Here is a 288,358-nt window from a genome sequence, read left to right as displayed (position 1 = left end):
AATTGCAGAGGCTATGCCATAGTATCACCTAGTAACGTAGAAACAAAGACATTCCCTTACATCACCACAATACACCCATCAAAAGCAGGAAATTAGAATTGATACATTGCTGCCATCTCATCCTCAGATCCCGTTCAAATTTCGCCAACTGTTTCATTAATGCCTTTATAGCCAGGAATCCAGTTCAGAATTACAAGCCACGTTTGCGTGTGACTTAGATGCTCTTGAGTTTGGAGCAGTCTGTCTATATTTCCTTCAGTTCATGACCTTGACACTTTTGAAGATCACAGGCCAGGTATTTTATAAACTGTCTCTCAATTTGACTTTGTGTAATGTTCCTCATGATTAGATTTAGGTGATACATCCTTAGCAGGAATATCACCAGAGCAAAACTGTGTTCTTTTCACTGCATCCATACACAGCACATGATTTCTATTTGTCTCATTCTATTTGTTCATTTTAACCACTTGATTAAGATGATATCAGCTAGATTTATTTAATGTAAAGATACACTTCTTTGTAATTAAAATTATTTTTATTGAGAGGTACTTAGAAATTGTATAAATAGCCTGTTGCTCATAAAACTTTCAATTAATTAATTCATTTGTATATATCTGTAAAAGGGATTCATGGTTTTCTGTTTTTTCAGCAGCTTACAATTCGTTGTTATGTTTATTTATTTTGAGCTCTATTGTCTCATTTGGCCGGTGAGAATTCCTTCTAGCTGACTTCTATACCCTCCGGACATTTTTTTTCAGTGCTTTCATGTTTTCTGGCATAACAAGATATTCCATAGTCATGTTGTACTTTATTTCCATCCTTCAGCCATGAAATGAGACATTTTTCCAAGGAGCCCCAGAATGGTATTTAGAAGCCAACATCTGGGTGCGAAAAGTACTCATTGCTGTTGGTGAGTCACTATTTCCAGGACATCTACTGAACAGAATCCGGCAATACACATATGTATACACATGGTACATTCACAATTATATTTATATTTATTTCCATATCTATCACATATACATTGAAAACCATGAGTTCATACCTGCAGTTTTTTTTTTTTTTTAAGGTTTTTATTTGTTTATTTCAGAGAGAGAGAGAGAGATTGAGAGAACACAAGCTGGGAAGACAGGCAGAGGCAGAGGGAGAAGCTGACTCCCCGCTGAGCAGGGAGCCTGATGTGGGGCTCGATGCCAGGACCCTGAGATCAGGACCTGAGCTGAAGGCAGACACTTAACTGACTGAGCCACCCAGGCGCCCCCATACCTGCAGTTTTAATCTAACACCAAAGAGTTCAATCTAGTTCTCCTTTTTTCCTGATTTATATCTCTTCTCCTCTGATAGTGAGAAATCTAGCTCCTATTGTTTTAAATTTATTTACTTAAATCCTCCTGCATATAAGTAATATCCTATCTCAGCCATCACCCTGTGCCCCAGATGAATGCTGTCGCCCACCCGCTGGGACAGAGATACCCCATGCTTGGCATCCTTTGTGTGAACATCCCTATTACCTCAAGTGGGCCCCAGGACCCCTGCCAGCCTACCCTACTGCGTTGATGCCTTCCTCACCCCAATAAGGCTCCAAAGTGCTCCACAGAGTAACACCCTCCTACTTGATATTCTCCTTTCCTTGACATCCTCCTCTGGGTCACTGTGGTCCCCTCCCAGTTTTGGTACACACTCTTACTCTGTTCTACTCTACCAAAGCATTTAAGATTGAATTGCTCTAGAAGAGAAAGGAAGAAAGGGGAAGGGAAGGACAAGAGAAAGAGTTAAAACATCTTTTGAAATTCCAATTTATCTCTGTTGTTATATATTTACAATATACAACACAATGTCAGTTTGTATTCATGTACAAAACTGTCATGTATAAAACTTCTATAATCTCATATTTTATATGTTCCTGAAAGAAATCAAATATGTGTTTTTCTTGAACATGTGACATTAATGAGTGTTGAACTTACTCAGATTGCTCTTATTTTGCCAGCTCAGTGTCAAAAAGTCATTCAGATAGTAGAGAGCAAGGCACATTTTAATAATGATAATATGTTGAAGGGCATTAGAGTAAGGCTAAGCTTATCTAGAGATATGACAATTTCCATAGCTCACACTGATCTCTATCTCGCAAGTATTAGGAAAAAATCCTTCATTTTTCAACATTGGCTGGTAGTTGTACGTAAAGAATAAGTAATAATAAAATAATAAGGAATAATAAGAAATAATAAATAATAATAAAAGGAAACAGATGTAGCCATAATTTACAGCAATCTGGTTAATTTGTAATGCACGATAGCAATTTATCATATCAAAAAAAAGCTATAACATTACAAAGTGGGTCATACAGTACATTATATTATGGGATTTTACTTATTAGAGCTTTGAAACTATTAAGAACTCTTCTCAGCACTTTCATTTTTGCAAAGATCTTTGGTTTGTGTGTGTGTGTGTGTTTCCAGTGAAGTGAATCTATTTCAATATTTAATCACTGTCAAAATTTAGCAGGTACAGAAGATTTATGATCTTATCTCATTTCTTTATATTTACAGAGTTGTTTTTTTTTTTTTTTTCTTTCCTGAATGTCCAGGCTAAACAAAATGGAAGAATAATAAAATCCAAAGTGGAGAGGTGCTATCTTTTTAAAAAATTTTCCTAGAGTTAGGTTGTTATAGGAGGAAATTAGATTCTAATATGATTAGTGTCAAGTTCATACCACTTCAAAAAGTCTTTATTATATATCAATTATAACTATTCCTCACACAGTTGGGTTTTTGATTTATGACTTCATTTTATTGGGTTTGGAGAACCTTACCAAACATGCAATTAGAAGACGAAAGCTCAAATCCCTAGACCTTCTTACTAATGTTTTCATTCCAATTTAAACCCAGCACACAAAAGATCTCTGTTCTTCCACAAACAATGAGAAATAATGACTTAAGATGAGTGTATTGAAAATGTGTTCATAGAATTAAAATGCTGGCAAGGTTTTCCTCCCTTTCATTGCACTCTGGCAACTTTAAAGAATTCCTCGGTCATTGAGCACATTCAGTCACCTCTGGGGCCGTGCTGTCCCCCTCACAGCTCCCTGAGTTGCTTGTGGATTCATCAGCCATACCTCATTATAGCCCCTGGTGGGCCAGAGTATCACTAAAGAAGTGACAAAATAATATTTGGCAAACGTCAATATTTCTCCCAAACCACTGAACAATAGTCTCTATGCATATTTCCCGTATTCCACCTTGTTATTGTTCCAATCTGAAGCGTTGTCATTTTAAAACTAAAGACTTAAAAGTGTTTTGTTTCCTCTTCGTCACGCTCCCCCAAATCTTCTGCACTCATGCAAAAAAAAATTAGCCCCACTACAAACATCATTTAGTATTTCTATTCTTGGTATTATTGGTGTCTAAAAGACAAAACACTATCAAAGAAAGTGCTTTGTAAAACAGTAGGGTTTTGCTAATCTGCAGCAGTGGGGAGGATTTGAGGTGAGGAAGATTGGGTATTCTGTACTTGGTGGACATAAATTATGGTCACTTTCTGCTGGGACATCCCTGGTCCTGATTCTCCTAGCAACGTTCCCCTCTTATCATTTCAGTGCTCTCTCAGGACCTAGGGAGGAATCGAGCCTTATTTGCAATCTTTCTTATCTTTTCCACCAAACACTTTTTGAAATTCATGAGTACTGTGACCCATTTTCTTTGGACCCTGTTTTCTAAAGCTATGGACAGGTATTCCCTGAGGATGTGTTAATGGATGTTAATGGATGAATGGATGGTACTCTATTAATGGGGTTAGATGCAAAGTGACCCTGCTTTAAATGTAAGAAGGGACACAAATGGTGGGCATTTCAGGCCAGGTAGACTTAGAAGGCCAGCACTTGGAAAACAAGATACTTCTGATAGACTCAACTACTCAGCTAGCAGTGAAAGGCAGTCCAAGCAGAAAATACTTCTTTACCTAAAAACTAACCATTTTTCTATATTTTTTAAAATTGTGGTAAAATACACATACATAGAACCTATGATCTTAGCCATTTTTATTTGTACAGTTCAGGAGTACTAAGTACATTCATAGTGTTGTACAACCACCACCATCCACCTCCAAAACTCTTTTCATCTTACAAAGCTAAAACTGAAAAACTGGGGCACCTGGGTGGCACAGCGGTTAAGCGTCTGCCTTTGGCTCAGGGCGTGATCCCGGCGTTATGGGATCGAGCCCCACATCAGGCTCCTCCGCTATGAGCCTGCTTCTTCCTCTCCCACTCTCCCTGCTTGTGTTCCCTCTCTCGCTGGCTGTCTCTATCTCTGTCGAATAAATAAATAAAATCTTAAAAAAAAAATTGAAAAACTAAGTTGTCTTGTTGAACAGAACATACCGTCCTGTGCCCAGCTGAGACAGTAGAGCCAGACTTCTGGGGTTCAAGTCCTGGCTCCCCACTTTTGCTAGCTGAGTGACTTTGAGCAAATAATTCATCCCTTTTGTGCCTCAATTTCTATACCCACGAGATGTGGAATCACCAAACAAGTTGTATCAGGATAATGTCAAAAATTATCATTTTTAGTGGCAGAACAATGCATTCAACAAATAAGGGAGAGGGTAGAGGGGATGCTGGAACAAGCCTGCCTAGATTTAAAGTCTGGTCCACCCACCACAATAAGTTAGGTGTTGGTAAATCTACTAACCTCTGTAGTGCTTCAGTTTCTTCATCTGTAAAACTAGAATTATTATAACACCTACTTCATGGTTTTACTGGGAGATTAAGAAAGTATATATAAAAATACTTGACATTGGGGCACCTGGGCTGCTCAGTCGGTTAAACATGTGACTCTTGATTTTGGCTCAGGTCACGATCTCAGAGTTGTGAGATCAAGTCTTGCATTGGGCCCTGTGCTGGGCGTGAGCCTGCTTAAGATTCTCTCTCTCCCTCTCCCTCTGTCCACTACCCTCCTTCCCGCTGCTCATGCATGCTCATGTGCTCTCTTTCTCTCCCCCTCTCTAAAAAAAGAAAACACTTGACACATCCGCCACCTAGTAGGAGCTCAATGAACATTAGCTATAACAATGGAAACACCTATAATCAAATAATAATAGAGTACTTCATTAATCAATGTACACAAGCAGATATAAGAAAAAATAATAAATATGTCTATCTAATGCATAACTTTTCTTTTAGCTCATGCTTTTTGGTTTCTTCATTTTTTAAAGCAAAAATGAATCAAGCAAATAACTTTTTTAAATGTAAAAGTTCATTACAGCAAAAGCAATGTTGATGAAGGAAAATATACGCGAAATCCTTCCAAATGCATTAATTTCAGAATTGGTTTTTTACATGTGTTATGTTCACAGGTGGTAAATGTGGCTTTAATCAAAAAGGACCACATGTGAAGCACTATGGATTCTCTGCCAGAATGAGTTTGTATGGCTGTAGTAATAGCCGAAGTAATAGCTTTGAATTTTATTGAAGTATTTAAATAAGGAGGTCATTACAGTGAGGTGGCTCTAATGCCTTGCTACCTGTGTAAGCTAACCAAAATCTAAGCCAGAGTCAGTGCAATCGAATCCAAGAAAATAAAACTTAAGAGCAGCAAATCAGAAAATGTCAACTCTAACAAGGCAAATTATTTGCCAACAACAATCAAATAATTGCTTTGCTTTCCTTTAGTGTCTTCTCTATAAACACCTTGCCCCTCGCTTCTGCTGGTGGAGCATTCCAAATCACCTTTGGTTTGGTACTGTCCCAATTCGAACTGACATATGCTCAAGCAAACTCATGAAAATTTAAATGTGCCTCAGTGTACCTTTTAACAGTTCTCATACCTTGCTCGAAAGCAATGCTGCTCACAATTGATGGGCCAAAGAAATTTGGTAAATTATGACCCAAAAAATGGACTTTCGATGAAATATTTGCCATTGACATGAATGAAAATTTTATTTTTTATTTTAAGTTAATTTGAGTGGTAAGATAGAGAAAGACAGAGTCTTGCAATTTTAAGAATTTTGTATTTATATATAAAATATCCTGTTGGACTCAGGAAAGTAAAAGATAAAGTCCTATTGCTGCTGTTACTCTGTTACAACTCTTCAAATTTCTTCTCCCTGGTATTCATTAGTCACTTATAATGAACTAGATGCTGTGTTAGGTACTTCACTCATATGAACTCATTTACTTATCATAATAAGTGATATAGAATCTCTGTGATGTAGAATCCATTATTATTCCCATTTTATAGATGAGGAAATTAAGGAATCAAAATCCAAGCATTGAATACCTTGCCTAAGGGCCCCCCTAGAACAAATCAGAGAGCTTGTACCCAGAGTATTCTTACACTATATTACTTCTGTATATTCAAGTTGGGACATGTTGAGAGAAGAAATTTTCTATTGTCCTTCACAATTTTCTTCTCTTATTTTTTTCTAGCTCGACAAGCACACTGTTCCTTCAAGAGTTATGCGCATGTGTATATGTGTATAAAATTTATAGCTTGTGACAATAATGTTGTCTATTTGCTGTTCAATGGTATGTGAAATCAGCTAGTTGTCTTGGTCTAGTAACTGAGACACAGGTGCTCACATTACAAATAAATAGTGGCACAGATTTAATGGGCATTTAGGTTAGCAGGCACAGGGAAGAGGGTAAGAAAGGTAGGGACACTATAAATTGAATACTTTCACCCTTAGCAGAGGTCTCTGTTGTCTAGAGACATGCATTAGTGGAATAAAGCTCCTCTTCTTTTTGCTTTATGAAAGATTGCCTTTGTATCTTTCTTCCTTTTTAAATACTTAATTTTAAGAGCTTTTTTAGGTTTACGTCAAAATTAAGAGGAAGGTACAGAGGTATCCCATATGTCCCCTATTTTCACACATACATGGCCTCCCCATTATCAACGTCCCCCACCAGAATGGTCCTTTGTTTTTTATTAAACCAAGGATGAACCTACATTGACACATCATAATCAAAGTCAGTAGTTTACTGGAGAGTTCACTCTTGGTGTTTATATTCTAAGGGTTTGGGCAAATTTATGACACATATCCATTATTACACTATCGTACAGAGCATTTTCACTGACTGAAAAATCTGTGCTCATCTAATCACCTCTCCTCTCCCTCCCCCAGCTCCTGGCAACTGCTGATCTTTGTACTGTCTCCATAGTTTTGCCTTTTCCAGAATGTCCTATAGTTGGAATCATATATTATTTAGCCTCCAAACTGGCTTCTCTTTCACTTGGTAATATGTACTTAAAAGTTCCTCCATGTCTTTTCATGGCTTGGTAGTTCATTTCATTTTAGTGCTGAATAATATTCCATTGTCCGGTTACCACAGTTATTTATCCATACTAAAGAATATCTTGGTTACTTCCAAGTTTTGGTAATTATGAATAATGCTGCTATTAACATCCATGTGCAGGTTTGTGGGTGAACATAAGTTTTCAATTCTTTTAAGTAAATACTAAGGAGTGTGATTGCTGGAGTATATGATAAGACTATATTAAGTTTGGTAAGAAACTTCCGAATTGTTTTCCATTCTGTATCTTTCCTGATATTTAACTGTAATTATGCAAAAATACATCCCTATCTGAGAAAAAGAATAGCAAGTTGGAGATGGAGGATAGAATAGCCTCTCTTAGAAATGATTAGTGTCTGATTAGTTCTGAACAAATATTTGTGAGGTCCATCCCACGGGTGTCCAATATCTGTCTACTGCCTCATGGTAATTGCTATGACTTTGACAGATTAAAAATAAAAGCTTTCTGTTTAACAAGGAAACTAAAGATGGTGAGGGCATACTGGCAAGCTACCCCATTTTAATCTATGGGTTAATTCTGAAACTCTCTCACCATCAATGTAAATTTTTTTCTTCTATAAATCCCCACATACAAAGAAAGGGGAAAGGGAAGGAAACAGCCTCCTTAGAGTAATTTCTTAGCATTGCTCAAGTCTGTGCAAGAATGTAAACTATCACTTCTGTGAAATGTCTTCTAACATATTCAAATGAAGTCTTCCAAATCCTCATGTTCTTTCTGAGCTGATTTAGTTGCACATTGCTCCTGGGAAAAACCAGGAGGAGGGTTTGTGAACCACATACATCTGTAATCCAAATGATAGCAATTTAGTGTGAAATGTTTGACAAATATTGGCAGACTGGTTATTTACCAAAAGCTATTACTGCTTTTGGATCAAAAGGGGACAATTTATTAATTAAATTGGAAGACAAAGGCTTCATTACCCTGTTATTATTAAAATGTGAGAAACCACCTGTTTTCTTGCATTTTAATCTCCTCCAAGGTTCTCATTAAGAATAACAAAAGCATTGTAATCAAGCTACAACAAAAGGGAATTGGCTAGTTCTATATATGCCCTGTAAATTATTAAATACTTGATATAATAGAAGTGCGAAGGTTTAATTCATGATGCTATTTACATACTTACATGCAAGAATTCATTAGTTTAAAAAAAAACTATTTAATTTTCAAAAGCCATCATTTGTCTCTATTTTTAATCCATTGACTAGATAGTATTATAAAAACAGCCAATACTTAATAATAAGCACAAAGGACATGCCATGTAAAAGCCTGACAGAAATAATCCTCAAACAACTGTATTTAAGGAGTAATACTATTACCCCCACTTTTACAGATGATGACACTGAGGCACATGGTAGTTAAGTAACTTGCCCCAGGTCACCTGGAAATAATGATCAGAAAAGGGCTTAGAACCAGTTTTACCCTAAGGCTCACTCTTTTTTTTTTTTTTTCCCTAAGTAAATTTAGTTTGTTTGCTTTAATTTGAATATAGTTGACACACAATGTTACACTGGTTTCAGGTGGATATTATAGGGATTCAACTTTTCTGTGTATTATGCTATGCTCACCACAAGGGTAGCCACCACCTGTCACCATACAAGGCTATTACGATATCATTGACTAATCTCTATACTGTGCCTTTCATTCCTGTGACTTATTCATTCTATTACTGGAAGCCTTCCTCTCCCACACCCCTTCACCCATTTTGTCCATCCCCTTCCCTCTGGCAACCATCAGTTTGTTCTCTGTATTTATAGATCTGATTCTGCTTTTTGTTTATTGTTTATTCATTTGCTTGTTGGCTTTTGTTTTTCTTTTTGTTTTAGAGTCCACATGTGAGTGAAATCATATAGTGTTTGTCTTTCTCAGTCTGCCTTATTTCACTTATAGTACCCTCTGGGTCCATCCATGTTGTCACAAATGACACAATCTCACCCTTTTTTTGAGGCTGCATAATATATATAAAACACATCTTCCTTATCCATTCATCTATTGATGGATACTTAGGTTGCTTCCATATCTTGGCGATTATAAATAATGCTGCAATTAGTTTTTTGGTTTCTTTGGATAGATGCCAAGTAGTGGAATTATTGGATTGTATGGTATTTCTATTTTCATTTTTTGAGGAAACTCCATACTATTTTCCCCAGTGGAGCACCAATTTACATTTTTACCAACAGGCAGGAGGGTTTCTTTTTCTCCACATTCTCACCAATAATTATTACTTATTGTCTTTTTGATTTTAGCCAATCTGACAGGCATGAGGTGATATCTCATCATGGCTTTGATTTGCATTGACCTGATGATTAGTGATGCTGGACATCTTGTCATGTGTCTATTGGCCATCTGCATATCTTCTCTGGGAAAATGTCTGTTTAGATCTTCTGCCTATTTTTAAATCAGATTGTTTCTTTTTTTGGTTTTGACTTGTTCATGTTCTTTACATATTTTGGATTTTAACCCCTTGTCAGATATATCATTTGCAAATATCTTCTCCCATTCAGTTGGTTGCCTTTTTGTTTTGTTGATGGATTCTTTCACTGTGCAAAACCTTTTATTTTGATGTCGTTCCATTAGTTTATGTTTGCTTTTGTTTCCCTTGCCTTAGGAGATATATGTAGAAAGATATTTCTACCATGAAGATCACAGAAATTACCACTTGTGCTCTCTTCTAGGATTTGTACTGTTTCAGGTCTCACATCATTTAGGTCTTTAATCCGTTTTGAATTTATTTTTGTGTATGGTGTTGGAAAGTGGTCCAGTTTCATTCTTTTACATGTAGTTGTCCAGTTTTCCCAGTACCATTTACTGGGGAAACTATCTTTTCCCCACTCTATTTTCTTGCCTCCTTTGTGTTAGATTAATTGACTACATAATTGTCGATTTATTTCTGGGCTCTCTATTTTGTTCCATTGATCTATGTGTCTATTTTTGTGCCAGTACCATACTGTTTTGATTACTGCAGCTTTGTAGTATACCTTGAAGTCTGGAATAGTGATACCTTCAGCTTCATTTTTTTCTTTCTTAGGATTGTTTTGGCTATTTGGGATTCTATGCTTTTACTCTTACTTCAAGCAAAATGTATTATGCATTCAGCAAATTTTTAATGAGCTCAATTACTATTTTCTGAACATGGAATGGGGAATGACAGTCATTAAATCATTATTTAGGATTCTGTTTAGACTTCTGTCAACAAATTGATTTGCTTTTTAAAATCATATAACTATATTTTTTTATTAGGTTATTTCTTATTCAGTGACTTCTCAGAGACATAACAGGGAAAACGGTTGAATTTTATAAGACTAAGTTTCACAGATGTTTGGGTTTAGTGGAGAGTAGATATTGGGCTAGCCCATCTTATTCTTTTTTTTTTTTTCCCCTAAACACTCACTTCTTGAGAAGACATTGGTCTCTTTTAAGCAAATAATTAGAATATGAGTCAAAAAAATTCATAGTGAAGCACTATCAGCAATATTCTAAAGGACCATATCATATTGGAGAGATATCTTGGAAATGAGCTGTGTAGCATTTTTCTCATGCTGCATTTAATCTCTAATATCTTTGACAAACTCATCTAGTCAATGGGAGCACTTCCCCGTAGGATAGCCATGCCTTCTTTGAATAGTTATAATTGTTTTAAAATATCCCTTAAATGAAGCCAAACACTTCTCTAGTTTCTACCTGTAGTGGAGAAATTCTAAGATGGTCTCCATGATACCATATTCATATTCATATCCTTGTGTAATTTCTCCTCTCCAGTGTGGGTGGACCCTATAACCTTTAGCCAAAAGAATCCAGTAAAGGTGATGGGATGACCCTTCTATGGTTATGTTATTTAGGACTGTAACCTTTGTCTTGCTAGTACACTCTCTTCCATACTGACTTTGAGAACCAAGCTGCCATGTCGTGGGTTGCCCTATGGAAAGGTCCACATGGTGGCCTTTACCAATAGCCCAAAAGAAACAGAAGGCTGAAAGGAACCCAATTTTGCCAACAAACGCATGAGCATGGAAGCAGATCCTTCCCTTTTGAGCTTGAAATGAGATGCCAATCCTGGCCAGCAACATCACTGTAGGTTGTAAGAGACCCTGAAGCAGAGGGTCCTATTGAGCTGTGCCCTGATTATCACAGAATGTGTGAGACAATAAATGTGTGTTGTTTTTAGCCACTAAATTTGTAGTAATATTGTTATGCAGCAATAAATAACTAATAAACTACATATCCTGGTTTGAATGATAATCCTTCTTAAGAGGCTTCATGAAAAGTAATAAAATTATATTAGTATTATTTGCTTTACTACAATAACTACAGAGACTGCCCTTTATTGATTACCTACTATGTACGAGGCTCATTCACTTTACTAGGTTCGTTACATAAATTATCTCCATTCATCTTCATAACAACCTTACAAGAAAGGCATTATTATTTTTAGTTTAAGACTCTGAGGCTGAGGGGTGCCTGGGTGGCTCAGTTGGTTAAGAGCTGCCTTCAGCTGGGGTCATGATCCCAGGGTCCTGGGATTGAGCCCCACATCAGGCTCCCTGCTCAGTGATAAGTCTGCTTCTCCCTCTCAGTCTGCCCCTCCCCCTGCTTGTGCTTGCTCTTTCTCTCTCTCAAATAAATAAATAAAATCTCTAAAAAAAATTAAAAAGACACATCACACACAATATCACACAGATAGTAAGACAACTGCAATCAAAACCAAGGTGCACTGACTGGTTCACTGTGGCATCTTTCTTCCTATTTCATTGGGTAAGACAACAACAACAAACAGTTATTTAATGTTTGTTAACATTTTTCTCTATGGAAGACATGGTTCTAGGACCCAGATGGCTTACTGCCATATCACAGTCACAAGACAATACAATACATTTGGATTTGGATGGTTGCTTAGTCACCTTTCCCATCCCCTCACTTAGTCTTATCAACTATAGAATAAGCATTTGTAAGTCTTTACCCACTTTTACCACTTTACATACAACATGTTCTTGAATTATTTTTACTTTTCTTTGCTTTCTCAGTGTTTTTAAGTTTTTATTTTTTATATCCCATTTGTAATATAGAACCTAAATGAACACATAAAATGGAAATACTGTTTGCCAAACTAACAGAAATAAAAGGACTTGGCCAAACACAATGAAAGTCATTTTCCTTTTTAAAAAATTGACATATCAAGTTGATAATCTAAATAAGTAAAGAAAGTGAATATGAAAAATATGATTGACAAGCTTCATAACATTAATAGGTATATCTAGATTTGTTTTAACTCTGCAAAAGAGGCATAGCACATATTTTTAAACACATGAAACATTAGCTAAGAAATGCTCTAGTATTAGGTCAAAGTAAAAATCTCAATATAGGGGCGCCTGGGTGGCACAGCGGTTAAGCGTCTGCCTTCGGCTCAGGGCGTGATCCCGGCGTTATGGGATCGAGCCCCACATCAGGCTCCTCCACTATGAGCCTGCTTCTTCCTCTCCCACTCCCCCTGCTTGTGTTCCCTCTCTCGCTGGCTGTCTCTATCTCTGTCAAATAAATAAATAAAATCTTTAAAAAAAAAAAAAATCTCAATATAGTCTCCAAAGCAGAAATTATATAGTCTAGGTAATTGAATCAAGAGGTAATAAAAGTAAATGATTAAGAAGTAAAGAAGAGCCAAATGTCATGCCTTGAAAGATTATAACAAGCACACATCTACATAAGTCTTAAAAAGAGATTTTATATATATATATATACACATATATATACACACATATATATATATACACACACATATATATATATGATTATATATATATATATATATATATATATATTTCAACAAAGTAGGAGAACAACAAAGAAAAACCAAATAAAGAAGTGAGGAGGCATTAATAAATGTGATAATAATGTAAAAATAATAAATGTAATAAATGTAAAAGCATTAATTAATTACAGTAAATAAAATGGGATACCCCAAAAAGAATATGAGAGACACCAACTGCACATTACAGGGACAAATATCTTTAACTACCTACTGAATTTGCTGGCACCATTGGTCATATTTTTGTATGTCAGGATATTGCTAGCCTGTATCTCGTACACAGAAGCAAGCACAGTGACCACTCAACTACTGTATCTTGCCATATTTTAATATCAGTATATGAGGAAAGCTTAGAAAACAAGTGTTCTTTGTGTTAATGACTTTTAAACCCTAGGGATTTCAGTCGTTAAAGACCTTTCTTCATTATTAGCCATGAAAATTAGCATTCAGAAAGAATTTTGAAAACCAATTATTCTTAACTTTGATAATTACTAATTGCAAAATGAATTTTTAAAATTCATTGTTCTAAAGATGTTTCCACAAAACACACTGGTGATATTAAATACTTTCATGGTTCTATTTCCTTTCTCAAAATGTCTTCCTTTGAGCCTTTTTCTTCCTATAGAGACATTTTGCTTTAACATGAAAGTCATATTGTGTCTCATCTAGAATATTTGCAGATGATTGTCTTCATTTATCAGGAAGCACATATTTAAATAGTTTGCAGTATTTCAGTTTTCCTTGTGAAGCAGGAATATTCATCATACTAGTTAAGGTTTATATTACCCTGTAGCAAAGTAATTTATCATATCCCTACATCAGCAACTTCTTTGATTATTAAAATTCTCTTGCAGAGTTACACTTAGGAGCACACCAAGCTGCTATCTAATGAATTTTCTTTATTATTTGACCTGAAGTGCAGGAAAAAGATATATTAAGACCTATGATTTGAAAACAGTGATAGAGGATGCAGAAGCAGATTAATTAAGTTAGTATCTGGAAGAAGCTTACCAGAATTTAGCACACTGCATATGTCATGCAAACAACCCTCAGGAAGCACTTGCTAGTGAATCATTTTCCCTCCTTTAGAAATGATTTTTGTTTCCCCAATTCAGGCTGCTCTAACGTGGTAATTTTGCGAAGCTCCAGAACCATCAGTTCAATTTTGAATAGTAATTACAATTAAGGGGATGTGTAATTGACTCAGGTTACCAATGACCACTTTCTTCCAAGTAGTTCAACCATATTTCCATGAATATTTACTAAGCATTCTTCTGTTCGTCTAACATTTCTGGTTTCTCTCGGAGATGTCAAAGAAGTTTATACAATGCTCTGGCTTCAAGGAGTTTGCAATCTAACTGGAGAGGGAAGATTTGCCCTTGTAATCCAGAAGATAACCATATAAGAAATAAAGTAATTAAATAGCAAAAGGTAACCTATTGGGAAGTCATGAAAAGAATTATCAGAGAATGCAAAATATCCTCTGCCCACGGAGGCCCTGGCAAGTAACCTAAACAATGAAAATTAATCAGAAGCAGTGGAAGTGAGGGAAGTAGCAGGAGAGGAAGGGGCAGGACATAGGGACATTTGTTTAAAAAGGGCTACAAGGGGTGCCTGGGCGGCTCAGTCAGTTAAGAGTCTGACTCTTGATCTTGGCTCAGCTCTTGATCTCATGGTCATGAGTTCGAGCCCCACATTGGGTTCCACACTGGGCGTGAAGCCTACTTAAAATGGGAGGAGAATGTGGGGGGCGCTATAAGTGTGTATAAGGCTAGATGTTGGCTGGTGGAGCTTTATCCTGTTTTCACTATCCTTTGTACCCCTGATGCCTCTACAATTAAGTGATTGTACAAATGATTGTGTATTTCCATATCAACAAAAAATGTCTTATCATTAAGGGCAGTGGTCATCAATTTATGTTGCATACTAGAGTCACCTGGGAAGTTTTTAAAAATTCTAATGACTAGAGTATAACCCTTATCAATCATATAAGAAACTTTGGGGGTGAGGCCCAGCTATCAGTATTGAAAGCTTTCAAGATGATTGCGGTATACAACCAAGTGGAAGAGATAATTTAGACCAGAGGTACTTAAACTGTGCTATGCATTAAAATCACCTGGAGAGCTTTTAAAATCCCAAATGCTCAGGTCACACCCTGTGTCAGTATTTATTGCTGCGTAACAACCCATTCTGTAACTTACTGTCTTAACATGAAAACCATATTTATTTGCTGTTTGAACTGGGCTCACCCAGCTGGTTCTGCTTCTCTCATCTGGGGTCACTCATGTAGTCATCTGACTGAATGACTGTATATGGCCTCATTAACATGCCCAGTGGTTGGCAAGTCATCAGACAAGCACACCTCATTCCCCCTGCATGTGCCTCTCTCATCACCTAGTTTGGATTTGTTCACAGTATGATCTCAGGTTTCTGAAAGGAGCCAAAGAGAGCAAGAACCAAGGTGCAAGTCTTTCCAAGTCACTGCTCATATCATGTTTCCTAATAACCTATTGGACAAAACAAGTCACATGATAAAGTCTGGGTTTTAAGGGTGGAAAAATAAACTCCACCTCTCCATGTGTGGAATCGCAAGTGGTCTTGCACTAGGAGGGTGGGAGAATATTGCCGCATCTTTGAGAACTATCTACTACTACACCTCCTATTCCAATTAGAATTTCTGGGTGTGGAGCATGGACCGTGATATTTTAAGAACCATTTTAGGTAAATCCAATTTGCAACTAAGTTGAGGATCAGTGATTTTGACTAGTGCTTCTCAAACTTCAGTGTGCATCATAATCACCTGGAAAACTTGTTAACTATAAATCTGTGAATCACATTCCCAAAGATCCTGATTGAGAACCTCTGTAGTGGGGGCCGACACTGGGTTTTAATAAGCTCCCACACAATGCTGATGGTACAGGTCCTGTGTCTACAGTTGGAATAGGATTAATTTAAACAATGGTGAAAATTAACTCCTTGTGTGTGTATATATATTAATATGTGCAGATAGATAGATAGATAGATAGATGTGTGTGTGTGTGTGTGTGTGTGTGTGTGTGTGTGTGTGTGTGTGAGTATAAAGTGGTTTTTACTCATTCGGTTGGATCCGTGTTCCCAGTTTGTCAATTCTACTATAAGTTACAACAGTTGAATTTCCTACACCATACACTGAGACCAATCTTACCCAAGGGTAAAAAAAGAATAAGATGTCCGAAGTCAGTAGCTCAAAGTTGAACATCATGTAATCCTTGATACCATTTCTACTGTAACCTCTTGTCTGTTGCTTATAACTCACTGCCCAAGCCCCTTCCCCTTTATCTCACCATTTTGGATCCTGCACTGAGGATTTCTTATTCTTGGTACACCCAATGCTTACCTCTGTCCGCAGCCTGGGAAGTGGGATCTTGCCTTGTTCCCCAAGTTCATTCAAAGACTAAGCCTTCCCCATTACTTTTGGAATTCTTTCTGCTTTCTGCTACTAAATTCATACATGCAAACTTCATACTGTATCACCTTCATATTGTATTTGTACTTTGGATTTCTTTCAGGCTTGTTGATTGTCTCTCTCTGCACTGGTTATTTTCTGTTGGCTGTCCCCAGACTCATTCTCATCTCTCTGCTCTGTGCCTGAGGAAGATGATTGCTTATGCAGTATACCACTTAGACTGTCTTGCTGACTGGTTTCCTGTATACCAGTGTTATCAGAGTAGGATCCCTACTGCAGCAGCATCACCATTACTTGGGAACTTTTTGGTTAGCACTGAAAGTTTTAGGGCCCCACTCAAAGGCAGGTAAATCAGAACTCTGGAGGTGGGGCCTAGCCTTCTGTATTTCAACAAGCCTTTCAGATGATTCTGATGCATGTTAACATTTGAGAACCACTGCCGTAGGGTTTGGCCAGTGACTAGTACTGTCAGGAAACCTATATACAGACAGAGTGGTAGGCTTTTTCCCTTCTACATTTGCTTCTTTTCTTGAGCCTCATTTTTCAACAAAGGCTGCATGCCTCCCTAATTACAGTGCTCATCTTTCCTGGTGTTGCTGTATTGTTGATCTCATTCTTTTCTCCAACAGTGTTATTTCCTTCTCTTCATACTTCAAACTACGTGTGCTAATGGCTTGTTGCTATTGCTAGGCTTTAGGTCTGAGCATCCAGTGTCCTTTCCAGTAATTTCATCTGTGCACTGGTAAATAGTTCCTTCCTTAAATCATCTGGTTGGCTTCTGTTTCCCACTGGGATCTCCAGAGAATGCTGCCTGTAGATTTCTCCTTCTTAGCCTTCCACACCTGAAGCCATCCCACCAAAACCCTAGACCAGACCTTAAGGGGTAATGGAATTGGAATAGATAGCACTTACTTGAAGGTTTGGTTTCAAACAGAGTCAATATTAAGAGCAGAAAGGCATTGCAGGTTGTGATATCAGGAAGACAGGGCCCTTCTAGAGTCCCTGAAATTAAATGCACAGGCTACTTCTCACCTAGTACATACACACACAATTATATACATATATCTATGTATGCATGAAGCATGTGCAGTGCGTAGTTGTGCATGCCAAAGGGAAAAAAAAAAAAAGCTCTTCTGGCAAAATGAGAAATGAAACCCTGAAAATCTCCTGGCAGCTGCTTCAGATGTCAGAATACATTTGTCAGAGAAACAATAGAATCTGATTTGAAGAGCAATTCTGTTTGGGGTGGGGAGAAAAAGTGCGATTTACCAAGAATGTGAACTAGATCATCAACGCAACTGAATGTTAATGCAGGTAGTCTGCTTCCAAGTTCAGTGGTCTTGCCTCGTCAGCATTGACATGCTTGCCTATTTCCTTGTGTCTTAGCCCATCCAGGCTGCTGTAACAAAAGTCCACAGACTGGAGAACTTATAAACAGGAAAAATGTATTTCTCACAGTTCTAGGGGCTGGACATCTGAGTTAGGGTGCCAGCATGGTCATGCGGGGGCCCGCTTCTGGGTCACAGACTTTCTGTGAAGGGGTGAGCTCTCTGATGTCTCTTTTATAAGGCCACTAATCCCATTCATGAGGATGCCAACCTCATGACCTCATCACTTCCCAAAGGCCCCACTTTCTAATACCATCACCTTGCATATTAGGTTTTCAACATACGAATTTTAGAGAAACCCAAATATTCAATGTATAGTAGTTTATTTTGTTTTTAATCTCTTCTGTATGAAAGCACTCAGAGCTGGTTAAATGTAATAATAAACATTCACACAGCAGATTATCTCTCCCAAGGTGGGTCATCAGTGAGCAGCAAAATGAACTTGGCACCACCATATGTAGAGAATAAGCTTATACATACGCAAACTATAAACCTGACCCTAGTTTAGGATTAAAGTAAGGAAGTGCTACAGGTACAGAAACAGTGTCTTATAAAGTCTCTATCATGAAAGCAGATAAGACATTTTTCCCCCAAAAGCACCAACAATACTTGTCATGATAGAGACCCGTCTCCTAAGAATATGGGATAAATTTGTTGCCATTATGAATCTCATTTCATAGATGAGGACTCTGAGAGCAGACAAGGGAAGTCCTAGTAGCAAACATTTAGCAGGAAATGCACAGAAAAAAATTTAATATCAGCCTGTTAAGAAATCACATCTCTGATAGGCTTACCTGTATTTTTCTGGAACAATCTGTATGTTTTTATTTTTGGTTTAATTTACCAGGGTCTTTATTTTAGTTTTACTCTGCAAATGTTTCTTATAACAGTGTTCTTTTTTAAAAATATTTTTATTGTGGTAGAAAATACATGATATAAAATTTACCATCTTAACCATTTTAACTGTATAGTTCAGTAATGTTAAGTATATTAACATAGTTATTCAATCAATTCCCAGAACTATTTTATCTTATAAAACTGAAACTCTATGCCCAGCAAGCAATTCTCCTTCCCCACTGTGTTTTGTTTTTTTTTTTAATGATTTTTTATTATATTATGTTAGTCACCATACAGTACATCCCCGGTTTCCCATGTAAGGCTCGATGATTCATTAGTTGTGTATCCCCACTGTGTTTTTAAGCACATATTTTAATTCATATTATTTTTAATTTATATTTTATGTTCTTAAATAACCCACCGAAATTAGAGTTGATTTTTAAGTAAATATTTCTCTCTACTAAGATACATTTACTTTATAAATATTTTTTAAACTTCAACTCTGCGAGACACCATGTCTACAATGGTGAGCAAAGCAGATGCATTGCATTCCTTCTCATGATGGGGCAAAATCTGTGAGGCAGTGATGATAAGAACATAAAAAATGATAATTATATTGACTGACATTAGTGTATAAATAATAATGAGAAATAACAATACCATAAATCCCAGTGTTTGTTTTCTCAAGGGATGTTATAAAATTATGCCTCATAAATGCTGAAACTTGTAATTGAACATATCAAGGGCAGATTTTGCCCATATATCTTAATAGCTCTCGCCTGCTCTAGAGACCTGGTCCCGCATAACTCCCTGATCTGCACAATCACCTCCTGCCTTTGGCAGTCCCGCTCTGCAAAGCTATGGAATTTAGCCTCTAACTGGGGCTGGCCAGAGTTGAGTTGCAGGCAGACACCATCTCCACACAGGTATCTGGTAGAGCCCAAGAATGTCAACAGGGTCCAGAAATGACTCACTCACTTACTACCAAAGGCCTCTAGAGCTTCGCATATCACCATAAATAATGATTACCTTGCTTCTCCAGACTACATCTCATCTACCAATTAAAAAGAAAAGAAAAGAAAAAAAAAAAAAAAACCCACGAAGAACGAGAAAACCCAGCCTTGAGATGTGTAAGAGCAGAAGATACTGGAGTAAGATGGGTTGCCATGTAGCTCTCACACTTAGCTAACTGTGTGACAACGGACACGTCGTTTAACCTCAGTTTCCCAAACTAGGCTTAAGCTAGTTCATAGATGTGAAGATCTTCAAATAATTCGTGGAGCGCTAACTAGGTCCTGTAAGCATTATATAAGTATTTGCTACTAGAGGCTCGATGATTTGGTGAATTAGATAGTACTTTGTAGCTGGTGCCCAGCTATAATTCACCATATTCACAAATTCCAGTGCATGCCAACCTATACTCTCTTCAGATGCTGAAGTTTATATAGCTGTTCATTCCACCTAGATGAAATTGCACTGAGTAGAAGGAAAAAGCTCTTAGCCAGTAAAAATATCCTTGAGACCAAAAAGTTCTAAGCAGAGAAGACCAGATGCCCTCTTAAAGCCAGGTCACTGTCACAGAAAGGACTTTGGAGGGAAAACCTAGTTGCCAAGCTCACAAACAATGTTTTTATGTCTGTTCTTCTTCTAGTTATCCCGGGTACCTAGCAAGAAAGTTCTTGTGCTTTGCCACTCTTACCACTTTCTGGAGCTTTGTTCACTGCATCACTGCGGTTACCAAACAACTTCTTCAGGACCCAGGCATATTGTTCACGATTCTCATCTACTATGGATGATCTCCAACCTTTCTTTCAATTAAAATTCCTTTAATTTTAGTAATTCTTTGCATAGCAAAAGGCTGTCACAATATCTGTGACTTTTGTAGCTACACGTTAATAGCATTTTTGTCTTTGGATCTGAATTTAAAAGCCATATCCTCTAGAGAGCCTATGCTAACTCTGCCACCCGCTTGGTTAGGTTTGGTTATTATGCTTTTGTATAGCTAGTACTCTATGCCTCTTCATGGTTACACTGAACATATTTGCATTATTTATTCTACTCTGTCTTCTCCATTAGAGTCTAAGCTTCATGAAGACATCAAATTTGCTGGTTTATTGATCTTCTCTGTGCTGAAACAACTCTACGTTTGGTCATATTTGCCAGGAATTAAAGCTTACCTCAATTTTTATAAAATGTTGGTATTTTCAAGATTCTTCCAATTATTTTTTCTTGTGATTTGTATTACCTCTTAACGTTCATAATCCTTATCTCCAGATTAATTATGTAAGACAGTCCAGATTGTGGTTGATTTTTTAAGAAATATGAACTTGAATTCAGGTAACTCTTATAGAAAGTTACCTGTAAAAGCTCTGGTGGTTTTGCTATTACACTGTAATTTCTGTTAAGCCTCTTATTCTCCATTAGAGGAAATTTGCTTTGGCAGAATCCAAACAGAATGAACATAAATCCTAAAGAAATATGTTCATGGGACTCCTTAGTCCAGCTCCCTTACCTCACTTAAATGTCTAGTACCTGTTAATCCCTACTAGGTTCTTTCACAGTTTTAAAGGTATCTGTGAACTCTTACTTAAACTGTGTACCATATTTGTTGCACCATCTTCAAAATTCTCTAAGGTTTATGCCCCAGATTTAAAAAGAACGTTTTTACAAGGCAATAATTTCTACAAAAACAATATTTTTAAAAACATTTCCCCCCTCCCTTAAGAGCTTTCCAGAAAATTAGAAATAAGAGGATTATTATTGTTGTTGTCCTTGGTGAATTATCTATAGCGATATATTTTATGAAATTATTCTTTTTTTATTAAAAAAATCAGTGATCACAACTGCAATTAGCATTTACTGAGCACTGATTAAATGTCTCAGCTTTGAGTTTTATATATATATATATATATATTTAAGATTTATTTATTTTTTTTAGAGAGAGAGAGAGCACAAGCAGGAGGGGCAGAGGGAGAGAGAGCATCCCAAGCTGACTCTGTGCTGAGCGTGGAGCTTGATGTGGGCTCAACTTCAGGACCCTGAGATCAGGACCTGAGCTGAAACCAAGAGTTGGATGCTCAACCAGCTGGGCCATTCAGGCGCCCCTGAGTTTTATATTTTTTTTATGTTCGAATCTTACAATCATCCTGTTAAGTACATATTATTATTATTATTATTATTTATACATGAAGAAATTGAGCTGCATACAAGGATAATTCACTCAATATGAATTAGTTGGTAAATGAACAAAGGAGAATTCAAAACCAGTTCCGCCTGGGTTCATGATTCATGTACTTGCACTCAGTGTAGCCTCAAGTGTGTAATCTTCACTTAAACTTAGAAAAAAAAAAAAAACTTTGCCTGAATACTTTGTAAATCTCCACAAATCAGAAAAACATAGTGACTTGATGTTAATTGAGAAAGGGCAGACTCCACCTGAGCTCAGAGTTGGGACTAACCACCCAGATATGGCTTCTGTGATATCTTTTTACAGAATGGAAGAAGACAAAGACAGGAGTTTTATACCGTCATTATGTAGTGCCCAATATAGTCTTATAGCTTGACATTTCATTCTTTTCCTATTCTAAACTTTAGAAGGATAAGAAAAAGAAAGAAAGGGGGGCGCCTGGGTGGCGCAGTCGTTAAGTGTCTGCCTTTGGCTCAGGGCGTGATCCCAGCGTTCTGGGATCGAGCCCCACATCAGGCTCTTCTGCTAGGAGCCTGCTTCTTCCTCTCCCACTCCCCCTGCTTATGTTCCCTCTCTCGCTGGCTGTCTCTGTCAAATAAATAAATAAATAAAATCTTGAGAGAAAGAAAGAAAGAAAGAAAGAAAGAAAGAAAGAAAGAAAGAAAGAAAGAAAGAAAGAAAGGAAACATAGACCAATATAGCTGTTATGAGAAGAGAAGAAGAGGTTCTCCCCTCTTAAAAACTGATGTATTAAGATGAATAATAGGAGAAGAAAAGCATAATTCTTACTTATAATGAGATAATGTTACAAACAAGCATAAGTTAAGCATTTTGCTAAATGAAAAAGAAAAATGAGAAATAAATTAAGAAACGATGCCTTTCAAAATATTTAATTATATACTTAATGTCAGAAGTTATAATAAGACATTATTGAGTTTATTTGAGTTGTAATAGTTAGGAATCCATTCAGCTACAAGAAGCAGAAAACCAACCACAAATAGCCTGAAGCAGTTGTTCTAAAACATGGCTGATTTTGGAATTACCCAAACAGGATTTAAAATGACTAAATATTGGGCTCCAGTTCTTTCTGTTTCTGGTGAAATTGGTCTCTTTCAGGGCCACAGTATAGGTATTTTTTTAAAAGTTCTCTTAGGCATTCTTATATCAGCCTATGTATCAGTTATCTATTGCTACATAACAAATTACCCCAAAACTTAGCAACTTAAAGCAATAAATATTATTATCTTGCATGTTTCGGTCATGAATCTAGGTACAGCCGAGCTGGGTACTTCTGGCTTAGGCTCTGTCCCAAGACTCTATTCAAGGTGTCAGTTGGGCTGCAGTCATCTCCAGCTTCGGCTGGGGGAAGATCTGCTTCTGGGCCCACTCGCGTGGTTGTTGGGTAGCCTCGGTCCCTGTGGCTTTTTGGCTAGAGATGCCAGTGTTTTTGCCACGTGAGCCTCTCCAAAGAGCAGCTCACAATATAACGGCTGGTTTCCCTTAACGTAGGTGATCACGAGAACAAGAGTACCCCATGGGATAGCCACAGTCACGTGTGATCTAATCTGGGAAATGACATCCCGTCACTTTTAACGTATTCTGTTCTTGAGAAGCAAACCACTAGGTCTAACCCACTTTTAAGGGGAACAGATTAAACAAGGATTTGAATACCAGGAAGGGGAGATCATTGAGGGACACCTTAGAGATGGCCTACAACAGCCAGGAATGAGAACTGGCTTAAGTAAAGAGAGCTTTTTCTTTTTCACATAACAGGAAGCCAGAGAGTTTCAGTAGCTGAAAAATTTCAAGGGTGCCAAGAAAGCTGAATGCCAGTCATCTACTGGCATTTGACAGGAACAAGGGGACAGAGGAAGAAGGAAGTCTATACTAGATATGCCTCTCCTTTTCATTAGGGAAGCAGATATCTTCTCGTGTCTTCTTAGAAGACATTTGTTTGTGTCACTTGGGCTCCCCTAAATAGAGGTGCAAATGGGTGGTGGACATTTACCATCAACCTTGGTGTAAGAGCAGCAAGGGAGCTTGGGGTTGTGAACAGCTTTTGAGTACCCGTCAATAGTGTGTACTCACAGTGCATACGTATCTTTGTATGTTACTCTTCACTGGATCTTGATTTAAGTTTGTAAATTGAAGTATGAATTAATGCTAGTATGATAAATGTAATATAAAAACTAATCTGGAGTTCATTATTTCCCATACCTTCAAATATATCATAATATACTCTTAAACCAGAAAGTAACAAACACCTTTGAGCAGGTGAAGGAGCTCTAATCAAGGTCATGTCCCTAAATTTACAGGAAATCCTTCAGACCTTCATTTTAAGTTTTATTTATGACTTTTTAATTCACAATCCTAACAGATTTAATGACTAACTCGTTCCATAGTTTGAAAAAAACATTTGTCCCAGTTTTTCCCAAAGGGTAATCTCAATATTTTAGCATTTTATAAAAGGGCCTTCCTAATCGGGTCACAAAATTTGTCTGTGGCCTTACTCCTCACTGTTTCTCCTATACTCTCATTTCTCCGGCAATGGCTGTGTTCTGAGCATAACATCTTCTTCTCAACCTTCCTGCTTCCTCTCTGTCTGCATTGTCCTTCCTGACTCATCTTTCAAGGTCTACATCACATCAAACGATCTCAGATGCCTACAGGGTCAGGGAAACAATGTAAATGAGAGGAGTGTGCTGGTGGATGCATATTAAACATGTAGAAATAACATTTGCAACAAGAGATATGCTCTGTGCCTTTTTAATATTTTCCCTATTCTTGGTTATTCTTTTAGACAAAAGAATTTTTTAAAAGATTTATTTATTTATTTATTTATTTATTTATTTATTTATTTATTTATTTATTTATTTGACAGAGAGAGAGAGACAGCCAATGAGAGAGGGAACACAAGCAGGGGGAGTGGGAGAGGAAGAAGCAGGCTCCCAGCGGAGGAGCCTGATGTGGGGCTCGATCCCAGAACGCCAGGATCACGCCCTGAGCTGAAGGCAGATGCTTAACGACTGAGCCACCCAGGTGCCCCTAGACAGAAGAATTTTGATAGAAACATAATGATCAGCCTAGGTTCATCACTCCATGCAGGATATGGCTACAGTACGGCCACATCTTCTATTTCCTTTTAAAAATTTTTATCAGGAGTAATGAGAAATCCATAGTTTAATGTGAAGCATCCCATTTTAAATCTGGGTGTATGAATATACATATTTACTCATTTAATTATTTCAGTGGAGAAAGAGAACATTCTATATGCTGCATTAAATACATCTGCAGTCTGGAGTCAGCCTGCTAACTGCTAGTTTGCAAGCCCAAATCAAAAGAGTTTCCTTTTTGGAGTCTTTCCTAGATGTCCAAACTAGTTTCTTCCCCCACTCCAGGAGGGGCAGACTGACCTCCAAAATAACACTTTGTTACACTATTCTACACCTGTTGTCTATATGTAATCTTTACCAGAACTGTGATATTTGAGGGCCGAGTCTGCACATTTTGATTGAATTCCCAGCATAGCACATGGAGTTAATCTCATAGTTGACACCTTGTAAATGCTTGATGCAGTAATGCATCTTGAATGAATAAATGAATCTAATAAAGAAATGCATTTGATGTGGAAAGGATATGATCTAGCCAGAGAACAAATAGGCTTTGATTTAGCCACAAAACACTTGAAGGAGAAATTTCCTGGTTGTTCTCCTCGGACAGAAGCATTGGGTAGTGGCCCAAGATTCATGCATTTCCCATGTATGTGTTGAAAACCCATGATTTATCAAGCACTCTTCTAATTTACTGAGAATTCTGAAAACAACAACACAGGGGGGAGAAAATCTTAGTGGGAAGGGACAGATAAGAAATAAAGTAAAAAAAAAAAAAGCAAGTCATGTTTTCAATTGTTATCATGTATTTTGGGGGATGGGGATGAAACCAGAATGGAGGGGTATGCTAGTGAGAACCTGATGAATGGGGTTGCGTACAAATTTAAATAGGCTACTCAGGTTCCGTCTCTGTGAGAAAGGGAACATTTGAGTGAAAACCTGAAAGGAATAAGAGAGCCATGCAAGTGGATTTCTAGGTGAAGAGTGATCCAGCAGAAGGAATATCGAGTTCAAATCCTGAGGCGAGAGCATACCTATTCAAAAATTCAAAAAGCAAGGTGGCTGGGGTGGGGGTGGGGGGAAGAGAAGAGAATGAAGGAGATAAGGAGGAAGTGATATTAGACACATTAACAACAGGATAGGAGTTAAGATCTCTTAGAACATTATAAGCATTTGGTGACACCTTTAACTTTTACTCCAAGGTAGATGGAAGCCATTGGAAGAACCCAAGAATGACATGATCTAACATATTTTAATGGGATCCTTCCCATTTTCTGTTGAGATTGGACTGAATGGGAACAAGAAAGGAGAAGGATGGCCACTTAGGCATTGAGGTAATGCGGGCAAACAAGATGAAAGCTTGAACCAGTGCTGTGGTCACGGGGGTAAAGAGGCTGATAGACAGCTTGGTTTCCAACCTCCTTAGGTTATTCACAGAAGACCACACTCCTTGTAGAGCAATTGGGTCACAATGTGACCTACCAGCTCAGTCCATGTATATCTTCTCTGGGATCCTTCTCATTTCAACACAACCAAAATGAGAATGAAATTGCCTTATTACCATTTATTCCCCCAATATTTAGCACACCGTCTAGCACATATATATTGGATGGATGGATAGACGGGTGGATGGATGAATGGATGCATAATCCGATTGACTTAGAATTTAAGCATTAGTCATCTTGCTATTTCTCACCATTCAGTGCAATTTGTATTCTTAGAGGCATGAATAGAGAACAATTGCAAGTCCTGATTGTTGCAAGTGTGCTGCTGTAAAGCTGGGCTACAAAGACAGCCATTTTGTCCTGCCTGGTGATAAATAGGCATAGTTTGAGTAATGGCAATTAGAGCCAGAATTCAACTGGTGAGTCACAGCGAACACCACTTGAGTGAACTGATGGATTGTAATCATGACTATTCCTCATTTGGAAGCCTGGGGACTTAATGCTTTTGTTTGCCCGTTTTCTCCCTGGCACAGTCTGCGAGCCTAGAATGAAAAGATTATTATCTTTAACTAACATCTCATATTCTTCAATTTTCATCAAGCTTTTCACATTTTCATATCAAGAAAGCTGGGAATGATTTATATATATCTAAGAGTAACTCACTGACATTTTTGCAATGTTGCCTTTAAAAAAATATACAGACCTTTTTTAAAAAATAGTCTTGTAAAATAACTTCATAAAGCAAGAATGTATTAGTTCTTTCCTTCCAAAAATAAATTGAAGCCAGTGTCCCTATTTTGATGAAAATGATATTACATGCACTCAAATGCAATGATCTCTGAAGGGAGCTAAAACAATATTCTGTCATAAATCTTGAAACTTTGTAAATTCTGTCAATATTGGATCACCCAATTGAAGAACAATGTCTTTTTTGGGGCATTCCTTGTAAATTTTGTCTATTAATTTTCCCATAAACAGGTTGGTATGTTTTGCTATCAAGCAACTTAAATGTATATTTTTATAGGTCTTGGGATCATTATTAAAATTAGGCTAACAAACAGCAAAGGCAGTTGATGTGGATAAACCTTAGAAGAATAAATATAAGAACACAGGGAGAAGAAAATAATGTGCATCTGCTAAAGGGAAAGATACTGCTGAATACTGATTAGGAAAGTGGTCTGGGAGTTGTTGGAGAAAACCTCTAAAGCATGCAGCTTAAGGTACAGCTGCATTGAAAGGGCAGGGAGAATGCTAGATCATATGGATGGGGAAAGACAATATAAATCAGATTTAGCATCATTAATCTAAGCTCAAGTGCTAACGTCACCTAAAGAATTGTTCCCTACTTAGCTGCTGGTCAAGAGAGGCGCAAAACAATGCATTTGCTGCTGAAATGGTGTAGTAAAGAGGCAGCTACTGGAATTTAGTGGTCTGAAGTTGGCAAGTAGGGAAAAAAAGAAAAAAAATAGAAAATTTGCAGCCCTGCTGGTAACTGTAAACTGGGATGGGTGTCACTGCCCTTTCTCTGCAAATGGCCATTGGGAGTTAAATAAACAAGAGATATCATCGAGTTCATATTAAACTGAACCCCAAGCCACTTGAGCCAGACTCAACGGAGGCTTCCACATTCCCCAAACCCTCAGATTTCTACCCTTTCCAGTTTATCCAGTCATTTCCGAGAGGATACTTTGCTGGCTCCCTTGACAAGTACTTCTTTCTGTTTGGTTTTCTTTCTTTCTTCTTTGATTTAGTTGCCTCTTCTCTTATTGGTTTGTTATGAGAACTAAACAAGATAATAAGTATTTTAAAAATTAACATGGTTACTGGTACATATTAAATGCTCAATCATATGCATTATTCTTCAAACAGCTACCTATTCTTACCTTTTCTTCATCTCATTTCAGTCCATTTTACTCTGGCCATTCTTCCAGTGTCTTGTAGTACAGAAACAAAATTTCAGAGCTGAAAGCCTCTACTGATAACGTGATTTACAGATGTAAAAACTGAGTCTCAAGGGAAAACACAATGAGCTCAAAATCTCAGAGTTGGTGCTTCTATGAGGACTTCTCTCCCATTTTCCATAATGCTAACTTGAATCCTTAGTTTAGGTTTTGTATATAGGGAATAAAGACACCAGGTTCTCTCAAGTCTGTCTTTGAAGTGTTTTTTCCTATCCATCATGCCATCATGCCCTCTATCCCCATCCTGCTGCCACAGCAGCATAATGCTTGGATCATTGCAGTATCTTCCTAGCTCATTTCTTGGCTCTTCTCTCTCTTCGAATCTATCTTACTCACCATGGATGGTCACACTTTTGGAGCCATGCCACTTCCACTGTTACTCCAGTCCTTCATGAGTACCCACCCTGACACTCACATAAATGCAAACTCCTTTGCCTCATTCTGAATACTTATCATCATTGACTGCCTCTCTTCTTGCTACCGCTCTCCTCCAACACATCCCTCAGTGCCAGCTGACCCATTGTTCTCAATGTATAATAATAAATAAGTTACAATTGTGCCCATTTATGTGCATGTGCTTAAACGTTCCCACTACTGGATTATGTTATATTTATTATAGTATAGTACACCACACTAAGTTTTATATATTATTATTATTATTATTATTATTATTATTATTATTATTATTATTATTTCTTATCTTTCTTGTTTATTCATCTTCAGTCCAAGGTAATATGGAATTGAGAAACTGAGTGAAAGTTCCAGAAAACCCCAGGAAGTTGTTATGTGTCTATATATACAAGCATATATGTGCTTGTAAACAAGCATACTAGCATTTTTTTCTCTGAATTGTTATTCCAAATGTAATATCCTTAACCATTTTGTAAGTAAAAATTTCATATGAGGTTAGGTTCAAAACAAAACAAAAATCAAAGGAATTCTTATCTCTGAAGTTTCCCTACTTGCAGGATCCATTCTTTGATAATAAAAAGAAAGGATTTATTTAGCTTGATAAATAAGAGTTGGCTGTTACTAATACCTGATATCCTCTCTGTGCTTGCAAATTGATTTTTTAATGAATTGGTGCAAAATTTCTTTGAATCTTTCTGGTAACATTACCCTTTTCACCTTTGCAAATCGGAGTTGACAGTGCTTTAGAATGCTGCAGACTACCGGATGCAGAGTAAAAGATATAGCCCTTGTACTGGTTGTCTCATCCATACTGAGCCAGAAGCATCAGCAGGTCACCAGATATCTCCCCTTCTGGGAACTTTTGGCACGTAAGTGCTGACTAGTGTCTTTATGACTATATTTATGGCTTTCAGATGTTATGCAAATTACCACAGTGCTAGATATAGTCATAGAGGATGCATTAGATATCAATGTACCTAACACAGGTAGGCAAATTTAAAATGATCTTTATTTTTTATTTTTTTAAGATTTTATTTATTTATTTGACAGAGAGAGACAGCCGGCGAGAGAGGGAACACAAGCAGGGGGAGTGGGAGAGGAAGAAGCAGACTCCTAGCGGAGAAGCCTGATGTGGGGCTCGATCCCAGAATGCTGGGATCACACCCTGAGCCAAAGGCAGACGCTTAACGACTGTGCCACCCAGGCACCCCTTAAAATGATCTTTAAAATATTGATAGTATTGGCGGGTGGGATGGCGGTTAGGTGAGGCGTGCCGTGAGCCCTCCAGCACCTCTGCTGCCGACCATGAGCAAGTTGTTGGTGTGGGGGTGACCTGGTTTGGGTGCTCTGATTGTCGCTGTGTCCGCGTGTTATGATGCTGTCTCCTACCAACCTGGTTACCGGAATCCCCAGTAATAAAGTGAGATACTCAAGGCCCTCCTGTGCACATGATGGCGACATTGACCTTGAGTTTAAGAAAAACCCTCCTAAGATCCTGTATGAGGCCACTGCTGTTGTGGCCTCTCATCATAGCCTCCCTCCTGTTGACTGGCTATATCAACAAAAGGTTGGGGGTGGGGGGCATGGCAGACCGGTGGCATTGCCATCCTGGTGTTCCTGCAGAATTTTACCACCTTTGTATCTCCTACTATGCATCCAAAGGCTACTGGAGTTACTCGTACCCATGACATTCCAGATTTTGATGACTAGCCCTCACCTCAACCCTGAGGAGATGAGTCATAGATGGGACTGGGCTAAGGAATTCTGTAGTTTGCAGATGTGAAACAAAAGAATGGCCAGATTTTATGGTCCATCCCCAAGATGTCAACTGAGCTTACAGCCACAAATTAACTAATCAGGACATGCTCTATTTTTCATCTCCTAGCCCTGGCAAAAGCTGACAAGTTTTTCCACATGCATATGTATCTTGCAAGAGTAGTAGTGTTAATGGCACGGGAAAGCCAGAGGTTATTTGGTAGTGGAAAATGTTAATGCTACCACCCTTTTTATAGTTGAGCATTTCTTTTAAGTAGTTCTCATTGTCAGTTTGTTCTGGTGGCAAATGGAAGAATTCAGTATGCTAAGTTTCATATTACTGGTAATGTATTTTGAAAACATCTAAGTATCTTACCCCTCCACTCATCTCTAACTTTGTATTCTAGTGGAAAACCTTGGCAAAATCAAGTATCAGTGTGGGTGCATCTGTAATATTTTTCACTTGCTTTCTTATTAACAGCAGCCAGGACTTTTTTTTTTTAAACCTCAGAGCAAGTTTCCAAAAGGTAAACACTTCCTCTCTTCACCAGTCATTGGTCAACTTTGATTCGGTCCACCAGTAAATTGGCCAGCATGTAATTTAGGTCATTTTGTTCTTTGTAGATCAAGATGCTCTGTATATCATGCCTTTAAAGGCTGGACTTTTGGATGTTTCCTAAGGGGGAAAAATGTAGATAAATGGTTAGTATTTAGAGAGTATAAGCCCATTCTTAACACCTTGTGTCATGATGTCATGCTGCTAAAGATCATAAGACTTGGCCTGGATCCCTAGAAGACTAGACTGCCTTAGTTTGATTCTGTTTCCTAGCTTGCAAAAAGTGACATATTCAAAAGAAATTACAATGTCAAAATCTAAAAAAATAAAATCATAAAATAAAATATTGATAATATTAAAGTCATTATTGGGGCACCTGGGTGGCTCAGTTGGTTAAGCATCTGACTCTTGATCTCAATTCAGGTCTTGATCTCAGGGTCATGAGTTCAAGCCCCAGGTTGTGCTCCACACTGGGCATGGAGCCTACCTAAAAAAAAAAAAAAATAATAATAGTAAAAAACAAAAAAGATATAATAAAAAAAATAAAGTCACTATTGACTTCTTCCTATACAAAGACAGAGACAGTTTCACTTCACCTGAAAGTAAAATTTAAAGGTATAATATTTTAAACTTATAAAATCCTCAAGTGTTATAAAGTATAGTCGGATAGTGTGCTAACATAGCAGACAATTCAGGCTTTGAATCTGAACTACAACTTATCCTTGAAGTTCACGGCATGGGGTACTCCATTTCCAAGTTCTTACTTGCCAAGTGACATGACCTTGAATTGTTCCCAGCTCCAACCTCACAAAGAAAAAGGACTAACTGATACCAAATGGACTCTGCGGTGATAAACTTATAGATAGATTTTTGAAAATTCAAAGGATGGTTCTTAACATTTTATCTGACACTAGAGGAGGTGTGCCACAATCTGAAAGTAGACCTTTTGGTCCTTAAACAGTAGCTATGAAATAATATAAACATATCAGTCCTACCAACTTAGGAAAATGTATTTTTATTTTGATATACGATGGTACTTTCCAGGGTTGTATTTCACACTGGACTGCAGCAGTATCACCAGGATTTTATTATGTGTTCATTACTTTTATTTATAACTAATGCTATTTTGGGCTTATATTTTGAATGTAAGGTAGACTATGTCCATACATTTTCTGGAATTGGAATTACAAATTACAAATTTGCAGGACAATATTAAAAATTATTTAAATATATGATATAAAGAATCTTGATAGTTCAGAGTGTATTTTTTTTCTAAATTAAATTAAGTAAATTCTATCCATGTCCTATGTTATTCAGGAATTAGAGCCATCAGAGAGAGAGCATCATAGAGTCTGATGTCCTGAATTGAATCCAGGCTCAGTAATTTTGTAGCTATGTTACCTTATATGAGTTACATATTTTAACTCAGCCTCAGTTACTTCTTCTGGATAGTGTGTGAAATGTAAGTGCCAGGTTGGTTAATTGTGTGCTGCATATAATAGGTTCTCAATACAATTGGCTACTATACTTGTTTTATTGTTATTGTTTTTTTTTTCTATTGCATGCTATCTCAACCTTGTTACTCTTCATTTGTCCTTTGTTTCTACCCATTTTCTTATAATTCTGCATGTTTTACTTATTAATCCCCTATTTAATTCCTTAAATCTAGAGTACAAATTATATTCTAAAATTTTTATGCCTTACTTACAATGTCTTAGTTATGACAGTCAATGATTTATTGAGTTCAAGTTTAGCCATTGAAATTTAGATGTGGATCATGACACGATTCAATTGCTAACCTGTCAAGGATTGATAGTTTTAGTACATTTTCCTCTTTCAAGAACATGGCACATTTTCCCTGGTCATGAGGGTAGAATTTGAACTGGGCTGGGCCTGTTTTATAAAATCTGCCTTAGATTCAAATTGTGTCAGGAATGTAGGAAAACCAGGTCAATTAGAGATTTCCCAAATTTTCTAATGGACTTAGCAAAAAATATTTTTCTTCCCTCATCTGATATGAAGAAGAAGAATATACCCCTTCATAACATTTTTGATTAAGAATGAATATTAAACAACTTAAAAATGTCTTGGCATAAAGTAAGTTTTCAGTAAATATAGCTGAATACTAGCTGTTATTACTGTTGTTATTACTATCGACATCACCTTTATCCAGGATTGTTAAAATGGTAGGTTATGCCTCTGTGGTTTCAGAGACCATCTTGCTCATCACATAGGGAATGTCTGAACAAAAAAGTAAAGCCAAGCAAAATAAATTCTTAGGGATGAAGAAAGAGATAGTGGCCGAAGCTTGAGTTCATAGATCTGACCATGCCTGAATGCCGGGATACTCTATTGGAATTCCAAAATAAATGAGCCAATAAATTTCCTTTGAAAAAACTAATGTGAGCTTTTGTGTTTTCTCATTGTCATCAAAAGGATATTAAATGATTTTTCCACTAAACCACATAGCCATCAAATGAACAATTTTCTGGCAAATTTGATTAATTTGAAAGACAAACTTGATATTCAAGACTGGATCTCTCTCTCTCTCTCTCTCTCTCTCTCTCTCCCTCTCTCTCTCACACACACACATACACACACAAGCACATATGCAAGATATCTTCTGCCTGCGTTATCCAGATAATCTCTTCAGTTAAATACTTGACTCTATCAGCATAGGCATAATGAATTAAGAATGGAAATGATGCTGAAATAGATGAAAATTTAGGATCATTACCATTGTTCCGCCTAATTAAGAGACCCAGAATGACCAATGAGGATCTGCAGTTACTATCATCATGACTTGATTTTCTGGATGTTCTCATTCAGTGTAAACAAAGAAAAACAAGCTCCTTAAAAAAACAAAACAAACAAAAACAAAACAAAAACATATGGGACTTAGAGAGATAAAGAATTTCAAATCTTGGGCGCCTGGCTGGCTCAGTTGACTTGATCTCGGGGTCGTGGGATTGTGAGTTCGAGCCCCACGGTGGGCATGGAGCCTACTTAAAAAAAAAAAAAAAAAAAAAAAAAGAATTATAAGCCTTAATATCCCTAGTCCTATTCTAAGCATGAGGAAGTAAGTGGTCTTGGAACATAAAATGGTGATGTGTGTCTTCTGCATATTGCATAACTTGGGTCATTAAACAACTGAAAATAAACCTTCATTTTTCCATTGGTTACTTGGAAATTTCATAATTAATTAAGCTCAAGTAAGCTATTTTCAGAAGTTTCCTAAGTCAACAATTTTCTTAATAACTTCTATATGAATGTTGCTGTATTTTAATTTGCATTTATTTGGATTTATGGCCACTCAAGGTAAAAACAGATGATTTACCATTAGGTAATTTCCATGTTAACAATACCCATATTTTTTATTAGCGTTCATATACCTTACGGAACTTTAATTCAAAGCTAATTTTACCAGATAAAGATCTTTAAATAAGAATATTTCTATTCTGTACCTTTTCTCAATAATAGTTTACCCATACATACTCATGTAATGCCAAAAATTTCTCTGCCAGGCATTTCTCTATATAATACTTAGCCATAGTCTGTAATCTGCTACAATAATAATCTGCTACATTGTCATCTGTAATAGCTGGTACTGTAAAAAAGCTAATACTTCTCAGAACATATCAGCTAATTTTCCTCCAAAATTACAAACGATTTAAAAGTTAGTACTACAGAGATGCCTGGGTGGCTCAGTTGGTTAAGCATCTGTCTTTGGCTCAGGTCATGATCCCAGTGTGCTGGGATTGAGTCCCGCATGGGGGTCCTTGCTCAGCAAGGAGCCGGCCTCTCCCTCTGCCGGCCCTCCCTCTGCCTGCCCCTCCCTCTGCCTGTCCTCCCTCTGCCTGCCACCCCCCCTGCTTGTGCTCTCTCTCTCTGATATATAAATAAATAAAATATATGCATTTTTAAAGTTAGTATTATAAATTGACATATGAAGTAGATAAAGAGCTGCTTTTTCTTAGTGAGTCTTAGTTTATATGTATATGTAGATATGTGTGTATGCATATATATATATATACACACACACATACACATACACACACACACACACATATATATATATATATATATATATATATATATATGCATGTGACTAGAATCATTTGAAAGGTGGTATGAAATATCACCTTGAATTAATTCTTTCACATATTCACAAATCAGCATGAAAAACATTCCCAATTATTTGTGAAAAACTGGTCTGCATTTAGCTTGTGAAGGCCAGGCTAGTATATTTCCCAAAACATGTAGGCATGTAGGAGCTTTTGTTTTTCATCGCTTTCTTCCACTGATTCCTCCCTGTATCCTTTTTATGCTGTTCTTATTCATTTCTGCTTTTTTCCTCGGGTTGCTTCTCTTTCTTTTTCTCTCGCACTATATCATTTTCTCTTAAGACAGTTGGTGGCATTTGAAGATGGGATTTAACTATTAGCACAATCTTGCCTTTGCCTGGCCACCTTTCCCCCAAGGAACTGGCTTTCCTTTGAAATTGGCTTTAGATCTGACAAGGCTTCTGCAGTTTCACATTACTGCTAGCCCAATAGAGAAAATGAAGCCAAGAAATTTGATCAGGTTATCCTAGGGCAAAAGAAAAGGTTGGTTTGGGGAAATGCTTAATTTCCATGATCCAGCAGGGGTTTATAAGCTGATTCTCCTGAGGAAATCAGAATCTGGTTTTCCATTTATCCATCCAGCTTTTCCGAATTGCCAGCTCTAGGTGGTTTTAAAGATAAGGAATTGGAATGGATTCTGAATGTCGAATTTAATTCTGATATGAGGTTATCTTAAAACATGGGTCAGAGCAGTAAGCCCCCTCACCTCACCACCCCCTCTTCAACTACCACCACCAAACAATCTGTATCTTTCTGAGGTTTTTAGTAGATTTCCTCTAGAAAAATCTTGGAAGTAACTTAAATGCTTTGGAGTAAGAGACTATGTTAACCAAAGGTCAAAAGGAGACACTAGGTTAATTGAGAAAGGATTTTCAAAATTTTATTTTCTATCTTGTATCTTTTATTTTTTTCTTGTTTCATAAGGGGAATGTTGAACAACAGGCTGTTTCTTTAAGCAATAAGGAGAAAATAAATCTTCACCTTTCCTTACATCATTAAGCATAAGATGAACTAATATGCATAGACTCTTGGGGGTTGTTACTGCCTTTGAAAATGATCAACATTCACTACCATGATTTTTCTGCTGTATGTTTTTTAATGTTATATTTCTAATGAGCAATAGATTCAAGAGTAAATAATTTAATTTTGTAAAGGAATTAGATGTGTTATGTTGTGTCCATTGTCTAGCATTGTTATGACCTTTTAATACAAATTTGAGTTACACATGGAAAATTGGAAGCAACATCTCTTTCTTCATGTGCACAGAACCAATTTAAATTTGTCATTCTCGTGTCCTCAATGCAGCAAAGGAGCTTGCCTTTTGCATTACTCAGACTATGAAGGCAAATATGGGGGGGTGTCACGCCAAATGCAGGTGAAGAGGAGGATGCTAATTAAGAACCATCATTCAATGTCATTTCTACATTAGATTAAGGAAAATCCATTAGAACACTCTGTCTTATTTTTCTGGAGAGGTCATGATCCAAGCTACTAACCTCATCAAAACAAACAGCTATAATCACTCTTTATCCACTTCGCCACCATTCGAGCTAAATTTAGGTCTCATTTGCCTTTCGCCAACATGTTTTCTAAATGCATTGTAAGCATTTCTTCATTTTGAAGAACTTACCACAACAGCCCCATACATCTTTGCCCACATGCATTTTTATCAAACTAAGACAGTTCATTGGAAATGTAAGGATTTTCTCTTTGGGCCTAGAGACTAATTTTCCTTCTATAGACTGTCCAGAATACACCTGAGGAAAAGAAGTTTCATGGATGGAGTCTTTAGTTCTTGTTAATTTGTTAAGAACACCATGGAAAAAGTGAGATTCAACTGTATTTATGCAGATCTAATTTTGTTGCTTCAACGAAATCAATTTGGATAACCATTTGGATTTTTTTTTGTTACTGCATTGATCATAAAATTAGTCTTTCAACAGAGCTAACCCCTTAAGCACATGGTCACCACCCCACTGTGTAATTTCCTACTGAACTCAGAAAATATATTACTAATTAATGATCCAGACTTAATAGTAATATTGATTTAGAAATAATGCTATTTCTACACAAGTAAAGTGAAATTCAGAGTACAATTAACAGGATCATTTAGAAAGGAAAACTGTTTGAATATTGTGTGCTACAATTTGGTATGAATTATTTAGATGACTATCTCTGTTATTCACTTTACTTGGTGTAGATATGGTTTAAATCATGGCATTAAAATGAATGGCCAGGTGTTTTTAAATGAATAAATAAACGTATAATGCTTCAGATACTTAGTTTAGATAACTTCAAATTCCTAATCATATATATTATAATCATATATATATAGTTTCTTATTTTATATATATGAATTTATATGTGTGTACATGTAAAAATACATTTATGTATGTACTATATATAAATACATATATAGTCAAACAAACATAAATAGGTAATTTGTATAATTGGTGACTATAGTACTTTATTTAATCTGTTCACTCTGTAAAAAAAGAAGCAAAACATATTTTGATAGTCGTATATGTCTGATATCCTATGCAAGAGGAGAAAAATGATAAAGAGTAAAATATGTATATAATATATGATATATATAATATGATATAATATATAATATATGATATATAAATATATATAAATATATCATATTTTGCATATTAAATATATATATATATATATACACACATATTTAGAGTGAAAATATAACACAAACTTTAATTTTGGATAATTTTTCCTTTCTTTTTCCAGTAAATGACCATTCACCTTAATATGTGAGCATGATAGTCTTCTTAGATAAGTTGGTAATAGTCACCATTTCTCCATTTGATTTGTGCATCATTTTGTGTAGTATACACATATGCAACACACACCAGGGAGTAGACACTGTATGTGTTACAAAGGGGACTGAAACATGATTCTGTCATCAATTCAAGATGAGCTGGACGCTGACAACATGCAGACACCAAGGTGAAACTGCATCACATACTATCTGCTCGTAGCTGGCAGAATCGATGTGCTTCTGTTTCGTGAAATAGCTTTGACTACATCCATGAAGTCCATAAGTGACATGGGTTTTGTTTTGTTCTGTTTTTTTGGTTTGTTTGTTTGTTTTGTTTTTTAAGATTTTATTTACTTATTTGCCAGAGAGAGAGAGAGCACAAGCAGGGGAAGATCCAGGCAGAGGGAGAAGCAGACTCCCCGCTGAGCAGGGAGCCCAATGGGGGACTTGCTCCCAGGACCCTGGGATCATGACCTGAGCCAAAGGCAGACCCTTAACTGACTGAGCCACCTAGGCATTCCCATAAGTGAGATGTTCACAGAGAGACAAATTTCTATACAAATATGTAGAGGTTATATACCGTATGTTTAAAATCCCTAGAATCAGCAGACAGACTCAGATTTAAGTGTGTGCTATCCACTTTTTTAGCTGTTGACTTTGAGGAAGATATGCAACTCTGTAAGATTTTTTTTTTTTTGCATCTATAAAATGAGATAAGTATTTTTAAACATTAAGGATGAATCTGAAGATTAAATGCAGTAACACATATCACACATTTAGCACAGTACCTAACATAATAATTATTACAATCATGACAAGGGATGGAGTGGCTGGGTGATGGACATTGGGGAGGATATCTGTTGTGGTGTCTTACACTGTGTATTGTGTAAGACTGATGAATCACAGACCTGAACCCCTGAAACAAATAATACATTATATGTTAAAAATAAATAAATAAATAAGTACAAAAACAAAAAACAGTCATGACAAGACAAAATAAAATACAACTAGTATAAATGAAACGCAAGTTGCTGTAGAAGTTCAGAGGGCAATTTCTATGGAACACCTTGGGAGATCAGAAGCATTCTAGTAGAGAGTTAAAATGTACACTGACTGAAGATTAATCAATATGACAGCACAGGTGTTCCAGAAGCAGTGAGTGGAGAAATTAAATGCTGAGCGAGTGTTAGGAAAACCAGATGTGATCTGGGGGACTAAACGTGGTCAAATTTGAATGAAAGCAAGTATTAGGATTAGAAGACTAGAAACATGAGTTTAAAACACAATCTCCTAGGCTCTTGAATGGTAGGCATAAAGGTATGACCTTTATTTTATAGGATAGTTGAAAGACTGTTGATTTTCAAAAGTTGGTGGGGTGGATTGGAGATGAAGAGAAGTAGATACAAGAGGACCATTTAGAAAACATTTACCAAAGTCCAGACTCAAAGAATGAGGTCATGGACTAGGTGGCAGTAGAAGTGGGAATGAAGGGACAGAAATGAAAGATAATTCTGGAATAAATGTAATCAGACTTGGCAAATATGTGAGACAATGCAAAGGGAAGTATCAAGGGTCAAAGACTGGATGATTCCTGGTGCTGTTATGGGCTGAAACCAAGCTCTCAACACATTGATTTAGGACTTCCAGCCTCTAGTACTGTGAGACAACAAATTTCTGTTGTTTAAGCCACCCAGTCTGTGGTGTTTTGCTATGGCAGCCTGAGCAAATTAATACAGTGTCACTCACAGAAATAGAGAAAATAGAAGTAGAGCATATTTAGATCGACGTAGACAATTACTATAAGCAGAGACATCTCGACCTGACTCATGCTTTACATATTAAGATATTTAATGACTATCTTGTTACAATTTGATTGTTATATTATAAAGGTTAAAAATATAAAGCTACCATTTTGGGGGGGGGAGAATGCTTATCTTATAGACAGAATTAGAGTAATTAATGCTAGCTACTAAAACAAAACTTTCTTCTCCCAATAGCTTTACAGAATAAAAATCTATTCCTTGTTCACGTAAAATCACTATAAATGTTCCAGGTTGTATTTCTTTTCTCTAAGAGTAAATCCAGAGAGTATAGCCCATTCCCTCTTATCACACTGACGGTTTCTCATTTCCTTCCAGTAGTCTCTATCTCATGGCCTACCAAACTTTTAGTTTGCAGAGTTATGTATAATGGGGAGAGGGAAAGAGTAGCTAATTTGATATAGGATACATTTCTGTCAGGGTAATTCAGAAGACCATCTGGACTTGGGGATTTACTCTTAACAATATAAATATTTGCTGGCAACCTCAAAACTCCAGGACAGAAGTTGAGAAACTTTTTCTGTATGAAGTCAGATAGCAAATATTTCGGGCCCTGAGTACCATATAGTTTCTGTTGAAACTACTCAAATCTGTCACTGTAGCACTAAAGCAGGCATAGAAAACATATAAATGAATGTACATGACTATGTTCCAATAAAACTTTATTAATAAAACAAGTAGCAGACCAGATTTGGCCTGCAGGCCATGGTTTGTAAACTCTTCATATAGCAGATTAGGTAATCTGTCATTTGCAAGAATTTCAGTAAGCTCAGCTAATTGTATAGCAGTGAGACTAGCTGATGCCCAGCAGTAACATCAAAATGGGTTTTGCTGTGGTTTAATTTACCTGGGCAAAGCTCATGGAATATCACCTGTACAGTAATAAGAACAAAGATACTCTGTGAAAAATGGCCTCCATATCAAAGGTAACTACTTGAATTGGTTATGAATGTAAAGAGAAAGTGACAGGCCCAAGACAGTGATGGACTATAGCTAGAAGATGCTATATTTAATTTCTCTTTCTTTGATTTGTCTTAGAAGAAGGGCTATTCATTCTTGATTTCACTATTTCTTCAATCCCAAAGAATTTCATATTCACCTTTGTTTTCATCTCCACTTTGTCCATCTCTATTGGCCTATCTCCTTCATATTGCAAATGCCATGTGGGGGTATTGCTGTCTCTTCCAGTACATTATTCAGATCTGCCAAAGCATATACTGAAGCATGTGTGAATCAGATGCAAGTTCCAGTCCCTAATCTTTCACTCTCTAGCCATAAGCCTCAGCATTTCACTTTGTCTCCTAGAGGCCCAGTTTCTTCATTCTTTTTTTTTTTTTTATAATGATTTTTTATTATATTATGTTAGTCACCATACAGTACATCCCCGGTTTTCGATGTAAGGCTCGATGATTCATTAGTTGTGTATAACACGCAGTGCACCATGCAATACGTGCCCTCCTTACTACCCATCACCGGTCTATCCCATTCCCCCACCCCCCTCCCCTCTGTATCCCTCAGTTTGTTTCTCATAGTCCATAGTCTCTCATGTTTCATTCCCCCTTCTGATTACCCCCCCTTTCTTTATCCCTTTCTTCCCCTACTGATCATTCTAGTTCTTATGTTCCATAGATGAGAGAAATCATATGATAGTTGTCTTTCTCTGTTTGAATTATTTCACTAAGCATTATCTCCTCCAGTGCCGTCCATGTTGTAGCAAATGTTGAGAACTCATTCTTTCTGATAGCTGAGTAATATTCCATTGTATATATGGACCACAACTTCTTAATCCAGTCATCTGTTGCAGGGCATCTCGGCTCCTTCCACGATTTAGCTATTGTGGACATTGCTGCTATGAACATTGGGGTGCATATGGCCCTTCTCTTCACTATGTCTGTATCTTTGGGGTAAACACCCAGTAGTGCAATGGCTGGATCATAGGGTAGCTCAATTTTTAACTTTTTAAGGGACCTCCACACTGTTTTCCAGAGTGGCTGTACCAACTTGCATTCCCACCAACAATGTAGGAGGGATCCCCTTTCTCCACATCCTCTCCAACAATTGTTGTTTCTTGCCTTGTCTATTTTTGCCATTCTAACTGGCGTAAGGTGGTATCTCAGTGTGGTTTTGATTTGAATTTCCTTGATGGCTAATGATTTTGAACATTTTTTCATGTGTCTGTTAGCCATTTGTATGTCTTCATTGGAAAAGTGTCTGTTCATAGCTTCTGCCCATTTTTTGATTTGTTTATTTGTTTCTCGTGTATTGAGTTTGAGAAGTTCTTTGTAGATCTTGGATACCAGTCCTTTATCTGTAGTGTCATTTGCAAATATCTTCTCCCATTCCGTGGGCTGCCTCTTAGTTTTTCTGACTGTTTCCTTGGCTGTGCAGAGACTTTTAATCTTGATGAAGTCCCATAAATTCATTTTGTCTTTTGTTTCTCTTGCCTTTGGGGATGTATCATGAAAAAGGTTGCTTTGGCCGATGTCGTAGAGGTTGCTGCCTATGTTCTCCTCTAGAATTTTGATGGATTCCTGTCTCACATCGAGGTCTTTCATCCATTTGGAATTTATCTTTGTGTACGGTGTGAGAGAGTGGTCAAGTTTCATTCTTTTGCATGTAGCTGTCCACTTTTCCTAGCACCATTTATTGAAGAGACTGTCTTTTTCCCACCGGATGTTTTTTCCTGCTTTATCAAATATTAGTTGCCCAAAGAGCTGAGGGTCCATTTCTGGGCTCTCTATTCTGTTCCATTGGTCTATGTGTCTGTTTTTGTGCCAGTACCATGCTGTCTTTGTGATCACAGCTTTGTAGTACAGCTCGAAATCCGGCATTGTGATGCCCCCAGCTTTGTTTTTCCTTTTCAACAGTTCCTTGGAGATTCGGGGTCTTTTCTGGTTCCATACAAATTTAAGGACTATTTGTTCCAGTTCTTTGAAAAACGTTCTCGGTATTTTGATCGGGATAGCATTGAAAGTGTAGATTGCTCTGGGTAGCATGGACATTTTAACTATGTTAATTCTTCCGATCCATGAGCATGGAATATCTTTCCATCTTTTTATGTCTTCCTCAATGTCTTTTAAGAGTGATTTATAGTTTCTAGAATAAAGGTCCTTTACGTCTCTGGTTAAGTTAATTCCAAGGTAACGTATGGTTTTTGGTGCTATTGTAAATGGGATGGATTCCCTGATTTCTCTTTCTTCGTTCTCGTTATTCGTGTACAGAAATGCAACTGATTTCTGAGCATTGATTTTGTATCCCGCCACGTTACTGAATTGCTCTATAACTTCTAATAGTTTGGGAGTGGCTTCTTTTGGGTTTTCCATATAGAGTATCATGTCGTCTGCGAAGAGAGACATTTTGACTTTTTCTTTGCCGATTTGAATACCTTTGATCCCTTTTTGTTGTCTGATTGCTGTTGCAAGGACTTCTAGTACTATGTTGAATAATAGTGGCGAGAGTGGGCATCCTTGTCGTGTTCCTGATCTTAAGGGAAAGGCTTCCAGCTTTTCCCCATTGAGAATAATATTTGCAGTAGGCTTTTCATAGATGGCTTTTATGAGATTGAGAAATGTACCTTCTATTCCTACACTCTGAAGGGTTTTAATCAGGAAAGGATGCTGTATTTTGTCAAATGCTTTTTCGGCATCGATTGAGAGGATCATATGGTTCTTGAGTCTTTTCTTGTTGATATGATGTATCACGCTGATTGATTTGCGAATATTGAACCACGCTTGCATCCCAGGTATGAATCCCACTTGATCGTGGTGGATAATCCTTTTAATGAACTGTTGGATTCTATTAGCAAGTATCTTGTTGAGGATTTTGGCGTCCATATTCATTAGGGAAATCGGTCTGTAATTCTCCTTTTTGAGGGGGTCTTTGCCTGGTTTGGGGATCAAGGTAATATTGGCCTCATAGAATGAGTTTGGTAGCTTTCCTTCTGTTTCTATTTTTTGAAATAGCTTTAGGAGAATAGGTATTATTTCTTCTTTGAATGTTTGGTAGAATTCCCCAGGAAAACCATCCGGGCCTGGAGTTTTGTTCTTTGGAAGGTTGTTTATCACTGACTCAATTTCTTCATAATTAATTGGCCTGTTTAAGAAATCAATTTCTTCCTTTTTCAATCTTGGTAGTTTATAGGTTTCCAGGAAGGATTCCATTTCTTCCAGATTGCTTAGTTTATTGGCATATAGCTGTTGATAAAAATTTCTAATAATCCTTCCAATTTCAGTGGTGTTCGTCGTGACCTCTCCTTTTTCATTCATAATTTTAATAATCTGGGTCCTTTCTCTTTTCTTTTGGATAAGTCTTGCCAGTGGTCTGTCAATTTTATTGATTCTCTCCAAGAACCAGCTTCTAGTCCTGTTGATCTGCTCTACTGTACTTCTGGTTTCTGCTTGATTGATTTCAGCTTTAATTTTGGTCAACTGCTTCCTTGTGCGTGGATTAGGCCTGTCCCTCTGTTGCTGTTCCAGCTTCTTGAGGTGAGAATATAAAAACTACATTTTAGATTTTTCTATTCTTTTGAGTGAGGCTTGGATGGCTATGTATTTCCCCCTTAGGACTGCCTTTGCTGTATCCCATAGGTTTTGGACTGTTGTATTTTCATTCTCATTGGTCTCCATAAATTGTTTAATTTGATTTTTGATTTCCTGGTTTATCGAGTCATTCCTGAGCAGGATGGTTCTTAGTCTCCAAGTGTTTGAGTTTCTTCCAAATTTTTCCTTGTGGTTGAGTTCCAATTTCAGAGCGTTGTGGTCTGAGAATATGCAGGGGATAATTTCAATCTTTTGGTACCGGCTGAGACCTGTTTTGTGTCCCAGAACATGGTCTATTCTTGAAAATGTTCCATGGGCATTAGAATAGAATGAGTATTCTTTGGTTCTGGGGTGTAGTGTTCTATATATATCTAAGAGGTCCAACTCGTCGAGTATGGCATTCAAAGCCTTTGATTCTTTGCTTAGTTTTTGCCAGGGTGTTCTGTCTATTTCTGAGAGTGGAGTGTTGAGGTCCCCTACTATTAATGTATTTTTATCTATATGTCTCTTTATTCTGGTTAAGAGTTGGCTTGTGTATCTTGCTGCTCCCCTGTTGGGGGCATATATATTTATAATTGTCATATCCACTTGTTGAATACTTCCTTTAAGAATAATATAGTGCCCTTCTGCATCTCTAACTATAGTCTGTAGTTTAAAAATCCAATTTATCTGATATGAGAATTGCTACCCCAGCTTTCTTTTGAGGTCCATTTGCGTGAAAGATGGTACTCCATCCCCTTACTCTCAGTCTGAATGCCTCTTTGGGTTCGAAATGAGTCTCTTGTAGACAGCAAATGGATGGGTCATTTCTTTTTATCCAATCTGCAACCCTGTGGCGTTTGAAGCCAGAATTTAAACCATTAATGTTCAGGCTGAGTACTGAGAGATATGCTTTTAATTCTGCCATGTTGTCAGTAAAGTCTTTGTTTGTATTGGCTGTGACTTTCTGTTTTGTATCACTCTTGGGGCCTTTTTACTTTTATAGAACCCCCCGTAATACCTCCTGTAGGGCTGGTTTCGTGGTTACGAAATTGGCTAGTGACTGTCGATTCTGAAATGTCTTTATTTCTCCATCAATTCTGAATGACAGCCTTGCTGGATAAAGGATCCTTGGCTGCATGTTTTTCTCTGAAAGAGCTTTAAAAATGCTCCCCCAACCCTTTCTCTCATTCCAGGTCTGTGTAGACAGGTCTGATGTAATTCTGATGCCTTTGCCTTGGTACGTGAGAAATTTCTTTGCCCTGGCCGCTTTCAATACTGTATCCTTGGATCTCATATTTGCGAAATGCACTATGACGTGACGTGGTGTAGGTCTGTCATGGTTGAGCTTGGGAGGGGTCCTCTCTGCCTCTTGGACACGAATTTTTGTTTCCCTTGCTAGATTAGGGAAGTTTTCAGCTACAATTTGTTCAAATATCTCTTCTAGACCTCTGTTTTTCTCCACCCCCTCGGGGATGCCGATGATTCTAACATTGGATCGTTTCGTTGAGTCAGTAATCTCCCGTAGCCAACATTCGTGGGCGTGGATTTTTTTAAGACCATCTTCTATTTTTATTTTTTCCTCTATTAACCCATCCTCCAATTCACTAACCCTTTCCTCCGCTTCCGTGACCCTGGCCGTCAGAGCCTCTAGTTTTGCCTGCATTTGGCTCATAGAATTTTTAATTTCTGTCAAATTCGCTCTCATTTCCGCCCTTAGGGATTGTATATTCTCAGTAATATTTTCCTGAATACTTTTTTCAAGTCTACTCATTATCTTGACCATTGTTACTCTGAATTCCATTTCTGATAATTTGGTTACATCCATATCCGTTACTTCTGTGGCAGAGGCCACTGACTCACTGTCTTTTCTTTGCTGGGGGGGGGCTTCTCCTTCTTGTCATTCTGATGAAGAGAGGTTGCGGGGTTTCCAGAGCCCAAAATTATTGACTGGGTCCCAGGCCGTGCCCCTTGTTTTATAGGGATCTTAGAGATGTGGGCTTCTTCTTTAAAGATTTTATTTATTTACTTATCTGAGAGAGGGAGACAGACAGTCAGCAAGAACGGAACAGAAGCAGGGGAGTGGGAGAGGAAGAAGCAGGCTCCCAGCGGAGGAGCCCGATGAGGGACTCCTTTCCGGAACGCTGGGATCACGCCCTAAGCCGAAGACAGGCGCTCAATGACTGCGCCACCCAGGCGCCTCCGGTTGTGGGCTTCTTGATTTTTCAGCCTGCCTTCTGGGGGAGGGGCCTGCCGCGCCGATACTCAGACAACTCTGTTTGGGTAGAGTCTCCGTGTCCCCTGCGAGGGAGGATGGGGATGGGCACTCTCTGAGCCGGTATTTCCAGGCTTTTGTTCTCTGGCGGCTTTCCCTGGCGGCCGGCTATGCCTCTTCTGAGGGTCAGAGCAGCAGAGGCTGCATTGTCGCAGAACAGAGGGATTGCGGCCCGTTCTCCACTGATGTTCTGGCCACTTTAACTCTGTTACTGTTGGTGCTGCTCAACCCTGCAGCGTCCCGGAATGTGCGCACCAACTCGGCGACCCTGCCCTCACTTCCAGGGCCGGCTCGTCTCTGTCCTTTGTGTTTCTAATGCCGCCAGCCACCGGCCGCCCCGCACGCTCCCGGGTCTCCCGGTCTCAGTCTATGCCCGGTGAGCACACCTCGATTCCGGAGTTTCGTGAGAAGCCTGGTGGCGCGCGCACCCGGTTCAGGGTCTCAGTCTGCTGTTTCGCGGGTGCCGACCGCGAGTCCGCCCGCTCCCCCGTGCAGGTGGCCCGCCAGCCGCCAGCCGCCCCGCGCGCGCTCCGGGAGTTCCCGGTCTCAGTCTGGATCCCGTGAGCACACCGGGATTCCGGTGTTCCGCGAGATGCCTGGTGGCGCGCGTTCACAGCTCACCGGTCTCAGTCCGCTCTCTCGGGGGTGCCCTCCGTGAGTCTGCCCGCTCCCCCGTGCAGGTGGCTGCCGCTTCCCGGCGCCCAAACGCGGCGGCTCCCTCCCCCTTCCGTTTATCTTCTGATATCTGTGCACGGTTTACAGCTCCCCTCTTCGTACCTCAATACTCAGCGCTGGAGATGTTCATTTGTAGAGATCCAGATGCATCATCCTGCGTCTCAGGCTGATTCCGTGGTTATTTAGGCTGGTCTGGTACCTATCCAGCTCGACTCAGGGGACCGGCTGAAAAAGGGGTCCCCTACTCCTCCGCCATCTTAACTCCTAAAGATCCAGTTTCTTCATTCTTAAAGTTAGAATAATCACAGTATCAAACTGAGGGTTTTTGTTTTTGTTTTCCATGTGGATTCAATGAATTAATCTGTGTAGACTATGAAATTCACTGTTTGGTACCTGGTAAGAACTTGAAAATAGTTGATTAATATTTTAATTTCCTTCAGTAATCCCATCCATAATGCAATATGATTTCTAAAACCATAATTCTCCCAAAATGTCACCAAAGCCAACAATTACCTTTTTTTGGAGGTGGGGAGGGGTTCCTAAAGCCTTTTATTTATTTGATATTGTTAAACATAATTTCCCTCATATACCTTTCTGCTATAATACTCGTGGCATTGTACTTTTCTGTTTATCTCTTACTTTTTGATACTTTACTCTTCATATAATTTGATAGTTTTCCTCTTCTGACTCCTAAAATGTCCCCACATTCATACCCTTGAAGATCCTTTCATAGTGGCTACTCTCCACAACCCCCAGAAAAAACATAAAACAAATCCTTCATTTTAGTGCTTTAAAATCCCACATTTGCAACTTTGTGAATATCTGGTATTTTCATGAGCCATATCTCAGCTGTATCACAGCATGTCCAAACCCATGACATGGTCTGGAACTTGACTCATGTTTCTTACTTGCTGCCATTTCTTCAGCTTCCCAGTCTTCACATTTTAACTCATTTTCTTTTTTTTTTTTTTAAAGATTTTATTTATTTATTCGACAGAGATAGAGACAGCCAGCGAGAGAGGGAACACAAGCAGGGGGAGTGGGAGAGGAAGAAGCAGGCTCATAGCGGAGGAGCCTGATGTGGGGCTCGATCCCATAACGCTGGGATCACACCCTGAGCCGAAGGCAGACGCTTAACCTTAACCGCTGTTCCACCCAGGCGCCCCTTTAACTCATTTTCTACTCTCCTGCTTCTTCTCTCATATTTACTCAGTTCTCAAATCCTGCCCTTCTCTCAAAGTATCCTCTCTTCCCCATCTCCTTTAGAAAAATCTCAGATCTTATCCTTGAAATCATTTGTGCCCTCAGTGTCTCTCCTTTTCTTCTTCCATTTGTCTATCCATGTATTTATTCAACAATCATGAAGGCCCGACTATGGCAACAAGTAGTTTTTGGTCTTTGCTCTGAGGCATACACAAAATACCAGTCCCCTCCTAGCTTTTTAGAATGTATGCTTTCTTGGGGGACATTAGGACAATAAGGAATCAAACTGTCTTTTGTTAAAATCGTGACTCCATCACTTCCTGTAACCTTACACAATTTACTCAATGTCTCTATGACTCATTTTCTCGTGTGTAAAATGTGGATGATAATAGTTCATACTTGATAGATGCTTTGTGAGTATAAATTAACTGGTGGTACATGTAAGCCTTAATATTGTGCACAACATATAATAAACCTTTAATAAATGCTAGCCTTTAATATTGTCACTATTGTTATTAATAAAAACTGAAAGGAAAATTGCTGCAACAAGGCTTCACATGTTAGGAGCCAAGATGAGTCATCTAGAGTTATAGTGATTCAGGGAAATTGGACTGAGTCATCTAGAGTTATAATGATTCAGGGAAACTGGGCTTTTCCAGAGCCAGCCTATTGAATACCCCGATGCAAACACAAGCCTCATGTTTGTGAGTGTTGCTGGTAAGACTGAATATGGTAGGTAATGGCCTCTAATAATAAGCTAAGACTCGTGGAATTCCTACTGTTCACAATGTGGGACATTTTAGCTTTTTGAAAAAAGAAGTAAGTAATATGATGGAATCAGTGTTTTATTTTAGTTTTCTGAATCAGTATTTTAAAACAACTTGAAATGTTATAATGATCCCCTTATTCCTGTATCCATGTCTAACCTGACCTCTATTAAGGCCAATTATATTTTTCCCATTTATATATTGAATTGTCCCAACTGGAATAAGAATGAACTATGTCTTATTTCAGGGTTCTTATTTTTTATATATAATAAGTATTCAGCAAATAATTGATTATTTATTGAAATATAACTTTCCTGATCAAAGCAAATGATTTTGGAATTTCATTTTATGGAGGTATATTCATGTTGTCCCTTTATTCCATGACGACATTCTGTACCATTAAATCAAGGCTAATTTAAAATGCATGTGCTGCTTTGTCACAAGACAACAACACTATAGATATCAGCCAAGTCATCTCCACTACTATAAAATGAAAGTACAAAATCAACTGATTAAGATTCTGAGATACAGTCTTCATGATGATTAAGAACTTGATTATTCTACTGGATTCTGCTTATATATGAACATCACTACTGTGTTTTCCACTGTGAGAATAAATCATTTAAATGAAAATATCTTATTTGGCTCTACTTTGGTGGTTTTGCTGTTTCGATCAAATACTATATTTATAAAGGCCAAGGAGCTATTTAAAATTGTTTACCTCTCAGAATAAATATTTGGCTAGCTACTAAGCCAAGTCCATATTTACACTGGGCCTTAATGAAATGGCTATTTGCAAGAATTGGACTGTAACTGCATTGATGCATGAGGGACAACAGATCAGCTTTAGGGGTTGCATTTTACCGATATGAGTTATATGTGCCGGTAATAGGAAAGATCCCTTTGTCTTTGAAAGCTTGGCATTGGCCTGGCAGAGTGGTGAGGATCCTGCCTGTGCTTTCCTCAGGGCAGGATGTTCCCCTTCTATTCATTTTCTTCAAGCAGTACTGTTATCAGAATTACATTTGAGATGAAAGGAATCCCTGTTATGGCCCATACTGAAAATCTCCACTGGATTCCACTCTGGTAAGGATTAGGCTCTTATGAAGGCATTGAATCATTTCAACTTTAGCTATTGAAAGGAAGTATTGCTTCCTTATGGTATTCAGGGTGGTCTTTGCTATTCCCAACCTTACTGCTTTCATCACTGAGGACATTTTAAAACACACTAAAGTTCCATTCATTCCAAATATTGGAAAATTAATTATACTGATTCAAGGGGAGGTACCATGTTTCGTGTCTACCATATGCAGACTCCGTATGTATTATACATACGTATGTGTGTATTGGATGATGATTCAGGTGGCATTACAGGCTAACCCTTTCTCCCAAGATAATTTATGTGAACAGGGGTATCATTAATAAAATTTCACCTGATTCTTCACTTGCAGGGTCCAGGAAATGCTATAAACTCTGAGGTTCACAAAATTCATCTGGTTGTCGATCGCATGTGTGTGTATATTTTCCAATTCCCTTTTAAACTCTTAATGATCTTTTTAAGTTTACCACTTTGACCCCAGAATACCCCATATTTTTATTGACAGAGCTATTTATTTCTCAGGGAATGCGAAATAAAGGTATAAAAATTTGTTTTCTGGATGAAGCATTCTTTAGTATGCATTATGCGATTTTTTCCTTTTCTCTCTCCTCATTACATCTGTTTATTTAGGGAAGCAATGCTTACTCATGTTTTAGTCTTGTTATTTTTCTGACTTCATTTTGCACTTTTCTTACTTTAATATGCACCATAGTTTCCCAATTTAACAACACTTTCTGTATCCTTTTACTGAAGTTCAATCTCTTGGGAATCAAGAGGAAAAACAAAGTCATCCATCTTCAACAAATATACAAGATTACACTTATTTGACAGTAGTAAATACAAAATTGGTGATACTCTCCACGAGTAGAATTCCATTTAACTCCCAATTCCCAAGGAGGCCAAGGGTATGAACAAAACCAGGCACTATTTCAGAGAACGTATTGCATTTTCCTTCTTTGAGATAATTCTAACAAAGAGCCGCTTCACCTTACATCTTAGATCACATGATGGTGAGAAAACTCTATAACTTAAAGGATAGGAGTTTATTACGGTAAGTATAAAATAGAACAAAACAGTTGGGCTTCTACAGCATTTTACGGGAAAACCTCTTCTGACCCTTCTATAAACAATCCCTTTGGTAAAGTCCCCATTTTATGCTGGTTTGCTCTGTCATCGGTGTAGAGTTATAGCTTGAATAAATTCTTCTTGAGGGTTTGAAGGTTGGCATGGGAATGCCTTTCTTTTCTAGATCTTATAATGGATGTGTGTAATTCGTCAAGTGTGGAACATATGCCTTGCTTTAATTCACAAACTTTTAGAGAAGTTAATTGCCAGCTATCACCTTCAAAATCTGGCACCAGATTTTGGTATTTAAATTAGTTGAGGAAGAATTAGTCAGGAAACCTTTGCATTTTATTCCTAGTAAATACATTAATTTACTATCAAAATGAAATTTGTTTCTAGAGCATTTTAAGTTTTTCAAAGCTCATTATTATGCTTCATTAAATATCTTGGTGAGCATTTTAGATTTTCACTTTATCTAAATTTTGGAGTGGATGTGTGAATTCAAGACAAAAGCAAGGCTGCCAGATAATATCAGTTTATAAAAACTTTATTTACATTTTATTTGAGTGGCATTTAATGGAAAATTGTTTTCTGTATGTACATTAGATTTGTGGTATTTTTGTGTATGTTAAAAAGCATACTATCCTCCAAATGTTTACTTCATAAAGAAAAAAGCTTAGGACTACAAAACAAACTCACTTTTGTTTATTCCTTCTTATTCTCTCTTTTAACTGCACTGTTGACACATGTCAATGCCTTGAAAACTCACTAAAATGCATTGTGCATTCTGCTTTTACAATTTCTGGTTATTAAGTCATTATAAAAAATTAAAAATATCATCTTTCTCTGTTTCATGATATTCAACTGTTGCATAAAAGAACAGATATGATATTGGATGAAATACTATAAGATAAACCTTTTCTTGGTTCATAGTAAGCATTTCTGGTACTCATATAATCATTAGTCCCATTTTGAGAATCACAAATGAGCTGTCCTCAAATGTATTTTTCATTGGATAAAGCGAAGAAAACATGTTTGATGTACGAGAGTTATTGTTAATTACCTTGTGCGTAAGATATTTATCAGTTAATCAGTCCTAGCTGTTTCTACCAAAAAACAGTTTTCCTCTGGGCACGCATAATAGAAAAACCATATTATGCTGGGCAGAGAGTTGTTTTGTACTTCCTCTTAAGCAATTCATTCAAGTTTAGATAAATTTTAAGTTCTTTTATTTTTAAGTGGACTAGCTATATTTATTCCACTTTGTTTTCAGATGCAAATGGTTAACTATTCTGCATTCTAATCAGTAAAGAGCCCGGTGACTAAATCATAATTTAATGATCTCTTCCTAGAGAGATAATGATGCAAAATTTAGATCTGAAAAGAGGATTCTCATTTTTATCTAATTGGGCTGATCCTTTTGCAAAATCTCTGCAGGCTTCTGTAGTTGTGCTAATAATAAAACAGTGAATGAAGCTGATATAATGAAAAATGCTGTATTTTACTCAGGAAATATAGATTATTAAAGCATATCTTCATATATGAGATGACATTTTTGTGCATGTAGTAATGTTCATTTTCTATTGAATTAGGGGAATTGTCAGTTTTAATGGATGCAAGAGCTAGGCCTTTGGGTTTAAACAGTCTTATATACTTTGAGTAAATCGAAAGAAAAATAATTTTCTAGATGTACTCACCTATTTACCATTTCCAGTGCTCTTTCTTTCTTTCTAAAGATCTGAGTTTCGGGGCTCCTGGGTGGCACAGCGGTTAAGCGTCTGCCTTCGGCTCAGGGCGTGTTCCCGGCGTTATGGGAGCGAGCCCCACATCAGTCTCCTCTGCTATGAGCCTGCTTCTTCCTCTCCCACTCCCCCTGCTTGTGTTCCCTCTCTCGCTGGCTGTCTCTATCTCTGTCAAATAAATAAATAAAATCTTAAAAAAAAAAAAAGAATATCTTTAAAAAATAAAAAATAAAGATCTGAGTTTCATCTGGTATCATTTCCCCTCAGCTTTAAGAACTAGTTTTAGCATTTCTTCTAGTGCAGCTCTGATGGCAATAACACTCTTCAGTTTCTTTTATCTGAACTATGCTTATTTTGCCTTCATACTTGAAGAATATTTTCGGTGGATCTAGAATTCTAGGTTGATTTCTTTTTTTCTTTCAGCACTTTAAACTTGCTATCAACGTCTGTGTAATGTGCTGTTTTACTCTCCATCTTCTTTCCAGGTTTTCTTTTCTTTTATCTTTGTGTTTTTAACAGCTTGATTATTATGCATCTAAGTACGGCTCACATTTTATTTATCCTGCTGAACGTATGCTGAGATCCTTGAATCTATAAGTTTCTGGCTTTCACCACATTTGGTAAATTTTCTGGCATTATGTCTTCAAATATATATATATATTTTTAAAGATTTTATTTATTTATTCGACAGAGATAGAGACAGCCAGCGAGAGAGGGAACACAAGCAGGGAGAGTGGGAGAGGAAGAAGCAGGCTCATAGCGGAAGAGCCTGATGTGGGGCTCGATCCCATAACGCCGGGATCACGCCCTGAGCCGAAGGCAGACGCTTAACCGCTGTGCCACCCAGGCGCCCCTTCAAATATATATTTTTATGTCCCATCCCTCTCTTCTCTTGAGATGGCAGTTACACAGATATTAAATATTTTGAGGCTGTATTCATTTTTCTGCCCCTAATCTTCTCTCTTTCTTCTCATGTTGGAAAATTTATATTGATCTAGCTTCAAATCCACTGACTTTTTTCTCTGTCATCTCTAAACTGCTATTAAGCAAACTGAAATTTTTAAAATTATTTTTGATTAAACTAGAATTTCCATTGGGTTCTTTTTTTTTTTTTAAGATTCTGTTTCTCTGCTTCCATTTCCTAATTTTATATTTGGTGTGATAATGCTTTGTTTCCATGAGCATAATTATAATTGTGCTTTAAATTCATTATACATTATGTCCAATGCATGGACCACTCTGAGTTGATCTCCATTGGCTTCTCTTTGAGTGTGGATCACTTATATTTTATCATATGTTGAGCCATCTTGGATTGTTTCTTGGTATTGTAGAGATTCTGGATTCTGTTATGTTCTCCAAATAATATCAATTTTTATTTTTCTTAGCAGGCAGTAAATGTAGCTAAGATCAAACTACAGTCTCCTTTGTAGTGGATGGTTGACATCTCAATTCAGTTCTTCTGGAACCTCAGCAGAGCTGTTTGGAGACTGTCCTATTAATACAAATTTCAGAGGATAGCCGAAGATTAAGCATCATTAAAACAGAGAATCCAGGGCTTCCTCTCCCTGGCTCTCCCCTCTGTGGGATTCCCCCTCTTATTTTTTAGTTGGTCTGATTGTGCAAAATCTGTTCTTTGTTTCTTCGAGACTGTAAGTCTACAACTCTTCTTTCCCAATTTTGCCCACTTAGCATGGACAGATGGGGTCCTGCCCTTCAATTCCGACTTGTAAACCAGGAAATTCATCCAGTGTTGTTTCCTTCTCCAAGTATCTACCCTCTCCAGTATCTGCTTGTTTGGGGTCACTACACAGTGTTTTCAGGTATTATGTTTTATATTTTGTCTATACTTACGGTTTTTACCTGCAGGAGGGTTAATTCTGAAATAAACCATTACTAGAAGTCTACAACTTTACGTTGGAAAGAATTACAAATCCTTATGCTTAACTTCTTTTTTTTTTTTTTAAGATTTTATTTATTTATTTATTTATTTACTTATTTATTTATTTATTAGAGAAAGAGAGAGAGAGGGAGCCAGTGAGAGAGGGAACATAAGCAGGGGGAGTGGGAGAGGAAGAAGCAGGCTCCCAGTGGAGGAGCCTGATGTGGGGCTCAATCCTAGGACTCTGGGATCACGCCCTGAGCCAAAGGCGGATGCTTAACGACTGAGCCACCCAGGTGCCCCTGTTAACTTCTTTATGTCTTCTTCAGATAACCATATCAGAATATTTTAGGGACCCTGGAATATTTCAGATTTTCATCATTAAACTCCCTCTTTTACTCATATTTGAGAAATTAAAATCTGCTTAATTTTAAGAAACTTTTAAGATGGCTTCTATATGCAAAATAAGAAATTTTGCAAGTGTGTTTCATATTTATATTTGTGTGGATGTACTGAGCTATAGGAAACAATATGAGCTGATAAATTTTGCCTGCCTGGAGGAAACACTATATATGGACAAGATAAGTGTTATGTAAAACTCATGCTTGGTGACATGTCCTTAAATGCTTTATTATGAGCTGCCAAAAAACTACCTGAGTGAGGTCCAGGTCAAAAAAGGTGGTGGCAGCTGGGTCCCGGGTTTCTGGGCTACTAGGTTGGTCCAGGGCATAGCTGGGTCTCTCCATGTCACGTGGCCCACACGCAAGGAGGGCTCTGCTGGCATGTGGAAGGCCCTCACCTACTTCGTAGCACTCCCTGGTATGGGAGTGAGCACGCTGAACGTCTTCCTGAAGTCACACCATGGAGAGTAGGAGAAACTGGAGTTCATTGACTACTCCCATCTCCGCATCAGTTTCAAGCCCTTTCCCTGTGGAGATGGTAATCATACTCTATTCTATAACTCTCAACATGAATCCACTTCCCACTGGCTATGAAGATGAATAAAGAGAACCTGGACCTAACTCCCCAGTGGGGACCACAGCACTAGTTTGGACCATGACTCTGCACACAGACTGGGAAAGTATATGGGACCTTAAGCTCTTCTTCCCTACTTGTACCAAACGATGACCAGTATACTAATCTTCCTTCCCTTTGCTATGACAGGAGATGGCTTAAATAACTTAGATTGGTCCATGGGGAACAACAACAAAAAAAACAACAAACAGAAAACACCAAGAAGTACTGAGTGAGAAACTGGCAGAAGATAGAGGAACTAATGCCTATACAATAAGGCAAATGGTTCTTGTCAATACCAGCAGGCGATTCAGACCCCTTGCTGTGGGCTTATTGTACTGTGGTATGGAGTTTAAATGCCTTATTGTATTTGTCTGTTTACCATATTCTGAAAAACAACATGAAAAAAAACAGATTGATAAAAAAAATACTACTAATAAAAAAATAGATTGGTAGTCTCATTTAACCTCTGAAATCCAATGCAATGCCTGTAAACAACTGGGTTTGTGAAAGAGGATTTTACCTCAATTTTGATGTTCGTCTGTGCTTTCTAATGGATTAAGTTCTTTCCAACTAACCTTTTTTTAAATAATTTTTTATTATATTATGTTAGTCACCATACAATACATCCCTAGTTTTTGATTTAAAGTTCCATGATTCATTACTTGCGTATAACACCCAGTGCACCATGTGATACGTGCCCTCCTTACTACCCATTACCAGCCTATCCTTACCCATCCCCCTCCCCTCTGAAGCCCTCAGTTTGTTTCCCAGAGTCCATAGTCTCTCATGGTTCATTCCCCCTTTCTTCTTCCCTTTCTCCTCCTACCAATCTTCCTACTTCTTATGTTCCATAAATGAGTGAAACCATATGATAATTGTCTTTCTCTGCTTGAATTATTTCACTTAGCATTATCTCCTCCAGTGCCGTCCATGTTGCAGCAAATGTTGAGAACATCCCGATCAAAATACCAATGGCATTTTTCAAAGAACTGGAACAAATAGCCCTTAAATTTGTGTGGAACCAGAAAAGGCCCCGAATCGCCAAGGAATTGTTGAAAAGGAAAAACAAAGCTGGGGGCATCACGTTGCCGGATTTCAAGCTGTACTACAAAGCTGTGATCACAAAGACAGCATGGTACTGGCACAAAAACAGACACATAGACCAATGGAACAGAATAGAGAACCCAGAAATGGACCCTCGGCTCTTTGGGCAACTAATCTTTGACAAAGCAGGAGAAAACATCCAGTGGAAAAAAGACAGTCTCTTCAATAAATGGTGCTGGGAAAATTGGACAGCTACATGCAAAAGAATGAAACTTGACCACTCTCTCACACCATACACAAAGATAAACTCCAAATGGATGAAAGACCTCGATGTGAGATAGGAATCCATCAGAATCCTAGAGGAGAACATAGGCTGTAACCTCTTTGACATTGACCACAGCAACTTTTTTCATGACACATCTCCAAAGGCAAGAGAAACAAAAGAAAAAATGAACTTGTGGGACTACATCAAGATAAAAAACTTCTGCAAAGCCAAGGAAACAGTCAAAAAAACTAAGAGGCAGCCCACAGAATGGGAGAATATATTTGCCAATGACACTACAGATAAAAGACTGGTATCCAAGATCTACAAAGAACTTCTCAAACTCAATACGCGAGAAACAAATAAACAAATCATAAAATGGGCAGAAGATATGAACAGACACTTTTCCAATGATGACATACAAATGGCTAACAGACACATGAAAAAATGTTCAAAATCATTAGCCATCAGGGAAATTCAAATCAAAACCACACTAAGATACCACCTTATGCCAGTTAGAATGGCAAAAATTGACAAGGCAGGAAACAACAAATGTTGGAGAGGATGTGGAGAAAGGGGATCCCTCTTACACTGTTGGTGGGAATGCAAGTTGGTACAGCCACTTTGGAAAACAGTGTGGAGGTCCCTTAAAAAAGTTAAAAATTGAGCTACCCTATGATCCAGCAATTGCACTACTGGGTATTTACCCCAAAGATACAGACGTAGTGAAGAGAAGGGCCATATGCACCCCAATGTTCATAGCAGCATTGTCCACAATAGCTAAATCGTGGAAGGAACCGAGATGCCCTTCAACAGATGACTGAATTAAGAAGATGTGGTCCATATATACAATGGAATATTACTCAGCCATCAAAAAGAATGATTTTTCCAACTAACCTTTTAACTCAGTCAAAAGACCTTGTGGGGAAAGAATCCCATGATGGGGACCAAAACTACCCCTCAAGCAATCATGACTGTCCTGACCAAGACCCCACAATTAACCCTGAGACAATGATCAACCTGACTGTTACTGCTCACCTGCAAGTACCCACTAACCTTTGTCCTACATTTTTCTTATAGAAACCTAGAAGTATTTTCAGCACTTTGGAGACAGTCTTGGAGACATTGCTCCACTGCCTTCCTGGTGCTGACCTCGCTAAAATAATCCCTTTCTTGTTTCACCCCCACTTGTCTCTCTGCCTTTGGATTTTGTCAGTGGTGAGTGACCGAACCTGTTTGTTTGGAACCCTCAGAACTAGGTGCTCTTGCACCCATGGGCCCCAGTTACATCTGGGTTTGTTGTTAACATGGCATATCACATATAAGTAATTTGTTATTTAAATGCATGTCTGCTAATAAATTTATTTTGTAGGAAAAAGCCAATTGAAAGCATGAATTATCGCCCCTAAACAGTGCAATGGAAAGGACTAATTCTTCCATGGATATTTTTAAAACTGCTAAAATATGCCCCCAAAGAATGCACCATCCAATTGTAATTACAAAAAAAAAAAAAAAAAAAGTCCCTTGCATTATCTAGACTTATGCCACACTTTCACAATGCAAGGATCCAAATATCCAGCATATGAGAATCATTTCTTGTGTAATATCAATGACAGACATCATTAATAATCACTTTGTCTTTTCCAGCTGAACTCAGATACAGGTTTGGAATCCCTTGGACATAGTATTTCGAAGAGTCACTACCAATCAGATGGGTTATCTCATGAAAGAAGACTTTTTGTCATGGACATCCCTTTTACTAAAGAACCTATCCAAAGGGAATAATCTTACCTAGGAATTTATAGTAAATAAAAGTGATTTTGGGGCGCCTAGGTGGCTCAGTCTGTTAAACAGCCAACTCTTGATTTTGGCTCAGGTCATGATCTCAGGGTCCTGGGATAAAGCCTGGGGTTGGGCTCTGTGCTCAGTGGGGATTCGGCTTCGGGATTCTCACTCTCCCTTTGCCCCTCCCCCAACTCACAAGCACACAATCTCTCTCCCTCTCTCTCTCTCTCTGAAATAAATAAATAAACCTTTAAAAATGATTTTGATGTCAGGAAACATGAAACTAACTCAAACTATTTTGCTATAATATTTTTTCACTCACCTAGCCACATAGTCAAGATGTATTTCAGTTTCAGCTTTTAACAAACAAGAAGCTTTCATCTATTTGAAGACCTAAGTCTTCAAGTAAGTGTCAAGTGTCTGTCTTCTTTTCTTTTCCCTGTGGTGGTTTTATTCTCAGGCATGCTTTGTCTAAGTGGGGATAAGCAGCCACCTTCTCCTACCTTACATCATGCCTCCTGAGCAATCCTGTTTTTTCCTGATCGTTCAAGCATACATCCCAGGTAGGTCTTTCATTAGCTCCTTTTGAGTCTGTTGCTTTTCATTGCTCTAATCACCATGGACAGAGGGATGGCAAATATGGATTCTATACCTGTGTCACGTATCTGGAGCAGTGGTAGATAGGAAGTATTGGCATCAGCCTCAAAACTCAGCCACATAAACATAGGAGATGTTATTTCCTAGGATTGGTTGCTATATGAATGTCTATCAATCTGGGCAAGCAAAATATAATGGATGCCTACGATACCATCCATTCTTATTTTTCTTGGCTATTCTGAAATTGTTCTGATGACAGAGATTATAACTGTACTAATTATGGAAAAGACTAAATAGTTAAAATAAAGAGACCTCAAAAGACACTGGCTCAAAGAATAGGGAAGTTCAGTTCTTCATGGTAATATGTGGGCTCTCATTCCTAGAGTCATGAGGGACTCAGGATAATGGGGGTGCTTTTGTCATCCTCACATGAATATTTCACTATTGGAGGCTAGCTAGAAGGAAAAAGAAGAGTGAATCTACTTTACCTTTAAGAAGATGGTAGTTGCCAATAGCATTTCTCTTCATGTCCCTTTGATGAGAACCTAGCCATGGGGCCAAACCTGGTCACAAGGGTGAATGTGAAATGTAGTCTTTAGGTAAGTGGCTGTGTGGGCAGGAAGAGGGGGGAGAAAAAAAGAACAGATTGCGGGTCAGGGCAAGGAGAGAAGCAACCAGCAGCCTGCCACAAGCTCTTATATTAAGGAGACATACTAGGTCTCTTCCTTTTCTCTAACAAGTTTCCTTTATTCTGAGAGTGGAAAACCAATTTCCAAAATCAATTGGACAAAACAGACAGAAGAAAAGGATCAACTGAGACCTTCATTTTAGCTATTTGTTTCTGTAAAGGTCAGCTCTTATTCTCCTGGTCTCATTCACCATCTCCCTATTCAGCATTTATCTTGTTTGCTGTAGCAACCTGGAATAAATACAATTACCTTTCACGATGACGGTAGCTTGTCATAGTCTAAAATCATACAAGAATAAAAAAATCTGTATATTAATTATTAACAAGATTAAGAATACACACACACATACACATTCTAGGCCACCAACCTGTTGTACAACCTTGAGAAAATTTCTGAACCTTGCCCTCCTCAAGTATAAAAGGAAGCTATAGGAGAATATGCTATCTGAGGTATCTTCCAGATTGAAAAGATTTAGTATTATGTTGGATATAAAGAGATTTAAATGAAATTTCCATCCTCCAAAACTATGAAGACTTTTCCCAACAAATGAATTCATACTATAAACCTGTTCTCAGGCCTTTGAGATAAGACTTCACTGCACAGGACTTTGGAGCAAACCACCAGTAGGAGACTAAGGTAGTCATAATGGGCATTTGATCATTTCTGATTGGAGGACAAGAAATCTTTCCGATCTTTACAAGTAATTGACAAATGCCTTAAAGCATGAGATTTGATAACACTTAGCATGATCATAACTACATAAATATAATGTTATTAATTCTTGTAAAATTACCTAGCTCTTTAAAAAATCCAGTGAAAATATCTGGTTCCATGACCTCCTAAGGCTGAATCACATATATTAATGATCCATGGCATGAAGGACTAGACGTTACCTTTTTTTTTTTTTTTTTAAGATTTTATTTATTTATTTGACAGAGATAGAGACAGCCAGCGAGAGAGGGAACACAAGCAGGGGGAGTGGGAGAGGAAGAAGCAGGCTCATAGCGGAAGAGCCTGATGTGGGGCTCGATCCCATAACGCCGGGATCACGCCCTGAGCCCAAGGCAGACGCTTAACCACTGTGCCACCCAGGCGCCCCTAGACGCTACCTTTTTATTTGTTCCACAATGATTGCCCTTTGATTTTTAATACATGTCCTTTTGTTCTTGTATTAAAGGACAAGTTAAATGAGTATTGACACTGTCAGTTTAACTCTGCAGAATTAATACGGTCTTCTTTACCTTTCTTAATATCTAAGCTGAAGGTAGCTGCTTTGTACTTCCAAGGTTGCCTTTGAGGACCTACCCCTCAGCGGAACATCCTGTTTCCTTTAGGACAGTAGTTGGCCAGAAAATCCCTGTGGATCTGTGACTATTCAGAACTGCTAGACTGAAATGCCATTTCAAAAACTACAGCTTTTCCGCTAAACAATTTTTCTAGGAACATTGCCATATCACTAGCTACTCGGCTTTGCCAAAAGGCAACACTCCTCCAATGGTCCTGGCTCGGGGAGTGATACCAAATGATGGTTCAAGCTGGGGATAGGCAGTAAATCAGCAGTAAAAGCTGAAAAATACCCCGGCTCTTAATACCTTTTCTCTTTTTTTCCAGATGACTGGCCTATCTCTCTCACCTTCTGCTTCTATTCATGAAAGACCTCCTTTCTCCCCTTCATCTGTGGTTTGATAGTCGGATTTTTATTTTACATGGCCTTCCTCAATTGTGAGAGATAAATTCACACCTTTCAAAGCAAATGAACCAAATTTCCATGTGACTCGTAAGAAATCTAGTCTTTCTTCAGCACTCACGTGCAACTGTGTGATGCCTGATAGATTAGGATTGTTTGTTGAGTGGGAACTGGTCTGAACAAAGTGTCAGACAGGAGGATGGGAGCCAAGAGAGGATTTCAAAGCAGCAGCAGAAGGTAGCTTCATCGAATATCCACTCTGGTTGAAGGCTGCCTTCTGGTCTCGGGTTCCAGCCTTTCCGGAATCTGAGGCAGTGAGCTGTTTTAAGTTCTTTGGGTCAGGAAAGCCTACATTTGTGGCCTGCCTTTGGAAATGCATCAAAAAACAAACAAACAAAACAAACAAAAAACAAAACAAAACAAAACAACCTATCCTTGGAGATAGCATCAATGGGTATTTTTTGGATGTGGAAATTTAAGTCATCTGCTTCTATTTTGCCTATTTTGCCTTCTATTTTGTTTTAAAAGACTTATTTAGCTGGCTAAAATTCTTTCTTTTAAATACTTTTTTTTTTCCTTTCTTGGTTAATCATTTGTCTTCCCATTTCCTTTCCTCTTCCCTTTCTCGTTCCTTTCTTCCCTTTTCCTTATGTACTTTTCTCTTTCTCCCTCACTTCAAATGTATTTGCCTGGCGTAAAGCATATTGTACATATATAGACTTAATGGCTGTCCCTAATAAGCTTTGGGCTTACTATTGGGCTATTAGTTCCTCATTTATATGCAGCGTCAGAGACTCAGAAGTATGCTGTTTCCCTTTCAAGAAAACTCATATTTAAGAATTGACACTTCATCTTTTTGTTTGGGGTATTATGCCTTGGTAGTCTTTATTTTTGGATATTTGACTTAAAAAGAAGCAGCTAGCCTTGTCTATTGTGTTTTCCACTGTACCCTAGGACCTTGAACAATGAATGACTGATAAATACTAGGGTCTCTCTCCCTCTCTCTCTCTATATATATATCTTTTCATAATGATCCTAATGTCAAACAAATCATAGAGAAAAGAAGAGCTGTATGTTGAAGAGTATTCTGTTGGTCTGGCCAGGATTGAGTTGAGTCTTTTGGTCCTAGAATGTTTGTTCAGAAGGTGGTCAGCTTCTGAGTTCAACTCAGCTTTGTGTCTCCTTGACCTTGGAAATGTTTTCCTATATTTTCCCTGTTGGAATTTCATTCAAAATTCTATCTTTGTTTCTACTTTAGAAAACACGCCATGTGAATAATGATGCCTCAGGCAAAGAAATTACACTAGCAGTACAATTTAAACTCAGGGCAAATCCTGCCCTCACTTGAATTCGCAATTTGCAATGCAGTCAGTAAGAATTGGGCCCACACATGAACTGACAGAATCAGGGCTCCAAGGTTAGCAATTATTAAAGTTTAAAAGTCCATTAATTATTTTTCAAAATATTTTATTCAGTTGCTTCTGAAGCAGAATTCTGAATTGCCTTCCCTCTAGCTGCTACTACAGTGGTATCCAACTCTGAGGGGAGCTCACAGCTCTAAATGTCCTCATTGTTCAATGTACAAGATGAGAACAAAACCAGGCTGTAAAGTCAATCTTACTGCCTTAGTGGAGTAAAAATTAGAAGTCAATGATTCTCTTACCATCAAAGAGAACTTAAATTCAACAGAATTTTTTTAAGTGGTATTGTGTGAAAAATTTGGAAAATACGATCATGGCGTAAAAAAAATGAAAGGGTGTATAAATAACTTATTCTGCAAAAGCCTGTAACTTCCCAAATTAATTTTGGAATCCTAAAATAAAATTTACATGTTTGGTGGAATTGATAAGGCATCAGGAATGGCCTTTTGCAGAGGAAATAAACACACAGGGCTTTCTTTCACCCTACAATAGTGAATTAATACGCAATAAATAGGAAAAACTTTACTGAACAATGTGGTAGAATTGGTACCACAATGTGGTACTTACAGACCGCATTAAGACAAAAATTTTAAAAATGGTTAACAGTGAAAGGTGCCCAAATTTATGTATGTAATCATTTGTTAACTTATCGTAGTAGCATCTTTTGTAAATTAAATAGCAAGCTTCATCGCACCCATAAATAAGGAAGGAAAGCGAAAAGAATATTTTTTAATAGGTATATGGCACCACACCCTTCCAACATGCAGCAATGAAGGAAAACCAGACCGGCGGCCCGTGTCTGGAATATGTACTGAGTGAAACCATCGGGAGGGGGAGGGTTTTGTTTTGTTTTTTTTTAATTCGTTATTGCAGATAAAAGGGACAGCGATCCTACCTCTTTTGACCATAGATATAGAAAATGACGAGCGAAGTTTTGGCTTCACCCTTGCTTTTCACCATGAAATAAAAGTCCTAAGCCTGTAGCTCTCCCTGTCCTAAGGGAGTGTGCAAAGGGAGGGAAAATAAGCGGCGTGGGTGAGGGGTGGCGGAGCAGAACCGAGGAAGAGAGGAGAGGCGCTAGCCAGCCTCTGCCCGGAGGGCGTGGATCCGAGCGCAAGCCAGAACAGGTCCAGCGTTCTCGCGGCCACTGCCAGCGGCGGGAGGGGCCCGGCGGGATCTCAGCCGGCCCACCCGCGTGTGGATCAGCTGCAAGCGGCCGGCGAGAAACTCCCTCGGATCCGCTTGGAGCTGCCGGACACCGCACGATCCTCTCCCGCAGCAAGCCAGCTAGGGGGAGAAGTTTCCCTGAGAGAAGGTACGTTAGAGATCTAAAGCCAAAGACGGCTCAGGTGTGTCTGGGTGGGGGTTAATTTGCATCTGTTTTGCTAGCCCTACGGCTTCTCCCAGTTCGCCCCGTAGCCAACTCTTTGGGCGTGATGGAAGGCGGATTAAGGGTTTGCTGCTGGGAGGGGTCAACTCACTGTGGATAGGAAATGGTGCGCAGTCAGGGCTCCATCGTTGCCTAAAGTGGGGTGGTCCGAGGTCCCTCAGCCCTAACCCGGGAAGAGACACCCCCTTTCCCAGCTCCGCCCCCTGGTGGCTGACGCTGGATTCAAACACAGCTCCGTGTCAGTCGGATGGAGTGAACCCCGTTACACGAATCCTCCAGCTCCCACTTTCTCCGCGAGGTTGAGGGTAGGTTAACCTCTGTTTTTTCTCCAGCCTCCCTCCCCCAACTGCCTCCGACCCTCTGGCGAGCATTCCAGACCCTCCTGGAGATTGCAGTCCTCTCTCCGGTAGGGGGTCCGAGGTCTACCGGGGTTTGGGGTCAGTCCTGGTCGCACTCCTCCCTGCCCCTGACCATCTCTTGGGTCGTAGGGCTATGTTCTCTCCCTCACCCCACCCCGCCCCTGTCTTCCTCCCATTCTCAGGGGAGGATTCCAGGTACTGGTTGGGGTTCAGTATACGCCGCCAGCTTGAAAAGGGAGATCGGTGGACAGCAGGGTTGGGCCCGGGGGCGGCAAGCAAACCGGGAGGTTTAGGAGTTCCACGGTGGGGGCTAGAGGCCAGGCCGGGGGCGTGGTTGCCATGGCTCCTTGGTAGCCGAGCTGGGGGAGCTAGAGATGCCAGTCACGGATGGTCCCTTCTTCTTTGTGCCTCTCTCTCCCTTTTTTTTTTTTTTTTTTTTTTTTTTGTGAGTGAGAGTGTGCGTGGGGAGGGAGAAAGTGATTAATTTGGAGAGCAGGGATTGGAGCCTGGAGGCTGGTAGGCTGGGGAACGCCGGCCCCTTGATTCCCACTCCTCTTGCACGCTGTGTGAGCCGCACTTTCTCAGTCAGGGGCAGGGCTGAGGAATTCCTGCGAAAACCCTAAGGCCGAAGAAGCCGCTTTCGCGCGGGCCCAGGTACCCACGCCCGGAGCCGCGCCTTGGGGCGAGCGCGGGGTGGGTGGTCCGGATGTCAGCAGGGAAGGCGGGCAGGGGAGGGGGTAGAAGGAGAGCAGCGGAGGGCAGGTGTCTAGTGGCACAGCAGGGCGGCGCGGCGGGAAGGGAGTCCCGCGGCTCAGCCCTTTGCGAGGGGCGCTGGGGTTCAGCCCCGCCCTTGAGAACCTCTGAGGAGTCCCCAGGGCCGGCTAGTGGCCACCTGGGCACGCGCGGGCGCGACGGCGCGCTCTCTGGAATGCCCGTGGTGGCGGGGGGGGGGGGGGCATGTGCGCGTGCGCGCGGAGGTGGGCAACTGGTGAGCCACCTGGGCTCGCGCGAGGCAGTCTCTCGCGGCGCCCAGGTGGATTCCAATTCCAACTCCGGCGTCTCTGTGATGTGTGATTTTGGACGAGCGATTTAACTACTCCGTGCCTCGGTTTCCCCTTTTCAATAATAGCGATAATATCAATACCTTGCTTATTAGGTTTTTGCAGGACTGGAATGAGATAATCCAAGAAGACAGTTTAGCTTCGTGTTTATGCTTAATAAACACCCTAAGTTATTTATGGTTGCTGATGGCGTTACTGTTACTATTAATTAGCCCTCAATTTAATTAGATACGGTGCATTCTCATTTCTCCGCAAATTTATATAAGACAAAATACTGTGTTTTCTTATTTTGGAGAATATCAGTGGATATTAAATAATACTGCCCCGTACAACTCTTACGTAGCTCTGGATTGCAGCAAATTGGAAGATATAAACTGACCAACTGCTGGTCACGTTGGCTTGTCAGTACATTGATGGAGAGAGAAGCTCAGAAAGCTATTTGGGGAAACTTAGTGATAAGGGGAAAAAAAGAGTTTATTCTTACAGCTTTGTGTGTAAGACTCTATTTCCTCTTTCACAGGCTGATGTTGTAGTTGGGTTTGTCTTAATTTCAGTCTTTTGTAATGGACTACCCTATGGCTTTCATAATTTAACTTGGTTCTAGAGTCTTATGTATAACCCAGCTTTCCATTTTATGGCCTTAAGTGCTGTGGTGGATTTACCTCTAGTAGAGGCAGAACGTAGTGTATAATCATTCCTCCTAAGCTCCTGAATATTGTCAGTGAATAAATGGAGACAAATAGTTATTTTTTGCCAAGTGTGAGTACTGGCTATAGCAGTTCATTAAAAATCTCTTTCTGGGCATGTTTTTACCCACATCACTGCAGAAGAGTAGGACTATGATGATTAATATATGTTTTTTTAGATTGTTCTTTGTTGCATCTATACTTATGGGTCCTTTAAAGAAAAGACTGCAGATGTTTATTGCTACCTCATGGTTTTATTATGTGCTCCAACTTGCCTGGTGATGAGCAAAACATCCCATGGAACTAATTGTAAAAATGACAGGATTTGATATTGCACATAATGTATTTATTACCTTAAAATTAATTAATCCCATGTACTGGATTCGTTTTAAATATAGCTTAAAAATATCATTTGCTTATTAAAATGTAGGTGTGTCTTGGTGGATCCAAAGCAAGTAAAACTGGACATATGTTCCCATCACAAAGTTCCTTAAGACTTCTACAAAGTAGACCTGACTTTGGAAAATATTTGCTGGATAAAATAGAATTTACTTTTGAAAATTTTGAAGATAGGTTGTTTGACCCGAAATTGCTTTGTTTAAATAGTCTGGTTCATTTTTTTTTTTTTTAATGGAGAATTAAATAAGAGTAATGATCAAGACTGATTGATGATTCTGCTAGGTTTTGTTGCTGTTGTTTTTAATCTCATAAAGGAAAATTAAGTAATAGAGGGGGCCGGATGGCATCAGATTTGAAGGAATGAGTGTCAAGAAGCCCTGTGAATATCAATTCAGATAGTAGAGTATTGCTTTAAGTTTGACTTTTGCATGACAACACCCCCTTCTTCACAGCGAATATGTCATCTTTAAAAGGTACCTTGAGGAATTAGTGTGACAGCTTGCCTGAAATTCATGTGATCATTTACATTTTGTTTCCCAGGAGCATTGGCATTAAATGTTTCATTTGTTGGAAATTTTGCCCTTTGATTTATGACAGCCAACAGTGCCATGGAGTCTAATACATTTTAGAAACAAAAATTTAGCTTTTCACTCTTTTGTATTTTCTCCCTGAATATCCCCAGTAATGCACATGGAAAGCTTAAGTTAGGCCAAAGACAAAAGGTGACATGGAAAACCATGACAGATCTGGAGGTATTGAGTCCTGAATTTGGGGAGCTAATTGACATGCAAAGGTATAAGCTAGAGGAGGAAGTTGTCTCTATACTAAGGCTGTTTTCAATGATGTGCTGTATTATCTGATTCAATCAGTGTTGCTTGTTATTTTTTCAAACCGAGACCGAGAATACTATATTTTCAATTATGAACATTTTGATTACAGCTTCATTGTAACTAACTAATTCAGTCTGAAGAGAATGCAATTATTATGGTGATTTACATACAATATGCTAAGTTAACACAGCTAATGAGTGAAAGCATAATATTCTTTCTATTCATTCCTGGAAAAATATTGTGCTAAGCATTCTTTCAAAGAAAAGATTACATTATTCGCCAGCATTTTATGTCTACCTACAAGTAGAATTGGCATTGAGCCATTTTCTCTGCTATTGAAGTGAAATCTCTCACATTTTGGCGACCATGCCTCTCCCCCTCTTTGGGGTGTGAGGGAGAATGGAAACAATTCCCAATTTAATTAGATTTGGTGCTTTCTCCTTTCTCTACATCTTTATTGGAGGAAAGATTCTGTATTTTCTAATTTTGGAGGCTGGTTAACACCTTAAACATTACTAATTACTGCAGTTTATTTTATGTGTGTAGCAATAGTGTAGTTAGTTAATTATAGCTTTCTCATTAGCACCATGTAGAGAATAATGAATTAACACATCCCTTTGATCGAAAGAACATCTAAGTTTATCTTCTGAGAATAAAAGTGTTATTGTGTTACTGAAAGTCACTATAATTTCCCAAGAAACAAATTGGTTGGAATTCTCTAGCACTGGGATAGGAAGCTTGATGAATGAGTTGGATTGATCACAAACAAGAGGGAGTAGAGCTGTGGTTGCTTGGCAACCTAACATTATTCTGCAATTTCTTCTGGTATATTTATCCAGTAAACTAGAAAATTCTGTTTTGTTAACGAATGTTTTTAGTCAGTGCACAAATAGACCATAACTAATTGAGATTTTATGTATTGTGGATAAAAAACGATCCTGCTTACCTTCCTATTGTGTTTTGATAATAAAAATACAAAGAGAATGCATATTCTGTTTTCAATCTTTAAATTTTTCTGTGAAAAAATGTGATTTTTCATTTTCATAATAGCTTGTTCCTACCAAGAGATTACAGCTTATTTGTCTCTTTGGAAATCAAATTATTAGGAATATGTGTGTGTTAATGTGTATATTTATACACAATTTTTCAATAAGCATCAGAGAGTTTGAACTGAGATGAATTCTTCAAAAATTGTGGTTTGCTGGTTGAACTGACAATATAGGCAAATTTAAGAAGGCATAAATATCCAATCCAAACGATGCTGGCAGATGATGATAATAATGAATGGCAACTATATAAATGCACTCTCTTTAAATAGGGTTTCTTTTCCTGGTGGTTTTAATTGTTCTTCCTTCTGATGTTTGGGTGCATCTCATTTTCCCCATAGTTGCAAGTAGGAACTAAGCAAAACCATCAGCTGTCCATCTCCTAATCCAACTTTCCCTAACTCCAGGGACTACAATGGACCACTTTCCCACTCAGCCTGTGAATTTTAGTGTGCATCAAAATTCCCTTCTCATATCTTAACATTCTTGAGGGCACACATTCTATTTTATGCATCTCATAAACCTTATATTGTCCGGCACAGTGGGAAGCAAACCGGTGCATGGGCTGTAGTAATCAGGCTGCCTGCGTTCCAGATCAGTCTGCTAACTCCTCAGTGTGTGACCTTGGTTAAGTCATTTTAATCTAACACTGATTTCTTCTATGGAGTGGAGGTTAATATCCATGCCCAGCTTGTGTGCATTATTCTGAACACTATAGGGGGCAATCTTTATAGGCAGCTTAGTAGAATTTACTAAGGACTCAATCAATTCTGGCTTTTAATTAGAATGATTATCCATCTATTCCGTATTCAGTGTATGAATGGATAAAGATAGAGGGATAGATATGTATGTGTGTGTGTGTGTGTGTGTGTATTCCTTTGCATGTGAATAAATGTGAACCGTCATCATGGCACAATCAAATGGAAAATTGTTGATATCTATGTCAATTATGCACACATCTTCTAGTAGTGATTGTTCCACATATTTGAAAGATCCTAAGACTACTGGCTCTCAGGTTGGACTGAAAGGAGAATCACCTGTAGAGCTTTTTAAAACTACCAACCCAGCGGAATTCCATCAGAATCCCTGGGGATGGTGACTAAGACTTGGTGATTTTTGAAAGCTTCTAGGGAGAGTAATGTACCTGGAGGGTTGAGTATCACCAACTGAGATTGGGGTAGACGTTCTTGAAGATCATGTTGGCCTGAGGCATTGACTTGCAGTTACCTCGGTGTCATGAAACGTGGTTGGAAAAGGGAAAAAAAAAAGCTTTGGCAAACCTCAGGTTTTTCTTATTAATCCCTTTGGTTTAAACAGCATTTTATTCTCCGAAGAGCTCAAATGCACTTTTCATTTACTGTGTATTATTTCATTTCTCAGCCAAATGTCTCTGTGAAGATGGTAGGAAAGAAGTCATTATCCTGATTTTGCAGATGAATGGAGTGAGCCTTACTGAAGTTAAATGATTCGATTAGATTCATACATTTAGAACAGACCCAGTTACCAAGATTCCTGTGACTTTCCAGTCTGGATGTTTCTTTGTTTTGCCTTGAGATTTCAAGTGAGATAGAGAATTATTTTTTTAGGACTAAATAGTTGTGTGAGAAAAAGTTGTATAGATGTGAATTTCCACCTTTCTTGTAATTATGCATTGCAACAAAGAGCAGATTTTTTTTTTTTTTTTCTTAAAGAAGAGGCACCATAGTCTATTTAGGATCCAAACTAATGTCCTTTGGACTGAACCTAGCCTACATATGTGTTTTATTTGGCCCAAGGAGTGTTTAAGAAGTATTTCAGCCAGTATTTAAAAACCAGAGATCTCACATAAAAATTCATACTCCTGACTTATCTTTAAAGACTTGATGTTCTCACAGTATTGAACCCGAGTGTCTAGAGAGTGCCATTGGCTGGAAGTGGATAGTATGTCCCCTTGATAGTCTTAAAGGACCCGGAGTTTTGTGTCTTCTCTGAGTAAGACTTGGTTTCCTCTTGCTTTTACTTTTACTTTTTCTTATGTATAAGCATACTGAAAAAGGCAGTTGAAGGGAGTTTTAAGAAGGGACCACATCTTTTTGGACAGGCTTGAGGGAAACCAACAAGGGCTGCTGAAGAGCCGTTATTGCCCCTCAGCCAGTGGGACAGTAGGCGAGAGAAGTTACTAAGGAGATGAGAGCAGTAGCCCTGGGAAAGGCTGCCAGCCAGGACCTGTAAAGAAACAGCTCAGTCTAGTGGCAGATGCAAATCTCCTGCTTGCACTTCCTTGGAGCGGCCAAACTGACAGAGTCAGATGGCAGGGGAGCCTGGTTGAATGGTCTGCGGAGATGGTTCCCTCTGCACAGAGTAGGATGGAAGAAGGTGGAGAACGGGTTGGAATCTGGTAGGTTAATAAAGAATATCCAGCACACCTTGAGCCTTAACATTTATGGAACGCAGGTAATGGGGAAGGAGAAAGTCTGAATTGCCGAAAGTAGAACAAAATGGAAAAATCATTAAATTTGTGTTCAGAGGCATCTCCTACTTTCCTTTGTCATTCTCTGCCCTTCTTTCATTGCCCTAGGTGGGCGTGCTCACATTCAGAGGTGGGTTTCAGCTGTAGTCTCCAAACTTCCAGACAATTCTGTCCATTCTCCTGTACAATGTTCTCTTTCCAAGATGAGAACTGAGATGGCAGAGAGCCTGATGCAAAAGGCATATTATAGCCTCTATGGTAACAGGTTTGCATTTTTAGCAGAGGTTCTTCCCTAACAAAAGCTTTTGTTGTAAGTGGTAAATCTGATGCTACGGATTGCAGATGTTAATGCCTGTGGACTGGAGAGACCCTCAAATAACAGTCTGACAGCTTAAAGTCACTGTAACCTGGACATTTGAGTCTCTGGAGGGGTACCCCTCTTCTTTGGCGTGGTGGTATCAGAGTGAAGAGGATGAGGCAATCATCAGGAATGCACTGGTAGCATACTGATCGGAGGCATTTGTGTTCCATGGCTAAGGGATGCAATCCACGGTGTAATGGAAGGCAAGGAGGTAAGAAAAATGTGATTTTTGATCATTTGATGCAGTTAGAGTTGATTGTGAATTCAGTTCATTATTGCATCGAAGACCTTTGCTAAAGAATGTAAAGTGACAGAATATCAGCTTATTATGAGATGTTTTGTGTACTGATGTGTTCAAAGGAAACAACACATCTCATACATGCAAAATTTCAAGGGGAAGATCTTTTCTAACACACTCAAGACTACATTTCCATACATTCAGAAAATTACTTTTGAAGATTTCTATTTAAAAAATTGCAATGTTTTGCAATATTTGGATACTTTCAACATTTTAGAGATTTTTTCCCCCATATCACCTTGCTTGACTTTTACAGTGACATGATGAACAAAAAGGGACAAGTTGTTAGCCCATTTTATAGACTAAAAAACTCCCAAAAAACAAAACAAACAAACAAACAAAACCCCCAAAAAACAAGCAGGGTCTAATAGCTGGTTTAGGCAGTAGTGAAATCAGAATTAAGGCTCAGATATTCTGATTTGTGATCTAGTTCATAGCCCACACTACTGCTTTTAGATTTTATTTACTTATTTATTTTTTTAGATTTATTTATTTATTTATTTATTTATTTATTTATTTATTTGAGAAAGAGAGACAGAGAGAGCATGCGGACAGGGGGAGGGGTAGAGGGAGAGGGAGAGAGAGTCCCAAGCTGACTCCCACGTTGAGCACGGAGCCCAAAGTGGGGCTCAATCTCATGACCCTGAGATCACAACCTGAGCTGGAACTGAGTCAGTCGCCTGACTGCACTGCCCAGGTTCCCCTAGGTTTTCTTATTTAAAACAAAAAAGAAAGGTGTTACAGCTGATGAATTTTTTTTAAAAATCAGAATTAATGTGTAAACTGAAGGATATAATGAGTCTAAGGGAAATATTGAAAACATGACCAGTTATATTCCCAAGGCTGAATGTAGCCCTGCCCACAGATAAGGAGATCTGATTTTCCATAGCTTCTTTAATTCTATGATATATTGATTGACTGATTGATTGATTAACTGATTGATTGTGGGTCCTATGGAATACTGACCAGTCATTTAAAAAGCTTTTATTGGTAATTGTTTTATGCTAGAGAGACAACTAAGGCTGTGCCAGGCTGATGCTTAAATAGCTACCACTTACTGAGTGTTTATGATATAGTTTGCATTCTCTGCATTAGTGATTTGTACTATAGTACTGTAAGTACTATTATTATAATACCCATTTTAAGCTGGATGACATAGACATAGTGGGCTTTTTGTCCAAGGTCATCCTGCATGGCTTAGAAGTGGCAGAGCCAGGACTCACCAGGACTCAAACTCAGAAGTGTCTTGAGTCCCAGCCCCAAGCCCCTAACTGCTACCCCGCACTCCTCTTGAGTCTCTCCTACACCTCCGCACCCTGTGTCAATTCAGGGGCTATCACAAAGTACAATAGCAGAGTGGCTTATAAACAACAGAAGTTTATTTCCTGTATTTCTGGAGACTGGAAGTCCGAGATCAGGGTGCCAGCATGGTCTTCTTGTGGCGGCCTTCTTCCGGGTTGACTTCTCTTTGTATCTTTCCAACAAGAATGGCAGAAGGAGCACGAGAGCTCTCTGGGGTCCTTCTTACCAGGGAACTAATACCATCATGAGGGGCTTCACCTCATGAACTAATTACCTACCAAAGGCCATAGCTCCAAATATCACCACATTGGGATTTGGATGTCAACGTATGAATTTTGCGGGAGACTCAAACATTTAGCCCTTTGCATGTCCTTTCTCTTCTCTCTTGGACTCCATTGCCCAGGTGTGCAGCGTCCATCGGTGCACCCTTGATGAGCAGAATCCTCTCACTGTAGTCTTCATCAAGAGCTAGCACCCATCCCTGTTGTTTATCCAAATTCACCTGTTCTGTGTCTCACTACCTCAGTTAAACTTGTGGAAAAATAGATACAAATGATTCCTCTTAAGATACTACATGAAAATGCATACTTATCCCAGGAATGGCAGCTTTTAAAAAGACTATTTAAAAGCCTTAATGCAAAGGATTAATTGTGAGGGACTTCCATGTGGGAGAGGAGGACATTTGTGTTCTCTCCAAAATCTTGTCATGAAAGTATTTGGTGCCTGATTCTTTCTATAACAGTCCTTGGGCACCAGTATTTGTAAAATTCAACCTTTACCCTCCCCAAAGCTTTTGCTTGCCCTCATTACCATTCCTTATTTCTTGGCAGAAATGTTTCTGATGCTCTGTCATATCAATATGCATGGATTTCCCTCACGTCTGGGTGTTATATATAACCAATTGCATTACACGGTTGGCATTTCCACAAAGGTGTGAGTATCTGCCACTCCAGATTAAGATAGAAATAGTTGGCAATAGCAGATGTCATATACCAGCCTGACTGTTCTTGAAAATGACACCTATCATTATGATGGCACAGTCTTTATTAACAGCTGTCAATTGAGATAAGGCTTTGAAGGAAAAAAAAAAATCAATGCTATTCCAGGCATGGTCAATATATTTGGGATTTTGAGAGGTGTTTGATGTTTTGGTTTGGGATATTTAGAAGCAAATGCTATTGTTATCTTTTAATGCTCAAAATATAAGTAGCATTCTCAGATGCTAAGGAATTCCAGCTCCTTTTTCTATAATAGAGTCACAAACGTTTACTTTCTGCTTTGGCTAGATAGCCAACCCCATTTCCTTGGATTGATGGAATGGATTTGTTATAGGACTTTTGTCTGAACCATGTCTGCTTCTCCAGAGTATAGTACTTGGCTTCTCAAGAAATACATTTGTTTTTGTGTTATAAATCCAGAGACTCTCTAAACTTGTTCTGTAAGATGCATCTGATGACATAGTGGAGAATTCATTTATTAGATTAAAATATTTAAGACATTATACAGTGACAAGAAATTGAAAACATTGCCCACAGTGGTAAGCAAACAAACAAAAATAATTTTAACATCTATAGAGTACATCAGAATGAATAACAGACGCTTTGGATTATTTATTATTGTTCACTAATTTGAAATGTATACTATTTTCCATAAAGGAGATCTGAGTGAATGAATAACAATAGAAAGCCCAAATAAAGATGTTTAAGTTTCACCTTGATTCCATTTTGCTTTGTAACCTCTAGCAATTAATTTTCAGTGGGGCTAGATTTCAGAGGGTCTCAACAGACCACTTTTTCCATGCATAGAAGCTTCTGCATGTAATTGATTTGGGCTGAATTTTTTAACACAGTTGACTTGCTTGAAATAATCCTAAAGACCACCATTGAGCAATTTGGATACAACTCATGTGTGCTTTTGTGAATCAGGTTCAAATAAACTGGATTTGACCTTAACCACTAACCCCTCAGAAAAGGGCTGGCAGTCATCACAGTGAATGCCATCCAATTATGTATAAAAATTGAAATGCGTCCTCTCTTCCTGTGGAGATGGCAGCCACCACCTACTTGGCATCATGGCCACCCTCAGACCTCTGGTGAAGTCCAAGATCATTAAAAAAGGACCAAGAGGGACATCTGGGTGGCTCAGGTCATGATCTCCAGGTCCTGGGATCGAGCTCCGCATCAGGCTCCCTGTTCAGCGGGGAGACTGCTTCTCTCTTTCTCTCCCTCTGCCACCTCCCTCCTGCTTGTTTTTTTTTTTTTCCTCTCTCTCTCTCTTTCTCCCTCTCAATTAAATAAATAAAATTAAAAAAAAAATAAGAAATAAAAAAGGACCAAGAAATTCATCCAGCACCAGTCAGACTGATATGTCAGAATTAAGCGTCTTGACAGTAGGGTACGCAGAAGATTCAAGGGCCAGATCTTGATGCCCAGCACTGGTTACGGGAGCAACAGGAAAACAAAGCACATGCTGCCCAGTGGTTTCTGGAAGTTCCTAGTCCACAGTGCCAAGGAGCTTCAAGGGCTCTTGAGGTGCAACAAATCTTACCATGTGGAAACTGCTCACAGTGTCTCCTCCAAGAACCACAACGCCGGTGTGGGAAGAGCAGCCCAGGTGGCCATCAGAGTCACCAATCCCAATGCCATGCTGTGCAGAAAAGAAAATGAATAGAGGGATAGCCTATGTGCACACTGTAGTTGTGTTAATAAAATCATAAAACTACAAGAAAAATGATGTGAGTTGTTTGAATTGGAAATTGAGCTCTGTACCCAAAACCTGCTTTTGAAGACTTGATTACTACCCCTGTTTTCCTGTTTCACCAGCTGTAAACTGAGGATAGAAACATTTACCACTGCCTCCCAGTGGCAGTTGGAGGATTGATGAGCTAATATTTGTAAAGTGCTTTGAAGATAAAAGTGCCAGCTATTATTATTACTAATAAACCATTTTTCTCCAGTGTAATTTTGGACAGCAGCCATTAAAAACTCATTACTGTATTTAACAGTAAAACAATCTGCTACAGCCTTGTATTTACTGCCTCAATTAAGCATGCATTCCACTTCCTTTGCCCCTTGAAATTCAGAGCTGATGAGGAGGGACAGAAAGGTGTGTGTCATCATTTCCCACGTTCATTTAAATAATGGGTTTAACAGACTGGATGCTTATAGTGGAGAGTAGTTTGATTGTTTCTACCGAAAACTAGACTGTGTCCTTAATGGGAGGCTAATTTGGCTACGTTTGCTTCTGTGCTCTATGAAGGGAATGGAATGCCCAGTTCTAGGTTTTTATTCAACTGGATTTACTTCACATTTACTGCCTTCGAAGATTGTATTCCAGTGTCTTGATGGTTCAGACTGGTTCCACGAATGACACAAGTTTATGTGGGTGCCTCTATGGTGTGTGTGTGCCTGGTGGAGCAGGGGCGGGTATGCTTTATTCAGAACTCATGCTAAACATGACATAGAAAACTGAAGTAATTATTTCAGCCGTTGCCAGTCCACAAATATTAAAAAATAAAAGTGGAGGTCTTGAATTATACAGAGTAGTTCATTAATCTGTGATTGATGTGTTGTATTAAATCCCTTCAATACTAATTTATTTTGATCTACGTAGATGTTCTTAAATACTGCATGATACAGGTAGTGTGAAGTATTTCTCACCTATTGCCAAAACGATGCTCATTTTCCCCTGTGCCGTTTTACTACTGCAAATAAGAGTAAAAGATATAAAATAAATCAATGACTATAATCACAACAAGAAAATCTGAAGTCTATTCACTAGCTACCTACAGTCTCTAAATCCTAAACCAATATCTAAAGGTTGAACAAAAGAGGCCTCATAGCAACATAAATTCACTGAATTCACTGCAAGCATTTTGGTATGGAAAGACCTTCTTCACTCAGTGACTACTCACTCTTAATTTAGAACCCTTCTAATAAGCAAAACTCTGTTTTATTTTAGTGGATGGCAGAGTATAAACTGCAAGTTAGAACAGAGATGGAAATTTTGCAGATTTGTTCGCAGACAAAAGAAATTATAGCTAGCATCTCTTCAGCAAGGGAGGAGAATGGAAAAGCTAGGAAGAGCCGACTCAGAAATCATGATGGCCTTATGGGTGGTCCCGAGTCATTAAGAAACTATGAAATAGTTTAAACTAAAAATGATTTTGGTATATCACCTATAGGAGTATAAATCATTAATCTGAAAATAAGTGAAATCATCTTTCCTAGTGATCTACCTGTTTGAGAATGTTACATGCAAATACAAAACAGCAATATTAAAATTCCCCAAACCTTTTACATGATGTCCTTCTAATAGCAAGGCACTAATAACTACCGAGGTGCTATTGTTTGCAGATGAGATTTTGCACTGCAAGTGTATCACATTGTATTTTTTTATTACTATCACTTAGGGAGGCCATGCTTTGTAAATACTATCACCATTCCATTGACTTCTGAAATGGAGCTCATGCTATTTTCATCATTTATTTTGTTGAATTGTGCATGGGGAATTCACCATATGGCTTTAAACTGTTTAAGACCTCAGTAGGAATGTGTTTTGCATATCAAATTCTTAGGGGAAATACACAAGTTGCTTATCATTTGGAAGAAAAGTACCTGGAGACTTATGTGTAGCTAAGAGGGGAAATGATGAAAAATTAGTTTGAATTGTAACTATGTAGCAATTTATGTAACATGTGGAGGGGCACTCTTCAGTTACCTACTGTCACATTACTAACCCATAACTGAAACAAAAACAATTTTATGAAGTCTCGTGCTTTTGTTTGTCAGGAACTCAGTCAGACTAAGACGGGTGATTTCTTCAGCTCCACCTGGTGACACCTGGGGTGACATGGTAGGTTCAGATGGGGGCCGGGCTGGGCTAGTGGCCCCAGGATAGCTTCACTTGCATGTTTGGTGCTGTGTACATGCAAGGAGGGCTGAACTCCGTTGGGCCCCTCTTTGGCCTCTGTTTCTTTTCATGTAGCACATAGTCTCACCACTGGTATCTCAAGTAGGTCATTGGACTTCCTACATGATGGCTCAGGGGTCCAAGAGTCCAATTTAGAAGATCATCAGTTCTTGTAAAGACTGGGCCTGGAACAGGTTCCGCATCCCTCCGGCTGTCGTCCAAACCATAAAACACCAGTCCAGATACAAAGGGAGCACTCATCCAGCTACCCTGCTGTGCTGGAGGATTCAACTAGACAGGGTAGGAAGAACTTGAAAGACATGCTGACAAAGGGAATTATTCTACCTGCCATGATCCCATTTACTCATCACATGACTGATTACAAAGTAGAAGAACACATGGAGCAGGTAGAAGAATGCTGTGCCCCAAACGGGGCGCCTGGCTGGCACAGCGGTTAGGCGTCTGCCTTCGGCTCAGGGCGTGATCCCGGCGTTGTGGGGTCGAGCCCCACATCAGGCTCCTCCGTTATGAGCCTGCTTCTTCCTCTCCCACTCCCCCTGCTTGTGTTCTCTCTCTCACTGGCTGTCTCTATCTCTGTCGAATAAATAAATAAAATCTTTAAAAAAAAAAAAAAAAAGAAGAAGAAGAATGCTGTGCCCCAAAGGGACGCTCCTTTCCTTTCCTACTTCCTAGATCTCTTATGCCCAGGAGAGCACACAACTTTGAGAAGGAAATGTGACAGGAGAGTGAACTTTGGATAGCTGGAGGCGCCCGTGTCTGGAGAGGGAGGCTAGAAGTGAGATGATGGGCCGCTGAGGACACTTGAGGCTGTGATGCCTTAGCAGGATGGGCTTTGCTGATGCTCTGCACCTCCCATCCATTTGCATTTATCCTTACTCTTCCATTTAGCTTGGAAGTGGGTTGGCCTTGGGAGAGCGAGGGCTCCCCTAGCAGAGCTGGAAGGACCATGGTGAAACTTAAACGCCCGGAAACAGGGAGTTGACTACTCAGATCACATAGGCACTGGGCTTGAGGAGGGACAGAAAAGAGCCTCTCCGTGTCCTTCTATTTATCTGTTAACAGCCACAGACGACAAAGGAGGCAGGCTTCTTGCACCGAAATGATAATTGTGCACTTGGCTTCAGTTGTTCTTTACCTGTAACTTTCAGAAACAGGATTGTAACAGAAAGGGGACTCACGGGTGGCGAGTACCAGCATCATTCTCGTATCTTCCTGCAAAGCTGTGAGAGTGAAGAGCACGCAGGTCAAGAATATACAGCAAGGGAGCTGTCTTGGGCTGTTTCTTTTCTCTTCAAATGCTCCCTGATAATGGATGGAGAACAACTGCCACCATGTGTGATATGGGTTCAGTCTGTGTTCTCATGGCCTCTCCTCTATTTCCTCACGCCTTCCCATCATCTTCTTCCCTCTGCGGCATGCCATTTTTCTCTCAGTGCTTGGGAGGCATGCATACTATCATTCTCATACCTCTGTTACATTATCCACCTTTCTGATAAACACAAGTAGATGTTTTTCTCCTGCAGTCTTGCCAAAAGCACGTACGGAGTATTGCACTGTATTTTTCATATTTCAGAAACTAATTCAGCAGACAAAATACAATATATGTAACCCTAAAATGCTCTGCTGTGGTGAATTTAATTCTATAATGGTAATGCTGAAAAATTGCCTTTAAGTAAGAAACACACACATATATCATTTAATGTGATGCTTATAAAAGCTAGGTGTTAAATAAATGAATGCATAAATAAAAATTGTGTGTTTAAGCAAGGTAGGTATTAATCCTATTCGGAGAGGGTAAGGGGACTCCTGGCACCATTTGTGTAAGAGTGGAACTGGAAATCCGGTTGTCTGATTTTGTCTTACATCATTTTCATGACAAACCCTTTTAGCTGTTGATAAAATGTTCCCTTGTTCAGAAAACTTACAGTTTCTGAACAGATTTCACTTGGGACTGTTGAAACACTAGCAATCTTCAGATTTTTTCCCCTCAGTTTCTTTTGTTATAGCAAAGTACATTTTTGCTAGAGCAGAAAGCACCTTCTGGCCAGTCCTGCTTTAGCGATTGTCCATGTTCTGTCCTCTGCATCCTTTCTCTACTTTTAAATGACGACAAAGCCTGCTTCAACTTTCTCTTTGGCACACTGAGATTTATTTCTCATGAGCCATTCTGGATAATTCCTTGTTCAGTCTTTTAATCACTAGACCACTGCAACCTTCCTCTCACTGGATTTCTGCCTTTTGTCACCGCTCTTCTCCACTAAAGTCTAAATGTCCCTGTTAAAATCCCCTTTCTCGCTTGTCACTTTGCCCATGATGTCACTTACTTCCCGAAAATTTCCCCTGGCTCCCTACTGCTTTGCAGGCCAAGTAACTGTCACACTTGGTTTCCACATTCAGCTGGACTCAGCCTTCATTATTCCCTTCTACTTTCCTGTATCCTTAGAGACCCTCTCCTTTTACCCAACAGCTCACTGTTCCAGCCTTCTTAGAGCTCCTGTCTTCTCCGACACATTTCCTGCTGTTCTTTCTTCTTAAAGTAACTGGTCACTCGATCATCTCCTATTCTCTAAGACTCCCCCAAATACACCATCTTCATTATTTTTGTCATAAGGTATTTAACATTTTTAAAGACACATTAAGAGAAAAAAAACTGTTGCCTTAAAATGGAGGTTTTATTTCATTACTGTAAATGAAATACTGGTGTCAGTGGGAAACAATGGAAGGTAACTACAAATGTTAATACAATGAAAACAGTCTAAGGTCATTAATGCTAGCAGTATACAAATTACCTGCCTATCTGCCAAAGGCTCTGGGTTGAAGTCCTACTCCCACTCTCCCGCTATATAATAGCAAGATTAGTAAAGTTAAAGTGTTGTTGGTGATACATTAGGACCTACCTGAGACTTCCACTATTTTTTTTTTACAGTCAGAAAGATTGCAAGACAATTCAAAGGGGATGTTCACTTAGGTCATGCCCGAAGTGCTTCCTAAGAGGATCACAGTACAGAGAACAGTGCTCTGGAATATGCAGCCCAACTCAAAGAGGGTGAAGACATCCCTTAGAAAAATTCATCACACTTCTCTGCCTTTATCCTATTATGTTCCTGCATTTAATCATTTAAATGAAAATCTGTGAAGTTCTTGCTGTGTGAAAATCACTATGCTGGATGGATAAACTCCAAGATGAATTAGACACAGGAGCTGGCCTGAAGATGCTTACAGTTACCACCAAATATATGCCTACAAAATAGTATTAATATGAACATATATGTGTTTTGGGGGGCATCTGACACTCCCTGTATGTTGTAAACCTCCAGTCTAATTAAGGACATGTACTCAAATAAGAACAATGTAAAATAGAGGACCAAAAATGCCATAGGAATGTATAGACAATATATGATCAGAATAAGAAAGATTATTTCCAGTCTGTGCACTATTAAAAGTGTCAGGGGGCACCGGGGTTGCTTAGTCGTTTAGCATCTGCCTGCATTGGGCTCCCTGCTCAATGGGGAGTCTGCTTCTCCCTCTCCCTCTGCCCCTCCAACTGCTGTGTGCTCTCTCTCTCTCAAATAAATAAATAAAATCTTTAAAAAAATAAGATAAAAGTGTCAGGAAAGAGGTAGAATTTGAAAGGCGAAGAAGAAATTCCATTGCAGTTACCATTTCTCTGAAGCAAAACAAATGTGCAAGCCCTACTTAATAAGCAATTAATTTTTAGCAGTATTTATCACATCAGAGTCTAGTACCATTAGAGAAAAACTTCTTGTGTGATAAAATGTGATTTGATTACCTTTGTCAAGTTCCAAAAGGCTTTTCCACGTATTATGAGATGTGTTGGGAGATGTGCTTCCCCAATTTGGCATAGGCTTAGAGAAAGCCAATCCTAGGTGGAAGATGGGGAGCCAACCTAATGCCTACTTGATTGAGAAGTCAGGGTGTGTGGACATCCAGAGCCATCATAAAGATGTTTGAGTTCTATGACCTTGGAAGGTGCTTTCCAATTCTGAAATGACCAGGAAATCAGATGTTCCCAGCAGAAAAACACAGCACCTTCTGTGTTTTTCAGGTGGGTTAATTTCTCCTTTATGTTTCAGAGTGCTGCTGACTCTATGTTCTGTGGTCCCTTCTAGGACCTGGTTCTCAGTCCTAGAAGCTCAGATAATGCAGATAAGGCTATTGTGTATTCAGTCCTCTATACTTAATATGCTTGTGAAATGAGAAGAAGGAAAAGAAAACAAAGGAAAATAATGATAAGGTCATCAAATACTAAGAGCTGACTGTGAAATACCAGGATTTTCTTAATTGTTGTTTATATATGTATAATATTCATATATTTTTCAAGTGAAAATATTTTGTGACCTTTATTTCTTAGAGACATTGAGGTCACGTGCTACATTATCAATGTCACTTTGTTGCTATGGTTTTTTTTTTCTAATTTTATCTTTTTAACTTTTTTTTCTTAATTAAAGTTTTATTTATTTAGGTTATCTCTACACCCAATATGGGGCTTGAACTCATACCCCAAGATCAGGAGTCCCATGTTCTTCCAATTGAGCCATGTAGGGACTCATCTTTTTTTTGTTTTCTTCGTTAATCACTTTCTTATTGGCCATACTAACACTTACATAATTGACTTGTTGAATCTCCTATACATTGCATTTTAATTATATCAGTACTTTCACTCTTTTTAAAAAAGATTTTATTTATTTATTGGAGAGAGAGAGAGCACACAAGCAGGAGGAGCAGCAGGCAGAGGGAGAAGCAGACTCCCTGTTGAGCAAGGAGCCCAATGTGGGACTCAATCCCAGGACCCTGGGATCATGACCTGAGTGGAAGGCAGACACTTAACTGACTGAATCAACCAGGCATCTCCAGTAATTTCACTTTCTTAAAAAAAAGTAGGGAAATGAATATCCACACTATTGATTAGTGATGGATATTCTTGCTTTTGATAGCACCTTGAATAAATGCATCCCTCTTTTTGATTACTGTGAATATTTCATTAATACCTAGAAATTCAGAAAATACAACTTTTTAGAGTTCAATAGGAAGAAGTAGTTATGTGTTAGTAGAGTTGATAAAGTAATAGTTGCAGTGATGTGAAATATTCTAGCTTTATCTTCTGAAGTTACTCTTTGCAAATATTAGTCATGTGCATCTAATCAGTAACAGTGACAAGGTATAACTTAGAGACTATAAAACTGAGAATTTGCACACATAGCATGTGCAGGCATACACATACGTATACATAACTGCTCTTTGGTAAATCTACATAACCTCACTTACGCTGAATTCACTCTCAGGATCTGCTTTCTCATCAAGCATTTATCAGCAAAACAAAAACCTCTTAAAATTGTCATGGATTTGCTTATACTACTGTATGTTAAGCACAAAAAGTAATATTTATTTCTTGGCCTCATACTAGGTGACTAATTGTAAAACTGTTCTGTGCATTGTAGCACTTCTCTCAAAAGCTTTACAAGTTTTTGTCAAAGCTTTACATGTTTTGACAAAGATGCCATTGCCATCTATCGAATATGCTGCAATAGTGAAATTTATTGAGGTGACCATTTTATGAATTCAGAATATTTTTTGGCTTTCAGCATTTCTATTCATTTTTTATTTATTGGCTCAGTTTCATCAAATTTGTCAACTGCCAGCCTAAAGCTTTGGAAATTGGTATGATGAAAATTCTGAGTGGGAATAAATGTCTTTAGAGATATTTTATTTTATTTTTTTTAATTAAAAAAATTTTTTTTATTATATTGTTAGTCACCATACAGTACATCCCTGGTTTTTGATGTAAAGTTCGATGTAGTTGCGTATAACACCCAGTGCACCATGCAATACGTGCCCTCCTTACTACCCATCACCAGCCTATCCCATTCCCCCACCGCCCTCCCCTCTGAAGCCCTCAGTTTGTTTCTCAGAGTCCATAGTCTCTCATGCTTCATTCCCCCTTCTGATTACCCCCCCCTTTCTTTATCCCTTTCTTCCCCTACCGATCATCCTAGTTCTTATGTTCCATAGATGAGAGAAATCATATGATATTTGTCTTTCTCTGCTTGACTTATTTCACTTAGCATTATCTCCTCCAGTGCCGTCCATGTTGCAGCAAATGTTGAGAACTCATTCCTTCTGATAGCTGAGTAATATTCCATTGTATATATGGATCACATCTTCTTAATCCAGTCATCTGTTGAAGGGCATCTCGCTTCCTTCCACGATTTAGCTATTGTGGACAATGCTGCTATGAACATTGGGGTGCATACGGCCCTTCTCTTCACTACGTCTGTATCTTTGGGGTAAATACCTAGTAGTGCAATGGGTGGGTCATAGGGTAGCTCCATTTTTAACTTTTTGAGGGACCTCCACACTGTTTTCCAGAGTGGCTGTACCAACTTGCATTCCCATCAACATTGTAGGAGGGATCCCCTTTCTCCACATCCTCTCCAGCAATTGTTGTTTCTTGCCTTGTCAATTTTTGCCATTCTAACGCGTAAGGTGGTATCTTAGTGTGGTTTTGATTTGAATTTCCCTGATGGCTAATGATTTTGAACATTTTTTCATGTGTCTGTTAGCCATTTGTATGTCATCATTGGAAAAGTGTCTGTTCATATCTTCTGCCCATTTTATGATTTGTTTATTTGTTTCTCACGCATTGAGTTTGAGAAGTTCTTTGTAGGTCTTGGATACCAGTCTTGTATCTGTAGTATCATTTGCAAATATATTCTCCCATTCTGTGGGCTGCCTCTTAGTTTTTTTGACTGTTTCCTTGGCTGTGCAGAAGCTTTTTATCTTGATGAAGTCCCACAAGTTCACTTTATCTTTTGTTTCTCTTGCCTTTGGAGATGTGTCATGAAAAAGGTTGCTTTGGCCGATGTCGTAGAGGTTGCGGACTATGTTCTCCTCTAGGATTTTGATGGATTCCTGTCTCACATCGAGGTCTTTCATCCATTTGGAGTTTATTTTTGTGTATGGTGTGAGAGAGTGGTCAAGTTTCATTCTTTTGCAGGTAGCTGTACAATTTTCCCAGCACCATTTATTGAAGAGACTGTCTTTTTTCCACTGGATGTTTTTTCCTGCTTTATCAAAGATTAGTTGCCCAAAGAGCCGAGGGTCCATTTTTGGGTTCTCTATTCTGTTCCATTGGTCTATGTGTCTGTTTTTGTGCCAGTACCATGCTGTCTTTGTGATCACAGCTTTGTAGTACAGCTCAAAATCCGGCATTGTGATGCCCCCAGCTTTGTTTTTCCTTTTCAACAATTCCTTGGCGATTCGGGGCCTTTTCTGGTTCCATATAAATTTGAGGACTATTTGTTCCAGTTCTTTGAAAAACGTTCTCAGTATTTTGATCGGGATAGCATTGAAAGTGTAGATTGCTCTGGGTAGCATGGACATTTTAACTATGTTAATTCTTCTGATCCATGAGCATGTAATATTTTTCCATCTTTTTGTGTCTTCTTCAAAGTCTTTCAAGAGTGGCTTATAGTTTCTAGAATATGTCTCTGGTTAAGTTAATTCCAAGGTAACGTATGGTTTTGTTTTTGGTGCTATCGTAAATGGGATGGATTCCCTAATTTCTCTTTCTTCAGTCTCATTGTTCGTGTATAGAAATGCAACTGATTTCTGAGCATTGATTTTGTATCCCGCCACATTACTGAATTGCTCTATAACTTCTAATAGTTTGGGCATGGATTCTTTTGGGTTTTCCATATAGAGTATCATGTCATCTGCGAAGAGAGACAGTTTGACTTCTTCTTTGCCAATTTGGATACTTTTTATCCCTTTTTGTTGTCTGATTGCTGTTGCAAGGACTTCTAGTACTATGTTGAATAATAGTGGCGAGAGTGGGCATCCTTGTCGTGTTCCTGATCTTAAGGGAAAGGCTTCCAGCTTTTCCCCATTGAGAATATTTGCTGTAGGCTTTTCATAGATGGTTTTTATGAGATTGAGGAATGTACCCTCTATCCCTACACTCTGAAGGGTTTTAATCAGGAAAGGATGCTGTATTTTGTCAAATGCTTTTTCTGCATCTATTGAGGGAATCATATGATTTTTGGCTTTTTCCTTCTGGATAAAATCTAAGACACCGATCGATTTGCGAATGTTGAACCACCCTTGCATCCCAGGGATGAATCCCACTTGGTTATGATGGATAATCCTTTTGATGTACTGTTGGATTCTATTAGCCAGGATCTTGTTGAGAATTTTGGCGTCCATATACATTAGCGAAATCAGTCTGTAATTCTCCTTTTTGAGGGGGTCTTTGTCTGGTTTGGGGATCAAGGTAATATTGGCCTCATAGAAAGAGTTTGGTAGCTTTCCTTCTGTTTCTATTTTTTGAAATAGCTGTAGGAGAATAGGTATTATTTCTTCTTTGAATGTTTGGTAGAATTCCCCAGGAAAACCATCCGGTCCTGGAGTTTTATTTTTTGGAAGGTTGTTTATCACTGTTTCAATCTCTTCATAATTAATTGGCCTGTTTAAAAAATCAATGTCTTCCTGTTTCAGTCTTAGTGGTTTATAGGTTTCCAGGAAGTCCTCCATCTCTTCCAGATTGCTTAATTTATTGGCATAAATCTGTTGATAAAAGTTTCTAATCCTTCCAATTTAATTGGTGTTGGTTGTGACCTCTCCTTTTTCATTCGTAATTTTATTAATTTGGGTCCTTTCTCTATTCTTTTGCATAAGTCTTGCCAGTGGTCTGTCAATTTTATTAATTCTCTCAAAGAACCACCTTCTAGTTCTGTTGATCTGCTGTACTGTACTCCTGGTTTCTTTTTCTTTTTTTTTTTTTTTTTAAGATTTTATTTATTTATTCAACAGACATAGAGACAGCCAGTGAGAGAGGGAACACAAGCAGGGGGAGAGGGAGAGGAAGAAGCAGGCTCATAGCGGAGGAGCCTGATGTGGGGCTCGATCCCATAACGGCAGGATCACACCCTGAGCCGAAGGCAGATGCTCAACTGCTGTGCCACCCAGGAGCCCCTGTACTCCTGGTTTCTAATTCATTGATTTCTGCTCTAATCTTGGTCAACTGCTTCCTCGTGTGTGGATTAGGCCTGTCCCTCTGTTGCTGTTCCAGCTTCTTGAGGTGAGAATATAAAAATGCACTTTAGATTTTTCTATTCTTTTGAGTGAGGCTTGGATGGCTATATATTTTCCCCTTAGGACTGCCTTTGCAGTATCCCATAGGTTTCGGACCATTGTGTTTTCATTCTCATTGGTCTCCATAAATTGTTTAAATTGATTTTTGATTTCCTGGTTTATCAAGTCATTCCTGAGCAGGATGGTTCTTAGTCTCCAAGTGTTTGAATTTCTTCAAAATTTTTCCTTGTGAGTTTTCCTTGAGTTCCACTTTCAAAGCATTGTGGTCTGAGAATATGCAGGGAATAATTTCAGTCTTTTGGTATCGGTTGAGACCTGTTTTGTGTCCCAGAACATGGTCTATTCTTGAGAATGTTCCATGGGCATTAGAATAGAATGAGTATTCTTTGGTTCTGGGGTGTAGTGTTCTATATATATCTATGAGGTCCAACTCGTCGAGTATGGCATTCAAAGCTCTTGTTTCTCTGTTGATTTCTTGCTTAGGTGATCTGTCTATTGCTAATAGTGGAGTGTTGAGGTCCTCTGCTATTAACGTATATTTATCTATATGTCTCTTTATTGTGGTTAAGAGTTGACTTGTGTATCTTGCTGCTCCCCTGTTGGGGGCATATATATTTATAATTGTCATATCCACTTGTTGGATACATCCTTTAAGAATAATACAGTGCCCTTCTGTGTCTCTAACTCTAGTCTTTAGTTTAAAATCCAATCTGTCTGATATGAGAATTGCTAGCCCAGCTTTCTTTTGAGGTCCATTGGCGTGAAAGATGGTATTCCATCCCTTTATTTTCAGTCTGAATGTATCTTTAGGTTCAAAATGAGTCTCTTGTAGACAGCAAATGGATGGGTCATGTCTTTTTATCGAATCTGCAACCCTGTGGCATTTATGGGAGCATTTAGGCCATTTACATTGAGACTGAATATTGAGAGATATAATTTTAATGATGCCATGTTGCCAGTAAAGTCTTTGTTTCTATTGGTTTTGACTTTCTGTTCTGTATCACTCTTGGGGCCTTTTTACTTTTATAGGACCCTGCTTAATGTCTCCTGTAGGGCTGGTTTCGTGGTTACAAAATTGGTCAATGACTAGCAATTCTGGAAGGTCTTTATTTCTCCATCCATTCTGAATGACAGCCTTGCTGGATAAAGGATCCTTGGCTGCATGTTTTTCTCTGAAAGAGCTTTAAAAATGCCCCCCCCCCACCCTTTCTCTCATTCCAGGTCTGTGTAGACAGGTCTGACGTAATTCTGATACCTTTGCCTTGGTACGTGAGAAATTTCTTTGCCCTGGCCTCTTTCAATCCTGTATCCTTGGATCTAATATTTGCGAAATGCACTATGACGTGACGTGGCGTAGGTTTGTCGTGGTTGAGCTTGGGAGGGGTCCTCTCTGCCTCTTGGACACGAATGCTTGTTTCCTTTGCTAGATTAGGGAAGTTTTCAGCTACAATTTGTTCAAATATCTCTTCTAGACCTCTGTTTTTCTCCACCCCCTTGGGGATGCCGATGATTCTGACATTGGAACGTTTCATTGAGTCAGTAATCTCCCATAACCTACATTCTTGAGAATGGATTTTTTTTAGCCCAGATTGTATTTTAGCTTTCTCTTCTACCAACCCATCCTCTGATACGTTCTTCTGCCTCATTCACCCTGGCCGTCAGAGCCTCTAGTTTTGACTGCATTTGGCTCATAGAATTTTTAATTTCTGCCAGATTCGCTCTCATTTCCGCCCTTAGAGATTCTATATTCTCATTAACATTTTCGTTAATACTTTTTCTGATCTGTACATCATCTTGACCATTGTTACTCTGAATTCCATTTCTGATAATTTGGTTATATCCATATCCATTAGGCCACAGACTCATTGTCTTTTCTTTGCTGGGGGGGTTTCTCCTTCTCGTCATTCTGATGAGGAGAGGTTGCGGAGTTGTCCAGAGCCCAAATTACTGACCGGTACCCAGGCCGTGCGCCTTTGTTTTATAGGGATCTCAGGGATGTGGGCTTCTTGATTTTTCAGCCTGCCTTCTGGGGGAGGGGCCTGCCACACCAATACTCAGGCAACCCTGGTTGGGTAGAGTCTCTGTGTCCCCTGCGAGGGGGGATGGGGATGGGCACACTGTGAGCCGGTATTTCCAGGCTTTTGTTCTCTGGCGGCTTTCCCTGGCGGTTTGCTGTGCCTCTTCTGAGTGTCAGAGCAGCAGTGGCCGAATCTCAGCCTTTGTCTCAGAACAGAGGGATTGCGGACTGTTCTCCACTGATGTCCTGGCCACTTTAACTCTGTTTCTGTTGGTGCTGCTCAACCCTGCAGCGTCCCGGGATGTTCGCCCCACACCCCGCGTCCCCACCCTCACTTCCAGGGCAGGCGTGTCTCTGTCCTTTGTATTTCTAACACTACCAGCCGCCAGCCGCCCCCACGCTCCCGGAGCTCCCGGTGTCAGTCTGGATCCAGTGAGCGCACCGGAGCTCCGTTTCAGTCTGGTGGTGCGCACTCCCCGCTCACGGTCTCAGTCCGCTCTCTCCCGGGTGCCGGTCCGCGAGTCCGCCCGCTCCCCCGTGCAAGTGGCTACCGCTTCCCGGCGCCCGAACGCGGCGGCTCCCTCCCCCTTCCGTTTATCTTCCGATATCTGTGAGCGGTTTCACGGCTCCCCGCTTCATACCTCAATACTCAGCGCTGGAGATGTTCATTTGTAGAGATCCAGATGCATCTTCCTGCGTCTCAGGCTGATTCCGTGGATGTTCAGGCTGGTCTGGTACCTATCCAACTCGATTCAGGGGACCGGCTGAAAAAGGGGTCCCCTGCTCCTCCGCCATCTTAACTCCCTCCTCCTTTGCCATCTTAACTCCCTCCTTTAGAGATATTTTAAACCCTAGAATGTGGTATCTGAGACCTACCTGTCCACATATGGCAGAAAATGTAAACAAAAAATGATGTTTAAAATAACACTACCGTATTTTAGAGGAGCAGTACTAATCAGATAATATTTAAAAACTTGGGGGTGCCTGGATGGCTCAGTCAGTGGAGCATGTGATTCTTGATCTTGTGGTTGTGAGTTCGAGACCCATGTTGGGTATAGAGATTACTTAAAAATAAAAATCTTTAAAATACATAAATAAATAGGAACTCATGTCTGGTTATTATTTTGAATTGAGGTATTATGGGGGGAAGTATCATTATTGGAGTTTGAGGTTTTGGCTCTTTGAGGATGTTTGGCAGAATAATTCTAAATATTACAGTTGTTTGTTGTTGTTTTCTTTTTGATTTCCTGTGAATCCAGAGCTGACTTTCCTATATGACAGTTGAAAAGAATCTTCTTACTTTTTGTGTATTCTTTTAATGTGGTCAGGAGAAGAATTAAAATGAATACTCTCTTTCATAAAGCAATTGAGAGTTGATTTTGAAATAATGTACAAGAGAATGCTTTTAGAGTGAGAGAATAGCCTTGGAGCCCTAAGATAGTCAACATGTACCAGACCTGTCTATAAAAAAACATAAAATAATTTGTGCTTATATATGCCTTGTGTAAGATGTGGATTTAACAGAAGTATTTGAATTTCATCGTTCCCTATGACTGCTAACTGACCATAAGTATTGGTAATATATTTGGGAAGTTTATTTCCTCCTTAAATATAAGATGCCATTGGACACTCAAGGAATATTGCTGGAGACGACTTTGACATTGACAAACTGGAACATGCATTTGGGAAAGGCCTGCTATGGTCATTCATACCCAGAGAACTAGCATGTTCCTATTTGCTAGCATTTTCCTAATTTGACAGTGGTTCCTGGATGCCACACCCAGACTTTCTTTCTTTAGCAATGTTGAATTATGGAAATGCCTTGATAGAGGCTCAAAAGCTAACACCAAATTCAGCAGTGCAGAACGACTCCAAATCATATTCTTCTTTTTTGTCAATATTTTCACTAGGGCAATGTAAGATATTAAATCACCTGGAATTAGTGCCATTTCAGCAACCTTTTGTGCTCAATCTGCTACAAGCTGTTTGTGCTGATTAGCAGTTTAAAAGTCTGCAGAGGAAGGAAATTTTCAGTAGCTTTCTTCTTTTCTTTCTTTCTTTCTTTCTTTCTTGCTTTCTTGCTTTCTTGCTTTCTTGCTTTCTTGCTTTCTTTCTTTCTTTCTTTTTTCTTCTCTTCAGTCCTTTGTGCACTGGGGTAGGAATTACCCTCTGTGCAATTCCTGAATAATTTGGTTGAACAGATTCATGCTGGAAAAGAACAGTATCAGAAAAAATTTACCTTTGTGTCTGTGGCAATGCTCCCGGATACAAAAGAGGAGAAGAACAAGTGACTCCAAGTGAGGGGTGTGTGTGTGTGTGTGTGTGTGTGTGTGTGTAGCTCTGATTCCAAGGAGTCATTCATTCATTCATCAAATATTTATTGAGCTGTTTATAAATCCCAGGCACCGTGCTAAGCATCAAGATGAAGACAAATTCCCTACCTTCCAGGGTTTACCATTACTGAGAATGTCAGCCAATAAATAAGTAAACAAATAAAATCATTTTACAGGAAAGAAACAAAGGATGATGATAGAGAAAAATGAAAGGGGGAACTTACTTTTAGAAAGGGTTTTCTGAGAAGGTGACTTTCAAGCCAAGCCAGAAAGGGAGGAAGGCTCACAGGAAAAGAGCCAGAAGAGCAGGGTTCCAGGCAGAGGGGCAGCAAGCGGAAAGGCACAGTGGAAGACAGGAATTTGGCATGGTCTGGAGCTGACAGAAGGCTAGAACTTGGAGTGTAGGGAGCTTGGGCGCGATTGGCACAGGAAAGGTTGGGGCAGATCTTGTGAGGCCTTCCAGGTCACGGATGAGAATATGAATTTAAAGCGCAGTATAGGAACTTCAAAGGAATCCAAGCAGTTAAAGCAAGTGGATGTGATTAATGTTTGTAAAAAAAAAAAAATCACTTTAGCTGTTGTGTGAAGAGCGGATTGCAACAGGGAGCAGGATCTGTCGGTATTGCACATGGGGAATGAGAACAACTCGGACTTGGACTAGGGTGCGATAAAGGGGATTTGTGAGACTGTTTATTGTACTTTTAATAAGATGATATGGGTGGCTTGGCGACTGTTGTGAGAAATAGCACACAGCCCCTGCAGGCAGAAACCTACATGGGAAACAAGCACAGAATATGGAGTTGTGAGACAGGGAGGTTTAAGATAGGTGTTGCCATGCTGCCTCAGAGCAGAGGGATTTGGATGAGTTCCAGGAGGGCTCAGGGCTGGGCCGAGTGACATTTAGTGAGCTTCTGGTCTGAAAGAGGGCATGCACTTCTGAAAGAATGTACGCACCACACTGGGGGAGCCTGCTCATTAAGTCTTACAGCACTTTTGTGTTGGGTATAGAAGATGAAAGACATTTTCCATTCAATTATTGATCATAAGCATGATATGTGTTGATTAAAATGGCATGATAATTGTATTATCTTTTTTTTTTCCCTTGCTATATTTTAACATGCCATATTTAAGTTTCCACAAATGAGTAGAGAACCCAGTACCCAACTTCCCCTTTCTAAGGAAAGCACCATTCTATTGTTAAAAGGGTTACTGAATAGCAAGTAAATTATGTTGATTTTAACCCAAAAGCCCACCCTATTTTTGGCAGATACATTAGTAATGTGAAATGCTTCTAAATGTGTTCTTCTTGGGAGATTAAAGTTTAGGCTTTGGATGTTTATTTTCATGTCGTGAAAAAGATACAATTTATTAGTTATATAGATAATGACAAAGAACAAAGGATAATTTTTAAATTTATAAGAAAAAAAAAGACAACACAATGGAAAAATGGGCAAAGAGAAAGAACACATTTTAGAAAAAAGAAACTCAATTGGCCAAAATACATGTAAAAATACTCTACCTCACAAAAATCAGGGTAGTGTAAATTAAAAATGTGAAAACAAATTGTAGGTCATCCATACCAGGAATACTACTCAGAAATCACAAAGAATGGAGCACATGCAATGACATGAGTGACTCTCAAAAACATCATGCTGAGTGAAAGAAGCCAGACACAAAAGGTTAAATATTGTATATTTCCATTTATAGGATATTCTGGAAAAGGTGAAACTGGAGGGACAGAAATAAAATCAGTGATTTCAGGGACTGGTGGGTGGGGTTGGGAATTGAGGTGATGGAAATATTTTATAGTTGATTGTAGTCATGTTTAAACAACTGTATACTTTTCTCAATACTGAATTGTACATTTAAAACTTGTTAATTTTACTGTACGTAAATTATACTTAAGTAAAGCTGATAAAAAAAAAAAAAGCAATGAGGATCTGTATAACATATATTGGGCTGTAACAGTGAAAATACCTAAAACTGAGTGTTGTGAAGATATCGAGAAATGGGAACATTCATGCTCTGCTGGTGTGAGTGAAAAGTGACAGAACCCCCTTTGGGAGGAGGAATTCACAATAGCTAGGAAGATTGAAAATATTTATACCCTGGGATGCCCCAGTCATTGTGCAGCTTCATGATTACCTGAGAGAAGTGTCCACACATGTGCTCAAGGGGAACTGTACAGTCAGGGAGGAAGAATTTCCTCTGCTACTCAAGGTCCTTCTAGCTGGACTAAGAATGTAGATGAGCACACATTGAAGAGGGAGGTTAAATTATGTATTTAATATTAAGTTAATGAGACTGTAAATACTATACTTAACTTATACAAGGCATTACTCTATTGTATATTAATGTTTGTTGACTAATTTATGAAAATATTTTGTGTGCTCAAAAATGATATGACTACATATGTGACAAATCTTACTTAAAAATTCAGGTTTCTGTACGAAGCAGCATAATTTTAACTTAGGCTTATGGATATATTATTTCATCTCCTTGCAAAATAATTAGTAGGTAACATATATTTTGTATCAACCTGAGGAAGTACCAATAATTGGTTCCTGAAATCAAAACCTAGGTTCTTATCTACACATATCTGTGTTACTTCAATTCCTGTTTTTGCTGTAAACAATTGCCACCAAATTAGTGGCTTTAAACAACACAGATTTGTTCTCTTGAAGTTCTGGAGGTTAGAAGGCCCAAAATCAAAGTGTCAGCAGAACTATTTCCCTTTAGAGCCTCCATGGGAGAATCTGTTTTTTTTTTTTTTTTTTTTTTTTTTTTTTTTTTTTTTAGCTTCTAGAATCTACCTGCATTCCTTGGCTTATGGCCTCATCCTTCATCTTCAATGCCAACAGTGTAGCATCTTCCAATTTGTCTGTCTCTGCTCCTTGTATCACTTGTTCTGACTCTCACCCTCTGCCTTCTTCCTACAAGGAACCTGTGATTATATTAAGACCCATTCACATAATCTAGGAGAATCTCTCTATCTCAAGGTCCTTAATCTAGTCACATCTGCCAAGTCCCATTTACCATGTAAGGCAACATTCTCACAGGATGTAGATACGTTGTTATGTCTTTATTCAAACTACCACACCACCCTTAAAACTATTTCCTGGTTGAAATATCCATGAAATTAAGTGAACTTTTGGCAAAAAACATTTTGGTCCATTACTATCACTATATGATTTAAAATAGTGATACTTAAGTGAAGTGTTATGGGAACACAAATCTGCATTGCAAAGCTAATATTAGAAGGGAAAGGTTTTCTAAGTATTGAGCCATAGAGTTAAAATAACTTGTGTGTGGTCAGTATATCATCTTTTGTTTTTAAAGGAGTAATCTGTTCAGAATGTGGTATTTTTGTAGTGTAAGTAGACTGTATCATGGATAAAGAATAGGACATATCTCCAGAAGATTGTTACAATTACTAAATGAACTATTTTTAAAACTGTTACAACAGTGACTGGAGTGTAGCTTTTGCTAAATACATGCTTGTTGCATTTGTTAATATTACTAGAATCACTGATTTATCAAAAACCATGTTGGCTACTTTAAGTAACGGAATTTAGTGGGAGAGAATAGTGCAAAAAATTGCTTGAAGTAACTCAAAAGGAAAAATATTTTGAGGAAAAAAATAAAATAACTCAAAAGGACTGTGTCAGGTACTAATTGACTAGAGTATTAAGTTCATAAATCCTTTATTCATTCAATAAGCAGTGTTGAGCACTTAGGATACCAAGTTGTCTATTAAGTTCAGGAACAATGGTGAGCAACTGGAGTGATACCTATCCTTACAGAGCCTACAGTCTAACTCAGGAAGGCTGTTAATAGAGGAATAATAAGCATTGGGATGGAAGTTGTACAGGGTATCAGACTGTCTTTTATTTGATTCTTCGAGTTAAGCCAAATTTAACATCCTTTAAGTCTGAAAATGAATATAAATTAGAGATTCATCCAGTAGAATGGAATCTAAATCAATTCTTAAAACATATCTTTTTCTTTCTTTCTTTCTTTCTTTCTTTCTTTCTTTCTTTCTTTCTTTCTCTCTCTCTCTCTCTCTCTCTCTCTCTCTCTTTCTTTCTTTCTTTCTTTCTTTCTTTCTTTCTTTCTTTCTTTCTTTCTTTCTTTTTTTCTTTTTTTCCCTTTATAAGACAGCTCATAAAGCCAAAGTGAAAGTTGGGTCAAACATAAAACAATTCAGTTTCTTATGCTCATGTACACCCTGATAGTCCCACATTCACACAAACACACATACTCCCCACCACTATTGTCTAGGAACTCAACAGTGATTGTGCTTCTCTAAATATCTAAAATCAGGAGAGTTATTGTGAAATAGGTAATGAGGGAGATAATTAGTACTTTTCTGCCTTTTCTTAAAATGGAAATATTTCTATGACTTGTTAGAGAAAAAAAATATTTCCTTGTAATGCTTATAGTTTTTATCTTTCCCCTCATTTTCCAAAATTCTTCCTTCTCTCCCCAATGTTTAGTAGACAATCCACTACAAGTAGATACTTTCTGATAGACTGCACATAGGAGAGTTCTGAAAACATAACAAGAAGGGTGTCTTAGTCCTTGTCAAAATATTTTCTTGTGGAAAACAGAGAACATTTTTGGTGAAAGCTGAAATGCATGTCAGTTTAATTCATGCCTATTATTTCAGGTAAATAATTTCACCAGGATTCTTCATTGGTAAAATCAGTGTTTATGTCATGTAAGAAAGTAGCAGGTGTAGTTATTACCAGGTTGGAAAATATATAAATGTTATCCACCTCCTCCCACCCATGTCCATCTTACTTTTACTTTAATAACCACCACCAAGAATACCCATCTATTAAAACTAAGCAGGAAGTTGTCATATAAATCATTTTTTTTAAAGATTTTATGTATTTATGTGACAGACAGCCAGTGAGAGAGGGAACACAGCAGGGGAGTGGGAGAGGAAGAAGCAGGCTCCCAGCGGAGGAGCCCGATGTGGGACTCGATCCTGGAACACCGGGATCACGCCCTGAGCCGAAGGCAGCCGCTTAACGACTGCGCTACCCAGGCGCCCCAGTCATATAAATCATTTTTAAAAATATTTTTCTGCCTCACTTTTTATAGAAAAGTGATATGAGAAGAAACATGGGAAGACAGGAAATAACCTATTAGTTCCACAAAGGTAGACCCAAAGTTGGGGCCTAGAATAGCACTGTGTATGTGTGCAGCAGTAAGCCATGCTCCTTAGGACTGATTGGGAGAATATTATGCTTCTGAGCTAAATGAGAAAAACAAACAAAACCCCTGTCTTTTCTCTAGCATTCTTAATTACTTTATATGGAAATAAGGGCTCAAGGTTCCTAACACTTTGAAATATAGTAGATGATATATGTTTGGAGAGAAGAAACAAAAGACATGGAATAGAAATCAAAAGCTTTCAGAAATAGAGCGAATTCTGGAGACGATAGCATGTGTGGACACTGACTACTTTTAGTGCGGACAAGTCACAGCAGAAATGCGGGCTTTTTTTAGTGCTTAGGGGCTTTCCAGTCTTTTAGACAAATTGCTTTCCTTTGTACATCTACATTGTTTTCCCCTCTGGGATTTTCTTTTTTGGCTCACTTCTCTTTTACTATCTGTCCGCTCCTGGATACCTGCACTCACTACTTTGGGCCTCCCATTAGTGATTTTGTTACAGTATCTGCATTCTGCTGTGTTTGCTTCCAGCAGTGAGCCAAAGAGAAGGAAAGCAGCCAAGGCTCATCAGGCGTTGTTATGGGCTCAGGCTGGGTTCCTTCAGCGATCCAACTGGCTCAAGGAAGATGATTGACAGGACTTCTCATTTTCTCTCTTACATTTATCACAGCCAGTGCCCTGATCTGTCTTTCCATCTACCAACCGATAGATCGATCCATCCATGCATCTGTTTATTTTGGCATACAGCTTTGCAGTTGAGACAAACAATACCTGAATGGATTTGAACTGTCACAAGACTGCTGTTGAGATTAAAGAATCAGGATTCAGAAGAGGTTGAGATCAAGTTTAATGATTTTTTTTGGAATGTTTAGTCTTAATAATGATATGTTTTCTTCAAGGGAATTTCAATTTAATTAAGTATGTAATAAAAACACAGGGGAGTGTTTGAAGAATCATTTAGTCTCTGTCCACGCGGCATGCTTTTGGATGGAATTACATACAATCTAAGAATTGAAAAAAAAAAGTCCCTTAAAGGATTACTCCAATCACCCCTCCCAAAAAATACATACATACATACATACATACATACATACATACATATGTATGTATAGTTTTTTTGAGAGAGAAAGTGCTTATGTGAGTTGGGCAGGGGAGGGGCAGGGAAGAGGGAGAGAGGTTCTTAAGCAGGCTCCAGGCTCAGTGCTGAGCCCATCACAGGGCTTGATCTCATGACCCTGAGATTATGACCTGAGCTGAAATCAAGAGTCAGGCGCATAACCAACTGAGCCACACAGGTGCCCCACCAGAAAAATATTTAAACCATGTTTCTGCTTAAACTGCAAAAATGTCTGTTTAGATGTTAAGTATTCAGCGGGATACCTACACATGAATAAGACATTTTTACATATACTCAGTTGTATATGTACATGTGTAACAGGGACAGTATTTTTAAAATGATCATAGCAAAAAAAGTTACTTTATTTCTATTTATTTTTGTAGTGGAATTAAGCAGATTATAATTTACATAAACTGAATGCACATGGGACTCCATATCTTTGCATGGTATATTGTGTGGTAATACAATTTTAGAATGGCTCATTAGCCCTTTGAGGTCCAAGGACATAGGATAGCAATAGATTGCTATCAAAGCCAAGAAGAAGATAAGGTGGCATCTTTTTCCTGTGGAGCTCCACATCCTCTATTACTTTGAAATCACCTCGGTAGCATATTTTAAACTCAAGGTAGGCTGTCTTTCTGGTTCCTGATGATTGTTTTAATGGTGGATTTGACCATATGTGTATCAGATATGGAAAGTAATGTCCATTAAATGGAGTAAAAATGTTCTTTTAGAGAGAAAAAAAGTGATTTAAATTTTTAGATTCTCATGGGATCTCATTAAAGTTCTCTTTCTTTAATAGATTGTGCAGCCTAATAGTTATCAGGAATCCTACAGTGCCCATGGCTGATAGGTTAGTTTACACAGGATTAATTGTGTAATTTTGCAGGCAACCAGCACAGTGAACATTGATTTTTGCATTAGCCCTGTGTGTTGTTTGTAAGAGAGATTCTGCTTTCTATTTTAAGGTGGTGTAACATTTCACTTTTTATTAATTATAATTTCTACCGACATGTTTTATGCCTGATATAATTTATTATAAGTTTTTCCTAATTTTTTTTTTCCTAATTGCTATGTCCTTCAGTAACTTCATTAATTTTGAGCACTGATGTGTAAAAGAGTGACAGGAGAAAATGCCTTTCACAAAACATTCTCTGACTGGCCAGTTTCCCCGTGCCTCCATCGATAAGTTGCCCAAATCTTCCCTTAGCATACAGAAGCAATTCAGTTGCATCTACCCCAGCTATGCTGTGAATAATTAATGCAAGAGATAACCTGAGAATATTACATTTCTCAAAGCCAGAAATGTGAATGTCCAAAGGAGAGCAGGCTACTCAGAACAGAGGCTAGTTTCTAGAATATGTAGATCTCTAGAGCCTCATATTTCCTGAACTATTTGTCCATATGGAAGGAATAGAGAAAAGAGTTTTTTGCTTGAATTTTCCAGATAATTAGTTTAGCTCTCAACTGCTACAGTGTGTCCACTCTCTGTGGGTATAAAATGCCTGTTGGGATTTCAGTGGGATCATTATAGCTGGGTTCGGAATATACTTTGTTATATTCTATGTGCTTTGGAGAAAACAGAAAATGATGGTGATCGCATGCAATTTAGGCTTTAATCTTTACACTTTTCTTGTCTTGAACTTGCAAATCAATTACCTGCCTGTGCCCCTCTTACTCCCCCCATTCGGGGCTCCATTAGAGAAAATTTTCCTCCCTTCGTATCATTGTGGTTCCTCCAGTAAAAGGAGTTGAACACCTCTTAGTTTTTGCTGCTTTTGTTTTGTTTTGCTTTGCTTTGGGTGGATCCTCCCTCTCCCTTCTCCCCCACCGTGAGTGTCTGCAGCATTATAAAGAGCCAATAAGGAGCTGTACAAAGTGGTACTTAAAATGTGCGCTGAGTGACCAACTGGCCCCTCCTGGAAGAACCCTCTTAGACACTTTGTTACCACGACTTCAAAAAGGGACTTGCTTCTGAAGGATCAAAGGATCTCTTGTATAATAAATTTGGAGCATTCACTATAAAATGAAGAGAATAACATGTCTTTTAAGCTCCTGTATGACGCCCGATTATGTGGAGAGACTAAGGAAGTGGTGGTTCTCTCAGGCCTTTGTGTCACGTTAAACAGAAATAGATGAAAGCAAAAGCTTAAGACTGACAAAATCCCAGGTAGGGAAGCTCTGGTCCACAGGTGGTTCACTGGGTCATAACAATCCACCAGCTGATGATTTGAAGAAAAAAAAGAAAAGAAAAGAAAAGAAAGAGAAAGAAAGAGAAAGGAAGGAAAGGTTTCCTTTCATCGTGAAGGACTGAATTTGTTTTGTGTCATTTTAAACTGTGCGTCTTCACGAACTATGTACCACCACTTGTTTTTCTGACATAGAAATTGGGTCATGACATTTGAGAAAGGACTGGAACTGGAATCACAATCCTGGGTTCTACACTTGACCTTTGTCACTTGCTACGTGTGACATTAAAGAAGTAACTTAACCCTCTACATTTTATCTTTCCTCATTTTTAAATGAATCTAACAAATTAACAAATTGTTTCAAGGATTAAATGGAAAAATAATCTTTGTTAGAGTGTTATAAAATGTAAGATTTTATACTGTTATTCTATTCAACAATTAAAACAGATTTTAGTTCTCTGTTTTGAGGCTGAATATTCACTTTTTACATTGAACTTCGTCTTGAGTAGTTTGAATAATTTTTGAAACCGTTGCAGTTGTGTTCGATACAGTGTATGCATGAAGATGTGTGTAAGCTTCTGGAGACAGTCCTTAGCTTTCTCCAGATTCTCAAACGCGTCTGTGAGCCTCATGGAGTTGAGAACCCCTTCACTAGATAAATCATTACCAGTTTCCATTTCACATTAATTGGTAGTACTGGTACTATAGTGTTGGGGACCTGAAGAGTAAGTTTACTATATTGGTTTATATTTACTAAGAGTTTTTGTCTACTGGAGGAGGAAATTAATGTGGACTGGAGATCTGAATAACTTTCCCCAATATTCCTTTTTTTTTTTTTTGTTATTTCCCATAATTAAGGCAGATTCGTTTCTTTCTTTCTTTCCTCATCATCACCACCACCCTTACCACCATCACCATCACCGCCACCATCTATTCCTCTTTTGCTTGAAATTTGTAGATAATTGCAGATGCACAATTTTATGGAAAACTGAAACAGACCTAGCCCACAGGTGAACTTCCACATTTTGTGAAATAGGACTGCGTTACATTTAGTATTTTTCTGAATGTTGACTTTGAATATATAAAAATGTTTATGTTAATTACAATTTTCAACTGACAGTGTATCTTTAGATTTTATTTCTTACTCTCTATCACCCCAGATGCATCTCACTGTAAATGTGTGGGTGTGATCAACTCTACTTTCAAGTTACCTAAACCAATACAAATTTTGTTGTAATAAATACTTTTCAAAGTATCACTAACGATATTCTACTCTTGACGTCATCAAATATCTTTGGATCACCTTATATTTCTGATTGATTTGCTGATCACTTTTTGGCCGGAGTGAAAGACAGGGGAACCCCTACTGATTGACCACAAAGTTATGCTTAGAATCCATATATTCATCTCTTTAACTGAGAGTAGTTTGACACCTACCATATGCAGAGCTCATTCTGTAGAGACACTGGGGAATCATGGTCTTGGCCCACATACTGGCAGGTTGTTTTAAATTATTATTTTGGTCTTTTGAGTAACACCATTATGTTTGTATATCATTCCTCTTGCTCACAGTTTCCCGGAACTCATCATATAAAGTCATTTTGATTTGGTCCACATAAAGATATTTTGAGAGTTGTCATTGAATTTGCATATTCTGTTCTATATTACAGTTAATAGGAATTATCATTTTATTATGATAAATTAGAAGTTAAGTAGTCTATTTAGGCTATTTAGACTGTTAGACTCTAAATGTCTAAATATCCTTCAGTTTTTAGACATCTTATGACATCTCTTTGTAGCAGTTTTAGATTTTTTTTAAGTTTATTTATTTTTTAGTCATCTTTACACCCAGTGTGTGGCTCGAACTCACAATCCTGAGATCAAGAATTGCATACTCTTCCAACTGAGGCAGCCAGAGGCCTTTAGAATTTTTTTTTTTTTTTTTTTTTTTTTTTAGTTATTGAGTAACTTATTCATGTTCTGCTGATTAGCTATTTATTTTCACAGTTTTACAAGTTAGGTTTTGCCCTTAGGTATTTTTTACACAACAAACTTTCCATTTGCTAGTGAGTGTATATAAAATAATAATTATGTTATGGTAGATATTATCTATTTTTAATTGAAACATTGTTTTTTAAGCTTTATTGAGGTATAACTGACACACAAAAATTGTGTTTATTTAAAGTGTGCAACATGATTTTGTATACATATACACTGCCAAATGATTACCACAATCCATCCATCATCTCACATAGTTACCTGTGTATGTGTGGGGGCGGGGATATTTAGTAGGATCTACTCTCTTAGCAAATTTCAAGTACACAATAAAGCATTGTTAACTGTAGTCACCTTGCTGTACATTGGCTCCCCAGAACTTAATCATTTTATAACTGAAAGTTTGTACCCTTTGACCAGCATTTCCCTATAAGCACCCCCACCCAAGTCCCTGGCAGCCAGCACTCTATTCTGTGCTTCTGTAAGTTTGACTTTTTCAAATTACACACACATAAATGAGATCATATAGTATTTTTTCCTTTAGTGTCTGACTTATTTCAATAGCATAATGTCCTCTGGGTTCATCCAGGTTGTTGCTAATGGCAGGATTTCCTTCTTTTTTATGGCTGAATCATATTTCAGTGTGTGTGTGTGTGTGTGTGTGTGTGTGTGTGTGTGTGATTGTGTTTCGCTGTTCCTTTATCCATTCATCCATCAGCAGACCCCTAGGTTGTTTAGAGCTTGGTTATTATGAATAATGCTTCAATTAACATAGGAATGCACATATTTCTTTGGCATCCTGCTTTCATTGACATTATCTCTGTTACATGGTTCACAATTTATAAAATCTATTGCCACTCTGAGAGTGGTGAGGCAGAATTTTGTTAGCTCCAATTTAAAAAAGGAAGATGCAGAAGTTCCTGGCGGTTGTGACCTACTCAAGGGTACTGTTAGTACCAGAGTTTGTGTTTCCCATCATTTAACTTTACATCATATCTAGAATTTTCTAAGCTGCTTTGCTCTCTTCTCTGCTCAAAGACCTTCTCTGAAAGGAACCAAAGAGCGCTTAAAATTCTTCCACTAAGGTAAGGGCTGAACTCAACATCTTAGACAAAATCAATTCAGTTGCCTCTTTTCTCCCCTTTTTCTTTACTTCCTAATGAATCAAGACATCCAGATCCTTGGAACCTTGAGTTTATCTGAGAATACAAAGATATGAACCTGAATTATCATCCTGATACAAAAATTTGAACTTGTCATTTCCTACTAAAAACCCACAATGGTCTTCTGTTCCAAGATGAAGTTTAATTTTCTAAGCAAGACACCCAGGGCTCTTCACACCTTCATCGCAATCCAATTTTTTAGCTCACGTCTATTTTATCTACTTTTTGCCCTCATCTTCAGCCTCTCAAACTACATCTGTCTTGTTGACTATGCCCTGATTTCCTAGGCTTCTTAGCTTCCTCTCCTGCTATCCCATAGTGAGCACCACCCCTACCCTGAATGCCGTTCTTCTCTTTATAGCTTCATAAACTGAGTCATTTACTTACCTAGCTCAAATGACTGTGCAACTTTGGAGGAAAAAAAAAGTGTTTTAATTTCCTCTCTTGTTTACTTTGATGCAAAAAATAATACATGATCATTAAAGTACTTATTAAATTAGATCATTTTCAATCTCTCCTTTTCTCTTCGAGTGTTACTTCCCATGAAGCTATAGAATCATACCTTCTTTTATTTTTTTGGCAAAATTGAGCCATACTTCATATACAATTTTGAGGTGCTTTGTTTCATCTAATTTTATAACATAAGAAATTTCTCTCAGCATTCAATATTCTTTGAAAACCCAATTTTTTAAAACTACAAAGTTGTCTAATACACAGTCTATTCTAGGTACTTATTTCTCTATTACGGAGGATTTAGGTTGTTACCAAAATTTTATTGTTATGAATTACACTGACTAAATATGATTTTACATTAATGTTTGAGCATATATCAATGTGTTTAAATTCAAGCTAGTTTTCTATTTATACGAAGATTGGCTTAAGCAGAAGAACATAAAATGGTGTGTTAGATTATTCAATAAGGTAAAATGTTTATAATGTTATAGGAAGGAAATGCACTTAGTAGTTTTACCTTTGACAGATTATTTTTATTATATATATGCATATGTGTATGTGTGTATATTTACACACACACACACACACACACACACATACTTATGGGTGTATGTATGTGTATACATAGCTATTTGTATTTTACCAGATCTCTACAGTGGACATTTATTACTCATAATAAAGAAAAAAAAGAAAAACAAAAACATAGGTCACAAGTTATCCACCTTAACCAGTTGCTATCTCCTTCAAAGCCTTTCTAACATGACCTCTTAGGTAAAAAATTCCTCATGGGTGGAATAGTAAAACCACTTGAAAATTATTTGTCTCCTAAGGTTTGCTGTGGTGTGAGACTATCACCATCACAGTATTGTTACCGTAGCTATCAATACTAAGATATAGACAGTACTGAAAAATATTGGGAATGTGGGCAGAGTACTGAAACTCAGTCTTCTTTTGAGGAAGAGTTAGAGAGCGTAGCCCTACATGTGCTTTGGGAAGATGAGAGGGAAGCAGAAATTCTAAGTTCCAAAGGCCAACGGATTAACAACAGTGGACGCTGGTCTGGGGTTGAAAGCTGTTTGAGCAAATACTCTGACCAAAGCAGCAGGTGGAATGGCTCAAGCAGGAAATTGGGAATAGTATCCTGGGATCGGATTTGTTTAGACAAGTTCCTATTTCAGGGACATAGGGCTCTCCATTTATGGGCAGACCTTGACCACAGTGCCGGACATGGAGTAGTCAAGTAATAAATACTTGAATGAATGAACAAAGATGCCCTTGTTTAATGCCTTCAGACAGAAAGTCCTAATAATAGTGATATTAACTTGTTTTCATACCTAAATGTGCCTGAAAGACTTTCATGAAGTTTTTATATGTACTTTAGTATGACTTGGAATTCCATTCTTTAATCGTGATTGAAGATATGAAAATATGTGTGGTCACTAAGTTTGCAGCCCTAAAGAACAAGAGTCTGGTTTAAAAATGTTCTGATGCTGTGACAATACCTTTGGTATTATTTAAGACTAGCACGATTTTAAAGCTGTATCCAGAAAAATGGTTTTGTAATCCTAGGCAATATGTAAATTCTTTGTGCCTCAGTTGTCTTATTTTTAAAATGAGAACCTTAAAAACAAGAAGTGTCTACCTCATAGCGTTGTAAGGATAAAATGAATTCATAAAATATAAAACAGAGCAGTGCCTGGCATACAACAAGCCCCACGTAAATGCATCCTATTATCATCACTGAACGAGCCTGACCTTGGTATTAACTTGTCCACAACCACCTAATTTGATCAGGCTTTCGTCAAAGCAGAGCTTTGCTCTTCTGATATATGAGATTATCATCACATACATTTTGGATCATATACAAAAGCAAAGTGCTCCTCAGTCAATTGTGTTGAGAACTGCAGATTTGTTATGGACATTTGTACTTCCTGGGGAGACAATCTATAGTTGCATGAGAAAGTAATATAAAATCAGAGCTAGATCCTGTTTGAGATCTAAAAGATTATCTGTTCAATTTATTCTTAACATAAAACATTGACATTTTTACTTACTACTTTAAAAACCATTTCAAACACGATTTCATTTGCTACAGTACACTTGACAGAATTGAGAAAATGAAGAATGTTCCTGCCCATCACACAGAAAGGTGATAAACAGGGGATAAGCAAGTCCATAAGAGGGCCTCTGGCCTCTGGTAGGTGGGGCTTTAAGTTGTATGATTTGGAGAAACAAGAGCTTCTCCCTTGGTGTCATGAGGGTCTAGTCCAAGCTTTGTGGTTTGACTAGGTAATGCAGCTGAATCTCGCCCCTCCAGGGTTGTTCTCAGTATTCATGGTTGGAAGACCACAGATGGTGCGATGAGGGGCCTGTGCCTTGTAGATGTGGCCTGTGGCCTCAGGATCTGCTCTACCACTCTAGTATTCTGCTACAACAAACTGCCTTAAACTTCCTCTTTGAGAGGGATTCCTATCGGGGACCCTGTAGGGAGTAAGTCATGTTGATCCTCACCTCTCAGATAGCAGCAGAATAAATCCTGTCCATAGTTGATTGCAGAGAAAATGAGGAGTTGCGTAATTTTCCCAAGGTGACACAGCTAGGAAGTGGCAGAGCTCATTCATTCAAACAAGTATTTATTGATCACCTGCTATGTGCTACATGCTGGGAGTGGCTCAAAACTCCGCAGTTCCTGAGTGTAATTGATAGCATTGGTCAGATCCAGGTCCTTCTAGGTTAGCCATCCATAGAGAAGGGAAGAGTTCTTGAGAGGTATGTGGTTTTCCACACTGTTCTCAAATGGGAGAGTCTCCAATACTCTCAAAGTAGGGTATAAACCCTGCTCTCTGTTAATAAACTGGGAGTGCACTTGCCAAAAATAGGTCTCAACCTTTCTGGAAGCTAGGTATTTCTTTGACATTTATGACCTGTCATGGTAATAGAATTCTGTTGTATATGATTTGATCTCAATTTTTTTCTGAGGGAACCTCTTCTCTTTCAAGTTATAGAAGTCCAAGATTATAGAAAGCATAATTATATTCACCTCTCCTGTATCTTTCAAGATTTTATTCATTTTGATCTGTTTTGTATATTCATCTTTCCACAGTATAGATTTCTAATCATTTAATCTTCCCTTGTATAAAAGTTCATGACCCCATCCTCTGTAATATTTTATTTGCCCTTCTCTTCCAGCTTTATTATCAGAGCTATTTTTTCCTGTAATCATGAGCTTTTTTTAAAAAAAAAATATTTATTTGACAGAGAGAAAGAGAGAGAGAGCTCAAGCACACGTGAGCGGGAGAGGGACAGAGGGAGATGGAGAATCTCAAGCAGACTCCCTGCTGAGCGTGGAGCCCAACACAGGACTCCAACCCAGGTCCCTGAGATCACAACCTGAGCCAAAATCAAGAGTTGGCTGCTTAATTGACTGAGCCACCCAGGCACCCCTTTCCTGTAATCATAAACTTTTAAGGCAAAAAGAGACTGTAAAATATAATTGTTAGCATTCTCATGTTGTAAATGAGGCTACTGAGACCTAAATTGGTTAAGAAACTTGCTGTTAATAAGCAGTATTAATGAGAGAGCTAACAACAAAATTCACATGGTCTTCTGATTTGCCCTGGAATATTCTTTGCAAGTTTCTCCACATGGTGCTATTAGCCTCCTTATGACAGTTAGGTGTATGACTTTAAAAAATAGTAGGAGATAGAGAAATAACTACCATGTAGTGCTTTTCTCAAACTCAAGGCGTGGTACATGAATGATGGAATAAGGAAGTCAGGCTAGTGTAGATAAATCATGAGCTTCCAGCTACATGGACAGGTTCCCATCACGGCTATGCTACTCACTCTCATTGTGATCTTGTGCGGGCTCCCGAATCTAACGGAAATCATTGCATCTTCTGTTAAATTACGGTTGGTCGTACCGAACTTAGAGGGCACTTGTGAATCAGAGATAAATTAGTACAACATGCAGCACAAAGTATGTCTTCAATTAATGTAGAAGAAAAATCACATATGACCTTTAGCAGGGGGTTAGTCATTGTTTTTGAGTAAACACATGCTGAAACTAGTATCAGAAATTGGGACTATTTCCTTTCAGAGTGTTCCTTCAAATGTATTCCTAGGAACAAACTCAATTTTTTTTCCAAATTTTTATTTAAGTTCTAGTTAGTTAACATATAGTACAAAATTCAGCATTTTCATATTGCTTGTATACGGTTTTGCTTATAAATAATTTCCCAAAGCAACTTTTCTATTGATCGTAGTTTCCCCAGTTATTGTATTGTGCATCATTTTATGTTAAGCATATTGAAGAAGTTCTGTTGTATGCTCATTTTTACTGTACTACCAGCTTATATTCTAGGGAATGTTATATGCATCATATATAATTTTCTTTTTAAAAGATACTGTATTCCTTCAAAAAACATTGAATCGAGTATCTTGGTACACATTTTGAGCATATGGACTTTAGTGATTTGAATCAAGAGCTCATTCCTGCCAGGCAAATGCTAGTTGATGAGAGAAAGGGAGAGGTTTTCAATCCCAACTTTTTAAGAATATTGACCCAAATATTGACAGAAAGCTGAGGTGTTTTCAGTCTGTTTTAAAAAATCAGTGAAACATCTCCACTGTCTGAAGATTAATTGAGATTAGGTACATTTTTAAAATAAAGTAAAATAAAAACAGAAAAAAAAAATAGCCACTCTTGATTCCAAACACGTACACACACTGCACACACACACACAACAAAACATATAGAATAGGTATTTTCATTCAACGTACATTTATTAAGCAACCAATATTTGACGATATGACAGCCACTGTGCTTGAGTACTAGGGAGGCAAAATTTAAAGAGTTGCTCCCCCCCCCCCCCCGCCCCGGTCCCCCAGCCTTAAGGAACTCACAAACTTGAAAAACATTAGTAGAGAAATCCTTTTCCGTCTTATGAGAATAAGACAAGTAACTGCTCACACATGTGCCTTACAGAGCATTTGTCAGGGCTCCTCTGCCACCGTTTGGGGTAGCGTGGTTTCATGCCGTTGGCTGAGTTTCAGTGATGTCTGAGCAAGTGCTCCTCCCAGCCTCGCTGACTGCCTCTGGGTGGTAACGGGGATCTGTGCTGTCCCTCTGGTTACTGAACACCTTCTAGATCCTCAGCCCTGAACTAAGCATTTTATACAAGTTAATCTTTATCTTCAAACCTATCCTGCAAGATAGATACCATTAATCCCTTATTTACCCATGAGACCATTGGCGTTCCAAAAGGTTATGTCATTCGCCTGAAGTCACACAGGGAGTAAGGACACACTCAGTTTATTTTCAGCTCCTCTGTCTCTTTTTTCTCTATGTTAGTGTCCCTTTCGATAGGCACAGTGGTGGTAGGGTGGTGACTCCTCTAATGGTGTGTGACATGCACACCTGTGACTGTCAGATTGAGTAACTGTGAAGTACTCCTATTTTTTTGGTGTGCGTAGCTTTCATACATTCAATCATTAATCCGTCCAAAATGTATTTGTTAAGCTTCATTATGGTCTCAGCCGTGACACTGGGGTTACAGTAATAATCGAAGTGTGCCCTTATTGAACTCAAGATTCATTGTATAAAAATACAGAGTGAAGCCTAGCAAGAATATTATGACAGCCATGTGGTCTTTAGTTAATTTTGTCTAGAATGCCGTTGCAAGTTACATATGATATGTTGTAAATTCAGTAAGTAAAGAGAATTCACCTGGAAAATATGCTAGGTGCCATGTAGAAAAGTGATATATCATCTCTAAATAATTCTTGTGCAGCCAACTTTTCCTCCAGGATTGGAAGACATCACCGCTTTTTTTTGCTAAGCACCTGATGGAAGTCATTGGTTTGCTTTTAGGGGCCACATTGTGTGGAAAATACTATTTTCAAATACTGAATAACCAAAGCAGTATGATGTCCAAATTAGGAAGGCCTGAGGACCTGTGTTAACCCGATTCAGAGCTCCTGCCACAGGTATGCTGTTCACTGAGTGGACCGGCCTCATCCACTTTAATGCCTTTTGCTTTTGAGGAAGTTCCATTTCTTCCTCTAGCACTTTCTCTGTGTTTGGTTTCCTTAAGTGAGTACAGTTTAATTTGATGTACCTACGCTATGTATTTATATATTTTTTTCACTCATGCTTTTCTCTTCCCCCAGTAAAAAAGCAAGCAACCAACCAACAAGGGCCCAAAGGTCCATTTTGCTTTAATAGACCTAAAAATTCTTTAGATTTCCCCATCAGTTTTTCTATGTATACCCCCCTTTGCATTTGGTAGGCATATTTATTCAAATCTCTTAAGTAGAGGAAACAGAGGGACTTTGGAAAAAGAAACAAACAACGATTTGCTAAGAATAGAAAATAAGATACTGGTATCTGTATCAACAATGGTGGGAGAAAGGATAAAGTTTTGTAGATTAAATAAATTCAGAGGATTATATATCCTGATAAATATCATAAAAATACAATGAGGACATTTTCTTGGACTACAGTGTTGTTGTGTGTGTGTCTATACCCTTATCATTGAAAATGTTTGAGCTTGTACCTCCAATATATGCATATCCTAATTGTCCAGATACATAGTATCTAAATATTACTGTATGAAAACAGAAAAGGAGAAAAGAATTAGAAAGGATGAGAAAAAATGATTTTATTTACTTATTTTTTTTAAAGATTTTTTATTTATTTATTTGACAGAGATAGAGACAGCCAGCGAGAGAGGGAACACAAGCAGGGGGAGTGGGAGAGGAAGAAGCAGGCTCCCAGCAGAGGAGCCCGATGTGGGACTCGATCCCAGAACGCCGGGATCATGCCCTGAGCCGAAGGCAGATGCTTAACCGCTGTGTCACCCAGGCGCCCCGAGAAAAAATGATTTTAAAATAGCATGTATATTCATATATGTATTTATAGATATTTTAATATCAACATAAAGGTTTTCAATTATATAATATATAATTAATATAATTATATAATTAATATAATTAATATAATATAATTTCAAATATATATATATATATATATATATATATATATATATATATATAATTGTTGCATTCTAAAGGATTACCCCGTTTTAGAGATCATATTCCTACAGCATGAAGTAATGAAAGACCTAATAATAAGAGATAATCCTTTATATACACCAACACCACACACACACACACACACACACACACACACGGTGACTGGATTAGTTGCAAAGAACTTATATCCATGATTGATGGGAATGCTTTCTCAACCAAAGTTGGATGAAGCAGATGAGAGCTCAGCAGGCATATGCTGCTGCTGTGAGCATACAAACAAGTTTGATCAGTAGCTACAGTCTTCATGCCTAATGCCAAACAACAGTTTTGAAAATGCTAAGCGAGACTGTGGATAATTCAGCACGGGCACTGATCCCTGTTGTCATGGGTGTCCCTGAGAGTGTTAAGAAGGTGGGAGCCATTGGGAAGAGCCCCCTGTGGTAGCTATATGATGTGGATGGGTTTTAGAGAGGTGTCTCAGAGAGACTTAATATTGGAACTATAAAAGTGCCTCCCCGGCTGTAGAATATACCTGATTTGTGACATTCTTTATCATGGGGATAGATAGAGGACATCCTATATCACATCGTTTAAATTCAGACTCCTTCAGTGGGGCAGGACATCAGCAGATCCCATTTGGACTCAACGTGCACATATTTCATTTATTCTTTTCCCTTTTGAATGACTTGTAACACATAGAAGATGCTGGACACAACAAAATGATGGAGATTTTCTGTGCTCCTAGTTAGGTCAAACTCTTCTATTAGCCTACAGAACTCAATAAACACAGTAATATTCTAATGTGTGCCATGGACCCACTGACTAGGAGCCATATTAAATGTTGTTTTATGCATTCTTAGTCTTCCATAAACAATTCTGTGTGTTATAATAATGCAAATAATAATGGTATCAGAAGTAAGCCTAAAGGGTATGAAATGAGGTCACCAAACAAAAGTAGGCAGGACACAGTCCGTGCAGTGTGTCACTTGGTCACTTGGACAGCAGTAAGGACTGTTCTTATACTTGCCAGGGTAGAATTTGTTTTTCAGTGTATTGGTGTGAAGTTCTCTGTGAAGGATTGCAATCTGTTTATAACTTTCTGGCAACAGCTTTTGGAATAAGGCCAAATATACAGTCAAATAATGCAAAGAAAGGGAATTGAGTTGCTTGGATATTTTAACCCTTCTCTTTTGTCAGGCCAAAAATATTGTAGTTTTGTAACTATCTTTAATTAGTAATTTCTACCAGAGTGAGTTAGAGTTACTAGATAGAATTTAGCTCTTCTGAGTGATGCTCATTAGGTTATGACAACTGGTATGCAAAACCAGTTCTTTGACTTTTTTGACTGTCCTTATGCTCAACAGAAAGTCTTAGCTTTTTAAAGGTGTACTCATGGGACGGCATGTGAAAAAAAGGCTTATAAGCAGTCTTTTAGGGATTGGGAGCCAATCCTCAAATCATCCAGGAATTAACAGTAAAAGGATTGTGTATTGGTTGAAACCCTTCCTTTATTCCTTATGTTGATTTTTAAAAAGATGGGAGCCTTGGAATTAGAGCACACCTGGGTGAGAGCTGGTCTCTTGAATTGAAGGCTTATGTTAACTGTGTAATTCATAGAGTCCTGGTCTTGGAGAGTGCTTCCTGAGAGAGCTCTCATCGCTTTAGTCTGTACTGTTTTATGTTGACACATTGATCATCGCCTCAGACAAAAGCAAGTGGCTATTCTGAAGAACAGTTCATGGAGGACTGCCAAGTAGAAAGTCCTGTATACTGTGGTCTGTTGCAAAATACTTGAATTTGTGAGAGAAGACATGTCAATAATTTTTTTCAATGAGAAGTGTAATTATGTGGCTGTTTTCTGCATGTCTGCCCTCTCTGCTTTATTTGTTCATAGATAGGAATCTATAGGATGTCTTTTTATAGCAACAGAACAGTGTTATTGTTTAGGCATTTGGGAATTTTTTGGGGGGTGGAGAGAAAGGAAATAAACCAATATTTTTTTAACAGAGAAAAGATAAACACAAACTTAAAAGTGTTTTTAATTTTTTTTAAAAAAAAGTTATATAGAGACAGATCATGGGTATGTATAAGCAGGGGGTAGGGTGAGGGGAGGAGAGGGAGAGAGAGAATCCTCAAGCAGACTCCCAGCTGAGCACGGACCCCTATGAGGGCTCCATCCCAGGACCCTGAGATCATGACCTGAGCCAAAATCAAGAGTCAGCCGCTTAACTGAGCCACCTAGAAGCCCCTAAAAGTGTTTTTTTTTTTTTAAGATGAAAATTATCTCCATAATTATAACTTTCAAATCTATCTCTAGGTGCTGTGAACTGCAAACAATGATCTTGTCTTAATACTGCAGACATACCGTAGTGGAACTAAAGGGGAACTTAACTTACTGGTAAGAATATTTTTCTTAATTATTTGCCTTACTGCATTTTTGAATGCATCTAATTATTGCAATGCATGGTAGAAGAGTGTAGCCAGAGGGAGTGACACAGGGTATGGGGCAGGTATAAACAGGTGAGGGTAGTGCTTATTGTTGTTAAGTTTCATTAAAATGCTGGCTTATTTTTGAAAGGGCAAAATCCTTAACTATAAGTTATTTTTCTGTGGGCTGACCTCTTGGCATATTTGAAAGTTGGATCCTGGTATTTATCTGGACGTCATTTTTTAAAGAAGATGAATTTCACCATTGGAATCTGAGAAGGTTGGCTTCTTAGAAGGCTTGAAGTTTTAGTGAGAAAAACTGTATTTTCAGACCATGAAGGGCTTTCAGCTTCAGTAACTGTCCCTTGGATTTGGATCAATGTGAAATCTGACCTGAATCCTCCTTTGCAGTTTTTTCAAATTCTTTCTGCAGTACCAGGCTGAATTGTATAATTTCAAAGAGTTTGGAGGAGTGAGAAAAATCCACTTTCCAGGGCCAGACATGCAGTGACGTGGTTATGGGGAAGCAGTTTCAGCCCCTTTAAATCTCCGTTTCCTAGTTCATAAAATTGAAATAATAATAATTGTAATTGCCTATAGGTACAGGTTAAATTGGATTATTTTGGTAACACTTAGTAGCACTGTGGTTAGTCCATAATATTGTTTGGTAAATGTCAACAATTAGTATCCTTATGAGTTTTTTATTTTTATTTTTATTTTATTTTTTAAAGATTTTATTTATTTATTTGACAGAGAGAGAGAGAGACAGCCAGGGAGAGAGGGAACGCAAGCAGGGGGAGTGGGAGAGGAAGAAACAGACTCCCAGGAGAGTTGGGAGCCCGATGCGGGGCTCGATCCCAGGACCCTGGGATCACGCCCTGAGCCGAAGGCAGACGCTTAACAACTGAGCCACCCAGGCGCCCCCATTATGAGTTTTTAAAGACAAAGTGATTTAAGAAAAAAAAAAAAAGTGGTATTTTCCCCCTAATGATACGAATGAAAGAATAATATTATTCTTACTTTCTCAAGAGCACATTTCATCACCAATAGGCTATGTACTCCTGAAGAATTAAGATATTATCTGGCGCATGCAGCATCTTTCTATATGCTGGTTGTAAACTAGGGTCTTAGTAACTATAAAATAATGTGGAAACAGATGAAACACCTCAACTGTGAGTCCTTGACAGCATACTTATTGCCTGGTAACCAGGAGGGGCTTTCTAACTGAATGGGGGCTACTCCAAGAATAAGTCTATGAGGAACTTGTATGTATGTGTGCTTTGAATAAATTTGGTCTCTTTGTCTCCTGCACTGGAGTGGTTTTGTCCCTCCACTCTATTTAGGTTGTTCCTTTGGAGCTGGCTCCAAGAGGGCTACCCTGCACAGGGTTTCCAGTTCTGTTTAATCTACAGGTCTACTAGATGATTAAAAAGCATTTGCAGTATATACTCATATTCTTGGAGAAAACCCTTCCTGAAATCTGTTTAATCAAATCCTTTGATGATGATGGGTAATGAGGGGTACATTTGTCATGTCATATGATCTCATCCTAAATAAATTTCTAATTCACAAGAAACCTAGGTAAATCTTTTCAGAAATTAAAGGATGAAACACAATGTCCAGTGTATTAAAATTTTAAGAAGTTTTTATTATACTACTATGAGAAACCTTAATTGTGGTTGTATCATGATGATGTATTAATAATTGTGTCTTTTGACATGAAAATGAATGGCAACCTGCAAATGTTCGCTCATAACAATTCACTCTTTATTTTATTGAAATATGTTCATTTTCTTGTGTTTTTCTTGATGACTGATCAAATTATTACTTAGTTCTGCAAAATCAGTTCTCTCGCCATCAGTTTTCATTGTGATACTTGAGAAATTCAGTGTCTGTATCTTCCGGGAAGTGTTTCTGGAATCATAGTCGTTGGACACCTCCTCTCTCCCTCCACACACATTCAAGCATCATTTTCCTTTGAAAAGTTTTCATTTGGAGTCCTCCCTCTTTCCAAAGAGCCTCTTAAATTTTTTTTTAAAAAATGGAGTGAAATGATTCCCAAGGCTCTGATTAGACTGTAATATATGAATACTAATTTTGCTCTTTTTGCTGTTTTTCAACACCCAGATTTATCTGAACTTGTTCACAGCACAATCTACGATTTAAGTGTTAGAAATTTTATGAGTTTGAGTTTGTGCATAGCAGATTGATGTAAGTTCACCTACACATTTCAGTTGTTATCATATCTATGTATAATTTATCCAAAGATGATATTATACATACATCTTAACAGAAAGCTTAAGTAGTTGAATGACAGAGACTATATTTTTGTAGCAGAAGGTCACACAAAAAATATGGGCTTTGTTAAATATGGTGTGTCACCTTGGGTCACCTGCTGAGACTGGTTGATGGTGCTTATCTCTACACACTGCTCCTCCCACTGATTTATGGGCTCTGGTGGGTTCTATTATATTAGAGACTAGGCTGCATGCCCTAGGAGGTAAGAGAGAGTAGTGTTTTAATTTGTTTTAGCAAAGTGCTATTATGTGAGAGAAGATTATAGCTGCCTCCCCTTGCTGGCCTGTGAAGTTTTCATAAAGGTGTTGATTATTTTCCGGTGACATCCAGATCCACTGTCAGAGACCGCTCACACGTTTAGTTATGTCAGGGCTTGGCTCCTATACTCTGGAGGGGACAAGATATAACAACCTTTCGTTTTTGAAATGTTCTCGGTGCAATGTGCTGTATACACTGCATATGGTGGTGAATTTTCTGTCAGCTTGACAGGGACTAAGGGATGCCCAGACAGCTGGTAAAACATTATTGCTGGGTGTGTCTGTGAGTTTGTTTCCATATGACATTAGCATTTGAATTGGTGGACTGAATAAAGATCACCCTTACCAGTTTGAGTGGGCATCATCCAATTCATTGAGGACCTGAATAGAGCAAAAAGGCAGAAGAAGTGTGAATGTGTTCCCCATTTGAGTTAGGATGCCCATCTTCTGTCCTATCTTGGTTCTTGAGCCTTTGGAATCGTACTGAATTGCAGCACTGGCTTTGCTGGTTCTCCAGCTTATAGACAGCAGATCATGGGATTTCTCAGCTTCCATAATATCATGTGAGCCAACTCTTATATATAATAAATTTCTATCTATCTATCTATCTATCTATCTATCTATCTATCTATCTATCTATCTATCTATCTATATCCTGTTTGTTGTGTTTCTCTGGAGAACCCTATTACCCTGCACAGATGCAACTTACTTGGCTGATCCTACCTCTGTCTCATTTTAATTGTGTTTATATGCCCTCAACTTAATTGCAATTAACTGTTTACATATTTGTCTTATGAGTATGTCTTTGAGGGCAAGGTCCAGTTCAAATACATATTTGTAAATCCTGAGCATTGAACCTAGCACATACTAGATGCTTTATAAAGATGGGGGCAGAAAGAAAGGAAAGGAAGAACGAAGGGAGGGGAACATTATGCTGATAGATTGCTCCTGGGACACCTTCTTTTTTTTTTTTTTTTTCCAATTTCTTCTTAATTTTTTGAATTTTTTACATTTTATTTACATTCAATTAACATATATGTATTATTGGCAAGAAACAACAAATGTTGGAGAAGATGTGGAGAAAGGGGAACCCTCTTACACTGTTGGTGGGAATGCAAGTTGGTACAGCCACTTTGGAAAATAGTATGGAGGTTCCTCAAAAAGTTAAAAACAGAGCTTCCCTATGACCCAGCAATTGCACTACTAGGTATTTACCCCAAAGATACAGATGTAGTGAAAAGAAGGGGCACATGCACCCCAATGTTCATAGCAGCAATGTCCACAATTGCCAAACTGTGGAAGGAGCCGAGATGCCCTTCAACAGACAAATGGATAAAGAAGATGTGGTCCATATACACAATGGAATATTACTCAGCCATGAGAAAGGATGAATACCCACCATTTGCATTGACATGGATGGAACTGGAGGGAATTACGCTAAGTGAAATAAGTCAAGCAGAGAAAGACAATTATCATATGGTTTCACTTATATGTGGAACATAAGGAATAGCATGGAGGATGTTAGGAGAAGGAAGAGAAAAATGAAGGAGGGGAAATCAGAGGGGGAGACAAACCATGAGAGATTAAGAACTCCAGGAAACAAACTGAGGGTTTCAGAGGGGAGGGGGGTAGGGGATGGGTTACTGGATCACTGGATGGGTATTAAGGAGGGCATGTATTGCAATGAGCACTGGGTGTTATACGCAAACAATGAATCATGGAACTCTACATCAAAAACTAATGAAGTACTATATGGTGACTAACATAACATAATAAAAAATAAAAAAAATAAATTAAAAAAACATATATGTACTATTAATTTCAGAGGTAAAGTTCAGTGATTCATCAGTTGTATATAATACCCAGTGCTCATTACATCATGTGCTCTCCTTAATGCTCATCATGCAGTTACCCCATTCCCCCACCCCACTCCCCTCCAGCAACCCTGTTTGTTTCCTATGGTTAAAAGTCTCTTTTGGTTTGTCTCCCTCTCTGACTTTGTCTTGTTTTATTTTTCCTTCCCTTCCTCCATGATTCTCTGTTTTGTTTCTTAAATTCTACATGTGAGTAAAATCATATGTTAATTGTCTTTCTCTGATTGTCTTATTTCACTTAACATAATACCCTCTAGTTCCACCCACATCGTTGCAAATGGCAAGATTTCACTTTTTTCAAGGCTGAGTAATATCCTACTCAGTGTGTGTGTGTGTGTGTGTGTGTGTGTGTGTGTGTGTGTGTGTATACACACACGACTTCTTTACCCATTCATCTGTTGATGGACATCTGGGCTCTTACCATAGTTTGGCTATTGCGGACGTTGCTGTTATAAATATTGGGGTGCAGGTGCTCCTTTGGATCACTACATTTGTATCTTTTGGGTAAATATACCTAGTAGTGCAATTGCTGGGCCATAGGGCAGCTCTATTTTTAACTTTTTGAGGAACCTCCATATTGTTTTCCAGAGTGGCTGCGCCAGCTTGCATTCCCATCAGCAGTGTAAGAGGGTTCCCCTTTCTCTGCATCCTCAACAACATTCATCATTTCCTGTCTTGTTAATTTTAACCATTTTGACTGGTGTGCGGTGGTATCTCATTGTGGTTTTGATTTGTATTTCCCTGATGCCAAGTGATGTTGAACATTTTTTCAGTGTCTATTGGCCATTTGTCTGTCCTCTTTGGGGAGATGTCTATCCATGTCTTCTGCCCATTTCTTGACTGGATTATTTGTGCTTTGGGCGTTGAGTTTGATACCTTTTTTATAGATTTTGGATACTAAGCCTTTATGTGATAACACATTTGCAAATATTTTCTCCCTTTCTGTCGGTTTTCTTTTGGTTTTGTTGACTGTTTCCTCACTGTGCAAAAGCTTTTTATCTTGAGGAAGTCCCGATAGTTCATTTTTGCTTTTGTTTCTGTTGCGTTTGGAGACATGTCAAGCCAGAAGTTGCTGCAGGTGAGGTCAAAGAGGTTGCTGCCTGTGTTCTCTTCTAGGATTTTGATGGATTCCTGTCTCACGTTTAGGTTTTTCATCCATGTTGAGTTTATTTTTGTGTATGGTGTAAGGAGATGGTTCAGTTTCATTCTTCTGCATGTGGCTGCCTTGGGCATCTTCTGTGCTAAATTGCAGGATTGCTTTTCTAGGTTCTCTAATCTATACAATCTTCTTAGGAGTTTCTAATCTCAAACTTGGTTTCTGATAAATTTTGATGTTCCCTTAACTCTCCTCTCTATGATTTCCCTACCTGATTAAGTGGGACCTGGTCTCATCATTGGCATATGGCTAATTCACTTCAGGACCACTAGGAAGTAGAAGCATGAGGTATTGTCAAAGTAATATTCTGCAAAATGGAAATCTCTCTCAAGAAAGCCTAAGTGGTGGGGGTGACTCCTGGGCAGCTCAGTTGGTTAAACATCTGACTCTTGATTTCGGTGCAAGTCATGATCTCAGAGTCATGAGATCAAGCCCCAATCCCGGCGCCCAACTGTGATCGAGATCCGTTCTCTCCACCCCCGCCCCGCTCACACTCTCTCAAATTAATTAATTAATTAATTATCAAAAGAAAACCTAAGTGGAAGATAAGTAAAATCGAATTCCTCAGAAAAAAGTTCTCTTCTTTTGCATAATTGTTAAGTTTTTCAGCATCTCTTGAAATGAGATATTCCAAAGTGATAAGATTCCATTACATGCTAGAATATTTTGCATAAATAATTAATGTTTCATGTTTCAAAATGATGATACTAAACAGTATCCTCTTTCTTTTCTTTTTGTCCCCCCTCTTTCTTTTCAATTATATAATCAGAACTAACTCCATGCCCTTGTCCAGAATTAATCATCCCTATCCATATTTGATGTTTACACCTTTTAAATATTTATGAGCTGTTATGTTCCTTTATTGTTGTTTACCCACTTTGGGACATTTAGAAGCCTTACATTTCTTCCTCAGCCAAGCACTCCATTCCCTTCATCATTCTCTTGGCTGTTCTTTGGACCACCTCCAATTTGCATACATAATTTCGGTACTGAGGTGCCAAAAATACATTTGTTTCAACTGGAGTCTTATTGGATTTGCTTTCACTCAAATCATGTACACAAATAAATGTGATCTCCAAGGGATGAAAAACTCAAGGAGGGCTCCAAAGGGAGGCTAGGATATATAGAAATGCTCTTAAAATGCTACAGGAAGATTTTAAGTCACTAGGGAAATGGCATCTCAAAATCAAATGATCGTAGAATGAGCAATGTGTGGAAAATTCTGTTTGTAAGCCCAGGTCTATGATGGTTTTGCACATTTTTGTTTAACTGCTAGTCTGTTGGTTTTTAAGATTTTGATGGGGTTGAGTTCAGTCTTACAGCCATTTCCTAATTTTTAAATTTATTTTTTCTTTCTTGGTAATTTCAGAAGGCAGAGTCCTTTATCAGTAGGAAAACAGTTGCTATTTCATTGCAGAGGGAAGACTGAAGTAAAATGACCATTAAAATATTCAAGACAAAGAGACACTGAAACCCAGGAAACCTTGAGTGATCTTTTTAATAAATGGACACTTCGGATCTTATGTTGTTACTTAAAAGGAGTTTTCAAGTAGCAACATGACACACTGCACAAATAAGATATCCATGAAATTATGTAGCACAACCAAACAAATGACTTACAGTGAAATCCATTGAGAAGAGAAAATTGTGTTTTCTCAACAAAATGCCATTTTTGCCCTAAGGCAATTCATGTTGGGGAAAAATATCATGTATAACATTGACACAAATCATAGGCATCTCCCCTAAACAGCATTTTTTATCGAACTGCACACATGTGCAAATATTTGAGGCCTCAGAGAAGAAACAAACCAATGAAATACATCACTGCTATCACCAACTGAACTGGGGAGGCAGCGGGAGCAAACACATTTCAGAGCCTAGTGATGAAGCAAAGAATTAAGAAGTAAATCAAAGCTTCTGATCAAAGGCTAATTTAGGCTGTCATAAATGATCCTACAGTGGAAGAAAGCCTCATGCACAAAGATCAAAGATTAATGCCTCTACATAAAACACAACACTCTCTGCAAAGAGGCAAGAGAAAGCAGGAGAAGGAAAGGGAAAGAAGAACTACATTAAAGCATCGTAAGCACCCTGAGCAATATAATCTCCCTTTCTTAGTACAGCATGCACTGCTGCTGAAAACACTGGGGTGCAGGTGCCCCTTCGGATCACTACATTTGTATCTCTGGGGTAAATACCTAGTAGTGCAATTGCTGGGTCATAGCGTAGAGCTCTATTTTCAATTTCTCGAGGAACCTCCTCCCTGTTTTCCGGAGTGGCTGCACCAGCTCGCATTCCCACCAGCAGTGTAAGAGGGTTCCCCTTTCTCCACATCCTCATCAACATCTGTCTTTTCCTGACTTGTTAATTTTAGCCATTTTGACTGGTGGGCGGTGGTATCTCATTGTGGTTCTAATTTGTATTGGGGAAGTAGACTTTGAAAAGAAACACAGTTCCACTTTTTAGCAACTTTACTTACATTTCTTTAATCCACATTTTAGAAGTTTCTATTATCTTAGATTAAATGTTATGGCACACATTTCTTCTGCTAAAAGGCCTTTAAAGTGTTTCGGTGGGACATTTAATTTCCCATTATGGCTGGTTTCTCAAATCATTCCCTTTGTAATTGTCACATTTTTACAGTCCTATTTAAAATGAATTTAGTTTTCCAACTAAAAATATCAAGCTGAGTTGGAAATTGAAATTCAAGGACTGTAAAATAAAATGATAAAAAATGAGGCTTCAAGCCAAAGTTTTCAACCATTACATCTAGAAAGACCATTAGGAAAATGTTTTTCTTTTTCTCTTATTAAATACATAAGAATACTTATAAACTTATTTTGGTCAAAATAAAATTTTGTAACATATCTGAATCTAGAAAGGGGAAAATGATTTATGCCTTATTAGTTATTTAAATGTGTAAATATTTGGTTTGATTGGGGCATCTTCTTATGCTTCACTTAAATTACAGTTGTTTCAGCTTTAAAAGTTTTCTTTTGATGTATTTTGTTAAACATTGAATCTTTTTTTATACTGTCACAAATAGAAGAAAGAATACAGACACATATTTTTTCTATTTGGTATTTTAAAACCTCACTGCTGTGTTTTGCCTGATAAACAGTCTGAGTGCTTTCATGTTTATCTGTATCTTTACCCTTAAGGGATACATATTAAAAAATTAACTAGGTAGCCCAGGTGCTACTATTTCTATATTACAGGTTAGAAAACTGAGATGTTGACCCTCTCAAGGTCAACTGCGTGTTTTTTGAATTGGAATTACATTTCTACCTCCCAACTTTTGGACTAGTACACACTTCACGGTGCCTCACTGATTTTCAAATGTACTCTAGACCCTACTCAACTGAATGGAAGCATGCAAACCCCTACATGAATTAGATCTGGTTAAATTGGTCAATCATTATCTGATTGGTCTCAAGGATTGTAGCATTAAATAGTATTTCATGTTGATTTCCCTTGCTATTTTTTCTTACAATATTTCCCATTTAGTCAGCCTCTGTATGGATATGCTTTTCATTTGTGAGTGCCCAATTATCATGCCTTCATGTTGGATGGAAGACCAATTATCATGGATTAATTAAGGTAATGAAATAATTATACTAATTATGATATAACTATATAGTAACCCCCATTAGTATGGCCTAATTGTCTAGTGGTTATGAGTGTGTGGTTTGGAGATCTGATTTAAGTGGGCTTGAATATGACCTTCAGTATATACTATTTATGTGTGCTCTTGCAAGTTAATCTCCTCAAGCCTTAGTTTTTTCATCAGTAAAGAAGAGATGATAGTACTTAGAGTTAGTTTTTTAATAGGTGAATTATTTAATTGTATTATATTTTATGCATGGTAAAAGCTCCATAGTTATTATTAACTTTACTTTTATGGCCCTAGCCATAAGGGTGTGTGTGTATGTGTGTGTGTGTGTGTGTGTGTGTGTGTGTGTGTGTGTGTGTAAATAAAATTATGAGGCAGTCATGTTCCCACAGCACCATAGTTCTAGAGGTGGGACAGTCAATGTAAATTTGGTCATGACGAGTTCTTCACTGGGGATTTATTAAACTCAAGCTGGAATAACAGTCTGGTCACAACACAGGATGCCTCAAACAAGCAACACAGAAACAACAGTAAAGCAAGACAGTCTTGATGGTGTTTGGGTTCCAGAATCAAGAGGTCTCTGGGGCTAGTTCTGCCTCTGTGTTTCCTCCACTTTTGGTTTGTAGGCCAATAAATTCACTTAATTAAGTTAGTTTGGTTTGGATTTTTGTGACCCACTAATAGAATCCAATAATACAGTATCCTAAGAAACATTTCTTTATCCTTCAGTTAAGATTTATTACTCCCAACAGTGTCTTATTACTTATTTATTTACATGCTTTTTTTCCCCCTTCCCATTACTAAAATGTAAGCTCTATTTGGATAAGAACTTGGAATACTTTCCCTCAGGCATTAGAAAATCCCTACCACCTAGTAGGCACTCAGTAAATATTGGGTGAGTGAATGGATGAAGGGAGAAAGGAAGGAATAGTTTAAAAAAAAAAAAAAAAAACTCTCTGATTAAAGGATATGCATCCATATCCTTTCCTGAATAGATTAGGTAAATATGCAAATTTAGCATTTATTGAGAGCTTTACATTGAGCCAATGTAAAGCTTTACATTGAGCCAATCTAACACGATATTGTTAGATATTGTACATCTTTTAAGATTGTTAGTATCATCCCCATTTTACAAATGAGAAAATGGAGGGACAGTGAGATAAAGTTGCAGTAGTGGGTTCTGTAATGCCCTGTCCCGATCGGCCTTTGAGAACCAGTTACTCCCCATCCTTCTTGGAGTGCTGCCAGCAATCAGCCCCCACATGTCACCTCCCAACCCATTAAGTTGCCACCGCTGAAGAGAGTGCTCCCTTGCTCAAGGTCATGTGTCCTTTCCAGGGCAGCCCTCATCTAAGGCTGTTGTGGAGGGATAAAGGCCCAACTCAGGACAGCTCTAAGGATCATGCCCACCCCAGAACTCCCTGTAAGGTAGGCTGAGGCCCCTCTTGACTCTGTACTACAGCTCCGCTTCTCCTTTTGTCCAGTTCACCTTCCTTCCTATCCATTCCCCAAGCTTTGATCTCCAATCCCTCATTCATAGACCAGGGTCTGCTTCTCAGGAAAACCAGCGTGCTATGCTGACTTGTGAAGATTCCTTGCCCCGGCTCGTGAGGAGGCCTCTGTGAGGAGGTAAAGTGGCCTGAGAGCTGTCAGAGCTGGGAGAAGTTGAGCTCTGAAGTCTTGAGTGGAGAAAGGGCTAGGCCTTCTCTAGGGTCTTGAAGATAACAACTGTAGCTGGAACACAGGGAGCTAGAAGGAAAGAGGCTTGAGAAGGTGGTGGGTAGCAGACAATGCAGGGGCTACGTAAACCATGCAAAGAAATTAGACTTGTATTTTTAATTGTTTCTGCCCTTCTTTCTGCTCATGTAGCAGGATCTGCCTACTGCTGTCTCTAGCTACAATGGGTCTGCCCTTTGAGGCCCATTTCTGCCCTATGAAATTTTACTAGCATTTATTTTTTCCTTTCAGAATGCTATTCATAGACCTTTTCATTCTTAGCCTTCTCAGTGGTTTCCTACTATAATTACGGTCTCAAAAAGCAGTTGTTTTCTGGGAAAAAGGATGTTTTGAGTAATTTGTTGTGACTTAGTTAATTGTGTATAGTTTAAAAAATTCTTTCTTTATCCACTGATAAGACTAGAGTTCCGGTTGTTATGATTCAAAGGCAACATGGACGATTTCCTAGAGTTTCGTGGGATTATGAAAACATTTTCAGATATTTTCGGTGATCATGGTTTATACCACACTGATTTACATTGTGGGGCCATTCAAATGACCCTTGGAATTCAGTAACTTCTAGGTCACAGAGAAGCACAGATGAGCACCATATCTAATTTTTGTCTTTGGTAACTGATGGGGGGGGTGTGTGTGTGTGTGTAGACGCGCACACACACATACACACCCCAAACTATCTTGGTATCCTGTCTGGAAGAAGTCTGAATGCTAAGCATTTTCATTTATTTAGGGCAGATACAAAGTGTGGCAGACACAACGTGGTATCTGCAGTCTGGAAGATGCAGAGATAAATGAAACATACATGAGCCTCAGGCCTTATTTTTCTGCATGATTTTCCCCCAGTGTCTCTTGACAACTTAGAACAATAGTTCTCACCTTTGACTGCCTGTAATAATTACCTGTGGCACTTTTTAGATCTAAGGTTCTCTGGAAGATCTTCTAAAACCGTAGCTGGAGCCCAGATAGCTATTTTGTGGTGGTGGGGATGGTGGTGGTGGTTGCTCTTTGCAGCTTACACCTGTGATTCTTTTGGACTGCCAGGGCTGAGAAACATTAGTCTGTTCTCATGTCTAAAAAGAAGGTGTCTGTGGATCAAGGATATGTCTTCCTTTGTCTACTGACACACTCACAACTTTCAAAGTTCCTAAGATTCGTGTTCTCATTTCCAAAAGAACAGTGAATTATCTAGAATTATATAGCAACCATTCATCAATAATGCTTTTGCCTCATTGCTTTTTTTGGGCTGCTGCTTAGAAGTAAAGACATCAAACAAAGTAAGAGGGTTCCAAACCTCTGTATGTGTCTGTGTGTGCATGATGGAGAGAACACACAAAAGAGAAGCAGTATTCATGAGTGCAATTTAAAAATGCAGTAGAACTCTGATAGGTATTCTCTATCCTAGTTTTTTATTAAACTTCCAAATCATTGTATATCACCACCAGAGCATGTAATTCCACCCATGGCACAGCAACGCAGAGCTGCTCCTTTTGAGTGATGTACAGTTGTTGCACAACTGTGAGGGGTAACTTCACACAGAATTGCAACGAATGGTACTCCCTCGAGCTGTGCAGAGCAGCACTCTTGCTTTAGATATAGAGAAGAAGGCCTCAGGGCAGTGTTTTCAACCAAGGGTGATTTTGTCCTTCAGGGGACATTTAGTAATATCTAGAGAACATTTTTGGTTGTCACAACTGGGGTGTGTGGTGGGACTGTTGCTAGTGATATCTAGTGATTAGAGTCCTGTTTTTTGTGTGCAGGACAGCCTCCTACAAAAAAAGGAATTACCTTCCCAAAATGTCCATCATGCTGGGTTGAGAAACCCTGGGTTATTTGTACTAGCTCTCTTGCCCCCATGAACCCATGTAAATATGGAGGTAAGGGCAGGAACCTTGTCTGTGTTTTTGGTTTTGTGTTTCCAGTATCTAGAAGAGTACATGGTACACAGTCATTGCTGAGTGTATTTTTTGGATGACTGAATGAGTGAACTGTTTTAGCTGGGCAACCTTGTATTGCCGCCCTGAAATCTAGGTGAATGGGAACTGCATTAGGAGGCAGAACTGAGTGCTGCCTATCTCTGTGGTTGTCCTTATATGGAAATTCCAGTTCAAGGGGGGCCTAATATGTAGGTGACTAAAGATGTCTCCGTGGATTTTCCGTGGTGCCTGCCATTCTCTAGTTCATTTTTCCTTGAAGTTTTGCCCACCTGGGTAACTTCAGTGCCTCAAGGCTTCATGTCACTCCTAACATGGGTACATTAGCTTTGATCAGTTCAGTATATCCCAAATGATGGGATAGATACTACCGATGGGATATAAGGTGATCAGAGGCAATCTAAGATTAAATATAATTAAATAATAGACTCAATGTAAAGCAGACATTTGTTTCCTTTAAATTTTTTTCTGGTACTTCAGATTAAGTCAAAGGCTAGTTTTGTGATGGCATGATTTTATACATTTTTAACACTTTCCTCCATCTCTTTTTCATAAAGAGAGTCCAGACTTCAAAATCCAGGAGTCCGCTGGTCACAATGTCTCTCTAGAACTTAATTGGTTAGGTTTCATTGAGTTTATTTTCATGTAAAACAATGCCGATTTCCCATTTATAGTTGCGAGAGGACACATTAAGATATTTTAATTTAAATAAGAGAGTCAATTAAAAATACCTACAAGTAATGCATGCTTACGAACACATGAATGTATATCATTTGAAGGGATTGAAAAGCATTGAAGTTGTTGGTTTCATTAATTCTGGTATCTCATCTTGGAAAAGATAGACTCTTGGGGAGCACCTGCCTGGGTGGCTCTTAAAGAGGCAGCTTGTTCTGGGGACGTGTGGACAGATTGGTGGGGGCCACTTGGGAGATGACTAGGGATGCTAGAAGGGGGCAGCCCCCCAGGAAGGAGCAAGCGCTGAAAGGACACGTAGGACCCTTGGAAAGTCCACCTACCTCTGATCATAGCGTTCCCTTCTTCCCACATGGCTGACTGTCCAGGCAGCACCAGCGTCACTTCTGGTTTGAGATGCCCGGGGATTGAGAGGGAGTATTGTTTCATGGGGTCAATCAGTCATGCTATTATGAGTCATGGAACAGGAATCGTGCGTCACAGGTTCTCTTAGCAGACCCCCGTGGTCCTTTAATGCCACCGTGCATTTGGGTCTTGAAGACCTTTGCACCACCCAGTGTGTGGTCACCAACCTCTACTTCCTCTTCTCTCATACGGGGTCTTCCTCCTGAGGCTTTCGAGTCCATGTTCGTATAATTGCAAACCTGGGGTTAGGAATTTGCATCTGTTTCTCTCACTTCTGCCTTGTGGGACCACAGACAACAAAATCTCGTTCTTTCCCTATATCCTTCCGATGTTTGAAGAGAGGTTTTATGTCTCACTAACGTCATCTGGTTTCCAGGAAGACAGAAACACCCCTAACTCTTTCACCTTTTCTTTCCATGATATGGTGCTAATCCCTCCTCCCATCTTGGGAGCTTGCCTCTGAATAAGCTCACTTGGTCTGAGTCAGTTTTAAATCCAAGCACTTAGACCTGAATACAACTTATGAGGAGTTTCCTGAGTGGAATAAAATAAAGTATAACAATCACATCCTGTATTTTAGGTACCATGCTTCTTTCACCTAGGATCACCAACTTTTTGGCAATTTCATCACATTGTTTATTAACAAACTCTTTCTTTTTCATACTACAGTGATGCCAAGCCTTCTTTATTTTAAACTTTGGGCAACAGCTTTCTAATAAAAATATGTGTGATCTGTGTTGTGTGTGTGGTGAGGGGGCAGGTGAGGGGGCGGGGGTAGGAATTGCAGGGACATATGAGCGAACTGCTAAGTACCAAGAAAAGTGGGAAATTTGAGAACATGAAATATCTGACACTAGGTTCGAGCTTGGCACAGATAGTATTTTTCCTTAGCCTGTTTCAAGGGAGTATTTCTCCAGGTTTGGTCTCTGAGTCACTTGGATCAGCAGGATCTAGTCTGAGAGGCCCCCTCATTCTCCTTTGCTTGCGTTGCTCCATCCTTGATATCTATTCCTAGCTCTTGTCACTCCCTACAGTTTATGTATCTTTATTTACGGATTAAAACAATTTATAAAAGCAGGGACTTTGTTTTTTTCACCACTCTATCCATAATACGTAGCACACAGTGTAATATTTGTCACGATGGGTTTGTAAAAATGAATAACTGAATAAATAAGTAAAAGAATGATTTGGGGGGCGCCTGGGTGGCACAGCGGTTAAGCATCTGCCTTCGGCTCAGGGCGTGATCCCGGCATTATGGGATCGAGCCCCACATCAGGCTTTTCTGCTATGAGCCTGCTTCTTCCTCTCCCACTCCCCCTGCTTGTGTTCCCTCTCTCGCTGGCTGTCTCTATCTCTGTCGAATAAATAAATAAAATCTTAAAAAAAAAAAAAAAAACTTAAAAAAAAAAAAAGAATGATTTGGCACGTTAATTACATATGCAGATTCTTGGAACCCCCGGTGTACCTGCTGAATTAGAATTTCTGACAATGGGGCCCAGTGCTGTAGGGACCCGTCTGTATTCTAAAATTTTAGCACGGCTGTTTTTGCGTAAGTGTGCACAATGCTCGGTACACCAAAACCAAAACCAAAGTATAAGGAGCACATTTTTAAAATACTGAAAAATGGCCATCTACCTTTACATTCTTAGAAGAAGACATGTCTGTATCAAGACATTAGTATATGATCTTTTAGATCTTAAATTTTAAGGTATTTGCACATTACTGACCACTTGAGGATCACTACCTCCCAAATCATACCATTTGCTATAATGTAGGTTTGCTATTTAAAGAGATGGAAGGAACTTAGTAAAATCCTGTTTTTGACTATGATGCCACCATGGCTTGAGCGTTCACTCCTACTTCCTAAATCCCATTCCATTGCTAGTGTGACAGCAAAAATCTGTACATACATGAGTACCAGCAGACTACTGTAGCTTACCAAACAAGTCCCGGGTAGATCATTTTAGAAAGTCACCTCACTGACAGCTGGGCTGTCGTTTGTGAAACTTGTTCAAAATGCTGATCTCAAAAATTCAATGCATAGTGGGAAGAAAAAAATCTGCATAAAGCCTTTCCATGGAAGAAGAAATTCTTATTTTCCATAAACTTCATTACTAATAAAATAAGGGAGAAGAGCAATAAGAAACAAATAAGATTAGGAAAGCCAAAATGGTTTTTAAATTAAGTTATTCTTCTCAGACTTTTCTATGAGACATTGGCGGCTCTGCAACCACTTAGTTTATTGGAAATCAGCCTGGTTTTTGAGTTCGAGACAGTTTGAGAAGCCTTTCTGTCTGCCCCATTTTTTACTTATTGAATTACTTATCCTTGATTTGTTTTTCGGAAGTAAATGAGAATAATCTGAATGACGAGCTAAGCTGTTAAATCCCACAATGGTTTGGTCACTTAGTTCTGCCTCCCAGCTAGCTGGACTAGGACACATTCTGTGTTTTTACCTTTGATCATTGTACAAAAAAGAAAGTCCAATATTGCATAATATAAGCATAATGAAGAAAAAGTTGTCTACTCAATTACTCAGTGCAGCTGTCCACTGAAACATTGTCTGTTTAGCATGATGTTTATATAATTTTTACCTTCAGCTAAACTATTGGGTCCTAAAAGAAGGAAGTAAAGAGGAAGAGAAGCAGGGAGAAAGACAGAGGAAGGCAAGGAAAGTAAGTAGGGAGAGAAGAAGAAAAGAAAAAGGGAGAGATGAGAGAGAGGGAAGGAAGGAAAGAGAAAGAGGAGGAAGAATGCTGTATTCAGAAAATGGTATTATTTTTCCTTCATGAAACATTATGTGATAGGAAAGGCCAGTTACTACTAAAATTAAGCATTGAGCTGAGGTTAAAAAATCATATTCCATCATTGGATTTCATATTCACTACCTGTGTGCCTTCCAAAGGTCACACATGTATTGATTTCTTACTTGTAAAAATATAAGATTTGAAGCTAAATGATACTAAAGAAACATTCCAGCCTTAAAACTGTATGGCTCTTTGATTTTTAATATATCTGTCAAATCTGAAACACAATGAATAGAATATTTAAAAATAGAAGCCACAAAGTTAAGGGTTGGCTATAAAGGAACTAAATCAGTATTTATAAGGAGAAATAAATTTTGAACAAAATGATAATAATTGTGAAGTACAATTATTGCTGGACTATAATTCATTCTTTAGTATTTTAATAAAAAAAATAAGCAATATATGTTATTAATAAGTTCTTTAAGTCAGTAATTTAGTTTGAGAGTTTTAACAGGTTGTATATTCACAGCTAAGATCTGCGGTAGATATGGGGCTGGTATCACACATTTAAATGTGAAGGAGTGAGGCATCAGGAGAGGTACAAGACAATAGGGAATGGTGGAGACTGGAGCACTAGAGAAAATAGCCTCTTTTAAGAGTGGAAAGCTCTGCTCAGCTCTGGAAGATCATTGCCATGTACCAAAAGCAGGACTTGTGCCATCAGACTTTCTACGTTTTTTTAATAAAAAGGACAGAAATCTGAATCTTACTGTTAAAACTCCTAATGTTTAAGAAATGGAAGCTGGGGCACCTGGGTGGCTCAGTCGGTTAAGTGTCCAACTCTTGATTTCCGCTCAGGTTGTGATCTCAGGGTCATGGGCTCAAGCCCCTACGTTGGGCTGTGCACTGAGCGGGAAGCCTGCTTGAGATTCTCACTCCCTCTGCCCCTCCCTCTGCTCACACTCTCTCCGTCTCTGTCTTTCTCTCTAGAAAAGCAAAGAAAAAAGAAAAAATAAGGGAAAAGAAAAGAAAAGGAAGCTAATGGGGTGCGTGGCTGGCTCAGTCAGAAGAGCTTGCGATTCTTAATCTCCCTGTCATGAGTCCGAACCCCGTGTTGGATGTATAGATGACTTAAATAAAAAAATAAACTTTAAAAAAGGAAGGACAGAAAGGAAAGGGAAAAGGATAGTAAACTAATTTAAGCCTCCACAAAAGCCGCTGTGTGAGCTACATACAACACACCTATGAGCAGTTTGTTGCCTTTGATTCTAGGATCTTTGGAGGTGCCTTCTACTCATTCAGCTACCAGGTGAACTACTGTCAGTTGTCACACTTTAATGACAGCTTTTTAACGCTCTTGTTTAGATATTTAAAGATTGGCCATCCCTGTGGAATTCCGAATGGCTGAAACATGAAGACAACATACATGCCATGCTAAGTGAAGGAAGTTTGGAGAGTAGATTTTTTTGTAGATTTCTCTGTTAAATGAGTTGCTCCCAAGCAGAGTCCAGAAGCTCCGGCACCTGAGTTCCTTAGAACGGAAATGAGCTGCTCCATTAACCTGCTTCTGTCCACTCTAGTGCCTTGAGACTAATGGTGATTCATCAGATGAACTCCTAGCCATCTGAAAGAGCTCATTCAGACTCATCCCCAGGGTGGTATTGATGCATTAAGAGGTTATGACTCTTGGAGTAGTTAATTTAAAAAAAAAAAAAATGTAATAGACTTGCTGAACAGTTAACTGAAAATTTCTCATTTATACCATGATGGTTCTGAATTTTGCCAGCTACTTCTTTGTACCCTGTGCCATCTTTCTTGTTTGTTATTTTGTTTTCTCTTAAGGAAGAATAATGCTAGAGAAAGGAAATGTTCATTTGTTACTGGAAACTTCCAATAATTGGATGTGCTATACAGGACATCATAAGAGGGCCCTTGTTTCCAGCTTGCATATTTCACTGCTCCAAATCATTCACATATCTATATATTTGTTTTTCTATCTAGCTGAAATTTATTTACATCACTGGTTTATTGAGTCCATTTTCTCAAAGATGAGAATTATTTTACATTTTTTATTTATGCATTATTTGCTTTTCTGCATCTTACTTTTAAATTTTTATAGTTCTTGGACTATAGAGAACACAAACCACATTCGTGTGGGCTTAGCGGATGTGGAAAGAGTGATTTTAATGATGCCATATATATTTTACTTTCTTCGTAGCTACACACAATTGTGTAAGGTACACCTTTTGAATGGATCCATGTGCAGTGCCAGATGGGGGTAACACAAAGTGCTAATATTGATTTGAAAAGAATGAGCTTTTTTTATTGTTGTTATATTTATTTATTTATTTATTTATTTATTTATTTATTTATTTATTATGTTAGTTACCATACAGTACTGAGCTTTTCTTCTGGGTTCCTTTCCAGCAATCAGCTTATCTAAGATAGATAGTGTCAACAGGCTGCACTGCCACTGTCTTAGATAGACTTGCAAAAATCTCCCACGGTTTTTTATTTTAGTTTTTCTCCCTTGGGTGCTTTGCTCTATCTCTGTCATTCAGACCTTACTATAAGGATAACCAATTAGTAGTTAAATGAGTTGAATGAGTCTTTTTATGTTCTCTATTCAAATGGCACTAAATTCATTGCCACATGAATAGGACAAGTGAATTATTTCTTTATGCGCTTTTAAAACAAGCCCACACAGTAAATGATACCGGTAGTTCATAACCCCTGCGTTTATTGCTCTTTACTATACCTTGGGAATCATTCTGAAAATGATCTTGTAGAGCTCCTATTGGTATTGCAGTAGAAAAAAAGAACTCAAAAGTAGTAAGAATGTATAGTTTCCCAAATAAATAGAAAGGGAGAAGTAGTTTTGAAAACAATACTCATATGGAACAACAATGAGACTACTTGCTGGCAGTTTACATCTTTGATAACGCAGGACTATCAAACTAACAAAATGTTCCTGACCTGTATCATTTCGGCATGGTATAGATGTATGTTGTGGACCTACTACGTGCCATACATTAAGATTGCCAAGGTAAATTCTCACTTCCGGTCTTTGAGATACTCAGACTTGGGGGCTATTTGGGAAGTTCAAAGTCAATGCTCATTATTTGACTCTCACAATGAATGATCCTTGGTCTTTTAGCAAAGGACATTCTGATTAATAAAATAGTATTGGGGTTGTAGGGAAAATGTCATTCTGGAAAACAAAGACCTTCTGTCTTTTCATACAGGATCATTTGCATAAAAGAGCAGCACGCTAAGTGAATTACGCATCTATATTTCTATGTAAACATTCCTCTCCAGTTATTGCTTCCTGGTCAGCAATCCTGAGCACTTGGAAAGGTTTTAGTTTGGGTTTTAGGAAAGAACCACAAGGGAGATACAGCTTTCAATAGTTGTTATTTAGTAAATTTGCTACTAATGTCATTGTGGCATGTGACAGAAGCATCATACCTAATGTTTGCTATGACTACTACGACTGCTACGTCTATGACAGCCATTTCGTGGGCTCTTTTACCTTGAGCCAGGAACTGTGTTTATATTGTATTTGCATAATACACAGTTATTTAATTGACTGGTGGTTTGGCAACGTAGCTAAGAGAGTGGCCTGCTGAAGTTTGTGTTCTGGCTCCCATACTTGCTAGTTGTGTGAACTTGGCCAAATTGCTTAACATTTCTGTATCTCGCTAACCTCTTCTGTAAAACTGAGACAGTGGCGATATTTACCTGGTAGCTTTTTATGAGATTAAATCAGATGATACCCATTAAGTGCTTGCAGCACATAGTAAGCATTCAATAAAAGTTTGCTATAACATTTACATAATGTCACTCAATTAATATTTGCTATTGATGTGGTTTTGGAATATAGGTGAGGTTCAGTGGGGTGAAGTCCGGAGCCGATGACCAAGAAAGAATTCTTGAGACGTCTTTGGTGCAAAATGGTGGTTTATTAAGCACGGGACAGGACCCGTGGGCAGAAACAGCTGCTGCCCGGGTGGCGAGGGGCGGATGGTTATATACTATGGGGTTGGGGGAGGTGAGGAAAAAGGGAGGTTTCAAAAGGAATTTCATACGTTAAAGAAGACTCACAGGATACCAGAGGTCTTGCCATTGTCAAGTTAAAGTTGTTTTCCCTCTAGCAAGGCATTAACATGAAGATAGTTGGGAACTTCCTGGAGGCTGCAGATAATAAGGACATTTAATTGTGTTTACATTCCCTTCCGGAAGCTAGGTTATTGATAGAAATGCTTTGTTCTTGTAGATTGCTAAGACATTTATAAACTGAGGGAGACTCAAGTCTTGCAGGATTGTGGTCTCTATAGGTTACTATTTCTTTTTTCTTTTAGGGCAGCCAGGAGTGCCTGAGGAATGTCACATACATCCTGGGCGGGGGTGGGGGATGGTGGGGGGTAGGGGGTGGTGGTGAGGTGTCAGTTTCTGCTTTGTCCTCAGCTTGCCTTCTGTTCCCTCACCGCTATGACATTTTTACATCACTTACTGCTCACCAAAGAATTGTCCTTTTTTATTGTTCTCATTCTAAGGAATCGGGCTTCACCTAACTTCTTTCGTCAAAAATTACTGTGTTTCTGAGTTGAAATGCAAATCTGACTGATATGATTTAAGCCCAGAAAAATGATGATATATGGTGGGAAGAGCATAGGCCTGTGCCTGGAGGTTTCTAGATTCCATACAATAATATATTATCCTCACACGCATTCAAAGCGGGCGAGGTATGGAAAATGTAATGCCAGAATCTTGTAACTATTCACAGTGAAGCAGAAGGTTTGATGAGGTGGGATTGTAAGGTTTTAAAAACTTGATGGTTGCTGTAAGGTGGGAGTGGTTTGGAATGAGAGGTGGTAAATTTGGGCAAGCATTCTAGGAGTCTTCTAGAATGGAAGAGATTTCTCCCGGTATTCAAGGTTCTTAAAAACCTCTTGAAACTTGGTCTAAATAAAATGCCTTCTTAAAAAAAAAAAATAAATAAATAAAAAAAACAAATAAACAAACTGACGAGGGAACAGAAGGCAAGCTGAGGTCAAAGCAGATACTGACACCACGCACCACCCCCCCAGGATGTATGTGACATTCCTCAGGCACTCCTGGCTGCCCTAAAAGAAAAAGAAATAGTAACCTATAGAGACCACAATCCTGCAAGACTTGAGTTTCCCTCAGTTTACAAATGTCTTAACAATCTACAAGAACAAAGCATTTCTATCAATAACCTAGCTTCCGGAAGGGAAAGTAGATACAATTGAATGTCTTTGTAACCTGCAGCCCATAGACAGATACCCATAGATAGAAGTGGGCAGAGTGTAATGTTCCTCCAGGAAGTTCCCGACTATCTTCATGTTAATGCCTTACTGGAGGGGTAAACAACCTCAACTTGACAATGGCAAGACCTCTGGTATCCTGTGAGTCTTCTTTAACGTATGAAAGTATTTCCTCAAACTCCCTTTCTCCTTACCTTCCCCCAACCCCATAATATATAATCAGCCACCCCTCACAACCCAGGGCAGCAGCTGTTTCTGCCCACGGGTCCTGTCCCCGTGCTTTAATAAACCACCATTTTGCACCAAAGACGTCTCAAGAATTCTTTCTTGGTCGTCGGCTTTGGACTCCACCCCACTGAACCTCACCTATATTCCACAACCTCATCAAAACAATTTCATGCAGAGAAAAAGAAATGAAACCAGTGGGTATTTGAAGTGGGAATGGTGGTTCTGCGTCTGTGCAACTTGTCTACGAGGAGCAGATCACATTCTTAGGGGCAGTTGTGAAAAGGTCTATAAAATCTGGTAAGGTTAGTAACTGTGGCCAACTTTGGTATGCAATATCCTTGGTTAAGTATAAATGCTTAGGGAAAAATCTTTCTTACACGTTGAAGAATTATGTAGGTTAGTTAGGACTTGATACCAAGAGCTGTGCCAGCAATAGGAAAGCAGGCTCTGCTCAAGCCTCTGTCCCTTTGAACCTATAGGTGGCGCTGATGGGCACCTGTAGCAATGACGTGAGTGAATGTCAAAGGAGCTCTGTCTTTACTGGGGGCAGCTTTGGAATTTCCACATGGGGGAGGCTCAGTGTCAGCAATCTAATGAAGAGGGGGCTAGGGGCTGACCTCGAAGTTCTATCTGCCCAGCAGGCATGCTATTTTTACCCAGATTGTAAATTTCTTTGAGATGCCTGGTGGTTGATGGTGATTGTGGAACTAACCCCTTACCCAAGGTACAGGTTGGCATCACAATTGGTTTTTTTTTTTGTTTGTTTGTTTTTCTTTATTTGTAAAAACATTAAGCTCTGGCTTTGGTGCCAGCAACCTCAGGACAGAAGCTTACTTTGTGGCATAGGAGCTGAAAACCTTTCCTTTCTTTCCTTCTGGGTTGTTTGGCTGGTCTAATAATTAAGTTGAACTAAGATTAACAGGAGAAAAACAAATTTAATTTCATGCATATGGGAGCCCTATGGACAAATATGAGACTCACAGGCAGTCAGGCAATTGAGGCTTGTATACCATCCTAAGTTGAGAAGGGGGTAGGATTCTGAGCTTCAAAGGGGAGGAAGGCAATTCACAGGAAGATGAGAAGAGCAAACATTTGGTAAATAGATGTTTGCCCTTTCATGCAGGTAAGTCTTTCTGATATTAAAAGTTTCTCTGATAATAGCTCTCTCTTCCTGGTACAGACCCTCTATCTAAATTCTTTTAGGTTTGGGGAGCCTGGGTGGCTCAGTCAGTTGAGCGTCTACCTTCAGCTCAGGTCATGATTTCAGGGCCCTGGGATCAAGCCCTACATCAGGCTCTCTGGTCAGTGGGGAGTCCTCTTGTCCCTTTCCCTCTGCCCCCCCGCCCCCCGTGCATGCTCTCTCTCTCTCTCTTGCTCAAATAAATAAATAAAACCTTAAAAAAATATTTTTTTTTAGGTAGTTAAGGGAGAGACAAAGAACTCTTCTTGAGGCTGCTGGGTCTTCATGGTGTTTAGCTCAAAATAATCCACATGGCAACATGGTGCATTTTGGGGTGGTGTGTGCTACTGTCCCTCAGTGACAACCAAGCTGATAGAGTGTGTGGTTTTCCTGCATTAGGAGGTTAGGATGGCATCGAGTTTCATTTTCATTTAGAACAAGTGAAGTAAGAGCAAATGAGATCGGCTTCGAACGCATGTGAGCTGGATGGGGATGCTTTAACCTATCAGAGTGGGGCGGGGAGGTGATCTAAATCAGCAAGGCAGCACCTGAGAGCTTTAGTTTAGGACACGCTAACACACAGTTATTTACTCATATCATAACAACAAGAGTTGTTAAAACAGTAGTTATTAATCAGAGTTGTTCCCTGATTATCTTAGGACACAGTGGTATAGAATGAGTATTTGTTCCCCAGCCAAATTCATACGTTGAAGTTTATCCCCAGTGTGATAGTATTTGGAGGTGGGGATTTAGGGAGGTGATTACGTCCTAAGGGGGGAGCCCCCCATGAATGAGATTAGTGTCCTTACAAGAAAGACATCAGAGAGCTCCCTCGCCCCTTCTGCCATGTGAGGACACAGCAAAAAGACAGCTACCCGTGAACTGGGAATCCAGTTCTTACCAGACACTTCATCTGCTCGCACCTTGATCTTGGGCTGCCCAGCCTCCAGAGCTGTGAGAAGTACATTTCTCTTGCTTTTAAGCTACCCACACTATGGTACTCTGTTATAGCAGCCCGAATGGACTAAAACATCCAGGAGAGGATCTCCCCTTTCCCCTACTTGAAATGGTAGGAGCTGAGTCTACTGGGAGCTGGCTGATCACAAAGCATGTGTGAGCATCCCCGTAGCATTTACCTGCATAATTTGTCCTCATTACTTTTCATATTGGCACATCTGGTTCCTTGCATTCATTCATCTGTTACTTCCAGTGTATATCTCATATTTCTCAGTGGTAAGGACCCTGTGCTCTATTTATTTTGTGCTCCTTCACTGTATACGACAGAATTCAAATAAATGCCTACTGACTAACTGAAGAGCTAAGTGATACCATTTTTGTTAAGGCGATTTTATTTGGCAGCAAGATTTCTTTTTGAAATTATGCTGAGAAGGACTATCTTGCCATTATTTCCCTGGTGATATCTGGGCACCGAATATAATGAGAATTTGTTTCCTTGCCCTGGTAGCAACTTGCTTTGCATAAGATCTAAATTAACCACTGTGAGGCAATTTAGGCCTTAGGGCAGGTTGGGATTATTCATTTTCCTGTACTTTATGTTCATGTTTTAGTTCCCATTGACTTCTTAATATTGCATGCACTTCTGAAGAAATTTTTAGTATTGAGGTGTTTCTAGTGGCTCATGTTAGCTTAAAATTATGAGAATTTTTTGCTATTATTTTGCAAAAAGAAAATTAAACCAAAAGCATGATCTGTAAAATCTCTGCTTTTGAGGATCTAAAATCACCTCATACAATGTATCTCATGATCTTTACCAGTTTAAGTTTACACCTACTTAAACCCATCTGTGTATCTCAGGGGCAAGGTTGGGTTCAAGTTGATTTTCTTTGTTAAATTGTTACATAAAACTCAAGAAAAATGCTAAATATTATACAGCTTTTGGCAACAAATATCCTCCCTCTGATTTAAGAGGTATTCTGTTAAGAAAATAGATTTAAGAAATTTCCAAGAGACAGTTAAAAGCAAATTGAATACTTTCTTTTTGTTTTTGAAGGAGAAAATGTAACGGTTGTCAGAGAAATGGATTTGCCTTGATATTGTCATTTTTGCAATGAGTTTGATTAACTCTGCTGTTGATGGTCAATTCTGAAATGATAGGTCTTATAAAAAACCTTGCTTTAGTTTTATTTTGTTTTGCTTTATTTATTATTTTATAGTTAGTTTTATTTATTTATCAATTCATATTCGTTGTCTTATTACATTGTATGTTTACTCCTGCTTTAATGTGTTTTGCCCCAACACGTGTTCCCTAGATAAAATCTTTTGCAGAAAAAGGCTGTAGGTTTCTCAAGCTTCTATATTATATTAATTTCAAACAGTGAGGAAAATAATTTGGAATAATAAAGTATAAGATTTTATAGAATATCTAGTGGTGACATGGTAAATATATTAAGAACTGTTGACTAGGAATGCCTGGGCTCTACCTTCGGCTCAGGTCGTGATCCTGGGGTCCTGGGATCGAGCCCCACGTTGGGCTCTTTGCTTGGGAGGGAGCCTGCTTCTTCCTCTCCCTCTGCCTTCCCCTCCCCCTGCTTGTGCGTGCTCTCGCTCTTTGTCAAATAAATAAATAAAATCTATAAATAAATAAACAAATAAGATAACAGGATGTTGAGTGGGACCTTATATTTTTGTTGTTGTTGTGGATCCCAAATTAGTAATTATAGTTCACAGCTGAAAACATAGATTAGCCCAGTTAATCTTTAGTAAGAGGGAAATAAAATCTGAGTAAAGAGAGGAATAAAATCTTAGGGCCAGAATCTTCCTCAGAGGCTTCCTAAGAGCTGAAAGAAGCTGGAGTTCCCCAATATTACCAGCTGCCCTGCTTCTGTACAGAAACATTTGGGGCAAGAAGATGAGAGTGGCTCTCTGAAACTGTGCAAATTGTGCATTGTGATAAGAGGGGCTCCTTCTGTAGCACTTTTCCTTATGCGAAGCCAAGTGAAGGGGTCTGACGTAATCCTTTGAACAGGTTGATGTGCCTGAGAGATGGGAAGCTGGCAGTGTGTTCCCTGTTTGGTTACCTGAATCACGGGTGGACTTCCTGGTGTGTGCCTGTGCCAAGGTGGGCAGGACAGGGGGTTGGGAAGAGGTCATAGGATGGGCAAGTCAAACAGCTCATACTTTTACCTTTGGATCCTGCAGGGTTGCATGAATGTCCTATAGCTCAAATAGACCCCATAGTAAGTGGCTGGGTGCAAGCTGTCCTGGGGGTGCCTCACCTAAGGGGGTTGCTAAGTGTGCTTTGACTCCAGCTGCAGAATGCTCTGGGATCATTCTGGGATCGGGAGTGAGGGGTAGAAATGGGGGAGGGGGGGGATGGAGGTGGAAGTGCCTGGGGCTGGAGCAGAGGCTGACCCAACAGACAATCAGGCTAGAAGTAACAATTATAATTCCAAGATGCTACAGAAAGAGAAAGAATGAAATAGGAGAATGCATTCCTCTCCTCATTTAATAAACTCCATCCTGCCTTAGTTCTGGCCGGAAATGAGGAAGGAGGAAGCACTTTGAATCAGCCTGAATTTTAGTGATAAGAAGTGACACGAGGCTTATGGAATGACACGATATCATAGAGTGATGGGAAAGGAGAATTTGGCAAAATAGTGTTGAAAGACACCTTTGAGGAAAAAAGTGAGATCATTTCAGGCTTATGCTCTACCTGAGGCGAGGATCCTTGATCAACCAATTTCAGCTGGATTGGAGGCCTCCTATTTTTTTTTTTTTTCTTTTCTCTGAACATCGACCCTTGTGCCCACTGATTATTTCTAGCCAGTCCTAGACAGAGAGGCTGTCAGAGAGATTACAGAAACCTGCTTGATACATTTACCACATGGGAAATTCTCATGAGATGAAACGAAGGGAATTTGTGAGGGTGGAGAAAAACTGTCAAAAATTTTTAATTTGGAATGGACATTGGCATCAGTTGAAGCCAGGGATGCAGAGCTGCAAAAGCTGATATATTCATGCTAAGCTGTGGAAGTCAGGAAACGTGCGATATGGTTATCTGACAAATAGATTCAGAGGAGCAGTGGAGAGAGGAAAGGGAAATCAAAGTGAACATTGATGAATGTGGGGAGGAGAACTGTGCGTCGAGCACACATCCTGGTTCTTCCTTTTAATACGCATGCTGTGTTTGAAGCCCTCTTACGAAAAGTCATCTTTCATGTTAAGTGGAGATCATGTTTTTGTGACATTTCTATTTGGTAGTCATATCTCTAGCTATTAAAAATAGCGTTGTGATAAAACACTGTTTTGATATGTGCCGACTGAAGTCATATGGTAGACGTTTTCTGCAATGTAGCAGGATTTCAACAGAATTGGGTGAATGAAATTTTTATACTCCTAAATAACATGCCTACAAATAATTTTACCAATTGCTATATACAGTAAGTTCTTATGTCCATTAATTACTTTAAAGTTTTCATTGTTTTTATGCTTTACCATAATACCGCTACTGTTATTTAAAATGTTTCATTTATACAAGCTCATGTACACAGTGCCAAAAATGTTAGGGGAATTACTTATCCTTTTGCAAGTCTCAGAGAGAGTGTGTCTACATTTCTGTTATCGTTGTCGCTATAATCCTTATTACCTTGTTCTTGGAAAAATTTGCGCAGACTCTTCTGTTCTCTCCCAAGTCGTAGGGGTACTGACAGACATAGTTCCAGTTCATAATTTTGTTTGTCTTTATTCTTATCAACACACTGTTCTTTGTCATTTCTGAGTGGACTTTATGATCTTCTTCCAAGCCTTAGGTTTAGTAATATGTGTACTTCTGGTTCATAAATTTCAAGCGTTCTTTCATTATTCTCTTCCTCTTTCCTCTCAGAAACATTTCAAGAACACAGGCTTCATTTGTTACAAGGCACTATTGTGTGGAAATAAGGAAGATGAATTCTTCCCTCATGTAGTTTGTGTGGTAAGTTAGTGCATTGGCCATGATACTTTCAGTGTCAAGTAGCCCTAAGCAAAAGAGAATTTTAGGTCTCATAACTAGAAAGACTATGGAGTTGTTTACATTGTGGAGACAAATTGCAAGATCAGGTAGGAGTTTATATTGAAATAGTTCAAAGCAGCAATCAACACATTTTGTGGCATAAGTTCCAAAGGCGACTGATGCTGGACTCCACTCACAATGTGATCCGTCCTGCACTCCCTTCAGTCATCCTTGCCCCCATTACTTGTTGAGCTCCAATAATTGCCAGGCATTTGGTGCTGGGGATATAGAGATGAATAAGACAAAGTTCTGTCTTTGTGGGAGTTATAGTCTAATATCAGGAGGTAACAAACAGTCAAGCCAATAAAGAGGTAATAAAGTGTCAGGTGATGATACTTCCTATTAAGTAAAAGTGAGGACACGGGGCCACTGTTAGACGGGCTAGCCGAGGAAAACCTCACTGAAGTGGTGACATTGGACCAGAGATTTGAATGAAGGATGGCTCTGTGAATATCTGGGAAGGAGCCACTCAAGTGAAGGGAGCAGCAGGTGCAAAGACTGTAGGAAAGCAGGAGCTTTGCAAATATTCTAGCGACAGTGAGTTCATACTTTGGGTTTATTTTTTGTTTTTTGTTTTTTTTCTGTTAGTTTTTGTTTTTTTTAATGGGTATAAAATAACTAGCATTTGCTCGGTGGATTTTTCATGGCCAAAAAACGAGTGTACCCCTCCTGCACACTCTGAAAGTGGTTACTTTGCACCACCCTGGCCAATGGAGAGTTCCTTGTCTAGGAACCTGAATCTTTTACTTTAGCTGTCTAAAGTGTTTTACTTTAGCTGTCTTTTACACAAGTATTTAAGCTTTTTAAGTTCTTCGGGATAATTATCATTCCCAAACTTAGTTATTTCCCCCTTAGCCTCTGTTAATCTCCTTTTAAAAAAAGATTTGGTTTATTTGAGAGAGAGAAAGACAGAGAGAGGAGGGAGAGGAAGAGGGAAAAAATCCCAGGCAGACTCCGTGCTGAGCGAGGATCCACGGAGCTCCATCTTACAACCCTGAGATCATGACCTGACCCAAAACCAAGAGTCTGACACTTAACAGACTGAGCCACCCAGATGCCCCTGTTTTCTCCTTTAATGTTATTCAGGAGCTGGGTTCTCCAGACCTTTATTATTTTACCATTCAGTGTCGTCAGTATTGGCTTGGAGCTAAATTCAGCATATTTACATGCTTCCCTGTCTATTCCTTCTCCTATTGCTTCTGTGGATAGAAAAAAAAAAAAAAATAACACATTATGAAATAATCATATCCACAAGTTTGAGGTCAAGTTAGTTTTCTATCATAATAACTCCTTTAAAAATTTAGCCATATTAATATGGATGCTTTTTGTTGTTAAATTATAATCTGCCCGCCTATATTTAAACTAGAGGTGGCAGGTGGAGAGATAGTAACATGCATGGATGTGTCTAACTACTCTTTTCTACACTTGCCCATATGGTAGTTCTCCATACTGTACCCAGAGATTCTTTTTGAAATACAAATTTGACCACACCACCTTTCTGCTTAAAATTACTTTCCATTTCTTTTTGGGTAAAGACAAGCTCTTTACATTGCTCACAAGGTGTCAATAATATAGACCAGGATCAACTTTGACCAAATTCCCCCACTCTTTACCAGTTCCTATACATTGACCTTTTCTCCCTCACATTCTCCAGGCCCTTCTGACCACAGAGCCTTTGCACATGATCATCTATCTGTTTACTACACTTTCTCTCCTCTTTGCTGAACCAACTCCTGCACATCTTTTATCTCATGTCAATGGTAACTTCACTAGAGTCATCTTCCTAGGTAGATCAGTCTTCTCCCTCTAAAATTACACCCCTTGCCTTTCCTTCTTAGGACTTATCATATTTTCAGTTTTAACTTTGTGTGAACATTTAGTTAGTGTCTATTTATCCCATATGAATGTAAATTTCATGACAATTGGAATAATATCTATATTTGGTTATCATTTTGTCCCATGGCTTAGCCCAGGGCTTGGCACATTAATAAATGTTTGTTGTGTAAAGAAACAAAAATAAATGAATAAAAATAAATGTATAAATGAATGTCTACACCAGATCTACTCAATAAAACTTTATTCAGTGATGGAAATGTCCTATATCTGCATCGTCCAGTATGTGCATCTTTAGCTGCATGTAGCTGTTGAGTACTTTCCATGTGATTAGTGTGACTGAGAAAGTAAATTTTTAATTATCTTTCATTTTAACTAATTTAACTTTAAATAACTAAATGCGGCGAGTGGTTACCATATAGTAAAAGGCAAATCTAGAAAGAGTACGATATCACATGCAACTTTTAATCCCTGTAAAACATTGTGAATTCACACACACATACACACACACACTTATGTTAATATTAAAACATATTACTATTTCAATGTAAATATATTTGCCTAAGATAAACCATCTGCAAATTAGAACATTCAAAACTATTAAGCCAACTAAGGCTGTCTTTAGTTAAACAGAATAAATATGCCCACTATTCAGACAAGCTAAATGAGAAAAGATTTGACTTTCAAGTTAAACTACCTACGATCTTCTAAACACAGATACTGCTCTGGAATTTCCTGGTTTATTGTTTGGTACAATTTTTTACTCTAGTGTGAGTTGGGTTGACATTTCTGTCACCAGTAGTTCCCTTTCATTATAAACAACACATTGTTTCGTTTCTCCTAACATGATTTTCAAAATTTAAATAGAATAATTTTGACCATTTTCAGGAACATTTAAGATATCTACAATTGGAAAATTGGTTCCCACAGTTTGTGAAGTACAAGGTATATTCTGCCTTAATGCACAGTTTTTTCTTCGCTTCTTTTATTTGTATGAGGATTTACCCAATTAATTATATGCAACAAATATTATTAATGCTATATTGAATTCTTATGCTTTCCATATATAAACCACTGTGATCTTTGCAGTGTCTTCATTTATCATTCTGGTGGACCATATAGCTTATTCTCAGCGTTTTTATGAAATAAGCAATATCTTGCTTTTCTATCTAAGCAATGTAGACAGTGAATTATTAGCATGGACTGTAGTCTAGTCTTATTTACCACCGTATCTTCAGTGCCTAGTGGCACTAGGCATATAGTAAGTGCTTATTTCTTACAACAACCTGTGGGTTGGAATTATTCTACCCTCTTACTAGTGATGAAACTGCTCCTTAGATTGGAGAGGGTCTGGGAATCAATGACTGCCCAAGTTTACATAGCCATTGAGTGGTAGGGCTGAGCCAAGCTCTTAAACATTGTGTGACTCATCGTCTAGTATCACACTAACATCGTATGGGTATATTTTTCTATATCAAAATGAATTGTTACGTAACCTTTGTATTCATCGGTCAGATTTCCATTGTCAGGTTGAAAAAATAAATCCCTAATCTATAGGACAGAAGCAAATATCCTACTTATGTTCCAGTTATATTATAGGCACTTTTAACTTTTGTATTATTTCTACTGATGTGCATTGATGGCAAGAGTGGTTTATGAAAAAAAATCTTATCTCTGTGAAAAAAACATATCTTGTAAACTGTTTTAGTTGCTATGTAGAATGACAAAATTTTGCCCATCAGAGTGAAATACTTAGTACTTTACTACAGAGAGAGCTAGCAGATGGTTTCTATGATGTCACAGACAGGAAACAGTGGACACTTAGGGACCAGGTGTTTGCCTTTTTCCAGTAGTCTAATTTTTTATGTATTCATAAAAATATTGAATGGAAATTTGATAAACTTACTATTGTTCTGTGATGAAGAACCTTTATTTGTTGTAATTGAAAAAAGGTCATTACTATTATTCAAAAGGATAAGATAAATGCATGTAAAAGGAAGGGCGTGTAAAAGATAAACACTGAGCAATTATAAAGATACTATTAATTGAATGTATATATTGTATGTCAGGCAATTTTCTAAGTATTTTGTATGTTAACTCTTTTAATCCTTAAAACACTATTAATCTGTTCTAGTAGATTTTTTTTTTTAAATGAGAATTTGAAAGTTTAAGAGAGTAATTCATGTTCTAAAAACTAGTAATCAGAGGAGTTGGGGCTGAAGACTTACTGGACTCCAAAGTTGAAATCACTGATTTATACCATTCTTTTAAAAATTATTTAAAATAAATAAGCACATATTCATTGACATTACTTTTATATTTCCCCACGAATCTTATGTGTTGTGATGGTAAAGATTATGCATGTTTAATTCACCACTCTTTTTAACATATACAATATATATGATGTGTATATTTCATAGATACTCAAGAAAATATGTTGAAACATCTTGAGTTCTGAAGGTTGATATCATCAAAACATTAACATTGTTACAGCCTTTCTTCAGAGACTGTCTGGGAGGTTGGTTACAGGGAAGGGCAGAGTTTAGCTTGCTTAGAAGACAGTTGGGTTTTCTAAAGTGGGTGGTATAGTTACAACTAATGGAATCCAGTGACTCCATTTTCTTTGACCATGAGGTTTAAATAAGAGGTAATAGCAAGAAGAATGGGAGTCCCAAGGGAAACCTCGTGCCTGGAAGGGTTGTTATACATTGATCTGGGAAGGACTTCCATAGCATCATGGAGGTTAAAGATGATGGACTCTGGTCCAATTCCAGACTATCCCACTTATCAGCTGTAGACTTGTTAAAATGACTTATCTTCTCTGTACATGCATTATCTCATCTGAAAGTTGGAGATATTAACTTATAGGGTTGTTATTATTAAGATTAAATGAATTGCTTGTAAAGTTCCTCAAACAGTGCTTGGCACATAGTATTTGTTATACAGTGTTTCTTACATATATAGTCATTTTAGGAAATCACTTACTATATATGCTAACTGCTCACTGATCTTAAAGAATGTATTGAGCATCTGCTTGGAAATTGAAGGGTATTATTTGATAATTAAGGTATTCACAGTTACTAGAATTAGATGATAATGTCCACATGCTAGGATCATAAAGGAATTCTGGAGAAAATTTTTATTGAAAAAAAGCAAAATAAAGAACCAGGAGTTAGCCTCTAGTGCCCAGATTGTGAAACCAGAGTTAATGGTCTGTATCTGTATACACACATAACATTAATACACTTAATTTGTCTGTTGGCAGAAGAACATAGCATTGAATCCCACGTAATTTCTGGTTCTCAACCACATTTATAGTCACGTGTTCCTTTTATTCTTTTCAGGACTAACAATTGCTTGCATTTCAAGCTATAATCACTGTACTTGTGATTTCTCTTACCATATACTGTGAAAATTATGCAAAAAAGTGGCATTCATAACTCGCATGCTGTTTTTATATTAGGAATTCAAAGAAAATAAATACCTTGTTTATGTGACTTTATTTCTTTTTTTTTTTTTAAGATTTTATTTATTTATTTGACAGAGATAGAGACAGCCATCGAGAGAGGGAACACAAGCAAGAGAGGGAACACAAGCAGGGGGAGTGGGAGAGGGAGAAGCAGGCTCATAGCAGAGGAGCCTGACGTGGGGCTCGATCCCACAACTCCGGGATCACACCCTGAGCCGAAGGCCGGCGCTTAACCGCTGTGCCACCCAGGCGCCCCTCTGTGACTTTATTTCTAAGTGCTAAATTTGCCTGTTCTTCCTTTTTCTCTGTTTGCTCATTTCCTCATATTATCTTTGACGTGACATTTGGAATTGATATAGAAAAGGCAATTAACTCAGAAGTCAGTAAAGTAGGCCTGTGACACATTTATTTATTATGTGATGCAAATGTTTTGCTTTGCTCTTTTAACATCTATCTTTTCTATAACAAAGAGTTTTACAGTTACTGTTTCCAGATTTTACATTTTTGCATGTAACATAATTATAAGATTTAGTTACAGTGTGGGCATTAGTGTTTTAATTTGCATGGTACAGCCAGTGTGTGTGTGTGTGTGTGTGTGTGTGTGTGTGTGTGTGCACGTGCGCGCACGCTTCCACGCTCACATGCCTGCGCACGTGTGTGCTTCGAAAAACCATGGTTGCGCCAGTACTTCCTCCGCTCATGACTGAAACCCTTGTTCTAATTCAAGGAAGAAATAAAGAGCTCTTCAAAATTATAATAATGGATACTTTATTCATCTTCTCTGTGGAAATTAGTCCAGGAAGTAAATTAAAGTTACAAGAGTATCCAAAACAGAATTATTTTTGCTTGACTGCCACGTTATTTGAGCCCCACCTTCTACAATTTTAACTTTCTACACATTTTCTCAGGGGACGGTTTTTTCTTACGGCCCTTAGGAGATCCCACTGAAATCATTTACTAGATGTCGCAGTTCCTCCCACAATCCCCACTGTGCTAAGTGGCAACGATTCTGGAAGCTGTCATGTTTGGAAAATACCATGATACCACGAGTTAATTTCATACCTGTCATGAGATCTTTGCATGAGATCCCAGGGGGCCTTTCAGTGTGTCACAGTACCGCAAGCCATTCGTTAGTTCCTTTCAAAGCAATGACCCATGGCCAAGAGATCTTGTCGCAACACATGGCGACACCTGTCACCAGGTTTTGTGATTGGCATAAAGTTAACCTGTTTTCCTCTTTGATTTGCTGCTTTTTTATAATATCCATAAAAAGAATGAGAAGAAGTTGTATTTGGAAACAATTTATTGTCACTTACAAGAAGCGTAATGTTAGATTTGGGATACTGGAGCTAATGAATAGAGATACACACACAGTTATTCAATCGAGGTAATATTCTCTGAAGTTCTGAATGGTGGTCTGCAAATTTCAAACAGGAAAATGTTTCAGTATTTGAACTTCATCAAGGATTGGAACAAAGCAAGAAATGATGTTATTTTGAATTTTGTTGTGGAAGTAAAATCCAGGAAGCTTGAGTTTCGGATACAAGCTTGCCCATGGTTTTCAGTGGTTTCAAGCAACTTGAGATTCCTCTGATTTCTCTCCGTATTTCTCATGCCCAGATCTTACTACTATTATGGAGGCATGCACAAAATGGACTTATAGAATAACAACATTTAGAATTATGACAAATACCTGAGAAAAACAGGTTAATGGCGTTTAGCCTTTAGATCCTTAGCAATTTATCAATTACTTGTAAGGATAAGACAGGGAAGAAAATAGGCAACCACTTATCTGTGCCTTTCCACCTCACTGAAACAGTAAAACCCTTTTGATCAAATTATTTTTCTATGGAGAAAATATTTGGTTCTGTGCATTACCATATTTTTTTTATCTTCTTTTACATCTTTAACTTCTTAAAATGTATAGCTGTTATCTTTCCCTTTTCTTGATTAAGTTAACTGCTTCTTAGATTCTGGGAGTTTTACTATCCAAATATAATAAAGAAAAAGATGAATTTTAGTCCCCCCCCCCCCTTTTTTCTCTCTACCAATTCTAAGGACTAAATGGTGTTCTCCAATCTGGACTGGTTGCTCTGTATTCTGGAGTAATCAATTTTTCCTGGCATTTCTTAAATGGTCTTTATTATTCAGTGAATTCCCTTTGGAAGTATAAACATTAGTCCTTGTTGTATGGCTTTAGAAATTGATAGCTGCTGTTCTCAAAGGATGGTAGACTTGGGATGATTGAAAGTGCAGAGCAAAGAGCTGAACTAAAACAATGGAATCAGGGGAAGATGGTACTAGAGACAAAGAGACAAGAGGACAGCAATTGTGAAATAATCTGAAGTAGGGATTGGGGATTTAAAGCCTGCTTAGACTTGATTAATAGATGCTGTAAAAATGAAATGCTGAGCCAAGGGAAAAAAAATGCACTTGAAAAGTCCCTTGAAAATGTGTTAATGCCTTTACTTGGCAAGCAGGTTTTTTTTTTTTTTTTTTTCCCCATACTGAGTGTAAAACCATTGCCTGAAAATATAGATTTTTTTTTCCCCCGCACTGTCCAGTGTTGTTGTTGTTGTTGTTTTAAATGCTGATTATGGTTATGTTGGAATAAAATCAGGTTTCTACTAGACAAAAAGAAAACAAAAAAGAAAAAAAAAGATCTATACTTACACTGTATTGGTCTTAAGGCATATCTTTGCTAAGTCAGGATCAAGATAAGATGTAAAAATAAAATACATGTTTAAAAATGTTATTGGTAAACTAAAGGTATTTATTTTCAAGCCAGAAACATCGATGGCAGTTTGTACCTAAAAGAATGGGAGATTTTGTAGGGGATGTTCAAGAGACTGTGGTGTTGGCATGGCTGGTATCCAAACCGTTTTCCAACAACGTACGTCTAGAAAATTGAAAAGCATTCTTCTTAAAAAAAGAAAATAATTTGTGGCAAATCATTTTATTATTAAGAACAAACTGAGGACCTACAAAATAATTTAGGTAAGCATTAAAATGCTGAAACATTTTTATTACTGATAAAGCTGATTCATAACTGCTTCTGGTATTTTTACTACACGTGAGCAGGATCTAACAAAGACACCTGAATCTGTTTAAAGGCAAGCACTTAAGAAGCGGCACTAGGATAAAGAGTCAGGAGGTTTCACTACTATAAACCATCAACTTGGCTACAATCAAGTAAATCACTTTTTTATATGAGGAGTCAGTGAAGGGTAGAGGGATGAACTAGAACTTCTGTTTGTTGGTTAGATGTTTAGTTCAATACATATGTTTAATAAATACTCTTCAGAGTACTAGAACGGAAACCTTTCCTCCCTGGTTTTATGAGTTAACTATTAGCAAGTGCCCCTGTCAACATCCCCCCCCACACACACACACATTATTGGCTAGATAATTTTCCAATTAACAATATCACGATCTCTAACCCAGTTGTTCTCAGCTGGGTCGCTTTTGTACCCCGCCCCCCTGAACACCTGACAATGTATAGAGATATTTTTGATTGTCATGACTTGGGGGGAAGGGTGCCACTGTCATCTCCTGGATAGAGGTCAGTGCTCCTCCTAAAAATCCTAGAAGGAACAGGATATCCTCTCAGAACAAAAATTTATTCAGTCTAAAATGTGAATAATGTTCATGGCGAGAAAATCTGCAACCATTTTAGGTAACTTAATCTCCCTGGTTTCTAGGTATTTCGGAATTATTTCTTTTTCTACTTCTATACCCCCAAGAAATTGCCTAGGAACTTGGGAATTTACATGAATCGAGTGCAGTAGAAAGGGACTCCTACATAAGTATTCATTCTTGTGCTAGCTTGCAGTTCCTTGCTTGCCTTCAGGACAGTGCTTTGCCATTAGCATTTAATGTCAGTCACCCAATTATGACCACTACTTCTTATAAATTATGAGACTGGTAAAATTGTGATCAGGCTGGTTCTCCTGGATTACCAGGGTCCCAAGACACTCCCTTTTTTTTTTTTTTTTAATGTTTTTTTATTATATTATGTTAGTCACCATACAGTACATCTCTGGTTTCTGATGCAAAGTTCGATGATTCATTAGTTGTGTGTAACACCCAGTGCACCATGCAATACGTGCCCTCCTTACTACCTATCACCAGTCTATCCCATTCCCCCACCCCCCTCCCCTCTGAAGCCCTCAGTTTGTTTCCCAGAGTCCATAGTCTCTCATGCTTCATTCCCCCTTCTGGTTACCCCCCCTTTCTTTATCCCTTTCTTCCCCTACCGATCTTCCTAGTTGTTATGTTCCATAGATGAGAGAAATCATATGATAATTGTCTTTCTCTGCTTGACTTATTTCACTTAGCATTATCTCCTCCAGTGCTGTCCATGTTGCAGCAAATGTTGAGAACTCGTTCTTTCTGATAGCTGAGTAATATTCCATTGTATATATGGACCACATCTTAATCCAGTCATCTGTTGAAGGGCATCTCGGCTCCTTCCACAGTTTAACTATTGTGGACAATGCTGCTATGAACATTGGGATGCATATGGCCCTTCTCTTCACTACGTCTGTATCTTTGGGGTAAACACCCAGTATTGCAATGGCTGGGTCATAGGGTAGCTCAATTTTTAACTTTTTAAGGGACCTCCACACTGTTTTCCGGAGTGGCTGCACCAACCTGCATTCCCACCAACAATGTAGGAGGGACCAAGACCCTCCCTTTTTTATTGTCCACCTCAAGTCTTGTTCATGCTGTTAGGCCTCTGTTGAGTCTTGGTGACATCATCTATCCAACTCATCACTGGAGTCCTATGATGGTTAGTTTTATGTGTCAACTTGTCTGGACCACACTGTCCAGATATTTTGTCAAACATTATTCTAGGTGTTTCTGTAAGGGTATGTTTTTGGATGAGATTAATTTAGATTACTGGACATTGAGTAAAGCAGATCTCCTTCTGTGATATGGGTGGGCCTCATCCAATTGGTTGAGGCCCTCAGAGAACAGAGTATAACCTCCCCAAATGAAGAAGAAATATCCCAGCAGACTGTCTTTGGAATCAATTGTCATTCTTCACTGATTCTCCAGCTTGCTAGTCTATCCTGCAGATTTTTGATTTAACAGGTCTCCACAACTGTGTGAGATAATTCCTTAAAAGAAAGAAGAAACCTCTTTCCTTCTCTTTTTTTCTTTCTCTGTCTCTGAGTGTGTGTGTGTGTGTGTGTGTGTGTACGTTTATATACAGATAGATATCGATACACACGCACACACACCCTGTTGTTTCTGTGGAGAATTCTTACTAATAAAGGTCTGTTTCATCTTGATACAGTGGCCCTGTGGCTTTTATCTTCAGCGATTCCTATGCTCTCCCACAGAAGTCCATGGAAACTTCTGGACCTCTCCAAGCCTTCCACTTCCTTGTTGATCTTCTGCATAGTTGTTCTATCCATTATTGAAAATGAGGTATTGGTCTTCAGCTGTTTACTATTAAATTGCCTGTCTCTTCCTTCAATTTTGTCAGTTTTGGTCTTGTGTATTTGAGGGCTGTGTTTTTAGGTAAACTTATGTTTGTAATCGTTATATCTTCCTCACTGACTTTTTAGCATTATAAAATGTCCCTTGTTGTCTCTAGTAACTTTTTTTTCTTAAAGTCTATTTTGTCTAATGGTAGTATAGCCATCCGAGATCTGTTTTGGTCACTTTTTCCAAGGCATACATATTTTTTCCATCCTTTTACATTCATCCTGTAAACATCTTTGAACCCTAAGTTTTTCACTTCTAGGCAGCATCTAGTTGCATCATTTTATTTAAACTATTCTGGCAATCTCTCTTTTTATTAAAGTATTAAATCTATTTACATTTAATGTAATTACTGATATGATGGATTTGACATCTATTATTTTCCTTTTTTCCTTATATATATACATTTTTTGTTTTTCTGTTACTCTTCTTTCATTTTAAATATTTTTCTAGCGTATCATTTTCTATCCCTTGTTTCTTTCTCTGTTTTTTTTTTTTTTTTTTTTCTTAGTGGTTACCCTGAGGATTACAATTGGCATCTTACTTAAAACAATCTGGTTCATATAAATCCTAACCTAACTGAATAGTGTAGAAGCTTTGGTACAGTATATCCATTACCTCCTCGTCCTTTGTGCTGTAATTGTCATACAAATTACATCTTTGTGCCATTGCTTTTAATCATATAGGAGAAGAAGAGAATTACAAGAAATACATATATACACGTCTTTTATATCTTTGTTTACTAGTGTTCTTTATTTTTTCTGTGTAAGTTTCAGGTGAATGTCTAGTTTCCTCTTATTTCAGGTTGAAGGATTTACTTTAATGTTTTTTGTAGGGCAGATAGGCTAGCCACAAATTCTCTCTGTTTTTGCTTATCTGGGAATGTATTAATTTCCTCTTAATTTTAAAGGATAGTTTTCCTAGACATTGAAATCTTGGTTGAGCATTAACACTTTGAATATGTTATCACACTAAAAAATATAGAAAAGACTTTATGGATTTGCATTTCATCATTATACAAGGGCCATGGTGTTCTTCTCTACATCATTCCAATTTTAGTATATGTGCTAGTAAAGCAAGCACTTTGGATCCCTCCACACTATGATAGAAATGAAGAAGACTTGGAGGAAGCAACCTCTGTCCTTCTCTTAATATAAATCCTGCCTTCGCTACATCTCACCTATTTCATGGACATACTGCATCCATAGAATGCAGCACCTCTTCTAGGAAACAAAATATTTTTATTTTCCATCCAGTGATCTAAGTATAAGCCCCACTCTTTAGGGCTCTGATTGTTTTCTAACCACCTCTGCTCAAACTCTTTCTTTGATTTCAGTTTTCTTCTTCCTCACGTACTACAGAACCATTCCTTCCACATAGTTAATACAGATCTCACTGGACACAGTGATTTTCATTTATGGGAAGGAGACACATGCCTTTCATTTGAAGGAAGGCATTATTATATTTATTTCACAGCACACTTAACTAAACCCTGGTGACTAGTTCTCACTTATAGCCATTCTGTTCACAAATGTCATTAGCATTAAGGAGGGCATGTGATGTAATGAGCACTGGATGTTATATACAAATGATGAATCAATGAACTCTATCTCTGAAACTAATAATACACTATATGTTAATTAATTGAATTTAAATTTAAAAATGTGATTAGCATTTAATGCCAAAATTACCATATAGTCTCTCCCCAGTGTTAATTGTATCTTATTACGTAGCCCAATATTTTACTATTTAAAAAAAGAACAGGGGTGCCTGGGTGGCTCAGTTGGTTAAGCGTCTGCCTTCTGCTCAGGTCATGATCCCAGGGTCCTGGAATCAAACCCCACATCAGGCTCCCTGCTCAGTGGGGAGTCTGCTTCTCCTTCTGTCTGCCTGCCACTCCTCCTGCTTGTGTGCTCTCTCTGTGTGTCAAATATATAATTAAAATCTTGAAAAAAAAATAAAATAAAAAAATAAAAAGAACAAATTCTATGGATGCATGATTAGATGATAGCAAGAGGATTCGTTTCCTGCAATTAGCCATCACATGGTTTTAGTCCTACACTGTGTTGGGATTATCTTTCTATTTATGTGTGCATATATCTGTCTATGAGGTATCTGTTCATCTGTCCTTCCATCTATCAGTCTAGCCAGCCAACCATCTATTTGTAAATCTGTTTGTAATATATTTATAACATGTCTTTTTCTTCACAGGAATTCAATATTAGCATGTGGTATTTGTGTAATAAATATGTGTTAAATTAAATATGTATTAGGAGTAAAAAATAGTAGAAAGCGTTGGCATTATTAAACGTTGGACTGGATAATTCCTTTTTTTAGAAGACTATCCTGTGCAATGTTGGATCCTTCGCAGCAGCATCCCTGACCTCCCAGTGGATGGTTGCCTGTATTACCTTCCCAGTTGTGACAATCACAAAGCCTCTCCAGACATTGTGAAATGACCCTGTGGAGGGAAAATCCCTCCCTCTGTCATCCAGATGAGAATTACTGGTAGAAAGGCATTTTTCCCCTTCTTTTATCATAATATGCATATTCGTGAAAATCACTGTTTAACAAAGACGAATAATGGGGCTAATTGTTTGATGAATTAATGTATTTACATCATGTTTTCCAGGTATTCATTCTCTCACTCATTGACTCATCTACTCAAATCATTCAGTTAGCATTTATTGTATACCTATTATGTGCCAGGTACTGTACTAGGAGTAGCTTTTATCTATATTAGGGAAATATAAGTCCCTGCCCTTATGGGGCTTACCAACTTTGAAAATAACCGGAGGGGGTGAGGGGAGAACAAATAATTAAATGAAAGATATCACTGGCAAGTGTTTTGTTGATAATCACGCACGAAGTTGTAAGGCAATGACTGGGGTTACACTGGATTAGTGGACTAGCAAGGACTCTGAGGTGTCATTTCATTTGAGCACTGAGTAGTAAGAGGACATCAAGGTAAAGAAGTGAATGAATTATTTATTCATGTTGACTTATTTTTTATGGCACACAAACTTTGTTATGAGTGTAAAGAGGTGAGCATTGTCTGGCATATTGACGTACTTCCCTACCTGTATATATGAACAACACTGAAGTATTTGTGTGGAAATCATCAGGACTCATTCCAAACTAATTCCAAAGTCCAGCAAATTTTATAATGAGAGTATATAGTCCTACCAATGTAATTCTGTTCACTGCTTTAAGGATACCATGAAAAGTGGACCATAAAAGCCAAATGTGAGGTATGAAGGCCTTTAAATGTCCCATGTGTCAAGAACTAGGAGTTATTAAGAGAACACAACACATATCATTTCTACCTTCATAACATATCACTGAGGAGACGGGCATGACCAGAGAAAGCTACTCAAAGGAAAATCCTGACCTGATATATTTAAAAGAAAGAGGAGAAATGATATTTATCTTAAGAATGGCTCCTCTCAGGGCACCTGGGTGGCTTAGTCAGTTAAGTGTCCGACTCTTGGTTTTGGCTCAGATCATGATCCCATAGGTCTTGGGATCAAGCCCCACTTCGAGTTCCGTGCTCAGCTCGGAGTATGATTAAGATTCTCTCCCTCTGCTCCTTCCCCCACCCCCATTCACACGTGCACACACTCACTCACTCACTCTCTCAAATAAGTTTAAAAAAAAAAAAAAGTATGTCTCCTCTCTCTAACTTCAGTAGATTCAAAGACATTACTCAGACCTTTCTAATTTTTCTGTAAATTCAAATTGGATTGAGATACCCATTTTAAGGTGGGCATAACAATGAATAAGCTGATTTGTAATATGGATAATTACATGCATTTGTGGTAGTGGGGGAAAATCCCTATAAACTTCTGAGTATTTAGATTCATTTATAATTTCATTGGTAGTAGATAATGATATTAAATATAAAATACTGCAGGGCCTATGCTGTCATTCTTTGACCAATCACAATAATATAGTTTGCTTTTTATGCTCATGAATGTTTTCTGTATAAATAGAAATCCTGAGTAAACCATTTGGCATATACTTGTATTTTAAAAGCAGATTTACTTACTGGAAGTAAAAGGCTGTTCACAAGCATGATTGAAATATTAATTAGAATAAGGGTTTCATTATCAGGTCTTCACCTTTTATGCTAGATTCTGGATCAAGTCAAAACTGCAGCTGCAAGCCACACATCCTGATGAAAGGCAGAGTTCTATGAAAGGAGAGAGAGGAATTACAAAATAAGGTAGTTCTCATTTGATGAAGACATCATTACAGCTGAGTGACTTGGGCATTTCAGTGAACTTTGAAGAAGTCCCACCATTTTCTTTACAACTATCATGGGCCTTTAAAAAGCGGTGTCACCAGAGAAGCCAAAGTAGATTTTTTATACTGCTATTACGTAATTGAGTACAAAATTCAGTACAGTGAGATGAGATGAATACAGGGACCCAGAGAAGGTGATGATTTCAGTTCTTTCCTCAATATTCCTTTCTCACATAGTTGAAAATCTCTAACGTCCAACTGTGCTCTGGGGTGCTAGCCCGTCTCCCCCACAGCTCTGTAATCTTGGACAGGTTATTTACACTCTACCTCAGTTTACTTAGCTGTAAAATGTGGATAATAACCCTTGTCTTCTACGGTTGTTGTGAGGATTAAATGCAATACGATATGCAACATACGTATAACATAGCCATTGCTTGATAAATAATGGCTTTATTATTAGCAATATTTATTGCCTCCAAAAATAGCTCAAAAACAATTACAATCACAAAAACCCCAGGATTTTCCCTTGCTTCTGTGGTCACTGCTGATAATGAACACATTGTGACTCTGCATTGGTGTTTGAGGTAGAAAGAAAAACAGTTGCAGTGAGAGGGGAGCTGTGTTTCGAGTCTTGGGATGCTTTCGTTCAGCTTCCACCGGTATGATTGCCTCTGGTAGTTTTTCCCTCCCACGTTTATAACTGAACGTAATTAGAATAAACAACAAAACTCATAGCGAAGATAATTTATATAGTTCATCACACCCCCCCTTTTCATAATTCTGGTTTCAACTTAGATATTTCCATCTAAGGAAGGCCTTCCTGAGTCCCCTTTCTGAGATAGCCACACGCACCCCGTGCTGGATTATAGCACCCGGCTGGTCTTCTGCTTGGCACTTAACCACAACCACTTTTTTTTTTTTTTTAATTTGTCTTTTCTTTTTCCCATCATTGAAATGTAAATTTTAATAGGTCAGTGACAAAGTATATGTTCTTCACTCTGGCTTTGGACACATACAGACACTCGGTGTATAGTAGGTGCTGCTGATCTTCTCCTTCAAACCATAATTCTCCCCTGCCAGATTTACATCTTGCATTGCCTTCTCATGCTCTCTTGTATATACTTGTGCAAGCTACTGAGGCATATGTGTGGTAGTAACTTGTTGCAGTGGGAATGTGCTTCAGGAAAGATGCAGGAACCATCTCTTTGTGATCTTAGAAACAATCCTAAAATGTCATCTACAGAGATTGTAAGTGCCAGTCTTTGATTTGATCTAATTAACCCTTTAGATTATATTTATAACACATGGAACTAACTGGATTTAATAAGATTATTGGTGTCCTTTAGCTTGCTTTTTCAACTTGGATTCTGCCTGAATTATTTCCTCCTCAGTACACAGAACAAAACAAACTAAATTAAGGTGCCCAAGTCAATACATTTAATACAATTTAGTATATTTTCCACCAGAAAGTTGGTTAGTACTTCAAGATTTAACTTTCAGGGGCACCTTGGTGGCTCAGTCATTAGGTGTCTGCCTTTGGCTCAGGGCGTGATCCCAGGGGCCTGGGATCTAGCCTTGCATCTGGCTCCCTGCTCTGCTGGGAGCCTGCTTCTTCCTCTCCCACTCCCCCTGCTTGTGTTCCCTCTCGCTGGCTGTCTCTCTCTCTGTCAAATAAATAAATAAAATCTTAAAAAAAAAAAAAAAGATGTAACCTTCATTTTCCATTAGAGGATGACAGTTTATCTAGTATCTCCTTTCTCTAAGTCCAGTCATCATGTTTGATTCTTGGAAATTTCAGATGCCAAACACATGTAGAATTTACATACACAATTTATATACATACACATACCCAGTTTACATACACATGTATACAGTTTATGATACAGCCATAAGGTAATTAGCAATTGGTTATAGTTTGCTGCTAATGAGGTCAAGGGTACAGATTTACTGTTCCTTTGAGTCTGTTTCTTGGCCCAGTTCCATTTCTACAGATTTTACCCTGACCCCTGGGCTGCGGTTTCACAAATGCTGTTTTTCACTGGAGGGAGACATGGAGGGATGTGAGTGGTTCCCTGCCAACTCCACACCTCTACTGGTCAAGGCTCTCAGCATTCTCCTGACAAATGGCATGTGTGTGGTGTGTTTTATCTTTGTATTCCCTTTATGTCGGGCTTTGTCCACAGGGATGGACATTAAAAGTTTTTAAATCAACAGGACCAGGAATATCATCTTTATAGAGAGAAAACAGCTTATTATTCAACATAGTTTGAGACAAGCTTGATTGTGAAACTGAGAAGTATTTAATAATTATGTTTCTTATATTCCATCCTTTTGAAAACCTTTAATCAATATCTCTTCCATCAGAAAACAGATCAAATGACGCAGTGAAGTGTGATCTAGGGGAAAATGTGTGAATTAGAAGCCTTGGATTCAAGCAAAAAAACCCAAACCAAACCAAACCAACAAACAAAAACCCCTGAAAACACAGATAGACAAATCATAGATAGATAGATAGATAGATAGATAGATAGATAGATAGATAGATATAGATAGATAGATAGACAGACACATTTATTTTTGTTTTAATTTCTTGGTCTTCTTTAAGAAAACACTGTTCTTCATTTAAAAGGGAGTTGTGGCACAAATGTACAAATAATACTTTGGGGATTAAAAATGCACTTGCTGCAAAATATATTTCTTTTTTTCCCTAAAGACATGAAAACTTGGTATCCTATTTAATTCTGTAAATGTACTTATTAATAATGTTAATCTTTGATTTTTTTTGCTTAACATTCTTTTATGGATTAAGATAAATGGTTTTATTCTGAAACTTAGAAATATGAGAGACGTTATAAAATCTAAAAACAAAAACGTTTACAGCTGATGCTCATTATTCATGGTAGTAATATTCTACAAAGTTGTCACAAATACTAAGTGAATGCTGAACCTTGGCTCCTAGGGGAAATACAGGGTTAGGTTTCTGTTAGCTTCTGGTCACACCATTTTAGTCAACTGATCAATTCATAGCCTTTTTTAAAGTATGTTTTTGTTTAATGATACCTTATTTAATGTATATTGTTTTATTCATGAATATTGCACTCAGTGCCAACAGCACTATAACTCTTTCCTGAATGAAACTTAATACAGCTGTTTTCTGCACAAGACATATCACAGCTTTGTTGCACTTAAGAATGCCAGGCAATGCTCCAGCAATTTGCTTTTAAACAGCAAGCTCTTTTAAATAGCAAAATCACCAATGAAAGGCATAAAAGTGAGAAAAACAAAATAGACTGTGGAAAGGACATTCACATGCAATATGAGAATTGAAAGAAGAAGGTGGAGAATCGCCATGTTTAACTTCAGCTGAAACAGGTGTTAGGCAACTCAAATTTTCCCATGCTCTGTACATGTTTGTGTGACCTCAAAAGCGCTGTGAGTACTGATTTTGGCGGAGCAAGTTAACTTCAGCAACTAGGTAAATTTATACATATGGCATTTGCAAATAAGGAGGACCAGCTGTATAAGCATTTTAGGTTAGAACAGAGAAGACTAGATGCTCTTAATCACTTAATGAACCAACTAAACACCTTGGTTTAGGATATCCTTTCTTCTCTTGATTTCTTATTGGCTTATTTCAGTGTCAAATTCTAATTAGTTATTCCTGCCTAACACAATTTGGGAAGGAGCCAGGTCTTCCTCACTCTCTACTTCCAACCCCTGGCCTATACCTGGAATACAGTAGGCATTCAGTTAAATCTTTTCAGGGATTGTACAAACCCCTTCCCTCATTTGTAAGAGGAATTTTGTGGAATCACTGTGAACATCAAATGCCATTAAGATGAGTACAGCTGTAAGCACACACAAAAATGTTAGCTATGATGATAGTTGTAATTATTTTTAATAATACAGTAATTCTCATATTAATTTATAAATGATATTTTATGGTTTCATACATTAATATAGGACCTTTGTAAAAGGGGGATTGTCTGTTTAATACATGTTTGAGATACAATAATGAACTAGTGGCTCCCTTAAGGCAAGGGCAGGAGAAAAGATTTGTTAACAAATGAAACTGTTAATTTTGCAGTTAACAAAGAATGACTTTTGAATATTTTCATCCCCTGGAAATATAAAATGTGAACTTATAACAGTATCAGACACATCAGCCTAATTCTGTTTCCTTATTTTTATAGATATATTTACCTGCATCTTTTCATTTTTGTGGTCAGTTGCAAAAGAAATTGATGAAGGAAACTATACAGTTTTCCTCATGTTGATTTTGGTTTTGTTTTTTATTCTTTGTTCCTCAGAGGCAATTAAATATCCAGCAGTAGGAAGAAGCCTTACTACCCTGGCCATACACTTGGTTTTCTTGTAACAACACTTTTAGGACCATCAGTATAAATTCACAATAGAAAAAATTTGGTTCATATAAGCAGTTATGTAAGAAAAATTCTGAACATTGGTAAATGCAATTAATAGTATATAATTGCTCTTCAAATAAGAGATTTTTAAAGGATACCTTTTTCTTCTTTTTTGAAATATTGACTGATCCATATTTGCACTGGCTGCCTTAGAAGTGTTTGGTCTGTGCTTTCTCAAAATGATTGTCAGCAAGCATAATGAGCCTTGGACCCATCCGGTAGCTTTGCTAACATATGTCTGCGGAAGGATTTTTAACATCCTGCTGACTGTGCTGGTCCTGTCGAGCCTCGCAGCAGGAAAATTGTCTTCTGCAGCTCAGCTTATGAATATAACCTTTGCATGTTGGAAATACTCCTTCAGAGGCAGGATTTGTACTTACGCCTTGAATCCAAGGGCGTATTTTGATATCAGTGTTAAACAGGAGAAAGAGCTGCCAGTGGTTCACCTTGCCCTTTTTATTATGTTAAAACTATCTGTTATCAGTGTCTCATTCTCTGTTGCATTTACTACTGTGTATAAGCTCTGGAAATGATGAAGGTGTTCCTTGCAAATTCACATTCTAGAAATGCTGACTCTGTATTTTAAGTACTGTAAACATATCTAAGTGGTAGACATGATAATTTTCACTAAAAATGCTTTAAATCAGGACCATAAAGGTTGTGCTGTTACCCCAAACAGGGCAGCCGTGGCTTGAATGGGGATCTAATCTTTTAGGTACCGAGGGGCTAACTATGGTAAGTGCACATATTTAATCACAAAGTTTTGCTTGCCTCTACCAAAGACTTATTTAATTTGCTTTTTTACTTAGGGAAATCAGGAATCTGCTTGTATAGGCATTTAGTATATCCTTTTAAAATAATTATTTTCTAAATATAAAAGTGTAGTATATTAGAAACACGGTCTATAGCACTACAGTGGAAATTAATCTAGCCAACATAATTAGTCAGTTTGATTCCCCATGCCCCAAGAGGTAAATCTTGTTAGGGGGAAAAATTGGTGTTTTAACCTAAATGAAGTACCAATGCTTTTTAATGATTATTATTAACCTGATTTATGGGTTTATGGTAAAACCAAATGTTTATTGATTGTTTGGGTATAAATATATAGATACAGCACAGTGCTTTAGGTTAGTTTAGAAAATAAATATTGTATTTCCTCTAAGTAATGAATTATTATGCAGTTATTAACGTTTAGAAATGCTGAGAAAGAAACTATCAAAGGAAAACTTGCTTAGCTAGGAAAGACGGATTCTCAACCAGCTGGATACTTCCCTGTTTTTCTGAAAAAATAAACAAATGTAAAACAAACAAACCAAAAAAAGAAAAACCCATAAAACCAAACCAAAACAAACAAAAAACCCCCAATACCCATGGAATAGTTATTCAGAAATCAAAGGTCAAGCAGAATACAGTCTAATGTTTGTCGAGATGCTGGTGAATGTCCTGCATCTTTCACCCCTGTGCTCCTGTCAAAGCTTCCAAATTATGATTCTGGGACACTGTGACTTGAAGATGTCATTGAATACATTTGTGTGTGTTATAGTGTGCTTCCTAATGCTATTGTGTGGAAAGGCTATAAAAGATTTTTAACAATAAAGGTTAGAATCACACGGATTTTTTGTGAGTCTTAACTAGAAAAATAAATTAATCAGAACTCATATTACTCATGTAATATCTAATTGCATGTTCTTAAAAAATGGGTTACATATTGAATGATATTTGAAAACAAGGATCACATACAAAAGACAATTTATTGTTGAAAATGGCACATTTTCATTATTTTTTATGGCTGGATAATATTCCTGTGTGTGTGCACGTGTGTGTGTGTGTGTGTGTATGTGTGTATGTGTGCATTATCCATTCGTTCAATGATATATACTTGGGTTGTTTCTGGGTCTTGGCTATTGTAAATAATACTGCAGTGAACATGGGGGTGATTATATTCTTCTTCTTCTGAAAATGAAATTATTATATTAACAAAAGTAGACTACAGTGAAAATTAGCATAGTCAACGTAATTAATAAATTGAATTCACCACATCCTAGAATGGAATGTATTTTCACCTTCAGAAGTGAAGTTAACCAGGATTCAGCTTTCAGACTACTCACTGTGAAAATGCATGATAATATATGCCTAACTGGCATAAAATTGCAGGTCATTAATTTATTCCTTTTTATTGATTTAATAAACATTTATGGAATGCTTGTCGTGTGCCAGACACTGTCATGCCATTCTAAGATATTTTAGATTACTTATTATTGTAATTATACTTACTAAAATGTTAATTTATAGACAGAACTTTGGCTTTTTTTTTTCTTCCTTCCACTCCTCCCACCCTTCCTCCCTCCCTCATTCCTTTTCTCTCCTTCCCTTTTTGTTTCCTTCTTTTTTGATTTCTTTTCTGTTTGCCATAAATATGATTCTACTAATTCATTTCTGTTTATAGGACACAATTTGTCTTCCAGTCCTCCTTCTACAGCTAACGGGGTGTAGAGACAAAGCTGGACTTCACTTATTTAGGGAGGGGCTATTAGAATAATAAGGAGCTAAAGGTCCTGCAGAATTACTTTCCTTACATAAACAATTACCATACCAAAACGGTTAGGGTAGAAGTCAAAGAGCAAACACCATTTAATTTGTGAGAGTTTCTAGTGCTCCAAAAGCACAGAAGGAGCAGCTGCTTAAACATGACTTGCCCTTTGACTAAGGGGCAAAGGCACTGAATGGGACTTACATGGGTAAGACTTAAACAAAAGTGATACCACCACCACCACCACCACTACCACCACCACCAAAAACGTATTAAAAAGTAGCTTGAAGTGAGAAAGAGATCATGGATGCAGAATTATCCATTGCTTTTTTCTTTGAAAGTGTGGATGTGGAAAAATAATTTTCCCTCTGCTCTTCTAGGTTCTTGACTGAAAACCCTTGTAATAAAAGATTAACAGGAGAAAAAAAACAAAAATAAGTTTAATAACATGTATACCTTCTGTGTGTATGGGAGATACTAAGTAACTCTCCAAAATGGTCCAAGCCATCACCTTAAGTACCTTCTTTCCATTAAAGCAAAAGAAGATGTTGGGGGAAAAGGGGAGGCTTAATATGGAAGGTTACCAAGAAAAGCATAGTAAACAAGGGTAAGGTTGTTATGTAGATTTATGTCATAGCCTTCTTATTGAGAAGAGCAGCTTTTTTTTTTTTTTTTTAAGATTTTATTTATTTGACAGAGAGACACAGAAAGAGAGGGAACACAGCAGGGGTAGTGGGAGAGGGAGAAGCAGGCTTCTCGCTGAGCAGGGAGCCCGATGCGGGATCGATCCCAGGACACTGAGCCGAAGGCAGACGCTTAATGACTGAGCCACCCAGGTGCCCCTGAGAAGAGCTTCTAAATATAGAGTCATCCCCCCTTCCTTCCTGGTACAGACAGAAAGACACCCTTACAAATGGAGATTGCCCTTATAAATGTTAATGTCTTTTACAAAAGGATAACTCCAAGTTTCTCATGTGCCTGTTGTTCCTTAAAGATAATAAGCCTAAAATAATGCTTTTGCCCCTGAGGAATATTTTAGCTGGAAATTTCTACTGCTTTTCAAAAGTAACACTTTTTTTTTTTTCTTCTGTTCTGAATCATCCACTTCTACCAGGGTCCCTAAATAAAAAATGTAAAGGAAAATGTTAGGCCTATTCTAAAACAATGAAAAATAAATTATCTGCCTTTGGGTATGCAATTTGAATTGGAAGTATTATAATGTCAATGAAGCACAATTTGCTAAGCAAATGAAAAAGGCGGATAAAGCAAAGCCATGACTTTGCTTTTCTTTTGTGCTTCCTTTACGATGAACTATTTGCTACTTACCAAATGTCAGGCCACTTATCTAGTGAAGAAGTATGTTCTGTTCCACTGATTCCACACTTATGTTTTAAGAAATGATTGTAAGTGGGTTTATAAAATCATCAGTAACTCTTAATTCTCTCTCATTTGATATGTGTTTAGAAGATAGAGCCATAGCATGCCTCCTTCCTGGGGGAGGATGGGAATCAGAATCATAGCATAACTCTCCCCAAGGAAATACTCTTCTAATTTCCATTCAACGTTTCATCTTTTTTTCTTTTTTAATCTTGTATGTGGTAAGGAGTTTCACCTCTTCTTCGTGAATGCTGCATTTTATGTAGCATACTATTTGGAATAGTTTCTTGTTGTCTCAGCTGAAACTTATATTTTAACATCCCATTATGCACTTAATACTTAACTGATAAATACTTAGTTGGTTTTTCTCCAAATTGTAAATTATTCCTGGCCTATCACTGGGTTAAGATTTGTACTCAAATATATAGATTTTTGTATCTTTTATAGATACCGCAAGTGACAAAAACTTAACTCAAGCTACTTAATATTAAATACAGAATTCACTATGTCATATATGAAAACTATGTGAAAATATAGGTCGACCTGGCCTTAGAGATACCTGGTACTGATGAGGTTCAGGTGAGGTTCAGTGGGGTGGAGTCCAGAGTCGACGACCAAGAAGAATTCTTGAGACGTCTTTGGTGCAAAATGGTGGTTTATTAGGGGCGCCTGGGTGGCACAGCGGTTAAGCCTCTGCCTTCGGCTCAGGGCGTGATCCCGGTGTTATGGGATCGAGCCCCACATCAGGCTCCTCCGCTATGAGCCTGCTTCTTCCTCTCCCACTCCCCCTGCCTGTGTTCCCTCTCTCGCTGGCTGTCTCTATCTCTGTCAAATAAATAAATAAAATCTTAAAAAAAATGGTGGTTTATTAAAGCACAGGGATAGGACCTGTGGGCAGAAAGAGCTGCCCCCCATGGGGTTGTGAGGAATGGCCTATTTTATACCCTCAAGTGGGGAGGGAACTAGAGATAGCGTAAGTCTCTAAGGAATTTTGGAAGCAAGGTCTCCAGGACCTTGAGGGGGCTAGCTACTGTTGGGAAAGGGTCATTTATTACCGTCTAATAAAACCTTAGTCATGAGACCCTTCAGATGTATATCGGGGGGCCATATTGTTGGGGGATGATTGCCAACACGTATCTTGGGGGGGGTAGAGATAAAGGAATTTTTATACGTACAGGATCTTGGTGGAGGGGAGGGACTCAGGCTAGGGCTGCCTTTTGCCCCCAGCAAAGTATTAATATCGAGGCAGCTGAATTCCTAGAGGAATGTCACCATGCCTGTTTCAAGGACTCGACAATGGGCTGTAGGTAGTAAGGACTGTTTCTTTGTCCTTTAGGGCAGCCAGTAGTGCCTGAGGAATGTCACATACATCCCATGGGGGGTGGGGTGCAGGGTGTCGGCTTCTGTCCTCAGCTTGCCTTCCGTTCCCTCATCAGTACTAGGACTCAAATCTCATACCCATCTCTGCTTCTCTTTGTGTGACTGGGGCCCGAGGGTGTAAGAGCACCTGCCTCCAGAGGTCCCAAACAGACAAGGTCGGCCATGCACCACTGACAAAATCCAAAAGCAGAGAGAAAAGTGATGGTGAAGCAAGAAAGGGATTATTTTAGTGAGGCCAACACCAGGAAGATAGTTGGACTAAAGACTCAAAGGCTGTATCCAAAGTGCTGAAAGTACTTCTAGGTTCATATAGGGAAAATGTGGACCAGTGGTCGGTAGATGCTGCATTTGGGTGGTAAGGGTCAGGTCAATCATTGTTTCGGGGTCAGTCATGCAGAGTATTGCTTGAGGGGGTAGTTTAGGTTCCCATCATGGGATGATTTTTTCCTTGGGTCTTTTGCCAGAGTTAAACAATAAGCTAGAAAGAAGAACTTAGAACACACGAAACAAAACAAAACAAAAAAACATACAGCTGAGGTAAAATGAAGGTGGCTGACGTCCTCTTTCATTTGTGTACATTTCTTTTCTTTCTTTTTTTCCTTTCCTCTTTTCTTCTCTCTTCTTTTCTCATTTACTTCTCCATGAGTTGAGAACCATGGTCATTGGCAATTTCTGACTCATGCTTTCACAGATTCATGATCACAAAGGAAAAGAGAGTAAAAATTCTTACGGAATCGTTTCACATTTGGGTCACAGGTTCATCTCTTGGACCTGTCATGGTGACCTGGAGAGGTTAGAGGTTGTAAGTGAGCCCACCTTAGACCATGAACCCGCACCTGGGACAAAATCTGTGGGAAGCTATTTTAAAAATGAGAGGAGAGGTGGGAGGCAGACATATGATAGTTTTCTACCCTACCAAGAACATAATGCTGTAAGGGGGAAAACACAGACTTAAATTAGAGCAGAGCAGTTAAACCGATGCACATGAGTTTTGTTGTTGTTGTTGTTGTTTAGGTTTCTTGAAATATAAATTCACATGATAGTGAATTCAGGGGAATAGGGTGAAATGATAGGAAGCATGGAGAGGAGAGAATGTGCATTAGAGAAGAATTAAAAGAAATGTGGGAGATGTGGAAATTCATATGTGAGTAGGGCATAGATTGGAAAGGTATCAAGTGAAAGGTCTATAACAGAGTCCTAGTTAGAGGATGGGGAAATAAATATGAAGTAGAGTATCAGAGATAATGAGAGAAAAGGATCAAAGAATGACATGGGTACAAGAATAGAGGAAGAGAAAGGATCGGAAAAGTGTAATTGGTGGTGAGAAAATTAAAGGGCTATTATCATCATTATTAATAATAATATTAATGTTATCTTTGCATTTGCTCTTTTTTTGTCAAATAGAACATTTTGGCTTTATAAGGAGGCATATTGCAATTTGAGAATTGTGAGCAAAATTAATTTTATATTTAAAAGTGCCTTTCAATGTAGTGTGAACAAATATAATAACAATTCTCAAAAAACAGTGCTATTTTCAGTCAATGGAGGGTAGAACATCGTATATTTTAAAACCATACAATACTTCAAACGCTGTGGAGAGAGAACAAAGCTGTCTCCAATAATGCATGAATGATCCGTATTATGGAAGTACTTGTTCTGATAGAACACTTCAAATACCATTTGGCTGTCAGTTCTCCCTGGTTTGCTTTGTATCCCATGGAGATGATCTGACCTTAAGCTTTTGTTAGCTTCAAAGTGAGCTCCATTCTTGCCTCATCTCTGCGGGACTGAAGAAACAGATCCTTGGTTAACAACAGGAACCAAATTGATTTTAATATTGTGAATTCTTTACTCTGATGCAGGAAATGTTATCTGGGCCATCTCTGTGGTCTAGTGATTATAGGGTTGGATTAGAGCTCAAAATACAAACCGACTCTGTGGATCTGGTATAGCTGTAAGGTCCAGAAGTAGAGTTATTAGGTGGCCCTCATGATAATCTTCTGTGATTATGTTAATAAACCTCCTGAGTGGACTTGTTACTTCTGCTTTCAGTGTTTACAATCAGTCGTCTTCACCATTTTCAGTGGTTATCATTCTGGAAAGGGAGACTATATCAATAACATAATTATGAATATATGTAATTCTGGAAAGATACAATGTATGAATGTTCATCAGATATATCCAATGAGCTCTCACTCAGAATTTCAGCCCATTATGTTAAATAGACATAAAAAATGTGTTCTTTTAGGAGATGCCTATTAGAAGCTAAGATAATACAGTGGGTCAAATTAGTATAGACTCCTATGAATTAGCCAAATATCTGGCTTTACTAAAATTTTAATCATGAAGCACAGGAAGCCCTGTATAAAACTGGTCCCAATGCATGGTCTAATGCAAGAAAAGACCTGGGAACTTCATTCACTGGAGGTCAAGAACTTCTTCCTGTTTTTCCTGTGCCTTATGATTACCTAAGGGAGAAGTCCTTGAATTCCAGTGAATGAAGCTTTCAGATTCTTCCTTGCCACATCAGAGCATGTGCTGGGCCCACTTTCACAGGGGAGATCTGTAAGTGATGTGTGATATTTTCTTTATTTGCACAAATGGAGTATAGGTTATAAAAATCTCAATTTTATATTCAGATTATTACATAGCTTTTTCCAAAACACCATGCCCCATAAGCCATAGATTCCAGGCTTGTTTGCCATAGGTAAAGCTGGACAGTCAACATTTCATAGATAAGGGCTTTCCCATCAGTCACTGCCATTACCTTACATTCCAGGAGGGGTGGTCCCTTGGTAAAGGGATAGAATGAATGGCAAACCTGCTGCATAACCATGTTTTTTCTGCATGCTTTCTTGGTGATGTGGATATAGAGATGAATAAAACACCCCTTGCCCTCAAATATTTTTATAGTCTGAAGAGAGGAACACAAAACCAGTACCACAGATAATGATTCTGAAACCCTGAACATGGTACATGGCATGTCTCTCAATGGATGGTAATATTAAAAAAAAAAAAATGTTATCAAGGCAATTGTGAAGCTCTAACATGGTTTAATATTATGAGAAAGGCAGAGTCTTAGTGGATAATATAATTGGTACAAGTTTCAAGTTTACCCATTCTGCTGACATTTACCAAACAATTTTTCATGTGTCAGATGCTAGATGAGGATAAATAGAGAACATTCCTGGGTCCTGTGAGCTTTCAGTCTTGGACGAGACACAGCCAGATAAAGAAATAGTACACGATGGGGGCGCCTGGGTGGCTCAGTCGTTAAGCGTCTGCCTCCGGCTCAGGGAGTGATCCCGGTGTTATGGGGTCGAGCCCCGCATCAGGCTCCTCTGCTGGGAGCCTGCGTCTTCCTCTCTCACTCCCCCTGCTTGTGATCCCTCTCTCTCTGGCTGTCTGTCAAATAAATAAATAAAATCTTAAAAAAAAAAAAAAAGTACACAAAGGCATTGAGTTAAGTGAAATAAGTCCTAGAAAGACAAATACTGTTCCAACTTTGTGTGTATATTCTCACTTGTATGTGGAACCTAAAAAAGCTTGAACTCAGAGATATAATAGGATGGTGGTTACCAGGGGTTGGGGATGGAGGCAATGGGGAGATGTTGGTCAAGTGTTCCAGACTTGGAAAAAACAAACAATATAACCATAGCCCAGTTATACCAGAAAGCTTTTTAAGAAAGTAAAGCTAGGTTGAGACCTGATAAAATGTTTTCTAAGCAAAAAGTGAAGGAAGTAAAGAGTGCTGTAGATTGAGGGAAATCACGTGGTGAGAGATAGTAAGGAGCTTGAGAGCAGTTATGAGCAAGGGGAAGAGAGTGGGAGATACGTGCAGAGCCAAGACCATTTAGACTTTGTGGGACACGAGGAGGCTTTTGATCTGTGTCCTCAAAGTAATGAGATGTTGTCAGGGAGGAGAAATTGCCTTTACCCTTTAAGGCCCTTCTAGCTGGACTAAGAATCAAATTGACGTGAGACAGAGTAATAGGGCAAAGTCCAATTTAATTTTGCATGTATGGGGAATTCACACAAATGTGGAAATTCCAAACAAAATCAGGCAAAATGAGGTATATACACATTATCCTGAACTAAGAAGGGGCAAGGGGTCTGGGACCTCAAAGGGCATGAATGGAATCTTCAGGAAGATGAAAAAGAGTAAATGTTTGGGAAAGAAATGTTTGTGGGCCACTCAGAAACAGTGAGACATAGAGGACTTTGATCAAACAGGCCTTGCTAGGTTCTTCCCTGTCTACCATACCAAGTTCATATCATAATGTAGTTATCTATAGGGATAGCTCTCTTCTGGAGCAGATCCTCTATCTAAATTATTTTTGGTAGTTGAGGGAGGAGGTAAAGAGCTTTTCTTGAATCTGCTGGGTTTTGATTGCTTTTTAACTCAAAATAATGTTCACTCTAAAGTGGCCATCTTAGGGCGGCCTGCCCTTGGTCCTCACAATGCCATTGAAGGTTTTCATTTTTAAAAGATTATTAACTTCGATCTTCTTTACCTGCGTTAACCTTAAAATAAAACTGCCAGTTATTTTACCAGCAAAAGATGGGCTTATTCAGGAATAGCGGGGAATGGTCCTCCTGGACAACCAAGCTATGGCAAAACCATGGTCTGAGGAACAGAGGAGAGGAAGGTTCTTTTTACAGGGAAGGGGGATTTGGGGAGGCTGTTGTAGCCAAAAAGTCCATTGGAGTAAACTGGGAGTTTGAAGTAGAGTTGTTTTTCATAGGCTGAGTTATGACTGCCTCTCATTGGCTGGGCTGTTGCCAGGGGAGAAGGAAGCCTTCCTTTCTCCTGCTGAGATAGCAAAGTACTATCCAGCGTACAAGATCTGTCTCTTCCTGTTGGGTCTGCAATTGAGAAAAAGTGATAGGACATGAGTTCCCCCTACCAAACCTCTTGACTTCATTCTAGTGGGGCTTCCCTTTATTAATGTTCATACCTGGATAGTACAGCCCGGATAGGGAGTGCTGAGGAACCAGATCACAGACAGGTGGGATTCATCATCTTGCCAGAGGATCTGTGTTAGGAATGGCCTGAGCCTCATGAAGCTGTCTGCATGGTTTTTTCTTCATGCACAAAGATGCATGGCCTTCTTAGTCTGCAGACCACTTTTTTTGGTATCACCTAGTGTCTGAGATGGCAGATGACCCATCTCTGGAGAAACTGGATTGTTCTGGCTTTAAAAAAAAAAAAAAATCAGAATGCAAATATTATAACCCACTATTTTTCCTGTTTAAGAGAATTCATAGCCAACCTCTTACTGGCAATTCTAACCTGATAAACAAGCAAAAGTGACTTGTTAGAGCCAGCAGTTCTCTTTTGAGTACCATTATCCTCCACTGAATGATTCAGCACTTAATGGAGGTGATTTTTGGTTGCTCAGAGAAGGGATTCTTCTGCAATTATATAGCACTTTGCTGAGACTCAGCATTGTCTAGTTAAAAGTCTAAGGAGCAAAATGCAGAATTCTTGCTGTGCAAATCACTTCTAAAGAAATACTTCATTGCCGTATAATAGTTATCATTGCTGTGCTTCTACTTTATGGAAATTGCCTTCCTGCCTGGAGCTCTTCTTCCCAAAAGAAGTCCCTTTGGGTGACTGGGTGGCAGTTTTTATTTATCAGTTATTCTGTAATAAATTACACTGTAATTATACCTGAACATGGATACATTTTACTTCCTTTTGACTCTGTTAGCTATCAAACCGCAATGTTTATGGAAGCAGAATATCTCTACAGCTGGCATTTACTAATGATATGTTAAAATGATAGTTTGGTGTTCTCTCATTCAAGGGAAAGAGCTCTAAAGGAAGAAGTACCAAGTGGCTAAAAAGTTCGCATGAAGTTTGATCCAAGCACTTACATTAATACCTTTTTTTGTCACCGTGACTTGTTAGTGACTCTGGATATATCAGTGAATATAGTAGTGTCTTTGGAATTGTGAACTATAATGTGAAAGAAAATTGTTCTGGAGTGAATGTTCTTTGTAGGCAGGGACAACGGATTGTTCAGAAAACAATTCAGCTGAGTACATTTAAAGATCAGATTGGCTTTATGTAATGATTCATGAATCGGGCAGCATCCCATCTAGCACAGAAAGGCGCTCTGAAATGCTGTATAAAATGGGAGACTTACAGGCAGAAGAGCGCAGGAACAAGGACAAAGTGGATTTACCTCATGAATGTGGGCTAGAAGGGGCCTATCGGGCCTATTTCCTCACTACTGCTGAACAGGAAAATCCAAATTAACTGCTTTAAGATTACACTCCTGGGAGAGGTTGAAACTGCAGTTGTGTTAGGTATCAAGTCTTGTTTTGTTGATGTCAGGGTTCGAACAAGTCACTTCGTTTTGGTCCTTTAAAAAACGAAACACACAATAAATGAATTAATGGTAAAATGTTGATGAACTTAAGAGCATTCATAACACTGGCAGTGATCTCTATCCTAATTATAAATTTATAGCCAGATAAGTTTGGAATCTTTCACAGTTTTCCTTCAATTATTATTTTCCTCAACTGAAATTAGAATAACTAATAACTTCTGATGTTCCCAGGAAGAGCCCCATGACCCTTACAAGTTAGTTCAGTGAATATTACTATATAACTTGCCGTTTTTACTTAACAGAATATCATAGATATATGATAGCATTTGTGTAACAATGGATAAAATATATATAGTATTATGTCTCATATATATTTCTATAGAAAAGTTTCTAGAAGTGTTATTCAGGAGTGGGGAGGGAGAGGGGAAATGTGTAATCTTTAATCTAATTATTGTTATTAATTAACAAGCTAATTATTATACTTAATGTTTTATACAGTAATAAGTTACAATATTTTCTTTTGGACTTTTACAGGGATGTATTTTTATTATTAAATAAATAAAAACTAATTTAAAACAGTATGTGATAAAAACAGTACAATTTAAAAAAAATAAGTTAGTATTGAAATTGAAAGTCATAAGATTATTTTATATTGTTAACATATGAATTTAGGTAAACTGTATAACTTTACCCGAGAAAATTGTATCTAACTGGTTATCATACAAATAAAAGAAGGCAATCAGTTCAGAACAACATATAAAGCTGATATTGCTTTCTTGTTCTTATTTCTTATTCATGGAAAACCACTACAAGATGTGGATGGTTGAGGGATCTAAGTCATTGGCCCAGGATTCTGCATTAATTCATCTCATAAAAGTACAAAGGATGATCAATCAACTTTGCCAGCTCTAATGCCATCATCAGAGTGATGGTGGGCTAAAGGAAATTATAAGCTATTTATAAATTTCTCTTTACTGCCTAGGAATATTACTTTGTATTTTATGACTTTAAAAGAATAGGATTGCTTTTGAGGATTTGTATAGAGACAAGCTTAAAATTTTTAACATATCTAGGTATTCATGCATCTGTTAGAGTATTTGTAACAAAACTGCTTGTGTGCCTTTTTTGTGAATTTTAGTAAAGACATTTCACTTGGACAACACCTAGACTACGATTATGCATAAGGGTTATTTAATATGCCCTATATCTCATTGATTACAGGTGATTTGCTTCATTATGTTCCACCTGTAAGTTTTGAATTGACAAGAGATAATTTTATGAACTCTAAATTTCAAGGGAAAAAAAAGTCTAAAGTTTAGTATATGGCCTTTAGCATTTTTCACTGATAAATTACTTTGGATTTTGCATCAGAGAATGGAAAAGACAATGTGGGGATGAAGCAGAAGAACTGAAAAAATAGTAAATGGTTGTAAAATAGTATAAGGACAGAAAATCAAAAATAAGATACCCCAAGCTATGAACTGGTTATCTTCATAACACTGCCTTGTCCTCCCTGAAGGGGAGGTTCATGTGTTTAATATTCACTAGAAGTTCTTAATGTTGGTGGCCCTCCTAGTCATGATAACATACTTAAGTGCATTTGACGATTAATGAAAAATAAAACCATACTCAAGTACCATCAAGTACCAGTTGTTGATTCCTTCTTTAAAGCCTGCAAAACGACCTTAGGTTTTTGTTTTGTTTTGTTTTTTTGAGAGATTGAAAGAGAGCTCACATACATGTGCACGTGTATGGAGTTGGGGAGGGGCAGAGGGAGAGAACGAATCCCAAGCGGTTTTACTCTTAGTATGGAGCCCATTGTGGGGCTCAATCTCACCACCCTGAGATCATGACCTGAGCCAAAATCAAGAGTCAGACACTTAAGGAGTAAGCCCCCCAGGTGCCCCAATGATCTTAGGTTTAAGGTTAAGGGTAACTTTTTCAGATTTATAACATCTTTTTTGAGACAATGTCTCCAACAGGAGGTTTATGGCATGTAATGATTTCTTGATGTTTGTTGCATCCTGGCCTAATCTAATTTGTTTATTTTTCCATCATTAGGTTCTTTTTGTAGACATTGGTAGTTTGCAAGACTCAGAGGAAGATGACTATTTTAGGTCTCTCTCATAACCTGGCTACCGGGTGTTATGTGACAAGGGCAGTGTTAGGCTGACATTCCCCAGATGAACCAAAATTTAGTAGTCATCAAATGTACACACGTGGGTGCACACACGTGCAGACAGTACGCACGCAGTTATACCCTCTGTTCTCTGCTCAGTGGAGTCCCCAATGTTAAAACTTTGAGGAACTGTGATAGAACTCTGTAAGAAAGCTTCCCTAGTGGCAAATGTGATGTTCTAGGTACAGGATTCAGCCATCCTTCCAACTGGAGTCAGGAAAAACGCTCTCATTGCACGAATGAGTGGAATCCTAAGCCTAGAATGCAATCAGAGCATCTGTAGGCGCAGGGCTTGCTTGATCATTATATCCTATTCATGAAAGGGTATTTGTGTCTGGACAAATATTTTTAGTGAATCCACCTGTATCCTGGATACCACTGTTTTTACTGTGAATCATTCTTCTAATATTAACAAGCCACCTGGTATTTTGAAACAAAGATAGCTGAAACACTTGAGGTAGCCAGTTCTGCTACATTTGATTAGAAGTTTAGCACAGTCTTGATTAAAACCTTACAAATATTACCCAACCATACTATAGGGTGGAATAAAATTCAGTCACACCTACATAATTCAGACAGTTTATGATGTAAGTATTCTAAAGTAAATTTTAGAAAATGTAATGCTTTGCTTCGTTGGCGCTTGTCAGAACCACTAAAACCTATGAATATAGTTGGCTTCAAGTAGACACTGATAAAATTAATGAGATTTATTGAAAATTCTATTTCTGTTATCATTTCTTATTGCAACAAGCCTAGCAATATTCAGATCAATGTTTTACATATTCAAACCCACATTTTCTTTAATAAGTAATGCAGAAAATTTAATTTCTGAGTTGTCTTTGGGTGAACAAGGGAAAAATGGTATTTAAAGTTTTATTGACATTCTACATTTAGACAGAGTATATTCTTGTGTGGACATATGCATGAAATTCATTTATTCAGAAAAATTTAGCAAGTGTCTCCTATGCTTTAGGCAGACACAATAAGGGCAAATATGATATGGATCCTGCCTCAGGAGGTGGACAGTCTTTTACAAATATATGTACAAGACAGGAGCAAAAACAACACTTGAGCCCTCGTTTTAGTGTTATAATTAGTGTGTGCTCATGAGAAGCATTTGATTAATAGAGAAAAGTGGAAAACCCCATTAAAAATCATCCAAAACTTAGGTATATTTTTAAAATCAGTTTTCTATTTTTTAAATGTAATTGTTAGTTGTAATCAAACATTATATATAATTATGCTTTTTTAAAAATTTCCAAATTTCTTGCTTATGGTTGATTTTTATCATTGATTTCCAGACTCACTAAAACCTCTTTTCATGTGTGTTTGTATTATTGGTCTATTAATAGGAATAAAGAAAAGAGCTTTTAATTTATCTGAAAGTACTTCATTTCCTTTTGAAAAAAAAAATTTTTTTTTGATACTGAGCCAAGTTGAAATATATAAGGAATAAATGAAGAGGAAGTAAATAGAGGGAATAGTATTTAATGACAGGAGAAAAGTAGAGAATGAGAAAAGAAATTCTACAAAATGAGCTTTGATCTAATTGTCAGCTGGCTATCATTAGCTTATTTTTTAAAAAGCTGTTGACAATCTTCTGTAATTATAGGTATTGTGAAGTGGGTCTGGGAGCTGGAAAAAGGAAACGGATCTAAGAGGATGCTTTCTTTAACTTAACTAATTTCTTGAAGTTAGTCTGGTTATGGTTCAAATATCTCTTATAGTCTCTTTCTTTATGTATCACAGTTCTTAAATTTTAGGAAGTTTGTTGTTTGATAATTTTAGATGAGAATATAATCCATGGATGCTTTCATTTAGATTAGAAGTGATGGGACCTTCTTGGTTGAGACAATTTTGAATGGTAAAGTTTTAGATTATTTAGTTGCAGCTATTTTTTTCCCTGGAGATAATGTTCCGTTAGTGTGTTTTAACCAATTTTCCTAGGAAATATTAGTTAAGATGTGATGGAATTAATCAGTAGGAAATTTTCCATAGTTGCTTCATACATTTCTTATTTGATTAATTCGATGTGCTATATTATAGCTTTACTCTAATAGCCAATAAATATCTTTAAGTCTTGAAGATTATTTTTTTTTTCCAAATAGTTACAGTTATAATATTTAAGAACAGTGGTTCCAGAAACAGATTCCATTGTTTCTAAATTGAGTTCCATTCCATTTGTTCAACTCAACATTTTATTCGTAAGACTGGACATTTTGTGTTTCAGTTTCCCTATGTTTAAATGGATGTTATAGTTATGATATTATTATATCTACATCATGAAGATGTGAGAATTAAACAAGTTGTTCATATAGAAAAGTGATTTATGGCATGTAGAAATGCTCAATAAAGGTTAAAGGCTGATAGCTATTATTATTGATATTTCAGTTATTATTAGTTGGTGATGACTCATAAAGCAGTTTCTTCCACGTGTGAATTTTCGTAAAAATTACGCACACATGCACACACACACACACACACACACACACAGATTTTCACAGTCAAATAAGTTTATGAAACCCTGAATTAGGTGATGTAAATTTCTGTGCCTTTATATGTTAGCATGCATTGAAGAATTTTCAAAGCTGCATAAAGTAGTGTGTATAGCCCATCCCTGATTTATTGATGACACGACCTTCCTTTCACTGAGCATGATAAACACCGGTATGGCTCACAGTGGAGCAGTGGAGACTCTTCCAGTAGGGCACTTCTCAATTGTGTAGGACTGTGCTGAGCCCTGTAGGTCATTTCGGGTCTAAATGCCAGTAGCAGTCCCCAGACATTAAGACAACCCAAACTGCCCCTGCATAATCCAAACATCAGCTTTGGGGAGCGATGCCACCCTGGTTGGGATCCAGTAGTTTGGGGGAACGCAAACAAGTTTTGCTTTCTTGTGAACTGGTCATCTGGAGTCCTCTAGGAATGAAGCTGGTGGAATGTTTTTGTGACCGAAACTCTAGAAAAGGTTCGAGAAGTGGTTAAACGGATATATATATAAATTCACTAAGCTATACACCTAAATTTTGTGTTTGGTACATCTGTGTTATTCCTCAATTTTTAAAAAATCCCCTGGACAACCATCACTGGTGTATAAGGTGTGTTGCGAGAAATGATTCAGAATTTGACTTCTGTGTTGGGCTGTGAGATCATTTTCTCCATCCCTGCAATCAAGTGATCTTGAATTTTGGTGTGTTTTTTCTTTCTTTCTTTGACTCCATTATGAAAGATTTCAAATTAGGTGTCATTGCAGCATGCTACTTAGTAAGAATTTAGGATGCATAGGTACATGAAGGGCATATTCAGTTATATTTTTGTCAGAGCTCAACCACATTATATTGTGCTATTTAGTTAAATAATGGTAGTATGAATAATATTAATTTATCCAACATAATTATTAATTAAAGCTGACATTTTTCCAATAAAATCAATTTGCTTATAATACAAGTCTGCATTTCTTTGATCTTCTGCAGGGAGGATGAATTAACACTCTAAGCAATTCTTTTGTCTTGTCACTTCGGTGACATGAAACAGAGTTTTAATGGATATGGCCGTAATGTACGATATTTCCTTTGTTTTCAGAGTGAAAAGCCATTAACAGTTATTTCAGATTACTGTGTTTATGACACTTGTAAATTGACTTGTGGTATTAGCCAAGCAGATGATTGAACAAAAGCCTTTGAATTTCTTTGTGTTTATCCTTCCCCAGTTTCAAGGTGTTGAGTGATTCAGATCACACGTCAGGCTTATGGAAATGTGCTGGACTTCCTCTGCGTAAGACCTAATTCTTGAATCAAGGGAATAGTTTACCCTAGCCTGACAATCGCGTAAAAAGGAGTTTTATAAAGGGACAGCCGAGGTCAGAAGGAAGTGAAGGTGACATCTATCCCATCATGAAAATGTCAGATGGCCTTATATAAGACACTGGCTTGTTGGAGCTCAGCGATTCTTAAGTCCTTTTAGTGTGAAGAGAAAATAAAATTTAAACAATTCCAAGTTATAGCACTGTCCCAGACTATTACACAAATCCATTGAGTTATTTTTAAAACTACAATTTGGATGTCAGTGTCATAATATATCCCTTCCTGCTGACTATAATAAAAGTTGCTGATCTATTTCAAGCTTCCCGAGTAGAAAAATGTTGTTTAATGATTTAGCATGCGTGAAGTTAATTCTGATCTCTAGAATTCATAGTGGCTGAAACAACTTAATGCTGTTTCTTAGTGAACAGGAATGTCAACACAGCACTTTTTGGGGGGCTGTTTACATTCTGTTCCTTCTTTAGAAATGGCAGATGGACTGTCGCTGACATGACTACTTTGTGTAAGCTGCTGCCATAGAAATGAGAGTTTTAAAAATCGTGATCCTGAGAGTTGCTTTTTTTTTCTTTAGACTTGCCTTGTTCTGTTTTCTCTTGCGAAATTTGACTTGAACATGTTTGTGAATAATTATTGACAGAGAGTCCAAGGATATGAAAAATACCACCAAGGTAAAATTTACTATCCCAGACTACCTGTTTAAGCTACTTTTGGTCCATTCACTGCACTATCAGATTTTATTCTTTATACAGTAAAGTAGGAATCTCTTTATTTTGGAATTCAGGAGTATTATTTGCTTATAAAGGAAAAAAAAAGATTTATAATACTGTGGGACCATTAGAAAACCTTAGCGTCAAAGGTTTTGAGTAAGCATGACACCATTACTGTCAAGTGTAAAAAACAAGTGGTTATTAGGAATGATTATTATTCAGAACATATTAACAATAGCTGGAGACCTTTACACTTACTTTAAAATAATTTGTGTTTCTGTTCAGTTTAGAGGCGTGGCATATAGACATAAATATAAATAATAGTCCAAAGTGACTATGTACTCTCACCATATTTTCTTCCTTTTTCCCTTTCTATACTTTATTAATGGAATTTAACAGACTCTAATGGAAACAGTGTATACAATCAGTAAATTAAGAATCAAAGCATGACATCCAGAGGATTTAATAGTTTTAAGATTTAAATAATTAGCTGTAAGTTGGGCTTATATTTCCATAGTTGGACTATGACATTCCAGACACATAAAGCAATAAGGAACAAATATTGTGTTTAATTACGGACGTGTGCTGGATATGCAGAACACATACACTTAGGTTCCAAGGGACCTCACATTTTCTAAATGTAGTTCAAACAGAAGAGGTCTGATAGCATGGTAGCCTAAGAGAGACTTTCTGGCTATTTTCTATTTTTGTATTAAAAATGTGCCAGTAGGTGTTGTTCGCCTTTTGCTAAAGGAATCTCCTTATTGCACTGGAGTATTTTAGGCTTATTTCTGATTTCAACAGACTGAATAGCTACATTATAAATGTCTGTATTGTGGAAATGTTAAAACATACCAGAAAATAGAGACCGTAGTATAAAGAACCTCCATATGTATCTGTACACAGCTTCCACAATTATCAGTATGGTAGGAATTCTTGTATTCTTTTCTCCCCATATCACTTAGCTATTTCTGCATTGCAAGCCATGCTGAAGCAGATTGATTTAACACAAGAAACATTTACTGTTGTTACTAAGTCTACTGTGTCTTTGGGTGCACAGAGAAGGAAGATATCTTTTTTCCTTCTACCCTTCTAGGTTCTTGACTGGGTCTCTATAGCAAAAGACAGAATAACAAGAGAAAAGCATACAGATTTAGTTAGTATAAGTTTTATGTGATACAGAAGTCTTCAGAAGGAAATGAGGACCCAAAGAAGTATTTTTATGCTAGATTTTATGAAGAGCAGAAAGTTGTGGAAAATGTGATAGAACAAAAGGAGTCTGGGCTATGTAGCTGTGAAAACCGTAGCAGGACCTGCTACTATTGATTCATCTATTGATTCATCTCAGTGTCCCTTCATCTTCAGAGATAAGAACGCTCCTTTTCCTCCAAGTATAGGGAGCGCATCTCTCCCACGAGGGTTTTAGACCTGCTTCAGGGGAGGGTCAGAGTCCTTCTTGCACCTTCCATTTCTAAAAATTCTTCAGCTTAAAATATCCCATATGCCAAAGCACTGTGTTTGGTAGTGGCGTATCCTGAAACTTGTCAGATGGTTCTGCTGAGGTTAACCAGTCTGGACTGATTCTGAGTGGGCTGGCTCTTGTAGCTGTGTTCACTGGCAGGTCATCTGGGACTGGCTCATCTAGGATGGCTGCCCTTTCTCATTTGGTGGCTGCTTGCCTATTGGCCAGGATCACAGAGGGTAATGGAGTAATGTCTCATCTCTCAGCAGGCTTGCTAAGTGCAGACTGAACAGGGTTCTAGAAAGACACAGAGAAACAGAGAGCGAGAATGTGCAATTCTTCATAAGGCCTAAGCTCAGAGTTCATTCTATTGATAAAGGTCAGCCGGATTCAAGAAGTGAGGAAAGAGCTTCTTGGTGGGAGAACCTGTAAATTTAATGCTACGCACGTGGAGATAAGGAGGGGAGAAGAACTGAAGACTTTTTGTCATTAAACTACCACATCCCCCACCTTTAAAAAAAAAATAAGAGTACTTTAAATCAATATCATTTCACCACTAAATACTTTAGTGAACAGGCTTTTCTTTTTTTAAGTCATTGGGTTTTGTAACTATAGTAGAAGCCATGCAAATTCACCATAGTCTTTGGATCAGAATATGATTACCGGAGGCTATATCCTACTTATTTTTGGTAACAACAAAATCACCTTCACTGTCACTACTAGTAGTAACTTTCATTTCTTATTCTGTGCTAAAAATACATTACCTCACTTGACCCTCCTAAGTGTGCTATAGGGCTGAAACTCTTCTATTCATTTGTAGAGATGAGCAAGAGAGGTTGGATAAAGTGCCCAAGGCCACATGGTAGTGAGTGATGGCTTTGATCTATGCTACTCTGAGTCCATTTTTCATGTTCTTATGCACTACATATCACTGTCTCCTGTTAGCTGACCCATGGACTCTAGTATCTTTGCATGTACTTGAATGGACAGGTAGAATGGACAAAAGATAAGCCAACTCTCTTTTCCATTTCTTAAAGCAGAAGATGAATTTAAGTTAAGGGAGTAAGTTGTTTCTAGTTTACCACAGTGGAGCCTATTTTAAAAGCATCAGAGGCAGGATGCCTGGGTGGCTCAATTGCTTAAGTGCCTGCCTTCGGCTCAGGTCATGATCCCAGGATCCTGGGATCCAGCCCTGCTTCTCTCTCTCCCTCTGGCACTCCCCCTGCTTGTGCTCTCTCTCTCTCTCTCTGTCAAATAAATAAATAAAATCTTTAAAAGAAATAAACTAAAAACATCAGAGGGATCTTTGAGGTCATTTTATAAAATTAGTTGTGTGTGTATATTAGAGGCTATTATTTGGGAGAAACCAAGAGCTTTATTTCCTTATTGTTGTATTAGAACTAGGTCTGTGCAGTATGCATGCCTGTCCATGTTTCTGTTCTGTCTCAAAACCAGCGTGTTCTTAATCCTTATCACACTATCATGCTGGACAAGCTTAGGCAGTCAGGAAGGGTCAGTTGTGTATGACATCTGTTTTCTTTTGAGTTAGTCAGAGATGGTTTTCTTCTTTCTGAGGATGAGCTAGGATAGAAGGAAGATTAAATCCATGAAAATTCATTGATTCTTTTTGGATACGAGTTAATGTCATTAACATAAGCAATCAGACATCAGCTTTATGTGACGAGGCCTCAAAATATTTTAGTATCATTTTGTTCTTGTCTTACTGTCATTTCCATCCTAAGTTCCAATAATTGCTTTTATCTTTGAGGTCTGGTATGTGGCATTAAATTCATTTTCTTTGAAGAAAGATAAATGGGAATATAATTTTATTGCTACCTTACTGTTGCAAAACATAATTACCAAACAGTATGCCCTTTTGCATTCTGACAATGAAATTATGACTGACATTCCCTTTTTAATATGAAAGCTATTTGGGGGCTATCATCATCACCTAATGGAGTCTTACTTGCAAGGAGTCACATTTTAACTTCCAATAGCTTTTATGTAATAGCCTCTTAACATATAAGTCTCAGGTAAATTGAAGCTAATCCTTGCAGGAGAATAGGTCAGATGTAGAATTAACCATTCCATATTCTGGAATCTGTTGGTGTCATCAATGCTATGTCTCTTAATTTATAGCCTTATTTTAAGCCAGGGGTTCAATGTGGCATCCTTTTATGGGAGAGAATTTCTCTCATCAAGACCATTTAGTTAAAACCATTAAAATTCCAAAGTCAGATCATCACTATTGAACAATTAGCATCCACAAGCTATTTTACTATGGCAATTAGAGACCATTGGGCTCGCTAGCCTAAATCAGGAGATTAATTTAAATTGAGTCTGTGGTCACTTATTGGGCTATCTAGTGTTTTAATTTCTATGACACTATAGCTTGATGTATGAATCTGGAAATATGGTCTCCTAAAAAAGGTCATGGTTTTGAAAGCCTTTCTTCTAACAAATAGAAGATAGGATCATTAAACAAATACATGAAATGCCTTTAAGAAATCAGCTTTGAATATTAATGGGACAGAATATTAAGTAATAGATTGCAGGTAAAGAGTGACATATAAGTATAAATAATGAATTGAGAGGACTGTTATCAAAGTGTTTCAAGAAGAGGGGGACCTGGGTGGCCCAGTCGGTTAAGCATCTGCTTTCAGCTCAGCTCATGATCTCAGGATCCTGGAATCTAGCCCCACGTCAGCCTCCCTACTCAGCAAGGAATCTGTTCTCCCTCTGCCCCTCTGCCCCTCTCCCTGTGATCATGCTTTTTTCCCTTTCTCTCAAATAAATAAAATCTTAAAGAGAGAAGGAAAATGAAAATTCAGAGAATAAGGTATTCATATTTTCTTCTAGTTTTTCATCTTAGAAATCACTGTATAGTTCAGTATCTCCCAACTTTGTATAAATGTGCAGAATTCAGTTTTTGTAGTTAAGCAGTGTTCTCATTTTTATAAATAATTTTCTGTATTTGATTAGAATAATTCATTTTATCAAGAAAGTAGGTGTCAATGCAGTGGTACATTTGAAAATATTTTAATTACCAATATACATTTTTTTTTTTCTTTTCCATTTGGGGAAATTTTCTGAACCACATAATGCTAATTTTTTCCCCCAATTCCCATTTTTACAGATGAGTCAGTTGAGATCAGAGACAGCAGAACAAAGCCATTACTCTAATTCAACATTTGGGGGGGGGGGCAGGTGGGTGGTATGTGAGTATTTTCCTTTATGAGCCATATATAAGTTTTCTAAAATTAAAATATAAATGGAATTTTTGTATTTTTGCATTCTCAAAGTTATAAAGCAGAACAGCAGCCTTAGTTACTATTTTAAATGTAAAACATTTTATACATACATGAAAGATGCCAGTGCATAATCTCTTCAGATAGAAGTTGAGGTGACATAAAAAAAGAAAAAAAGTGCCTATATACTTGGAATTAAGGATAAATTTGAGAGAGTCCAAGATGGTGGAGGAATAGGAGACCTTAGTTTCATCTGCTCCCAGGAATTCAGCTACATAGCCTTCAAATTATTTCGAACACCTGGGAACTCAACCGGAGATCTAAGAAAAGAATAGCTGCAACTCTACAAATAGAAAAGCAACCACTTTCTGCGAGGTAGGAGGTGCAGAGAAGTGAATCTGAGGCAATATGTGGGAAGATAAGCTGCGGGGCAGAGGGAGCCTCTGTAAACCGCTACTGGAAAGTGATGCAGCAGGGGAGCGCAAAATCAGAACTTTTAGAAGTTCGCTCTGGTGAGGGACGCCCCTGCCTGAAAGGTGCTCAGGCAGTGAAGTGGGGCAGAGCCCTAGATGGGACAGTGTGGTCTCAGTATCCTAGGGTCGCGGGAAGACCAGGGGTGCTTGAGTGTGGCAGAGCTCCCAGGAACTGGAGCCAGGAAGCTGGCTGCAATCAGTGAGCTCAGGAGTGAGCTTTCAGCTCAGGATTGCCATAAACTGCCAGCCCCAGCATGGTCCGGTGACTGCTCTCTGAGCAGGGACCCAGCAAGCGGCAGAAACGCCGACACCCCCCTCTTCCTCTGCCCGAAGGAGGGGCATGGGTGTGCATTGCAGGAGTCTGCGGAGTTTGGAGACTCGAAAGGGGGTTCCATGCCTGAGATACAAATGCTCAGTCACATTTGTATCTCTTGGTGAGCACAGAGTACAGAAGGAGACCAGGAGACAGGAGTGATTGACTGCTTTTCCCTGAGGGCACACTGAGGAGTGGGGCCCTGAGCTTTTGGCTCAGGGACTGGAGATTGGGAGGCCGCCATTTTCATTCTCATCCTCTATCTCATCCTCTAAAGCTGTGTGGAACAATTCAACAGATTACTTAGCTTGGCCCCTGGCAAGGGCAGTGCAATTCAGCCTGGGGCAAAAACACTTGAGAATCGATGCAAGAGGCTCCTCCCCCTGAAGATGCAAGAACATCCAGCCAAGACCAAGTTTACCAATCATTGAGAACTGCAAAACTCCAGCACTAGGGGAATACAGGATATAGAATTCATGGGGTTTTTCCTCCACGATTCTTTAGTCTTTCAATTTTAATTTTTTTCCTCTTTCCTTTTCAAACCAATTTCTTATTTTACCAACTCTTTTTTAAAAATCTTTTTTAATTTTCATTTTTACAGTTACATTCTATCCTTCCATTGTATTTAATTTTGTTTTTGTAAATATATATACATTTTTGTTTCTTTACAATTTTGGGATGCAGTTTCTTCTAACAAACTCAAATATACCCAGAATCTAGTGTATGGCTCTGTTCTCTTCACCTGTCTGATCATTCAGGGTGCTAAATGAGAAAAATATGCAGCCAAGAACACTTTATCCATCTAGGATGTCATTAAAATAGAAGGAGAGAAAAAGCTTCCAAGACAAACAGAAACTAAAAGAATTTGTGATCACCAAATCAACCCTACAAGAAATTTTAAAAGGGATCCTTTAAATGAAGAGAGAGCCCAAAAAGTAACATAGATCAGAAAGGAACAGAGACAATATACAGAAACAATGACTGTATAGGTAATACAATGGCACTAAATTCATATATTTCAATAGGTACTCTGAATATAAATGGGCTAAATACCCCAATCAAAAGATGCTGGGTATCAGATTGGATAAAAAAGTAAGACCCATTGATATGCTGTCTGAAAGAGACTCATTTTAGACCCAAGGACACTCCAGATTTAAAGTGAAGGGATGGAAAACCATTTATCGTGCTAATGGACATCAAAAGAAAGCTGGGGTGGCAATTCTTGTATCAGAAAAAAATAGATTTTAAACCAAAGACTGTAATAAGAGATGAGGAAGGACACTATATCATAATTAAAGGGTCTCTCCAACAAGAAGATCTAAGAATTGTAAATATTTATGCCCCTAACAAGGGTGCAGCCAATTATATGAGCCAATTAATAACAGAATTAAACACATCAATAACAATGCAATAATAGTAGGGGACATTAACACCCACTCACTGCAATGGACAGATCATCTAAGCAGAAGATCAACAAGGAAACAAGGGCTTTGAATGACACACTGGACCAGATGGACTTCACAGATATGTTCAGAACATTCCATCCTAAAGCAACAGAATATACATTCTTCTCAAGTGCACGTGGAACATTCTCCAGAATAGATCACACTCTGGGTCACAAATCAGGTGTCAACCGGTACCAAAAGATTGGGATCAGTCCCTGCATATTTTTAGACCACAGTGCTTTGAAACTGGAACTCAATCACAAGAGGAAAGTTGGAAAGAACTCAAAAACATGGAGGCTAAAGAGCATCCTACTGAAGAGTGAATGGATCAACCAGGAAATTAAAGAAAAAAAAAATTTAAGAAAGCATGGAAACAAGCAAAAATGGAAAAAAAAAAAAAAAACTTTTCAAAACCTTTGTGATGCAACAAAGGTGATCCTAAGAGGGAAGTATATAGCGATACAAGCCTTTCTCAAGAAACAAGAAAGGCCTCAAAATACACAACCTAATCTTATACTTAAAGGAGCTGGAGAAAGAATAGCAAAAAAAAGCCTGAACCCAGCAGAAGAGAAATAATAAAGATTAAAGCAGAAATCAATAAAATAGAAACCAAAAGAACAGTAGAACAGATCAACGAAACTAGGAGCTTATTCTTTGAAAGAATTAATAAGATTGATAAACCCCTAGCCAGACTTATCAAAAAGAAAAGAGAAAGGACCCAAATAAATAAAATCCTGAATAAATGAGGCAAATATATGCCAACAAATTAGACAATCTGGAAAAAAATGGATGCATTCCAAAGATGTATAAACTACCAAAACTGAATCAGGAAGAAATAGAAAACCTGAACAGACCCATAAACAGCAAGGAAATTGAAGCAATAATGACAAATCTTCAACAAACCAGAGTCCAGGGCTAGATGGCTTCCCAGGGGAATTCTACCAAGCATTTAAAGAAGAATTAATACCTATTCTTCTGAAGCTGTTTCAAAAAATAGAATGGAAGGAAAACTTACAAAGTTTTCTTTCTTTGAAGCCAGCATTACCTTGATCCCAAAACCAAACACCCCACCAAAAAGGAGAATTACAGACCAGTATACCTGATGAACATGGATGCAAAACTTCTCCCCAAAATACTAGCCAATAGTATCCGAGAGTACCTTAAAAGGATTATCCATCACAACCAAGTGGGATTTATCCCTGAGCTGCAAGGTGAGTCTCAACATCTGCCAATCAATCAATGTGATACCTTATATAAATTAAAGATAGGACAAGAACCTTATGATCCTCTGAATAGATGCAGAAAAAGTATTTGACAAAGTACAGCATCCTTTCTTGATTAAAACTCTTCACAGTGTAGGGATAGAGGGAACACACCTCAATATGATAAAAGCCATATATGAAAAGCCCACAGTGAATGCCATTCTCCATGGGGAAAAACTGAGAGCTTTTCCCCCAAGGTCAGGAACACAGCAGGGATGTGCGCTATCACCACTGCTGTTCAGCATAGTACTAGAAGTCCTAGCCTCAGCAATCAGAAAACAAAAAGAAATAAAAGGCATCCACAACAACAAAGAAGAAGTCAAAATCTCATTCTTTGCAGATGACATGATACTCTATGTGGAAAACCCAAAAGACTCGACCTCAGAATTGCTAGAACTTATGTAGGAATTCAGCAAAATAGCAATATATAAAATCAATGCACAGAAATCAGTTGCATTTCCATACACTAACAATGAGACAAAAGAAAGAGACATTAAGGAGTCAATCCATTTACAATTGCACCCAAAACCATAAGATACCAGAAATAAAATTAACCAAAAAGGCAAAGATCCGTACTCAGAAAACTATAGAACACTCATGAAAGAAATTGAGGAAGACACAGAGAAATGGAAAAACATTCCACGCTCATGGATTGGAAGATCAAATATTGTTAAAATATCTGTGCTATCTAGAGCAATCTATACATTCAATGCAATCCGTATCAAAATACCATCTTTTTTTTTTTTTCCTCCACAGAGCTGGAACAAATAATCCTAAAATTTATATTGAACCAGAAAAGACCCTGAATAGCCAAAGGAATGTTGAAAAAGATAACCAAAGCTGGCGGCATCACAATTCTGTACTTAAGCTCTATTACAAAGCTGTAATCATCAAGATGGTATGGTACTGGCACAAAAACGGATGCATAGATCAATGCAACAGAATAGAGAGCTCAGAAATGGAGCCTCAACTCTATGGTCAACTCATCTTCAACAAAGCAGGAAAGAATATCCAATGGAAAAAAGAGAGTCTCTTCAACAAATGGTGTTGGGAAAATTGGACAGCCACATGCAGATGAATGAAACTGGACCACTTTCTTACACCATACACAAAAATAAACTCAAAATGGATGAAAGACCTAAATGTGAGACAGGAATCCATCAAAATCCTAGAGGAGAACACAGGCAGCAGCCTGTGGCCTCTGCTGCAGCAACTTCTAGCTAGACACATCTCTAAAGGCATGGGAAACAAAGGCAAAAAATGAACTATTGGTACTTCATCAAGATAAAAAGCTTTTGCACAGCAAAAGAAACAGTTGACGAAACCAAAAGACAACTGACAGAATGGGAGAAGATGTTTGTAAATGTCTTAACAGATAAAGGGCTAGTATCCAAAATCTATAAAGAACTTATCAAACTCAACACCCAAAGAGCAAATAATCCAATCAAGATGTGGTAACTGGATGATGGACATTAAAGAGGGCACATGATCTAATGAGCACTGGGTATTATTTAAGACTGATGAAACACTGACCTCTACCTCTTAAACCAGTAATACATTATATATTAATTAATTGAATTTAAATTAAAAAAAAGTTTAATTTTGATGGCTTGTCAGACACTATGTTCATTAACTTTTTGGACTAAGTGAATAGAGGAATTGATTTTTATGGAAAAAGAAAATTGGGGACCTGAAAAACTATCACCTTTTGAGCAAATTTATTTTTAAAAATACGTTACAATGTTTAGATGTCTATTATTACAGTGTTTCAGAATAAAATTGAAATGGTATGAGAACATTAAGGAAAAGTGACATTTTAATTTGTTATTTCTGTACAATATGGAGTGAATGAACATTCTGCCTAAGTGTAAAGTAACTGAAGATAATTATTTTCTTCTTGAACAAAACCCAAATTTATAGATGTTAGAGTGGCTGATCCTTGCCCACTTGTCCTTCATTTTTGCACTCCTGTATCTTGCTGTTCACTTTCTATTAGTGACATAACTTTGAACATGAGAAGTTATTTTGCCAGAAAAATCAACGGTTAGATTTGTGATGCTTCATAAATGACTCAAGTGGGGTTAGATGCCTGATACAAAGAACTGATTGAACAAGAGCCACGTTTTGAACAAAATGGGTTAAATGAAGTTATTCTCATAGCACTGACAACCACACCTGAAAGAGTATACTAGAGTGCCTTGAAGCAAAAATTCATCTGGCAAAAAGACGTAATTCAGTGGAATGGGTCACCGTTTGCACTATAGCATATATCAACTGTCCTTTTAAAACATATAGATTAATTATATTTATGTAGAGTTACTAGTAAAGTGTTTCATCAAGAGGAAAATTATTGCAACAGAAACATTTACTTAAATTTTGTTGTTAGGGATGCCTGGGTGGCTCAGTAGGTTAAGTGTCTGCTTTCAGCTCAGGTCATGATCTCAGGGTCCTGGGATGGAGCCCTGATCTTGTTCCCTGCTCAGTGGATAGTTTGCTTCTGCCACTTTGCCCCCACTCTCCCTCCCACCCCACCTCTGCTTGTGCTCTCTCAAATAAATAAATAAAATCTTTTAAAAAATTATGTTGTCATTTCAGAGTGTATGAACTTAAAGTAAATGTCATTTTGTTTGTTTGTTTGTTTTTTCAATTCCCAGGTGAACTACATTCTTCTCAGCTTTAAACCAAAGTAAAAGGAAGCATTACGATTTTCATTACTCCTGAATTGCCTCTATCCTGAAGAGCAATGGAGATGCTGTCAGGTGGAAGAGGATTAATTGTATCTCTAATTTGTTTCCTGTTAAAATTCTCTACAGCTTTGGAAATACCACTTTCAGGTAAAATGACAGTATTCAATACTTACTTCATGAAATTTCATATTTGCATTTTCATTTTTAAGTAGAGTACTTGTAGGTTGAGGATGTGATTTTTCTACCATATTTCTATTTATTTTCCAGCAATCTGTTCTCAGAATGCATCATTCGCTTTTTAAAAAATTGGATGCCTTGTATTTGGCTGCTTGCTGTAATTATTTTGCAGCTCAGGCTTTTTGCCTCTTCTTATGCAAACTTGGCACATAATAAGAAACATGACCAATAGATTAGGTGTTTTGCCATATAAGATATTCTTCAATATTACCAATGGCTGTTACTTTTATATACTTTGTTAGTTTATTTTGGAGAATGTTATGATTCAGAAATCAATGGTATCCAACCAATTATGATAACAAGGAACAGAATAACTTTTGTATCTTTTTTTTCAAAATGATTGTATATTTAAGAATGAAAATGATGAATTAAGAAAATATTAAAAAGCCATTATTACACAACTACAAATATAAGATGATATCAACTCTGAAAATCTAGAGCAGTTTATAGTGTGAATTCTTATCCAGAGGTTAGTCAGTGGTTTTATGAAAATATATATCTTGACATACATAAAAAATAACATGCAAAAAATAATACATTTACAAACACAATTTATATAATACTGTATCAGCTATGTAAAATAGAGATTTGGGGGAATTTGCCTTGTGTTATAAGGACAGGGGATATAAAAGACCTTTGAAAGGTTATTTAGATATTTTTATCCATATGCTTCCCGTATTATCCCTCCTGTCTTTTCCATATGTAATTTGGAGATTTATAATACAAGAGGCAGTGCTTGTTTATTTGAATCTTAGCCTTGGAAATGACCTTTGCTCATCATCTAAGCTCTAGACAGTTAGACTTGAGCTCAGCAAGTTGAATAAACATTAAGAGAATTGCTAACTCTGGGGGCGCCTGGGTGGCACAACAATTAAGCATCTGCCTTCGGCTCAGGGCGTGATCCCAGTATTATGGGATCCAGCCCCACATCAGGCTTCTCTGCTATGAGCCTGCTTCTTCCTCTCCCACTCCCCCTGTTTGTGTTCCCTCTCTAGCTGGCTGTCTCTATCTCTGTCGAATAAATAAATAAAATCTTAAAAAAAAAAAAAAAAAGAATTGCTAACTCTGAACTCAAACTTTTCTTCTGAAGTATTCAATCTGAGTGTGAATAGAAAAGGAAGTAAGTCTCTGACTATATAATACAATGTGTTTTTGAACCATTTTTCTGAGGGCCACCTTAAATTGCTTCACATAGGAGTTTCACATCATACACTTTGGGCACCCCTGCTCTTTTAATTCACCCATAAGTGAGAATTCCTTCTCCATTTTCCTTGACAGATGGTTGAGTCTCTCTTTGAATATTCTTTCTTCTTAAGGAATTCCACCTCCCTGTTCTGTAGATGTACAGATTTAAAGTTCTCTTTAAATCAAGCTGAAATCTCTTAGCCTACCCACAATATATATCAGCCTTGTTGTAGACATTCAGGTCAAGAACAGGAAATTATTTATCTTTAGTACATTCCTTTGGTTTGAGTGTGCAGTGCCAAATTAAGAGCGAAGTTCTTGATCCTTGTGGGAAACAGGTTAATAATCTTACATTTTTCCCCCAGTAGCAACAAAGATGCACTGGGATTCCTGACCATATTCTCTTAGAATATACATTTTCTTTCCATCTTTTCTCCTCATTTAGTTCATCAGCGGTAAAGAATCTGAAAGTTTATATTAATCCATAGCACACATTTTGTTATCCTGGTGGTCTCAGTTACTTACGCATTTTCATTCTGTAATGTCCTTAGACAACAATTGTTATAAAATATTAAGGACATGTTTTCAGAACTGAATATTATCCATTTGTTTCAGTACTCTAGAGCACTCACGAGCAAATGCAGCTAAGGCAGATATCCAATTTGAATGTCAACGAGTCTGGTGTCTCTCTAATTGGCCTAATTAGGGAGGAAAAGATTTATAATGTAGAATATATATTCTTATAAACACTCAAAGGTTATTAGTTCCATTCCCTGAGTAATTAGTTATTGCCGAGACTTTACAGCCTTAGCAAATTTAAGGAAGAATGATGTTCTAATAAACAAGTTGTTCACAAGTTATTAGCTGACATCTTAGGGACTGTTGCTATTGAGCATCAATCCCTCACCTTTTATAACTATAATGAAATTCAAATAATGTGAATTTGCAGTAAGCTCAAGACGTGTTCTACTTAGAAGCAGTAGCAATCGGAAGCAAGGTAAATGTCCATGAAGGTAGGACTGTTTTTTGCATGTTGTTAAAATGTTTATGAATATCCAGTGGAGAAAGACTGAACTTGGGCTCATGGACCTAAACCAGTAATACTCAATTATCAGATTCATTAAACCAAAAACATTTTTTTAGAATTGGAAGTAGCTTTGGGTTATTATTCTAGGCTGGCCATCAGTGCTTAAAATGGAACCCGTGGACCTTTCAGGGTTGATGAAACAGTATTTTTTTTTCTTTTTTCTAAATGGTATTACATAATTTTACAAAATTTTACATGGTTAAAAAGAAACCACGGATAGGGGTACCTACTGGCTCTGTTCTCTGGAGAATGCAACTCTTGATCTCGGGATTGTGAGTTTGAGCCCCACCCTGGGCATAGAGATTACTTAAAAAAATAACATCTTAAAAAAAAAAAAAAAACAACAAAAACAACTCATGGGTAAAACATGTTATTTTAATAGAATATGAAAAGTTCATTGATATGATTTCAGATTCCATATTGTAGTAAATGTTTAAGAAACTACCACTTGTTGAGTTTTGGTGTACTGTTTAAGAAGAATGTCCACAATCATCAGAAAGGATGATAAAATATTTCACCCTCTTCCAAGTACATATCGGTGTATAGCAGGATTTTCTTCATATATTTAAGCAAAACAACTTTTGTGACAGATTGAAAGTAGAAGTAGATGTGAGAATCCAGCTGCCTTCTATGAAGATATTAAAGAGATTGCTATAATGTAAAAACAATGCCACTGTTCTCATTATATTTCATGTTCTTGATAAAATAGGTATATATTTTAACATATAAGATTATTTAAAATGGATTAATAAATACAATTTTTAGAGGTTTCCCAGTTTTAATTTCTAATATGGTAAATATTGTTAGATACAAACCACATGAAAAAGCCCCTTGGGACTTCCTTTAATTGTTAAGAATGTAAAGGGATCCTGAGACCAAAAAGTCTAAGAACAATTTATCTAGCCTGAATCCCTAACTTTACAAATGAGAAAATAGACTGGTTCAGGGCCTGGCTCAATGTCACTGAGTTTAGGGACCTATTTGTAACTCCACTGTGGAATATTAATTACCTAAATCAGGTTCAGTGCCTTTCTGTGAATTGCTTTTCTAAAACATATTTGCTGAAATCAGGTTCCTGCTGCTGAATCACTTACACTTTCTTAGGGATTTAGTGCTATCCCTTTCCTTCCTAGAGGTTGTAAGAACGGTACTAAAATGGTAAAGTATCAATTTGAAAACTGTTGAGTGCTCACTGACAGTAGATCTTTACCTATTACCCGTGTCCCACTTCAAACTTAACCCATGTTTGTATCTTCAGCATTAGTACACTTATTTTATAAACACAATTCTCAAATGCCATCCAGCTGCTTCACTTAGGGAGAGACAAAGTGACCCGCCTACTTTTTAAGTGTGTCTTGAAGGTTATTTAACTTGTGAGACATTAAAAAAGTTTATCACAAGTTGAGGAGATATTTGAATATGTAGAATCCATTTAAAAATGCCATTATTTGTTTTTATTGCTGATTATTAGTGTTAAATTCTAAGGGGAAGAAAACTAACCCTGAGTCCCCAATAATAGTGAAAGGATAATTTATAAATGGGGAATGACAAATAATAAACAAGTTTAGGGAAAAAACGTTTATTAATCAAAGCAATAAGTAGAAATAAAAATAGGAAAAAAAAGAAATAAAAATAGAATGAGGATGTTATAATTAACTTGTGATAATTAGCAAAATATTTTTATCATTTTTAAATGTTGGTGTTCTTTTGTGGCAAGGATGTTGGAAACGGCTATACTTATATGTTGTTTATAATAAATATCCTTTTGTGAAATGATATAATTATTTACCCAAAGTAAATACTATTTGTGTCTATACCTGGAAATTTATCATAAGTCACTAATTCAATAAAGGAAAAACTTAAATACTTGAAAATTTATATGCCTATGGAAGTACATGTTACCTGGAAAGAGAAAAACAAAACAAAACAAAAAACCCCAAAAGTCCAATAATAAGAAAATTATCTAAGAAGTGATCATAAAACAATGGAATAAATAATGTAAAAGTGGTAAATTAATTATGATGTCTTAGAAAACTATAAATAAAAAAAGAACTGTCAAAATGACTGAACTAAATAAAAATATAACAAACACACCCACATAGACTAAATGTCAATAATTTAACAATAGAGATTTTAAAGTTGTAATGATATGGCAATTTTTATTCTGCTCTACAAATTGTTCCTTCATTCTGGGTTTAAATAAAATGAACATCTTTGGTAACATGAAATGAAATGGAATCAGTGAAGCATATTCTTTAAAATTAAATACATTTTACATAATCCAATTAAAAAATGGGCAGAAGACATGATCAGACATTTCTCCGAAGAAGACTTATAGATGGCCAATAGACGCATGAAAAGATGCTAAACATCACTAATCATCAGCAAATTAAAACCACAGTGAGATATCAGTACATACCTGTCAGAATGGCTAAAATCCAAAACACAAGAAACAACAAGTGTTGGATGCGGAGAAAAAGGAACCCTCGTACACTGTTGATGGAATGCAACCTTGTGCAGCCTCTGTGGAAAACAGTATGGAGATTCCCCAAAAAGTTAAAAATAGAGTTACCATATGATCCAGCAACTCCACTATTGGGTATTTATCCAAAGAATACAAAAGCACTAATTTGCAAAGATATATGCACCCCTGTGTTTATTACAGCAGTATTTATAATAGCCAGATTATGGAAGCATCCCCAGTGTCCACTGATAGGTGAAAGAAGAAGTACTATATATATACAATAGAATATCATTCAGTCAAAAAAGAATGAAACCTTGCCATTTGCTATGATGTGGATGGATCCAGAGGATATAGGCTAAGTGAAAGAAGTCAGTCAGAGAATAACAAATACCATATGATTTCACTCACATGTGGAATTTAAGAAGGAAAACGAACAAAGAAAAAAAAGAGATAGACCAAAAAACAGACTCTTAACCATAGAGAACAAATGGATGGTTACCAGATAGGTAGTGGGTAGGGGGATGGGTGAAATAGGTAAAAGGAACTAAAAGTATACTTATCACGATCAACACTGACTAATGCATAGAATTGTTGAATCACTATATTGTACACCTAAAACTAATATAATACTACGTTGACTACACTGGATTAAAAAAAATATATATATGACCCAAGGGCAAACCTCAAATAATTAATTAATAAAATATATTTTTCAAAGAGGAAGTCAGATTTGTTCTATAATTTTCATTTTTTATAGTTCTCTTATCGATATAGAAAGCATGTTTCAAGTGTTTCTGTTATAGCTAAATTCACCTGACCTAGTATTTGAAGACCACATTCTTTAAATACATATTTTGATATTTAGTTCAACAGGTTCCAACAATCATAAAACAGTCAAAAGTGCAAGTTGCCTTTCCCTTTGATGAATATTTTCTAATTGAATGTGAAGCTAAAGGAAATCCAGAACCAACGTGAGTATTCTTGCGAACGAAATAATTGTTTATATGTATGTAATCTTTTTTTAAAATTCCTTTGTACTCTGACCATTATAAGTTTGTTGGACTATAAATCTACATATGATTAAAGATAAGAGTTGCCAAAAGAATAATAGCTATGTTCAATAAAGTTTGGTTATTTTACGTATTTTCTTCTGCAAGTCAAAATTATTTTTACCATAAAATATATTGCCTTATGTTAAATACTTAGCATAGGTTTTGGCACCGTGGAAATATTCAGTAATTCCTTATAAGTGAACAAGGTAGCCAAAGTCCAGAAGATCCTTTATTCTACTTAGTGAAAGGTAGCATTTGTTAAGGTGAAAGTTAATACATTGATAGTATTATTGCATGTCTTTAAATGTGACACATATTTTTTTTTTAACGTGACACATCTTATTCAGTGAGTAGGTTGTTACTCGATATTTTTTAAGTTGTCATAAAATATTTAGTCATCCTGAATGCTATCTGCATGGTATATTGTTATCTAGTGTTTTATTAATTAAATAATTGTTACTGTAGGTGATCATAATCAGTGATGAAGTTTTTTCAAATACCTCCTACACTGGGAGAAAGAAATGTGTGTGTATTGGGAGTGAGGAGGGAGAAGCTATGGGGGAATTCTAGATTTTAGTATAGGTGATCTAAAATGGGCAGCGAAGCTACATACTTGTACTGATTTGCTTAATTCTTTTATATCCACTAAGTAGATACATATTTAAGGAAGCTTAATTATTTGAAATTTTATCGTGACTAACATTATTGCCTGATAATTTGGTATTTTAAAATCATTCTTAATGAATCATTGACATGTTAAATTATCATTATTATCTATATTTTACCAATGGAATACATTCAATTAGTATATGTAAGTATGGATAGAATTATATGAAGAAGAATTTAGTCAGTCATTGTGGCTGGATCAATACGGATCAATCAATATTATGATATATATTAATAGTAATGAACTGAATTATATCAAAAGATAGTGCCCTACAATCATCAGAGATGATTAATGATCAAATGTATCTATTATATCTATAACCGGTATGAATTTAATTATGAAGTACTGCTAGTATTTACAATAAATTCAGAAATAAGGTTAGAATGTCTTCTGGTATCACTATTAGTTATTTCCTGGAGCCATGTCCAATATAATTATGCAAGAAAATAAAATCTATACGTATGAGAAAAATACGGTTAATAATATTTATTATTATTATTATAATTTGTTATTCTATCTATTTGCAGGACAGAAACAAGCTTTTATAAGTACAAAGGGTTACACTGAAGTGGTCAATTATAAATTGGTTTAAAAATTAAAAATAAATTTTAAAAAGCTTAGTTAGATGTCCATACAAGGCAGTTAGAAAATAATTGGGAAACAAGAAAGAAAAAAATATCCCATCTCAATAGCAAAAGGAAAAAATCCAGCAGTCTTAATAGTTACTGGTAGCAACATCAACAAAAACAATATCAAATACTATGTAACAAGAACTATGTGGGATTTAAATTGGGGGCAGTGTCTATAAAATTCTACCTAGGATCAGGAAAGAAGATGTGAATGGATGAAAAGACATAACAAATTTCCAAGTGGAAATGTTTAATTTTGTATAGGTGAAGTGATCCCATTCAACATATTGGAATTTAAAAGAATAGATTCTTTGTGTTCTCTTTAAGTAAAGCCAATAAAACATAAAACACACAGAGAGAGAAGACCTAAAAGAACTGGGGCTGGGGGAGAAGGCAGGCATGCTCCTAACAAAAATAGCCCATGTCCCATGAAGGTTTGTTATTCCTGGTGACAAAATAATCAGTTTAGTGTAAGAAAATGGTGTCTTGAAACATTCCACAATTTGCATGGATAATTCATATATGAATTAAATGAATTCAAATTGGGAATAAAATCAAATTTGGAAGTCATTATTAGATTGATAAGATTTTTTTAAGGACCTTTTATAGCCTCATCCACAGAAATGACATGGTTACACACTGGGATGGGAATTTAACTATGTTTATTTTTTTCTGGAATACAATTCTGCAACATTTATCAACAGCTATAAAAATTTTTCTTATGTTATTGGTCTATCATTCTTACTTTTAAGAGATTGGTCTAATGAAATATTTGGATAAGTGCCAAAAAATAAATATGTTAAGGTCGTTTACCACAATTTGTTTGTAAAAGGGGAAAAATGGAAACCATTAAGTAACTTAAATAGTAATCATACAACAGAAGGTAATGTCATAGAAACCACTTTTAGTAGCATTGTAATAATTGGAAAAACTCAGTTTGCAAAATTTTATATTTTTTTGTGGTCTCAAATATGTTACTAATATGTCTAAAACTCTAGATAGGAAATAGGACCACATTTAATAGTACTTTTTTTTTTTTTTAACTTTGAGCTCTTCACAAATACACATGATGACATATTATATGTTTTATAGATTTAGTAGTCTTCAAAGTATTAGTAAAATACCTTTCCAATTGAAAAGTTAAAAAATAACTTTAAAAAGAACAGAACAAAACCTATCTTCGATTTCTGTTTTCTCAGTTGTTACAGCTTTTTTATTGCTTGGTCTTAGTTCAACGTGCTATACTAAAAAGGCCACAGACCAGGCGGCTTAAACAACAAACGTACATTTGTCACATGGTTCTGGAGGCTGGGCAGACTAGATCAAGGCCCTCACCGATTTGGTGTCTGGTGAGGACCTGCTTCCTGGTTCATAGACAGCTGTTTCCTTGCTGTAACCTCACGTGGCAGAAGAGAGCAAGGAAGGCTGTCTGGGGTCTCCTAAATAAGGATGCTAATCCCATCCATGGGCACCCCACCCTCATGACGTGATCACCTCCCCTACCCTCAACCTCCAGACATTTACATTAGGGACTGGGCTTCAACATTTGAATTTTGGGGCGACATAAACAGTCTATAGTAACTTGTAAGATTTCTTAGACTCTTCTGAGACTTTTTTGGTATTATTTAGGCAATTATATATATATTTTTTTACCATACAATGTCTTGGTTTTGTCATTTCTGGGCATTTGTTTATCACCACTTTAAAATTAAGAAATATGTTTTGATTTTTCAGGATTGTTTACTTTAGTTTTGTCTTACAGATTTATGTGGACTAAGGATGACAAGCCTTTTGATCTCTCTGACTCTCGGATAATTGCATCTAACAACTCAGGAACCTTTAAGATCCCAAATGAGGGACACATATCTCACTTTCAAGGGAAATACCGCTGCTTTGCTTCTAATAAACTGGGAGTTGCTATGTCAGAAGAAATAGAATTTATAGTTCCAAGTAAGTGTTACAATGGAGATTTCATTTTACAAATGTTTTAGTGTTGAGTAAAATAATGATGCATTCTTAATTTAATTACCAGCTTATATATTATATTTCTTTTTTCCCTTTTTTAAATTTAAATTCAATTGATTAACATATAGTGTATTATTAATTTCAGAGGTAGAGTTCAGCGATTCATCAATCTTGTATCATACCCATTGCTCATTGCATCACATGCTCTCCTTAATGTCTATCACCCAGTTACCCCTTACTCCCACCCCCACAATGAAACCTATATTTCATCTGTAAGTGAAATTATCCTCTAGGTCTTCATACTTAAAAGTGGATGATCTTTTTTTTTTTTTTTTTTTTAAGATTTATGTATTTGTTTTGGAGAGAGAGAGGGAGCGACAGTGAGTGGGAGGAGGGGCAGAGGGTTAGAATATCAAGCAGACTCCATGGTTTGTGTGGAGCCTGACTTGGGGCTCGATCTCATGACCTTGAGATCATGACCTGAGCCAAAACCAAGAGTTGGACGTTCAACTGAGCCACCTGGGTGCCCCCAAAGTGGATGGTCTCTGAAAGAAAAATAAATTTGCTGTGTTTCTGTATTCTTATATCTAACATGGGGGAAAAAATAGTGTCTGCTTTGTTTCATAGGGTGAGAATTAAGTTAAATCCATTGGTTGGGTGTGGCTTAATGATACTGTAGTAACAAGTGTTCTCCAGGCCCCTGTGTTTATTCCCTGATTATGCAGTTGGCTGTGGGCCTCACAGCTCTTCAGCACATTTGTATCCGTGAAGGCTCTTGGAGGTCCAAGCTGAAAGAGAGCGCATCATCCTGCAGCTATATCATGTGAAACTTATGCCACCTTGGTCGAAGAGTCTGGGGCAGAGAGCATGAAAAATTACTTCCAACAAGAAATTGTACAGGCACCTTCTACTCATAGTTTGTTAGGGCTATGGCAAATCCCACAGCCCTACTTAACTTCAGTAATACGAGTGCCCATTAGGAGAGGAGAATGAGCAATTGATATATATTAATAATGTTTTCCATAAATAATAATCATGGAAAACTGTAAACTACTTTACTGTTAAGGGTGATATTTATCAATAACTATGATGAAGACTAAGTGACTTCCTCATTACCATGTTTTGCCTGTGCAGCACGGGATCGCTGGTGACCAGCTTCCACTTTTACCCTAATCTTAAGGTATCCAACATTACATGATTCTAACCGAAGTCTTTGCAGAGTAAGCTCTTAGGTAGAAAACCGTCGACAGCTTTGATTTGGCGATTTCTTCTTGCAGACTTGTGGATACTGAAGAGTCTCAAAGTCATAGACCTTCCAGGATGTGAACACTTTATCCTGGGGGCAGCAGGGGTGGGTCAGAATGTATACAAACCTCAGAAAAACAAATACTGAAAAACATGTGTGCCTTATCCTAAAAATTGGGACAGGTGACTGGATTTAAATTATTCTAAAGTCCTTGTATAATTTGAGAGGAGAGGAGATAGATCCAATTTAGAGTCTTACAAGTAAAATGTGCATCTTAAGATTTATAAAGCAATTACATTAAAAGTAGAGAGTAAAATATGAATGATTAACAGACTATGTTCGAGAGAGAAAACGAAAAAGGTAAGAAATGTGTGAGAAAGAAAAAACTGTGCAATAAATCCACACACATATATTAATTGACGATGAAAATAAATAGAGTAAATGCTTCAAGTTGTTGTTGTTTTTGAGAAAGGTATGGATTGTTTACTGTATAACACATCTGAATCATAAGGGTACAGAATTGTTAAAACTAAAAGGTGGAAAAGATGTTCCAGATAAATGCTATTCACAACAAAGTAGAAATGGCTGAATGATCAGTCAAAACACAATTTATTTTTAAAAGGCTTCCTGAAGATTAATTCACTAGGCATATATAATACTAAAATATGTGAAACAAAAATAGATTACACATGGAAATGGGCACATCTATCATAATAATGAGAGATATTAACATATGTGTTTCATTTTTTGGTAGCTCAAGCAGAGAAAACATCAGTAAGTCTGTGGAAGATTTAAAGAACCCAAATATAAGGTCCATCTAATGAACATGTAGAGAACATAGTACCGAAAACAGCAGAATGCATTTTTATCAACATTTGATGACATATTAGCTATGAAGTAAATATGACCCAAATGCAATTAACTTAGAAATCAATAATACAAATGAAATCAGAGAAGTCATATCTTTGGAAATTAATAAATGGAAGTCTAAGTAACTCATAGTTCAAATAAGAAATGGTAAAAGACAATAGAACATCTTTTGAAGTGACAGTAGTAGAAATTCTACATAACAAAACATGCTTCAGCTAAAGCATTATTTAGAAGGATGTTTTTCATCTTAGAAACATACATTAGAAAATAAGAAAACATGAAAGTTAATAATCTAAGCTTTTTAGGTAACATAATTTTAAGATGAAAATGCATGAGCTAATTTAAGATAACAAACTCAAAAGAGATTGAAGGGATAAAATAATACAGAAGGAGAACATAAATCCAACAAGAAGATGTAAAACCTTTATAGTTGAAAAGTATACAAAATTACTGAAAATATTTTTAAAAGATCTAGATAAATAGGAAAAAAATATGCCTTTTTCATGGTTTCAAAGACTCAGTAAAGCCAAAATGTCAACTCTCAATGACTTGATATATAGAATAATTGAAATCCAAATCTCTGGTTTCTTTTTGATGTGTTTATGGAATGTGACCAGGTGATTTACAATATATTTGAGGAGCAAAGGGCAGAATTTGGTAGAAACTCTTGAAGAATAATAAGTCAAGAGGACTTGGCCTTATCAGATAACAAGGCTCAATGTAAAACCTTAGTGATTAAGCCAGTATGGCTTTGAATAGGATTAGATAGATGGAACAGCATAGAGAACCCACAAACAAACTTTTGTACATGTGAAAGCACTATGAAAACACTAGCATGGATTCCCTCCCTCCCTTCCTCTCTCCCTCTCTCCCTCCCCCTTCCTTCCTTCTTTGCTTCCTTCCTTCCTCCCTCCCTCCCTCCTTAATTTAATGAGATGGAACAACTGATTGTCCATGTAGAGACACATTTATTTGGAGTCTTATCTCACATTATATAAAAAATCCATTCCAGGTGGATTAAACCCTAAACTTTGAAAGGGAAAATATATTTTGAAAAATTAGAAAATGATTCAGACAGTGTATTTATGATTTTAGGGTAGAGAAGTTTTCTTAAGTAAGACCTATTGTAGTTCCATGAGGAAATCACTAAAGATTATTTGACTACATTTGATTTTTAGAACCCCTTTTTATCAAAAGACCTCAGGAAGAAAGTGAAACGATAAGCCACAACCCAGGGGGAAAAATCATCACCAATGACTATAACTAAAAATAATGTTATGTATTTATGTATTTATAAATAAGAATGAATAAATCTATTGTGGTATAGTCCTATAAAAATACAACTCAGCAGTGAAAATTGATGAATCTTAGGAATATGTTGAACAATAAAAGCAAATCTTGGAAGAATACCTACAGTATGATTTTATTAATATAAGTTCAAAATATGTAAAAATAAAATATTGTTTAGGAGTCTGGCTGTATGTGGTAAAATTATAATGAAAAACAAGAGAATAATGGAAACAAAATTCGGGATAGTAGTTACCTCAAAGGGAACGGGGAGGGGATGGATTCTGCCGCAGACTGAAAGGTAATGGTGATGCTGTGTTTTTTGTTTGATGGGTGGTGGATAAAAGAGTGTTAGTTGTATTTCTTTATTTCTCTTTATTCTTTACAAATGGCCTTTTTATATATGCATAATAAAAAGTAGCATGCTTATTTGTCTGAATTAGATATACGGGTTATTAAGTAAGATATCATAGCGTAGTAATGGCCAAAGTACTGACAGTAAACTTGGAAACTGGCCTCAGGATTTTAGGTTTGAAGTGACATTCAATAGGAGATGTTCATGAATTCTGATTCAGAAAGTATTACCATATTTGTGGTTGTGATCATAAAACTAGACAGATATATTGTCTCTAGGTAGATAACTGTAGTCCTTTAATAGTTTATATTCTAAAACGATATTTTGTAGTCTAACTATAACCATACAATCTACCTAGCTAATTAAGTGAAATAACTGACATAAGACACGTGTGCAAGGGAGAGGTATTAAAAACTCTGTTGTAGACGGCAAGGCATTAGCGGGGTCCCTAACCTGAACTCTGATGGTTGCTATGGAGACACAGAGGAAAAGGCAGTAGCTAGATCTATTGCAGAGAAGCAAATGGCACATGTTAGTATAAGATTCTGCAATTAAAGGGTTTTAAAAAATATTTTCTCTCGTTATCTAAGCAGACCAAGTGAAGGGGTGAACAATGTGAGGATAATTCTGGCCTGAATCTGCTAGCATTGCCGTGAAGAGATGAGAGTTGCATGTGAGCTATGTAGTGGGTAATTACCCTGTTTCTCTGCTGCTGTAGAAAAGAGCAAAATAAATTAGGTTTCTTATGCATCATTTCCAGTCTCTCCTGAAATTACTTCATCGTCTAACAGCTTTTTGCAATCATTTCTATGTTGAATAGGACCACTACCCCAATTCTTAGGGCTTTATAAATCAGAGACCATTTAAAGCTTCCTACAACCTTTATCAGTTGATTATTTTCTTAAGCTGTTGAGAATCAATCCTTCTACTATATTGATAGAAACTTCATGATTCGAATTTTAAAGTTTCATCTGATTTCTTAAAGTTTTCATTAGACTAACCTCAAAGGCTTTAGCCACCTAAGTTTTCACATGAGGACAGTAACTGAAAATCCTGTTATTACTCTACAAACAGAAACCTTTATACACGATGTTCAGCTTTCTGCTTTCAATAACACTGCAGTTGAGTTTGCTAGGGAATGAAAGAGTAAAAGTAAAACCAACCAAACAAACACAATGCACTGTTTTCAAACATGGAAAAAATCATTTAACTAAATGGATTTTCCACAATATGGCTTGGAGAGTTAGTCAGTGAATTATTCAACAAATCTTTATTAAGCTCCCCTCATGTGCCAGCCACTTTTCCAGTAATTTGAGAGATAGCAGTGAACAAAACAAAGACTGTCCTCAAGAAATTTCTATCCTATGAATGTGGCGAATGAGCTTGGGGAGAAGGTAAGGTTCCTTCTAGCCTTCATTTTGACAACCACCAGCGGGGTTAAAATGATGGCATAAATGATTCCGTTTGGGCTATTCAGTACTGCCTGTCATTCAGAGCACAGATCAGCCTTCTCCAGTTAGCATCCCTCCTCTGTCTCAGCCTCTAGTGGTTTTTCTTTCTGATTTTTTCAAATTCATTTTTATTTATTAAAAGATTTTATTTGAGAAAGAGAGAGAGAGCACGAGTAGAGGGGAAGAGCAGAGGAAGAGGGAGAAGCGGACTCCCTGCTTCGTGGGGAGCCCAGTGTGGGCTTTATCTCAGGGCTCTGAGATTACGGCCTGAGCCAAGGCAGATGCTTAACCAACTGAGCTGGCCTGAGCCAAGGCAGATGCTTAATCAACTGAGCCGCCAAGGCGCCCCCCCTTTCTGATTTTTTTTCAAGGATTTTGTTTATCTATTTGAGAAAGAGAGTGTGAGCAAGAGAGCACAGGCAGGGGGAGCAGCAGAGGGAGAGGGGAAAGCAAACTCCCCACTGAGCAGGGAGCCCAATGTGGGGCCTGATCCCAAGACCCCGAGATCATGACCCAAGCCAAAAGCAGATGCTTAACCAACTGACCCACCCAGGCGCACCCCCCTTTCTGATTTTTTAAAACAACTTTTTGAGGCATCATTTATATATCAGAAATTTTATCAGTTTTGAGTGTAAAATCAATGAATTTTTAAAATAAATTTTTAGTACAACCATCATCATAATCTAGTATTAGTACATTTTCATTATCCCCCAAAGATATGCCCGTTTGTAGGTACTCTCTCCTCCCACCCCTAGCCCCAGACAGTCACTAATCTGCTTTCTGCCTCAGTAAATTTTTTTCTGAACATTTCATGTAAATGGAATCATACCATACTTGTTTTCTTCCATCTAGCTCCTTCCACCTAGCATGTTTTTGTGAATTATTCATGTTTTAGTATATATGAGCAGTTTTTTCCTTGTTATGGCTAAATAACATTGCACTGTGTGGATGTACCACTATTTGTTTATCCATTCACCAGTTGATGTTCATTTGGACTGTTTCTAGCTTTTGGCTATTACAGATAGTGCTGTTAGGAAATCCACATGTAAATTCTCTGCAGTTTTTGAAGCATTTAGTTATATACTATTTAGAAGTCTTTTGGTTGTCACGTGTACTAATTGGGATGCTTAAAATTGGTAAAGATGTCATGCTATGCTATTCTTCCTTCTTTGCACGCTTCCAAATGCTGCTTGAAAGCATATTATCAGTGACTGGTATATTGTTTCATAGGCTGAAGAATAAAAGAATGAATAAGAGTACTGAAGCAATTTCCACACACTATTAAAATAATCTAGGAAATGGCAGGCTTAAAGATGCAATCCTCTATATACTGTTTTAATGGAAACCAATTAGAGTTTCTGGTCTGCTGGGTTCTCCATTTGTATAGGTTCCTCAGATTCCTCAGGACAAATCCCTTAAGACATACTTTGCCTATTTACTGCTCCGATTTGGGAGGGGTGGGGTGGCAAAAACGGTCTGGTAGCATTTGCTGATTTCTTTTACTGATGTATCCAAACCAACTAGAGAAGATCAATTTGTTAAGTTGAGAGTGCAACTTTGAGTTTTACAGGTTTCATTAAGACCGAGGAGTTTCCTCTCATCTATCAGATTGTGTGAATGACTACAATGAAATGGGCAGGATTGGGTGTCCTTCCTTAGTGTGAATTCATTACGAGCTCATAGACGGAAAGGCAATGTTATTTCTCTGTAGTCCTAAATGGATTAATGGGGTACTCTATAGGAAATGGGAATCAATTAAATTTCTTTACAGATGGAAACTGGACTTAGTGATGATACAGCATGTGAGCTCAGTGGCATACATTCATGATAATGACATCAGACTATAAGCAATTCGCCAAACACATTCAGTGGAAATGTAAGAAACTCAAAAAGCTCACCAGTCCAGTCCTGTAAATAGAGAGAGAAGTCAAGATAGAGCAAGTTCTATGGCATAGGAAGGTTTGCCCAGTAATGGGGACGAGTATCATTAAACCATAGGTTCTACATGAAATACATACTGTTTTGTCCCCCTGGCCTCCTCCCTACCTCCTCTGTAAAAGCTAATTGCAAATATTTGCATAAAATTACAGAAGTTGGTACAATGTAGGCTATAGGGAAAATCAGAAGGCGCAGCAGAAGAAAGCTCTATGTCCCTTTGCCCATCTCATCTCATACAGTTGGCTGGGTGTACTGTGCGAAGTGAAAATACTTGAGTAATGGCCAACAAATATTGAGTGATTTTTAAGTGCCCCCGCTATTTAATTGATTTATATAAAATGGTTTATTTAAACTTTGACACAAATCAGTAAATGAGGTGTCATTACAGCTTGAGTGAGGATACGGAAGCACGTGCAGTAAGTGAGGAAGCCAGGATTCAGCCCCAAGCAGCTGACTCCAGGCTTTATGTGTATAACCCCAAGACCATACGTGCTGCTTACACTTTGATCATTCAGGTAGCACATCCTCTAAATGAGCTGAAATGTGTTGTACCTTTTTGTTGGAATCACCTTGGCTGTCGAGTATCAGACTCATGGAGAGATAGGAGTGTAAGAAGACTTGATGTGATTTCTTGAGTATAAGAGCAAGATTATCTGTAGAGTTATGTAACTTCACAGTGGTTAAGTCGCTTGTACCTTTTTCATTTAAGTGGTTTAGTTAGCACAATTTGTATTAAGTTAAATCATCCTGATGCTGTTTCATTATTACTTTTCATTAATAAGCACGTTGGCATGGTGAGACTATACACCTTACATTTTGCATGCCCTTATTAAACTTCTAATCTAGAGAGACTTTTGAGGAGCCTAGAGAGATGATTTCAAAGGACTCTCAGATCCCAGAAAAAAGTAAATGGGGGCAAGGGTAAAAATAATGGTCTGAAGGTACATGGCCAGTTAGTTTTAGTGCCTGGGCCAGAACCCAGTTTATACTATACTATAAATACAAAATATTTTTTTTAGAAGTCATCTGCATTTCATGTACAAAGATGTTACTTTTTCAGTATCTTAGGTTGGAAGAACTGAAATGATGAGTTTCAAAACTCATTGTTACCATCTGACCTTGTAGAGGTCTTAGAAATTTTGTATTTGCTGGTTTGCTTTATATGGATAGTTCCAGTAAGGAGATTGCTGTCCACCTATCTAGTTTCTAAAAGAGTTTTTTCATGCTACATTCTGGCTGGGTTTTTAGGAACCCATACCATTGGAGTCATTACTAGAAATTTGTCTGCAACAGTAAATAATAACTGTGTGAGCCTATTGGAGCATAATAAACAAAGATGGGTGCTACCAACTGCTTGATTTCCTGATGCAGAGAGACTGGTAGGGACATTCTATATAAAGGAAATTGACTTCATGTAGACTGGTTATTATGGGATTTCCAAACATTCTTAAACTTCTGCTTAGGTAGATGCTGGTGTACAAGTACATTCTGATTCCTTTGCAGAAAGGCCATGCCATGGTCAAGTCCAGTGTTAGTGAAACATAATTAAGTGATTGTGTTTTTGCTCTTGATGGAGAACTCATTTAAAATATGTTGGCAAGCTAAAGCAATGTAGTTGCCTTACACAAAAGAAAAATGATTGTTTACAATTCACTTTTAAAAGTATTGCATCTGTCCAAACTCAACAATGCTAATGTTTATCACCAGAGAAACACAATTAACTAAAGTCATTGGTTGGAGTTATTTTTAAATTGAGTCATTTCTTTATTTGAATTAAGATAAAATTCATGCCTGCTGTTGAGTTACAGTAATTAAATTCCACATTCATCTGTGGCCATTAAAATGTTCACTTTCTAGCATGGAATCAGACTTACTAAATAGTTTCAAAGTCAAAGAGGAAGACCATAAAAAAAAATACTCACAAATTAATGTCTTTTATAATATCTATTCTCAGACCTTAAATTATTAAATATATAAATATTCTTCCCTTGTTTCCTGATATTAATTTCATCTTGGGTCAACAACTGTTCTGAAGATTTATGGTATGTGATAAAGGGTTTGATAGACTTATAAATTTTATTTTATTTATTTTTATTATTGATGCCTCAAAAGCCAGTTGAATTACATATTTACATCTTTGGAATTAGAATTTTATAATCTAGATTTAATTAATGCGTGGAGGCTAGCACTTCACTGGCAGTAATATCTGTTTGAATCATTAGATTTTTCTGAATACTCTGAGGGGGCAGCTCTCCAATTAAGGCTTTATATATCTTATTAATTAGCTACTCTACAATAGATATCACCCAGAGAACTGTGTATTTCTGTAAGGCATTGTAAAGTTTGCTTGTTATGAAACAGGATTACAGGCTCTTTCCATTATCTATGTTTCTCTTCCTCTATTGCCCTCTATTGTCCCAAGAGTATAAACAGATTCAGTTGCTATCCAATAGCACTGTTAACTTCAATACCAAAGAACACGGGGCTTCAGTTATAGCAAGTTACACTAAACAAGTGATTTGAATTTGGAGCTTTGGACATGTAATAGTTTTGTAAGGTTCTACGCATGACTTGCATAAGATACACTTTCTACAAAATGACTTGTATAGCATTTGTTCTCAAAGTTTAAGGCATTACCAAATAGGTGGCATTGATATTTTATCTATAAGATCTTACCATAGTGAATATCCTGAACATGCTTTCCTGTCTTTTGGTGGAAATTTCATGTTACCTAGAGCAAAAGCATGATTCCAAGATAGTTGCCATTTCAAACATGTTTCCAGCCTTGCCAAGAGAAATCTGCTACGATGGGTTGACCAAGAGGGAATCGAGGATTTTCATATGACTGACGCCTGCCTTCCAAACTGGCAAAGGCACTGTATATAACCCATTGCCCCTGTGGTGTTAAGGCTCGAAGGGTCCTTGAATTTAGACAAAAAACCATTCACTGTAACTAGCTGGTGTATCAATAAGAGAAATGTCAGCAAATTCCTTCAGCCGCTCAGGAGTGGGGTCAGAGGGTTGAGGGGCAAGAGGACAAATACATAGGAAATGCACAAAGCTCTCAAGAAGAATTTTATAATAAATGAGTATACCTTTAGACTTCCAAGAACAATGATAATCTTTTGTAAACCACCATTTAAGAATGAAATACAGAGATGGAATACCCCGTAATATATCCCGTAAAGCCAGCAATGCTATAAATACCTTCTTAAGGTCCTTCCATAAGAGCCTGAGTAATTTTATCATTTAAAGTCCCCTAATGAAATCTAAAGGTACCAATATAGTGTTCAAGCAGAATACATTTTGAATATTCATAGAAGTACCTTATAAATAATTTCATAAAAATAGTCACACATTTGTTCCGGATTTCCAGTTCTGCATAGTTGTGACTTTTACTCCCATTGTAATTGTGTTTCTCTTTTCGGAGACTGCCTCCAGCATGGGAAAGAAACAATATGTTAAATTATTACAGTTTCCTTTCCTACATTAATTCCATTTCATTTGAAATTTCATTTTCTGGGTGTGATTCCAATGTGGAAGTTTCTTTTAGCAACTTAAAGTGGTCATGTTTGTCTTGTCATTGTTATTTGTACCGTTTTTCCCATGTGGTCTTTGAATTTTTAATTTAGCTTGGTTATACTTTGAATAAAATATTTGCCCATCACATTCAAGGGCTTCACCATAAAGCCAGAGAAAGGGAATATATGTATCTGCCTAGAAAATAAATCTCAGTGTTTAAAGAAAAAAAGTACCACATCTATCAGAATTTAAACTCAGTGAATCCTGTGACTCAGAACTTGTCTCTCTGTGCAGAGAAATATGTACAAGCATATTGTTGCCAAGTGATGTCACATTGCAAAATATTTTTTGTCTACACTTGTAAAATGTAGGAGTATTTTAAAAGTTATATAAGGTTGCAGCCCAGATTCTTAACAGTGTTTTGTTCTTCAGGGGAGATATGAGAACCAAGAGTTGGGGGATTGAGTTTGGTAAAAATACTCTATTTTTTAAAAAAGAAGGTTTTAATATATTACTTGTAACATTAAAAGTTAATTTTAACATAATGTCTTAAATGATTTTTTTTTTACTAGATGTTCCAAAATTTCCAAAAGAAAAAATTGACCCTCTTGAAGTGGAGGAGGGAGATCCAATCGTCCTCCCTTGCAACCCTCCCAAAGGCCTTCCACCTCTACACATTTATTGGATGAATATTGGTAAGTAACGTTCTGTTCCATCCGTAGGATTTTAATTTCATGCATCGTGTCAAATAATATAGGGGAACAAAGATTAAAAGTTTATCAATGTGAGGAAAAAAGGAAAAAAATATGGAATGAAATCGATTTTAAAAAACTATATCCATTTATATAGTGTGTTCCAAGTTTTGACTATTCTATTAAGGATATATGTGAAAACACTAGAAACCCCTAAATATTTCTCTCGATTTTATCATATCTGAAAGAGTAGAAGGTATTGATATGGTAAAGTATGTCTATGAATAAAATACTCTCTATGTTCCAAACAACTTACTTACCTTTTAAATATTATCCATGTCAAAGTTGAGGATGGCTTGGGTCTGTGTTGCTAGCATTATATTTCTATTTTAATAATGTTATACCCGCTACGTACAGTGATCCACAGAGAAATTAGTCTTAACCTTTGTGTTTAATATGCCAAAAACACTCGAGTGGAAATTCCAATTTCTTGTAAAGTCCTTCTGGCATGTGCCTTCACAATGCACCCTAAATATTTTTCTCATTGTGATCCCTAGAGAAAAATGATAATATTTGTACAGTACTTGGAAGAAAGTGAAAGAAATATTCTTGGCTGCAGCCAAACATTCCAGACTCCAGTCACCCTAGAACATTCCAGACTGCATCCAGGAAAGACAGATTGATATCTCTCTCAGACACAACTTTTGAGGAGATCTGTATGATTGGACCAATTGGACCAGTTTTTGGATAAGCCAGTACATAAGTAGGGACTTAGATGGTGAAGAGAGGTAGAATGTACAGACTGGTTGTCCTCCACTGGGCTTCTTTGGTTAATAGTGGAAGGCAGGCTCCCAGGGGGTTTGTTGTTTTTGGGTTTCTTTTTTACTTCTCACTCATTGTTCTTATTTAAGACCAAACTTGCAAGGAATAGGAAGAGAAAGCATGAAAAAGAGAACAAAATGAAATAATAGGAAAGAAAGGAAAATGAAGAAGGGGGCTAAGGCACAATAAAGGACAGTTACCCCTATTAATGACAAGATGTTTCTTTCCAGAATTAGAACACATCGAACAAGATGAAAGAGTATACATGAGTCAAAAGGGAGATCTGTACTTTGCAAACGTGGAAGAAAAAGACAGCCGGAATGATTACTGTTGCTTTGCTGCATTCCCAAGGTTGAGGACTATTGTGCAGAAAATGCCAATGAAACTCACAGTTAACAGTTGTAAGTCCAAATAATTTATCATTCCATCGTGAATGCTGAATACAAATGTGCCTGTAATTTCATTCTGGCTGAAGCCAGTTAAAGCTGGATTGATATTTTCCGCCATTGTTTAGTTCAACTCTAGAGACTTCATCCAGATGAAAGAGACATCTGCAGCTGCAGATCTTCCATAGCTCTGTCTCTCGGAGCCAGAAAATCAAATCTCAATTCACAGTACAAGTATATTTCATTTGACGTCTGCAGGATCTGGTCCTTTGCTGTGGGTGAAATACACAGCAATATTCCAGGGTTTCTGAAGCAAGTCTCAGGCTTTGATGCATTGTGATCTTGAGTAACCAGCAGGCTGCAAACGTGGAAGAAAACAAGAGTCAAAAATAAAAAGAATGACTAATAATTTTTATCACATCAGGCTTTTTTGTCATTCCCAAATTGGCAAAGTTATATGAATTGCTTCTCTTCCCTGCTTGATTCTGCAGATGCTGATCTGGGTTCCCAAATGGGAAAAAGTCATTAGTGGGAGAAAGAATCGTAAGATACAAAGGGCAGAGATAATCCCTGACAGTTCACTGAATGAATAATTGGCTCTGGTAGAGTCGCAAGTTGGCATTACCATTCCATTGTCTAATTTGATTCATGGTTTTTTCCATTGTTATGTGTAGATACACTACGCCAGGGCTTCACTATAGCATCCCTTTTGGCAGCCTCAGTTCTCTTTAACAGAGCCATAATTTGTGTCCACACAACACGGATTCATCTGTGGTAGCTCAAGATTAAGCTCATTATAATTTTTTTCCCAATATATCCCCAAAGATGATGTTCTAGTGAAGCCTGGTTATATCTCATTTTGTAATCTTTCTAAGAGAGAACTATGACTTTTCATTCATTACTGATATCAGCATCTACCATTATGTTTGTGAGTTTTTTCTTTCATTTTTTTTTTTTATTTCAGTAAGGCATGCTAATGACTCAAGTTCATCCACAGAAATTGGTTCCAAGGGTAAGTTGATCACATGAAGAGTGTTGGCATTTATTTTTACCTTTTGTAGCTCATTGTCATCTCATAATTTAAATTTTTCCTTTAATGTCTTCATGAGTATATTGAAATACTAATGTTTTTATAAAGGAAAACCCCTGAGCGTAGAGGTTTCTTTTACCCCCTCCTCCCTTAAATATGTGCAAAGGAATGATATTTATAAATTCATCACTTGGTAAATGTATAACTACATAGATAATATAATTCATATAGACAAATACACATACACTCACATATATATATATATGCATATTTTTTAATGGAGTAATTATTTTGCGTCTCCCAAAATGTCCTGTCATGGTTGAGTGACATTTTGGTTGATAGCTATTACATGCAGAAAGGAAAAAGAAATGGTTGAGTATCAACAGAAGTAGAGAAACACTAAATTTAGTAAAGTTAAATGGTTACTTTTCTAGTAAGACTTCTCAGCATACTTAACACGGGACTGTCCATTGTAACTCTGAGAAAGAATACAGTCTGCAACGTTTTCCAAACTCATTTGTCTGTGAAATATTTCATTTTTCCCCCCACAGAACAGCTACTAGAACTAGTGTTTTATGGAAGTTGCCTGAGTAAACCTGAATTCTATAGTAAGCTAGTTTACCACAAGGAGAAGAATCCTTTACTTGAATGCATCACATGTTCTTCATACCATTGGGACCAGTGGCTTCATCTAGATATCCGATACACTGGCGACATCACAAGGGCTGGCTGAGGGCTCTTTTTGGTGTACCCTTAGTTTGACGATGGACTGATTAGTGTACATCCCCACCTTCACAATCATTGAGGTCAAAAACCCAGTCATGTATATTGTATCTTTATAGCACTCAGTAAAAAATAATTGCATGTAGTATGTGTTCAACAGTTATCTTTGGATAAACACTTGTAAGGAAGCTGTCGCATGTAAACACTGCTACCAGTCCCTTCATTTCTCTACTCTGTCAGCTGTTGCACTTTCCACGTCATGTCAAATCACATTGATATTGGATAGGAAAAAAAAAATTGTGTGAACATTTGGAAATGCTGTTAAAATTTACATTGAAAATGGAAGACCTCATTTGCCATTGTATTTGAAAAGTACTCTTGAGAAGTAACAAATGAAATGTTTCAACATGTGGTTAGTGAGAGTGCTTGCTAATCGTTCCCTACAATAGCGTTTCTCTTTGAGGGTCTGAGACATGACAAATAGACTCATCTCAAAGAGCCTGATAACTTCATAGATGCATGGGGTCCACCACAGACTTCCTGAATCAGAATTTCTGGGAGCGAGGCTTAGGGAGCTGTATTATAGCAAGAATCTTATCAAATACTTAAGTACATTAATTTAAATTAAAAAAATACATATACTACCATCAAACATAGCCAGGTATGATTAAAGTGTAGAATATAAAAATCATAGACTACCAGTTAACTTTTAAGGGCTTTCATCAAGAAACTAATTATCTTGAACTTCTGGAATTTGAAGATGTGGTTTAAATCATAACCTTCTTAAAACTTGGTGCTCCACTAAGTTAATTCAGGGACAACCCATGCTTCATGGTAAGAATGGAGTCTATTTGGAGTGCCTGGGTGGCTCAGTCGTTAAGCGTCTGCCTTCGGCTCAGGGCGTTCTGGGATCGAGCCCCACATCAGGCTCCTCCGCTGGGAGCCTGCTTCTTCCTCTCCCACTCCCCCTGACTGTGTTCCCTCTCTCGCTGGCTGTCTCTCTCTCTGTCAAATAAATAAATAAAATCTTAAAAAAAAAAAAAAAGAATGGAGTCTATTTAAATGGTAAATGGTAATTTATTAAAAATGTGTCTATGTATATATACGTAGGTACAGATAGGTATATATGCTTAAGTATGTTTTAAGGAAGATTTAGTGCCACAGGATTTTAACGCTCTTAGTCTGGAAGAAATTTGTGACTCTTCTTTTCTGTATTACAGCAAATTCGATCAAGCAAAGAAAACCCAGACTGCTGTTGCCTCCTCCTGAAAGTGGCAGTGAGTCTTCAGTTACCATCCTCAAAGGGGACACCCTGCTGCTGGAGTGTTTTGCTGAAGGCCTGTGAGTAACTCGACCCCTGTTCATGACTTTGTCCATCCATTTTTGTATAGGATAATGCCTCAGTTAAGCAGTTCATCCTAGGTACACATTTTAAAATGATTTCTTAAAAAAAAAAAAAATTCTGTTACTACATTTCTGGAGGAAGTAATTTACACTTTACAGATTTCAGGCTGTGACTGAGATTGATTTATAATTAGATTGTTCTGTCAGTTTGTGATAGTGTGAATGGAGGTGACAATGACAACATTCTCCTTACCTAAGTCAGTGGGAAGATGCCATCCTTAGAGGTTGGTCCTTGTCAGCCTCTTATTGTCGCTGCCAGGTTTTTGTCTCTCTGCTATCACATTTTGTCCCACTCCTTCTTGTTATGCAACGAGCTCTGATTCCTTTTCAGGCTCCAAGGAGGTTTATGTCCCTATTATTTCACCCTGTTGCCCTTTGCATACGAGGAGGTCCGGACATGTAATTTTAGAGAGCTTCACCCAATAATATAATTAACTCAACTTTTTCTTATCTGAAAAATCAGTGCATGTTTCCAAATCCTCCAAAAAACACCTAAGGAAATTTCACTGGGTCATTTCTTAAAATTGTTACATTTGTTGAGTAATTCTATGCAAATAGAATTTCTATGCAAATAGAATTTCTATGCAAATAAGGACCATCTTATTTAATTCTGAGTCACGAAAGGTTGCCTTTTTCCTGCCACCATCCCTATATGCTTACTACCACATGTCCATTGCTACCATTGGGAATACCATGGGAAAATACACTCCCCCATCCCAGTGCCTGAGTTTACATAATTAGCTTGTAAGCTCAGGCTTTCTTTTGGCTGGGCACCTGGTTAGTGAAGTAGAATTTGAAATTTTAAAAATTGTGGTCATTCATAATTCAGTATATATTCTGAGTGGGTGATTTTAAATTGGTTTTTGAAGAAAAAGAGTCAATTTTAATGGTTTTGCAACCCCTAGGCTTTGCAAATGTCTCTTTCCATCCATCAAAGACATGCAGGTTGCAGGGTCCCTGGGTGACTCAACCGGTTGTGTGTCCGACTCATGATTCCGGCTTAGGTCATGATCTTAGGGTCATGAGATTGAACCCTGCATAGGGCTCCATTCTCAGCGGGGATTCAGTGTGGGATTCTCTCTCTCCCTCTCCCTCTGCCCTTTCCCCCCACATGTGCACTCTCTCTCTCAAATAACAAATAAATAAATCTTCAAAAAAAAAGAGCTAGTAGCTTATGTGTTTGAGGTTGCCAAAGTATATTTGATGTTAACTAGTTAGATGTGCCTTGTGACATGGCCTCTGTTCCAGAAGTTTGATCTCTGTATTGTGAGAGAAGATGAAAGCCTCAGGTTCAGTCTGAATCATGACGGTAACCACCTGCTCTGTTGTTCTTATTCATAGATATTTACAGTAGCAGCAACTCCTTTCTTTCAGGATTCACTATTCTTGGTTGACTCTTTGGGCAGGGTGAACATTTCCGTAATTCTTTCTTCTTATTTCCCACAAATGTCATAATTTGCCTTTTGAGTTGGCTGAAAACTGCACAGATTTTTCAAAATAACAGAAATGCTCTCGTGTGCTTTTTGGAAAATGCAATGCCTTGAAGCAATATATAAAAATAAAATGGACATGACTATCTGTTGTCCTTGGGACGGGATGATTCCTGATTGTCAAGGCGTTTTCCCCTCGACTGGTTTCTTCTTACTCATGTTGGGTCTGTGTTGGATGATCTATCTTATGTGGCCCTCTTTCAGATTTTACGTTGTAAAATTTTTGGAGTTCTTTGAAAATTATTTTCTAAGAAGTTTTGAAGCCATTAGTGTTCTGTGGTAACACGTCATTATAACTGGGACGTTGTTCTCTTTCTTTGGTGCCAGGCACCCTGTTTTGCTCTTTACGTGTATTAGCTCGTTGTATCCTCACCACATTGCAGGGCTGTCATTATTCCCATTTGCAGGTTAGGTAGATGAAGCCCAGAGGCTGGAATTCTCTTCTTCGAGCTGGCGTAAAGTGCAGCTGGAATTCCATCCTATCTGCCTCCAGACCCTGAACTACCTCTAAATTTAACATATTTCCATCTATTTCAACCAAATGAACGGTTCTGTTCAGTTAAGGGGAGGGGTGGGGGAAACAAAGCATGGCACTCTTTCTGAACCGGAAGAAGGGGCCTGTAGTAGCTGTTTCAGTAGATGGTCGGTCATAATGAAAATGTTGATACTATTAATTAAAACAGGAAAAACTAAACAGGGTTTCGATTCTACAGATTCTGTGAAGAAGGCAGAAATTTTGAAGTTAAAATGACACTGTGAATCTCCTTCGGAAGAAGAGGCAGTGAGTGGGAAGTGCACATTCACGGGCCAATTCACCCACTCCCACGCTGGAAAAGCCACGTTAGGGTTAGAGGGGCGTATTGTCGCTTCCCTCCGTTCATCACTGGGCTCACACTGTTTCTTCTCTCTCGCGCCTCTCTGTTTCGTAAATTCATAAGCCAGGTGTGATTCTATTGCAAGATGCTACATTGTAGAAATGTAGGAAGTGTAAGGAAGTATACAAACAAAAATGGGCTGAAGGACAAGGACCTGAACAAAAATTTGAGATTATGAGCTAGTACATGTTTGTATATTAAAAGGGATTAAGCAGTATATTTTCCCTCAAAATTTCATTGCTCAAATACTGTTAGTAAATGTACCTTAAATTTAAAAAAGAGAGAGAAAGAAAAAAATTGACAAGAATATAACTGGACATCCTCGGAATGGGATTGACATGTCCCTAGATCAATTAGGTCTCCTGTTCACCGGATACTTACAGATAATCATTTTATTCTGTTCTTTCAAGGGATAGGTATGGAGGATTAGACTGGTTTTTGAGGACTGGCAAAAAGAAAAAAAAAAAAAATCCTGCAGAAAGTGAGATGCTTGCACTATTAAAGCCTGGACTCATGGAAAAACTGGTTTGGAGGAACCGAGGTCCAGAGCAGCCTGTAATTTGGCAAACTGCCATTTTGACAGATGGCGTGGAAAGCAAGCAGTTAGGAGACTTGAGTTCTGCATCCTGTTAGGGTGGGGTGCTCAGGAAGCCGGCAGCTAATATCCTCTCCCAGCTGCCTGTCTGAGCATCATTGCTGTTTCCCCAGAAGTGTGCCCTGTGCTCTCAGCCTGGTCAGATATAAACTAGTGGTTCCAGATTTGTATAGCAGGTAAGCGCTTGAGCCTTGAATGGAGGAGGGGAAGAAAGTAAATGTGTTTAAATTAAAGGACCTACATCTTTACCTCCAATATATATTTTTGCATAATAATGGAATTATTTTAACTGTTGCCTGATCAATACAATCTGAGATAACTGACAGAGACAATATGAGGTAATTGTTCAGTTATCAACAAATAGCTAATTAATTTGGCTACAAGTATATATTCCAAGAATGTACAGTTAAGAAGGAAAAGGGGATGGAAAAAGCACAAATATAATAGGACACAGTGGTAGAGAGGACAAGTTTAGTGTTGAGAAAACTTAAGTTCTAACATGTCATTTATTACCCCAGTGACTTTAAGCAAATTAATTAACTTCTTGGAGCTTCAGAATCCTCACTGGTAAAGTGATGATAATAATGCCTATCTTTAGACCATATCGATATCTTATAGCTATTAATAATAAAAATAGAGTGGGGAAGGAAAAGCAGCATCATTAAAAATAGCAAAATAAAGTTTATTCCACTCATGTAGCCCAACTGGAGGGGAGAAATAAAAAATTATCAGTTAAAATCAGCCATCAATGCTTTCCACATAATTTTTTTAAAAAGATTTTATTTATTTATTTTAGAGAGAGAAAGAGAACAGAGCAAGTGATAGGAAGGGTAGAGGGAGAGAGAAATAATCTCAAGCAGACTCCCTGCTAAGTGTGGAGCCCGACAGGGGGCTCGACCTCACGACCCTGAGATCATGACCTGAGCTGAAACCAAGAGTTGGCCACTTAAATGACTGAGCCACCCAGACACCCCTCCACATAGTTTTTAAATCACAAGAGTCACCCATTCTCTACTTGTCTAGTTTTCAGGAGCTGAGATTTTTCTTAAACCCAGCTGGCTTGATTCCCCACTCCTGTTTTCCTCCCTGAGGTGGAGAAAGTTATCCTCTTGATGTGTGACATGTTATCAGTTTGCTTTTAGTTTAGTTTTGCTTTTGCTTTTTTTGCTTGTTTTGATTGGGTGATCTCATCTCTCTAAGCAAGGGAGATATGGTTCATTCCCTCTTTCCCCTCTTCCCCAGCAGAGGGAGAAAGCCGTCTGGGTAGCCATGTCTGTGCAGAGCCCACCTTGTCCTAAAACAGGCCGTTCCTAGGTCCAGCCAACACATTTGGCCGTCACATCTGAGTCATGTTCTCCACTATCAGCCTCATTAGGATTGAGGGGATATCACGGCTTCCCTCTGCTTACTCTTGGGCCCTACTTTAGCTTGTTCTTCAAACTCATACACGGAAGAGGGCAGTTATTATCAGCCACTCCAAATCATCCACAAGGAGATTTCACACTTGAAATATATCTTGTAAATGTTGAAAATTTGAAAAATATCGTATGATATTTCTGTGGGTCCAATTGTCCACCCTTTTATACAGCCATACCTATTCAGCCATTGTAAGTAGTCAGCCCTCTTCATAGAAGAAACTTGATTTCCATAGAAGCAGACTATTCAAGGAGTAGTAAAGGAGACCTGATCCAATCTGATGTTCACCCTCGATGGTGGTGTGCAGGTCTGTGCACTGGGAAGACTTATTTTTATTCGCTGGAGCTCCGAGTGCATACATAAAAGCAACGTGTTAAGGGGTGTGTCCTCTGAGGCTCTTTGAACTTAATTTTGCACTTTACTTTTTTTTTTTTTTTTTTTTAAGATTTTATTTATTTATTTGACAGAGAGAGACAGCCAGCGAGAGAGGGAACACAGGACGGGGAATGGGAGAGGAAGAAGCAGGCTCCTAGCGGAGGAGCCTGATGTGGGGCTCGATCCCAGAGCACCAGGATCACGCCCTGAGCCGAAGGCAGACGCTTAACGACTGCGCCACCCAGGCACCCCATAATTTTGCACTTTAAAAAATGTTTATCACTCGTTTATTGTTTTGCAGACCAACTCCACAGGTTGACTGGAACAAAATAGGTGGTGACTTACCAAAAGGAAGAGAAACAAAGGAGAATTACGGCAAGACTTTGAAGATAGAGAATGTCTCCTACCGGGACAGAGGGAATTATCGCTGCACAGCCAACAATTTCTTGGGATCAACCACTCATGATTTTCACGTTACAGTAGAAGGTACATTCCCCATCTTGATTTATTTTTATTCTATTAAAGAAAAGGTGAATTGCTACATGTAGTGGGCCTACACTTCTAAAGCATGTATGTTAGAACAGGTAAGCCATTTAAACTTCTAATTTTAGTGTGGGTACTGGATTATATTATGCTCCAATCAACCAGATTTGTCATTTATCCCACAATATCTTATAAAAGGGACAAATGACAAGAAAAGATCTCATGTTAGGGATTAAACACAGATGATTTCCATATATTTTTTGTTATAATAAACATATAACGGTGTATAATACTAAATCATAGAAGTAAGCACTACAAAGGAAGGAATTATTATGGTGAGTCTTGTGATGAGCTTTTTTCCCAGGCTATGGTTAACTTGCTGGACTTGATCATCTTTCTGTACCTCGGGTTCTTCCTCAAAGTAATGAGGGTGTCAGACAAATCATCTTAGTTCTTTCCTAGATACATTTTTTTTTTGGTCCATATTTTGATTTCACATGACATTCAATATGTTACTTACGAGGAAAGAGTAGACTGGGTGCTAGAGATACTCGTTTTCTATGAAAAGATGCAAAATACACATTATATTCAAGTCATCTCTGTAAACCCAAGCCTTGTAAACAATAGAGGTTTAGCTATTGTTTCTTGTATTCATGGAAATAAATAGGGCATGATCTCATCATTTAAAAAAAATCTACATATCACACCATGTAGATATTGGAGCTGTACCTGCGCCGCAGCTAAGGGTTATCGAGGCATCTTGTGAATCAAAGTGATGCAGACCGTTTTCTGTGGGTCTGATTACGTTGAGGTCTCCTGTCTATGGTTTAGTTGACTGTATTGATCAAATTAATGGATTAATTACGGCATTTGTACTCATGTAGAACTGTGTAGGCTTAACGAGTTGAGGGAATGGTCTCTTTCAGGATCCTGTTTAGTGGACTGATGCTCTAGGGTTTCCATATATATTCCAAAAAAGTTTACCTCTTAAGCCTTCAATATGTGCAAGGAACACCTAAGTAAAAGGCTGACTGTTTTAATTAATGGGGAAAAAAATGAAGACTCAGACACAAATTCCACTTACAAGTAAATGTTAGGATAATTGTTCTGGTTGTGCCACTATTTCGAATGTCACTGTGTTTCTAAGACCTAGCCCATGATGTCTATGATTAGTTAAGTTGGGACGAATGGAAAACCAAAGACGAGAATTTTCCTTGATTCAAAAAAAAAGCAAAACCTATATAGGAGAAATATTACTCATATTACCAATATTATGCATAAATATCAACAGCTGCCAACAGTGATATATTCCTCTGACTTTAAATCATTCACAAAGAAATTCAGAGAGCAGGAGTTTGAGAGGTTTGTATATATATTTTTAGTCATCACTTGATGCTCCTATGTAATTCCGCTACACCGTGCAACAGGAATATTTTTCTGCAACCCTTTACCCTTGCCTCAGTGCAAACACATACCCACAAACCAGATATGTCTAATTGTTAACTGCTCCTACTCCAAGTTGCTGACTATTAGAAATCCTTCCAGATGGCTGGAACATTGCTACGGTAGCTGAATATTTTAACAATCTGGCCACGGTTTTCTTGACCGTAAGACTGAAGCTTTCAAAAGAATTGCAAGGGTTGCAAAAAAAAAAAAAAAAAAAGGAAAAAAAAAATCAAGGATGTAAACTTAATTACACAATTTAAAATGTTGACTGTAGGACTCCAAAGGAATCTAGGTTTCCTGAACGAATTGTCCTCACTATTCATAAACAGCTATTAGCACTATTGAGATGTAAATTATGTTTTTATTAGGAACATTTAATCTGTTCTCCTTAATGAGAAGCTACTAAATGTGCCCTCAGTTGTATGTTTTAGGAGTTTCTCTTCACGTGTGCAAGTGAAAAGCAAACTGGGCTCAAGAAGCCAGGTTTTCTTTTTTTTAAGTGTGAAAACAGTAAATACAAGCCTCATTAATCATAAGCACGAGTGAGCTTACTTTTAGTCAGTTGTCTTCTGCTTTCCTGTACCTTCTTTCCCTTTTTTTGGTCTCTTGTTTAGAAACTAAAATGAAATAACAAGGATTACCATAGGATCACAGAACAACGCTACTGTGAACTTTGAAAATTGAGCCCATTCTGAAAACACCCCTTTGTGCCTAAGTAAAAGCATGTATTATATTGTATTCTCTGTCTATGTGATATTTCTTCTTTATTACTAAACACAGTCAAATTCTGTAATTGAAGTTACAACGTCCTAAGTACGAAAACCGTGTGCGTTTTCAAATTCTGTGATACGTGTAAGTAAAACCAGCCAGGATTTCTTGAGTAGGTACAGGTACCCTTTCTAGGTATCTATCATATAAATATTTCACATTCAATAAGGAGATATATTAAAATGGCATTTAAAATATTCTCAATCCAGAAATCAGAATATGACCACAATCACATTTTAACTAATTATTTAAAAATAAACTCCTACCAACAGCATCCATGTAGTAAACTTTGGAATCATTTAAGACTTTTGAATTTTAGTGTAAAAGGAAAATATTTGTATGTAATTATATACTCATAATTGTCTTAAAAAGATATCATGAACTCAAAAGCAATTCATTGATATACTTAAGAAAACCTCACTTTCAAATAATCTGTTATTTCTAAAGAGTTACAATTAAGTCCAAGTTTGATGAACCTAACAATTTTGATTTAATAGAATATAGATATTTAATAGGGATCCGTTACTAAGAAAATAGCTTCCGTGTTGTTTTATAGGTATCAAATTTCCTATTTTATTTCATTTCATTTTCCTTCCAGTGATAAACGTCTCTAATTAACTTGCTTATTATATTCTAAATGTTCAGTCATTTGCATCTCAGTTTTTAACAGCATACAGAAATTGTCATCTTTTTTTTATTTACAATTATAACAAAATGAGTTAAGTTTCAATGTAAGTAGTTTTCATCAGTTACCATGTATCTTAGGGTAATAGGTTAAAGAATGGGATTCAGTGATGATGTTGTCTCTCAGAATTTTCCATTTTAGTCTTTTTTTTTTTTTCCTTCCTTTTTCTTGAGCTTTTTTTCATCCTTTCAACTAGATCTTACCCTTCAGGAATAGAGTTACATGTTCTAAGCTTTGGAAAACATCTGTTTGTTCTCTGTTGCTGCATGGCCCCAGTGTTACTTCACTCACCAAAAATATCTTGACCCATACCAATGTCCTCAGGCTGACTATGCATTCTTTTGTGAACAAAGTAGCAACTAGCTACGTAGGTTCAACCAAGGCATGAAATTATGAGATTGAATTACTAGAAGTCAGTGATTCCCTCCTGTCCAAGCCTCCTTCATTCCTCCCTGTGCCTTTCTCACTGGAGTCTTTAGGGGTCAATCATTTCAATCCAACTTGTAATTACTCCACGTGTGTCTGTTCTCCTTGTGCCAAGCACAGGAGAAATAAGGAAGAGTAAGATTCCACCCTGGCTGTTTATCTCTTTATTTATCTGGGTAGCATAAAAACAAATGTCCAAGCATTTATTAAAAAAAAAAAAAAAATCTTATCCAAAAGGATGAAGGTGAAGTTAGTGATGATTCCTAGTGAATATACAAAATCTTGATCTCAACCTCCAGGGGATAGATGTTGGGGGAGCTTGGATTTGGAATCACAAAGTGAAAGTTGGTAAAGCGATATGACCTTGGTTTCAAATTAATAAAATAATAATTAATTAGGAATAACATCACATCTACATCGGAGTCTCAGTGCTACTCAGTTTATGGGTCTGCAGGTCAAGGACTGGCAAGAACACGGAATGGGGTTTCTTTTCTTGGGGACACTGAGCAAGTTAGATGGCATCTGCAAGGCTCAGTCCTTTGTCTGCCAGGAGAGCTGGGTAGAGTGATAAGCTTACTAGGTGTTAATGAAATTTATAGGATGAGAATAGAAATAAAATCCTAATCTTTTATGCATGTATGTTTAAAGAAATGTCATCATCACATGATCTTCTTTATTTTATTAAGGTATCATTGATAGATTACATATTAATTTCAACATAATGTGTACAACATAATGATTTGATATTTGTATGTATTATAAAATGATCACCAGATTAAGTCTAGTTAACATTCATGGCTGACAAATGTTTTTTGTTTTTGTTTTTCTCTTGTGATGAGAACTTTTAAGATCTACTCTCTTGGCAGCTTTCAAATATGCAAGACAGTATGATTGACTATGGTCAACATGCTGTACATTACATCCCTGTGATTTATATTTTTACATTTTATTTTTGCTCTGAAAATAGTAGTCTTAGTTTGCTATTGTAAAATGGAAATTTTCAAGTTCATGGAACTTTTTTCTCTAACTCAAATGTTTAATTTTATTGTGGTTGTGTGAAAAGACAAAAGTAACAACAACAACAAAAATGTGCATAGACATGCACATACACACACATCTCAGACAGTCATGAGCAATTTATAATTTGGACGATTGCATTTTAACCTTAATGACTAAATATGCACCGATTGTAGAGTATGAACACACATTTTTAATTTAAGATTTAGTAACTAAGCCTACAGCTTATGGAATAATTACTTGGGCATGTCTCTTGCTTGGACTTGAATTTTCCAGGCTTATTTGTATATATATTTTTTCTTTTTATAGGCACTTTCTTTTCACATAATCCCTTGTTTCCCCTTTACTTAAAAAAAAAAGCAGTTTAAATGACATTTTTTTCATTTTACACATATATGTATTTTTAAAAGAGTTTTCTTTTTGACAAAAATGGAAATCCAAAACTGTCTTGGGGGAAATAACCAAGCAACACTTGATAGGAATTACTACCTGCAGGTATTGTGCAATTTTCTCTGGAATCAAATTATCCAAACCATCCCCACTTTAATCTAAATATTTTATTCACTCCTGACATAGTAATATACTTAAGGTGACAAGGTATGGCAGTAATATTTGCACTAAAGACAAATGTCGCATTCTGTACTGAAACACCACTTAGAATTATACTATTGGAGCATTAGAGCATGAGAAGACGCACATAATTTAAATACATCTTTCCCTCCATTGTTTTGAGGACAGTAAAGCTAAATGTTGCTTTCAGGCTGCCTTCTCCCTGCCTTACAAAAAATAGTCTCTAGGAAAATACTGTTTTCCAAATTCTTAAGATCGGTAAGTAGATATAGATATGGTTAGGTAAATGCTACAAAGTCATTAAGAAATATTTAAAATAAATGCTGAACATTTTAATTTCATTAAAAAATTCTCAAAATATGTTTACGGAATATCAGCCTTTTTAGATGACTTGTGGTAGCTTGAAATTAAGCTGTAGCCGGGTTCAATAAACGTAACCATCTGCTTATCCCTCCTTCCTTTTCTGTTAATGAGATCGATACTTCTGTTGCTGAATAAAGTGACTGTATATATGTTGATTTTATTATACATGCCAAGAGTCCAAATTAGATCACACATGCACACATAACATCTTATAACACAAAAACGATGCCCACCTTGCCTTACAGAGCAAGTACCAGAAAGAGCTAGTGTGAAACACTTTATTGTCTGCCATCTGCTGGTGCATTATAGAAATACAGGCCTTAACAGTTTTGGACCTTCTGACATGGGTGAAATCACACATGATCTCTTCACTTTACTTCTAGAGCCTCCTCGCTGGACAAAGAAACCTCAGAGTGGCGTGTACAGCACTGGGAGCAGTGGGATCTTGTTATGTGAGGCAGAAGGAGAACCTGAACCCACAATCAAGTGGAGAGTGAATGGCTCCCCCATTGACAGTGAGTGAAAACGCCACTTGTGATTCCGTGCTGAAGGCAGTGGTGCTCTGGGACCGTTGATAGTCAGACACCCTGGTTATGTGTAAAATGCACTTGGGAAGTGGCTGGACCATCAAAACATATCCAGCCAGGAAATCCAAAATTGCATCTAAGTAGTTTGATTTATGCTTAGATTTATGGAAAAGCCATAAATAACATTTGTATTTGTTGGGTCATTACATTAATTATATAAAAATATGGTTAAGAAAATAAAGCAAGTGAATGAGAAAGAGAATCCAAGGAGGGAAGCCGATTGCTCTTCTTCTCCCTGAGAAGAAATAGGTGCAACAACCTAGTGGTCGAGAGCATGGGTTGGAAGTCAGGACTTAGCGTAGACCCAGGCAACGGCAACGGTGCCCTGGGTTCTGCTCTTTATAAGCTCCTGCTCTGGCCATCCTTTGGTCATGCCTGCCTCCTCTGTTATTTGAGAAATTCACAGGGCCAGTGAGACCTGCAGAGCTTGGGCCCATGGCCCCTACTCCTGGCTCCCTCCATGTTCTCAGTGGAGCTGCAGTAATACTCAAGATCAGAAAAATCTCTGTCCAGTCGACTCTGAATCCTCCCATAAGGGCTGGGCGTGGAAGGGTGGAGATGCACAAAGGCCGAAGGCTGATTCTCCCTACTCTGCCATTTCCAGGAGAGAACTCTGAGAAGTCCAAAAATCTTCAATTTGAACCTAGTGGTCTGGTCAGTTCTGAGTATCTTTGTGAAAGTAGGATAGAACAAATTTTGTCAGTTGATAAGCTTAATTTCGAGTGTTTACATTAATATCTGTTACTTTCATAAGTCCCTTTTGTCCAGGACCCACTTGTGTCAAGTGTAGACATCCTGGTGGTCCATAGACCTGAGGTCCCATCTAGGCTGCGCACCTTCCCCGGGTGTATGATCTTGAGCTGTTTACTGAATCTCCCAACGCTTTAATTTTTTAACAGTACAACAAAGCTAATATTAGTTGGTTGTGATGGAATGAGGTAAATGTGGTCAACCATCTAGGATAGCAGCTTATCCGTAGAACACTGTGGTAGTTTATAGACTCTGGGGCCAGAATGCCTATGTTTGCATCTAGGCTCTACCATTTACTAGTTGTGCGATTAGGCCTATTACTGACTCTCTTAAAACCTGCTTCCTCATCAGTAAAATGGGCGTGAAAATTGCACCAACTCGTGGGTTGTTGTGTGGATTAAAGAAAACACCGTGCAGAGAATGCTCAGGACAGGGACACTGTTACCCTATTGTTTACTTATTGTTGTCACATAGCAAGCACTCAGGAAACCTTAGCCCTCATTATTAATATCCTCAAATTTGAGATTTTTTTTTCATCTCTCCAGAAGAGCAGACTAAGAAATGAGAGATGAGGCTTCCGGTAGATGAGAGGGAAATGAAAACAGTTGTTTATAAAGAATGTTAAGGATGCTAAAATAAGAGACGCAGATTCTCTGGAACATAAAATCATAAAATTGTATATCTGCATGGCACTTGACTGATTATGAAGGACATTCACATATTGCTTTGAATTCCCAAATGAGCATTTCTAATGGAGGTGCAATTATTCATATTTAACTGATTGATTCTTTCATTCGGTAATATTTATTGAACACGTTCTTTGTGCCAGGCGCTGACTGGCCTTATTGCTTGGGAGGTAGCCGTGAATAAAATAAACCTAGCGGGGAGAGTCAATCAATAGACGAATAAGCACGTAAACGGGCACTGTAGTGTGGTAAATAAAAAAATAAAAAAAATAGCTGAGTAAGGGCTGAGTGTAATAGAAGTTCAGGACCTAGAGATGCTATTTTATTCTAAGGTAATACTAGTAAGCCCCCTGTGGTAATTTACCTTTAAGTAGAAGGCCCGAAGGAGGTGAGGGAGGCAGCCATGAAAATATGTGTGGAAGAGCTTCAGCGTAGAGAGGTCAGTGAGTGCAAAGACCCTGAGGTATGTTTGGAGTGTTGATGTCAAGCAAGGAGGCCAGTGTGGTTGAAGCTGAGTGAGCAGGCTGTCCTGGGACACGAGATCAATCAGCAGGTGCAGAAGCCACATCACGCATAAAAAGGTGAAAACCTGACTGGAGTCTTGGGGTTTTATTGTACATAAGATGGGCAGCACTTGGACGTTCTTGAAGAGAAGAATGAGTGATCTAATCTATTAACAAGGGATTGAAGGGGCGCCTGGGTGGCACCGCGGTTAAGCGTCTGCCTTCGGCTCAGGGCATGATCCCGGAGTCCTGGGATTGAGCCCCACATCAGGCTCCTCCGCTGTGAGCCTGCTTCTTCCTCTCCCACTCCCCCTGCTTGTGTTCCCTCTCTCACTGGCTGTCTCTATCTCTGTCAAATAAATAAAATCTTTAAAAAAACAAACAAACAAACAAAAAAAACCAAAAAAAAACCCCACAAGGGATTGAAGCGACTGTGTGACTACTGCAGCTAGAAGCCGCCTGAAAGACCCTCGAGCCGAGGGCTAGGTTTGTAGTAGTCATGGTTGGGTTCTGGATGTACTCCCAAAGTAGAGCCGGTAGGTTTGTTCCTGGATGGGGAGGTCAAGGCTGAAAATAAATGTACACAAGACAGCACAGCTGAATAACGGCAGGTGTAGGACCAAAGCCGCGTCCTTGCAGTCTGAGCTCAGTGTTCCTTCCACAGCTCTTGACCACAGCTCTCCTTGCTGCCCTGCAAATGGGCTGTAGCCATTTGTAGGTTGGGATGCTTGATGACAGTGAGCCGACTAAAGGATCTGAAATCTCTCTGAGCTTATAGTTCTAGCAATTCTATATCCTTTCTATGTAGTATTTCAAAGTTAAATGAAACTGGTTGCTAGTATTGGTAACAGGCCTAACCTTTTTCAAATGCTTTGCATCCAGTATCCATGAGCTTCCTAACAAGCCCTGCAGAAGAGATCTTTTTTATTTTTTATTTTTTTATTCTCCAGTTTGCACATGTGGCAACTGAGGCTCAGGGAGGTCATGTTACTTAATGGAGGACATAACCCCAGTAAATTTAGAGCTAGACGTGGAACCCAGAAATGATGAAGTCTCAGAGCTGAAGTTTCTCCCACTGTATTTATTGCATTATCTCCCACTGAGCTGCCCAAGACAACTTAGGACAGAACTAGTGTGTTTTGATTGATATTGATAGAGAACTGGCTTTCCTGAATCCCGGGAGCTCCTGTTAGCCTTGGCCTGTGCAGCAACACTGCAGTTTCCATACCTCTCCCAAAAGGCAGCGTCGAGCCATGCTTAGCTCTTTGTCATCTCAAATCTGAGGCTACAGTTTCATTTCTTCTTTTTTTGATGCTGTGTTTGAGTCAGAGTTTACCATGGGCAGATGGCATAAGGAGTCCAAAGATAACGATGGGGCGAGCTCTGAAAGTTGTAGAGCTGGGTGTCGGGTGTGGGAATGTGGAGTCAGATCAGAGCCTCAGTCCTTTGCAGCCTTAAAGAACTTCAAAGAGCAACTCATCCCGAGCGTTCTCAAGAGACAAACTGCCCTACAGGACTGTACCAATTTTCTACTGTTGCTATACAAATGGTCACTGATTTAGTGGCTTATGACAATATACATTTATTATTTCACAGTTCTGTAGGCTAGAAGTCCAACCAAGCCTCCCGGGGCTGAAATCAAGGTGTTAGCCATGCTGTGCTCCCTTCCGGAGGGACTAGGAGAGAACCCCTTTCCTTGTCTTTTCCGGTTCCTAGAGGGAGCCCACCTTGGCACCTGCCTCTCCATCTCCAAAGTCAGCATCAGTGCATATCTGACCATTCTTTCCATCTCCCTTTCACTGGCCACAGTCAGGGAAACTTCTCTGATTTTAAGGGGGCTTGTAATTACTTTGGGCCCACTTAGATAATCCAGGATAATCCTTCTATCTCAAGGTGCTGAACCTTAATCATCACGGCAAAGTCCCTTTTGCCGCAGAAGGTATAATATTTTCTAGTGGTAGAGATTAGAACGTGGGTATCTGTTGGGGGCTGTTACTCTGCCTACCACAGAGACCTTCTAGGAATAAAATCCCACCCAACATAAATGGTTTTCCGTCATTTCAGGAAATATTTACCGACGGCCTCTGCTCTGCGAAGCAGGCACTGGGGACACCGTGTACAACACACAGACAAGGTCCTGGTTATGGGGAGCTCACAGTCAAGCGTAAAATTATGTTCATCTTCTATTTTAATAAGCAATATTCTATGTTTTCTCTAAACCAAAACTTAGTCACTATTTTGTATGATAGTGGCAAAATAAGGGCACCTGGGCGGCTCACTCCGTTAAGCGTCTGCTTTCGGCTCAGGTCATGATCCCGGAGTCTCGGGATCAAGTCCCACATCGGGCTCCCTACTCAGCAGGAGTCTGCTTCTCCCTCTGCCTCTCCCCCCCTGCTCATGCTCTCTCTCTCTCTCATTCTCTGTCTCTCAGATAAATAAATCTTTTAAAAAATTAGAGACACAATAAGAAAAAAAGTAGGTTGCTTGGTAATCTTCTAATGTTATTTTTTTAAGGTTTTTAAAATTAATTAATTTATCTATTTATATTTAGAAATAGAGTGCGAGTGGAGAGGGGCAGAGGGAGAAGGAGAGAGAATCTTAAGCAGGTTCCACACTCAGCGTAGAGCCCGACGTGGAGCTTGATCTCATGACGCTGAGATCGTGACCCTAGCTGAAATCAGGAGTCGGAAGCTCAACTGACTGAGCTACCCAGGCACTCCTTGTAATGTCATTTAAACTAAAAATTTTAACGTCTCTGCCCCTTAGTCAACATTCCTAGTTAATGTATTTCCTTTACACTGCTTGTTTGTAGTGTCATAGCAAGCCTAGGGGATTTGGCATGTGTCATTCACTTCTCCAAAATCCAGTCCCTCCTTCCACAATGGCCTTGTTAGTGCTGATCTAGCAGGTTCTGAGCCGTGTTAATGAGAACGCATGTGCTGTTTCCAGCAGAGTTCTTTGGCCCTTAATAAATGCACCAGAAATATTATATTTTTCTCATTTCCCAAAGGTATTTCCAGAATTATACCTGGATGGGGGTTAGGTTGGATTTATTGCCAAAAAGTAGAAAATCTAGCCCCTGATCTCAAGAAGTGTTTGCTTTTACTGTGAAAACAAAATATATGAGTTGTGTATCCAAAGTGGTTAAATAGCAAAACAAGACAATCGAAATGAATGGTATAGATCAGGGAAGAAAAATGAAATAGAGGAACAGAAGTGTCAGGTGGGGAACCAAGAAGCCAGTGTTGGTGGATTTGGGGGGGGGGGGAGTCTATGCTGATCACGTGATTTGTGTTGGCAGTATCAGGACCTAAATTTATAATAAGTGAGGTTTAGTTATAGTGGGACTTGAATGCTGAACAGAAAATCTGAAATTTTATTTATGGGTATGGATAGGGAGAGGCAATGAGCTAGAGATCAACAAATATTTTAGCAATAAATATTAATCTGAAGGAAGATTGAAATTGGAGAAGGGTCTGGAAAGAAAAGCCTGTGGTTGATGCAAAGAAATTCTATAAATTGGCTTCAGTGAACTATTATTCACCCTAAACTGGTCTTAAAATATAAATACTGTGTGACACATTTAATAAATGGCATATAAATATTTAATGTCCTATTTTTTATCAAACTGACATTCTTTAATCTCTTGCAGGAAATCCATTTGCTGGTGATGTTGTCTCCCCCAGGGAAATCAGTTTTACCAACCTGCAACCGAATCACACGGCTGTGTACCAGTGTGAAGCCTCAAGTGTCCATGGCACTATCCTTGCCAATGCCAATATCGATGTTTTAGGTAAGCAGACTGTTTACCTGCTATTTTCTAAGGGAAGATGTTCAAGGTCATGCACACAAGTAGATTGAATTCCAGACACATAAAACATGGGGGGAATATCATCAAAGTAGCTTTCACCTAACATTTGGACATTAGCTTTCCTACTAAAATTATACATTATTTTTTTCTTTATTGTTTTCTAGAGAGATAGAGAGTTGTGTGTGTGCACGAGTGGGGTGAAGGGGCAGAGGGAAAGAGAGAGAATCTTAAGCAGGCTCCACACACAGCACAGAGACTGATGCGGGACTCAATCTCACGACCTCAAGATCATGACCTGAGCCAAAATTAAGAGTCAGACGCTTAACCAACTAAGCCACCTAGGCGCCATTAAAATTATACTTTTGGAAATGTATTGAGTTTGGATAGTTTTCTAATTCAGGAACATACACTGCAATATTCAGCTGTCTCCCCTTTCTGTTAATATGACTAGGATATAGAAAAATCTAATGTGTGCTCATTATTTCTTACATGAACGTTTACAACTGTATTTATGTCATTTTCAAATAGATGTCCGTCCACTGATCCAAACGGAAGATGAGGAGAACTACGCTACGGTGGCTGGGTATAGCGCTTTCTTACACTGCGAGTTCTTTGCCTCACCTGAGGCAATAGTGTCCTGGTAAGCTGGTACAAGCTTTTCTTAAGAGAATGTCAGTGTTAGATTTCATCTTGTGTCTTCATCCATCATTTGATGAGCTGTTGTTACAGGTAGCCAATGCCTCTGAGAAATAAGGTAGCAAACTTAATTACCTATCTGTCCCAGAACTGTTGACTAGATGTGTAGGACTTTTTTCTCATGGGGAGATTAGGGAGAGCCATTTCTGCTTATGAAAGGAAGCAAAGAATCGAAGTGATTACTAAGACAATTTTACAGACAGATTTGGTTTTTCTTTATGGATATATCGAAATTCATATATTACAGCTGACCCTTGGACATTGTGGAGATTGGGGCTGATCCCCCATGCAATTGAAAATCTACATATAACTATTGTCTCCCCCAAAACTTAACTACTAATAGCCTATAGTTGACCAGAAGCCTCACCCGTAACATAAATAGTTTATTAACACACATTTAGTATGTTATATGTATCACATACTATATTCTTATAATAATAGCTTTTTCTTAAATGGTTTTCCATATTTCTAGGCTACACAGTTTGTGAGTTTTTTTAAGTTGTTGCGTATTTCCAAAAATTTCCCCAATATATTTATTGAAAACAACTCATATACAAGTGGACCCACGCAGTTCAAACTCATGTTGTTCAGACTTAACTGTACTTTTTTGTTTTTGTTTTGAGTCTTTTCTTAATAATTATCTAAGCATGCATTTGATTCCAAACAGGTATGCTTAAAACTTTTCCAACATGTATTTTGAATTTAATTTCAACATATCGATTAGTGTAGTAAGTCCAGATACTTTGTGTGGATTCAGAGCCATATTTGTTACTTCAGCAGAAAAGCTTGGAGGAACTGTTCTTAAATAAGTCTGCCATGGCTCTGCAGGGCCGAGATTAGAGTGAGAAGGGGGAGGCAGGGTCACTCAAGTGCAGGGTCAGATCCTATCTTAATTGAAAAACTGGATATTTTGCTCATCGTGGATTTTTTGTGTGTGTCTTTATTTTTAAAAATACTCCATTAAAATATTATTTATTTTGAGTCTTGAGATTTTTTGGTAATCCTTACACTTTGCCTCTAAGGCAAGTGCCTCACTGGCCTTACCCTAGTCCCGAGCTCTGGAAAGTCCTATGTGAACAGCAGCCAGAATTTACCCTTTGAATTTTTTTTGCTCCCGCAGAACCTCTTATTGTGAAATGTACTGGGTAAGTCACGCTTTGGCAGCAAATGCTCAGAAAATGGATGAATGCAGGAGAAAATGACTCTGGGTTGATAAGGGCAAATGTAATCCATGTCCATGGGACAGGAACTACTTCCTGGCCTATAATATTTCTGAATGACCAATGTTCCCCCAGGATGGCAGGAGGTTCAGAAGGTTCATTATCTCTTTCAATTACTAGCTTTCCCATTTAGTCCCCTGAAGCGATCATTAACTAAAGGGTTCACCATCAATACACCAGAAAATATTTATTAAGCTGTGAGGACAGATGCAAAAACGGTCCTTACAGCTATGAGAAATGCAGCAGAAATGTAGAGCATGTCCCGGATTTCCTCTAGCCACAGTCTATCTGGGCAGTTCAGATAAACACCTCAGCTAGGACCCATTCTGGGAAAAATATAAATCCCAGTGGAACATTTCATAAGGTCTGCAGAGCTCCTGAAGAAAGGGTAAGCTTGAATGAGTATCAGCAACGAGTATCAGAAAGAGTCTCCAGTTCTGTCACGTCTAAAATTGATTTATGCTTTCTATGTTCATAGGCAGAAGGTGGAAGAGGCGAAACCTCTTGAAGGTAGACGGTACCATGTCTATGAAAATGGCACATTGCAGATCAACAGAACCACAGAAGATGATGCTGGCTCATACTCCTGTTGGGTAGAAAATGCTAAAGGAAAAACCGCAGTCACAGCCAACTTGGATATTAGAAGTAGTTTTATTTTGGTTTTACTTTGCATGAATTCTCACATGGGTTCAGTTTGTCTTCATTTTCCCAAATGAAACAATATGATTTAAGTTTGAGTGCCTGTTAAAGTGTTTAGACTGTATTTCAAAACTCCCAGATTGTGTTTCATCGAAAAGACCGTCCCCAAAATTATAGGATATGCTGATGATGTGTTCATGGCTTTTTATAATTTAAGAGGGACTTAGGTATTTGGGGGATGACTGGCAATTATTTAAAATGCTCTATTTTTTCATATTTCTGTGACTGTATTTTATTTCAATAACGAACTCAATAGAATGTCATCAGCAATCAACTTTTAGAGCTAAAAGTTTTGCAAACGCATAAAAATCAGCTTCATAAAGAGTGGGGCGTGATAGGGTGGAAGATTTTTTGTTCTCTTTTTGCATCATAAGCAGCTTTGTATTTTTTCTTTCTTCAGAACAAAGTCCTGGGCTTCACTAATATTTTGGTTCTGAAATTGCTCTGAAAATCCTTTTCAGGAAAACGTAATAGAGAGATCCTACAGTGATTGCGGGGAGTATCTGTACGACGTGTGGCTTGTCACTATGGTAGCCTACTGCTGCGGCTCCTTAGACGACAAGTGCATTTGTCGACTCATCATTTTCACGGATATCCTGATATTTCTCTCTCTCTTCACGCACATACCCTCCCTTCCTTATTCTTCTTCTGTCTTATATTCTTTTGTAGTATTTGTTTCTTTCTGCACCCTACGTTATCCAGCATGCCAACCCCATGGACTATATTTTTAAAGCACGTGGATGTTCTCTTCAGATGTCTGCTTAACAACTCTCACATCCGCCTGCATGTTTATATGTCATGGACAATTTTCAAAATGCCCTTGTGAAGTCCATGAAGATGATTCTTTTTATACTTTATTAAACCAACCTATGTCAAAGTTTAGCAGCTCAGTCAGATTCAAAGTCAAAGAGAGGGAAGCCCAGAATCCAAATGAACCTTCCCCTTCCTATCGCCCTACACAGCGCTTGGCCCAGAGTGGACCTCAGTACTGCTATGGACAGGGTCCTGAGCTTTTCACCTGCTCTAAACACCCACTTATATGTAAGGCATATATAAGAATCCTATCAGTGAAGGATAAAACACAATTTTTGCATATAAAAAATGAAACTTCTGGAGTGGAATTGAGTAAGAGGCTATATCACATAGTGTTTGAAAGCAAGAGCTTTCGTCTCTGCCACACGTAGCTTCAGATTTCAGTTTCAACCCCTTGCCAGTTGGGCAACTTTGGTGTTACTTAATTTCATTTTAACCTGATGTTCTCTGTAAGGTGAAAATATTAATGTTTGTAGAATTATTATAATTATAAAGTGTCGTGTGACCGTGAACTTCTTAGCAGAGGTCCTGGTCCATAGGAGAAGTGCTTTATTAAATGATATGTTATTATTAAGTAGATTTCTGGCTTTTAAATTAAGAAATAGGAGTAGATATTTAACAATCCACTTACAATTAATTCAATTAAATAATCTCTTCAAGTTTCATGCTTTGGATACCGAATGATCAATTTCTTTTATCACTTTCAATTTTTCATCAGTTCATGTTGTAACATGTAGATAGTGAATATAAAACATATTGTGGAATTGGAGGTCAGCTCATGAGATTTGGTCTCTGCGAGGGTTACCAAGTGGTACAACAGGGTAAAGTACATCTACCCTTAATAGGGCCTCTAAGAGTAAGGATCCTGTATTTGAAACAGTCATAATGAGCAAGCATTTTTAAGACAGCCAAATGTGACTCTTTTTAATTTATTGATTTGAAATTGAATTTAATTTATTTGATATATTTGAATTTGAAACTAAATTGTTAAGCTTCATATTATGGGTACCACTGATTTACTTTTAAAATACCACTCACTATACCTCATTCAACAAGAATTTTGACAAATATGTGTTGAGTGCTTGCTGTATACAGGGTCCCTTCTAGGCTGTGTGACTACTTTATGAACAAAACAGACACAGCCTTTTCTTCACCAGGCTTATGTTCTAATTTCCCGCCTTCACGTTGATAGATCATCTATGCATGGGCTTTACCATTTAACCCACAGTTTCTGAATTATTAATAAGCACATTAATAGAAAATCAATTAATTTCCTTTTTTCCCCTCCTGGTGGTGTGATCACATGACCAGAAGCACTAGAAAGATAAACTGTATTTTTCAACCTCTAGAGACATCTGTTTGCTCCCACTCTTCTTACTCCTTTTGCCCAAGTAGTAAGGGGAATTGCAAGATATTAATTAGTACTTCCACCCTAATTTCTCAGAGGTCCAGGCCTGATGGAAAGAAAATAGTAATGAAACATGATGTCAAGAAATTACAGTGAACAAACACTGTGTGAAGATATGACTATTCCATCAAGAATTGGGGTTGATTAAATTGTAGGCACTTGATTGCAAAGTAAGCTGGGATGTATACCTCTCACTAGTCTCTTTGTTTGGTAAAAACAGATGCTACAAAACTTCAAGTTGCTCCTAAGAACCCTCGTGTCCCCAGACTGCATGCGCTTGAATTACACTGTGAGAGCACGTGTGACCCACATTTGAAGCAGAGTTTGAAGTTGTCCTGGAGTAAGAATGGCGAAGCCTTTGAAATTAATGCCACAGAGGACGGCAGGTAGGGAAGGTACTACGCTATGTCGTCAGACTGGCTTGGGATTAACACCGAGCGCTTGAAAAGAATAGTTGTAAAAGTGCTCACATGGAATTAAAATACAAAAAGCGATTAATACCTTTCAGTCTTCACAGCAGGATTTAAAAGACAATGCAATGCACGGTTTCACTTCTCTCGCATGGTTAGCTGCTGCTTTTCACTGCTGACTTTTTATAGAAATTGTACCATCCTGTTAGCTCATGAAACAGACCCCACTCTGGGTGTGTGAGGTGTGTCTGCTCACGTGGGCCTGGAGGGGACCCTGCCCGTCACCTGTTTCCATCCCAAACTCAGATGAGTCTATCTCATGAATGGGCAGAACCTGAGTCATGCTTCCAGTCCTTCCAGTTAGAAAGTATTGACAAATACACTTTTAAGCCTCCTAATCCCATATAGAGAATACAGAAAAAAATATAGAAGTGAGAATGTGGAAGAAGTGTGAAAAGATGCTGACTAGCATTGGATGGTATTAAGTACATCAGGGAAAGAGAAAAGAATCAATATTTACCGAATGCCTGTGCTATCTTTTGAAAGCATACAGAGGTTAGCTCTCCTGACTTTTGCATTGTGATTAAGTGGGAGTTAGAAATAGACCATCCTTAGCCAAATCTCACCTGCAGTTTTATGTTGTTATTCATCAGTCTGAAAACGTAAATCTGAAGGTAGGACATGCGTTTGTTCGGTGAGACTGTGGCAGGGTGGTAACTAAAAGCATGGACTTGAGCCCAGTGGCCTGGATTTAAATCTCACCTTGGTCACTTCTCCTGTCTGTGACTTTAGACCAGCTGCATAGCTTCTCTGTGCCTTAATTTTACACTCTAAGATACCTTCCTAAGGTTATTGTGAGTTAACATACCAAGAACTTAGAAAACGCTAAGTACTCAGTCCAGTTTAGCTCTCATGATTTGTACTAATGTCTGCAGACATTTAATGGCTTATCTCATTCCTCGTGTCTGCTTGGCCCCTATTGCTGTGTTTGTCCGTACGTGTTCTTGTGCCACCTGTGTGCAGGGGCTTTGGTCTCGGCTGGGTACTTACTTGATTCTATCTCATCCCTCCTGTAGACATAGGAGTTTGTAGAAAGGAGCGTATGTATTACACCTAGTTGTCACTGGGAAAGAGGAGATTAATTATCGACCTAAAAGACTACACATTGCAACAGAGATCTTCACCCTTAGGTTATGTCTTAGTCAATCTGTCAACTACTGGGATCTCAGCTGCTGGGATCTCTCCATATTCTCTCTCTTTTGTCACTACTGCCTAGTTGCCTGGGGTCTTGCATGTGACCTCTGGGCTACAGCCAAAAAGGGAATCAGAGACTGATGCCTAGTTGGTGATGTGACCTGCATATTTAGGCCCTGATCCCAGAAACTCCAACCATCCTCTGTGTGGCCCAGTTGAATAGTTTCTGTAGGATACTGGGGCTGACACTCAAATGAGCCTCTGGCTGTATCTCCGTGATCTAAGCAAGTGGCACAGATATTCTGCTGTTTTCCCTAGGGTAGGGGTGAGGAACAGTAACCTTAGCTAGAATAACTTAGAAGAGGTCTCTGGAGTGGGGAAGCCTGGGAGTAACTGTTGCTGCTGGGGTTGACTGGGACCTAGAGCGGGCATGGAATTCTAGCAGGGAGTGGAGATCACAGGTATTTGCTAAATTTCTAGGGAACCATTAGTAAGCTCCTGTCTCTCACCTTCTGCTGGGACACCTTCTTATTGATAGTAGGTTGGGGGCCAGAGGCTTTTTACCTAGGAAGAGGTTAAATGAGTTATACATCAGAAATGTCAATTATATAAGAGTTTCTCTCCTTTTCTGCAAGGACATTATTTATTTCGACTAAATAGCAAACTGTTGTAAATATATTTCAATTTAGTGAAACTTAATTTTACTACAAGTATTATATAGTTAAGTTGATAATACATAGGTATAGGGCAAAAGGTATAATTTATAGTAAAGAAATTTTCATGTCCTGGATTACAAATTGGCAAAATAGAACAAATGAGAAAAAGCTAGTGGCCAATGATTTGCAAATAAGAGGTACTGGTCTGCCCTCTACTGTTCAAATAAATCACGGTGTGATTGTTAAATTAGATTTATCAGATGTGCATTCTACTAGTCAAGCAGAGGGGTGGAGATAAAGGACCTTCGTCAAAAACACAGATTACCAGACTCCAGGCCAGACAGTCTGGCTCCGTAGATCTGGGATTCAGGAACATGCCACAAACCTTAAGAATTATCCAAATGTATCTTCACTGTTGTAACATAGTACAGTCTTCAGAAACACCAGGCAACACAGTTCTGTCACTGACCCGTACATCACAGATGGTTGGACTTGGTAATGAAAACAAAACCAAACCAATTGATAGCTTTAATGGCTGTGTAGACAGTTGTATCTGTTCAAGTAACACGTCACCTCCAGTTTCAACTGTAGCACTAAGAAATTTGCACTATGTGAAGCTGTGTTTTGTTTTGTAACTCTTCCTTGAATTTTTTTTTTTCCTATGGGGAATATCTATTTTTGAATATATTGTTGTTTTCTATTGTTTTCCTCCTCATCATGTGCTCATTTTTTTTACTGGTAGGATAATTATTGATGGAGCTAATTTGACTATATCTAATGTCACCTCAGAGGACCAAGGTATTTACTCCTGTTCAGCTCAAACTGCTCTGGATAGTGTTACTGATGTAACTCAAGTAACTGTCCTGGGTAAGTGCCCTAATGAGAAGTCTCTGTTCATTTCTTCCCCATCACTGATTAAATGCCATTGTTCTTAGGCCATTACATCAACCATTATTTGAACCCCTGCACGTATACGTTCGTTTGAATTTTTCATTTAAATAGTCGTTGCACTTTCAAATGCTTTCTCCTCTTCTGGCTTTAAAGAAATTAATGAATGCTTAATTTCTTTTCACTGCATGGGTAATGTTGCCAATAGCTGTGGGAGGTAGGCGATGTTATCTGCAGAAAGAAAACTGAAGCATGCTTGAGTTGTTAGGGCGCTTGAGCTGCCCTTCCCCAGCTTGCAGACACACAGAGCTGAGGAATGGGGATGAGTTAGCATGGGGGGATCAGGCTAGGCACCCCGTGGTGTTGGCTCAGTGATCATGCTCTAAACCAGAGATGCGGACTAAGTTCTCAGTGTTCCAGAAAGGGAGTGGAGGAACTTCAAGAGTTCTGCAAAGGAATGGCCTTTTTTTTTTTTTAATGATAATGTTAATTAGAAAATAATGTGCATACTTCACTAGTGTAATCAACACAATTAGCCTGGTAACCACCATGTTTAAAGCTCTTAGACCAGCCTGGAGCATCTCTTAGATCACCATTAGCTCTTGAATCATCTCCTAGACCATCTCTCCTCCAGTTTCCTTGCCAGATTCACTCTCCACAAGCTATCTGATACGGCAGCCTGACCTCTGTGGACAACATCAACAAACCACTCACCCTCAAACTTCCATTTGGTTCAGCCAGTGGGGAGCCCTGGTGTTAGAGGAGGATGGATGGGTGTGTTTATTCTCCATATTCGCTCCCTGCAGGCTGTGTCCAAAGTTACTGATTTCTCCCAGGGAGGCTCTCTTCTCAAAATCCTCCCTGATAAGATTCTATTAACCATTCCATCCACCCCCCACCCCAGATATTCTGCCAGTGATCTTTTGAAAGAGCTTTAAAAAAAGCAAAAAAAAAACCAAAAAACAAAAAACAAAAAACAACAACAAAACCCACAACTCTTGGTACTATCCAAATTGCGTGAACTGTTTAATTTCTGCTGGAACCCTGACTGATAGAGACATTTTTTTTAATAGTTTTCTCTTATAATTTTGTTCCTGTGGGCACTATTTAGTCTCTCTTTTAGTTTTCTGATATTCCTTGATGTTTGGTTTTGCCTAAACTCCTTTCTTAGATGTGTAGACTAAACATTATTATTAACAGACATTTGTATCTTTAGCCGTCTGGTTGCTGGGACCCGCAGGTAGGTTGCTAACACAGCTACCAGCTGAGAGGAAATAATTCAGTTTCTTTGGAGGTAGGATGTGAAAAATGAGTAAACAGGCTGGAGCTCTTCAAGTGAAGCAAATGGTCACCGGACTGGGTTCTACACGCACGCGCGCGCACACACACACAGACACACACACACACATACACACACGGGAAGTTCCCAGGTAGTAGAGGATATGCACTTGGTTTGATAGAATTATACCTTTAGGTGAGAGGTTTGGCCATAGGAATTCAGCTACTTAAGGGGATTACAAACAGAAAGGTTTGACCCTCTAGGAATTATTTCACTAGTAAGTCATCAGATAAAATAGTGGAGCTTCAGGTAAACTGGAGTTTATTCTAGGCACCAGACGTATAAGGGTAAGTCTCAGATCCATAGACTTTGTCCCTCAGTATTTTGAGCCATGGAGCCAGCAAAGGGATTGGGCGCCCTACCATTTGGTTCATGCTGTCAAATTGCCTTGCAAAATTTAATATTTCAGTCTTGTGATTAGGCTACTATCTTCTAGAACCATTAAATTTTGATAATTTTAAATAAATAGTTGCTATGATTATATGTAATATTTACATATGAAGTTTTTTTCCACCAATTTTTTAAGAATAAATATAAATTAATCTAAAAAATATTCTGGGACACAGATTTCCTTTTCTTAACCACTTCTTGGAGTTTACCTTCTAATTTTTTAGGCTGATCCCTGGTCTTAGGAAGTGTATCTCACTGACGGACAATAACAACTAGATCCCTGTGTAGTTTCTCTAAAAACTTCTTTTCCTGAGGAAACAATTTGTGCAAACATATGCTTGACCCATTCCAATTAGAAGTAGCTGTCCTTTAAGAGCATCAATCTTTTAAGTATCAAGTGCAGCCCATCAGTTCTAGTTCCATATGATTCTCGGAGAGAGCACATTTTAATGTCAGACGCTATAGACTGTAATGGTTCCTTCAGGTAACTTTAAACATGAGTGAGCTCTTCATCAGTGCTGAAGACAAACATAAATTCTCTGAGCTCACAGATCTGAGCACTGTTGAGGAAATAATTTCTTATTTCAGGCCCTCAAGTTTATTCAGAGTCAGTGACCACATTTTAGAAATAAAATAGTCTCTTTTGAATTGAAAACAATGTGTTTTTTGCCAATGTAAATTTCCAGCAGTCAGCACGTACGCAGCATGGGCGATAAATGTTGCTTCCCACTTGGAGAACATAGAGCCCACGGGAAAGCCCGATGAGATATTATATAATTATCTCCTCTGAGAAAAGATAAATGTCCCTGAATACAAGAGAACATTGAAATCAAATTTTGGAAGTAAAGACCATTAGAGATAAGTTTTCTTTGTTGTTGTTGTTTTGCGGTTGTTTTTATTTTAATAAAAATTTCCATGGACTTTAACACTCTTAAAGTCATTACCTACTCAATATCCAAAATATATAAAGAAGTTATAAAACTCAACACCCTAAAATGAATAATCCAGTTAAAAAATGGGCAGAAGACACAAATATACATTTTTCCAAAGAAGGCATGCAGATGGCCAAAAAACACATGAAAGGATGCTCAACGTCACTCATTATCAGGGAAATACAAATCAAAACTACAATGAGATAGCACCTCACACCTGTCAGAATGGCTAAAACCAACAACACAAGACAACAGGTGTTGGCAAGGATGTGGAGAAAGGCAAGCTGAAAGGGATGCAAACTGGTACAGCCACTATGGAAAACAGCATGGAGATTCCTCAAAGAGCTAAAAATAGAACTACCCTGCAATCAAGCAATCTAGTAGGTATTTACCCAAAGAATACAAAAATACTAAATTAAAGGGATACATGCACCCCAGTGTTTACAGCAGCATTTTCCACAACAGCCAAATCACGGAAACAGCCCAACTGTCTATCAGCTGATCAGTGGATAAAGTGAAAGTAGTGTATGTGTGTACACACACACACACACACACACACACACACACACACACTAGTATATAACTCAGCCATAAAAAGGAATGAAATCTTGCCATTTGCAACAACATGGGTGGGCTAGAAAGTATTATGGTAAGCAAAGTAAGTCAGAGAAGGACATACCATATGATTTCATTTGTATGTGTAATTTAAGAAACAAAACAAATGAGCAAAGGGGGAAAAAGGAGAGAGAAGGCAAACCAAGAAACAGACTTTTAACTATAGAGGACAAACTGATGGTTACCAGAAAGGAGGTGGGTGGGGGGATGGGTCAGGTAGGTGAAGGGGAGTAAGGGGTGCATTTGTTGTGATGTATAGAAGTGTGGAATCACTATTTTGTACATCTGAAACTAGTATTACATTGTATATTAGCTAACTGCAATTTAAATAAAAACTTAGAAAAAGTCATCACCTACTCAATTTTCTAGTTTCTGACACAACATTTATCAGTGCCATATTTTCCTCTTCTAATATAAACTGCCTTCCTACTCTTTCAAAACTCTAGGCCAAGAGAGTATAAAAGTTGCTATAATGTACTGAAAATTCATTGTTAGAAATTACAATAAAAATCCAGAGCATGCAGAAAAGAAAGCTTGAGTTCATGTTCTTTATCTTTTTTTTTTTTAAAAAAAAGATTTTATTTATTTACTTGACAGAGATAGAGACAGACAGCGAGAGAGGGACACAAGCAGGGGGAGTGGGAGAGGAAGAAGCAGGCTCATAGCGGAGGAGCCTGATGTGGGGCTCGATCCCAGAACGCCGGGATCACGCCCTGAGCCGAAGGCAGACGCTTAACCGCTGTGCCATCCATGCGCCCCTCATGTTCTTTATCTTATTTCCCTATAGTTATAGAACCTCATTTTATTGCTCTAATATGGTAATTACATGCATGATTAAAGTGATAATATACTTTTCTCTTATTCATTGAGTCATAAAACATTTACATGCAAAGCACTGTTGGTGATGCAAATATTAGTAAAATGCAGTCCCCACTCGTGAAGATCTGTCATATACAGGAAATGAATCCGGCATATAAACAAGCGTATGAGCTGAAAGACACTGATCCACTTGAGACAGATCATGCTTCTCAGAACTGTACGTAATTATAACCCAGGACAGTTGTTTAGAAATGCAGATTTCTGGGCCCAGCTCCTTCAGTATGCCAGAGAGATGGGGCCCAGAAATACATTTCCATTTATTTTTAAAGATTTATTTTTGAGGAAAAGAGAGTGATCGCAGGGGGGAAGGGCAGAAAGAAGGAGAGAGAAACTTAAGTGGACTCCATGCTGAACTTGGAGCCCGAGCTCCATCTCATGGCCCTGAGATCACAATCTGAGCTGAAACCAAGAGTCGGTTGTCCAACCGACTGCACCACCCAGGTGCCCCAAATCTTCATTGTTTTTTTTTTTTTTTTTTTTTTAAGATTTTATTTATTTGACAGAGATAGCGACAGCCAGTGAGAGAGGGAACACAAGCAGGGGGAGTGGGAGAGGAAGAAGCAGGCTTCCAGTGGAGGAGCCTGATGCGGGGCTCGATCCCAGAACGCTGGGATCACTCCCTGAGCCAAAGGCAGAGGCTTAACGACTGTGCCACCCAGGCGCCCTCAAATCTTCATTGTTAATAACTATTCCTAAAATAATTTTGATACCCATGGTCAAGGATGCCCTTTGAGAACTGGAATCAGAGTAGAGGGAGAGGATACTTACAGTAGGGAGTAGATGAGCAGGAAGCTGCATTTGTAATAGAACCAAAAGGTTTGGGGCACCTGGGTGGCTCACTGGGTTGGGTGTCTACCTTTGGCTCGGGTCGTGATCCCAGGGTTCTGGGATCAAGCCCCGTTTCGGGCTCCTTGCTCAGTGAGGAGCCTGCTTCTCTCTCTCTCTCTCTCTCTCTCTCTCTCTCTCTCTCTCTCTCTGCCTCTCTCCTAGCTTGTACTCTCTCTCCCTCTCTCTCGCTAATTAATAAAATCTTAAAGAAAAAAAAAAAAAGAAGCAGAAGGGCTGCTGAGATGTGGGGGATTGGGCGTGGAAGCCAAGGCCCAGAGAGAAAGGGGAGTGGCAATGTGCTTCAGTGAGGAAATTGGGTAGACGAAGGCATGGTCTGCAATCTCCTTACTTTCATTTTTATTATTAATTAGATGTTCCGGATCCACCAGAAAACCTACAGTTGTCTGAAAGACAGAACAGGAGTGTTCGGCTGACGTGGGAAGCTGGAGATGACCACAATAGCCATATTAGCGGTAGGGAAGAGTTGGGATAACTGTGCTCCTTACTCTCCTGAGTCAAAATTAATATTAAAGCCATTTTTTTGAAACCACAGTTGCAAGATTATCCTTCATAAAACATCCTCTAAAACTTTTTATACTGTGTGTGAATTTTAGTATAACTTAAAATACTAAATCCATTCTAATGGGTTTTTCCCCCCTACGCTTCTACTGCCAGAGTATATTGTTGAATTTGAAGGAAACAAAGAAGAACCCGGACGATGGGAGGCATTGGCCAGAGTCCAAGGCAAAGAGACAACCGTCACGCTCTCTTTGGCTCCATATGTGAGATACCAGTTCAGGGTCATAGCCGTGAATGAAGTAGGGAGAAGCCAGCCTAGCCAGCCGTCAGACCACCATGAAACCCCTCCAGCAGGTATGTGGTTTCTCACGTCAGGTTTCTGAGGAAATATTTTAGTTCTGCTCCATCTTTCCACATCTTTTTTTAAAAAAATTGATAGTATGGCGTAGGTTTTTAGATTTCTCCTACTAGAGAGCTTAAAAAGTCCTGTGAACTGACAGCACACAAATATTCAGAGTACATCAGATTCATAAGTAGTATATAAATGTTTGATAGAGAGCAGGAGATTACACGGAGGTATATGGGCAAACATTAGTCTGAGTTAGTCGTGATAGCCACGTATCGTGTTAAAATCGGATATCAAGTATGTTATAAACTGAGGTTCAGTATATAGAAAGCCAACTTTCTCCCTTATTTTTCTTTCTATTTCAACTTTCTGAAATAAAATGTTTTATTCATGGTAGTCACCTTGTTAACACTTTGAATTATTTAGTATCATTACTTTTATACATTTAGTATATTTATTGTCTTTCAATATCTAGATAGATATCTGATATCTAAATTTCCACGATTTTTTTTTTTAAATCTCAAGAATGATAATACTAAAATTTGTGTTACTTAATTGTCATTGGTCAACAATGTGGTCATAGCATGGTATTATTGGTTTTTTCCCTGGAGTAAAATAAATAAGCTAGGGTATAATTTCCTTTTTGGATCGAGGAAAAAGCAAGAAGAGATGGTAACTGAATCAGATACTTGTGTGATTGAAGTGTGAGTTGCATTTGGCACTAAAACTATACTTAGCTCTTTCTTATTAAATGGATCCATTTTAATATATTTCACGGCACATTATCTGCTATTACCTATTTGTTGTCCCTAACAGTTGGCTGTTGAAATTAATACATGATGTTTAATTTTATTAGCTTAGAGGCAGATATTCACAACACACGTTTCTTTTCTTTTTCTTTTTTTTTTTTTTTTTTAAGATTTTATTTATTTATTTGACAGAGATAGACAGCCAGCGAGAGAGGCTGGGGGAGTGGGAGAGGAGACAAGCAGGGGGAGTGGGAGAGGAAGAAGCAGGCTCCTAGTGGAGGAGCCTGATGTGGGACTCAATCCCAGAACGCCGGGATCACACCCTGAGCTGAAGGCAGATGCGACTCAGCCACCCAGGCGCCCCCCACAACATACATTCCTAACAATAATTCTAATAAAGAAAGGAAAGCAAGTTTAAAATTAAAATGTATATTTAAAAAGCAAGTTTAAAATTAAAATGTATATTTAAAAAGTAGGTTTAGGATTTTTTAAAAAAAGCAGGTTGAAACATTTAAAGAGCAGGTTTTAAATGAACATATCTATGGGGTGCCTGGGTGGCACAGCAGTTAAGCGTCTGCCTTCGGCTCAGGGCGTGATCCCAGCGTTATGGGATCGAGCCCCACATCAGGCTCCTCCGCTATGAGCCTGCTTCTTCCTCTCCCACTCCCCCTGCTTGTGTTCCCTCTCTCGCTGGCTGTCTCTATCTCTGTCGAATAAATAAATAAAATCTTTAAAAAAATAAAATGAAGATATCTAAAGTAAATCATCTACTTTCCATTGAATAATAATTGTATCACTTCATACATATGATTTTACTCCTTTAAATGAAATATATATTTAAAAGCTGCCTTATGTGAGATCATGCATGTGTTAGCTAGCTTTATGGTGGTAATCATTTTACGATATAGACACATAAATAGAATGTGTATCTGTATACTGGATACATATATACATACAGATATATACACACTTATACACACACACATATGAAATTATTACATTGTACACCTTAAACTTACACAGTGTTATATGTCAATTATATCTCAATAAAGCTGGTGAGAAAATAATTGCATTAAGTCTTTTTACAAACTGGGCCAGATAGAAATAAACAAATACAACCAAAGTTATTTAAAAATCTGTTTTTAGGGGGAGGTGGGATGATATGCTGATTTACCTATGGACCATAAAATTGGAAAAAGTAATCTCAATACTTATAATTTTTCAGCTCCAGACAAGAATCCACAAAACATAAGAGTTCAAGCCTCTCAACCCAAGGAAATGATAATAAAATGGGAGGTGTGTATTCTCTAATGTGTTATATACCACTTTGTGTTCTTTTTTTTTTTTTCCTTTCTTTTAGGTCTGCATGCTAAGTGTAATGATAGAAAAATATATATTTTTTAAGAACAAAGGTATAAGATTTGTATGTTTTATAAATATATTTCATTTGTATATTTTACAGATGATTGTGATTAGAATGTTATGAGATATAGTTAAACAGTGGTAAGTAATGTATGGAAGGTTATACAGGTTGATTTAGTTGCAATCCATTATCAGGTTCCTAGTATTTTTATAACTAATATTCTAAATCATCTTGTGTTCAAAAAATACTAAAAAACTTTCCTAAATTTTAGTACATGGTCTAATAAATATTATGCATATCAGAAGGATGTCTGTCAAATAATAGCCACTATTTATTAAGTACTATTAAGCATTTTGTATGCTCTTTTCTGAGAACAGCTTTGTCATTAATGCCTTTTTCTAGATATAGGAACTGAGGTCAGGGTAGTAGGCAATCTTGCCTGTCACCATACCACTAAAATACCACTAGAAAGCAACAAACCTACCGTAGGTATCTTTGGACTTCAAATTGCACTTTTTACCCCTTTATATATTTCTTTTTTTTTAAATTATGTTATATTAGTCACCATACAGTAGTACATCATTAGTTTTTGATTATATGTTTCTATTAAAGGTTATGAAATAGACTTTTGTCTTTGAATTTGGTGTAAAATTTGACATCTGCTCAGAGAACTTTAATTATTTTCAGTGTCATTTCTAAATTCCTTCTGTAACAGTGGGTAACTTTCTCCCCCCTCTATGTGGACATATTCATCAATAAATAATTTAACCTACTTGAAAGTAGATTACCATTCAGACATTTTGATTAATAATAGACTTCCAACATTAAATTCATTGAATTTTACATAAATGTAGGACATTTTTGAATGTATGAGGGAATATACTGATTTATTTCTAAACCTCTTTCGAGACATGATTTTGGGAAGAATTTTAGGATAAATAAAGTTTAGTCTGATTTTTTCACTCAACACTTTTGTATTAACACTAACCCATTATTCCACTTCAGTGAAATTAAGTTTTGCAAATTTAAAATTTGAAAAAAAAATTGGTAATACAGAGGATCTAAGTATATTCAAGAATATTATTTATTTCCTTGGATTTGTGGCCATACATAGTTGCTACCACCTTGTCTTCATAATTACTTAATTTATAATCTGAAATTACATTAATATCTTATTCTTGTAGAGTATCTGTCTTTTTCTCTCTTAAGTTCCCTACAATTTCCATAAGATAGATGATATAACTGGTTAGATGAAAATAATCATATGTAATTATCAGGTCAGTTCCTCAGAGAAGTACACCATGTTCCACCAACATCAGCTCATTAACCCTCACCACTCCTTCAGAAGGGAGACAGCAGCTGGATGGTATCAGCCATACATTTCATAGAGAGAAGCTGGGTCTCTCATTTCAATGACCTTACCCAGATGTCATGCCTTCAGTCAGTGATGAAAAGGGCACTCCCACCCCCACCTCTGCTTTTGCTCCTCTGGTCTGCTATCTTTGTTGGGGGCCTGTTTAAGAATTTGCCGTGGTTTTGTTGCCAGTTGTCTGAAAGCCAAATATAAACACTCCTGCTGCTTCTTCCAGAGTCTAGGCACTGAAAACCCTGGTAATTTAGATACGTTTTTCTTAAAAGTGTTACATATGGTGGCAGTTTATTTTAAAATTTGCAGGACAGCTTTATCAAATGTAGCTATTTTCCTTGGAACAAAACGTGTAAATTGAATAATTTTATTTGTACTCATTTATTATTGGTAGAGACTGAAGGAAATTGTAATTCCAGGTTGCAGTATGAAACTAAAAGCTTGTGCCCTGATTCATCTAGGCACTGCTAAAGCCCCTGGTGGATTTATATCTGTATGGTAGTAAAAATTATCTTGGTGCAAAACTTAGAATGCAAAGCATAAACAATGATTGTGAAATCTCAGAAAGGTTTGGTTTTGTTTTGATTTTTTTTTTCTCGTAGCTAATTTAAGTGTTCACCTTGGAGTTAGCATAGACTTGAAATTGTTTTGCTGATACAGCACTGCTTTCAACTTACTTCCAACCAATCCGTCTAAAAATATTTTAGTAAGTTAGACTGAATCAAGAAGAATGGCAAATTCTGAAAGAAAACATTGTATATGACATTGTTTTATTTATTTATTTTTGAGAGAGAAAGCAAACTGGGAGGATGGGCAGAGGGAGAGAGAGAATCTTAAGCAGGCTCCACGCCCCGAGCACAGAGCCTAGTGTGGGGCTCGCTCTCACAACTCTGAGATCATGACCTGAGCCAAAATCAAGAGCTTGATGCTTAACCAACTAAGCCACCCAGGCGCCCGGATATATATGACATTATTGAATCACTCATATATACAGACAAAATTACTTTTTATATAAGTGAACCTTATAATCTAGGACTTAAGTCACATTTTTATATAGCCTATATAATTGATTCATTTAAATGCATATTTCTATTTTTGAAATGAAACAGGTGATTAAATCACAATAATGTTTTTTTAATTAAAATATTGCTTGATTAAAAAAAACTAGACTGGAAATGACCAATCCCCTCTACTAAAAATTCCTCCACTAAATTTTCCTATATAGCAAAATAAAGTGTACGTAGGGATGGGGTTCGAGGGGGGCACTCTGTCTTAAAGAAATAGTCAAGAAGCTGGGGAATTATTTTATTAGAGAGAGGAGCTATATCTTCTAGGCACTAATATATAAACATATATATGCTTATTATCCAGAAATAAAGATTTACTCAATCTCCCTCTTTTGGAAGGCAGATGGAGAAGGATGGATGGAGTCAGGTGGAAAGAGTCTCAGTTCTCAGACTGAAAAGTCATGGGAAGTCCCTTTCACAACCATACAGTTCATGATCATGCACTTTTTGTATCTTCCAGTTCTTTGGGAGTAAAAAATAGAGTATAGAGGAAAGTGTAGACAAAAACAAAAATCCTCTGTGGAATTCCTTAGTAAAATTTTTCATATATGAACAGTGAGATTTAATCGCAAGGGGATAATCAAGGCATCTAAATTGTGGGCTTCTCACTACTTAGGGAGGTGAGGGACTGACTTTCAAACTTAAACTTACAGAAAGACAAAAATTTTCATAAGTGTTTCTAAACCAAACAGGGGGATTTAAAATCTTCCAAGACGGGATCCCTCTTTTGCAGTGTTCCTTACTGCCATTTAGAGTGGCTTGCCACCATCTCTGACTCAGCATATCCGCGATCACACTAGATGAGTCTTGCCTTTTGTCTTAGCCCTTGAAATCCATGGAGCAGAATGGACCAGGACTGGAGTATAGAGTGAGCTGGAAGCCACAGGGAGCCCCCGTGGAGTGGGAAGAAGAAACAGTTACAAACCATACGTTGCGGGTGATGACGCCTACTGTCTATGCGCCTTATGATGTCCAAGTCCAAGCCATCAATCACCTTGGCTCTGGCCCGGAGCCTCAGTCAGTGATTCTCTATTCTGGAGAAGACTGTAAGTGATGCGCCTGAAATGGCTAAGCGCTACAAGAGCGATTTCTTTCAAGTATATTGCATTTCTGTTGATGACCATTTCTGAGCAACTACTGCATGCAAAGAGGATGTACTAGGTGTGGGAGATAAAAAGAAATATAGTGCATGGTTCCTACTTTAAGGTTGACTGCAGGATAGCTGATCACTGTAGAGTGGTAAGGTATGATGTTAAAAGTTCTAATTTTATTCAATTTTCCAGTAAAGCTTTTACTATATTAGAAATCAAAGACCAGTACTCATCACTGCAATCAGCTAAGCAGCATAACTGTCATAAGGTTTCCAGTTACATTTGTCCTTACTTGTCAAAGAGACTTCCTAACAGCCACCTGCTGCAATACCCTGGCCTCAGTTGTATTTTTGGAACCTTCCAAATGCAGATGAGATACAGACCTAGATTTGTCTATAGAATTACAAACACACATGCACACACACACACACACACACACTCTATTTTGAGGTATTAGTGATATGCTCATTATTAAATTCTTATACCATAATAACTGCTACAAGTAGATTATTAAAAAAAAGGAAGGATGGTGTATTCCATGTCACTACACAGGAATTACTCTCATTGTTCTTCCAGTATCCAGAGTAATATTTTGATTCAAGAATGGAAAAAAGTTGAGAATGTGAAATGACTAACTCCTTATTCACCTATCTAAATTCTTCTACCCAAATAAAATTATACTGGGCATATCACTGTGAGCTAAGATATTATTAGTCTTGGCTTCTCTGCATTTGGTTTATTCCTCTGTAGTTAGTTCCTCTATAGAATGGGGATAATAATACCATGTTATAGGGTTGTTCTAAGGATTATGTGAGCCAGTCCAGTGAGCCAGTCCCTTAGAACAGTGCCTACACATAGCCTATGTTCAGTTAATGTTAGCTGTTGTTATTAATGACTGATCAAACTCTCAAGTAATTTTAGTTATATTGTTTAGTTCCTCTGCTTCTAAAGGCAAGATACCCACAGAGTATTTCACTGGCCACTGGTTCCAGTTTCACTACCCACGCTGTATCCTCCTGGAGAGCTGCATTTCTCAGTGTGGTGTAGGCTATCTTCTTCTCCTAGAAACCTATTTGGACTCTGAAACTCCTCTGTAATGAGAAACTCTCTTGGTTCCATTAGGAATCCATTTCATAAGAATGCCTTGCTCAGATTAAGCAATATGAAAAATCACCGTTTGAAAAGGATCCTAATAATCACATTTGAGGGTTACTGAAAGCTCATCATTCTTATATGCTTAACAGATCCTGATACAGCTCCAGTGATCCATGGGGTGGACGTTATAAACAGCACATTAGTTAAAGTTACCTGGTCAACAATTCCGAAGGACAGAGTGCATGGACATCTGAAAGGATACCAGGTTTTTATCATAGATTTTCTTGTTGTTGAATTAATATCTTAAATGCAAATGAGAACTGATCTTAGAAGAAGCTAGAAGAGAATCTGCCACCGTGGTTGGTATGTTAAAGGGTTCCTATTTCTATTGCAGATAAATTGGTGGAAAACAAAAAGTTTGTTGGATGGAAGAACACATCCCAAAGAAGTAAACATTCTGAGATTTTCAGGACAAAGAAACTATGGAATGGTTCCTTCTCTGGATGCCTTTAGTGAATTTCACTTAACAGTCTTAGCCTATAATTCCAAAGGAGCTGGTCCAGAGAGTGAGCCTTATATATTTCAAACACCAGAAGGAGGTAAGCATAACAGTGAAGAATAATGCCAACAATGGGAATTAGCCAATGGCCAAATTAAACATTTACCTCCTTATTAGTAGTTAAGCAATATGTACTTCATATGAGTTAGCTTCTCAATTTCTACAAAAAACTGGAATCTAATGGAGCTTCTTTTTTTAAAGAAATTTACCAATTTATGAGTGTATCTTCTTGGTCTTATGTTTTCTAGTACCTGAACAACCAGCTTTTCTCAAGGTCATCAAAGTTGATAAAGATACTGCCACTTTAACCTGGGGACTACCTAAAAAATTGAATGGAAATTTAACTGGCTATCTATTACAGTATCAGATAAGTAAGTAGATATCTGAATTGAATTCACCTATTTTTTTAAATATTTATTTATTTATTTGAGAGAGAAGAGAGCATGAGCAGAAGGGGCAGAGGGAGGGAGAGAGAGAATCCCAGGCAGACACCATGCAGAGCGCAGAGCCCGATGTAGGACTGGCTCCCATGACCCATGAGATCACAACCTGAGCTGAAACCAAGAGTTGGTTGCTCAACCGACTGAGCCATCCGGTGCCCTGAATCCACCTGCTAATATTTCATTTTTGGTTGAGTATTTGGTTTTTTCTACTGAGATTCTGATGATCACAGTTTGCAAGCTGGCATACTTCCTTACAACAAAGGGGTCTGTAAATCAGCTTGCAGACCAAATCCAGCCTGCTGCCTGTTCTCATAAACAGGCCATACTTGCCATTTACATTTGTCCGTGGCTGCCTTCTCAGGACTGTGGCCACAGCTCAGTAGCTGTAACAGAGATTGTGTGGCTCACAAAGGCTGAAAGATTTACAGTCTAGTTCTTTTCAGAAAGGTTTGGCAATCCCTGTTTTAGAAGAAAAGTCAGTAGGTCCCGGAAGACATATGTTTAATACTTACCTATGAGAGACCTTGAGATTTAAGAAACATGCCAAAGAAGAGAGTATGTAAATGATGTCATGGAGATTCGAAGTGCACGTAACTTCCACTCTGCACTGCCTCTTTGGCTCTGATACGTGCTTCTGGTCTCAACCCTAAATGTACTTCAGTTTGTAGAACCCTCTGCGGGGAGCCTGCTGGTGTAAGCAGGTTGTTTTGAGAACATTGAAGAGTTGTCTTTGGACCGTTACTCGGAATGGACTCTGCTCTTGTGCCACTATGCCATTTGGTTGGAAACAACATGTTTAGAGGAAATCAAGTCATTTTTAATCACAGTGCCTTCCATGTCTAACAGTCTTAACATCTAAGCATCATCTCAGTATGGAAATTAGGGAGCTGAAATCATAGAAAATTTTAGACTTTGAGGACATGAATTCCAAATAGCGGAAACACTAGGACTACTCTACTTGCAAAAGCCACCTTGATGATAGAGCTGATATGCTGCTCTGCCTCCATGTAGTTCAAAGCTTGGGGCAATCCAGGTCATGTACGAGTTTTGGCTCCTGATGGCCTGTCTGGTTTGAGCCATATGATTAGATAGATACAGGCGAAATCCCAATGGAGGTGGCACTTGAGCATTTTTGAGTGTTTGCTCTGTAGCAAGATCAGTACTAAGTGCTCTCCCTGTATTTTTTCATTAAAATAAAAAATCTATGAGGGATGTATTTTTCACTATTTTGCAGATGTGAGAATTGAGGCATATAGAGTTCACTTATGTAGAGCCATGTAGTAAAATAAATATTAAGCAAGATTCAAACCTAAATCAGTTTTATTCTCTATGCTGAGCTCTTAAGCCTATAGTATTCCATGAACTGGTTTTCAAGTATGTAGAAAGCACTGAAGAAATATATGAAGACTTTTTAAATGTTAATTTGTTTAGTAAAGCTATGATTTTTCTTTATCCTAACAGTAAAGAAACTCAATGTTAATTAAATTCCAACCTTTGTGTTGATCTTATGTAAGATTTAAATTATTTTAAAGACCAGTTCTTAGAACATAAAGAAAAAAATCTGGAACGTTAACAATGGCAGTGATTAATGTACTGCTTAATCTATGGATTTTTTGATAAAATGACATAATTGTGTATTTATTTTGCTTTCTATTAAGTGATGGAAATATTTTTTTAAAAATTTATCTCTTTCTTTAAAGATTTTTAAATATTTGAGAGAGAGTGAGCACGTGAGAGAGAGCACAAGAGAGAGCCTGAGTGGGGGGAGGGTCAGAGGGAGAAGCAGACTCCCAGCTGAGCAGGGAGCCCTGATGCTGGGCTTGATACCAGGACCCTGAGATCATGACCTGAGATGGTGAAGGCAGACGTTTAACCAACTGGGTCACCAGGTGCCCCGATAATTTATCTCTTTTTGTTGCTTTGTATGTTCTAAACAGTTGTTGTGTGTCTGAGAGTTCTCTGTATAGTTCTCTCAATTTATGATTATTGTAGTTTTTCAGTCGACTTTGGGTATTTTATAGGAATGCTCTCAAATTTGTAAAAGAGTAATATTTCTTTCTAATTTCCAACATTTGGATCTTTCATTTGTTCATCTTTCATTTTTGATCTAATTGCATTAGGTAGACCAAGGAAGGCATTTTTATGTTAAGAGTAAATGTTTATTTGCTTGCTTGTTTGTTTGTTTGTTTATCTGTGTGATATCTTGGACTGAGAGTCAAGAGGATTTATTCTAGCCCTTCCCTTGCCACTAATGGCTGCACAATTTTGGCATGTGTTTCATTTCTTGGACTCTTCTTCGGTAATCTTAGAATACACTGCGCTCTTGCACAAATCCCATAGTCTTGCTGGTTGCAAATTCTTTGAAAGGCACGATCTAATTCATCTTCTTTGTGATTAGCACTTGTCATAGTACTTAGTATATAGTCGACATTTTTAAATATGTAATTTATTAATCAGTTTATTGATTCTATATATATTAAGTACATTTGGTACTTCAAATTGAGCCAGAAACCATAGAAGACACAAATTATTGTCCAGATTATTACACTAAAAGATTAAAAGTGAAGGATACAATGAAAATATAATACAGGGGGAAAGTCCATCATTTTTAATAGTTATGATGAAGGTGGAGCTCCAGTATGCCTTGGTGATTAAGAAGATGGGCTCTGGAGTGAAAAAAGTCTGGTTTGGATTCAAATTTGGTTGGCCAGTTACTGGCTCTTAATTTAGGGAAAGTGTTTATTCTTGCTAGACCTCAATTTTTCCATGTATGGTATTGTAATAAAATTATGTCTACATCATAGAATTGAGTAAGTTGATGTCTGTGAATAATTACGGGAGCGCCTTGCGTACCACAAGCATACACAGATTCAAAGATAAGGGCCAACATAACTTGAACTGTTAAGGCTGTGAAATCTGAGGCATTGTTGTTCATGTTTATTTCTTTAGTAAATGACACCTATGAACTTGGAGAACTGAATGATATTAACATTACAACTCCATCGAAGCCCAGCTGGCGTCTCTCAAACCTCAATGCAACCACCAAGTACAAATTCTACTTGAGGGCTTGCACTTCAAAGGGCTGCGGAAAACCAATCACCGAGGAAAGCTCCACGTTAGGAGAAGGGAGTAAGTGCAGGAGGCTTCTGATGCTGTTTTTTAACCTGCTCTGAAGGGACTGTACCAAGCTAGTCATTGTAAATTGGAAATGACTGTGATCTCAATCTGTCTGACCTTTTGTTTTCCGCTGATACAGATACAGAATTTATTTCTCTTGTTTGTAAAGGTCACATTGACTCAATTTATGGATTTCTACCCACCAGCAATGAAAATATAGCCTCAGCGTATGTAAGGTCAGGAACTATAATTTTACTTAATTAAAATAGGAGTACGTAAGTTCATGAAGTTTTCATAAGGTTACTAGAGGGGTATTTTTCTTTTGGAAGTGTTTTCATACAGAAAAAGATTTGCCTCTTGCCCTGGTCGACGTTTTATAACAATGATCTAATACATTTCACTTCCATGTCTTGGTTTATACACACACACACACACACACACACACTGATTTATGTATCAATTTTATTTTACTGTTTACTGGTTGATGCCAAATACTGGCTGGAAATGGCCTATCAGCCTCTGGTTTAATTTGTATAATTCTTTAGATTCAATTGCACTTTTCGTTTTTTTTTTTTTTTCCAACCTAGACCTATTTTCCTTCCCAAATTATTTCGATAATTATGATTTTAGCAATGTTCTTGCTAAACTTAAAAGGAGAGAAATTAAGAAGGCAGAGCATAAAAAGGAAATGAATCAGAGCAACTGTTGCACACACTAATAAGTTAAAAAAGAGGGCTTTTGATCACGGTTGGATTGAAGTTGATCAGACCTAGAAGGATATTTGAGGACGGGAACAAGGAGAAGGAGACGGCAAAAAGGCAAATAGAATCATTGCTCATCATGTACTATGTGTCAGACACTGCCCTGGATGGGTTTCTACATTTTAGATTAGAAAAAAGACCAAGTCACTGGAAAAAGAAAATAGTAATGAGAAAAACTAAGCTGTAACTTATAAGATATGTATATTATAAAATATATTCAAGTATATGTGAATCACTGTCAAATCAGTGTTTGTGTGTGAATGGTTATGCTCTGAACTTTACTGTTTCTCCTTCTTATTGTCCCTACTGTATCTGCCTAATGAAGGCTTTATGTTTTCCTCAGATACCCTAAATACTCAGAACTCCCCTTTATGGGAAAAGTATGTACACTCAAAAGAGTTTCTTCCAAGAAACCCACACATTATTCCCAAGGACAAATAAGACACCAAGTGAAATGAAGAACTCACTTACCTACTCAAAAGAGAGATTTAAAGATGATTATTGAAAACTTTTTAGTAACAAAAAGGATCTTATTTCTCAAGAGTTCAAAGTGGCATCAAGTGTTCAATACAAAGAAAAGAAGTCAGAATAGTAGTAATCTAAATATGCAACTTCTGTATTTTTCAAAACAGAGTTCAAGGCATGGAAAGGGTTGCTATTTTGTTAGAACCAAGACCATAATATGCATGAGATATGCTAATCCCATTATTGCTAATTTGCAGCAGGCAAGAAAAAAAACACTCATAAAGTTCTCTTACAGTAGTTACAGTTACCATATGCATATATGGAAGTATTTAGAAAATCTCGGTCTGGTCGCCTTCATGTTGGAAAAAAATGTTTTTAGCAGATGGAAAATGCTGTTTGTGTGGTTTTATAAATGATGCTGCATCTTTGAGTATCTCTCAGCATATTTCTTCACTGCCCTATGTCTCAGGAATTTGAAAATGTTCCTTACTAGTAGTATGTTTGTGGTCTTTTTTAGGATTCTGCATTTTCAGCTCCTGCCCCTTCCCCCGTTGATACTGATTCCTCTTCTGTAGGCATATCTTGCCATATTTACAGGAAAGGAACTATAATCTCTTTTGCCACTGGATTTCAGCATGATCTTTGGAAAAGAAAAAATACATATAGATTTTCACGGAGGAGATAAATCTTGATATCACTAAACGCTCTAGAAATAACTTTTGCACAAGTTGGAATCTATTTCTGTGTATCTTTCTTCTCCTTGCTCTGCCTAGATAGCGCATTTTAAGGTCATCTGACATTTATTCAGAAAATAGGATTTGATACACAAGCATTTTTTTTTTTTTTTCTGATTATTTTCTGAATGTCAGTCTGATTTTCAGGTGACTCACATTCCATAGTCTCAGAGGGGGAAGATGATGGCGCTAGTCAGAAATATTTGTGTCATTGCTGGTTTGAACAAAACACTTGCTTTGCTCTATTTTTCAAAAGCTTGCTCTACTTAATGTTATACTAATATTTCTCTTTTTCAAAGTCAAAATTAATTGTGGTCTACCTCAGTGGTGCTCAATCTTAAAGGCTTTGCTCAACTAATATAGTTGGCCTTATTTCTCCTGTGGTGACATTTTTTAATGAAGCCCTTTTGTTATCAGTAACTATATCACCAATTTCTAATGTGTGACATATACCCATTTGACACAGAGTTTCATAACTTTTAATATCCTCAACATGGAATATATTTATTTTCAGTGTAAATTATTAACATTTTCTGGTTTACATTTATTATGTTGATTCTCAGCAAAACCATGGATCAAATACAAAAATATTTTACATATTTTATTACAACATCAGAAATTAAATGTATATTTAATTACACTTGACTCATTTTTATCTGCTACTATGAGATTCTACAATTAATATATTGATATATTCGTGTTTCTTTGTCTCATAACATTTTAAAATTCTCAGTGCATTTCATTTAAATGTACCTATAAGCCTGCTTATTGTTTCTACAAATTTCAAGTATTTAATATATGACAATGTTATACTATTCCATCAATATTTATAGAAGACCAAGACAAGAAAAAGTAATATATATTTAAACCTATAATGTCATTTGCTTTCAAAAATAAGCCAGAATGGCCATGTTCAGTTTCCTGCTAGGTCTGTGAAAGTTCCAATTGCACAAAATGACATCGTATAATTTTTTGAAGTCTGTGTTTGGTTTTTGAACCATTCATGTGACCGGGCAGATTTTTAGTACCATTTCATCAACAAGTACATTATCTTTAAAGGACATGAATTAAGTTCATTTCATTTCCTCAATTTCAGCATATTAAGAAAGAAAACATTGAAATGTTGATTTTCTTGATCTCCCCATCATTCAACAACTATCCGCGAAAAAAATGCTACAAAGGGCTCTCCTCTCAAATAACAGTTTTTTGTTTTGTTGTGTCTTGTTTTTACTTTTCATGTCCTGCTTTTCAATGATTACAATTTATATGATTTAACTGTGTACATTTCTTAGGTAAAAGTATCGGGAAGATATCAGAAGGAGTCAATCTTACTCAAAAGACTCACCCAGTAGAGGTATTTGAGCCGGGAGCTGAGCATATAGTTCGCCTATTGACTAAGAATTGGGTTGATAACAATAGCATTTTTGAAGATGTAATTGAGACAAGAGGGAGAGGTGAGACATGAGATTGTATGTGGGGCATGTTCGACAATCAATCTGCTTTGTAGATTAATTTTACATACTTCCTGTGTTAAAGATAAAAATATGGGGTACATTAGTTACAAAGATAACAGTTTCAGTTTGCTTTGGCATAGCATTTTTTATTATTATGTTCAGTTAGCCAACGTGTAGTGCATCATTAGTTTCTGATGTAGCGTTCAACAATTCAGTAGTTGCGTATAACACCCAGTGCTCATCACAGCATTTTAAAATTATCAAAATGAAAAATCTTCCACAAAGAGCCAACGTAGTCTTTCTTGTTTTTGTCGGTTGACTAAAAAAATATCTCCAGCCAATTAACACGTGTTAATAACAAAAACTAAACAGAAAACCAAGACAGAATAAAACCCGCAGAAACTCCACTGCAATCTGCATATAACCAAGGCAGCTTGTGCTTCTGCTTTGCTTGGGCTGCTTCTGTGTTTCACTTGCTCTGCCTCCACTATCCCTTTTTGGTTTTCATCCTCAGAGTCAAATGCTACTTGAGAGGGCCCTTTCTAAATACAGGATGGACGATTTATCAGTATTCTTCCAATGAACTGTCCTTTAAATCACATTCCCTCTAGGGTCACTGAAAGGGAAAATAAAATGGATTCTATTTTGTATGTTTAAAAATGATGTTTCATTTCCCCAAAGGGGGCATAATCCCAAAGACTGTTTCTAGCATTCAACGTGTGACTTCTCTTTGCACAACAGAATACGCTGGTTTATATGACGACATCTCCACTCAAGGCTGGTTTATTGGATTGATGTGTGCGATTGCTCTTCTCACACTAATACTGTTAACTGTTTGCTTTGTGAAGAGGAACAGAGGTGGAAAGTACTCAGGTAAAGCTGTTTCTTAATTGAGTAATATACTTCCAGTTTATTAAATAGTATTTTCTAGGATGCATTCTTCAGAGACATCTTTTATTTTTTAAATTACACATTTAAGCCAAATTTATGGTAGCACAAGAGGTATGCAATATACTGAGAGGAAAAAAAAAAAAAACCTACATTAACTAACCAAAGGATGTACGTTCTAGAATATTATTTTCAAGTGGTTACTAGTTTCTAATGAGGCTTGTAATACTTCCAGCCTTCTATCTTCTGTCTGTAAAATATCAGAGATGTTAAGAACACTAATCACTAAACTACACACACATATTTTAACATCTTAAGAGGAAAGGACCTTGTCCTTGACAGCATGCCTTGTCATGTATTTGTGACCCAGAGAATGTTTGCACTAGTACCTTCTGATAGTACTGGCTCCACTAGTCAGCTTTACTAGAGTTAACCATTGCTGGGAATGCATTTTTTATTACCATGACATATATTAGATACACTGCCTCCTGAATTAATGTACATAAAATAGAAATAAAAACCATCACAGTTAATGTGACAGTTGGCTTTAGGGGCGCCTGGGTGGCACAGCGGTTAAGCGTCTGCCTTCAGCTCAGGGCGTGATCCCGGCGTTGTGGGATCGAGCCCCACATCAGGCTCTTCCACTATGAGCCTGCTTCTTCCTCTCCCACTCCCCCTGCTTGTGTTCCCTCTCTCGCTGGCTGTCTCTATCTCTGTCGAATAAATAAATAAAATCTTAAAAAAAAAAAAAAAACAGTTGGCTTTAATTCAACTTCCAAATTTATCTTTTTCAGATATACATACTGTGTTGTTGCTATTATTATTGTTATTGCTTAGTGTTCAAGATGCTTTTATATAAGGGGAAATTTAGATCTCACTGCTATTAGTTTGATGATGTTCAGATTAGTAAGAAGTTCTTTTATTGGCTTATTATCCATTTAGCAAATATTTATTGGGACTCTGTATATTGAATAATCAAAGAGCATGATTTTTAAATTTTTGTAACATCGATGCAATTTATGCATGGAAATTTATGCAATAATGAACTCTTTTTTTTTTTCTACGAGAACTGAATTATTATGTATTGGATTTACAATGATTAATGAATGTCCCAGTTAGTTAACTGGAAAATTTGAAGACATATAGCGTTCCTTTTTGAGTATCCCCAACAAATAGTCACTTGTGAAGTATGACCCTCTCCAAATTCTAACGATGGAAAAGAAAAAAAGTCAGCATTTCACATTATAGGACAACTAAAAGAATCTCTTAGGTCTCTGCAAGTAGTAGTAAAAGGTGTCATGAAGAAGGATTGTTACAGGGTTGCTGGGTTCGTCTCATGGAGTCAAAGAATGAATCTTGAGGCACAAGCGGGTGAAGTAAACTGAAAGTTTATTAAGTGAAGGTGAGAGCAGAAAGGAAAGTAAAGCTCTCCAGAGTGAGGGGTCCCGAACGGGTTGCCGCTGAGAACTTTTAGCGGCAGTCTTTTATGGAGAACTGCCTGGGAAGCTTGTGGCCTCGAGAGTCTTGTGCCATCTTGGTTTGTTCCCTTATCTTTTGTTCCGCTCTGTCTCAGCAACCACTTGCCAGGAATAGTTTCAGAGCCTAGTCAGGGGAGACAGGGGCCTCCTGTCTCCCCTCCCTGTCTGTACCTTAACCCTTTCCCTATTCATGGGACAGGACCTGTGGGCAGAAAGAGCTATACTGGGATTGTGAGGAGTGACTGATTGTATACTTTTTAGCTTGTGGGAGTTAGGGATAGCGCACACATCCAAGGACTCTGGAGGCAAGGCTTTCAGGACCTTGAGGGACCAGCTGCTGCCAAGATAGCATTACTTTTAAACATTAAGGCACTAAGGCAGCCACAAGTTCCTTGAGGAAGGTCATGTTCTGCATGTTTAAGGTATCTATCAGTGGGCTGTAAGCTCTAAGGAGATTTTAATGTAAGCTGCATTTCTTTTGCCTTTGTTTCCCACATCAGGATTTTTTTTTTTAAGACTCTATTTTGAGAGAGTGAGTGAGCAAGTGAGAGAGCACCAGCAGGGGGAGGGGCAGAGGGAGAGAGAGGGAGAAGCAGACACTCTGTTGAGGAGGGAGCCCATCACAAGGCTCCATCCCAGGACCCTGGGATCATGACCTGAGCTGAAGGCTCTGACTAAGCAACCCAGGCGCCCTCCACATCAGGATTTTTGAGTTTTCCTGATAAAGTGTAATAAGAGCCCCCTGGTCCTCTGTCCCACTATTTGGAATAAATCAAATTTAAAATGTCACCATAGACCTGAATATTCTGATTTTTGAGGCAGTTATGAGTAAGAGAGAGCGGAACCACCAAATGGTTGACTCTTAATCACCCTAGCTTAGTGATATAGATCTGGCATGAGCCTATGACATCTTCAAAAAGTTTTGGATGGTAAAAAGTGTATCTAGTAATTTGGTCTCCATTAAGAAACCATAACTAAGTTTGACTCTTCCCGTAAGACTTGTTGCCCACACAATACTGAGCAGCCCCATGATCTGCAACATGCTGTAATTCTGATGACAGATCAGGAGAAGCCAGGAGATCTTTTTTCCCTTTTTTTGCTTAAACAAAGAGGTAATTGGTGGATTGTGGATAGAACCATAAAAAAAAAAAAAATGACTTACTAGTATCAAAAAGCTGGAGCAATGCTGTTCTCATTAATTATCCATCTTTAACAACACTGTTAATATGTCTTTAAAAATTATTTGTATTACTTTCCCTATTTGTTTTTTAGTGAAAGAAAAGGAAGATCTACATCCAGATCCAGAAGTTCAGTCAGTAAAAGATGAAACCTTTGGTGAATACAGGTAAATGGTGTTCCATTTTAAAATGTATCAAAACACATACTCATCAGGTTATAAGCTTAAAAAGGCAAAAGCAAACAAGTATTTATTCTTCAAATAAAGGTTACACTACTATATTGTAATGCCTTTTTAAAGACCAGTTTGCAAAAATAGGGCCTGCTTATGAGATAGCAACTGACCTCCAGGTGCAGGGGTATGTGTAACCTCACTCTAGGGAGATGTGTGTGCTGGGAGACTTTTCTGAAAGCTCTGTGTGCTATGCAAAAGGACGCTATTTCACTATTTTTATTTAGAGTGAATATCTATTTGGAGTATTAAAACATCCTGAAGTCTTCAGCATGGCCATTATGGGTCCAGGTTGCATGCAATTTATATCCGTAAACATGTATTCTGTTCACCTACTGTCTAGACTCACAAAGGTAAGTTACATACAGATCCTGTCCTCAGGAGGAACCTAGTCTGCAGAGGAAGAAAACTTCCCTCTGCAAAATCACTGTAATTAGGTAAAGAGAATAAGAGAGCAAAAAGGGGAGTGGCTCTGTCTGCCTTGAAGGGATGCTGATAAAGGATCCCATCCAAAGAGATAAGATAGGCTGTAAAGAATGAAATGGATTGTGTTAATGTTAACCACTGGGTGGAATATGACCAAACTTCAGGCAGAGAAGAGTGCCATTCCTGGGAGGAATGGGGGGGGGGGCATCTGGAGGAGGGGTGTAGCTCTTGAGGTTGCATTCAACTTCCCATTCTCCTGTCACTGCTCACCATCTTCCCCCTTCCACCACCTTAGCCTTTCCTGTTTGGGATGTCATTGTTTTCCATCAGGTCCTCTGTATACTAGAGAGCTTGCAACGCCCGGGCTTATACAGCCTTTAGCACACAGGAGGCCAGAATTCATATGGGAAAGAGACCTGATTGCCTCTAACTGGCCCATCCCTGCATCCAATACTATAGTCAATGACACAGAGCATTATGACGAGCTGTTCTGGGTTAACTGATGTAGGCTTAACCTCATTACAGGCTCTACTTTGTTCTATACTAATTCTTCTTTTTTCCACTTAATGAAAGCTCTCTTTACATTTTTAGATTTCTTGATTAAGTTCTTTCCAGAAGGATCATTAGAGGGAGAAGAAGGAAGGAAAGAGGTGCGAGAAAAAGGGAGAGAAGGAAAAAGGAAGGGAAGACGACAGAGAGAGAGAAACTTGGAACTTTACAAATTTATAAATTGTGGTTCAGATTCCATGAGGCAAGAATCATTAGAGGCCCATGGCAACTTTTCAAAATATATTTGAAAGATATTAATAGTTCAGTTTTATAAGCAAGAAAACTATGATAATGCCTTGTTCAAAAACTCATTCCCCCACACCCTGCTGCCTCTTTAAAAAAGATAGCTAAAATCATCCCCTGCACTATTTCACCTGGCATCCCATTAATATAATTATTTATTAGTAATTTAATTAATCTCCTTAATCCCTTAATGTTTTCCATCATCTTTTCCCAAAACTATGTGTTCATCCAGAAAATTATCTAATCTCCAGGTATCCCAGTGAGAACTGGATGCTGTTCTCACTCATGACATGAATTGTTAACCTTCCAGCTTCTGGTAATAGTTTCTTCACTACTTGATGCCTGGTCCCTAAGTTAATGCCACATTTCTGTTGTTGTTTTTGTTTTGTGTTTCTGTAACTGTAAGCATCCCACTTCAGGAGCCAACTACTCTGTGAGTCAGGATAGCCTGGGTTATGCTGCTGTCAAAAACAACTCCAGAATCTTTTTCTTTCTCAAGTTATGTGTCCAACACAGGTGGCTCCATTCATCTTGATCACTTAGGAGCACTGGCTAGGAGATGAGCATCCAGCAGCACCACAGGCGGAGAAATAGAACATAGCAAACTGAGCACGGGCTCTAAAGTGACACATGCCACCTTTGCTCACTTTTCTTTGGCCAAAACAAGTCACATGACAATGTGTAAGTCAGGAAAGGCAGAGAAATGCCACCCTGTCCTGCTCCCAGGAAGCTGAGAGATGGACCTATTTGATGAACAACACTGATTACCAAAAACTATACAGTGCTAATCACATTCTAATTTTATATATATATATATATATATATATATATATATATATATATATATATATATAAAAATATATATATTTATATTTTTTTTACCAAATTCATCCTTTTTAAAATTTTCTAAAAGCATTTAATTTGGTGTACAGATTTATAGTGTGATAGCTGTTAGTAATTAAAAACAAATCTTGATCCAGAAATTTAGATCATATTTTATAGCTATTTTACTAACTCAAGAGTTATTTTTTTTTTTTTTTGAAGAATAAACCCAAACCAAATACTGTAGTATTTAGGTTCTAAAAATGCCAGCCATCTTTTAAAAAATTCAACAAACTTAAGTTTATAAACTATATTAAAGAAAGTTCTTCAGTTACCAGAAACAGAATTTGACTGATTACCATAATCAAAAGAAAAATTTGGGGAAGGATTTAGGGGTACGTACAGGATCAAAGGTAAAGACAAAAGATCAAGACCTGATGACTGGGAGTTCCAAAAATTCATGAACTCAGAGGAATAACATTATCCTCAATGTAGGTCACCAGACTGAATGTCTGCATGTCTCAAAACTCCCAATTTTAAAGGGAAGCAGAAATACTGTGAATAATAGAAAACAGTTTCTCAGTTACTCAGTATGACGCAAATTGGTTATGACCTTTTAAACATTTATTTGTGAAGGGGTCATTCAGGGTTTATGTGTCTGCAATGCTAATGTGAATATCTTGAAAATTTTAAGACCTATTAGCACTAATGCCTGCATCTCACTTTACGTGAATATCTCAGATTTTGTTGAACGATTCTTTGTTTTGTAGTGACAGTGATGAGAAACCTCTCAAAGGAAGCCTTCGATCGCTTACCAGGGATATGCAGACCACAGAAAGCGCTGACAGCTTAGTCCAGTATGGAGAAGGCGACCATGGTCTGTTCAACGAAGATGGATCATTTATTGGCGCTTATGTTGGATCTAAGGAGAAAGGATCTGTTGAAAGCAATGGAAGTTCTACAGCAACATTTCCACTCCGAGCGTAAATGTATCCCATGTAAACACCATCAGTGGTTCACACCAACCTTCCGTATTTATCTGTTCGAGGGAGCAAGAACTTTCACATAGGAATAGAAACGTATTGGCAAAAGATTTCATCCAGAATTCGAACATCTTGCGATTATGTTAAGAAAAATAGCACTGCCTTGAAAAAAATACCAAGCGCTACAGGCCTATATTGTTTGTTTTGTTTTTCAGGTGCTGAAAGTTCAGAACACAAAACAAATCCTGTATTTAGATTCACCTCAACTGAACCCAAAGTATCCATCCAGTGTACTCCATTCTGCCTGGTTTTACTGTTCACTGTGTTTGCCATAGTTGTTGCTACCTTGTGGGTTTTTCTCTGTGTGCACATTTGTATTCAGTCTCCCAGAACTTAGTGACTTTGCTTCACTACAGGTAAAAAGATGGTAAGCAAACTGGTTATTTAAAATGTAAAGAGGAATATGAATGTCTTATTAAAGCAGTTCATTGAATATATACAGTCTAAATCTATTATTTAAATCTTTAGTAGCAGGAGTCTTAGGTGAACAATCAACCCGTATTTATTGAGCGCCTGGTTGCCCAGAGATGGTCATGTTTAAATACATTTCTAACTTTTTCAGTTTCAACATGAATTTTTTTTTTTAATGTCTATCAGTTCTGACATCTAGAACCATCTTTTTTTTTTTTTTCCCCCGGCTTTTTTCTTGGACTAAATTCAGCTGCAAAGTAAGTGGTGGTCAGAAGGTTATCTTACGAAAGAACAGGCCAAGGTATCCATGATGCTGCAGTCTAATAGCTATATCTATTTAATATCTCTGTTTCTAAATTGACTGCTTTTACCTTTTTTCTATGTTTATATAATGGTATGCTTGCATATATTTCATGAATGCATTGTACATATTATGTTAATATTTACACAAACTATAGATGTGTTTTATTTTGAAGTGAGAAAAAGAACATTAACAGGCATGTCTGTACAGCTAGAGTATATAGTGAGATAACATTTTTCATCATTCCAGAGCTGCAAGCAATAACATGAGGTTCCAAAACTGAAGACTTTGTACAAAGCATTTGGATTATGTTCTTATATTGCTTTCTCCGACAGTTTCCAAATAAAATATCATATAAATATTGAGGGAAATGTTTTCATATTTTTCAAAATAAGTTTTTATTGTTGAGTATATTCTTACCCCGGCCCCCAAAAGAAAAAAAAAACTGTTTACAGTAGAAATTTCCAGACATATGCTTGCCTTTCACATTTTAAACATCTTAAGGGTGGGATCTCTCTGTTCTTCTGTCAAAGTCAGTACAAATTCAGGGAATTCATTTCCTGGCGTGTGGGCTACTAGTCCTTCTAAAATTGTACATGAAAATGGTTTAAAAATATTACGAAGGACTGTGCATGCATGCCAATAAAATTCAGTGTTCAACTTCTCACTTTATGGAAACATTTGTTAACCCTACCATGAAATTCTTAACTATGTTTAAGTGAAAGTGACTTACAGAGTTTATTTTTTGAGCTGTAGCTGCAGCCATATAGTGCTAAATCCTGACTTTGATTTATGCAGCCACTGTATTTCTTGGGGGCCAAAATTAGGGATGTTTCTACCGTGGTCAATGCAGTAATCCATATGAAGTATCTGTCATTTTAAACCTTCTGTGTCCTCCAAAATACATAGGCAGCAAAAGAATGTTTGATTTAAGACAATGTGTCATGGGCTCAGGATTTGACCGAACTCCCAGAAGAGTTTCCAAAGGGGAAGGTATCTTGGTCCTCACCCTGTGTGTCCAGCACTAACCTTGAGCTTCATCCCCATCTGATTGCTAAAGCACTTCTCTGGAGGGAAAAATCATCACGTTCTCACTTACCTGGGAGGAGTTTCTGGTACTTGGCTACTGATGAGGCCAAGGTTAGGACTTCTGAGTTTAGTTCTGCTGTTATTCTAGTTCCTCTTCTTTGTCATCAGCCAAAAAGGTTTTAAGAGAATCATGCAGGTTGGAAATAATCTCCAAAAAGCATTAGGTGTAGATTTATTATAAATTTGATAATCTTCAAGTTAGAAGTTAACACAAATACTGAAGTGTTTGATTTTCCTAGACTTCAGTGTTTCCCTTTAGCAGTCTGAGTAATAGGGATGTTCCTGCTCATATTTTCTCAATGACCAAAACTTAGAGATATGATAAATGACATCATTGTGTTTTGACTGCCTTTTGCTATTTTTCTTCGTACCTTTTCTTAATACCATTTGGTTCTACTGGGAATCTTCAGTGCAGAAGGAATTGGTTCATAACTAACTTTCTCCGTTAACTGTCAATGTTATTTTAATGTAATAGATTGTATATAATCTCAAGGATTATTGGTGGGGATGAGTTCCTAGAGAACTGTCCAAGGGTTGGGAAAATCCAAGTTCTCTTCCTGGTTCCAGCACTGATTTTGTACATAAACCTTAGGCACGTTGCTTGACCCCTTTGCTTCATACTGTCTCAACTATAAAGTGCTAATGATTATCTCAGTTACCTTATCTTTGTCACAGGGTGTTCTTTTATATGAAGAAAAATTTGAAAACGATAAAAGCTAAGATGCCTTTTAACTTCATAAACAAACCTTTAATCTAACGATGTATCAAAAGTCACCCCACACATACCAACTTTTTTCCTGTGAGCACATAAATATATTTTTATAGAAAAACAAATCTACAGGAAATAAAATCTACTGTTCAGTGAGCAGTATGATTTGCACATGCCATCAAAATTATTAATCAGAAAACAAGCAGGGTCTTTGCTATACAAAAGTGTTTTTCACTGATTTTGCATGTGTATTTGTAAGAAAATGTGAATTTGGTGGATTATTCTATTGGTATAAAGGCATCTGATATTTTAGATGTACCCATGTTTATAAAAGTGTAAAGCACAATGAAATTATGCTGGAAGTCTCAAATAATATTTTTTTCCTATTTTATATTCATGGAAGAGATGAGATAAAGAGAGAACAATAATGAGAAATGTTGGTGTGTTTTTCTAAGCATTTAAAACATAATTGCCAACTGAAGCCCTAAATATGTTTACATGCGATTGAGATATGATTCTTGTAACAATTTTAAATTGATTATAAAGGGATTGGGTTTGTAATCTGTGGTAGTATATATCCTAGTGTTCCCATAGTGAGATAAGTAGGGTTGAGCCAAAGCTTACTTTGTTTTGTGTCTTAAATTGTTTGATTACATCATCAAAAGAGATAAAAGGTATGTAGAACTGGTTTACCTGATTACTTTTTTTTGGCTTAGATTAATACTCATAGTAAAACTTTATTAAAATGTGTTTGTATTGTAGGTGGTGTTTGTATTATGCTTATGAATATGTATGGTTTAAAAATATTTTCATTATACAAGAAATTCAACTTTCCAAATAAAAGTTCAACTTCGTGTACTCTAAAAATGCTTGTATTCTTTTCTATCCAGACAAGAAGAATCAGAATTTATAAATCAACCTTACCTCCACTTGCCTCTGATCCTGGAATATCTATAAATGAAGCATAAAGTTAAAAAGTACAAATGACATATAAATAAAAGTATTTTGATTTGAATGACCATACTTACAAATGGACCATTTAATAGCAAAATCTACAAAATGTAATTTGCCAATAAATTTAGCGTTTAATGATAAATGTAAAATTAAGATGAAGGTGTATTCATTTGATTTTTAGAACAATGCAGAAATGTCACTTTTCAAGACACTGTCCAATATACTATAGTTTCAAATAAGGGTAGTGAGTAATTGGGAGACAATCTATTGAAAATTGTGATTTTTGAAAAGTGTTTTATGTGTATGAAGCACTTTACATACATTATCACATTTAACCTGTGAAACAATCTTCCGTTGGCAGAATTAAGGCACAACATGGTTAAATAATGTGGTAAGTGTAACCAGCATGGGCTAGAGCTGGAAATTAAGCCCAGTGCTGTCTGGCTCTAAAACTCAGACTCAGAATCTGTATTAGTACATTAGAATATATATTAGTATAGATTTTTTTATTCTCTCACTCCACATTATCTTAGAAATGCTAAAGAAAGGGAAGTTTGAATTTAATGTTGACTTAGTGATCATGTTTAGAAACTTCTTGGTTTTAAGATATGTGATCAAAACATACAATAGGGGAAAACAATATTCTATCTATAAAACAAGATATGTGTAGACTGAAAAGCAGTAATTGAAATAAATTGAAAATTTGCCACCTTATAATTCTGTCAGGAGGAAAATATGGAATCTGAACTTGTTGGACTCTGGAGTTCCCTGCAGACTCAGTCTTAGGTTCCTGCCCTACTCTGCTGTTTCTCAAACAGGCCTTACACGTCAGGCTTGATTGTCATGTGCAGACACGTGACCTTGAGGTATTTTTAGCCCAGAATTCTCCATGTATCTGATGCTTTTTATTTATGACTTCCTACTTGACATCTCCTCTCCTAACGTTTGAAGGATATTTCAAGCTTACTGTTCCAAAAGTGAGTAACTTTCCCCTTCCAAATCTGTCCAGTGCCCCACCCTGCCCCTCAACTGTACCTACAGTTAAGTGATTTTCAGCAATAGGATCCATCCAAGTACTCAAGCCATAAACCTATCTTCCTTACCAAACTTTCTCCCTTTCCTCATGCTCAATCCATGACTAAATTCTGTGTTGATACTACTGCCTATGTATCTCCTGGATCTACCCACTGCTCTGTACTGGGATCATTTGGCTGGACCACTTCCATGCTAACTGGTCTTTCTGTGTCCATTGGCTCCCTCTCCAAACTTTTGACCAGTATAGAAGCACGGTGATATATGAAGTGCATATCTGTTCATGCTGTTTCCCTATGATGACCACCCTCCCCGCCACCCGCCAACGACTTTCCTTTGCTCTTAAGATAATGACAAAAATCTTCAATTAGTCTTCAATGTTCTGCATGGTCAGACCCCTACTAAGCTCCCAATCCCATCATCCACCATTCTCCCCTTCCTCTCCCCAAGCCTGCCATAATGATTGTATCAAATACCTCAGATTCTCCAGGCCTAGTCCGTCTGGTACGAGCCGCTGGTGTCATGAGCAGCTCCACTCTATGGACTGCAACGGGCTAATTGCAGACGGGAATGAACAGTAGTGCTCATGATGCACCTCTTGCTGAGGGCTCTTCCCTGAACACTATGGATGAGGTGCCGGGAGACCCTGCCTGGCACCTATTCGTGCTCAATATGGAAATATGGAGGAATTAACACCCTCTGGAGCAAATGTTTATCCAGTAAGAGAAGGGAGCTGGTGGATAAATTTCAGCCTTCTCTCACGGCCCCTCTCCACTCTCTTATCCTGGATGGTCCCATAGATTAGAGCAATCATTTGCATTTAACAGTGGCCAACCCAATAATGCACCTTCTGTTGGTTCTTCCTCTTTGCCTCACTCTCTTTTTTCCTCATGCCTAATCCTAATTTATTAGGATTGCACTCCCTAATAAATTAGTAGTCCATATACTGATTGCTGCAGACTCTGCTGATAAGGACTCCAGGCTGTCTTTTAATCTTTTATCAGGTCCAAGTATTTGGCAAATTCCTTCCTGTTATGAGCCCCTTAAGTTTCTTCTTCACAGAATCACTGATTTGCTATCAAGTTAATGTTTCTTTAGGGAAATCTCCTAAGACTTCCAGAACTAGGTCAAATCACTCTACTTTAGTGTATCATAGTATTATGTAGCTCTCATTTTTTGTGCTAAACACTGTTGCAATTTGCTTTTTTTATATGGCTACTTGATTACTGTCTTTATTTCTCCAATCAGTCTAGAAATTCTATAGGGGCAGGGGATGTATCTGCATTTTTACTGGAAATACCAGCCATCTAGCGTAGTGTCTGGCATCTGATGAACATTTATTAAATATTTGTTAAATAAAAGAATGAGAGTCACAAAAAAGAGATATTCCAAGTAATGAATGCGTTTAAGAAAACTGTAGTCCAAATAAAGAAGTCTCCATTTGTACCCCTAAACAGATTTTTATCCAGTGTTCTCCATCTTAATAAATAACCCACTAGCCACTCAATTACGCCAAAGCACTTAGAATCATTCTTGGATACATTTTTTCCCCCTTATTGTTCTACTTCACCTCCTATCAGTCTGAACTCCAAAATATATATTTAAATTTATTTATACTTCTCCCTTTTTTTTTGCCCTCCTCTCCAATGTATAAAACAATCACGGGGTGGGGGGCAGGGTGGGACAGCTGGGTGGCTCTGTCGGCTAAGTGTCTGCCTTCAGCTCAGATCATGACCCCAGGGTCCTGGGATCAAGCCCTGCATCAGGCTCCTTGCTCAACAGGGAGCCTGCTTCTCCCTTTGCCTGCTGCTCCCCCCTGCTTGTGCTCTTTCTTTCTGTCTCTCTGACAAATAAATAAATAAAATCTTAAAAAAAAATAATCACAGGGAACTGGATAACATATAAATCAGATTATACCAATACTTTCTCAATAAATTTAGCTAAGATCCCTAATTCCTAACCACATGACCATCTACTAGTAAGCCCCTGCTACCTTATTGACTGTATCCCATACAGTGTTCTTCTCGAAGTTATGCTTCGGCCATTCTGACCACCTCTGTGTTTCCAGAGCCCACTAAAACTGATTCCTGCCTAAAAAACATTTGCCATTGCTGTTCTCTCTGTTGGAATGTTCTGCTGAATCTTGTATAAACTGGTTTCTGTCCTAGTAAATGTCACTTTTTCAGGGAAGATGTTTGTGATGGTCAACTGTAAAGTAGTCAGGGGCTGTTTATGTTATTCCTTTATATCAGTCATTACTATATTACTTTATATTCTTATGTGATTCTTTTTCATCCCTGCTCCCACCAGTGTAAGCTCCATGAAAATAGCAGCTTCGCTTCTCTTGTTCATTGCTCTGACACCCAGAATTGGCCCCAGCATATAATACATTCCAAATAAATGTTTGTTGGGTAAATAAATGAATGAGCTAACACACCAAAAGGGAAATAATGCAACAACTGAAATACAGGAAAACGAATCTGCTTATCAAAACATAGTAAGCTGAGTTTTACATTTTAAAAATATTCATATATTTCGAATATACTAGACTTATTGGGCTGATCATTTTGAAATATATAAAAATATCAAATCATTATTCTGTACAACTGAAACTAACAGAATGTTATGCCAGTTACACTTAAAAAAATACAACTACGTCAACAAAAACACAAAACTGTATACAAAAGGTCTGATCATAGAAGAAAAAAAAAATTTTTTTCAAAGCTGGTACCAAGCTCTCCTTTCTTCTGCTTTTAGGAAAGGAAGTTTTTAATGTTTTGGTAAAACAATTATGTAACTCAGTAATTAACTTAGTGATTCCAATTATAAGAATCAGTATAAATTTCCTTTTGGGTGAACTTCAATAAGTTACATATCAAGAAGCTAACTGCAATACAATATATATTAGAGTAATTATGTTGTTAAAATGTTTATAATGTATGTTTGTAATTCCATGGGGAAATGTTTATTTTATGAAACAGTAAATTGCTAATGTAGACTATGAAAGTTAACAATGTTTTAAGATGAATTTACAAAATAACTTCACATGCCTTTTCCATGAAATTAAACAGTGGAAGCATTTTATAATTGTACTGCTCTAATAAAATCTGTAATTAAAAGACTCCACCACTAGATGGAAGTATTTCAAAGTAATAGAAATTGTGGGTACAGAAAGCACCCTATGCCGAAGCGTTTTTTTATCTTGCAATTTTCAAGATTTAAACATATATTATGTGTGTATTACTTAGGGATTTTACACTTCATCCTTCACTTCTAAATTGTGATCTCATTATAATTATTATTGGCCCTCATTAATTCAAGTTTTGTGAATTATACAGGTCTCTCCTAATTTTGAAGAACTCAGTATTTTTCAAATCTTAAAGTGTGATAAATTGTAATACTTAGGACATTAAAAAATGTTTCTTAGTTTAACCTTTTTCTTTCTAGTAGAAACAGATAAAAGTGATCTCTAAATGATTCATATTATTATCTATTTCTAAACAAATTGATATTTCACAGTTCTTTTCTTTAATATATGAATAACCCAGGTATGGTGATGACAAAATAATCTCTCATGAATATATGTATAGCTAAATATTAACAGTAGTACCCATATCACAGGACCACTGTAAAGATAAAAATATGCAAATAATTCAGCTCTGTGAAAAGTGCTAATTACACATTGTAACGCAGTAACTACCTGTTAACTGAGTAGGTATAGTTATATTCATGTTGATAATTCTGCAGTAAAGAATAAGATGTCATTTGAAATAAACTATTGTGTCCAGAAAGGTCATTAGGTGAAATCTGAGTTGACCTATAACCAAATGAAGCATTAATATCAAAGTCAACTTAAACTTCACTACATAAAAGTTAAATACCTTTACATAATTGGCTCCTCTCAAATTAATAGTCCCAAACTTCAGCAGGCATCAGCATCCCCTGCAGGGCTTGTTAAAGCGTGAGTGCTAGATTCCATCCCCAGAGTCTGTGGTTCTGTAGATTTGGGATGGGAGTTTGCATTTTTAAAAAGTTCCCAGATGTGTTGTTTCCCCTGCTGGTTCCGAGATGTCACCTTGAGAACCACTGACCTACAACAATGCATAGATTTGAAAACAAAACTCGAGAAAAATTCAAAAAGAATGAAATGTTCCATCAGCTTTCTGGATATTCTTTTCAAAGAAGTAGTACATTTACTTTCAGAATGAAAGTAATAGTATATTCCTTTCATGATTTATGGACTAAAATCCACAACACAGTAATATCTATTTTCAATGTTTCTTAATATCGGACAGATGTTTTACTTTTTACCCCAAGAAATGCTGGTCTAGGAAAAATTGCTATACTCCCTGTTGTATTAGTTTTTTTGTTTTGTTTTGTTTTTTTAATTATGAAACAGCTCATCTTGAAGGACTCTGAGAAATTATAAAATGGGTTGGAAAATTGCTTCAGCATCCATTTTGGTTTTGTGCAGAACAATCTCACATTTGCTCCTGGTTCTCTCCCAATCTGAGCAGAAAGTCCCTCTGCACTGGGATAAGCAACACAGACCTTCCGTGAATCCTTCAATACCCTTAATCAGTTCCTACCCCCTCCATCTGCTATTTCTTTATGCCCCCAGCAGCTGTCGAAGTGCATGCCTACAACGTAAACCCCCCATCTAAATTATCCTACTTCCCAGGATTCTCCAAGCTTCTCTGTTTCACAAATATTTAGGATGTTTTTGTGTTCATGGGGGCACCTAATGTCCATGGTAATATAAACAAAACGTGCAAACTATCGGCAAAAATGGACCAGCGTAGAACTTTGCCCTCTAGAGAGAAAGCACCTATATTAGTACTTCTTCCTGAAACCAACACTCATCAGAGTTAATATTCATCATTCTCTGGTTTTTCTGTGATGTTAGAAAAACGTACAACCTAGGCTGTAGCTTTGGCAAGTTCAAATCTGAAACATGTAAGCCCAGTGCAATAATATAATAGTAAAATTAAAATTTAAAGAAACAAACATTATTAGTCCTCATAGAATTGGCAAAAATAAAAAATGATAATAATGTTTAACGTCGGCAAGGGAAGTAGTAAACTATTTATAACTCCTGCTGGTAGCACAAATTGGTAAAAAAAAAAAAAAAAAGCTATTTGGCAGTATGTATCAAAATGTACAGGAAGCCCCCCAAATATACTCTAGGAATGTAATTAAGTACTGGAATATAATTAAGAATACTTCATTTCCTATGATTTATATGAAACTATAATTATAGCAAATTTTAACAATGGTATTTTTGAAATAACGCCTGTTACGAAGATAGCATTATTTATAGTGACAGAAACCTCTGGAGTTCATAATCAAGGAGTCAGTACTCTGGCATATATATATATACATATATACATATATGTATATATATATATATAGTACATCTATGTGCACATGTATATGTTCTGGGAAAATGCATAATAACTTTAATCTGATTCTCAAAGCTGCTCATATGCTCATATGCACAGTTTGGCATTTAAAAGGAGGTCTGGGGAATTCTCTGAAGCCCAGTTTATTCACCATTCTTAGGTTGGTTATCTAGTTATCTAGTAAATCCCACATTTAATACAAGAGGAAATTGGAGTGTAAAAAAATAAGTTTCTTAAAGGCACTGTGCTAGTTGTAATGTACGGTATAGTGTATGGACACAGCAAAGTTCCCTATCTTCTATTTGTACCCATATATCTATATATCTCTCTATATTAATATATATATATATAAATATATATATAAAACCTCTGTAACACATTTTGATGTTTGTGCTTTTATATTTGTCACTGTTCAAATTAAAATCCCTTTTCAGAAAAAAAATAGGGTATCTAGTTTAATATCATTATTTTATAGAATGAGCCCAGTGAAAGGGACGTGCCTGAAGTCACATTGCTTATCTGTAGTGATGAAAGCTAAAAGGTAGGTATCTTCTGTTTTTTTAGGTAGATTTGCATCCAATATTCCAGATTTCAAGGCCTGGCTCCCCAACTTTTTAGTTGTCTGACCTAGCAAGTCTCTTAAAATTCAGTTTTCTCCTCTGTAGTAACAGTTAACATTCAGGTTTGTGGGAAGGAATGAATGAGAATATTATAACTAAAATAACAATGTACAAAATAGTGTTTTACCAAATGGTTGATGGACACCGTAAAACAAAGATAAATACTCGTAAGACACAGCAATTGTCATGTGTGAAAGCAAGTAAGATAATGACTACGATGGTTAAAATGGAGCCTTCCATAACTGGTTATAAAAAATATAAATCCCTTATAATTTATGTTATGGATATTTATAAAATACCTTAACATCTTAACCACCATCTGGACCACAAGTTACAGGAAAACAGGTTTTTGGTAGGAACTACTGAGTCTTTAATCCCGCCAGATGTCTTTCTACTTCACTGCTAGAAGTAAAGCTTCTCCAATAGCCCCTGCCACTTCCCCAATACAGCGCACCCTCCCCCCGCCCCCGCATCCACAGGGGATATGTTCCGACGTCACCAAGGGGGTGCCTGAAACTGCAAATAGTACCAAACCCTGTATACACTACGTCTTTTCCTATACATACTGACGGTAAAGTTTAATTTGTAAATTAGCACAGTAAGAGGCTGACAACAAACACCAACAATAGAACAGAATTATAACAGTATACTGCAATAAACATTAGGTAAATGCAGTCAGCCTCTCCCTCTCCCTCTCTCTCTCACAATAACTTATTATCCTGTGCTCATCTTTCTTCTTCCTGTGATGATGTGAGATGATAAAACACCTATGTGACGAGATGAAGTGAACGAACACAGGCATCGTGATGTAACGTCAGGCTACTACTGACCTTTTGATGATACCTCAGAAGGATCATCTGCTTCTGGACTCCAGCTGACTGCCAGGAACCAAAACCTGGAAAAGCAAGACCACGGGGGACTACTGTATTCCAGCTGAAATCATGATGTCAAAAGTGATCACTGCCTGCAGCCCTTCTCAGAAAATGTCTGTGAGTCATTATAACTGAAACAAGTGGTAGAGGACGGGCTTCTAATGGTATCCCACGTCTGGGCTTCCCTGGAGTGGGCTGCTGTCCATCTTTATAGTTTAAGTGATGACTTTCAGTAACTAACGAAACACAGGAGATCGCAATCTTCTTCAAGGATTTCAGGGCCCTTATACTTTCTTTGGGACTATTGGCATAACATCATAGCATTTATGATCCCATCCATTAAAAGTATATATTTTTCTTTATTCTTTTTCTTACAAAATATTTTTTTCTCTGACAGCCTTGGTGAAATCAGAGGACACAAAGAATGCGACTAATTGCTTGTACAATTCCCTACTGTATAGTGAAGTTCATTGGGACACACGTTATACAGGAATACTGCAGATGGTTAGACACATGGTAACTAAAATGTTATTTATACTTTGGAACTACTCAAAACGACTACACTTGCCTAAATAATTAAAAATGCATCCTCCATATCAAACAAAGTATGTGATCAACTCTCTCAAACTGCATGCATTGCAGCACCAAATTAATAATCATTCACTTCATTTCCTACTTGTCAACAACTGAAATATATATATAAATAGCATTATATGGTATTAACAGTGACAGGGTGATAATAATCAATGATAAAATATAAGCTTCCCCCCCCCCTCAAAGTATGTCTTAATGCTTTAGAGTGTGAATTGTGAGGTCAGTACAGTTAAGGAAAGAATGGAACTCACTTCACATGGCAACTCCAATCACATAGCCATGGCTGTCTGGAAAGGGAGGTACGTTGACGTAGGCCACCAGAGAATGCCACGATCAATTAGCACTGTCTGCCACGGACAGAGGAATAGGCAGTGGCAGCACGGACAGTGCATTTGCCTTTCCTGGGTTTGTGGTAATTAACCATAGGGTTTAGGAGTCAGAGATTCCTGGATTTAATTCCTGGCATCACCACTTGCAAGCTAGATAACTAAATGATCTTGAGAGAGATCTTTAATCTCTCAAAGCCTATAGCACTCATTTTCATCAATGGTGATTGAGGAAACTCTCTCTCTCTTTCTCTTGTCTTTACGCTTATGACTATGAAATGCATGTAGTGGTGCTGGCGTATAGTCAAACGTTCAGTAAAGCCCAGTAGTACCATTACTACTGCTACCAAGGATATTATAATGAAAGGACAGTTATCTGCCGAGTTCATCACTCATCAGGAGAAACGTTAAGAATTCACAGCAATCCTTACCCTCTTATCTCCCAAAAGTCATCCCAATCAAGCAGCTCCAGAACTAAATAACTGGAAGCATAACCTTTGCAGGAGATACTGTGCCATAGCGGGAGATGTGCTGACCTTTGACACATAGAGCTTGAAGAGGAACCCAGGCTTTGCCATTTCAGCCGCTGCTCTCGGGTCATTCACGTGGCTGGCTTTTAAGTATTTACTTCTTCCCCACTAGCTTAAGATTTAATCATGACACGGCAAGCAAAGATAATTTCTAACTTAAAAAGTACTATACGTATGTAGAAATAAAGACTTTAAATGTCATTAAAATTTTCAAAAAGCTCAAAGAATACCATAAACCGATTTACATCATATCTGAGATTACAAATATTAATATCTTGTCACATTTGTTTAAGAGTATTGTATTAATTATTAAAACAGAACTTCTTAGAGAGGTAACTCCCTGGGTTGGAATCCCTTAGATACAGTGGAAAAGAATTCATACTGTCAGAAATCTCAGCAACTATTTCCATGAAGAATTAAGAACAGATTTGAAAGTTGATGGTTGCAGTGTTCGCTGAAATTATGGGGTCATCCACAAAGATCGGGAATGGCCAAGTGACTTGAGAACTAGCTTATAAGGGTCATGGCATAAGGCTGTTCAGTCTCTGAGCTGTCAACATGAGCCCTAGATGGGTGACAATTTTGTTGGGCTCAGCCATGTGGAAGGAAGGTCTAGGAGTAAAGTCAGCCTGGAAATTCATCTTCTGTAAAAGGGATCTTAACTGCACTTTTCCACAGCAAAATGGGTAGCTTCCTTCTACCAGAAGAGCTTATCTCCTATTCATCTAATGCAAAATGAGATTAATATCACTCCTTTAACACTTTGGGATGTAAAGTAATAAATAAATGAGAAAGCACTGTAACATTCTCCTTGCTAACATCTGTTCTTCTCTGGTTTTTACTAAAAGAAGCTGCATATTGTAGCCACAGTGCCCTCCTACTGTTTATGCTCCATTTACAGATGGCAGAAGGAAGTTTATCTGTAGTGTACAGTCTGTGCATATCATTATGATGAGTTATTTCAGCTGGGAAATCAGGATCTAAAAAACACCGTGACTTTTGGTGCCAAAAATAAGCATTTATCACTTAAAATTTCGAAGAGAAGCCAAAGTCTTGCCATCCGTCTCAGGGTACACACATCAGATGGTTAGGTTGAATGTGAAAGCTCATTATGCAGTGTTCCTACTGGTGAAACATCTGACTTGGACACTTTCCTTCTCACCAGGAAACTGTTTTGACTTTTCTTCTTTAGATGAAAAGCCCTGTACAATTCTGATTCTTATTTCTTTCCTAATAATCACAGTTCACGCTAATTGACTAGAGCAGTGACCACCTATGACCACCTAGCTCAGTATTTCTCACAGAGGCGTCCATGGAGCCCTGACAGCCCAGTCCGTATTATTTGGTCCTTCTGAGGGATGGACGAATGGAGGGGACAAAAGCCTTCTGTGATCAAAGGAATGTGAGTCCACTGTAAACTAAGTTCCTTCTCAGACAGTCAAGATCATGCTAAAGACTGAGAAAGTAATAGGATGGAAGTCTGTTCAATCCACTGTTTCACACACTTTGTTGTTCTCAGAGCTCTTTCACAGAATCTCTATTAACATCATATAAGACATTGTAAAAATCAGTCATTTCCTCTCCAACTCTTAAGTATACTGCTTGACTGCTTGCTTCCTCTCCATAAATTTAGATCTATTTAGTTTGGGCATTTAAAACCCCATCCACTGCATAATCTCTAACATTCTAGTTAATGGTAGGTTGTCTGGTTCTCCTCAGAGAAGTAGAAAACTGTTTTCTATTGTTTATAGTCACAAAATGTACCTTTTGAGCCCCTTACCAAATTACTGATTTTGATTGTGTCCCTGGTGGACCATGTGGAAAATTTAGAGAGCATTTTGTTCTCTAAACTAGTAAATGACTTGATACTTCTCCAGCCAAACTAAATAAAAGATATTGAATAAACTCTCAGGACATGTTTGTTTCCACACAGATCATGTGTCCATGGAACGACTGAGACACCAGACCTTGGATAAGTTTTCTACAAAACTAAGAAAGAGTCTGGAATAACATCAACTGGTGCAGTGCTGAAGAGCGTGGGTTATAGATCCAGACAGACCTGGTATCAATTCCGTACCTCTGTTTGTTAATCATGTGTTCTTGGACAGATTATTAAATGCTTCTGCCATTCTAAATGGCATAAAGATTAAATGAGATAATGAATACAATAATGAATATAAAACTGTTAGCACGATGCCTGCTAGTAAATCGTATTCTGATAGTTGCTACTATTTTTATTCTACCACTGAGGATATAAACTGAGAAGGAAGCAAAAATGTCCACTATAAAGCAGGTACCACCCACTTCACTGATGCCCATGCTGCTGATGTTGGTCTGAAATGTATGCTGAGCATTAAAACTCACCCTTACACTTTCTTTTTTATTTACTTACCTTCCCTTCTGGGCCTTTTGGGAGTTCCCTAGATCACCTGACAGAACCCTTTCTGCAGCTGAGCTAATGTTAACTGTGCAAATAACCAATGTATTAACTATAAAGCAGGCTTTATATTTACTGAGCTGAATAACTTTAATAAACCAATAATAATGGAAAAGGATATTAGAATAGACTCAAATCTATCAGTTATCAGATGCCAGAGACCTAAGAGTATTGTAAAAAAGCTTACCTGATAGAACTTTCAAACTGTAGGTGGTCAAGAACCAGTTAGATGTCTCTGAAGCAGTTCACCAACACTGAGGGAAAGAATTGTGGACCATCTTGCATCCTCTGAGTCCCACCTTGCCTATTCCTCCCCAAAGGGAAGGGCTGGAAGTGCTTCTCCATTTGCTTCTAGAGGAAATAACGTCAACAGAAGCACAAAGAGACCTTGAAAGTATCACCTGAGTTTGAAAAGGTCACAAGAGACCAATGTCTATCTTCTATCTGAAAAATCTAAAAAGTGAGGGATGAATAATTTAGGGCAAATAAATTGAAAGAAATCTGCTTTGGAATCATGTTGTATTTCAAGCCTAACTGAGGCCACAGGATGAACAAATGTTTTCGATAGTCCTCATGAGGGTCCTGAGGGAGTAAGAGGCAGCATGGGATAAAGGTCAATAGCAGTAGTCATCAAATCTTGTCCAAGAAGACTCTCCTGGAGTAGAAATAACATCAACAGATAAAAGCTGGTAGTGAACTTCTGGGTTCTAAAGGTATTACTACAGAAGTAAGCAACCAGCAGAAATGAAATCGATTTGCTATAGTCAGCGGGGCTGGAGGTGAGAGTTCCCCGGCAACAGAAGGGGGCTGTTCTCCAAAGAACCAAAAAGCCCTCCTTGAGAGGAAGAATCAGCAACAAACACCTGTCAGAATAAGAGATGGAGAAACAAGAGCAAAACCAGATATTCCACACACACTCTGACGCCCCATCCAGATCCCATATGTTGGTGTTGGGGAGGAATAATTTTACTCTGGCCTTCAGCATACTCCTAGCTGGTATAAAAATTAAATTGACATGAGACAGATTAACAGGAGAAAAAAAAATTAATTAGGTGCACATGGAGGCCCCATAATGAAATTGAGATCTAAAGAAATGACCACAGCATCTTGTTTGTATACGTTTTAGACAAAGAAATAATAAATCTGTGAGGAGTTGGCAAGACAAAGAAAACTTATGTTTGGGAGCTTCAATTAGTGAGGAATTCTAAACAGAAATTAAACGGGGGCAGTAAATTTGTAAAGTAACAAGGGTTGTTTATGCAGCCTTCTCAGCTCTCAATCACCTGGATCTGATGATTAGGATGTCTCTTTCCTTCCTGGTACAGGGAGTGTACCTTTCACATCAGAGATTTATTTCCTGCCTTCTGGAGACAAAGGAGGGGAGTCAGAGTGTTCTTTTTGCACTGGCTGCTTTCCTAAGTAACTTTTAATTCAAAATAATCAATTAGCCAAAGTGGCACATTTTTCGGCAGCCTGCCTTGGCCCCTACATTGCTTACTTTAAAATCAATATTATCTGGATCTAGACATTCTACTTTCCAAACTGGTGATGTGTTTTGTAACTTAAACTGACAAAGCACTTTGAAATTCTTTATATTGACCAGAAAAGTCCTAGGACTGCCTAACTTTTCATGCAAAGACAGGGAGAAACCTTCCATTGAGCAAAGGGGCAGAAGAAAACTGAATAAAGTTAGTTATTATTCATAATAGTATTTCTTTATTAAACCTGTCCCAGGCACTGTGCCAAGCACTTTGCCCACATTCAATGCTCCCAACAACCATGAGAGAGAAGTGTTGTTATTTCAATTTTCGGGTGACACAGATAAGCGCCTAAGTCACTCAGCCACTACAGAAGAGCAGCCTGAAATTGGGGCACAAACCTGCATGACTGTAAACCACAGTTCTTTCCAGGTCATGACAAAGCCAAGTCCAACTTGCGTCTACAGAGAACATACTGATCTAGAGAGAATTCCAACCATTTTAATACGCAAACCTTTCATCAGAATATCATGGGACTATTTAAACACGTCTATTGCTCTTTAGAGTAAAGGTGGTTTAAATTGTTTCACGTATCTTATGTATCTTATAAAATCACCCTGAAACTGATTTGGTAAAATAGCTCAGTTTTCAGCTCTGCCAAAGACGCTGAATAACAGGCAACTTTATTAACATACTTAGAATTGGGTTAGATAGTAAAAACTCTGATGGAGATCTTCCTAATTGGAAGCTAAAACTCCCTAGCTTGATCATGTATTACTTTATTTTACCCATCAATTTGCAGTTATAGCAGCAGAAACCAAAACAGTGGCAGTCTCTAGGAAAGAGGCGAGAACAGTCTGAAGAGCCAATTAATCTAAGACTCCCAGACGATTTTGACAAATTTTTATTTCATTCAGATTTCCTTTGTCAAATTAAAAATAAATCGGGACTTAGGTACAGAGAAACTATTCTAAGAGATTATTAAAAGTGGTGAATTAGACTAATGCAACAGGGAAAGATTCTCTGACTGTGGATCAGCAAGTGTGCCAGAGCTCAGGGAAAAGAGGTTTTCCTTTTTCTTCTAGAAAGACGGGTGAAGGAGGCTAGGAAGTACTTGGTGTGGGGGAGGTGCTATGTGGGAGAAGAATGTTCTGCCCTAATGATAGCTTATTTCCTAGAGGGGTCTAATTAAGCAGGGCTGTGTTCTGGCTCAAGCTGAGGATGGGTCAAAATTCAGAGGCCTGAGGGGAGGAGAATATTAACCAGTTTTGTCAAGAAATACTTGGTCACAACGATGGAGACAAAACGATTCAGCTAATTGCTTAAGAGTTAAAGAATGGGAATGCCGAGCGTCAGTGTGTAGCCTGGTCAAAACCAGGGGGTGCCATGACTCATTATTTAAGTAGCACGGGGAAGGGTGTTTCTTTGCAGTAAGCCATTTCCCAGAACACAGAAGGGTGAGAGGATTTCTCAATCTTGGCTGTTTTCCAGGAGTACAGGGCTCAGGTAAAATTCAGCACGTCACCTTGAATGTACGTAGATAAGTGCCAATCTATTAGAGTCAAAAGCCATTTTATTTTAGAAAAGATCTAAGACTAATTTTCAAAAATCATCAAACTATCAGGTGTATTTGCTGCTACATTTCAACATTAATGTGGGGCCTCACCTATAGTGGTTTGCTCATGTCTTCTGAATATTAATAGGTACAATACTAATAATTGTTTTCACTTACTGATTTTTTCATGTCAAACACTGTTTATCTTCTTTAATCTTCACATCCTCAGTAAGTTGTAGTTACTATTATCAGAACTATTTTCAAATATAGAAAATTACACTTAGGCCCAAAGTCTCACAACCAATTTTGTAACCTAGAACCATTTAGAGCCCAAAACCCTGCCCTAATCCAGAGAGTGGCTGGCAGGCCTTTGTCTCTTGGGTTCTCTACCCTATAAAAGAGCACTATGTTAGATTCTTAGTTGGCTTGGGCTGCTCTAAGAAAATACAACAGACTGAGTGACTTAAACGACAGAACTGTGTTTCGCATGGTTCTGGAGGCTGGGAAGTAATTCAGGATACCAGCTGATTCGGGTCCTGGTGAGAACTCTCTTCCTGGCTTGTCGATGGCTGCCTTGTAGTTCTGTCCACACAAGGTGGAGAGAGAGAGAGAGACAATCTCTTTGATGTATCTTTTTAGAAATACTAATCTTACAGAATCAGCGACACATCCTTATGACCTTGTTTAACCTTGACTACCTTCTTATAGGCTCTATCTCTACATACAATCACATTGGGGGTTAGAGTTTCAACATAGAATTTTCAAGGGACGTACACATTCAGTCCATAACAGGATGCAAATTGTAGAGGAAAATAGATCAGTAACTACTGGTTTAGCTTGTCTTAGAATAACTGAAAAGACTAAATTATTTATGGTAAACTGAGTATACAAAATTTTAATCTTGCATCCACAAAATGTCTTTGAATACAAGTACCAGCTAGAACACATTATGAAACCCTCTCTCATTTCAGATCCTAGCACCCACAAAGTTAGCCCACCCAAATCCAACAGTCCAACAGTCTCAAAATCATGTATCTGTGCCTTTTACCAATATTTCCATTGTATATACCTTCCTAGAGGGGAAAAAAAAGTTTTATTCATATTTGATGAAAATTGTAGGGAGTGATTAAAACCGTTTTGGCTTTCTAATTTAATTTTTCTATTTCTCTGTATGATTTCAGAAACACTATCGAGGCACAGGTCTCTAGGCTAAAAACCAGGATTCCAAACAAAAAGGCAGTTTAAAAAAGAAAAAAAAAAAAGCTCTTAGACAATCATTTGTTGTACAGTACTTGGCTAATGGGAAATACTTGCCTTAAAAAAAAAAAAAAAGAAAGAAAGAAAGAAATGGAAAAAGAAATAATGGTCAAAGGAATCCCAAATCGTAAGGGTAGAGAAGGGAAGTGAAAACCAAAGCAATATCCAAAAGCCATGAAATAATCAGGTAACTGTGAGAGGGAGACAACATTTAGCTTTAGTCTGAATAAAATAAACACAATATAAACTGGAGTCAACCATAAAATTCTTAATCAGACAAAGGATTAACTGATGTTCATCATGTCTATCTCTTCTCCACCCACAATCTCTATTTCCACATTCTGGACAGTTTGACAAGACTATACTGATTTCTTGTGTTCTCATTATCAGGATAACCAGTAAAATTATTTGATAGATTTGCCATGATGGAAAATACAGATTAATTTTTGCCATAATAATTGAGTCTTCATTGTCAGTAATTGCCCACAATTATCTGTATCAGCTGTCAAATGTATTTTAAGTGAGTGTAGGGTCCTAGAACTACAGACACAAACTTGGTTATTGGTTCAATTAACAATAAAGTATAGTTTCTTCCCTTCCGTGATATTTTAGTTTTTCCACATAGTTAGGGAAGGTACAAGAATGCTCATTGCTATGGAGCCTGTGTTCATAATTATCTGAGTTCCCTTGGACTCAGGAGTTTTTATAGAGCTAATATTTTCCAGCCTTCTTGAGATATTTCCCCTGTCTTTACTTACTCACATTCTGAAACTCCTTCTAATACATTCTGATTTTCAGGGGGCTCTACTTTATGCCAGAGGGTATTCTTCAAGTCCTACTATAATTCAAAACTTGCATAATTCAAGGCTGATCTTGATAAACTGCATTTTATATTTATCAGCTAAAGAAGGTAATACCAGTTAGCAAAAGCATAAACACAGTTTACAATTACATAGGCAGCTATGAAATCAAATTAAATTTGAACATAATTTTGGGAGAGAGAAAGGTGTTGCACAAATAAAGATTTTTTTTATGGTTTACCTCACACTATTTTGAATATAGTTAAATCATATTTATATAAAATATGAATATATTAATTATATAGT

At 37.8% G+C, this 288,358-nt stretch overlaps 1 protein-coding gene, 1 non-coding gene and 2 pseudogenes across 5 annotated transcripts; 3 read left to right on the top strand and 1 right to left on the bottom strand.

Annotated features, from left to right (window-relative positions):
• Window positions 1-30,254: 30,254 nt before the first annotated feature.
• Window positions 30,255-30,592, top strand: LOC123799127 (transmembrane protein 230 pseudogene; annotated as a pseudogene).
• A 20,867-nt stretch (window positions 30,593-51,459) lies between these two features.
• Window positions 51,460-56,143, top strand: LOC123799224 (cytochrome c oxidase subunit 6A1, mitochondrial pseudogene; annotated as a pseudogene).
• An 8,569-nt stretch (window positions 56,144-64,712) lies between these two features.
• Window positions 64,713-270,144, top strand: CHL1 (cell adhesion molecule L1 like). Of its 4 annotated transcripts, none has more exons than XM_045808105.2 (28): window positions 64,713-64,955; window positions 113,664-113,744; window positions 190,842-191,021; window positions 196,713-196,818; window positions 199,958-200,145; window positions 211,402-211,524; window positions 212,574-212,744; window positions 213,694-213,741; window positions 215,703-215,823; window positions 220,939-221,123; window positions 226,779-226,910; window positions 232,574-232,714; window positions 233,261-233,372; window positions 235,127-235,293; window positions 237,789-237,954; window positions 240,571-240,695; window positions 246,071-246,172; window positions 246,375-246,572; window positions 248,539-248,609; window positions 251,933-252,155; window positions 253,445-253,560; window positions 253,690-253,894; window positions 254,103-254,225; window positions 257,247-257,426; window positions 260,667-260,828; window positions 261,570-261,701; window positions 264,467-264,539; window positions 267,413-270,144. In XM_045808105.2, exons 3-28 carry the CDS (start codon window positions 190,931-190,933, stop codon window positions 267,627-267,629), a joined length of 3,678 nt encoding a protein of 1,225 aa, XP_045664061.1. In that variant the 5' UTR covers window positions 64,713-64,955; window positions 113,664-113,744; window positions 190,842-190,930; the 3' UTR covers window positions 267,630-270,144. The 4 variants fall into 4 exon arrangements, with proteins under 4 accessions (XP_045664061.1, XP_087722979.1, XP_087722977.1 ...); XM_087866851.1 differs by lacking the exon at window positions 64,713-64,955 and adding an exon at window positions 65,205-65,335; XM_087866852.1 differs by lacking the exon at window positions 64,713-64,955 and adding an exon at window positions 65,946-66,043.
• On the bottom strand, window positions 153,960-154,066 carry LOC123799247 (U6 spliceosomal RNA). The gene has a single exon (XR_006781533.1). It is a non-coding gene; the product is annotated as a U6 spliceosomal RNA (small nuclear RNA).
• Window positions 270,145-288,358: the final 18,214 nt, after the last annotated feature.

This window comes from Ursus americanus, chromosome 14 (genome assembly GCF_024610735.1).
Source record: "Ursus americanus isolate L20-20 chromosome 14, mUrsAme1.1.p, whole genome shotgun sequence".
Taxonomy (NCBI): Eukaryota; Metazoa; Chordata; class Mammalia; order Carnivora; family Ursidae; genus Ursus; species Ursus americanus.
Note: the sequence above shows the minus strand (reverse complement) of the source record. Positions and strands in the feature narration are given on the sequence as shown.

Coding starts and splice junctions, on each gene's coding strand:
- CHL1 (XM_045808105.2), top strand. CDS start 190,931: ATGGAGATGCTGTCAGGTGGAAGAGGATTAATTGTATCTCTAATTTGT. Junction 212,745..213,693: donor GAAACTCACAGTTAACAGTT/GTAAGTCCAAAT, acceptor TTTTTATTTCAG/TAAGGCATGCTAATGACTCA. Junction 237,955..240,570: donor AATGCCACAGAGGACGGCAG/GTAGGGAAGGTA, acceptor TTTTACTGGTAG/GATAATTATTGATGGAGCTA.